General features: G+C 45.3%; 7 protein-coding genes, 2 long non-coding RNA genes and 1 pseudogene across 16 annotated transcripts; 7 read left to right on the forward strand and 3 right to left on the reverse strand.

The window, feature by feature from the left end:
• Positions 1-8,304: 8,304 nt before the first annotated feature.
• LOC147357875 (interferon-induced very large GTPase 1-like) lies at positions 8,305-54,971 on the forward strand (annotated as a pseudogene). The gene is made up of 4 exons (XR_015142120.1): positions 8,305-8,403; positions 9,533-9,666; positions 14,290-14,359; positions 45,813-54,971. The product of XR_015142120.1 is annotated as an interferon-induced very large GTPase 1-like (transcript).
• On the reverse strand, positions 48,963-77,196 carry LOC147357876 (uncharacterized). The gene is made up of 3 exons (XR_015142121.1): positions 76,923-77,196; positions 49,235-49,281; positions 48,963-49,146 (listed from the first exon to the last, which is right to left on the reverse strand). It is a non-coding gene; the product is annotated as an uncharacterized LOC147357876 (long non-coding RNA).
• A 49-nt stretch (positions 77,197-77,245) lies between these two features.
• On the forward strand, positions 77,246-78,701 carry MRPL17 (mitochondrial ribosomal protein L17). Its single transcript, XM_086340381.1, has 3 exons — positions 77,246-77,444; positions 77,759-77,827; positions 78,157-78,701. Exons 1-3 carry the CDS (start codon positions 77,271-77,273, stop codon positions 78,430-78,432), a joined length of 519 nt encoding a protein of 172 aa, XP_086196507.1. The 5' UTR covers positions 77,246-77,270; the 3' UTR covers positions 78,433-78,701.
• A 22,366-nt stretch (positions 78,702-101,067) lies between these two features.
• On the forward strand, positions 101,068-137,790 carry DCHS1 (dachsous cadherin-related 1). The gene is made up of 21 exons (XM_086340382.1): positions 101,068-101,338; positions 115,732-117,642; positions 123,509-123,697; positions 123,789-124,020; positions 124,130-124,366; positions 124,690-125,715; positions 125,937-126,130; positions 126,339-126,435; positions 126,540-126,697; positions 126,903-127,767; positions 127,856-128,095; positions 128,189-128,314; positions 129,121-129,330; positions 131,085-131,963; positions 132,088-132,201; positions 132,370-132,581; positions 132,670-132,824; positions 133,024-133,154; positions 133,270-133,553; positions 133,912-134,050; positions 134,716-137,790. Exons 2-21 carry the CDS (start codon positions 115,852-115,854, stop codon positions 137,325-137,327), a joined length of 9,891 nt encoding a protein of 3,296 aa, XP_086196508.1. The 5' UTR covers positions 101,068-101,338; positions 115,732-115,851; the 3' UTR covers positions 137,328-137,790.
• Positions 137,791-138,609: 819 nt separating this feature from the next.
• Positions 138,610-146,460, forward strand: TPP1 (tripeptidyl peptidase 1). The gene is made up of 13 exons (XM_086340383.1): positions 138,610-138,658; positions 138,772-138,843; positions 139,090-139,229; positions 140,502-140,652; positions 140,862-140,989; positions 141,147-141,325; positions 141,506-141,704; positions 141,852-142,040; positions 142,290-142,359; positions 142,817-142,937; positions 143,022-143,180; positions 143,349-143,474; positions 143,673-146,460. The coding sequence occupies exons 1-13, from the start codon at positions 138,615-138,617 to the stop codon at positions 143,811-143,813; spliced, it is 1,719 nt and encodes a 572-aa protein (XP_086196509.1). The 5' UTR covers positions 138,610-138,614; the 3' UTR covers positions 143,814-146,460.
• A 605-nt stretch (positions 146,461-147,065) lies between these two features.
• Positions 147,066-148,730, forward strand: TAF10 (TATA-box binding protein associated factor 10). Of its 2 annotated transcripts, none has more exons than XM_086340392.1 (5): positions 147,066-147,279; positions 147,712-147,866; positions 148,108-148,172; positions 148,262-148,376; positions 148,560-148,730. In XM_086340392.1, the coding sequence occupies exons 2-5, from the start codon at positions 147,753-147,755 to the stop codon at positions 148,647-148,649; spliced, it is 384 nt and encodes a 127-aa protein (XP_086196518.1). In that variant the 5' UTR covers positions 147,066-147,279; positions 147,712-147,752; the 3' UTR covers positions 148,650-148,730. The 2 variants fall into 2 exon arrangements, with proteins under 2 accessions (XP_086196518.1, XP_086196517.1); XM_086340391.1 differs by lacking the exon at positions 147,066-147,279 and adding an exon at positions 147,298-147,573.
• ILK (integrin linked kinase) lies at positions 148,699-156,093 on the reverse strand. 6 transcript variants are annotated; one of them, XM_086340387.1, is made up of 13 exons: positions 156,041-156,093; positions 155,468-155,580; positions 151,304-151,469; positions 151,042-151,137; positions 150,775-150,871; positions 150,596-150,679; positions 150,411-150,496; positions 150,173-150,282; positions 149,938-150,065; positions 149,721-149,842; positions 149,526-149,625; positions 149,288-149,418; positions 148,699-149,109 (listed from the first exon to the last, which is right to left on the reverse strand). In XM_086340387.1, exons 2-13 carry the CDS (start codon positions 155,554-155,556, stop codon positions 148,960-148,962), a joined length of 1,359 nt encoding a protein of 452 aa, XP_086196513.1. In that variant the 5' UTR covers positions 155,557-155,580; positions 156,041-156,093; the 3' UTR covers positions 148,699-148,959. The 6 variants fall into 6 exon arrangements, with proteins under 6 accessions (XP_086196513.1, XP_086196511.1, XP_086196514.1 ...); XM_086340385.1 differs by having other exon boundaries at positions 155,468-155,585; XM_086340388.1 differs by having other exon boundaries at positions 155,906-156,093.
• Positions 149,402-153,458, forward strand: LOC147357882 (uncharacterized). Its single transcript, XR_015142123.1, has 2 exons — positions 149,402-149,657; positions 152,924-153,458. It is a non-coding gene; the product is annotated as an uncharacterized LOC147357882 (long non-coding RNA).
• A 73-nt stretch (positions 156,094-156,166) lies between the features above and the next one.
• RRP8 (ribosomal RNA processing 8) lies at positions 156,167-170,172 on the forward strand. The gene is made up of 7 exons (XM_086340384.1): positions 156,167-156,454; positions 157,614-157,983; positions 158,206-158,665; positions 158,756-158,885; positions 159,015-159,121; positions 159,205-159,301; positions 159,529-170,172. The coding sequence occupies exons 1-7, from the start codon at positions 156,356-156,358 to the stop codon at positions 159,646-159,648; spliced, it is 1,383 nt and encodes a 460-aa protein (XP_086196510.1). The 5' UTR covers positions 156,167-156,355; the 3' UTR covers positions 159,649-170,172.
• A 12,753-nt stretch (positions 170,173-182,925) lies between these two features.
• Positions 182,926-245,383, reverse strand: DNHD1 (dynein heavy chain domain 1). Its single transcript, XM_086340393.1, has 44 exons — positions 244,995-245,383; positions 244,718-244,791; positions 243,660-244,473; positions 239,651-239,824; positions 235,257-235,460; positions 235,066-235,176; positions 231,991-232,147; positions 224,129-224,383; positions 223,883-224,020; positions 223,686-223,737; positions 221,749-222,014; positions 221,415-221,658; positions 216,677-216,834; positions 216,058-216,183; positions 215,696-215,972; positions 213,754-213,881; positions 213,456-213,654; positions 212,981-213,075; positions 212,232-212,439; positions 210,328-210,453; positions 209,936-210,033; positions 206,940-209,835; positions 206,553-206,739; positions 206,188-206,380; positions 205,658-205,946; positions 200,197-201,793; positions 199,721-199,929; positions 199,317-199,521; positions 199,138-199,240; positions 194,990-195,139; positions 194,564-194,746; positions 194,001-194,432; positions 193,314-193,785; positions 188,363-188,635; positions 188,012-188,164; positions 187,656-187,834; positions 186,572-187,534; positions 186,191-186,377; positions 185,903-186,025; positions 185,613-185,814; positions 184,823-184,914; positions 184,512-184,661; positions 183,503-184,290; positions 182,926-183,309 (listed from the first exon to the last, which is right to left on the reverse strand). Exons 2-44 carry the CDS (start codon positions 244,779-244,781, stop codon positions 182,959-182,961), a joined length of 14,271 nt encoding a protein of 4,756 aa, XP_086196519.1. The 5' UTR covers positions 244,782-244,791; positions 244,995-245,383; the 3' UTR covers positions 182,926-182,958.
• Positions 245,384-253,075: the final 7,692 nt, after the last annotated feature.

Consider the following 253,075-nt stretch of genomic DNA (forward strand, 5'->3'; position numbering starts at 1 on the left):
GTATCTCTAATTGTCTTGAAGAGATCTCTGCTGCTGCTGCTAATTCACATAAGTCGTGTCCGACTCTGTGCAACCCCATAGACGGCAGCCCACCAGGCTCCCCCATTCCCGGGATTCTCCAGGCAAGAATACTGGAGTGGGTTGCCATTTCCTTCTCCAGTGCATGAAAGTAAAAAGTGAAAATAAAGTCGCTCAGTCGTGTCCGACTCTTAGTGACCCCATGGACTGCAGCCTACTAGGCTCCTCTGTCCATGGATTTTCCAGGCAAGAGTACTGGAGTGAGGTGCCATTGCCTTCTCCGAAGAGATCTCTAGTCTCTCCCATTCTATTGTTTTCCTCTATTTCTTTGCATTGATCACTTAGGAAGGCTTTCTCATCTCTCCTTGCTATTCTTTGGAACTCTGCATTCAGATGGGTATATCTTTCCTTTTCTCCTTTACCTTTGGCTTCTCTTCTTTTCTCAGCTATGTGTAAGGCCTTCTCAGACAACCATTTTGCCTTTTTACATTTCTCTTTCTTGGGGATGGTCTTGATCACTGCCTTCTGTACAATGTCACAAACCTCTGTCCATAGTTCTCAGGCACACTATCAGATCTAATCCTTTGAATCTATTTGTCACTTCCACTGTATACTTGTAAGGGATCTGATTTAGGTCATAAATTATATGTTAGATAATGACAAATGCTAAGAAAAAAATATAGCAAAATAAAGAAAGTAATGAGTGCTGGGCATACAAGACTGCTATTTAATATAGGGTCATCAGGAAATATTTTTCCAGGTACAGTGAAATATGAGCATAATTCTGAAGAAAGTGATGGAAACAAAAATTTTTTTCAGACAGAGTAAGAGCAAAGACTCCAAAGATGGAAGCAGGTGAGGTCTAACAAGGAAGCCAGTATAGTTGTAACACACACACACAAAAAAAAAAAAAAAAAAAAAACAAGGGAGAGAGTGGTGACAAAGGAAACTGACATAAGACCTTGTGGGACATTGTAGGGCTTGCTACTTTTGTTAAGAGAGAGATGGAAAGCTCTTGGAGATTTCTAAGGAGAGGAGTGACATCTTACTTTTTATTTAAAAGGGTCATTCTCTTATTAAAATGTTCATACTGTGTGAATAGACAGAGAAAATGAGGTAAAGTACAATGACAATGACAACTCGGGAGTAAGTTAGAAGACTATTGCAACAACTCAGGAAAGAGATGATAACAGCCTGTATTAGGATAGTGCTTAGTGCTACCCATGGCCTGTGGCCTAATCCAGCATATATTTTGATAGTAGAACCAATAAAATTTGTTGAATTGAATTCATATCCCAGACCTCCCAACATGTCTGCGATAATCTGATTGAGGGTTCAAAAATATTCCCCTAAAATGGTGTCCCAAATTACGTCAACTCTAAGTCTCTATTTGACCAAATTAGCAAAAATCCTAGATCTGCTTCCCCCTCATATCTGACCCCAAACCCGAGGGATACCTTTAGTAATTAGTAATCTCTTCTAAAGTTTTCAATATTCATGAGTGGTACCAGAATGCAACCAAATCCCTTTCAGAGCCAGCAAAATCCACGACTGCTCCCATATTACTGGGAGCTCTTCCCTAAGTTCATTCTTACCACTTCCATGGTGGACACTCTAAATTAAGCTTCTGACTTAATTTCCCTTTGCATTCTTCCTGGCTATTCTGAAAATCCCTCAGGTTCTTCTGAAATGGGGGCCACCCTATATCCCCAACAACTGTAAATTTTCTACATTTGCTCTTCTAGATTCATATTGATGGACATTTACCCTGGATTCTAAAGTGTTCAATATCATCAATTATAAAACCTATCATAATGTCAAGAAAGGCACAGTAAGTTCTCCACTTGGCTTGGTGATGGAAGCATCTTTGAATTCCACCTTCTGTTTCACAGTGTGTGAAAGTCAAAGTCACTCAGTCATGTCCAACTCTTTGCAACCCCATGGCCTGTAGCCTGCCAGGCTCCTTTGTCCATGGAATTCTCCAGGCAAGAATACTGGAGTAGGTAGCCATTCCCTTCTCCAGGGATCTTCCTGACCCAGGGATCGAACCCAGGACTCCTGCACTGCAAGTGGATTCTTTACTGTCTGAGACACTTTCAGTTTTGCATAATTGGTTTCAGTATCCCCGCCTGAGACTGAGATAGAGTTTACACCGGAGATTCCTTTAAGCAGAACTTAAATGGGAAGAAGAGATGGAAAGAACTAATATTTTGAGCCCCTATCTCAGGTTAAGCCCTGGAATTCTCATTTCATCAACACAATGAAAAGTCACAAGAAGAAATGTTACTGAACTTTTATAAACCTGAGTCCATTAGCACATGTAATGCCAATCTACTGACACCAAGGTTCGGTGAAGGAAAGTGAAAGTGGAAGTCACTCAGTCCTATCCAACTCTTTGCAGACTGTACCCATGGACTATATGGTCCATGGAATTCTCTAGGCCAAAATACTGGAGTGCATGGCTGTTCATTTCTCCAAGGGATCTTCCCAACCCAGGGATCGAACCCAGGTCTCCCACATGCAGGCTGATTCTTTACTAGATGAGCCCCCAGGGAAGCCAAAGAATACTGGAGTGGGTAGCCTATCCCTTCTCCTGGGGAATCTTCCCTACTCAGGTATCAAACCGGGGTATCCCACACTGCAGGTGGATTCTTCACCAGCTGAGCTACGAAACATGCTGCATTTATTAGAGAGCCATACAAGGAGTCATATGGGCTCAAAAGGTCCAGATTCCCCAGTAGATTTCAGAAAAGTCTTCCTTTTTTTTCTTTTTTTTTAAAGACAAAGTGAGTGAGAAAATCACAGGTATGTGATAAGCTTGTGTATAATTCTCTGATTGGCTGATGGTGATATAACAAGTTGGTGTCATAGGGGTTAATACCATCAATCCTCAGACTCCAATAAGTCTGGGGGCCATGTTCTCATAGTCATAATGCAGTTAACTCTTACATCTGGTGGAGGTTTTCTAGTATTTTCAAAACAACTCAGGAAGTTGTATCAGACACCATTATCTAAGTATTTCAAGAAGAAACTAAAGGTCCTGTGACTGCTATATGGCTGATCTGTTGTTTAAATTGTTACCAGTTCTCCTGGCCCAGCTGCTATTTTTTGTTACTACAAATTCACAGTCTTTAAATCAAGTCTTGAGCCAGCCTTTTGTGACTCAGGAGTGACCTGGGAGACTAAAGCTTTTCTACAAAGAGGCAGATGGAGCACATGGGAGGGTGGGCAGTTTGGTTTGGGGAAAGCCCTATAGGGTCCAACTTAGTTACTGGAAAACTGAGAAAGATTAAATGTGTCACCAAACTTCTTGGAAGGAAAGTTATGACCAACCTGGGTAGCATATTAAAAACCAGAGACATTACTTTGCCAACAAAAGTCCGTCTAGTCAAGGCTATGGCTTTTCCAGTAGTCATGTATGGATTTGACAGTTGGACTGTGAAGAAAGCTGAGCACCATAGACTTGATGCTTTTGAACTGTGGTGATGGAGAAGACTCTTGAGAGTCCCTTGGACTGCAAGGAGATCCAACCAGTCCATTCTAAAGGAGATCAGTCCTGGGTGTTCTTTGGAAGGAATGATGCTAAAGTTGAAACTCCAATACTTTGGCCACCTCATGCGAAGCGCTGACTCATTGGAAAAGACCCTGATGCTGGGAGGGATTGGGGACAGGAGAAAAAGGGGACAACAGAGAATGAGATGGCTGGATGGCATCACCAACTCGATGGACGTGAGTTTGAGTGAACTCTGGGAGTTGGTGATGGAGCACACCAGGCCTCCCTGAGGTTCATGGGGTCGCAAAGAGTCAGACACGACTGAGCAACTCAACTGAACTGAAAGTTTGCATAGTTAGAAAGTAACAACAATGGAGTTTGGGTCCACTTTCCATGAAAATACATACCTTTAAGAAGACTAGTACTGATAGCCATTCCTAAACTTGACAAATCTGTCCAAATTTTTACATCCCTGTCATCTGCCAGGATAATGCCACCTAAATATTTGCTTAGAAATTCATGTTTTCTAAAGGGAGTAGACTGGAAGTAGGGTCAGACAGCAGAAGCAGGAAAATCTCAGGGTTCAAAGAAGAATACACTCTGCCTTTCTACCTCTACCTAGGGCTAGCAAAGCCCTACTGGTTGCAGCTGGCCACTGCCCTGAGAGGTAGGGGGAGAAGTCCACTGAAGGCAGGATCTGATGCCTCTGTGTCTTTCCCTCTGTAATATTTTTATTTATTTATAACGAGAAGTATATAAGTAATCTTTGTCCCAGTTCACAAAACAGGTTCTTGAAATGCTTATAAATTTCTAAGTAATAAGAATGGTAGAACTTTTGTTCTAATGAGGCAACTGTAGTTGTGCCCCTGGATGGGAGATGGTCACCAGAAAGACAAAGCCATGATTAGAAGTTTCATATTTTCAGGCCTCCACTTCCCATTTTCCAGAGAGGGGCTGGAAATTAACTTAAAAATAGATTAATCCTATGTGAGAAAGCCTACATAAAATCCCAATAAAAGGGGGTTTGAAGGGCTTTCAGTTTGGTGAACACATCCACATATACCAAGAGAGGGATGGACCCCCTACTCCACTGGGACAGAACCCACCAGACCTCAACCTATGTATCTCTTTATCTGTCTGTTCATCTGTATCCTTTATCACATTCTTTACTCAACTAGTAAACATAAGTCTTCCGTGAGTTTTAGATGTTGCTCTAGCAAGTACATCAAACCTGAAGAGGCAGCTTTCGGGAACTTCTGATTTATAGCCAAGTTATACAGAAGTTGAGGGTAATCTGAAGATCTACTGCCTGAATTTGACATGTGAAGCCAGTGGCAGTCTTCTGGGACTGAGCCCTTAGACTGTGGGACCTGACAGTACATTCAGAAAGATACATAGTGTCAGAATCAAGTTAAATGTAGGACACCAGCTAGTGCTGCAGAATTGCTTGTTGTGGGGAAAGCCCCACACACATGTGGTGTTGAAACAAAGGAAAACTGTTGTTGTTTTTTTTCTAAAACACCTAGGTTGTCTGCTTTTTATCCTCCTCTTCTTCCTCTCTTTTGATGGGATACAGTGCAGGTGACCCAACATGTGCCACTTGGGTGTGTAGATTATTTCAACCTGAAGGTAAGGAAGTTCCAAAAGACTCAGAAAGAAACTTTGAACTTCTACCTAACTGCCTAAGAGAACAGAATATAGAGCCTGTTCCAGGAGGGAGATACCACTAAAGAGAACTATACAACACTATACATAACTATAGTATACTATGAACTAGGTGTGCTAAACACGGAGGAACTTAGCAAGGCCAGTTTGATCAAAGTCCTCTCTGTGTCCTATTCTCTCTAGATTGACCAGCGAACATTTGTTTAACAAACATTAAATCTCTATGTTTTCCTGTGAATTACTTTACTTCCCTTTGAAGTCCCAGACTCCTACCTCTTTCTCCTTAGTCCAATATGATTTATAAATGTACCTCACCTTGCCTTACTATCTTTCAAATTTCTCATGCCTATGTTAATTCTCCAAACATATATATTAAACTTATTTTCTACTGTGAATGTCTTATGTCATTTTAATTATTTGACTAGCCAAAAGAAATAAAAGGGGAAAAAGAAAAATACCACCACCCCTTTTTTTGTTGTCAAGTATCACCCACCTGATTTCAGAAGAGGCCAACAGAGTCCCTTAACAGACATATTCTCTTAGTCAAAGAGCCAGTTAGAAGGAAAGAATCAGGGGGAAATGTCAGACAAGAGAGACCCAGTGATCTCAGCTGCCCTTTTCTCTGTAATCAAGGGGTTAGACATGGATTGGTTCATGCCAGGATTTTTAGTTGAAGCTAAAAGAAGGCTGAAATTAGGGTGAAGCAAGTGAGGCACCCAGACTACAAAATTTACAAAAATTTCCCTTACACCCTAAACCCTTCTCTTGCCTCACCCTAGTTCCAGCCCTGGGTGCTCGGCTCTCTCTAGTATCACTGTGGAGGACTGGGTGATTTCCTTTTTCCTCAGTTTATTCAAAATAAGGCTATAATTTTTCAAAGAGAACTTAAGTTAAAATCTGGCAATAAAAAAAGAAACAAAAAAGCCCAGAGAAAACATCTTTCAAAAAACACTAGTCATTGAACCAAAGTTCATGTTAAAAACAAACATTTCCTGGAATTGAGAGAAAAGTGAAAAAGAAAGCGAAAGTCTGTTTCCTGTATTGGGCGTTGACATGGAGTAATGGGAGGTAAATGTGTGGTGAAATAAACTTGGTTTCAAATCCGATTTTATTCTAAGGGATTGCTTTTAGTCCATTAATTTATACATTTACTGAAATCTTACCATGTACAGAAAGTTTACTCACTCTGTGAGAGAATCTGAGGTGCGTCAGACTCTATGATCTCTAGACCAAAGCATAGCAATAGAGAAGACACCGGCACTGACACAAAGCCCAGCACAAGGACGCAAGGACACGCACGTACACAGAAACACTCAGAGGTGCAGATTGAGCAGTGGAGGGAACTCCGCCGCTAAACACACGTCCCTTGATAGTTCTTGTTCTGACAGATTTGATCATCAACAAATTGTGTGCTGGGGAAAAGAATTCATACGTGAACGTCTACTTCAGGCCAAGCACTGGGTGAGATTAACCTACCTCATTTTATCCTCATTAATATTCTGCGAGTGGATGGTATTACTGAAACAAATTCATTCCACTCCTCAACTGCTCCTCATTACTTAGGTCACCCTCTCCACACACATAAGCAAATATAGCTAGGAACTGCTGGATCCTGGACTCAAACTAATGCCTGACATTTAAACTCTGGCCTACTAGAAAACACTTCCATTCCTATTCTAAAAGTAGGAAAAGGGAAGTCTTATTGGAAGGGTACCATTCAAGCCCTTCGTATAACTTCCTCATGTCTCACGTCACTCACTGAAATAGCTGTTAATATTCTCACATAAAACTGAAGAAACAGGCTCAGACAGACCAATCATTTTCTTATTCAATCATGACATTCTGCTCATCTCTATGGTTCATGCACTATGCATGGGATACAAAGATGAATAAGACAGATCCTTCACAACTGGGAGGAACAAAGGGAGGTGGGATGTTTGAGGTTGGGGGATGGGAGAAATGAGGGCGACAAGCAGCAGTTATAGAGCAGCACACTGTGATGGGAGCATCGGCAGGTGGAATCAGTGCTCTGAGAGCAGCACAGACAGCTCAGTACAGGCCCGTGTAGGGGAGACGGACAGGTGCACTGGGAGTGGAAAGGGGAAATATGAGATGACGTGGGTAGCATTCCTAGAGGTCCTGGGAAAACTGAGCATGAGGTTCTCCTCCAAGAAGACATGTGCAGACATACACAGCTTGAAACAGAGGAACAACAGAGCAGGCAGTACTGTTTACAAGCAAAATTATAATGAATTAAATCATGGGGTAAGATAATAATTAATGAAACAAAATGCTTTACATGAGATGTGTAAGGGAAAACAGATTTTTAACAGTACTCAAAAGCTCTGCTTCCCTTGTAGCTCAGTCAAAGAATCCATCTGCAATGCAGGAGACCTGGGATCAGTTCCTTGGTTGGGAAGATGCCCTGGAGAAGGAAATGGCAACCCACTCCAGTATTCTGTCCTAGAGAATCCCATGGACAGAGGAGACTGGCAGGCTACAGTCCATGGGGTTGCAAAAGTCGGACATGACTTAGCAACTAAACTACTACAAAAGCTCTAATACAAAATTAGAGAACAGTAAAATTCTCTTTCTCACTATAAAAACACAGTATGCTTTTAAGAATTTAGCTCATGTTAGTGTTGAATCATCCACATCAGCTAATACACTTTTGAAACTTTGTTAATTTTCAAATCAATCACACAGCGAGAACAGTAAAGCAGTTAAAGCACGTTCCCTGAGGAAGACATTCTAACGTGCCCTTGTCTCTTTTCTGAAATTCTTTCCCTATCCTGCTTCTCCCATGTTCTTTATCTGGTGCTCACCCCAGGCCACCATAAAGAAACATGCACACACACATTACTCTTCCATTTGCAATAACGTTAACACCCAGGAATCACAGTGTAAACACAATTACAAATCACAATTATCTAATCACAATTATATAAATAAATATAAATCACAATTATAAACAAATGAATGAAAGAATAAATAAATAAATGAGTAGGATTCCTTAAAATCAGCTGATCTTTTAAAAGATGGGAAAAAAACACAAAAGTGAAACCAGTTTTTCACTTCCTGCTTGCCCTTTTACCACAGAAGGAGCTGAGGTCTAGGCTGGAGATTTCAATAAGCAAACTGCCAGACTCAGGAAAGGAACCTGCTCTGCTTTCTCACTCATCTCTCTGGAGCAAACTGAAGACAGGAGCTTGGCCTCCAGGAGACAGGTAAGTGAAGGAAAAGGAGAGAAATGGGTAGACAGAGAGATACAACAACATACTCAGAGACTAAAATAAAAACAGAAATTGATGGAAACGGGAATAGGGGCAGTCAGAGATCAAGGCAGATTAAGGCATGACGAGAACACAAATATGAATCTAACATTCTCATTGTTCCAATAAACAGCTCCAAATCTGAGGGAAAGGGAGTACATTATCAAAAGAGACAAACAATTTGGTGACTTCTATCGTCAAATAAAAATAAATCTACACTGACATAAAAAGAGACTTCATTTGAAAGGATTATTGCAATAAAGGGAAAGAGACTATTGTAATAGAGAAAACAATTCAAACAGAACTGCAAGCATCTCAAAGGACAGGCAGAAAGGAATTTTCTTTTGTAGGGAAGGGTCAACAGGCTAGAAAGAACACAGAGTAGAGGGTGTGTATAAAAGGAAATATTTTTATTCTTAGGAGGGATCATTAAGGAGGGTTTGTAGGCTGGATCAGAACGAGGATGGGTCAACATGAAGGGGGCTAAAAAGAAGAGAAGTTTAATTAATGTTTAGTTTCAAACACTCCAACTGATCAAGGGGACAAACAGCTCAGTGAAAGCTTCATGAGGCAAAGAATGGAATTTAAAGGGTCTTTGTCTGATGGTATATTTAAAATAAGTACCAAGGAAGATCTACTGTATAGCAATAAAGAAAGAGAGAGAGAAAAGCAGTTTATTTTTAAAAAGGGGGTCTGTGTCTGGCCTCCTTATAAGTAATAGGGGAACACACCAACGAGTCTTACCTAAGTCATATGCAAAAAGGTGGCTCTTTGCAGTAATTTAATTCTCAGAGCAAAAAGGTTGCATGGAGTTCTTTTAACCATCACTGCTTTCCAAGAGCAAAGGACTCATGAAAAGTTTATTATGACTCATGTAAGTAAGAGGTGCTATGGTAAATACAGAGAAGAGGGGAACTAACTGGACCTGGAAGAATAAAGGAAGGCTTCACAAATAAGGAGAATTGGGTTAGGAGTATAGTGTCCTGGGAAATGCTCATCTAATATAGTATTTTGCTGATCTAATATTTGAATTGATATAAAACAGATTAACAGGACAAAGTTAAGTTTAATTACATACTTACAGAATCCCCACCAAGACTCAAAGATGGTCTGGCAACTGAGGCATATATACCATCTCAAGCTAAGGAGAAGGCAGTAGGGATCTGGGGCTTCAAAGAGGAGGGAGACAATTAAGAAGATGGGAAGAGCAAATGATTGGTAAGCAAATGTTTGTGATGCCATGGAGATATGTCTTTCTGATAAAAAAGCTGTGTCTGGTAATAGGTCTTTCTGGTACAGTGTTAGTCACTCAGTCACTCCAACTCTTTGCTACCCCACAGACTGTAGCCCACCAGGCTCCTCTGTCCATGGAGTTCTCCAGGCAAGAATACTGAAATGGGTTGCCATTTCCTTCTCCAAGACTTTCGGGTACAGGCCCTCTATATCATTCTTTTAGGCAGTTCAAGGAGAGGTAAAAAAGCTTTTCCTGAGTCTCCTGGGTCTTAATTGCCTTCTGCTCAGAACAATCCACATGTCAAAGTGGCAGATTTGGAGATGGCATATTCTGCTCCACCTCAACATACAGGGTTAAAAAAACTATGAGATTGAGGAAAGATGACAGAGTACAGCTTTTAAGGGAAGAAACTGAACTAGAAGTTCAGAAAAGGAAAGAGAGTGGTTGTAAAAAGAATTGGGTTGGGACTTCCCTGGCAGTCCAGTGGTTAAGACTTTGCTTTTTGAGGTGTGATCCCCAGCGGGGGAGCTAAGATGCCACCTGCCTTGCCACCAGGAAACCAAACCATAAGAGAGAAGTAATATCATAACATAAGGCTCAGATGGTAAAGTGTCTGCCTACAATGCTGGAGCCTGTTTTCAGTCCCTGGGTCGGGAAGATCTGGAGAAGGAAATGGCAACCCACTCCAGTACTCTTGCCTGGATAATCCCATGGACAGAGGAGCCTGGTAGGCTACAGTCCATGGGGTCACAAAGAGTCAGACACAACTGAGCGACTTCACTTCACTTCACTTCAAAGAAAAAAAGGGGGGACTGGGTTGATTGTTGCCAGATTATGAGGGGGATTGAATGCTAGGGCCAAGTAATTTGATTATATCATAAACCAATAAGGATTTTTAGAGTTTTGTAAACAAGTTAATGACTTACCTATGAGTTTCAGGATGCACTGTGAAAGGTGGGCCATACAAGGACAGAGATACAGATTCGAGAGCTTATTATACAGAGCAGTCAAATAGCGCAAACTAATGCCCAGCACTTAGTAGGTTACTAAGAGGGACATAGTTTAGGTGAAAAAATAGGAAAAAATGGCTTCCAAGAAATAAAAGGTGCCCACATCACCATCTGCCCATCAAAATGGAATAATACCCGCAAAAGGCCAGAGTTAGGAATTCAAAATAAGTTTCTAACTGGATAAGCCATCCAACACCATAAATCCAAGTCCAAAGAGGACCTACAGAAATAGTAAAATCTACAGTAGGAGGTAGAGTTTAAGAGGCAAGCTGACATTTTGTTACTTTTTTCTTTTTTATTGAATATAATTCACATATAATATTAGTTAAACTGTGTGACATGATTCCATATGTGTATATATTGCCAAATGATAACCCACAGCAAGCCTAGTAAACAACCATCACCACACGGTTATACTTTATTTTCCTTATGATGAAAAATGCTAAGGTCTTCTTAGCAACTTTCAAATCACAATTGTGTATTATCAACTATAGTCATCATGCTGCACATAACATTCCCAGGACTCATTCCTTTTATAACTGGAAATTTCAGCCTTTGTACCTCCTTCACCCATTTTCCATCCTTCTCCCCCACCCTCTGGCAACCACCCATCTGTTCTCTGTATCATTTAGCTCGTTTTTGGTTATGTTATATTTTGTTTTAGATTCCATATGTAAGTGAGATCATATGGTATTTATCTTTGTCTGACATTTTACTTAACATAATGCCCTCAAGGTCAAACCTTGTTGTCACAAATGGCAGGATTTCTTCTTCTTCTTCTTTTTTTTTTTTGCTGAATAATATTCCATTAGAAATGTACCACACTTTCTTTATCCATCCATCCATCAATGGACATTTATGTTGCTTTCAACTTTGGTTATTATAAATAATGCTGGAATGAACATGGTCAGGGAAGGGGAGGATCTTTTCAAATTAGTATTTTCTTTTCCTTTAGATAAATACCCAGTGGTGTCACTGGTGGATCATGATATTTGATAGAAACTGGAAAAGGCTAGGCACTGCATAAAGAGCCTAAAGCAGCTCACGATTAGCAGCAGAGTCCTTGAACACATATTCTCTAACTACATGATCAAAAGCAGTCTCAGGTTACTCTCCATCCAATCGTCTGATTGCTTTTTTGCTAACACTTAACCTGAAATTATTTTCCTTCAAATATTTTGAAGCTTATGGTCTGCCTCCCTCAGTAGAGGTAAACACTAGAGGCGGGGAGCTAACCTGCTTTATTCATTGGTCAACACACAGTACCTAAAGCATTTCCCAGCATGCTGCAAGCCCTCAATAAATATGTGTGAAGTAAATGCTGATGTTTAAAAAATCTTTACCAAACTTCCAATCAGCAGTACTTGTATGATCTCATTCACTCAAAGGCACAGTATCATGATGGGTACAAGGGAGGAGAGCTGGTCAAGAAAGAGAAGCTCCCAGATTTAACAGGACAGAAAGCTGGAAAGCCTCCCTGGACTGGATAATTAGAATGTGAATATCAGGCTTCTAGAGAACTTTTTCTAGAAAAATGTGAGGGCAGAAGTGAAACTAAATAATAATAAGTGGATAGGATGCATTCAGCAATTTATTTCATCAACAAACATTTACTGAGCCAGAAGTGCTAAATTTGAAATTCCTTTTTGAGAAATCTGGCAATAAAAGAAATATAAAGAAAAGCTTACGGAGGAGGCAAGATCCACTCTATATAAAATGGGAAGATGTGTGTTTTCTTATCCAAAGTGAAGCAACCACAAAGTAAAATACTCAAGATATTTTAGACCCAAGATAAAGAGAAAAAAAAAAAAAAAAGCCCAAAGGGAGGTGAGTAGCAGCAGGATGGAGTATTAGAACACTGCCCATATTCCAGAACAATCTCTTATACTCTTAGCTACTTATCATTAATCTCTCTACTTTGTAACACTTTGCACTAGTCAGTACTCAGACTTGTGATATTATAAATTCATTTTGGCAGGTATTTATCTTTCTGTATATGGAATCATATTATTTGTATTTTTTTGTATTTGGCTTGTTTCAAAATTTAAAATTGTGAGATTTTACCCATATTGTTGTGTTCACCATGATATTGTTTTTATTATTGTATGAATATGTCACCTTTTATTTACCATGTGACTGTGAAAGGACATCAGGATTCTTTCCAATTTTTTACTTTTATTCATAGTGGTGCTATGAACATTCTGGTGGATATGTCTTGATGTGTGTTCACACACAGTTCTACTGGCATATACATAAGGATGAAAAACTTGACTTATTCCTGTCACTTATTTGTATGTACCCATAATTTCTTCCTTTGAATTTTTTTCTTGTCTACTTTTGTGATACCAATTGAGATTTCTTTATTTAATTTTATTATTTCATTAGTTAGGATGATGGACAGAGAAGCCTGGGGGACTACATTCCATGTAGTCACAAATGTTGGACCTGACTGAGCATGCACACACAGAGAGAGAAAGGAATCACCCTTTTATGTCATTACTAACTTTCATTCTTATCTTCACATTCAAAAATAAATTTTTACCACGTTGGTATATTTTCACTCTCATTACCACCACACACACACACACACACACACACAGTATCCTCACCTATACCACCTTATCCTGTATTGAGCTAATTGGAATTTTTAAAGTTTTTATTGAAGTATAGTTGCTTCACAATATTGTATTAGTTGCTACTGTACAGGAAAGTGAGTCAGCTATACAAATACATATATCCTCTCTTCTTTGGATTTCCTTCCCATTTAGGTTACCACAGAGCACTGAGTACAGTTTCCTGAGCTATACAGTAGGCTCTCATTTGTTACCTATTTTATACGTAGTATGTATATGCCAGTCCCAACTTCCCATTCATCCCATCCTCCTTTCCCCCTTGATACCTATCTATGTATTTGTTCTCTACATCTGTGTCACTATTTCTGCTTTATAAATAAGTCATCTATGGCAATTCTTTCAAATTCCACATATATACATTAATATATGATATTTGATTTTCTTTTTTTGACTTAATTCACTCTGTATAAAAGTCTCTAGGTCCATCCACATCTCTACAAATGACCCAATTTCGTTCCTTTTTATGACTGAGCAATATTCCATTGTATATATGTACCACATCCTCTTTATCCGTTGCTCTGTTGATGGACATTTAGGTTGTTTCCATATCCTGGTTACAAACTCCTGGAGTTAGTGATGGACAGGGAGGCTTGGTGTGCTGCAATTCATGGGGTCACAAAGAGTCAGACACAACTGAGTGACTGAACTGAACTGAACTGAACTGAATCTATATGGAGGTCAAAGATTTCAAATGCTGAAGAGGCCTTCTTCGGGTTACAATCTCCCACATCTCCTAAAGGAAAGCATCTCCCCATTTTGAGACAACAAGAAAATAAGAGAATTGCTAAAACATTAGCAGAAAAGACAAACAGCATCTCTATTAAATTTCAGTCTATACCAAAATGTTGAAAGTTATTTTCCACGTAGCAGCAATTTCCATATTGCTATTTCCTATTATCTCCTAATTGGAAATTGGAAATTTCCAAATTGCTATTTCCTAATATTTCCTATTATCTCATGGCAGAAGCTTCAGGAGATGGGAAGTCACTTCTGAAAGAAAACCTACAGGATCGGCATTCCTGACTGTAGTTATGGTATGTAGTTTCTAGTTAAAGTAAAACTCAAACAAAAAACAAACAAACAAAAAACAAACCTTGGCCTTAATTTAGACCCTTCAGTCTTGATCTTTCCTTTCATTCTCCTATGTATGTAAGCTTCCCAATCTTTATTGGACTTGACATATTACCATTAAATCCTATATTTATTCTCCCTGGAGTGGTGGGTCTGACATTCTACTTTCAGTTTTCATGGTCTCCTAGAAATTGGAACCTGCTTCTACCTTGGGGAGCTTCTCTTTTTCGTACATTTCAATTCTTGGTCCCATAAGATGCTCTAGTCCTTGGAATTTATTCATCCCATTCAAACAGCCTTTGTCTCTTTTCATGATGTTTTCCCTGTTACACTTGCCACTTTTCAGGTTACTTTAGTTTACAGGCCAATCTTAACTGAATACCATCTCTTAAAATTTGCATCTACCGCCTGGAATAGGTATAGGCACCAAATGAATTCCATGTACAGAATAGCTCAGTTATAATCCTAAACCACCTAAACTCCAAGTCCCTTTGGTCAACTAAAAGGATATCTTGAAGGTTATATGTATCTCCATATAATAGCCATCTTACTTGTTTGGATGGCATACACTCCCTGGGCTATGCTTCTCTCTTAATTCCTTTCTATACTATACCCTGATACACTGAAAAATTCCCTGAAACCTAATCTGCATACGTATTCCTTCCAAGTTCTCTGATTTAGGTCTTCAAGTCTCCACTAACAGTTCCTTTCTCCAGATTTTCCTAAACTGTGAAGCATGCACTTATAAGTAAGAGTATCTGATTCTCCTTCGGCTAGGTGGTGGCAAACTCCTTTAGATCCTCCACCCCTTCAGTGGAATTTACCTCATTGAGTCCCACATCCCTCTGGGCACTGAGACTGTGGTTCCATCAGAGACTTCAGAAAAATCTAAAGATAGGAGGTGTTACATTTATTGAGCTCTTAGTATACGTCAAATACTGGACTGAGGAATTTACAGACAAATGGATAGAGAAGCTGTGGTATATATGTACAACAGAATATTACTCAGCCATAAAAAAGAATGCATTTGAGTCAGTTCTAATGAGGTGGATGAACTTAGAGCCTATTATACAGAGTGAAGTAAGTCAGAAAGATAAAAACAAATATGGTATATTAACACATATATATATGGAATCTAGAAAGATAGTATTGATGAACCTATTTACAGGGCAGCAATGGAAACAATCCTAAAAGATGATGCTGTGAAAGTGCTGCATTCAATAGGCCAGCAAATTTGGAAAACTCTGCAGTGGCCACAGGACTGGAAAAGGTCAGTTTTCATTCCAATCCCAAAGAAAGGTAGTGCCAAAGAATGCCCAAACTACCACACAATTGCACTCATCTCACATGCTACCAAAGTAATGCTCAAAATTCTCCAAGCTAGGCTTCAACAGTACATGAACTGTCAACTTCCAGATGTTCAAGCTGGTTTTAGAAAAGGCAGAGGGACCAGAGATCAAATTGCCAACATCCGTTGGATCATCAATAACAGCAAGAGAGTTCCAGAAAAACATCTACTTCTGCTTTATTGACTATGCCAAAGCCTTTGACTGTGTGGATGACAACAAACTGGAAAATTCTGAAAGAGATGGAAATACCAGACCACCTGATCTGCCTCCTGAGAAACCTGTATGCAGGTCAAGAAGCAACAGTTAGAACCGGACATTGACAATAAACTGGTTCAAAATCGGCAAAGGAATACATTAAGGCTGTATACTGTCACCCTGCTTATTTAACTTATATGCAGAGTACATCATGCAAAATGCCAGGCTGGATGAAGTACAAGCTGGAATCAAGACTGCTGGGAGAAATATCATAATCTCAGATATGCATATGACACCACCCTTATGGCAGAAAGTGAAGAACTAAAGAGCATCTTGAGGAAAGTGAAAAAGTTGAGAAGAGTGAAAAAGTTGGTTTAAAACTCAACATTCAGAAAGCTAACATCACGGCATCTGGTCTTATCACTTCATAGAAAATATGAGGAAACAGTGACAGACTTTTATTTGGGGGGCTCCAAAATCACTGCAGATGGTGACTGCAGCCATGAAATAAAAAGACGCTTATTCCTTGGAAGAAAAGTCATGACCAACCTAGACAGCATATTAAAAAGCAGAGACATTACTTTGACAACAAAGGTCCATCTAGTCATAGCTATGGTTTTTCCAGTAGTCATGTGTAGATGTGAGAGTTGGATTATCAAGAAAGCTGAGCACTGAAGACTTGATGTTTTGAGCTGTGGTGTTAGAGAAGACTCTTGAAAGTCCCTTGGACTGCAAGGAGATCCAGCCAGTCCATCCTAAAGGAAATCAGTCCTGAATATTCATTAGAAGGACTGATGCTGAAGCTGAAACTCCAATACTTTGGCCACCTGATGCAAAGAACTGATTCATTGGGAAAGACCTTGATGCTGGGAAAGATTGAAGGTGGAAGGAGAAGGGGACGACAGAGGATGAGATGGTTGGGTGGCATCACCAACTCAATTGACATGAGTTTGAGTAAGCTCCGGGAGTTGGTGATGGACAGGGAGGCCTGGCGTATTGCAGTCCATGGGGTTGCAGAGTCAGACACGTCTGAGAAACTGTACTGAACTGAATGGAAACACAGACACAGAGAACAGATCTGTGGAAGTAGGGGAAGGAAAGGTTGAGATGCATTCAGAGAGTAACATGGAAACACACATTACCATATGTAAAATAGATAGCCAGTGGGAATTTGCTATATGATGCATGGAGCTCAACCCAGTGCTCTGTGACAACCAAGAAGGGTGGGATGGTAAGTTGGAGGGAGGTTCAAGAGGGAGGAGACATATGTATACTTGGCTGATTCATGTTCATGTATGGCAGAAACCAACACAATACTGTAAAGCAATTATCCTCCAATTAAAAATAATAATAAATAAAAATTATTTTAAACACACCCTCCCCAAAAAAGAGAATAAGGGTTTGCCTTACAGATATCAACCAAACTAGAAGTCCTCTAGGAAGCTTAAGGGTATTATTTCCTACTATTTCATCAGGAGGGCAAGGCTTAGAAGGGTTTGTCTGGAAAAGATCTATAAATGTGGTTTTTGCCTAGAGGAGTGAATCCCACTGACATTTACAGAAGATCCACAAAGCTCTTGAGAAAACCTGTTCAGCAGAAACACTACTAAGCTGATGTTGGAGAGAGTGTCTGTTTATGTCTGTCAGATATAGCTGGTTTAGAGTATTGTTCAACTCCTCTATTTGCTACTGATCTTCTAATTGTTTATCCATATGGAAAGTACAGCATTGAAATCTCCAACTATTATTTTAGAACTGTATATTTCTGCTTTCACTTCTCAATTTTTGCTTCCTATGTTTTAGAGTTCTGTTGTTAGGTTCCTAGGTTTATATCTTCCTCATAGGTTCACATTTTAATCAATATTTAGTGTTCCTCCTTGCTGCTTGTAACAATTTTCAGCTGAGTCTATTTTATCTGATCATAGCACTGATATCTCAGTTCTCTTTTAGTAACTATTTGCCTGGAATGTCCTTTTCCTTTCTTTTACTTTTGACCTATTCGTTTTGGATATAAAATGAGTCTTTTCTAGATAGCATGTATAGCATTTTGCTTTTTAATCTATTTTGAGAATATTTACCTTCTAATAGAAGAGTTTAATCCACTTATTATTACTGATAATGAAACATTTACTTCTGCAATTTTGCTTTGTCTTTCATATGTTTCATATCTTGTTTGTTCCTCAATGTCACCATTAACTGCCTTCTTTTGTGTTTGGCATTTTTGTAGTGTATGATTTTGATTCCTTTCTAATTTATTTTTCTGTATATTTAAAAGTTATTATATCATTGCTTGTGCTGGAGCTTACAATCAACCTCACAAACATGTAAATATCTATTTTGAAATATCATATTAACTTCCATAGGTATGTAAAAATTCTGATCATACATTTCTCCATCCCTCCCCCCTTTATGTTACTGTGTCACAAATTACATCTTTCTACTTTGTGTGCCCATTTAACATAGGCTTATCATTCCCATTTTATGATTTGTCTTTTTGATCAAACTGGGAAAGGAAAAGGAGTCACAAATGGAAAATACACTAATACTGGTTTATATATTCCTTTACCCGTGTTATTTCTTCCTGTGGCTTCAAGTTTACTGTCTAGTGTCCTTCCATTTCCACCTGAAGGTCTCTTTTTAGCATTTCCTATAGGACACATCTAGCATCACCAACTCAATGAACATGCATTTGAGCAAACTCCAGGAAATAGTGAAGGACACGGAAGCCTGACAGGGCCACAGTCCACAGGGTCACAAAGACTGGGACACAATTCAGCAACTGAACAAATAGGACACATCTACTAGTGATGAATTCCCTCAGCACTTGTTAATCTGGGAATGTCTTACCATCTCCTTTATTTTTGAATGATAGTTTGGCCAGGTATAGAGTTATGGGCTTTTTCTTTCTTTAGGTGCTTTAAATATGTCATCGCACTGCCTTCTGGCCTCCATGTTTTCTGCTAAGATGTCCAGTCTTTTTCTTAATGAGTCTCCCTTAAATAGGACATTCAGTTCTCTTCTGCTGCTTCAAGGTTCCTCCTTTGTCTCTGACTTTTAAAAGTTTTATTAGAACATGTCTCAGTATGGATCTCTTGTGTTTTTCCTTCCTAAAGTTCATTGAGCTTCTTGAATGTGTAGATTCATGTATTTAATCAAAGTATGACTTGTTGGTCACAGTTTCTTCAAAATTCTTTTACATCCCTTTCTCTCTGTTCTCTCCTTATGAAACTTCCATTATTTGATGTTCTATTGTTCATGGTGTCTCACAGATCTCATAGGCTCTCTTCATTTTTGTTCATTCCCTTGTCTTTATGTTCCTCAGACTGGATAATTTTTAAATGACTTCTTTTCAAGTTCTCTGATTTTCAACTCTGACTGCTCAAATCTGATGTTGAAATTCTTAGTGAATTCATTTCCAGTATTGTAATTTTTAACCTAGAATTAGTTTGGTCCCTTTTTATAACCTGCATCTCTTTAGAGGTGTACACTCTTTCAGGAATATCATTCCCCTGGAGTTATACAATTTTTGTGCATGATTTCCTTTACTATTTTAAGCATATTTAAGCTACTTGAATTAAAGGCCTTGCTGAGTAACTTCTATGACTTGATTCCTCATAGTTTCTATTAATTTTTCTATGAATGGGTTATATGTTCTTGTTTCTTCGCAAGTTTTTTAAATTTTTTGTGGAAAGCTGAACGTTTTGTATTTTATAATAAGATAACTCTTGAAATCATAAACTTTCTCGTGCTCAGGGCTTGCTTTGGTTGGTTCCTGTGGGTTTTGGTTATATGTCTAGCACTTTTCTACCTTTTTCTCTAAAAATATTAGTGGTATGTGCTCTTAGGAATGTGTCCTTTATCTTATGGTAAGTTTATGCATTGTTTTAAGTTTTTTTTCCCTGGAAAAAACAAAAACATACCCAAAGCAACAACAGCAAGAAAAAACATACCCAAAGCAACAACAGCAAGAAAAAAAAAAAACACCTCTTTGCATACTGGCTCAGTGTTTAGCATGCCTTGAATGCTTTGTTGTTCAGTCACTCAGTCATGTCCAACTCTTTGTGACCCCATGGACGGCAGGATGCCAGGCTTTCCTGTCCTTCACCATCTCCCAGAGCTTGCTCAAACTCATGTCCATTGAGTTGGTGATGCCATCCAACCATCTCATCCTCTGTTGTCCCCTTCTCCTTCTGCCTTCAATCCTTCCCAGAATCAGGGTCTTTTCTAATGAGTCAGCTCTTCGCATCAGGTGGCCCAAGTATTGGAGCTTCAGCTTCAGCATCAGTCCTTCTAATGAATGTTCAGGCCTGATTTCCTTTAGGATGGACTGGTTGGATCTCCTTGCAGTCCAAAGCACTTTCAAGAGTCTTCTCCAACACCACAATTCAAAAGCATCAATTCTTTGGAGTTCATCCTTCTTTATGGTCCAACTCTCACATCCATTCTTTGACATTACCTTTCTTTGGGATTGGAATGAAAACTGACCTTTTCCAGTCCTATGGCCGCTGCTGAGTTTTCCAAATTTGCTGGCATATTGAGTGCAGCACTTTCATAGCATCATCTTTTACGATTTCAAATAGCTCAACTGGAATTCCATCACCTCCACTAGCTTTGTTCATAGTGATGGTTCCTAAGGCCCACTTAACTTCGCATTCCAGGTTATCTGGCTCTAGGTAAGTGATCACACCATCGTTGATTATCTGGGCCGTGATGATCTTTTTTGCATAGTTCTTCTGTGTATTCTTGACACCTCTTCTTAATATCTTCTGCTTCTGTTAGGTCCATACCATTTATGTCCTTTATTGTGCCCATCTTGACTCCAGCTTGTGCTTCATCCAGCCTGGCATGTGGCATGATGTACTCTGCATATACATTAAATAAGCAAGGTGACAATATACAGCCTTAACATACTCCTTTCCCAATCTGGAACCAGTCCATTGTCCCATGACCAGTTCTAACTGTTGCTTCTTGACTTGCATACAAGTTTCTCAGGAGACAGGTAAGATGATCTGGTATTCCCTTCTCTTTAAGAGTTTTCCATAGTTTGTTGCAATTCACACAAAGGCTTTAGTGTAGTCAGTGAAGCAGAAGTAGCTATTTTTCTGGAATTCTCTTGCTTTTTCATGATCCAACAGATCTTGGCAATTTGATTTCTGCTTCTTCTGCCTTTTCTAAATCCTTCAAAAATTAACCAGGGCCTTTACAATTCTGCCTTAGCCTTTAGTTTCTGCTTCTCTTGAACCTAAAGATCATTAGAGGTATAAATCCTACACAGGGAACTTTTTACTGTTCCACTTCCCCACAAAATGTCTCTTCTCAGTCTTTCTTGCCAAGTTTTCAGCATGTCTATTGTTTACCTCAACCTTAACATCTTCCCCCAGAGAGGAAGGGTTGTCTATTTACCTTTCTTGTTTGCAAGGAATGCCCTCCATTTGGCTGCATTCTGATGGAGCTGTGTGCTGCCCAAAACAAAAACCAACTGCCTTTCTTCAGTCTTTCAGATAATCCCCAGAGGGCTCCAAGTAGACAAACACAATCTTTGAGATCAGGGTCTGCTCCTTTCCCTTTGAAAGCAGGGACAAAGGTCTCAGAATGGGAACGTGGCCTATAACTTCATGACTCTCTCAAGCAAGGGAGGAAGGTGGCCCAAAGGCAAGTAAAAATGCCACAACACTCCCCTCCCTTTTTTTTTTTAATTTAAATTTATTTATTTTAATTGGAGGCTAATTACTTTACAATACTGTATTGGTTTTGCCATACATCATATGAATCCTCCATGGGTGTACACATGTTCCCCATCCTGATTCCCCCTCCCACCTCCCTCCCTGTACCATCCCTCTGGGTCATCCCAGTACACCAGCCCCAAGCTTCCTATATCCTGCATCAAACCTGGACTGGCGATTCATTTCTTATATGATATTATACATGTTTCAATGTCATTCTCCCAACTCATCCCACCCTCTCCCTCTCCCACAGAGTCCAAAAGACTGTTTTATACTTCTGTGTCTCTTTTGCTGTCTCGCATACCGGGTTATCATTACCATCTTTCTAAATTCCGTATATATGTGTTAGTATACTGTATTGGTGTTTTTCTTTCTGGCTTACTTCACTCTGTATAATAGGCTCCAGTTTCATCCACCTGATTAGAGCTGATTCAAATGTATTCTTTTTAATGGCTGAGTAATACTCCATTGTGTATATGTACCCCAGCTTTCTTATCCATTCATCTGCTGATGGACATCTAGGTTGCTTCCATGTCTTGGCTATTGTAAACAGTGCTATGATGAACACTGAGGTACACGTGTCTCTTTCCCTTCTGGTTTCCTCGGTGTGTATGCCCAGCAGTGGGATTTCTGGGTCATAAGGGAGTTCTATTTCTAGTTTTTTAAGGAATCTCCACACTGTTCTCCATAGTGGCTGTACTAGTTTGCATTCCTACCAACAGTGGAAGAGGATTCCCTTTTCTCCACACCCTCTCCAGCATTTATTGCTTGTAGACCTTTTTCTTGATTAGCACACATAAACCTTTAATTGTTTTCCAGATTTTCAACAAAGTAGATTCTGATGTTTTTTCCTCATTTATTGTTTCAGTAGAAGGATGGAACCCTGGAGTTACTTATCCCTTCATATTTGCAGATGTGCTCCCATGTAATTTACTTTTCATAATGGTTGTGCTTAATAACTGTCTTACAAAATCCTGAACATTTAACAATTTTCTCATGAGACAGTATAGGCTGGTTCCAGGATACCATGAAATATGGTCACTGAAGGCATAACAGATGTTTACAGAGGTTTCTGAGAGGGCACTAAGAGGGAATCTATAAGAAAAGTTTCCCAAATCAGTAAGAATTGAAGGCCTATGACTGAGATTTTATTCCTCCCTGAAAACACTCTTGTATGCTTTTCTAACCATTTTATCACTTATTCTTGTCCCCTACACATACCACACTTCTAATCTCAATGAGAGTTTCTCACAACATAGACCCTTACCCGCTCTAGCTCTCAGTTATCAGAACTGCTGAAGATTTTAGGCTCCTTTCAGCATGCAAAGTAATAAAATATTGCAGTATCATAAGATAAGTGTCAGGTAATATTCTAAATCAAGCCTTTGTAGAGGAAAATGTATGAACCAAAATTTCATAGGCTGTGTTATTATTTTAAACATTATGGTTATAACTAGGGTCATAGGATATAAAAACAGTACTGAAATGTTTATTTCTTTTTTTTTTTTTTATTCTTCCAATTTTATTTTATTTTTAAACTTTACATAATTGTATTAGTTTTGCCAAATATCAAAATGAATCCACCACAGGTATACATGTGTTCCCCATCCCGAACCCTCCTCCCTCCTACCTCCCCATACCATCCCTCTGGGCCGTCCCAGTGCACCAGCCCCAAGCATCCAGCATCATGCATCGAACCTGGACTGGCAACTCATTTCCTACATGATATTTTACATGTTTCATTGCCATTCTCCCAAATCTTCCCACCCTCTCCCTCTCCCACAGAGTCCATAAGACTGTTCTATACATCAGTGTCTCTTTTGCTGTCTCGTACACCGGGTTATTGTTACCATCTTTCTAAATTCCATATATATGCGTTAGTATACTGTATTTATGTTTTTCCTTCTGGCTTACTTCACTCTGTATAATAGGCTCCAGTTTCATCCACCTCATTAGAACTGATTCAAATGTATTCTTTTTAATGGCTGAGTAATACTCCATTGTGTATATGTACCACAGCTTTCTTATCCATTCATCTGCTGATGGACATCTAGGTTGCTTCCATGTCTTGGCTATTATAAACAGTGCTGCGATGAACATTGGGGTACACGTGTCTCTTTCCCTTCTGGTTTCCTCAGTGTGTATGCCCAGCAGTGGGGTTGCTGGATCATAAGGCAGTTCTATTTCCAGTTTTTTAAGGAATCTCCACACTGTTCTCCATAGTGGCTGTACTAGTTTGCATTCCCACCAACAGTGTAAGAGGGTTCCCTTTTCTCCACACCCTCTCCAGCATTTATTATTTGTAGACTTTTGGATCGCAGCCATTCTGACTGGTGTGAAATGGTACCTCATAGTGGTTTTGATTTGCATTTCTCTGATAATGAGTGATGTTGAGCATCTTTTCATGTGTTTGTTAGCCATCTGTATGTCTTTTTTGGAGAAATGTCTATTTAGTTCTTTGGCCCATTTTTTGATTGGGTCGTTTATTTTTCTGGAGTTGAGCTGTAGGAGTTGCTTGTATATTTTTGAGATTAGTTGTTTGTCGGTTGCTTCATTTGCTATTATTTTCTCCCATTCTGAAGGCTGTCTTTTCACCTTGCTAATAGTTTCCTTTGATGTGCAGAAGCTTTTAAGGTTAATTAGGTCCCATTTGTTTATTTTTGCTTTTATTTCCAATATTCTGGGAGGTGGGTCATAGAGGATCCTGCTGTGATGTATGTCGGAGAGTGTTTTGCCTATGTTCTCCTCTAGGAGTTTTATAGTTTCTGGTCTTACGTTTAGATCTTTAATCCATTTTGAGTTTATTTTTGTGTATGGTGTTAGAAAGTGTTCTAGTTTCATTCTTTTACAAGTGGTTGACCAGATTTCCCAGCACCACTTGTTAAAGAGATTGTCTTTAATCCATTGTATATTCTTGCCTCCTTTGTCGAAGATAAGGTGTCCATATGTGCGTGGATTTATCTCTGGGCTTTCTATTTTATTCCATTGATCAATATTTCTGTCTTTGTGCCAGTACCATACTGTCTTGATAACTGTGGCTTTGTAGTAGAGCCTGAAGTCAGGTAGGTTGATTCCTCCAGTTCCATTCTTCTTTCTCAAGATCGCTTTGGCTATTCGAGGTTTTTTGTATTTCCATACAAATTGTGAAATTATTTGTTCTAGCTCTGTGAAGAATACTGTTGGTAGCTTGATAGGGATTGCGTTGAATCTATAAATTGCTTTGGGTAGTATACTCATTTTCACTATATTGATTCTTCCAATCCATGAACATGGTATATTTCTCCATCTATTAGTGTCCTCTTTGATTTCTTTCACCAGTGTTTTATAGTTTTCTATATATAGGTCTTTAGTTTCTTTAGGTAGATATATTCCTAAGTATTTTATTCTTTCCGTTGCAATGGTGAATGGAATTGTTTCCTTAATTTCTCTTTCTGTTTTCTCATTATTAGTGTATAGGAATGCAAGGGATTTCTGTGTGTTGATTTTATATCCTGCAACTTTACTGTAGTCATTGATTATTTCTAGTAATTTTCTGGTGGACTCTTTAGGGTTTTCTATGTAGAGGATCATGTCATCTGCAAATAGTGAGAGTTTTACTTCTTCTTTTCCAATTTGGATTCCTTTTATTTCTTTTTCTGCTCTGATTGCTGTGGCCAAAACTTCCAAAACTATGTTGAATAGTAATGGTGAAAGTGGGCACCCTTGTCTTGTTCCTGACTTTAGAGGAAATGCTTTCAATTTTCCACCATTGAGGATAATGTTTGCAGTGGGTTTGTCATATATAGCTTTTATTATGTTGAGGTATGTTCCTTCTATTCCTGCTTTCTGGAGGGTTTTTATCATAAATGGATGTTGAATTTTGTCAAAGGCTTTCTCTGCATCTATTGAGATAATCATATGGTTTTTATTTTTCAATTTGTTAATGTGGTGTATTACATTGATTGATTTGCGGATATTGAAGAATCCTTGCATCCCTGGGATAAAGCCCACTTGATCATGGTGTATGATCTTTTTAATGTGTTGTTGGATTCTGATTGCTAGAATTTTGTTAAGGATTTTTGCATCTATGTTCATCAGTGATATTGGCCTGTAGTTTTCTTTTTTTGTGGGATCTTTGTCAGGTTTTGGTATTAGGGTGATGGTGGCCTCATAGAATGAGTTTGGAAGTTTACCTTCCTCTGCAATTTTCTGGAAGACTTTGAGCAGGACAGGTGTTAGCTCTTCTCTAAATTTTTGGTAGAATTCAGCTGTGAAGCCGTCTGGACCGGGGCTTTTGTTTGCTGGAAGATTTTTGATTACAGTTTCAATTTCCATGCTTGTGATGGGTCTGTTAAGATTTTCTATTTCTTCCTGGTCCAGTTTTGGAAAGTTGTACTTTTCTAAGAATTTGTCCATTTCTTCCACGTTGTCCATTTTATTGGCATATAATTGTTGATAGTAGTCTCTTATGATCCTTTGTATTTCTGTGTTGTCTGTTGTGATCTCTCCATTTTCGTTTCTAATTTTGTTGATTTGATTTTTCTCCCTTTGTTTCTTGATGAGTCTGGCTAATGGTTTGTCAATTTTATTTATCCTTTCAAAGAACCAGCTTTTGGTTTTGTTGATTTTTGCTATGGTCTCTTTTGTTTCTTTTGCATTTATTTCTGCTCTAATTTTTAAGATTTCTTTCCTTCTACTAACCCTGGGGTTCTTCATTTCTTCCTTTTCTAGTTGCTTTAGGTGTAGAGTTAGGTTATTTATTTGACTTTTTTCTTGTTTCTTGAGGTGTGCCTGTATTGCTATGAACTTTCCCCTTAGGACTGCTTTTACCGTGTCCCACAGGTTTTGGGTTGTTGTGTTTTCATTTTCATTCGTTTCTATGCAAATTTTGATTTCTTTTTTGATTTCTTCTGTGATTTGTTGGTTATTCAGCAGCGTGTTGTTCAGCCTCCATATGTTGGAATTTTTAATAGTTTTTCTCCTGTAATTGAGATCTAATCTTACTGCATTGTGGTCAGAAAAAATGCTTGGAATGATTTCTATTTTTTTGAATTTACCAAGGCTAGCTTTATGGCCCAGGATGTGATCTATCCTGGAGAAGGTTCCATGTGCGCTTGAGAAAAAGGTGAAATTCATTGTTTTGGGATGAAATGACCTATAGATATCAATTAGGTCTAACTGGTCTATTGTATCGTTTAAAGTTTGTGTTTCCTTGTTAATTTTCTGTTTAGTTGATCTAGCCATAGGTGTGAGTGGGGTATTAAAGTCTCCCACTATTATTGTGTTATTGTTAATTTCTCCTTTCATACTTGTTAGCATTTTTCTTACGTACTGTGGTGCTCCCGTGTTGGGTGCATATATATTTATAATTGTTATATCTTCTTCTTGGATTGATCCTTTGATCATTATGTAGTGACCTTCTTTGTCTCTTTTCACAGCCTTTGTTTTAAAGTCTATTTTATCTGATATGAGTATTGCTACTCCTGCTTTCTTTTGGTCCCTATTTGCATGGAAAATCTTTTTCCAGCCCTTCACTTTCAGTCTGTATGTGTCCCCTGTTTTGAGGTGGGTCTCTTGTAGACAACATATGTAGGGGTCTTGTTTTTGTATCCATTCAGCCAGTCTTTGTCTTTTGGTTGGGGCATTCAACCCATTTACATTTAAGGTAATTACTGATAAGTATGTTCCCGTTGCCATTTACTTTATTGTTTTGGGTTCGAGTTTATACACCGTTTTTGTGTTTCCTGTCTAGAGAATATCCTTTAGTATTTGTTGGAGAGCTGGTTTGGTGGTGCAGAATTCTCTCAGCTTTTGCTTGTCTGAAAAGCTTTTGATTTCTCCTTCATACTTGAATGAGATCCTTGCTGGGTACAATAATCTGGGCTGTAGGTTATTTTCTTTCATCATTTTAAGTATGTCTTGCCATTCCCTCCTGGCTTGAAGAGTTTCTATTGAAAGATCAGCTGTTATCCTTATGGGAATTCCCTTGTGTGTTATTTGTTGTTTTTCCCTTGCTGCTTTTAATATTTGTTCTTTGTGTTTGATCTTTGTTAATTTGATTAATATGTGTCTTGGGGTGTTTCTCCTTGGGTTTATCCTGTTTGGGACTCTCTGGGTTTCTTGGACTTGGGTGATTATTTCCTTCCCCATTTTAGGGAAGTTTTCCACTATTATCTCCTCAAGTATTTTCTCATGGTCTTTCTTTTTGTCTTCTTCTTCTGGAACCCCTATGATTCGAATGTTGTAGCGTTTAATATTGTCCTGGAGGTCTCTGAGATTGTCCTCATTTCTTTTAATTCGTTTTTCTTTAATCCTCTCTGATTCATTTATTTCTACCATTCTATCTTCTAATTCACTAATCCTGTCTTCTGCCTCTGTTATTCTACTATTTGTTGCCTCCAGAGTGTTTTTAATTTCACTTGTTGCATTATTCATTATATATTGACTCTTTTTTATTTCTTCTAGGTCCTTGTTAAACCTTTCTTGCATCTTCTCAATCCTTGTCTCCAGGCTATTTATCTGTGATTCCATTTTAGTTTCAAGATTTTGGATCAATTTCACTATCATTATTCGGAATTCTTTATCAGGTAGATTCCCTATCTCTTCCTCTTTTGTTTGGTTTGGTGGGCATTTATCCTGTTCCTTTATCTGCTGAGTATTCCTCTGTCTCTTCATCTTGTTTAAATTGCTGAGTTTGGGGTGTCCTTTCTGTATTCTGGCAGTTTGTGGAGTTCTCTTTATTATGGCGTTTCCTCACTGTGTGTGGGTTTGTACAGGTGGCTTGTCAAGGTTTCCTGGTTAGGGAAGCTTGTGTCGGTGTTCTGGTGGGTGGAGCTGTATTTCTTCTCTCTGGAGTGCAATGAAATGTCCAGTAATGAGTTATGAGATGTCTATAGTTTTGGGGTGACTTTGGGCAGCCTGTATCTTGAAGCTCAGGGCTGTGTTCCTTTGTTGCTGGAGAATTTGCTTGGTATGTCTTGCCCTGAACTTATTGGCCCTTGTGTGGTGCTTGGTTTCAGTGTCGGTATGGAGGCATTTGATGAGCTCCTGTCAATGAATGTTCCTTGGAGTCAGGAGTTCCCTGGAGTCAGGGTATGGACTTAAGTCTCCTGCTTCCGATTATCGGTCTTATTTTTACAGTAGTTTCAAAACTTCTCCTTCTATACAGCACCATTGATAAAACATCTACATTAAAGATGATAAGTTTCTCTACAGTGAGGGTCACTCAGAGAGGTTCACAGGGTTACATGGAGAAGAGAAGAGGGAGGAGGGAGTTAGAGGTGACCCAAATGAGATGAGGTGAATCAATAGTGGAGAGAGTGGGCTAGCCAGTAGTCACTTCCTTATGTGCACTCCACAACTGGACCACTCAGAGATGTTCACGGGGTTATACAGAGAAGAGAAGAAGGAGGAAGGTAACAGAGGTGGCCAGAAGGATAAAAGGGGGGAATGAAAAGGAGGGAGACAGATCCAGCCAGTAATCAGTTCCCTAAGTGTTCTCCACCATCTGGAACACACAGAAATTCACAGAGTTGGGTAGAGTAGAGAGGGGTTAGGGAGGAGACACAGGCGACCTGGTGGAGAAAAAGGAGGGTCCAAAGGGAGAGAGAGCAGTCAAGCCAGTAATCTCACTCCCTAGTGAAAAAATGGGTCCTGTAGATTGGGTCCTTAAAGGTACAAAATTGGTAACAAATACATAAAAGCAAGAATTAAAAATCTAGAGTAGAGTTTGGAATTTCAAAAATACGATGTTAAAGAAAAGAAGAAGGAAAAGAAAGAGAGAAAGAACGAACAAACAAAAAACAAACAAACAAAAACAAAAACAAGGTCGCGAAAATTATAAAGAAAGTACAGGTACAAAATTGATAACTAATACCAGAAAGCGAAAATTAAAAATCTAGAGTAGAGTTTGGAATTTCAAAAATACGATGTTAAAGAAAAGAAGAAGGAAAAGAAAGAGAGAAAAAACGAACAAACAAAAACAAACAAGGTCGCGAAAATTATAAAGAAAGTACAGGTACAAAATTGATAACTAATACCAGAAAGCAAAAATTAAAAATCTAGAGTAGAGTTTGGAATTTCAAAAATACAATGTTAAAAAAAAAAAAAGAAGAAGAAGACAAATAAAGAGAGAAAACAAACAAACAAATACGAACAATGTCACAAAAATTATAAAGAAAATACAGGTACAAAATTGATATCAAATACCAAAAAGCATAAATTAAAAATCTAGAGTAAAGTTTGGAATTTCAGATATACAATGTTATATAAAAGAAGAAGAGAAAGAAACAGAGAAGAAGAAAAAAAGAAAGAAAAAAAAAAAGTCACAGAAATTATATAAAAAAAAACTATAGGTACAAAATTGATAACATATACCAAAAAGCGAAAATTAAAAATCTAGAGTAGAGTTTGGAATTTCAAAAATACAATGTTAAAGAAAAGAAGAAAAAAACAAAAACAAAAACAAACAAAAAAAAAAACAAGGTCAAAAAATTATAAAATATATATATGTGAAGTTTGCTGAAGAAGAAAAAAACAGGGTCTTTTTTTTTTTTTTTTTTTTGCAAAGTAATAGGTTATAAAAGTGAAAATTAAAGGAACAATAGAGGACTTAAAAAAAATTTTTTTTTTTTAGTTAAAAAAAAAAGAAAGAATGATCGTAAAAATAATAAAAATATATCTAGGACTTTTTTGGGTTTTTTTTGTGGGTGTTGTGGGTTCAGTTCATTTTTGGCTAGTTCCTTGGTCAGATTTATATTTCTCAAGATCTATAGGCCCCTTCCTATGTAGTCCGTAGTAACCACAGGGTTTTGATCTATTGCCTGTAGCTTCCAAGGCGTTTCCCTCTGTTATATCTTCTTCTGTTTGCTAGTCTCTTCAGTATCTGGTTTCCGCCCTGACTCAAAGGGCACGGTGGAGGACACTTTTTTTTTTTTTTTTTTTTTAGGCTTACTTGTTCAGTCACGCTGTGGGGATGGAGGGAGGGATGCTGCAAACAAATAACACTGGCGTGGGCTCGCAGTGCCTCAGCCACCCTGGGTCTGCCCCCGCTCACGGCGCGTGTAGCCTCCCTGTCCACACTGCTCGGACTCTAGGTTGTTCTGCCGGGAACAATCCGAGGCTGGCCCTGGGCTGCATGCACCTCCCAGGTCCAAGCCGCTCAGGTTCAGGTACTCAGGTAGTCCTCAGAGGCGCAGACTCAGTTGGGCCTGCGTTTTGTGCTCTTCCCAGGTCCGAGCGCCAATTTGCTCTTCCCAGGCGAGCGCCAATGCTGCGACTTATCACCTCCCCGCCACTCGGTTATCTGGATGTAAAACCGGCGCACCTTCTCAGGCAGATGTTGACCGTCCAGACCCCCAAGAAGTTTTAGTTAGCAAAGAAGCCTGCTTACAATTTTATAGATAATGTCTCTCTGGGGCTGCGATTGCCCCCTTCCGGCTCTGGCTGCCTGTCACCGGAGGGGGAAGGTCTGCAGCCGGCTATCTCTGCTCAGTCCTTTGTTCCGTGTGCGGGCCTGGCGGTCTTAGGTTAGGGCTGGCTTTTCGCGTGGTAGGTATCCCACAGTCTGGTTTGCTAGCCCAAATTATTTCGCTCAGATAGCGCTCAGGGTATTCAGGCCAGATTCTTACTCTCAGCGATGCAGCCCACGCCGCGCCTCCCTGCCCAGCCCCGGTTTGCTAATGGCGGATGCAGGCGTCTGCGCTGCTTCTCTGCTGGGGGAGTTACCGTAGGGCTCGCAATCTGCGAGTTTTAAATTGTTTATTTATTTTTTCTCCCTGTTATGTTGCCCTCTGTGCTTCCAAAGCTCGGCACAGATTCGGCAGTGAGAAGGTTTCCTGATGTTTGGAAACTTCTCTCTTTTTAAGATTCCCTTCCCGGGACGGAACTCTGTCCCTCCCTCTTTTGTCTCTTTTTTTTTGTTTGTTTTTAATATTTTTTCCTACCTCCTTTCGAAGAGTTGGGTTGCTTTTCTGGGTGCCTGATGTCCTCTGCCGGCATTCAGAAGTTGTTTTGTGGAATTTACTCGACGTTTAAATGCTCTTTTGATGAATTTGTGGGGGAGAAAGTGTTCTCCCCGTCCTACTCCTCTGCCATCTTGGCTCCTCCCTGAAATGTTTATTTCTAAACTAAACTTCTGTTGCAAGAATGAAGTTGAGACAGAGTCTATAGTACATGACAATATTTCCTTATGTGGAAAAGTTTTCTATCCTTGCCAAGACATTGCTAAATTAAAAAAAAAGAAGAAAAACTATTGTTTCTGGAAAATGAGAGAAAGAGAAATAAAACTGAAAGCACTTCCACAGCAGTGGGTAGAAGCAAAGGAGGGGCTCACTTTGACAGCTGGGTGATGAATATGGCTTATATGTGTGATGTTCCACCCAGGGGCACTCACACACAGACACACACAAGATAATCCACTTTATAATCAGTAGTCCTCTTCTTATAATAATATTATATTTATTATAACATTATAATAATATTATAATATTATTATTTATTATATCAATTTATGTATTAATTATCTGTCTCCTCACCGTGGGTGAGCAAGGACGTCTCTGTCTTCTTCAGCGAGCAATCTATAGAACCTAGAACGTTACTGGCAAATGACCAGTATTTGTAAACACTGAAATAAATGTAGGGCATCCTTGGTTTGGGCTTCCCTCGTGGTTCAGATGGTAAAGAATCTGCCTGCAATGTGGGAGACCTGGGTTCAATCGCTGGGTTGGGAAGATCCCCTGGAGGAGGGCATGGCAATCCACTCCAGTATTCTTTGCCTGGAGAATCCCCATGGACAGGAGTCTGACAGGCTACAGTCCACGGGGTCACAAAGAGTTGAACACGACTGAGTGACTAAGCACAGCACAGCACAACCTTGGTTTATTTTTGTATTAAACTAGCTTAGATAAACACAAGAAAGAAGAAAACAGTTTCATTGGTCTTAACAATCAGTAAGATGAAGACAGAGTACAAAAATATGTTATTTAACTTAGCAATCAGAGACTGAAGGACAGGATTGTGGTATTAAAAGTCATATGGCACAACCTAAACTTACAAAAAATAGTAAACAGAATGTTCATTAGCTTATTTAGCCATAATATATTCATATTTGAGGGCTTCCCTGGTGGCTCAGATGATAAAGAATCCGCCTACAGTGTGGGAGACTTGGGTTCGATCCCTCGGTTGGGAAGATCCTCTGGAGGAGGGCATGGCAACCCTCCTCCAGTATTCTTGCCTAGAGAATCCCCATGGACAAAGGAGCCTGGTGGGCTACAGTCCATGGGGTCACAAAGAGTCGGGAGCAACTAAGCACATTCATTCATATTTGATGACTCAGAGAGTAAAGAATCCGCCTGCAGTGTAGGAAACCCAGATTTGACCCCTGGGTTGGGAAGATCGCCTGGAGAAGGAAATAACTACCTACTGTAGAACTGCCTAGAGAATTCCATGAACAGAGGACACTGGGGGACTATAGTCCATGGGGTTGTAAAGAGTCAGACACGACTGAGCAACTAAGCACAGCACAGCACATATAGTCATACTTACTAAGATAATGTTTCAAGTTTTTGGAAATATTATAGTGAAAGGAATAAACAGGCTGAGAACTTAAAGAGGAGACAAACTCCAACCTGTATTTATCTAGAATAGGAATGCCTGAGCATGTCTGGGGGCTAATATGAAACAATCAGGGGATAAGGACATGCAACGAATGAAATAAGGATAAATGAGAGAGCAAAGCTCAAAGATGGTGGCTAAACCTTATGCATTCTCTGGAGAAGGGAATGGCAAACCACTTCAGTATTCTTGCTTTGAGAACCCCATGAACAGTATGAAAAGGCAAAAGATATGACACTGAAAGATGAACTCCCCAGGTTGGTAGTTGCCCAATAGGCTACTGGAGAAGAATGAAAAAATAACTACAGAAAGAATGAAGAGACGGAGCCAAAGCAAAAACAAAGCCCAGTTGTGGATGTGACTGGTGACGGAAGTAAAGTCCGATGCTGTAAACAGCAACATTGCATAGGAACCTGAAATGTTAGGTCCATGAATCAAGGCAAAAGGGAAGTGGTCAACCAGGAGATGGCAAGAGTGAACATCAACATTTTAGGAATCAGTGAACTAAAATGGACTGGAATGTGCATATTTAATTCAGATGACCATTGTATCTACTACTGTGGGCAAGATTCCCATAGAAGAAATGGAGTAGCCCTCATAGTCAACAAGACTCAAAAATGCAGTACTTAGGGGGGAAAAAAAAAAAAAACAGAATGATCTGTTTACTTCCAAGGCAAACCATTCGATATAACAGTAATCCAAGTCTATGCCCCCACCAGTAATGCTGAAGAAGCTGAAATTGAACAGTTCTATGAAGACCCACAAGACCTTCTAGAACTAACACCCAAAAAAGATGTCTTTTTCACTTTAGGGGACTGGAATGCAAAAGTAGGAAGTAAAGAAACATCTGGAGTAACAGGCAAATTTGGCCTTGGAGTATAAAATGAAGCAGGCCAAAGACTAACAGAGTTTTTCCAAGAATAAGCACTGGTCATAGCACACACCCTCTTCCAACAATAAAAGAGAAGACTACACATGAACATCACCAGATGGTCAATAACGATATCAGGTTGATTATATTCTTTGCAGCCAAAGATGGAGGGCTCTATACAGTCAGCAAAACAAGACCCAGAGCTGACTGTGGCTCAGATCATGAACTCCTTATTGCCAAATTCAGATTTAAATTGAAGAAAGTAGGGAAAACCACTAGACCATTCAGGTATGACCTAAATCAAATCCCTTATGATTATACAGTGGAAGTGACAAATAGATTCAAGGGATTAGATCTGATAGAGTGTCTGAAGAACTATGGACAGATGTTCGTGACACTGTACAGGAGACAATGATCAAGACCATCCCCAAGAAAAAGAAATGCAAAATGGCTTTCTGAGGAGGCCTTACAAATAGCTGAGGAAAGAAAAGAAGCTAAAAGCAAAGGAGAAAAGGAAAGATATACCCATGGGAATGTAGAGTTCCAAATAGCAAGGAGAGATAAGAAAGCCTTCCTCAGTGATCAATACAAAGAAATAGAGGAAAACAATAGAATGGGAAAGACTAGAGATCTCTTTAAGAAAAGTAAAGATACCAAGGGAACATTTCATGTAAAGATGGGCAAAATAAAGGAAAGAAATGGTATGGACCTAACAGAAGCAGAAGATATTAAGAAGAGGTGGTAAGAATACACAGAAGAATTATACAAAAAAGATCTTCATGACCCAGATAACCATAGAGCCAGACATCTTGGTATACAAGATGTATACCTAGAGCCAGACATCTTGGTATACAAAGTCAAGTGGGCCTTTGTTCATCACTATGAACAAAGCTAAAGGAGGTGATGGAATTCCAGTTAAGCTATTACAAATCCTAAAAGATGATGCTGTGAAAGTACTTCACTCAATATGCCAGGAAATTTGGAAAACTCAGCAGTGGCCACAGGACTGGAAAAGGTCAGTTTTAATTCCAATCCCAAAGAAGGGAAATGGTAAAGAATATTCAAAGGACTGCACAATTGCACTCAATTCACACGCTAGCCAAGTAATGCTCAAAACTCTCCAACCCAGGCTTCTATACTACATGAACCGTGAACTTTCAGATGTTCAAGTTAGATTCAGAAAAGGCAAAGGAACCAGAGATCAAATTGTCTACATCCTTTGGATCATAGAAAATGCAAGAAAATTCCAGAAAAATAGCTACTTCTGCTTCGTTGACTACACTAAAGCCTTTGTGTGAATTGGAAAAACTTTGGAAAATACTTAAAGAGATGGGAATACCAGACCACCTTATCTGCCTCCTGAGAAATCTGTATGCAGGTCAAGAAGCAACAGTTAGAACTGGACATGGAACAACAGACTGGTTCCAAATTGGGAAAGGAGTATGTCAAGGCTGTATACTGTCACCCTGCTTATTTAACTTATACACAAAGTACGTCATGCAAAATGCCAGGCTGGATGAAACACAAACTGGAATCAAGATTGCCGGGAGAAATATCAATAGCCTCAGAAAAGCAGATGACACCACCCTTATGGCAGAAAGTGAAGAAGAACTAAAGAGCCTCTTGATGAAGGTGAAAGAGGAGAGTGAAAAAGTTGGCTTTTAAGCCAGCATTCAGAAAACGAAGATCACAGCATCTGGTCCCATGACTTCATGGCAAATAGATGGGGAAACAGTGGCAGACTTTATTTTGGGGGTCTCCAAAATCACTGCAGATGGTGACTGCAGCCATGAAATTAAAAGATGCTTACTCCTTGGAAGGAAAGTTATGACCAACCTAAACACCATATTAACCGACTCCACTGTTCTTGCCTGAAGAATCCCAGGGATGGGGGAGCCTGGTGGGTTGCTGTCTATGGGGTCACACAGAGTAGGACAGGACTGAAGTGACTTAGCAGCAGTAGCAGCAGCAAACACCACATTAAAAAGCAGAGACATTACTTTGCCAACAAAGGTACATCTATCAAAACTATGGTTTTTCCAGTAGTCATGTATGGATGTGAGAGTTGGACTATAAAGAAAGCTGAGCACCAAAAAATTGATGCTTCTGAACTGTGGTGTTGGAGAAGACTCTTGAGAGTCCCTTGGACTGCAAGGAGATCCAACCAGTCCATCCTAAAGGAGATCAGTCCTGAGTGTTCGTTGGAAGGACTGATGTTGAAGCTGAAACTCCAATACTTTGGCCACCTGAAGCAAAGAACTGACTCATTGGAAAAGACCCTGATGCTGGGAAAGGTTGAAGGCGGGAGAAGGGGACGACAGAGGATGAGATGGTTGCATGGCATCACCAACTCAAGGGACATGAGTGGGTAAACTCTGAGAGTTGGTGATGGACCGGCAGGCCTGGTGTGCTGCAGTCCATGGGGTCACAAAGAGTCGGACACAGAGCGACTGAACTGAACTGAATAGGTATACAGTCATATCTCATTTTATTGTGCTTTGTGGATATTGTGTTTTTTACAAACTGAAGTCTTGTGGCAACCCTGCATTAAGCAAGCCTACAGGCACCAATTTTTTTCTCTCTCTACAACCCCTGGCAACCACTGATCTATTTTATAGTCTCCATAGTTTTGACTTCAACTATTTCATATAGTTGGAATAATAAAGTATGTAGCATTATCAGACTGTTCTCTTTCACACAGCAATGTGATTTAAGAGTCTTCTTTGTCTTTCACAGCTTTATAGATCAATTCTTTTTTTTTTCTAAACAGTAATAATAACCTAGACGGCATATTAAAAAGCAGAGACATCACTTTGTCAACACAGGTCCATATAGTCAAACCTATAGGTTTTCTAGCAGTTATGTACAGATGTGAGACTTGGACCATAAAGAAAGCTCAGTGCTGAAGAACTGATGCTTTCAAATTGTGGTGCTGAAGAAGACACTGTCTCTATAAATTACGTTGGGAAGAACTGATGCCTTAACAATATTAAACATAAATATCTCTCCATTTATATAGATATTCCTTTATTTCTTTCATTAGAGTTTTGTAGTTTTCCTTATATAGATCTTGCATATATTTTATTAGGTTTATATTTAAGTATTTATTATGCAAGGGTGCTAGTTTAAATGGTATTGTGTTTTTAACCTCAAATTCCAATGGCTTATTGCTAGCATATTAAAAAACAATAGTTTTGTATTCTAACCCTTATATTCTACTACCTTGTTGTATTCAGTAATCAGTCCCAGGAGATTTTTTGTTGATTCTTTGGCATTTTTTACATACTGTCATCTACAAACAAAGACATGTTCTATTTATTTCTTCCCAAATCAGTATATTTTTATTTCCTTATCTTATTAACTAACTCTTCCAATAGAATGTGTGATAGGAGAGATGAGACGGGATATCCTTAACCTATTTTTCTTTAAGAGGACAGTTTCTAGGTTCTTAGCATTAAGTGTAATGTTAATAGTAGGGCTTTTGTTAATGTCTTTTATCTAGTTCAGTAAGTTCCCCTCTATTCTTAGCTTGCTGGAAGTTTTAATAATGAATAAGTATTGGATTTTGTCAAATGGGTTCTCTCCATGTGGTTTTTCTTTTCAGTTCATTGTAGTATATTACATGAATTGATTCTGAACGTTGAATCCACTTTGCTTACCTGAGGTAAATCCTACATGGTTGTGGTATATAACTCCTTTTTACATTATTAGATTTAATTTGTTAATTTTTTTTCATAAGATATATAGGTTTTCAGTTTTCTTTCTTATAATGTCCTTAAATGGTTTTGGTATCAGGGTAACACTGACCTCATGAACTAAATTAGGAAGTACTTCTGCTTCTGTCCTCTGAAAGAGATTGTAGATATTTGGTAGTTTCTTCCCTAAATGTTTGGTAGAATTCACCAGTGAATTCCACTGGGACTAGTGATTTCTGTTTTGGATGATTGTTAAATATTGATTCAATTTTTTTAACAGACACAGGCCTATTTAGATTATTTATTTCCTCTCATGTAAGCTTAATAGTTGGTCTACCAAGGAATTGATACCTTTTATCTAGGCTATCAAACAAAAGAGCACACAGTAAAGATGCTTGGAATGATTTCAATTTTTTTGAATTTACCAAGGCTAGATTTATGGCCCAGGATGTGATCTATCCTGGAGAAGGTTCCATGTGCGCTTGAGAAAAAGGTGAAATTCATTGTTTTGGGATGAAATGTCCTATAGATATCAATTAGGTCTAAGTGGTCTATTGTATCGTTTAACGTTTGTGTTTCCTTGTTAATTTTCTATTTAGTTGATCTAGCCATAGGTGTGAGTGGGGTATTAAAGTCTCCCACTATTATTTGTGTTATTGTTAATTTCTCCTTTCATACTTGTTAGCATTTGTCTTACATATTGTGGCACTCTCGTGTTGGGTGCATATATATTTATAATTGTTATATCTTCTTCTTGGATTGATCCTTTGATCATTATGTAGTGACCATCTTTGTCTCTTTTCACAGCCTTTGTTTTAAAGTCTATTTTATCTGATATAAGTATTGCTACTCCTGCTTTCTTTTGGTCCCTATTTGCATGGAAAATCTTTTTCCAGCCCTTCACTTTCAGTCTGTATGTGTTCCCTGTTTTGAGGTGGGTCTCTTGTAGACAACATATGTAGGGGTCTTGTTTTTGTATCCATTCAGCCAGTCTTTGTCTTTTGGTTGGGGCATTCAACCCATTTACATTTAAGGTAATTACTGATAAGTATGTTCCCGTTGCCATTTACTTTATTGTTTTGGGTTCGAGTTTATACACCGTTTTTGTGTTTCCTGTTTAGAGAATATCCTTTAGTATTTGTTGGAGAGCTGGTTTGGTGGTGCTGAATTCTCTCAGCTTTTGCTTGTCTGAGAAGCTTTTGATTTCTCCTTCATATTTGAATGAGATCCTTGCTGGGTACAATAATCTGGGCTGTAGGTTATTTTCTTTCATCACTTTATGTCTTGCCATTCCCTTCTGGCTTGAAGAGTTTCTATTGAAAGATCAACTGTTATCCTTATGGGAATTCCCTTGTGTGTTATTTGTTGTTTTTCCCTTGCTGCTTTTAATATTTGTTCTTTGTGTTTGATCTTTGTTAATTTGATTAATATGTGTCTTGGGGTGTTTCTCCTTGGGTTTATCCTGTTTGGGACTCTCTGGGTTTCTTGGACTTGGGTGATTATTTCCTTCCCCATTTTAGGGAAGTTTTCAACTATTATCTCCTCAAGTATTTTCTCATGGTCTTTCTTTTTGTCTTCTTCTTCTGGGACCCCTATGACCCTAATCTCAAAAATATACAAGCAACTCCTACAGCTCAACTCCAGAAAAATAAATGACCCAATCAAAAAATGGGCCAAAGAACTAAATAGACATTTCTCCAAAGAAGACATACAGATGGCTAACAAACACATGAAAAGATGCTCAACATCACTCATTATCAGAGAAATGCAAATCAAAACCACTATGAGGTACCATTTCACGCCAGTCAGAATGGCTGCAATCCATAAGTCTACAAGCAATAAATGCTGGCGAGGGTGTGGAGAAAAGGGAACCCTCTTACACTGTTGGTGGGAATGCAAACTAGTACAGCCACTATGGAGAACAGTGTGGAGATTCCTTAAAAAACTGGAAGTAGAACTGCCTTATGATCCAGCAATCCCACTGCTGGGCATACACACTGAGGAAACCAGAAGGGAAAGAGACACGTGTACCCCAATGTTCATCGCAGCACTGTTTATAATAGCCAGGACATGGAAGCAACCTAGATGCCCATCAGCAGATGAATGGATAAGAAAGCTGTGGTACATATACACAATGGAGTATTACTCAGCCATTCAAAAGAATACATTTGAATCAGTTCTAATGAGATGGATGAAATTGGAACCTATTATACAGAGTGAAGTAAGCCAGAAAGAAAAACACCAATACAGTATACTAACGCATATATATGGAACTTAGAAAGATGGTAACAATAACCCTGTGTACGAGACAGCAAAAGAGACACTGATGTATAGATCAGTCTTATGGACTCTGTGGGAGAGGGAGAGGGTGGGGAGATTTGGGAGAATAGCATTGAAACATGTATAATATCATGTATGAAACGAGTCACCAGTCCAGGTTCGATGCACGATACTGGATGCCTGGGGCTGGTGCACTGGGACGACTCAGAGGGAGGGTATGGGGAGGGAGGAGGGAGGAGGGTTCAGGATGGGGAACACAGATATACCTGTGGCAAATTCATTTTGATATTTGGCAAAATTAATACAATATTGTAAAGTTTAAAAATAAAATAAAATTTAAAAAAAAGAAAAAAAAGATATAATAATTAAAATGTACAAATAAATAAATAAATAAAAGGCCTCCTGTCTTCTAAAAGAAGAAAAAAAAAAAGAGCAAACAGTTTTTCATAGTACTCTTTTTTTCATCCCTCAAAGTCTACAGAATTCATATCCATAACCCATATTTTACTTCTGATATTAGTAATTTGTCTTCCCTCTTTTCACAGTCTGAATTATTAGTTTTGTTAGTATTTCCAAAGAATCATGTTGTACTTTTACTGATTTTTTTTCTATTGATTTCCTGTTTTCAATTTTATTGGTTTTTTAGTTCTTATTTCTTTTCTCTTGCTTATTTGGATTTAATTTTCTCTTCATTTCCTCAGATGGAAACTTAGATTATTGTTTTCATATAACTATTCTTTTGTTATGTATGCATTCAATGTAAATTTCCCTCTAAGCACGCCCTTTCACTGTAGCCCACAAATTTGGTAAGTTGTACAATAAAATGTTTCTTATTTTATTTTCCTGTGTTAGTTTTACAGTTATATATTCTTGACTCTTATATTTGACATTGTTCTAGAAATTGAAACATATATTCTAAAAAATCAGTAGAATCTTTGACCTTCCTCTCAAATACCCCAAGGAACTGAGGGTCTTTTAAATCCATTTGGTTGCAGACTCCAGCCTAAATGCAATTGCCATCATGTATTTTAAACCCCACTGTTTTATGCATTTATTTAGATTTTCCCATATATTTATTCCTTTGTTCCTCACCATCTTTTCCTGCATCTCTGACTATTCATTGGTGATATTTTCCTTCTCCTGAAAAAACATGCCTTAGTAGTTCCTTCAATGTGCATTTCTAGGTAGCAAATTTTGTTACTGTGCTGTTTTCAATTATGTTTTTCTTTCACCATAATTCTTTAAGGATATTTTAAACTCTGTATAGAATCCTACTTTATCAGCTGTTTTCTTTCAGTAGGTTTAACCTTCCATCCTACTGCCTTCTGGCTTCCATCAGTGCTGTTGAGGTCATTGCTCTCTCTAATTATTATTTGAAGATAAAATCCACTTACCTCAGACAGTCCTCAGAATGGGAGAAAGTAATACCAAATGAAAAAACCTACAAAGAATTAGTCTCCAAAATATACAAGCAGCTCATGTAGCTCAATACCAGAAAAATAAACAATCATATCAAAAAGTGGGCAAAAGACCTAAAATGACATTTCTGCAAAGAAGACATACACATGGCTAATAAACACATGAAAACATGCTCAACATCACTTACTATTCAGTTCAGTTCAGTTCAGTTGCTCAGTCGTGTCTGACTCTGCGACCCCATGAATCACAGCATGCCAGGCCTCCCTGTCCATCACCAGCTCCCAGAGTTCACTCAGACTCACGTCCATCGAGTCAGTGATGCCATCCAGCCATCTCATCCCCTCTCATCCCCTTTTCCTCTTGCCCCCAATCCCTCCCAGCATCAGAGTCTTTTCCAATGAGTCAACTCTTCCCATGAGGTAGCCAAAATACTGGAGTTTCAGCTTTAGCATCAGTCCTTCCAAAGAAATCCCAGGGCTGATCTCCTTCAGAATGGACTGGTTGGATCTCCTTGCAGTCCAAGGGACTCTCAAGAGTCTTCTCCAACACCACAGTTCAAAAGCATCAATTCTTTGGCGCTCAGCCTTCTTCACAGTCCAACTCTCACATCCATACATGACCACTGGAAAAACCATAGCCTTGACTAGACAAACCTTTGTTGGCAAACTAATGTCTCTGCTTTTCAATATGCTATCTAGGTTGGTCATAACTTTCCTTCCAAGGAGTAAGCATCTTTTAATTTCATGGCTGCAGCCACCATCTGCAGTGATTTTGGAGCCCCCCAAAATAAAGTCTGACACTGTTTCCCCATCTATTTCCCATGAAGTGATGGGACCAGATGCCATGATCTTCATTTTCTGAATGTTGAGTTTTAAGCCAATTTTTTCATTCTCCTCTTTCACCTTCATCAAGAGGCTTTTTAGTTCTTCTTCACTTTCTGCCATAAGGGTAGTGTCATCTGCATATCTGAGGTTATTGACATTTCTCCCGGCAATCTTGATTCCAGCTTGTGTTTCTTCCAGTCCAGCATTTTTCATGATGTACTCTGCATATAAGTTAATTCCTTGAGACTTCAAAGAATTTGTCTTAAAAATTTAGATATTTTAGAAAACTCAGTTGGAAAAGTTGTTCTCTCTTCTAATTATGTTTTGGCTGCACTGGGTCCTTATTGCTGTGTGCAGGCTTTCTCTATTTGCAGTAAGTGGGGGCTACTCTAGTTGCAGTGCGCATATGCACACTGCATAATCTCATCCACATCCTGTCTTCACTTCCTTTGCATATATACCCAGGGCTTCTCATTGTTATGGCTTCTTTTATTGTGGAGCACAGCCCGTAGGGCACATGGGTTTTAGTAGTTGCAGCACATGGGCTCAGTAGTTGTGGCTTGTGGGCTCTAAGCACAGGCGCAGGTGTTGTGGTGCACAGGCTTAGTTGCTCTGTGGCATGTGGGATCTTCCTGGACCAGGGATCAAACCAGTGTTCCCTACATTGCAAGGTGGATTCCTAACCACTGTCCACCAGAGAAGCCCAAAAAAGCTGTTTTTTGAATTACTGAGTCTGCCATTAAATTTAGATTCAAATTTTAGTGACATTGGTGAAGATGGAAAGCACAAAATCAAAATGACTGTAAGATGACATGACAATTAGAGTGATTCAGTAAAGACAAAAATGAAGGAAAAATCTAAGGGAGAGGTGGTAGGGGATTAAAAAGAATTGAGATTTAGGAGAGATTGAAAAGGATAATTTGAAAGGACATGAAACTACATTCACATTAGGAGGAAGAGGATGCATAGGATTATAATAGTGACATTCAGTAGGACAGGAAATACAATAAGAGAGGAAACCTGAATTATGTGTGAAGTTGAAATGTGTGAAATCTCATCTCATATAATGTGTCAAAGACAAGGTGGTTAAAAACATAACATTGAGTCAACACTGCATATAAGAGCATTTGGTTCTACATACACACATTAAGATGGAATCAGTAGATAAAGAGAATTTGATTATACATATATAGTTTATAATATAAAATATATATATATATAATGATATTAACTAGTGTCAGAGGAAGAGTGAGAAGAGGGTGACAAGTATAAATCAGCTAAGAAGTGCATTTTATTTATTGAGATAAATTAACATATAACCTTGCATAAGTCTAAGGTATACAATGTTCTGATATGATACATTTTTATATCGCCAAATGACCAAGATAGAGTTAGCTAACACCTCTATCTCATCACAGTAGCATTTCTTTATTGTGGTGAGAACAAATAAGATTAAGTCCCTTGGCAACTTTATCATTTATAATACAGTATATTGTTTATAATTGGGGAAGGCAATGGCACCCCACTCTAGTACTCTTGCCTGAAAAATCCCATGGACTGAGGAGCCTGGTAGGCTGTAGTCCATGGGGTCGCTAAGAGTTGGACACAACTGAGCAACTTCACTTTCACTTTTCACTTTCATGCATTGGAGAAGGAAATGGCAACCCACTCCAGTGTTCTTGCCTGGAGAATCCCAGGGACAGGGGAGCCTGGTGGGCTGCCGTTTATGGGGTCACACAGAGTTGGACACAACTGAAGTGACTTAGCATAGCATAGCATACCATTGTTTATAATCACTATGTGTCCTATGTGCTCTGCTTAGTCGCTCAGTTGTGTCCAACTCTTTGCAACCCCATGGACTGTAGCCTGCCAGGCTCCTGTGTCCATAAGGATTCTCCAGGCAAAAATGCTGGAGTGGGTTGCCATGCCCTCTTCCAGGAGATCTTCCCAACCTAGGGATCAAACCCAGGTCTCCTGCATTGCAGGCGGATTCTTTACCATCTGAGCCACCAGGGAAGCCTAGATATCTAGGACTTATTTATCTACTGATGGCACATTTGTACCTTTAAACAGTATCTCCCTAATTCCTACACCTTCCAATCCTGGTAACCACCATACTACTCTGGTTTTACAAGTTTGGCTTTTTTAGATTCCACATGTAAGTGATATGATACAGAATTTCTCTTTCTTGGTCTGACTTATCTCATTTAGCATAATGCACTCAAGGTCCATCCATGTTGTCATACACAAATGGCAGGACTTCCCTCTTTCTTGTGACTATATAATATTCCACTGTGTGTCTGTGTCTGTGCATGCTGTATCACATACACTTTATCCATTAAGCCATGGGCTGACACTTAGGCTGTTTCCATATCTTGGCTATTGTGAATAATGATGCAATAAATATGGAGGTGCATATATCTCTTCAATATCCTGTCTTCACTTCCTTTGCATATATATCCAGGACTGGAATTGCTGGGTAGTATTGTGATCCTATTTTTCACTTTTGAGGAAACTACTATCTTTTCCATAGTGGCTAAACCAAGTTAAATTCTCAGCAACAGTATACAAGGGTTCCCTTTTTATACACCCTCTCTAGCATTTATTATTTGTAGAATATATGATGACGGCCATTATGATTGGCTTGAGGTGATACCTCATTATCATTTTGATTTGCATTTCCCTAACAATTAACAACGTTGAGTGACTTTTCATGTGCCTGTTGGTCATCTGTATGTCTTCTTTGGAGAAACACCTATTTATTCTTTGCCTACTTTTTCCTAATATTCTTTTAATGTAGCTACCCAATTTTCCCAGCATCATTTATTGGAATTTTTTTTCCATTGTTTTCTCACCTCTTTTGTCATAGATTATTGACCATAAGTGTGTAGGTTTATTTCTTGCCTCTCTATTCTATTCCATTGATCTATATGTTTGCTTTTATGTCAATGTCATGCTCTTTTTATTAATGTAGCTTTGTAGTATAGTCTGCATAGGGAACGTGATACATCCAGCTATTTTTTTTCTCCAGTCAGCTTGCAATTGAGTCTTCTGTGGTTCCAAAACAATTTTTAGAATTAATTTGTCCTACTTTTGTGAAAGTATCCTGGGTATTCTGATAGTTATTGTATTAAATCTATAGATTGCTTTGGATAGTATGGACATTTTTAACAACATTAACCCTTCTAATCAAGGAACACAGGATATCTTTCCATTCCTTTTTATCATTTTCAAATTCTTTTATCAGTGTTTATAGTTTTCAGAATATAGGTCTTTCACCTTCTTGGTTAAGTTTATTCCCTGGTATTTCATTCTTTTCAGTATGATCATAAATGGGACTGTTCCCTGAAATTTTTTTCTGATAATTCATTATTAGTGTATAGAAAAGCAACTGATTTCTGCAAATTAGTCACAGAATTCTGCATATTAACATGCAACAGGCTAACTGAGCATCTTTTCTTTCCACAGCCATGGACACAGCAGAATCTAGGCCCAATGAACCCCTGTTTAGAGGCAAAAATAGGCAAGATCTCCAAGAGATGCTCGGAGAAGTAGGACTGGCAGTTGAATACTAGTTGTCAAAGCTGCAGGAACACTTGGGTGTGACTTCTGCCCATGCCTTACAACGCTAGAAGAAAAAGACCTCCAGAAACTGAAATGCCAGGTGCAACATTCCTGGGAGAAAAGGGCCCTGGAGAAACTGCTTAACCTGTCACACTCAAATACTCTTTCAGAGTTACAGGAGTCTTGGGTGGAATCATTAAAGAAAAGGAAGATGGAGGCAGAACAGGCACTGCAGGAACAAAGAGAAATGCTGTCAGAACAGAGGCAACAACAGGAAGAGGCAGTGAGGAAAAAGGAAGCAGTGCTGAGGCAAACAATGGAGATCCCCAAAGAATTCTGGCCATCACCTGAAAACCCCCCAGGAGAAGTCATGGAAGATATGCAGAGACAACTCAAGGTCATGAAGGGGGCACTTTCTCACAGGAAAAATCTTCTAGATAGAGAACTGGTGAGACATGCTTCTGGAGGACTAGCCCTACAGGGAATTTACAAAACCAGTGACCAAAGGTGTCTTATAGGGAAGAAAGAGGAGCTACTCTGCATCCCCACGGAGTTTGTACTCCTTGGCCCTACTCAGGGTACACGGACAGAAATGAAAGAATTTACATCTTCTCAAGAAGAATCCATGTTCACTCAGACTGTAGAGAAGCTGGGCTTCAGTGTAACTGCCTTAGCAAAGGGTGGAGGTTGGGGAATTAGCCTGGAAGCTGGTATGGATCAGAGCATGCATTCAGAATCCAAGAAAATACAACAGTCACATTCTACACACTCTTATTTCTGCTCAACCAAGTTCAGCTATATCCCACTGGCCTCCTGCATCTTTCCCATTGACCAGCTCCAACTTTCCAATGCTGCTCTCCAGGAATTAAAATGCATTGAAGACCTTTTGGGTAAGTCAGAAGACCCAGACAAACTACGCTTGCTGAGGCATAGGGTTGAAGCCTTCTTCCAGAGGTTTGGTTCTCATGCTAACCAGGGCCCTCTGCACCTGGGAGGAATCTACTGGTGGAAAGCCATTTCAGAGGGTTTCCAAAAAGAGCAGCTGGCAGAAGTGAAACAGCAAGCAGCAGAGGCCCTGGATAGTTACATAAGGGGCAGTTCCAGTGGCTTTGGAGTGAACATTGGTACAGGTCTGGATATGTCAGACTCTCATTTGAAAAAAGCCTCTCAGAGAACAAGCTTCCAAAATCTCCAAACCAAAGTCAAATTATCTGTGGCTCAGACAGGTGGCCCACCAGAAGCAAATGGCCTTTCTGACTGGAAAGAAGGTCTAGTTGCCAATAATCAAACCTGGTGTGTCATTGACCGTGGACTTCAGCTGGTACCTGTTTGGGACATTGTCCTCTCTGGCCACAGAAGTGATTTTAAGGATCCTATTAAAGTAGCTAACTGCCTGAAAGACAGCTATACTGATCTGACTGAACTCACTGCCCAGATCCAGGAGGGAGAAGAATTACTGAGTATTAAGAACGAGGCTAGGATTGTCCTAGAGGATGTGAAATCCTGCAAAGTTTTTAATCCTGAAGAACAGCCTGGAAGGCTGAGAAATTGCATGCAAAGATTGAGTCAAAAAACTGAAAGTAATACCATTTGGACTAATATACGCCTCAAAAACTTGGGTCTGAAGAAATCTCTGGTAAACACTGTCAACTTTTGCAAAAAATCTTCCAATTGCAGAACGAAGTATATTAAATCTCAGGTGAGCAGTCTTTTGGATCCTCACATCCATAAAGTAAAAAACTTTCCTCAGGCTCATTCCATTATGCAATGGATATTTCAGTCAGAACCAAAGGAAGACAATGTCCATATCACCCAATTTTCCGAGTTAATTGAAATATTAAAAAAAAAAAAAAAGAATGACCTTAGGGAAGTAATGGCAAACTCTGGATCTACAAAGTTGGTGGAGGAAGCTCAAAGAAAGCTGACTTACAAGGTCAGCTTGTCTCTTGGCTCCTTCTTGAAAAACCTCCAAGAAATGGGGAAGCCAGACACACGCATCTTGCTACTTTTGATAGCATCTGGTGCAGGATATCATGTGGGTGACAATAAATTTCAGTATCCCCTGGGGCATGATGAGTTAGACTTCCTATTGGATAAAATGCAAACTGCGCAAAATAAATACCAAGAGCTCAAAAATATTTGCAACTACAGGGCTCAGGCATTTCTGGTGCTCACAGGTCTGACAGCAACAGTAGGTATCAAAGCTATTTCTCCAGAGGAGAAAACACAACACTTGGCATTGATCAAACAATACATGGGACGATCTTTGACTAAAGAAGTTGTACATGTCCTCACCAATCACGGAGATCATGATTGGGAAAACCAAGAAAAAGACTTAAGACTGCTCATTGATGGGAAATATGAGGCTGCTGTCTCGTCATTGCAAGTGGAGGAGGTGATAAAAGAATTGCAAAGTGTCTTCCATGAAAAGAAAGAGCCCCATGAACCACACGATAATGAAAAGAAAAAGGAGGAAGTCATAGAAAATGGAGCCTTCCAAGATTTACTCCAGCGTCTAGGCCTAGAACACTACTACCCAAGAAAAATGAGCAGAGCTAACTTCCAGCTGATCCACAAGACTGTGTACAACACCCAGCCCTGCTCTGAAAGAGAACTTCACTTCTATTTCCTACAGAAGCTATTGGTGCTGGATTATGGGCTGAGATACCTGATCATCAAACACGAAGAATACACAGAGAACCAAGTCTATTCAAGCACCTCAAATCAAGAAAAGGAGGCTTTTGATCCATATGAAGATCTACCTGAAGAAAGTGCTCATCCTACTGAGCCTTCAGCAGCCACTAATGTCAGACCTTATGTTCACCCTATGGATATTCAGATGGCAATTCTTCACTGTGCAGATGATTTTGCCAGACAATATATTTTGGACAAACTTTCCATTTGTCAGTTTGCTCTCCCCCTTCTCATACCTAATCCTTGCAATGCTCAAATTGAATTCTCTCTCTGGTCTCTCAGTCAAATTCGAAGGAGCTGGCAGCAAGTAGGGAAATCAATAAAAGAGGAGAAGGACAATTACACGAATCAACAGATGTGTCGTGTTTCTGCCCCCATTGTGTCCTTTATTAGAGTTGGAACTGGCTTCTCTGCTTCCAAATCGCAGATCATGACTGTCTTCTCAGTGAACGCAAACATGATGTCTTTTTTCACCGACACTGCAAAGGCAGCAGCAGAGACTGTCTCTTGATGGGAGGAGTGGTGGAAGTCGCCTGGTTCTGTCCTGGGGGGGAAGAGCAGGACAGATTTGACAACTGCTTGACCTTTACGAATCTTCACGGAGATGCAAAGGAATATGAGAAGCAACTCGCCTTTTTGAAGGAAGTCTCTTCCATAATTGTGGTCCTCATGTCAACTTCTGAGGATAATAAAGGAAACCAAAAATTAGTCCATGACATGTGTCAGTCAACAAAACCTTTAATCTTCTTGCTTGATGATAAAGGAAAAATCACAGTCAATGACTCTGGCTCAAGAGTGAGAATTGGGATCAGGAACAGAAATGAGGCAGAACTAATAGGGGAGCTCACAACTACAATCAGACGTTTGCTGGAGCTCTCTAACACTGCACTCAGCTTGGAGAACTGTGCCCAAGTTGCTCACAAGCAAGGAATGCTTATTGATGCAAACCAGAGACATTGCAAGGAAGCCAAAGAAAAGGCAGAGGCTCTAATGACCCTATTGAGAGAAATGGAAATACCTCAGGTCAAGGAAAACTTACTACCTCTTCAGGGAAAACTGTGGCAACTTTGGTGTAAAAAGGACAAAGAACTCTATCATCTGAGAGAAAAGGGGAATCGCAGCATTGAACAACACAAAAGTGAGACTGAGACAGAAAAACAAATGTTAAGACGCAAACAGTTGAGAAAAGCCTTTCCTCTCAATGCTTTAATGCGTTCTGTCCTTGAAATTCTCCAAAATCATTCAGAAACTCACACCAAACTCTACTTCCTCCAATGGCTGAATGTAGCTTTGGACAACCTGACTGCAAGACACTTGGAAAATCTAAATGAGAAGAAAAAGGAATTGATTCAAAAAGAAAACCAAGAGGCCCCAAAGAGTAGCTCTCTGAAAGACTGGCAAAATGACATAGAAGCTATTTCCAGAGAGATTAATGACTGTACCTTGGGAATTGAGCACATTCTCAGAGAAGCTGGCCAGATCTACGAAGCTCTGGAAGAAGCTTCACCCATGAAAGATACCCTATTTCTCTCCCTTCCCCACATTGCTGCAGATCTGATGATATCTGGTGTTCCCATTGAGCTGCTAGATGGGGATGTTTCATATGTGCCCCTGAGGTGGGTGGCAGCTGTTTTTGACAAGCTCTCTGAGAAACTTGGAAACAAGCAGCTCTTTGTTCTCTCTGTCCTTGGCCTGCAGAGTTCAGGGAAGTCCACCCTGCTGAATGCCCTTTTTGGGCTGCAGTTCACTGTCAGTGCTGGGAGGTGTACCCGGGGGGCCTACATGCAGCTTCTGAAAGTGGAGGAGACATTCACAGCTGAACTTGGCTTTGACTTTGTGCTTGTTGTGGACACAGAGGGACTTCGAGCCCCAGAACTCAGCAACAAGTCCCAGAATCATGACAATGAGTTGGCAACCTTTGTCATTGGAATTGGAAACTTGACTCTGATCAATATTATGGGGGAAAATCCATCAGAAATGCAAGATATTCTACAAATAGTTGTCCAAGCTTTTCTGAGGATGAAACAAGTAAAAATCTCTCCCACTTGCCTCTTTGTCCATCAGAATGTGGGGGAAGTTACAGCTAAAGACCAAAATATGGAAGGAAGAAGGCGGCTAAAGCAGACATTGGACAAAATGGCAGCAATAGCAGCTGAGGAAGAGCAGTGCTCCAATGTAAGCTGCTTTAGTGATGTCATTAAGTTTGACGTCAACACCCACGTCTACTACTTTGCTCACCTCTGGGATGGCAATCCCCCAATGGCCCCTCCCAATCCTCGCTACAGCCACAATGTTCAGGAACTAAAAAGCAGAATTCTTGTGACTGCCCAACAGGAATCGAGGGGAAGCATCATGAAGATATCAGATGTAAAATTCCGAGTTCAAGATCTGTGGAGAGCCCTACTGAATGAGAACTTTATTTTCAGTTTCAGGAACACTCAAGAAGTCATGGCCATGAGCAAACTGGAAACCATGTATAACTCCTGGACATGGGAGCTGAGGAGTCATGTGCAGAGATTACAGGACCAGCTGATCAACCAGATTCAGAATGGAAAAATCCAGACACTCAAAACATATACCCTGGAGGCTCCTGTTAGAGAGATATATGAAGCCATCAAGCAAGAACTTGAAAAATATTTTTATGAAGACCCAGATAGTGAAGTGCTGGTTCAGTGGAAAAGAAATTTTGAAAATAAACTAATAACCCTTAAAGAGGAACTAATTTTAGATGTCCAAAGAAAAGCCAAAGAACTTATTAGTTTAAAAAAAAATCAAGAAAAACTGGATAACAAAAAGTCAGGTTATGAAAAGGAATTATTGGAAAAAAGCCGGAATTTGGCTTTTTTGGCTTTTTTGGCTTTTTTCCATCACTAAATGGCACCGAATTGAGCAAGGAAGAGCTCCATGAGAAATTCAACTCAGTTTGGGAAAAATGGGTCTATGATGTGTCCTCAAGTCTCCCTCCAGCCACAGACCCTGAAATTAAAGTGGATTCTGAAAACATCCTTTTGGAATATTTCAAAAAGGAAAAAGACATAGTAAGCATACTGAAGAACTATTCTGGAGAAAAGTTTGAAATCAACTATGATAACCATGTTAAGATGAACAGGAAATCTGGGGAACTCTCTACAATGACAATAGAGAACCAGGATATACACTCCATAAATATGACTACTGACTGCCTTATTTCAAAAGTTAATGAAACTGTTGACAAAATATGTCAGCAAAAGCATGATTACAATCTAACTTATTTCCATGAAATCCTGAGAATAATAGAAGAGGAGGTGAAGTCTGAACCCACTCAGAAAAGATACACATTTACAAGAAAATATGAAATAGACTTATCATTGTGTTCATTCCAAAGAGCATCAGTGAAGTTTAAGGAGATGCACAAGGCATTCAAGAGGGCAAATGATCCTGTACACTATCTGCAATGCAAGAAAGATGATTTCTTCATGAGCTTTAAGATCTCTTGTCAAGGAGCAACTTCAATTAAAATGTTTGTTGATTTTCTGTGGAAGAAACTCACACCTGCTGTCTCCAGCACCATAAGGAAAAACATGGCCCTCAAAATTGCTGGGGACATTCGAACCACCTGCCGGGTATTCAATGAAAACAGAGCTAACCTGGAGAAACACATTCTCATCTCTCTGGCAGAAGAGGAAAATTTTGATAACTACTGCCAGTACCTTCATAATCCAGAATCATTTTTTAAGAATTACATTGAAAACCATGTTAAAAGATATTTGTCTGACACAGGAAGTGAAAAAATAAAGACTTTTGTACAAATGAGTTTAGATGACATCAAGATTGCCATCCTCTCAGCTATACATGCATCTACAGCAATAGCTAAAGATAAAAGCAGCACAGTGTCTGGGTGGTTAGATTTGTTCTGTGATCACCTGGGGAGTACCTTGATCTTCCCACGAAAAGACCTGATAAGCACTGAACACCAGGAGATAAAAGATATTGAGTTTATCAAAGAGGCCATGAGTAAAGCTTTGGATTCTGCAATGAACAGTGAAGAACAGAACTGTTTGTCTAGACTTGTAGAAGAAATGATTCCTGAAATCCAGAAAATGCTCTTTGAACATCTCTGTGGCTGCTGGAAACAGTGTCCCTTCTGTAAAGCAATTTGTACAAACACAATCCCTACCCATGAAGGAGACCACAGTGTTCCCTTCCACCGTCCAAAGGCTCTCAGTGGATGCGGGTGGTATCAAACAGACCATTTTGTCATTGAACACTGTACTAGTCTGGTAGCAAGTGATTGTGATTTTGTTTTGAATGATGGCAGGACAATCCTATATAAGACCTATCGACAAGCAGGAGGGGAATATGCCACATGGAGCATCACCCCAGACACATCCACCCAGCCATACTGAAAATGGTTTGTCTGTCACTTCAGATCAAAGCTAGAAGAAAAACATCACAAAAGATTTATCAATAAAGGTGAAATTCCTGATGCCTGGAACAAAATCACAAAGCAGGATGTGCTTGATGACTTGAAAAAAAATTAATACTCAATGACCAGATAAGAGTTCCAGTATCTAAACCAAGAAGGCACATTACCAGAACAAGCCTAAAATACCAGCCACTCAAAATGAAAACCTTCCTCATATCAATTTTTTTTCAAATGAAACATCTAAAACTAAATCAATCATAGCAAGAGTTGAAGATTTCTTGAGTAAGAACATTATTTTTCTTTGCCTCAATTCCTTCTTCTTTAAAAACAGATAACTGATACATATGAGTACATGATAAAATTGAATAGTCCATTTAATATAACTGCATATTTTATATTATTCTGAATGTTTTTATTTTTAAATATGTAACATTATATAAAGCTTTAAGAAATTCATTTTTATAGAGGGAAATTAAAATCATTGCAGACTGCTACAAAATCTATAGAATAACTATATGAATATTTTTATCAACATACAGTTATTCACTGGAAGTTACAAATTTTTTTCATTTCTAAGTGTATTTTTTTTTACTCTATGAAATTGTGAGGAAGAGTTATTAATGCTTGAATGCAAAAACAATCATAGGAAATTCAAGATTTCCAATTCTCAAATATAATGCCATTTAGAGCTATTTTATTATAGGAATTAAAAAAAAAAAAAAAAAAAACAGAAACTTGGCCAAGATAGAGCCTGCATCAATTCAGGAAACAATATTAAACAAGTATGAAAAATAGAAGTTAAATAACTTTTTCTAATTTAACCATTTTCTCTTCTTCCTGGGCACTTTGGCACTTGCCTGTGCATGTTTTTTTTTTTTTTAAGGTAAAGAAAAAATTCACTGGAGTTTAGGTATTCAGAGCCTAGAGCTCTGTACAAGTCTGAGAAGGACCCGTTTATGGAACAAGATTTATGACCAGGGAAAAAGGGCCATTTTAATTAAGGCTGTGGACCAGATCGGGGCTTCCCTCATAGCTCAATCGGTAAAGAGTCTGCCTGCAATGCAGGAGACCTGGGTTCGATTCCAGGGTCAGGAAGACTCCCTGGAGAAGAAAATAGCAACCCACTCCAGTATTCTTGCCTGGAGAATCCCATAGGCAGCGGAGCCTGGCTAGTACAGTCCATGGGGTCACAAGAGTCAGACACATCTTAGTGACTAAACCATAGTGATAATTCAATAAGAAATGTTTCTGAATATTAAAATGTAAGAAAATGCTTATCTCCAATCAAGCACCTTTGTGTCTTTTCACACTATTTGAGCCATAGAGTCATGATCAGAAATAAAAACGGAGAACATGCTGAAGCCAACCAAAGACCTGAGAAGGGAGGAAATCTCCATTCTGCAAACCTATACGTTCTGAAACAATGACTTATGCTAGGTTCTCAAAGCTGATGATCTGAAGGACTCCTGATGCAAAGGAAAAAGTTACTCATGTCTGACATAGAGCCATTCATTGGCTTCTATTTAAGGGTACACTCTCTACCCCTCCACAGTCTGTATGAAAACATACAGTGCAAAGAAGAACAATCAAAGGACTTGGATCTTCAGAGTGGGGTGATAGGAGCACTCACTCTGCTATCTCTGTGCGCCAAGCATACTCTTCAGTTTCAGGTCAAGTGACCATGTCTCCAGAAGAAATCATGAAACAGAAAAGCTGTATAGAAAGCAGTTGTTTGAATAGATGGATTTTCCTTTTGTTCTTTAATAGTCTCACTGAGAGTTGGAAGAGCCTCCAAATAGAATAAAGTTGAAATAGTGATAAAAACAGAACCCACGCACAATATAGCACCTGTCTCTGACATCACTGCATCCTTGATAACTGTGCAATGTTAACATTTGTTCAATGCTTTTCATATTTGTTCAGTAAGTCCATTAAAACTTTTAACTAAGAAGTATTATAATTAACTTTGATTTTCAGCAAAATTCTTGTGTATAAACAAATAATTTTTTATCAATTCCTCAGGCATTTAAGTAGAGTGATTACTAAATGCAATTCAGAGACAGTGTCAAGAGTTCCCTACAAAATGGCTAGACATAAGTTGGGAATGAGGGTAGATGGAAACATATGAATATGGTTTTCTGTGATAGTCGTGGAGAGTAAAGTGCCATCAAGGTGGGGTCAGGATCAAAGTGTCAATGGGCTAAGGTCAGTAAGAGAGATATTAGGAACACTGGAGTAGAGTGACAGAGTTCATAGGGATGAGAATCCTATAGTCATGAAAAGTGGGAGATGCTGGGCCCAGTGTAGGTCACAGGGATTAGAGATGGCCAGAGTTGTAAGGTCACTGGAGGTAAGGTTCACATGATCAGTACAGTCTCTCAGAGTCACTGAAAATGTGGATCATGGAAACAAAGGAATTAGGGGTCACCACATCAATAGACGTAGGGAATTTCCAGAGTAATTTAAGCAAGAGAGGACAAGTCCTGCAGGAATGGGGCTAGGAGAGTGATGGATTCTAGGACAAGATAAATAACACAAATACGATGTGAGTTGCTTCTCAGGTGGCACCAATGGTGAAGAACTCACTCGCCGATGCAGGAGATAAAAGAGACAGCGAAGTTCAACCCCTAGGCTGGGAAGATCCCCTGGAGAAGGAAATGGCAACCCACTCCAGTATTCTTGCCTGGAAAATTCCATAGACAGAGGAGACTGTTGGGCCACAGTCCATGAGGCTGCAAAGAGTTGGACATGACTGAGCACCAGCACATGCTTTAAAAAAGATGGAAATTTGCACTAAGAAGATTTTCACTTAGGTCTCTAAGTAAATGAAATGTATTATGGACTGTTACAGACTAAATATTTCTGTCATCCTGAAATCCATAGGGATTTAAGATAGACTTATATGTCTTTTAATTTGGAGGAGATATCAAGATTGAAGGCAAAAGGAGAAGAGAGCAGCAGAGGATGAGATGTTTAGATAGCATCACTGAGTTTGAGCAACCTTCAGAAACGGCAATAATGGTAGTTAACATGGAGGCTGGGGCTGCCTGCTCATGGTCACTAGTGTCCTCTACTCCTGAACAAGATGCTGAATTTCTCCAAGGTCCATGGGATACAGATTGGATCCTCTGCCCAACAGTTTTCTCACCCTGCCCACCCCTCCCACTGCCCACTTTAGCAGAGACAACTGGAAATATACTGCCAGAAGCAGGAATGAGGGGAAAGTCAAACAGGTTACCCTGGGATGTCAGCAAAACAGGTCAGCAAACAGTTGAAGACATTAGGGCAGTGAATGAACACAGAATGAATACAGAAGCAAAATGTGTTTTTCTGAACACAGAAGCTTCTAATGAACACAGAAGCAAAAATTCTCAAAAAAAAAAAAAAAATTAGCAAACCAAATTCAAAAATACATTAAAAGGCTCATATACAGTGATCAAGTAGGATTCATCCCAGGATGCTAGGATGGGTCGTTATCCACAAATCCATCAATGTGTTGTGCTGGTAGCTTACACTATCAGGTCATTAAGTGTATGGGCGCATTCTGAAGACTCCACAAAAGCACAACCACAATAAGCCCCTATTGTATATTCAACAACTAAAAGAAAAACCACAAATAGCACCAGCTACCCTTCAGCTCTCATCCCTCAAACCAAATAATGAGAATAGAGGAGGAAAGGAAGTAAAGAAATGAGAAAAAAACAGGCTATGACATACTTACTCCCTACTGTCCTATGAAATTGTAAATCAGGCCTGAACTTGATGGAGGTGGTGAAAGGTGGTCAAGGAGCCAGCTTAGGATTTAATGAGAGATGGAAGTTTTGATAGTAGATAGGACTAAACTTTTTTTTTTTTTTTTATGGTGGCAAAGGAAATGAGGAACATGAGGGTATCTGCCTGTCCTGGTCCAGAAGATGGCTCAGCATAACCCCTGCTCCACACTTAATCCCTTCTCTTGTTGGTCAGTTTTTTTTTTTTTTTAATTTTTTTTTATTTGATAAATTTAACGCCTTTTATTGCCATACCTCATTTTACTGTGCTTTGCTTTAGTGAACTTTATAGATACATGTTTTTTTTTTTTTTCCTTGTTAATTTTGTGTTTAGTTGATCTATCCATAAGTGTGAGTGGGGTATTAAAGTCTCCCACTATTATTGTGTTATTGTTAATTTCTCCTTTCATACTTGTTAGGATTTGTCTTACATACTGTGGTGCTCCCATGTTGGGTGGATATATATTTATAATTGTTATATCTTCTTCTTGGATTGATCCTTTGATCATTATGTAGTGACCTTCTTTGTCTCTTTTCACAGCCTTTGTTTTAAAGTCTAATTTATCTGATACGAGTATTGAGACTCCTGCTTTCTTTTGGTCCCAATTTGCATGGAAAATCTTTTTCCAGCCCTTCACTTTCAGTCTGTATGTGTCCCCTGTTTTGAGGTGGGTCTCTTGTAGACAACATATGTAGGGGTCTTGTTTTTGTATCCATTCAGCCAGTCTTTGTCTTTTGGTTGGGGCATTCAACCCATTTACGTTTAAGGTAATTACTAATAAGTATGATCCCGTTGCCATTTACTTTATTGTTTTGGGTTCGAGTTTATACACCATTTTTGTGTTTCCTGTCTAGAGAATATCCTTTAGTATTTGTTGGAGAGCTGGTTTGGTGGTGCAGAATTCTCTCAGCTTTTGCTTGTCTGAAAAGCTTTTGATTTCTCCTTCATACTTGAATGAGATCCTTGCTGGATACAATAATCTGGGCTGTAGGTTATTTTCTTTCATCATTTTAAGTATGTCTTGCCATTCCCTCCTGGCTTGAAGAGTTTCTATTGAAAGATCAGCTGTTATCCTTATGGGAATTCCCTTGTGTGTTATTTGCTGTTTTTCCCTTGCTGCTTTTAATATTTGTTCTTTGTGTTCGATCTTTGTTACTTTGATTAATATGTGTCTTGGGGTGTTTCTCCTTGGGTTTATCCTGTTTGGGACTCTCTGGGTTTCTTGGACTTGGGTGATTATTTCCTTCCCCATTTTAGGGAAGTTTTCAACTATTATCTCCTCAAGTATTTTCTCATGGTCTTTCTTTTTGTCTTCTTCTTCTGGAACCCCTATGATTCGAATGTTGTAGCGTTTAATATTGTCCTGGAGGTCTCTGAGATTGTCCTCATTTCTTTTAATTCGTTTTTCTTTTATCCTCTCTGATTCATTTATTTCTACCATTCTATCTTCTAATTCACTAATCCTATCTTCTGCCTCTGTTATTCTACTATTTGTTGCCTCCAGAGTGTTTTTAATTTCATTTATTGCATTATTCATTATATATTGACTCTTTTTTATTTCTTCTAGGTCCTTGTTAAACTTTTCTTGCATCTTCTCAATCCTTGTCTCCAGGCTATTTATCTGTGATTCCATTTTAATTTCAAGATTTTGGATCAATTTCACTATCATTATTTGGAATTCTTTATCAGGTAGATTCCCTATCTCTTCCTCTTTTGTTTGGTTTGGTGGGCATTTATCCTGTTCCTTTATCTGCTGGGTATTCCTCTGTCTCTTCATCTTGTTTAAATTGCTGAGTTTGGGAGTCCTTTCTGTATTCTGGCAGTTTGTGGAGTTCTCTTTATTGTGGCGTTTCCTCGCTGTGTGTGGGTATGTAGAGGTGGCTTGTCAAGGTTTCCTGGTTAGGGAAGCTTGTGTCGGTGTTCTGGTGGGTGGAGCTGTATTTCTTCTCTTTGTTCAGTCGCGCTATGGGGAGGGAGGGAGGGATGCTGCAAACAAATGACACTGGCGTGCGCTCGCAGTGCCTCAGCCACACTGGGTCTGCCCCCGCTCACGGTGCGTGTAGCCTCCCTGCTCACACTGCTCAGGCTCTAGGTTGTTCCGCCGGGAACAATCCGAGGCTGGCCCTGGGTTGCATGCACCTCCCAGGTCCAAGCCGCTCAGGTTCAGGCACTCAGGTAGTCCTCAGAGGCGCAGACTCAGTTGGGGCTGCGTTTTGTGCTCTTCCCAGGTCCGAGCAGCTCAGGTGATGAGGTGTTTGGCGAGCGCCAATGCTGCGACTTATCGCCTCCCCGCAACTTGGTTATCTGGGTGTAAAACCGGCGCACCTTCTCAGGCAGATGTTGACCGTCCAGACCCCCAAGAAGTTTTAGTTAGCAAAGAAGCCAGTTTTATAGATAATGTCTCTCTGGGGCTGCGATTGCCCCCTTCCGGCTCTGGCTGCCTGTCACCGGAGGGGGAAGGTTTGCAGCCGGCTACCTCTGTTTAGTCCTTTGTTCTGTGCACCGGCTGGCGGTGTCTTAGGTTAGGGCTGGCTTTTCGCATGGTAGATATCCCTCAGTCTGGTTTGCTAGCCCAAATTATTTTGCTCAGATAGTGCTCAGGGTATTCAGGCCAGATTCTTACTCTCAGCGATGCAGCCCGCGCCGCGCCTCCCTGCCCAGCCCCCGCTTGCTAATGGCGGATGCAGGCGTCTGCGCTGCTTCTCCGCTGGAGGAGTTACCGTAGGGCTCGCATTCTGCGAGTTTTAATTGTTTATTTATTTTTTCTCCCTGTTATGTTGTCCTCTGTGCTTCCAAAGCTCGGCACGGATTCGGCAGTGAGAAGGTTTCCTGGTGTTTGGAAACTTCTCTCTTTTTAAGACTCCCTTCCCGGGACGGAACTCCGTCCCTCCCTCTTTTGTCTCTTTTATTGTCTTTAATATTTTTTCCTACCTCCTTTCGAGGAGTTGGGTTGCTTTTCTGGGTGCCTGATGTCCTCTGCCGACATTCAGAAGTTGTTTTGTGGAATTTACACGACGTTTAAATGCTCTTTTGATGAAGTTGTGGGGGAGAAAGTGTTTTCCCCGTCCTACTCCTCCGCCATCTTGGCGCCTTCCCCCAGGACTAAACTTTTTAATGCCTAAGACTTTAGATATTCTAATACCAAAAGTGACTAGAAATTTCCCAAGAATATTACCAGGAATGGGGGAGGGGAGAACCAAAATAACATGGTGGCAAGCAGAGAGTAGAGATAAATAAAGGAATATTCCAATTATACACCACTGAGTCCTACTCATTCAATGAACAGGTTACACACAGATGAAGAAAAATGAGGAAGAGGGGCAAGAGGAGAAATAAACTGGCAACACAGATGAGTCTCTTCTGGAAAAGGAAGGGGCTGCTTCCAGGAGATGTTTTCAATTACTTCTCATTATTAACTAGTACAATATTGTGATATAATAATAAAGATACATCCAGTCTTTGTCCAGGTTCCTGGAGCAGAGCTCCTAGAATTCTTGGAACTTCGTGAGTTACAGGGATGAGACGAGCCTCTTTTGTTACTCCTAAAAAATCCCTGTCGAGAATACTTGAGTTTATGTTAATAAGGTGACTCTGTATGAGCCCCCTAGATAGTTTCAGGATGGAGGTTGCTTGCCAAAGAAACCATGTGATTAGAGGGTTGGAACTTTCAGCTTCAAATCCCTTCACACCTCCAGGAGGATAGAGACTGAGTTAATCCAGAGTTGCCAATGATTTAATCATGCTTATGTCATGGGACCTCCATAAAACTGAAAAGGAAAGGGTTTGCAGAGCTTCTAGAGTGGTGAACACCCCCACACGCAGAAAGGTGGTGTACCCCAACTTCCACAGTCACAGAAGCCCTTGTATTCAGGACACTTCCGTACCTCATATTATTTACCTCTTAATCAGGTTCTTCATTTATATATTTTCTAACATCCTTTATCAGAGACGGCAATGGCACCCCACTCCAGTACTTTTGCCTAGAAAATCCCATGGATGGAGGAGCCTGGTAGGCTGCAGTCCATGGGGTCGCACAGAGTTGGACACGACTGAAGCGACTTAGCAGCAGCGGCAGCAACATCCTTTATAAGGATATATAAATATATATCTCCCATATATATTTAGCTATAAATAAGAAAAGTCCCTGATTTCCACGTGCTGTCATAGCAAATTATCAAACTAGAAAAGAGGGTCATGGGAATCCCAAATTTTAAGACAAGTCAGACAACTTGTAGAAAACTAGGTACCCAAAATTTGCAATTGCTATCTGAAGTAGGAGGGCAGTCTGGTGGGGCTGAGCCCTTAACAAGGGAGGTCTGAACCAACTCCAGGTACTTAGTGTCAGAATTGAATTAAATTGTAGGACACCCAGTTGGTATCTGCACAGAATTAGAGAACTGTTTGGTAGGGAAAACCCACATTTTTAGTGTCAGAAGTGTTCTATGGTTGGGAACAGATATTAGTAATTATGCTGCTGCTGCTGCTAAGTCGCTTCAGTCATGTCTGACTCTGTGCAACCCCATAGATGGCAGCCCCCCAGGCTCCCCCGTCCCTGGGATTCTCCAGGCAAGAACACTGGAGTGGGTTGCTATTTCCTTCTCCAATGCATGAAAGTGGAAAGTGAAAAGTGAAAGTGAAGTCGCTCAGTTGTGTCCAACTCTTAGCGACCCCATGGACTACAGCCCACCAGGCTCCTCCGTCCATGGGATTTTCCAGGCAAGAGTACTGGAGTGGGGTGCCATTGCCTTCTCTGTAGTAATTATAACTAGACTTAAATTGAAGAAAGCAGGGAAGACCACTAAGCAATTCAGGTATGACCTAAATCAAATCCCTTACGATTATACAGTGGAAGTGACAAATAGATGCAAGGGATTAGATCTGATAGACAGAGTGCCTGAAGAAGTATGGATGGAGGTTTGTAACACTGTACAGGAGGCAGGGATCAAGACCATCCCCAAGAAAAAGAAATGCAAAAAGGTAAAACTGTTGCCTGAGGAGGCCTTACAAATAGCTGAGAAAAGAAGAGCAGCTACAGACAAAGAACAAATGGAAAGATACATCCATCTGAATGCAGAGTTCCAAAGAATAGTAAGGAGAGATGCGAAAGGCTTCCTAAGTGATCAGTGCAAAGAAATAGAGGAAAACAATAGAATGGGAAAGACTAGAGATCTCTTTAAGAAAATTAGAGATACCAAGGGAACATTTCATGCAAAGATGGGCACAATAAAGGACAGAAATGGTATAGACCTAACAGAAGCAGAAGATATTAAGAAGAGGTGGCAAGAATACACAGAAGTACTAGACATAAAAGATCTTAATGACCCAGATAACCACGATGGTGTGATCACTCACCTAGAATGCATCCTGGAGTGCTAAGTCAAGTAGACCTTAGAACACAGCTAGTGGAGGTGACTGAATTTCAGCTGAACTATTTCAAACCCTAAAAGATGATGCAGTTAAAGTGCTACACTCAATGTGCCAGCAAATGTGGAAAACTCAGCAGTGGCCATGGGACTGGAAAAGGTCAGTTTTCATTCCAATCCCAAAGAAAGGCAATGCCAAAGAATGCTCAAACTACCACACAATAGAACTCATCTCCCTTGCTAGCAAAGAAATGCTCAAAATTCTCCATGCTAGGCTTCAACAGTACATGAACTGACAACTTCCAGATGTTCAAGATGGATTTAGAAAAGCCAGAGGAACCAGAGATAAAATTGCCAACACCCGCTAGATCATAGAAAAAGCAAGGGAATTCCAGAAAAATATCTACTTCTGCTTCATTGACTATGCTAAAGCCTTTAAATCTGTGGATCACAACAAACTGTGGAAAATACTTCAAGAGATGGGAATACCAGACCACCTTACCTGCCTCCTGAGAAACCTGTAGGCAGGTCAAGAAGCAACAGTTAGAATGGGACATGGAACAATGGACTGGTTCAAAATTGGGAAGGAGTAGGTCAAAGCTGTATATGGTCACCCTGCTTATTTAACTTATATGCATGGTACATCATACAAAATGCTGGGCTGTATGAAGCACAAGCTGGTATCAAGATTCAAGGGAGAAATATCAATAACATCAGAAAAGGAGATGACACCACCCTTATGGCATAAAGTGAAGAGGAACTAAAGAGCCTCTTGATGAAGGTAAAAGAGGAATGAAAAAGCTGGCTTAAAATTCAACATTCAAAAAACAAAGATCATGGCATTCAGTCACACCACTTCGTGGCAAATAGATGAGGAAACAATGGAAATGGTGACAGACTTTTTTTTCCTGAGCTCCAAAATCACTGTGGATGGTGACTGCAGCCAAGAAATTAAAAGATGCTTGCTCCTTGGAAGAAAAGTTATGACAAACCTAAACAGCATATTAAAAAGCAGAGACACTACTCTCCCAACAAAGGTCCTATAGTCAAAACTATGGTTTTTCCAATAGTCATGTACGGATATGAGAGTTGGATGATAAAGAAGGCTGAGTGCTGAAGAATTGATGCTTTCGAACTGTGGTGTTGGAGAAGACTCTTGAGAGTCCCTAGGACTGCAAGGAGATCCAACCAGTCAATCCTAAAGGAAATCAATCCTGAATATTCACTGGAAGGACTGATGTTGAAGCTCCAATTCTTTGGCCACCTGATGCGAAGAATGGACTCATTGGAAAAGACTGTGATCCTGGGAAAGACTGTTGGCAGGAGGAGAATGGGACGGCAGAGGACAAGATGGTTGGATGGCATCATCAACTCAATGGACATGAGTTTGACCAAGCTCTGGGAGATGGTGAAGGACAGGGAAGTCTGACGTGCTGCAGTCCATGGGATTGCAAAGAGTCGAAAATGACTGAGTGGTTGAACTACAACAACAAAGTCCATTTGGGATATCAAGAGAATTATTACCTCCATCTTATTTCTTTTGTAAAATATTGTAATCACCCTCTTGATACCAAAGCCTTTTACAGACAAGGGAAAGTCCTAATCATACCATCTTCATCTGCATCCTCATCTCCAATTTTGTTGTGCCTGATAACTACAAACCCTATGCTCTTTTCCTTCACCTCCAGACTCTAAGCCTTTCATGTTTATGGAAGTTTGAAGATTAGAGGGAAAGAGACTGGTACAAACTGCCTGGTCACATCACATCATACTGGTTGAATTCTCAACATCCTTATTTATTTCAAAAATCCCTTTACCATACTGAGGAATGACACTTTTGAAGCGTGATCATACATTCAGCACAATTGCAGAACACCTATTATGGACAGTGTACTCTGACATTGTACCTGTCAGAGTACACCGCCCATGAACTACCACTATTAGTTTCCTATTGCTACTGTAACAAATTACCACAGATTTGGTGACTTAAAACAACAGGTTAATTCTCTTATAGTTCTAGAGGTGATATGTCCAAAATTAGGTCTTATGGGGCTAAACACAAATTATTGGCAAAGCTGCATTCCTTTTGGAGGCTCTAAAGGAAAGTCTGTTTTCTTGCCTTTTTCAGCTTCTAGAGGCTGCCCTCCTTCCTAGGCTCACAATCTCCATCCATCTTCAAAGCTGTCAGTTACCAGTCAAGTTGTCCGCATGCAACATCACTCTATCTCTGACCTCCAACACCTCCCTCTCATAAGGACCCTTCTGATTACATTCATCACAACCCCCATAATAATCTCCCAATCTTGTGACTAAATATCTTTAGTCACATCTGAAAAGTTCTTTTTGCCATGTAAAGCAATATATTCACAGCTTCTGGGGATTAGAAAATAGATATCTTTTTTTTGGAGGGGGGGAGTTCCTTTATTCATTATATCACATCGACTCAGAATGAAAGAGAAATAACTCTTGGAGAGTCAGGAGGCTATAAAACCTGTAATTTTTTTTAAACCTATTTTTAACTGAATACAAGAGTTATACTACCAAAAAAAAAAAAAAAAACCAACAACACAAATTACACATGTATAGCTCATGGAATTATTCCATAACACACACATCAATTTACCCACCATGGAGGAAAAGTTACAGAACATCACCAACCTCCTAGAATCACCTCCCTCACATGTCCTCTTCTAGTAACTATACCCTCTCTCTATTCCAGAGGTTCAACACCATAGATGAGTTCTGTTTTTGAACAGGCAAATTGAATGATTCAGTGTAATTGTTTCGTTTCTGACTTCCATTCACTCAATAGTGTTTGGGAAATTTATCTGTTACTAAATGGAACTACAGTTGGGTTTTTCATCATTGTATAATATTCCACTATATATCACAATTCATTTATCCATTATACTACTGACAAACATTTGAATTTTCTTCAGCTTGTGTTTATTTAAATACTGCTGCTCTAAGAATTCTTGCACATGTCTTTTGTAGCATATACCAGGAGAATAATTTCTGGGTCATAGTTTATCTACATATCTAGATGTCTCTTCAACTTTAGGAGAGAATAACAGTCAATTTTTAAAGTAGCTGTACAAAAGACTGTTCTATATTGATCTATGGCAAAACCAATATAATGCTGTAAAGTAAAAAATAATAATAATAATAATTAAATAAAATAAAATAAAAACAACGCATAATCAAAAAAAAAGGGAAAAAAAGAAAATAAAATAAAGTAGCTGTACAAATTTATAACCTGGAGCCTGGAAGGCTGCAGTCCATGGGGTCGATGAGGGTCAGACACGACTGAGCAACTTCACTTTCACTTTTCACTTTCATGCATTAGAGAAGGAAATGGCAACCCACTCCACTGTTCTCGCCTGGAGAATCCCAGGGACAGGGGAGCCTGGTGGGCTGCCATCTATGGGGTCGCACAGAGTCGGACACGACTGAAGTGATGTAGCAGCAGCAATATATGAGTATTTCCATTGCTTCTCATGTTTATTAACACTATTATCACTCTTTTAAATTTTAGTCACTCTGAACTATGTAGTACTAGTAACTCACTATAGTTTGCATTTCCCTGATTACTACTGAGATGGGACTTCCTTCATTCCTTGTGACTATTTGAATATTCACTTTTATAAAGTGCCTGCTCAAGTCTCTCATCCATATTCATTTTGTGGTGATTTTATAGTTCTTTCCATGTAGGCACTTTATCAGATATATGTGTTGCATAATGACTTCTCTACCAAAAAAAAAAGTACATAAAATTGAAATTTGAATGTCAATTGATTTCTTATGGATTCAGCTATTATTTCCAAACTTGTAACTATCAATTCACCCTATAGAGGTGCGCCCTAAGCACATAAAGCAAATATTAACAGGCATAAAGGGAGAAATTAACAGTAATACAATAAAAGTACAGGAATTTAAGCACGCAGTGTCCGAGCGCACTAAGGCTGTCACCAAGTATACCAGCTCCAAGTAAATATAATATGCCTAGCCGCTGTTAACAGAGAAGGCGATGGCACCCCACTCCAGTACTCTTGCCTGGAAAATCCCATGGACGGAGGGCCTGGTGGGCTGTAGTCCATGGGGTCGCTCACAGTCGGACACGACTGAGTGACTTCACTTTCACTTTTCACTTACAGGAATTTAAAAGCCCACTTACATCCCTGAACAGATGATCCAGGCAGAAAATCAATAAAGAAATATGGGCCTTAAACAATGCATTTGATCAGGTTGACTTATTAGATACACAAAAAATATCATTCAAATAAAACAGAATACATATTCAAGTGCCCAAGGAACATTCTCAACAATAAATCATATGCAACTCCATAAAACAAGTCTTAGTGTATATATAAGAAAACTAAAATTATATCAACTATCTTGTCTGACCACAGCAGGATAAAACAAGAATATAACTAAAAAAAAACTAGAAAAACCATAACTTGTGGTCTAAACAACATGCTACTAAACAACAAATGGTTCCTTGAGGAAATCAAAGATAAAATTTAAAAACCAATCTCAAGACAACTGAAAATGAAAACACAATGCTCCAAAACCTGTGAGGTAGAACAAAAGAAGCTCTAACAGGGAGGTACATAGTAATATAGGCCTACCTAAAGAAAACAAAGAAACAAAAAAGTCTCAAATAAACAAACTAACCTTATACCTAGAGGAATGAGAATAAAAAGTACAAACAAAACCTGAAGCTCATAAAAGAAAAATAATAAGCTTGGAGAAAAAATAATTGAAAAAGAGACTGAAAAACAAGTGAAAAGATCAATGAAACTAAGCTAGTTCTTTGATGAGATAAAATTGATAAACTTCTAGCAAAACACATCAAGGAAGAAAAAGAGAGATAAAATAAATGAAATCAGTAAAGAAAGAGAAGCTATTAATAATTGTGGTTTTGCATTGCTCAACTTTGCTGTTTTTAGATATTGGAATACATTCTTAAATAAATGTGGTTATATTGCACATCATTTTAAAGCTCATTTCTCATTTTATGTTATGTTGCTAATGATATTATTGTGTATTTTATATTTATTTTAGACTATAAGACAAAAAGCAAATTCTAGCAATTTTTTTACTTGAATTCAAAGTGGGTTGTAAAGCAATTTGGAGAGTTTTATAAATATTATGAGGTGTTTCAATATATTAATAATTGGTTCCTTTATAATATTTTTAAATTCATTTTACATTATAAAACTATTTTTCAGAAGAACAGAATTCATCAGTCTTGGTCAAAAGGCACAAAAAAGGTTAAGAACAGGTAGGCTGGATAATCAGCAAGGTTTCTTTCAAATGGATGAAGTTTATAGCTATTATCTACTCTGATGGGTCTACTGTCCAACTTTTAAATGGCTTTAGGGTTTCTAAGACAGTGGGTAGGGAATAAAAGGGTGAGCTTCTCTCACATCTCAGTTGGTAAAGAAGCCCACTGCAATGCCGGAGACCCTGATTTGATTCCTGGGTCAGGAAGATCTCCTGGAGAAGGGACAGGCTACCCACTCCAGTATTCTTGGGCTTCCCTTGTAGCTCAGGTGGTAAAGAATCCACCTACTATGCAGGAGACCTAGGTTCAACCTCTGGGTTGGGAAGATCCCCTGGAGAAGGGAAATATCCACTCTGTATTCTGGCCTAGAGAATTCCATGGGCTAAATGAAAGTTCCAACTCCCAGTGATGAAGAAATATGTCAGCTTGGTAAGAGACAGACCCAAAGCAAAAGCAAGTCAGATACACTGCAAATACTACATATAGTCAGTGTCATGTGTGAGTTCAGATTCATAAGAAGAAATGTGCTACAGAAAACTTTTTAATAATTTAAACTCAATAGCAAAAGATCACAGAGAAAGGGATGTACTGTGAGAGGTACAATTAGTGAGATGTTTGGTGTTGAAGTGTGATGAAAGGAGAGTTGGACTATAAAGAAAGCTCAGTGCCAAAGAATTGATGCTTTCAAACTGTGATGTTGGAGAAGACTCTTGAGAGTCCCTTGGACTGCAGGGAGATCAAACCAGTCAATCCTAAAGGAAATCAGTCCTGAAAATTCATTGGAAGGACTGATGCTGAAGCTGAAACTCCAATACTTTGGCCACCTGGTACGAAGAACCAACTCATTGGAAAAGACCCTGATGCTGGGAAAGATTGAAGGTGGGAGGAGAAGGGGACAACAGAGGATAAGATGGTTGGATGGCATCACCGACTCAATGGACATGAGTCTGAGTAGGCTCCAGAGTTGGTGATGGACAGGAAAGCCTTGCGTGCTGAAGTCTATGGGATTGCAAAGAGTCGGACACGACTGAGCGACTGAACTATAATGAAAGGTAGCTAACAAGCAATGTACCTAGCCATATAGTAAATTCTCAGCAAATATTTATCAGATGAAAGAGAAAGTGGAAGATAAACAATTGATATAAGTAAAAGTGAAATCATCAAGGGACACAAAGAAACAAAAATCCAAATTTTCTTTTTTACAAACTTTTATTGAAAGACTTTGCAGGGGGTTATTGAGAGCAGCACAGAACTAGGTTGGAGGTAGGCAGGGAGAGGAGATAGGATACATGAATCACAGTCCTTCTCTGACCTTAAAGGACCTTATAATTTCATCAGCAGGCAGTTCATCTCACAAATAATACAAGGAAATGAAGTAGAGAGAGGAAAGAACACATGTGAGGAGAATAAGCCAAGCTGGAATTATCAATAGTCATCATTTCCAGAGCGAAGTGTCACCACAGAGGGTTATGCTGATTTCTATCCAAACTCCATGTCCCTCTCTAGCCCTGGACCACTTCAACTTTAGTTGCATATAGATTAGTGATTTATTTTCCTAAATTCAACTGCTTACAAGATTTCTTGTTTTCATTTGGGATGGTTGGATTAATTATATTCTTCAATATTTCAATGATTCAAATTTGGGAAACTCATTTTCACTAAGCCCAATATGATCACAATTCCATCTGACAACAGAGACGAGCTCTGTCTTTGTCCAATCCTTCCTAGAACGCTGGACTGATCCAGAAAGGTGTGAAGACCCTGACCTAAGAGGAAAAAGAAAATCCAGAAGGAGGTAGTCCCTATGATACTTCACAACATTCAGGATTCTAGGGATAGAATCAAAAGTTGGCTTGGAATCCAATCGACAATTCCTTTTCACCATCATCACTAAATTCCCTATTGAACACTTGATCCCTGTACAGGCTGCAGGACATTGCTTCATGAAGGCATCAGCAGAAGAGGATGCAGTCATTCAGAGTAGAGGCTTCTGACACCAGAGCAATTCTATTCTTAAAATCTCTCAGACAGTGAGTAGCAAGGGTTGGGAGGTAGACATAGCCTGGCCCAGTGTAAGCATAAGAAGGTGAATTGTCTGTAAAGAATTTTAAAATAGTAATAAAACTGAAAGAAAGTTAATCTGATTTTCATCACATTGCATGACTATGCTAAACAATGTTAGTGATACAATAACTCTCAAAGAAAAATCTTTTGTTTCTCTAAGTGCTAAACAACGGATCGTTGTTGTTGTTCAATTGCTAAGTCATGTCCTACTCTTTGCAACCCCATGCATTGCAGCACCCAGGCTCCTCTGTCCTCAACTATCTCCCAGAGCACACATTAGGCACATTTTGTGCCTCCAATCCTTGTGGTAGAACATAGCTCTGCTTCTAAAACTATAAATTTAAAATAACCCTAGTCATGTAAGATTTTTCTTTCCTGAGTTATCTTTTGCTTTGAGATGAAGTTTCAAATGAGGTCAATCAGACACAAAAGTATCTGCAAACAGCCAGAATATTCCTTGAACACCAGTAAGACACCAAGATTTAAAATTGTTCCTTGAACATCAATCCACAAAATTGTAAAGAAAGCCATTACTGATGCACCAACAAAATGTAAGGAAACTGACATACACAAAAAGAATCAAAGCATGAATACTGCTGGGAGAACAAACAAGAGAGGACAGACTCTCATAGCCAAAAATGTGAGTTTGGCTCAAAGTTTTGAGTTTGCTCAAACTCAAGTCTATTGAGTTGGTGGTGCTGTCTAACCATCTCATCCTTTGACACCCGCTTTTCCTTTTGCCTTCAATCTTCCCCAGCATCAGGGTCTTTTCCAATGAGTCAGCTCTTTGCATCAGGTGGCCAAAGTACTGGAGCTTCAGCAACAATCATTCCAATGAATATTCAGGACTGATATCCTTTAGGATGGACTGGTTGGATCTCCTTGTAGTCCAAGGACCCTCAAGTGTCTTCTCCAACACCACAGTTCAAAAGCATCAATTCTTCAGCGCTCAGCTTTCTTTACAGTCCAACTCTCACATCCATTCATGACTACTGGAAAAACCACAGCTTTGACTATCCTGACCTTTGTCAGCAAAGTGATGTCTCTGCCTTTTAGCATGCTATCTAGCTGTGTCATAGCTTTCTTTCCAAAGAGCAAGCGTCTTTTAATTTCACAGCTGTAGTAACCATCTGCAGTGATTTTGGAGTCCAAGAAAATAAAATATGTCACTGCTTCCACTTTTTTCCCATCTCTCTGCCATGAGGTGATGGGATCAGATGCCATGATCTTAGCTTTTTTAATGTTGAATTTCAATCCAGCTTTTTCACTCTCCATTTTCACCCTCATCAAGAGGCTCTTTGGTTCCTCTTCACTTTCTGTCATTAGAGTGGTATCATCTGTATACCTGAGGTTGTTGACATTTCTCCCAGAAATCTTGATTCCAGCTTGTGATTCATCCAGCCCAGCATTTTGCATGATACGATTACAATTGATATCATATTATAATAAAACACATGTAAACTTCAAACTATCACTTTTTACAAACTAATCCACCAAAACATTTTATTCCACAAATTAATTTGAAAAATTATCAGTTACATAGTCAGATTAAGCCATATATATTACTTTTCACAGTACTGATAAACTCATAACAATTTGTAAACTTTCAAGTTCACATCAGGCACATTTTGTGCCTCCCATCCTTGTGGTAGAACATAGCCCTGCTTCTAAAACTATAAATTTAAAATAACCCATCACTCATTATCAGAAAAATGCAAATTAAAACCACTATGAGGTACCATTTCACGCCAGTCAGAATGGCTGCAATCCATAAGTCTACAAGCAATAAATGCTGGTGAGGGTGTGGAGAAAAGGGAACTCTCTTACCCTGTTGGTGGGAATGCAAACTAGTACAGCCACTATGGAGAACAGTGTGGAGATTCCTTAAAAAACTGGAAATAGAACTGCCTTATGATCCAGCAATCCCACTGCTGGGCATACACACTGAGGAAACCAGAAGGGAAAGAGACACGTGTACCCCAATGTTCATCGCAGCACTGTTTATAATAGCCAGGACATGGAAGCAACCTAGATGCCCATCAGCAGATGAATGGATAAGAAAGCTGTGGTACATATACACAATGGAGTATTACTCAGCCATTCAAAAGAATACATTTGAATCAGTTCTAATGAGATGGATGAAACTGGAACCTATTATACAGAGTGAAGTAAGCCAGAAAGAAAAACACCAATACAGTATACTAACGCATATATATGGAATTTAGAAAGATGGGAACAATAACCCTGTGTACGAGACAGCAAAAGAGACACTGATGTATAGATCAGTCTTATGGACTCTGTGGGAGAGGGAGAGGGTGGGGAGATTTGGGAGAATAGCAGTGAAACATGTATAATATCATGTATGAAACGAGTCACCAGTGCAGGTTTGATGCACGATACTGGATGCTTGGGGCTGGTGCACTGGGACGACCCAGAGGGAGGGTATGGGGAGGAAGGAGGGAGGAGGGTTCAGGATGGGGAACACAGGTATACCTGTGGTGGATTCATTTCGATACATGGCAAGACTAATACAATATTGTAAAGTTTAAAAATAAAATAAAATTTAAAAAAAATAAAATAAAATAACCCTACTCATATAAGATTTTTCTCTCCTGAGTTATTTTTTGTTTTGAGATGAAGTTTCAAATGAGGTCAATCAGACACAAAAGTATCTGCAAACAGCCAGAATAGACACCAAGGTTTAAAACTGTTCCTTGAACATCAGTCCACAAAATTGTATAGAAAGCCATTAACTATGCACCAACAAAATGTAAGGAAAGTGACATAGACAAAAAGAATCAAAACATGAGTACTGCCAGAACAGATGAGATGACAGTCTCATACAGCCAAAAAATATTAAGTTGGTGCAAAAATAACTGTGGGTTTGCATTGTTGAACTTTACCGTTTGATACTGGAATACATTCTTAAATATATATGGTTACGTTAGGTATCATTTTAATGTGCACTTCTTGCTTTATGGTTTTTTGCTAATGACATTACTTGCTGTCTATTTTATATTTATTTTAGACTACAGAATAGATTTTAGACAAAAAGCAAATACGATTGATTTTCTTATTCGAATTCAAAATGGGTCATAAAGCAGAGGAGACAACTCGCAACATTAACAACACATTTGGCCCAGTAACTGCTAACTAATGTACAGAGCAGTGGTGGTTTAAGAAGTTTTGCAACGGAGATGAAAGCATGGAAGATGAGGAGTGTATGGCCCAGTCATCAGCAGCTGACAACGACCAGTTGAGAGCCATCATCAAAGCTGGTCTTCTTACAACTACACAAGAAGTTGCCAAAGAACTCAAGTTGACCATTCTACAGTCATTTGGCATTTGAAGCAAATTGGAAAGGTGAAAAAAGTCGAAAAGTGGGTGCCTCATGAGCTAACTGGAAAGTAAAAAAATCGATGTTTTGAAGTGTCATCTTCTCTTATTCTATGCAATAACAACAAACCATTTCTCAATCAGATTGTGATATGAGATGAAAAATGGATTTTATATGACAACTGACAATGACCAGCTCAGTACTTGGACCAAGAAGAAGTCCAAAGCACTTCCCAGAGCCAAACTTGTACCAAGGAAAGGCCATGGTCACTGTTTGGTGGTCTACTGTCAGTCTAATCCACTATAGCTTTCTGAATCCCAGTGAAACCATTACATCTGAGAAGTATGCTCAGCAAATTGATTTGTTGTTCAGTTGCTCAGTCATGTTTGACTCTTTGAGACCCCATGGACTGCAACACGCCAGGTTTCCCTGTCCTTCACCATCTCCCAGAGCTTGCATAAATTCATGTCCATAGAGTCAGTGATGCCATCCAACCATCTCGTCCTCTGTCGTCCCCTTCTCCTCTTGCCATCAATCTTTCCCGACACCAGGGTCTTTTCTAATGAATTGGCTCTTTGCATCAGGTGGCCAAAGTATTGGAGCTTCAGCATCAGTCCTTCCAGGAAATAGATGAGTTGCACCAAAAACTGCAATGCATGCAGCTGGCATTGGTCAACAGAAAGAGCCCAATTCTTCTCCACGACAACACCTGACCACATGTTGCACAACCAATGCTTCAGAAGTTGAATGAATTGGACTGTGATGTTTTGCCTCATCCATCATATTCACCTGACCTCTCGTCAACCAACTATCACTTCTTCAACCATCTCGAAAACTGTTTGGAGGAAAAACGCTTCCACAACCAGCAGGAGGCAGAAAATGCTTTCCAGCAGTTTGACCAATCTCGAAGCACAGATTTTTACACTACAGGAATAAATAAACTTATGCCTCATTGGCAAAAACGTGTTGATTGTATTGGTTCATATTTTAATTAATAAAGATGTGTTTGAGCTTAGTTATAATGATTTAAAATTTGTGATCCAAAACCACAATTACATTTACATTTGCACTAACCTAAATGAATAAAGACAATGTTTGATGCTGTACATTTTCACCATGTGGATATTTCTTTTTTAAAGCAATGGATCAAATAACACGTGTCAATATTCAATTTCCCTGAATTTTGCAAAGAAAATCTAACCAACTTTTACCAGTAGAAATTTAGGATGAATTTTCTGATGATGATGTTATACTGAAATGCGGAGATAACTGAAAGCTGCAAAAATTAATCCCAAATAAATGAGACACAGAGAATACTGCAATTTCTGAAATTTATTGTGAACTGTGGTTTGTATAATTTTCTGCCAACATATCCATATGTTTAAGACTTTTCTTATTTGCATAATTGTTGCTTCAGACTAAGGAAATTTTTCAAAACTAAAATTAACAAGAAGTGTTCTCTGGTTATCTAAGAGGAAAACAGAATGACAAATATAAATATGCTTTCTAACAAACATGGGTATGTGTCTAGGGCTTCCGTAACAAAATGTCACAAACTGGGCAGAAATTTACTATCTTATAGTTCAGAAGTCCAAAATCAACTTGTCAGCTAGGTCAAGCATTCTCTGAAGGATCTAGGGAAGAATCTGTTCCACATCTTGTGACAGGGACAGAGTAAAGGAAAGAAGGAGGTGATTAAATAGTTAACCCCACTAAAGGATTGCAAGTAGAAAAATATATGGGAGACCCCTGTAAGTTAATGATTACTCAAGAAAGCAGGTTTGCTTAACCACAAAACCAAGCAGGCTTGCTTAGCAACAAAACCATGTAACAGAAGCAAGAGACATGCCCCAAACAAGAAAACAATGGTAGCATGAGCCCCACATCCTGACCAATGAACTCAGTAAGTTAGGACATGCTCTGTGCACACATAAAAAACAATAATTTGTGGACCTAGCTTGACCACGTAGGGACAAGAAAACTCCCCTGCCCAGCCTGGAGGAGGAACAAGTGACGGAAGCATGACCTCTACTCAAGAATTACGAAGAAGTCTTCTTCTCCTCCTCCTCACTTTTTGATTATAAAACTGTAGCCCAGTAAGTTCTTGGGGTGCAGCAACCTCTCGTTTGCCTGCTTGTAAGTCTCACAAGCGTCCTATTCTAATAAATCAGTTCTTATCTATCACTTTGCCTCTCGCTGAATTCTTTCTGCACTGAGACATAAAGGACCACAGCTCTTCAGAGCCTCCCAAAAGGACACTTGACAGTTTCACTTGCTCTTAAGTTTCTCATGTTTGCCAGAAAGCCTTGTCTTGCATTAGACAACTCTGATCTCTGCCTTCCTGGTGACATGGCATTGCCCTTGTGTGTCTCTGTCTCTTCACAAGTGTTCTTTTTATAAGGACACCAGCCATTTTGGATTAGGCATCCACCCTAGTCCAGCTGCAGTCCATGGGGTCGCAAAGAGTGAGACACGATTGAACTGAGCAACTGAACTGAACTGAACTAGTGCAGTATGACCTCATCTTAACCAATTACATCTGCAAGGACTCTATTTTCAAAGAAAGTCACACCCTGAGGTACTGGCTGAAGGAGATACAGGAGGTATGGGAGTGGGATAGGACTTAGCATATATTTTTTGTGGGGGGACACATCTGAGTACATGCTGCTAAGTTGCTTCAGTCATGTCCAGCTCTGTGCAACCCCAGAGACAGCAGCCTACCAGGCTCTCCCGTCCCTGGGATTCTCCAGGCAAGAATACTGGAGTGGGTTGCCATTTCCTTCTCCTCCGACCATGGGATTTTCCAGGCAAGAGTATGGAGTGGGTTGCCACTGCCTTCTCAACAAGGAACAATTTTCACTAAGTCATGGCAAAGGAGATCAGGCCTGGGATTTCTTTGGAAGGAATGATGCTAAAGCTGAAACTCCAGTACTTTGGCCACTTCATGCGAAGAGCTGACTCATTGGAAAAGACTCTGATGCTGGGAGGGATTGGGGGCAAGAGGAGAAGGGGACGACAGAGGATGAGATGGCTGGATGGCATCACTGACTCGATGGACATGAGTCTGAGTGAACTCCGGGAGTTGGTGATGGACACGGAGACCTGGCGAGCTGCGATTCACAGGGCCGCAAAGAGTCGGACACGACTGAGCGACTGATCTCTCATGGCAAATCAGCTGACACAAAGGCTTAAAACCAGAAACTATAATGTTATTGTTCATTTCTTTAACACATAAATGCATATGTATGTTTTCCCCTTTTAAAATAAAAAACACAGTGATGTAATTTAAAAATATTAAATCATTGCTTTTCCTTTAAGCACAGTGATTTTTCTTGAACTAGGATGGTTCTATGTGCTTTGAGAATTAAAAATGTCCCCTGCCACATCAGTAAACAAACTATGTTGCAGTCATCAGCCGCTACAGGCACCTCCTCTCCACCACAGTCAACCCCAAGTAAAATCAGGACAGAAACATAACCCTCCTCAGTGAATCATCAGACACTGCAGCCACTCACTGAATGAATAGAGCAACCTGAGGAGACCGGATGAAAAAACAGGACACTAGCCCCCAATAGCTGAGGTGCATATCAAAACAATGATCTCAGTGAGCCTAGACTCTTATATCTTCTCATACATAGAAAAGCACTAAATTCCTTGAGATATCTGGCTTTCTTTAAGAGTAATCTTTTGATGCTCCAACTACCCTGTCTTCCCTGCAAAATCTCTTATATTTTCTGCCCCCCACCCACCCTAAACCCCTTCTACAACCCCCTCTGCCACCATAGCCTCTAGAAGTTACCTTAGCTACTGTATCGTGGGATCAAGTCCTCAGTTTTGTCTGCTAGATAAAACAACTCTCAACTTTCACGTTGTGCTTTTTTTTTGCCAGTCAACAACTTCAAGGAAAGAAAATTTTCACCATCTCCGTTTCTTTCCTATTATTGTTATTCATTCATTTCGCCATTACTACTGAAAACAATTTTCTTTTCAAAATGACACGCTAAGCGTGTCACATGCCCCGCGCCTCAGAAAGAGCAGGTCCGCCGGCCTGAAGACTGGAACACCCGCAGGCACTTTCCCCTTAGGTACTCACTCTCCCAACCAGCTCCTGGCAGAGCTTCCCAGCGCGGGGTCCTACGACCACTGTTGCAGCACCAGAGAAACCGTCAGCCTGCTCACTCCACACTAGGGGGCGCCTGGTTCCCGGGCAAAGCAGCAGCGCTCGCTAGACCAAACTCCGCCCGTCTCTCCTCCTCCAGACGAGGTCAACGCCCCGTCCCCGCCCTCCCCAAGGCTGCCAACGAGGCAGGCTCCGATACACATGCGCAAACACGTCCACCACGCAGCTACGTAGGGCGCGTGAGTCCTCTAAGCTCCGCCTCTCGGCCGCGTCTCTGAGTTTCCAGTTCCGGCCTCACAGGGGCGGGGAGAAGCTGGGAACATGCGGTTGTCGTTTGCCGCCGCGATCTCCCACGGCCGCGTATACCGCCGCCTAGGCCTTGGTCCCGAGTCCCGCATTCACCTGTTGCAGAACTTGCTTACGGGACTGGTGCGACACGAACGCATCGAGGCGTCATGGGCACGCGTGGACGAGCTGAGGGGCTACGCCGAGAAGGTAAGGGGCGTGACCGTCTTGTTCCTCTCCTAGGTCTGGCCTGAGGGGGCGGGATCCGGCTGGAGTTGGGGAAGAATTGGGACCGCCCTGGTAAACAGTGCCGGAAGTCTCTTTCCTTATTACCGTGAGCTGAACCTACTCTTGTGGCCCCTCAAATGGAGACCTGATTAGGACTGCGTGGTTAGAGGTACCCTGAATTAGCGACATGCTTTGCTAGTGTCTGGAATGAATAGGTTGTAGTTTGGCATTAGAGGATTAAGATTGACGCCTCCTTTCTTGCTCGGATTTTGGTCAATGATGTTGTGTCCTCACAGCTTATTGACTACGGGAAGCTGGGAGACACCAACGAACGAGCAATGCGTATGGCGGACTTCTGGCTCACGGTGAGTGCATCCTGTCCACTTCCCAGATCTTATCCTTTGGTCCCTAAGTGGAAGGGAGTTGTTAGAGGAAAGGGAACTGGGCAGAATTAAGGTAGGCACTTACGGACAAATGTGAACTAAGTTAGAGATATATGTCCTACGTTGAGTTCAACGTGAATCTCAGTCTACACAATTGTCTGTAATTGATCACTTTATAATACCACGTCAGAGAGTGAGGGAAGGGATGTAGGGGGGTGTGTGTTTGGACCCTACCTTTGGGGATGCTGAAAGTTAATGTCTCAATGATGGTGCCTGACTCTGCTGTCTCCTGGAAAACTCTCCCCCTCTAGGAGAAAGACTTGATCCCAAAGCTGTTTCAAGTACTGGCCCCTCGGTACCAAGGTCAGAATGGGGGCTACACGAGAATGCTGCAGATCCCAAATCGGAATCAGCAGGATCGGGCCAAAATGGCAGTGATTGAGTACAAAGGGAACTGTCTCCCACCCCTGCCCCTGCCACGCAGAGACAGCGACCTTACACTCCTAAACCAGCTGCTTCGGGGGCTGCGGCAGGACCAGGAAGCAAGCACCCGCAGCTCCCACCCAGCTCAAACACCAGAGGTTTAACTGAAGCCAAAGGGCATGTGGCCCCCATCAGTGCCCATGATCACAGGCCTTGGGAGCTCTATTAAGCTCTAAGAACTGGAGCTTGAGTTGTAAAATGGACTGTCTGATTGGAGTCTGGAGCCCAGAACTTTCTGAGACCCAGATACCCTTTTCTTTGCACAATAGGTAAAAATTCATTGTATGTATGTAAACTGATTGTTTTCCCCCCTTTGGATTTCTGGAGAATGAGAACTGAGATAGTAAATTCATGGCATGTTTCTGGCTCTTAATCTGGGTTGTGTTGAATTAACACAGTTTGGTTTTTCTTCATGCCTGATTATATGGGGCATGTATTCTGTAATTCCAAACTAGCCCCCATAGGTGATTGAGTTTTGTTATCTAGCATAGAGACTGAGCCCCTGGGATTTCTTAAAGATTACTTCCTGACAAGGGTAGGAGGGTGAACATCTAGAAGTGAACTTTCTGTAATAATCTGGTACCCTAGGAACCTTCAAGGTTCCATTCCTCTGTTTCTGGACAGGATCACATGTTACCCTCAAGTGCTCCCCTCAAATCCTGAATGGACTTCAGAGGAGAGGACCATCAACCTGGCCAGGAGAGTGGAAGCATTTAGCAGAGGATGTTGACTGCAGGATAAGCTCCTTCCTTTTGGGGTGGGAATGGAGGGGTGAAGGAGAGGGTAGAAGTGGAAGAAAGATTAGGAAGTTAAATCCGTGGGAATTTCCTGGAAGTTTTCATTGTTGTCAAATCTGGGCCTCTCTGGGAACTCGGAAGAGGGAAATCCGGCTTCAGAATGGTCAGGGGATGTGAGAAGTAGGAAGTTCCTTTATGTGCACTAGGAACTGTGAAGCCAGACTGGGCACAGCCAGGCTGCCCATCCCTCACACTCAGAGGCTTCACTTGGTGATAGTCATGGGAAGTCTTAGAGCTGTCATCCCTGCATGAATACGGGATAGGGCCTAGCAGATCCCAGATTGCTAGTACAGTGGGAAAAAGAGATTTTTATCTTAGGGCAGACCTTCAGAGGGTATTTGGCCCACCAAACCCATACACTGTTTGAGATAATAAGGTTGCGGGTGGAGGGCTCACCAGTCTAGCAGACAGATACTAGCCTTGGTGACAGCTACTCTGGTCCTGTTTCAGGACACCTGCCCAAGTCTGAGAAACTGATCTGCTCCCAACACAGGTCTCATCTCTTTTACTGTACTCCAGTTGGTCTTCACTATTACAAAAAAGCTCTTTCTGACATTATATTTTGAGTAACATATAGTAGACACTTAGAACATTTATTGACTAAACATTGAACTCTGAATGCTTCTCCAAAAGAATTTGTCCCCTTTCTGTCTTTTTTGGCACTAACTCATTTCCCTTAGCCAGATATCTTGGAGTCAGCCTTGACTCCTAGAAAAAGCACTTTCCTTAAAATTAAAACCACATCTTTAAGTATTGGTAACAGGTGGGTTATGACTGGACTTTTGTATCTTTTCCTCTTAGGCCCCAGAAATATACCTTCCTTTGGGGCTTTCAGTAGTTCCCCAAGTGTTTTATTCAGCATCTGCTAGTACCCAGCATCATTTTACGCACTAGGGATATACTAGTTAACAAGTGTTGGCCATATGTCGGGCCCTGGGCTACATACTAGGATATAGAATTGAGAAGAAACAGCCTTTGCCATCAAGGAGGTCACAGCCTGATGGGCCATGTCCAGTGCCACAGTGGTCTCAAGAGACACTGCATCCCCTTTAATGTTTTAGTCTGTATAGTAGATAGAGTATGTGAATCCTAAAGCATTTACTAAAGGCTCAGGGATTGTGCAGTGGTAAAGAACTCCCCTGCCAATGCAAGAGACGAGTTCAATCCCTGGGTTGGTAAAGTCCTCTGGAGTAGGACATGGTAACCCTCTCCAGTATTCTTGCCTGGAAAATTCCATGGACAGTCTGTTGGGCTGCAGTCCACCAGGTTGCAGAGTTGGACTGGACTGAACATAAACACTGGGATAACACCAGGGAAATAACAGTGTAGCAGTTTCACTGCTGCTAAGTCACTTCAGTCGTGTCTGACTCTGTGCGACCCCATAGACAGCAGCCCACTAGGCTCCTCTGTCCCTGGGATTCTCCAGGCAAGAATACTGGAGTGGGTTGCCATTTCCTTCTCCAATACATGAAAGTGAAAAGTGAAAGTGATGTCACTCAGTCGTGTCTGACTCTTAGTGACCCCATGCAGTGCAGCCCACCAAGCTCCTCCGTCCATGGGATTTTCTAGGCAAGAGTACTGGAGTGGGGTGCCATTGCCGTCTCCAGCAATTTCACTAATCAGGCCTATAAATGGCAAGTCTTCACCTAAATAGGTGAAATATGCCCCCAAATCCACGCTAGCACCTTTTTAATAAATTCTAAACTCCCAAGAGAGGCCTATATATACTAAAAATTCCCTCCTACTTGTAAAGATTCTCTATTCAGGCTCCAGCTTCACAAGGTATGCCCATTCTCCTCAAAACGTAACAAATTTAGTCTCAATAGATCAATGGCAGTGTAAGCTCAGTATCCAAAGGAAACTACTACAAAAGTCAGAGACTTAATGTTACACTCATTTTCTGCAGTAAAATTAGCACGTCATGTGAAATTTATTTCCATATCTCAAATCTGTAAACACGCCTCCCTAGTCTAAAATCCAAGACCTCTCTATCCTGGATTACTCCCACAGCCCCCTGATTTACTTCCCTCTACACTGCAGCCATAGTGATAGGGATATGCTGTCTTAATTCTCTGCTCTTCTTTTCCAATAGGGAAGGAGTCCATATTCCTTACTGTGATTCTCCTCAGTGAGTAGGCATCTGCTCATTGCTCCAACTTCTCTTGTCTCTAATTTTATGTTCCAGAGTCTTGGAGGTTTCCCTATACATGGGCTTCCCAGGTGGTGCTAGTGGTAAAGAACCTGCCTGCCAGTGCAGGAGACATAAGAGACACAGGTTGGATCCCTGGGTCAGGAAGATTCCCTGAAGAAGGGCATGGCAACCCACTCCAGTATTCTTGCCTGGAGAATCCTCATGGACAGAGGAGCCTGGCGGGCTGCCGTCCGTAGGATCACAAAGAGTCGGACACACTGAGCACTTCCCTGTGCATGGCTTTCCGTAGTACATTTTGTTCATCTACCACCCAGAGAACTCGCTGGCTTTTACCTACCTGACTTGTACACACTTTTGGCATCTCTTGGGTGACTGCTCTGACCATCTTCTTAGTGACCCTAGGTGCCACTACAGTGTTTTCGTAATGCACTGAATTTACCACATTGCATTACAGTTCCTTGCAGTGGGTTGATTCCCAAACAAATGCCCCAGATTAGTCTAAAGGCAGTCAATGGTACATCCACCCCCTCGCTATTGATGGGTTCAGAGATAGAGAGGTCTTAAATAATTTGAGGCAGTGAGAATCCAGGCTCTGTAAGACTAAGATCACATATTCTGATAAACAGGCAACTGGCTCAAGGCTGAAGATGATACTGAGAATGGTAGGTCAGAACAACTAAAAGATACTTTATAATGAGAATCTTTAGTGATTATTCCCATTTGTGCCTGAGTTTTTTCTATGAATTGCTACCAAAAGTAATCTGATATATTGTTTTGTAGTGTTGAATCTTTAGTGTTTCTCCAAATTTTTTTTACTATGACCCATAGATCAAAATACATTTACGTCAGAACACAATATTGATGTGTGTGTATGTATATATATATATATATATATATATATATGTATATATATATATATTGTTGAAACAAAAGCATCACAAAATGTTATTTATAAACATCATGTGCATTGATATTGTCTACTCTCTTCTAGTTTACTTTTTTAAAATGAGGGTCCCAACTCACCAAGTTGATTTTACAACTCAGTAATGTTTTACAACCTAGCTCTGAAAAACCTGATCTAAGCCAGCATTATAGTAATTCAGTATTAGCTTTCCTGGTTAAAATCCAAGCTTGTATCCTGGCACAAAGGCCTTCTATGACCTGGCCTCAGTCACCTCTCAGACTTGTCTCCTACCTTAATCCTATAGTTAACTTGTTATTCTCCAAATGTATCATACCTTTCTGCATGATGGTGCCTCTAGTGTAGTGCTTGCCCTCTTTCAGGTTACCTCCTACAAGTCATTCAAATCTCTACTCAAAGTCAGTTTTTTGAGGCCAACTTCACATCGCCTTCCATATGGGAATAGGTCCATTCTTGAGTGCAGTAAGAGTCCTGAGGTATGGCTGTCAAAGCATTCTCACACTACTATAGTTGCCTGTCTGCTTGATTGACTCCTTCACTCAACTGAGCACCCAAAGCTAGGAACTGGGATTCACCCTTCTGGATAACTCTGTCCCTACAATTGAACCTGAATTCAATATATGTTTTTAAGATGAGGAGGGGTCACTACATGTTATCTTTGTCATAATCAGCTCTGTGGCTCAGCTCTGAACTACACTGCTGAATATACCAAAGCTGAAGAAACGGGCTCCTTCCACTCCAGGGACTTAGGTGTTCATAATGACAATCAAGAATGTAAACTTGTGTCTAACTGATTTCCCACACATTTCATATTTCAATTTCCTGAAATATTTCTAACCTACCTACAGACAGACAATACCTGTACATTTTCCAAGATGTAGCCAGAAGCTGATCTGTTGCCTCCTCTAAGAAGTATTCACTGAATTCCGCAAGCTAAGTTAGTGACTTTTCCAGTGGTCCAGTTTCTCACAGTACACCCTTCATTTTAGCAATGGCACAGTTACATTGTTCAACACCCATCACTAGCTGATGAATTCCTAGAGGATAGGGGAGATGCCTAATCAACTCTTGGGCCACCCAGTAGAGAACATGGGAAAAATAGGCATCTATAAATGTCTCAACTGAGTCAACATATTGTACTAAGTTCTTCAGCCAAGTTCTGCATTTTAAGTTTCCTAACTCCTCCCTTCCCCAGTTTCCTCTTACTTCATCTGAAAATGAACTTCCTGCGATGCTGATTCCCCATTGTTCACTACTGGATAATGTCCGTACCCATGAAGTTTTCCTCTGTGCCCTTAAATGTGGGGGCATATTGTAGCTCTGACTCAGAGACATGAATTCGGTAGTTAAATTTAAGCTGTCCTAATAATAAAAAGGGTTTCCCTGGTGGCTCAGATGGTAAAGAATCTGCCTGCAATGTGGGAGATCTAGGTTTGATTCCTAAATGGTCTGTGTTTTTATTTTGAGGAAAGGAGTTTCAACTTTTGTGACATTTTGCATTCTGTTCCACAATGTATATGTTTAATATAAAAATAATGGTTTTAGTTCTTACAAGTTAAGTATTGTACATTGAACACACACATAACAAATTCTATCAAAATTCATGCTATAGGAAGATGAACTTTGTTTACACTGTGGCTTCACGTATACTTTGGCACACCACTGTGTGGCCCAGCATGAAAAGCCAAAGCAGTTTTACTGCTTTTCACTTCAAGAAGATGAACATGTGAAAGCTGTACCTAGAGATGTAACTGAAAACTCAATCCCATTGTCCAGACTTAATTGCTAACTGCTTTTCTTAAAACTGGTCTCAGAAGGTTTCCTACACAATTAACCTTTTCCTTTTATCTCACATGGAACAAAGGAAAAGAAAAATAGTTCAGTTTTGTATGTGCTGAGTTTGAGATGCCTGGGAGCGTGTGGAGTTTTTAGGAAAGAGTTCTTCCCTGGGAAAAGAGATTTGAGAGTTCTTGGCAGTTAAAGCTAAGGAAATGGATGGGATGACTCAGGGTATATATGTAGAGGGAAAGGAGACTGAGGTCAGACATTAGGGGACAGACAGGATACAGAATATGAAGGAGACTGAGAAATTGCCTTTCAGAGAGGAAAGAGAACCTGCAAAATTCATCACAGTACCCAGTACAGTGTCTTCCTTGTACATAGGAGAGACTCAAAAATTAATTACCAAATGAATTTAGCAAACATAGTCCTTCTTCATTCAAAGCACAGTGCTAGTATAGAGAATACAGGGATGACTCCTCCAGGGCCCAACAGGCCATTTGGAGGGACCGATCGTGAATAAGCACAAGATAGTAAGATGGATAGCTAATAAAGTGGTGTGCACAAGGCATACTGGAGTACTAAGAAAGGAGGAGATCAGTAAGGAACTTTTCAGAGGAAACAATGCTAGGGCTGAATCTTGAATGAGTAGGCATTCATCAAGCGTTGGGTAGCAAGGTCCCCTGGGAGGGCACTCCAGGCAGCAAGATCTGCAGGTAGAAGTGTGCTGAATTATGAAACAGAATGGAGTGGTTGAGAAATTCCAAGTAAGTAATTTGGTACATCTGGGATTTAGTTTTGAGGATGAAGTGGAGGAAATGAAGCGAGAAAGCCAGGCAAGATCAGGTTACAAAGGGCCCTGTAAGACATGATAAAGTGCTTGGATTTTATCCTGAAGACTAGGGGAAGCCACTGAAGGATTTTTAAATGAAGAGAAAAGGGATCAGATTTACAATTCAGAACGATCATTCTTGCATCAGACCGGAAGATGGGTTAGGGGACAAGACTTGAAGCAAGGAAATCGAATAAGAGGCTAGTTAAAGAATCCAAGGGGAGTTGAGGGAAGATTAGACTAGGACAGAAGCAGAGGGAATGGAGAGAAGCCAACAGATCAAACAGGTATAAAGGACATAGAATAGACTAGATATCACTTGTGCTTCATGAGGTAGAGTAAGAAGTTAAGAGTCAAGCACAATACCACATTCCTGCTTGGACAGTTGAGTGAAATAATTCCATTCACAGAGAATGAAGACAGCAGAGGAGAAGCAGATCTGAGATGAGCTTTGCTGTAAACATATTCATGTTACAGAGCTGCCTTGTGAAGAGTTGTTCTGGAGTTGAGAGAATATATAAGATAGCGATACACATGTGAGAATCACACACATATGTGGAAACTGAAGCAACTGGACTGGATGAGATTTCCCAGACAAAAAATATAGAGTAAAAGGAAAAGGACAGAGTCAACATTCAAAGGCCAGACAGAGAAAAAGAAGCCCTCTGAGGAGGGTGAAAAGAACTACAGCTAGAACACTGGTGTCTCAAAATCCAGGGGATGTGGGGTCAGAAGCATCTTCCGATTCTGAGCTTCTGGGGACAGACACTAGATGATTTGTGTATTCTTGGAACCTGATGTTGGCCAGGCTCCAAATAGTAGTTATTATAATGAGTATCTTTGGCCATCTGGCTTGAAAATTAGGATATTCACTGTTACTGCTAATGGAGCAGTCTCCTGAGAGGGGCAAAAGCAGAAACCATAAAAACAACTACAAAAGTGTAGTGACAGTGAAAAGGGAGGACAGGGACTTCCCTGGCAGTCCCATGGTTAAGACTGCCTTCCAATGCCAGGGGCAGGTGGGAGGGGAGTGCAGTTTCAATCCCTAGTCATAGAGCTAAGATCCCACATGCCTTACAGTCAAAAACCAAAACATAAAACACGCAGTATTGTAACATTCAGTAAAGACTTACGAAAAGGGGTAGGGGGAGATAGAACAGAGATACAGCAGCAACTTGAGGGTAAAGGAGATTTAAACAGTAAATTTTGAAGAGTAGTGAATTCATTTTTTGCTACAGCTTGAATATTTGTGTGCCCCACCCCCGAAATTCATATGTTGAAATCCTAATGCTCAGGGACTTCCCTGGTGGTCCAGTGGCTAAGATTCCACATTCCCAGTGTAGGGGGGCTCAGGTTTGATCACTGGTCAGGGAACTAGATCTCACATGCTGCAACTAAGAGCCCTCATGCCGCAACTAAAAAAGATGTCCCAACTAAAGATCCTGCATGCCACGATGAAGATCGAAGACCCTGAATGTCACAACTAAGACCAGTGCAAATAAGTAAAAAAAATTTTAAGAAAGAACTCCTAAGCCCAATTGGATGATATTGGGAGGTGGAGCCTTTGGAAGGTGCTTAGATACTGAGGGCAGAAGCCTCACAAATGGGAATATTGTTCTTATAAAGAGGGCGCAGTGAGAAGATGCCGGCTATGAACCTGGACAAGGGTCCTCACTAGAATTCAGCCATGCCAGTACCTTGATCTTGGATTTCCCATCCTTCAAAACGGTGAGAAATAAATTCCTATTGTTTATAAATAACCCAGTTTGTGGTATTTTTGTAATAATAGCCCAAATAGACTAAGACAATTTTATAATGGGTACTTTTGCCAGGCCTTAGTTATGGAGATAGACACTTAAGGATTTAGACAAATTTAAGGGAAAAGTGTAAAATCTTTTGTTGAGGGCAAAGGGGCTGGAGGAGATCTTTCTCATTCCCTACTCTGGCTTCCACCACCTTTATGTAAAGCCTCTTTTCTTGAGAACTCAAAACATGGGTTGTACCACCTCCTCCTGATGTTCTCGGCCTTAACTGCTAGTGGATGCCTAAAGCACCTGCTGGCCCAGTGCACAGGAGGTCAGTTGGCAAGCCTGCACGTTGAACATGTCTGCCTTTGAGGAGAAAGCATGCAGTGTGTAGCCCAGAGCTAGTCACAAAATGGATCAGATTTATCAGGATGGGCTAGAGAGGATAGACAAAATACCAGGAATTCCAAACATGACTGAGAAAACATGGAGCTAGCAGAGATAGGAGCAAGTACAGGATAGTCCAAACTCTGAAGGGGTTTTATAATACTAAGAACCACTTCTCCACATCCATCTTTTTTTATAACTGACTGGGCCATTCATTGCACAAGCCGATTGGGGATGAAGGTTGGAGAAGACAGCTTCTGATCATTCACACATTCATTCAAGTCTTAGGCATAGAGTCTTACCATCCCAACCTGGGATGGTCCATTCAAGGTGCTGGCTCCATAGTTCTTTATTGTTCTCTCCTCCTGAAGCCCATCTCTCCAGCCTGTTCTGTTTACCAGGCCTTCATGTCTTGTTATAAGCACTTAACCTCACCTCCTACTTCTCAAAAAAAAAAAAAAAAGAGAGAGAGAGAGGCTATAAGCATGGTCTTCTCAATTCTCTACCCTCCTGATCTTTATCTACATCCAGGAATTAGGCAATTAGCTGAAAATCTATTTACTGAAGACAGGTCACCCATTGACCAAGCTCCCAAAGGCTCAATTCATCAAGTTTTCCAAAGTTAACCAAGTTTAAAAATTGGTTTTGAGCACCAAAATCTAATCTGATAAAGTTACCAAGTCACCAAAAATTTGTTTCTATCAATAGTTTATAAAATTTATGGAAATTGTGTTGCATGGAAAGGTTTAATAACTTTGTAGGTTCACTTTTTTTTTCTTCTTTTTAGTTTTCAATTAATTTCAGGTTGACTTAGTTTAGTTTTACCAAAGTTGTCTCTTTAGATCTATTGTGTACCACATTTCAATCAAATTGTATTGAATGTCACTATTGTGTGTGATACTCACATCAGAAACTTAGGATTCAAATACCCAAAACAAATAGGCAATGCTTATTTGATCAAGCTGATAAAAAAAAAAATCTAGGAATTAAAAAAAAGTTAAAAATAGCACTTTCTAACTCATTCTGTGAAGCCATTAGTACCATGAACTAAATCCAGAAAAAGACATTGCAAGAAAATATCAATATCCCTTATGAACATAGATGCGAACTCTTTCAACAGAATACTAGCAAACTGTATCCAACAACATAAAGAATTATAAACCAGAACCAAGTCAGTTTTACTGTAGAAATACAAGGACAGTTAACCATTCTGAAATCAATCAGTAAATAAAAACCATTGTATTTCTACACACTAGCAAGGAGCAATCCAAAAAATAAAACAATTTCATTATAAAACAAATAATAATAGCAAAAAGAATAAAATGCTTAGGGATAAATTTAACAAAAGTTTACACACTGAAAACTACAAAAGATTATTGAGATAAAATGTAAAATGCCTAAATAATGTAAAGAAAACACATGTTCATGGATGCAAAGACTTAATATTGTTAAGATGCATATCCTCCCCAAATTGATTTAGAGATTCAACACCATCCCTATGAAAGTTATGCTGCCTTTTTTATTTGCAGAGATACTAAAATTCATATGGAAATTCAAGGGACTCAGAACAGCCATACAAAATATTCTTGAAAAAGAACAAAATGGGAGGACTCATACTTCTTCATTTTAAAACTTATACAAAGTAAGCAAGACTATGTGGTACTGGCATAAGGATAGACGTGTAGATGAGACTAGAATTGAGAGGCCAGAAATAAACCCTCACATTTATAGTCAATTTTCTCTTAACAAGGATGACAAGAAAATCCAAAACAAGTCTTTTCAACAAATAATGATAGAACTAGCTATCTACATGTAAAAAGTTGCCACTACCTCACCCACATACAAAAATTAATTCAAATGGATTGTAGACCTAAATGTAAAAGCTAAAATTATAAAGCTTTTTAAAAATAGTAAATCTTGACCTTGGATTAGATGATGATGTCTTAGATAGGATGCCAAAAACACAAACAAGAAAAGGAAAATAAGAGGGAGAAGGGGCAACATAGGGGTGGGGAACAAAAGGGTTATATAATGTGATTATATGAAATCATGTGTGAAACTGAAAACTGTAAAGCACTACAGAATTTAAAGACTCATTCAATTAAAGTTTTTTAAAAAGGAAAATTAGATAATTATTTAAGGAACAGAATATCCAAGAACTGTGAACTGTGGAAGACAAGAACTGTGGGACAATAACAATATATGTAATGGGAATACGGAAAAAGAGAAACAGAAGAAATATTTGAAGTAATAATCCTTGAGAATTCTCTGAAATTAATGGATGACACCAAACCACATATCCAGAAGGTTCAGAAAACATCAAAATGGACACTGAAAAAACTAGGTGTACAAGACTGCAGAATATTTAAACTACAGAATATTCAAACCACAGGAAATCAAAGACATAAAAAATCCTGAAATAAACCAGAGAAGAAAATATTCAATGGCCAATAAACATATTAAAAGAGGCTGAACATCATTAGTCATTCAGTTCAGTTCAGCACTCAGTTGTATCCAACTCTTTGTGACCCCGTGGACTGCAGCACACCAGGCTTCTCTGTCCATCACCAACTCCCAGAGCTTGCTCAAACTAATGTCCATTGAGTCAGTGATGCCATCCAACCATCTCACCCTCTGTCATCCCCTCCTCCTCCTGCTTCAATCTTTCCCAGCATCAGGGACTTTTCCAATGAGTCAGTTAGTATTGGAGTTTCAGCTTTAGCATCAGTCCTTCCAATGAATATTCAGGATTGATTTCCTTTAGGAATGACTGGTTTGATCTCCTTGCAGCCCAAGGGACTCTCATGAGTCTTCTCCAACACCACAGTTCAAAAGCATCAATTCTTTGGAACTCAGCTTTCTTTATAGTCCAACTCTCACATCCATACATGACTACTGGAAAAACCATAGCTTTGACTAGACAGACCTTTGTTGGCAAAGTAATGTCTCTGCTTTTTAATATGCTGTCTAGGTTGGTCTACTACTCTGTCCAGCCCCCTTCTGTTCCATCCATCCCATCCTCTCCAGCTAAAAAAGCATTCCAGCCTTTTCTAAGCCTTTTCCCTGCATAAGCCCAGAGGATGGATACATAGGATGGAGCCAGAACGGCCATAGAGTTAACATCAGGACCACCCCACATGTCAGCCCTGCACTCAGGCCCTATCTCAGGGGCTCCTGCTCCCTAGTGAGAGGAAGCACTGGCATCTAGTCAAGGTCATGTGCAGAATCTCACCCAAGGTGTCAGAAGACCAGAAACACTGCTCTGGCTTGCCAGCCAGCAGAGCTTCCCTGAACCCACACGGGCAGCAAGGGAACCCTTCTCCTCTGGCAGGGGAGCCAGGCTGGTGGGAGATTTGGGACATCCGGACAGCATGGTGCAGAGTCACCTGCCCCTGTCCTACCCCCAGCATCTTGGCCAGACAAAAGTACTTACAGATTCCCATGTTCAGCTACTTGGTCTTGATCTGGAGAAGGACATGGCAGCCCACTCCAGTATTCTTGCCTGGAAAATCCCATGGACGGAGGAACCTGGTAGGCTATAGTCCATGGGGTTGCAAAGAGTCAGACACAACTGAGTGACTTCACTTTCACTTTCTAGGTTGGTCATAATTTTTCTTCCAAGGAGCAAGTGTCTTTTAATTTCATGGCCACAGTCACCATCTGCAGTGATTTTGGAGCCCAGAAAAATAAAGTCTTTCACTGTTTCCATTGTTTCCCCATCTATTTGCCAACTTTTCCACTCTCCTCTTTCACTTTCATCAAGGGGGTCTTCAGTTCCTCTTCACTTTCTGCCATAAGGGTGGTGTCATCTGCATATCTGAGGTTGTTGATATTTCTCCCAGCAATCTTGATTCCAGCTTGTGCTTCTTCCAGCCCAGCGTTTCTCATGATGTACTCTGCATAGAAGTTAAATAATCAGGGTGACAGTATACAGCCTTGACACACTCCTTTCCCAAGTTTGTTGTTCCATGTCCAGTTCTAACTGTTGCTTCCTGACCTGCATACAGATTTCTCAGGAGGCAGGTAAGGTGGTCTGGTATTCCCATCTCTTTCAGAGTTTTCCACAGTTTATTGTGATCTACACAGTCAAACACTTTGGCGTAATCAATGAAGCAGAAGTAGATGTTTTTCTGGAACTCTCTTGCTTTTCTATGATGCAGCGCATGTCTGTACATTGGTCATTAGGATGTTCCTGTACATTAGTCACTAGGGAAGTGCAAATCAAAACCTTTGAGATACCACTTCATACCCACTAAGATGATTACAATACAAAAGATGAACAATAAGTGTGTTGGCAAGGATGCAGATATATTGGAGCAGGCATACATTCCTGGAAGAAAGGTAAAATGTTGAAGTTGCTATAGAAAAATTTGGCCCATTTCCTCAAATATTTCCTCAAAATGGTAAACATAGTTTACAATATGCAGTTAACAATATATTATACCAGAAGGGAACTGAAAGAGTGTGTCTGCACAAAAACTTGTATGCAGATGTTCACAACAGCATTACTTATAACAGCCAAAAGGGCAAAAAATCCAAATGTCCATCAACTAATGAATGAATAATCAGAATGTGATATATTAATAGGATGGAATACTATTCTGCCATAAAAGAGAATGAAATACTGATGCATGCTACAACACAAATGAACTTCAAAAATAAGCTAAGTGAAAGAAGCCAGACACAAAAGCTACTTACTATATGATTCCATTTAAATGAAATATCCAAAAAGCAAATCTCCAGCAACAGAAAGTAATTATTCATTGCCAGGGGCTGAAGGGAGAAGGAAATGGGGAGTGATTGCTAGTGGATATGGGGTTTCTTTTGGAACAAAACATTCTGGAATTTGACTGTGGTTGATGGATACACAACTCTGAATATACTAAAAGCGACTACAAACTGTACACTTTAAAAGGACAAACTTTATGAAATTGCGTCCCAATAAAACTGTTACTTAAATAAAAAATAAAATCAGAGTAAAAACTTTATTTAGAAGTTAGTAGCAACTACATAATCAAGGATAAGGATCAGCAGAGATATTCCTAAAGTACAGTCTTCCTATAGTGACAAAAATGGGACCAGCAGAAATTCTACAAATGTTTCTTCAGTGTCACTATGGCAGGAGGCCCATTTATTAATGGTCATCATGAGATCCTAGAATAATTATCTTGAGCTAATAAATTTATATAATTAATTTTATCACTGTAGTAATTATTAATACCATTTACCAATAAGTAAAGTGAAGAGGGGAGAAGGCAACGGCACCCCACTCCAGTACTCTTTGCCTGGAAAATCCCATGGATGGAGGAGCCTGTTAGGCTGCAATCCATGGGGTCGCTAAGAGTCGGACACGACTGAGTGACTTCACTTTCCCTTTTCACTTTCATGCATTGGAGAAGGAAATGGCAACCCACTCCAGTGTTCTTGCCTGGAGAATCCCAGGAACAGGGGAGCCTGGTGGGCTGCCGTCTATGGGGTCACACAGAGTCGGACACGACTGAAGTGACTTAGCATAGCATAGCATAAAGTGAAGAGGAACTAAAAAGCCTCTTGATGAAGGTGAAAGAGGAGAGTGAAAAAGTTGGCTTAAAACTCAACATTCAGAAAATGGAGATCATGGCATCTGGTCCCATCACTTCATGGCAAATAGATGTGGAAACAGTGGAAACAGTGGCATATTTTATTTTTGGGGGCCCCAAAATCACGGTAGATGGTGATTGCAGCCATGAAATTAAAAGACGCTTACTCCTTGGAAGAAAAGTTATGACCAACCTAGATAGCATATTCAAAAGCAGAGACATTACTTTGCCAACAAAGGTCCATCTAGTCAAGGCTATGGTTTTTCCAATGGTCATGTATGGATGTGAGAGTTGGACTGTGAAGAAAGCTGAGCACCGAAGAATTGATGCTTTTGAACTGTGGTGTTGGAGAAGACTCTTGAGAGTCCCTTGGACTGCAAGGAGATCCAACCAGTCCATTCTGAAGGAGATCAGCCCTGGGATTTCTTTGGAAGGAATGATGCTAAAGCTGAAACTCCAGTACTTTGGCCACCTCACGCGAAGAGTTGACTCATTGGAAAAGACTCTGATGCTGGGCGAGATTGGGGGCAGGAGGAGAAGGGGATGACAGAGGATGAGATGGCTGGATGGCATCACTGACTCGATGCACATGAGTCTGAGTGAACTCCGGGAGTTGGTGATGGACAGGGAGGCCTGGCGTGCTGTGATTCATGGGGTCGCAAAGAGTTGGACACAACTGAGTGACTGAACTGAACTGAAGGAAATATTATATGGCCATATTTCAGCCCATATCTATATACCTATTAAAATTATAAATGTACAAAAAAGTATTAAAAAAAAAAACCAAATTATTAGTTTGAAAATGTTGAAAAACAGAAACTCCCCCCCCAAAAAAAAGATTGTTTATATTTGACATTTGAGTCATTTTACAATAGTTACAGAACAAAATACACAAGAAATTCTCATTCTCAAAAGTGGTGGATTCAAACTAAGGAAAACTTTAGACTACACTGAACTTTTGCCAGGCCAGCCCTGGCAAAAATGACTTCAGTGAAACAGCTGCAAATAAATTAAAACTAAAACTGAGCTAAACTACACTTCAGATTAGTCAACTGACAATTTGTAATCTTCAAAACTAGTTAAAATCCATACAGCCATGCAAATGGTTGTAAACTTTACACATAATTAAACAAAATTTTGGTAAATTGGCAAAATTGATGAATTTCAGCAAATTGATCACTCTGTGAACTGAAATTTAGAGAACTGGCTCTCCTTACTTCCTATCCCAGAGGACAGGAGTCCTTCTTCTTCTCCACATTTAATCCCTCCACCTGTGTTCTAGATTCCATCTGGTTCTGCCTTCTCTGGCTCCTGCTCTGTGGGAGAGAATCAAGAGTCTCCCTTTTTCTTCCCTAGAGTCTCTACAGGGAACTGAAATCCTTCAGAGCCTGAAAAACATACTTACTCTTGGAAGAGCCCAACTCAAGCAGTGCTGGACTCCGGCCATTTTTTAATACTCTTGCTCACTTTCTCCAGGGCTGGGCTCTACTGAAGAGCACTAATAATTGTGGCTTTCTCATGAGCATTTGAGCAGGGGCTTAGTCTCAGAGCAGTCTACAACTAAACACTGATGCTACCCAGTGCCTCGCCCCTCACTAAGAAGAAACAAATGATTAATAGAGCCAGCAAGAATTGATAGTCTCCCATCCTGTCATTCAGGATCATCGTTTACAAGGCAGGCCTTTGGGGTCACCTTTCCTTTCCCATGTGGTCTTCCTCACACTCATCTGTCCTTCCTTGCCCCTGGTTAATTTACCCTTTCACTGCTTCCCAGAGTTAGCCCTTTCTATCTTGGGCTCTTCTCCCAACTTTTCCGTTCTGAAACCCCAAAATTCTCAGCCCCATTATATACCTCTGTGCCTCCACTTCCTCTAAGAGAGCTGGCTTTGTTTAAGTACAACATTTCTTCACATTCTTCCACACGTCTATGGAGAGGGAAGTTGTCTCCATTCTCGGAGCTTCCAAAGGCCCAAACACACACAAGCACTTCATACCTCCTCCCAGTCCTTGAGAATCATACCATCTTGTTATTCAAACCTCTACCCTCCTCAGTGTTGTCATGAAATGACCTCTCTTCTTCATCAGAGACTTAAGTGTAGCTGTGCTTGTATCTTTTGTTCTCTTGCTAGCATCTTCAACTCCATGGTCCTTTGAGCCTATAAGGCCAACAGCCATCATCCTCATAACAGTGTCTCCCCTCCTTTAACACTTTCCTCAAAATCCCTAACATTCTGCCTCCCTCATGTTCCATTTTTCACAAATACCAACTCCTCTCCAGAGAGAATGGGATCACCAGGTACAATGGCCTGAAATTCCCATGTCAACCCTCCACCCCTACTGCCATCATAACCTCATACCTGCACTTATCTGCATCCTCACCCATCTTCCCATTTAGTCTTGAAGGAAGAAGTACCTCTCAAGGTTAAAAACCAGTTCCTTCCAGTAACCATGGTTAATTCCTCACACCTGCCTCTCTTCTTTGGGCCCTTTCTCCACTAGCCATTGCCCCTCCATTAGCTTCTTACCTGCGGTGTTAAATGTGATCCTGCTGCTTACTTCCCAGCAACAGTTCCTCAGTCCTTCTTTTCCCCATTCCTCCTCTCAGCCTCATGTTACTATCCTTTGTCGTTCATTCCCTGCTTCACTCACTGAGTAGTAGTAGTTCTTTATCCTGCTGTCTCACTAGCATTCCTTCTTTATTATGGAAGGAATCTTTGTATTCTTTCTTATAGTAAGCATATACTGTGCTTAGTTGTTCAGTCCTGTCTGACTCTTTGCGACCCCATAGGCTGTTGCACACCAGGCAACATGGCGATTCTCCATGGGGATTCTCCAGGCAAGAATACTGGATGGGTTCCCATGCTCTCCTCCAGGAGATCTTTCCAACCCAAGAATCAAACCCAGGTCTCTTGCCTTACAGTCAGATTCTTTACCATCTGAGCCACCAGGGAAACCCAAGAATACTGGAGTGGGTAGCCTATCTCTTCTCCAGGGGATCTTTCCTATCCAAGAATTGAACCAGGGTCTCCTACATTGCAGGCGGATTCTTGACCAGCTGAGCTACCAAAGAAGCCCATATTCAGCATGAATGAATATTATGTATTAATTTGCCCATCAATGAAAACTTAGGTTGTTTCCACATGAAATTAATTAGATGTATGAGTTTACTTCTGGGTTGTCTATCGTGTTCCATTGATCTATATGTCTGCTTTTATGCAGATATACTGTTTTGATTACAGCTGTGTAATACAGTTTGAAATCAGGAGGTGTGATGCCTCTGGCTTCGTTCTTCCTCTGTCTTTGAATCATTAAGATCATCAGCTACATCTTAATTTCAAAGTCTAACGGAGACCTGTGAGACCTCATCTAAGTGTGGTAATTTTTCTCTGATGACAACTCTCATTCTAGAAGCTGTTTCCTTCCTTGGCTTTTATGATAGCACATTGGAAACTACTCTCTTGCTTAGTTCTTATCCTGTTGGCCACTTCTTCCCAATCCCCTTCATGGCTCTTCTTTTGTTATCCACCCTAATGCTGCCCAGGCACTCTTTCACTATATATTCTCTGCAGGTGACCACATCCATTCTCATGGTTCCACTTAACCTCTATAGACTGACAGACTGGTGTCTCCAAAATATCTTTCCTCAGCTTACCTGAGTTCCAAATTTTATACTCAACCACCTCCTACACATCTTCATTGGGATATCTCACATACATATTAAAGTCATCATGTCCAAAACCAAATTCATTATCATATCTCTCTCCTCTCAAACATGCTCATCCTTTTCTTCCCAAACATAGTGAGTAACATCACTAATGTACAGACCAGGAAGATGTAAGTCATCTTACACTCTTCCTACACCAGCACTCCTCACTTCTAGTTAGCCATCAAGAATGTAGTCCCTAGGGACTTCACTAGTGGTCAAGTGGCTGAGACTCTGAGCTCCCAATGCAGGGTGCCTGGGTTTGACGCCTAGACAGAGAACTACATCCCACATGCTGCAACAAAGATCCTGGGTGCCACAACTAAGACTGGGTGCAGCCAAATAAGTAAATAAAGATTTTCTCACAGACTTATAAAGCTAATTTATGGTTGACAGGGGGAAGGAACAGTTAGGGAGTCTGAGATAGTCATGTACACTACTATATTTAAAATGAATAAACAACAAGGACCCATTGTACAGCACATGGAACTCTGCTCAATGTTATGTGGCAGCTTGGATGGGAGGAGGGTTTTTGGGAGTATGTATACACGTATATGTATAGCTGAGGCCCTTCGTTGCTCACCTGAAACTATCACAACATTGTTAATCGACTATACTGATTTTATATATGTGTATATTTTATACATATGTATATCTTTATACAAAATAAAAGGTTAAAAATTTTTTAAAAGAATTGTAGTCTCTAAAACTTCTCTCATTTCTCACTCTTCTTTTCTAATCCTACTAACTTAGTTTAGATCCTCACTACAAGCCAGGCTTTGCCAACAAAGGTCCATCTAGTCAAGGCAATGGTTTTTCCAGTAGTCATGTATGGATGTGAGAGTTGGACTATGAAGAAAGCTAAGCACCAAAGAATTGATGCTTTTGAACTTTGGTGTTGGAGAAGACTCTTGAGAGTTCCTTGGACTGAAAGGAGATCCAACCAGTCCATCCTAAAGGAGATCAGTCCTGGGTCTTCATTGTAAGGACTGATGCTGAAGCTGAAACTCCAATACTTTGGCCACCTGATACGAAGAGCTGACTCATTTGAAAAGACCCTGATGCTGGGAAAGATTGAAGGCGAGAGGAGAAGGGGACGACAGAGGATAAGATGGTTGGATGGCATCACTGCCTCAATGGACATGAGTTTGAGTAATCTCCAGGAGTTGGTGATGGACAGGGAGGCCTGGCACGTTGCAGTCCATGGGGCACAAAGAATCGGACACAGCTAAGCGACTGAACTGAGCTGAACTATGCCTGCAATCCCATGCTTTCCTCTATCATTATACTACGCAGTGCCAATGTACAGATCTGTCTTCACAGCTTTTGAATGCTCCTTAGTCATATCCTAACAATGTATCCTAAGCATAAAGCTGGCACATAGTGGCCATTAATATGTATCTTCAATAAAGAGAGGTAAGCAAATTTAGGTTCTCTTATTTGAAAAACTCTCCGGTCCCCTAAAACACCTGTCCCTTGCCCCTGCAATAGATCTCGCTCCTCCCTGTAGTCTAGCCTTTTGAAAGAACAGGCTGCACAGCATGTCTGCAGTTCCTCATCCCTTACCCAGCTCCTTTCCTGAGTGCTGACTAGTTTCCACCCTTACCGCTCCCCTACCCTGTTGTCCCCAAGGTCACCAGTGCTGTCCCTCTGGCCCAATCCAATGGATGCTTTTCAGTCCTTGCCTCCCTGGCCTCCTCTGTGTCAATCAACCCTGATCAGCACTCCTTGCCTCGTGACTCCTTTCACAGCCTTTCACTTGGCTTCATTGGCACTGCATCTTCCTTTTCTTCTCCTTCTCTGGCCACTTCTTCTCACTCTCCTTTGATGACTGTGATTCTTCTCCTCAACACTTAAAGACAGACCCTTAGAACTTCTTAGGGTCTGTCTCAGGCCACCTTCTCTTCCCAATGTACATTCTGTCCCTGGGAAATCTTACTCACTCCCTTAGCTTCATTTACCACATTTCCCCTATAAGTCAACCCAAACCTAAGATGATTTCTCATTTTCCCAGTGAGAAAACCCAGAAAGCTTTTTGACCAAACTGAAAACATGTACCTTCATGGATGAGGCTGAAACAGCCAAAATTCTACTTCTATCAGTTAATGGACTTTATTATACATATATTTAAATTCATATATCATCACAAAGGGCTTCCCAGGTGATGCTAATGGTACAGAATACTGCCAATGCAGGAGACACAAGAGATGCAGGTTCAATCCCTGGGTAAGGAAGATCTCCTGGAGTAAGAAATGGCACCCCATTCCAGTATTCTTGCCTGGAAAATTGCATGGGCAGAGGAACCTGGCAGGCTACAGTCCATGGGGTCACAAAGAATCAGACACAACTGAGAAACTGAGCACAGCACAGGATCATCATGAAATATAAATATTTATAAATAATACATTGATTCATAAATATGGCTTTCTTTCCATATTCCTAGTTCAATAAATAATTTAATGCATCTTTTAACATGAATTAGCCAAAGCAGTATCTTCCTCATTATTAGGGTCACTTTTTCAGCCATCTTATCTATTTTCCAAAACAGATGACCTTCTCTTCAGTCCGAGGGCAGAATTTGGGCGAGGACACAGCACAATCTGAATCCACATGTAATGCAGTCATTGGAAACTTTATCCCAAGTTACAGGTCCCATTTGCATCACACTAAGGCAGTTAGTGTTTGGCTTGCATCCTGCAAGAGTATATTCATGACCTCTAAAAACCACTTAATTTTTTTGCCTTTTAAAAATAACCTTTTAGATTTTTTTTTTTTACTGAAGTATAATATTCATATAGAAAATCATCTAAGCCATAAGTGTTTGGCTTAATGAATAGTCACAGAGTAAAACATCCATATAGCATCAATCAGGCCAAGAAAGAGAACATTTCCAGCAGTCTAGAATCCCTCACAAATACTACAGTATTGCTTTTTAAAGCACTGTTTATAAAACATCCTTAGAAACACCCAACACATGCAGTTGTAAGGCTGTATTACCAGGAATAGTTATCAAAGCTGGGACTATCGATTCTGTGGCAAGTGACCTATACAGGCATCCATTATTGAGGACATTTCAGGTTACTGTTCTTGGTCGAACAGTAAAAATAGATAGCGTTTATGGACCACTTACTATGTGCCAAGTATATTTACATATATTAAATAATTTAACCCTAAGTCCTGCTTTGTAGATGAGAAAACTGAGTCAAAGACAGGTTAAGTGAATTTCTAAAAGCCACACAGCTTGTAAATGGCAGGGTCTGGACCCCAAGTCAGGCAGTCTGGCTCCAGAGTCCACAAGCTTAGTCACCATACCATACTGCCCTATCCAGTGGTTTGTTGTTCAAAATAAAGTAAATGAGAGCAAACCCTGTAATATGAGAGACTTTGTAAGGACTCAAGTATAAGGTTACTCCCTCTTTCCTTTGGTATGATTTTGGAAAAACAAAACAGCAAAAACCTCACCCTATATTCAAGCTTATATGGTATTTGCAGATGATTCCCAAATATTTATGTCCATCCCAGACCGCTGTTCTAAGCTGCAGACCCACCTAGCCAACAGGCACTTCAAAGTCAGCAGCCCAAATCAAAAGTCATCATCTTCCTAAATCAGCCTTCTGCAAGGTACTCTTCCTCCTTTCGTCCAACGCAGTGAATGTCACCACCAAACCCAGCTGTCCAAGCCAGAAACCTGGGTGCTATCAAGGATTCCAGCGTCTTCTTCATTGCTATTGAAAAAAATCACACTCCCTTCTGCTTTCATCGAAACTGATCTCTCTTCCCAGAAGTTCCTGATTTCTTTATACCACTTGCACAAGTCTCAAGTCCAGAATACCTTTAGACTAACAGCCTACACTCAGTCATAAGGAAAGACAGAGAAGAGGGATCAAAACTCTTCTAGTTCTTATAACACTGTACACCTCCATCTGATGGACTTATTTTCATTTTCTCTCCCAGCTGGCCCCTCAAGACCCTTCCCACCTCCCTGCCCAGTTTCCATCTCGCTTTCCTTTTCTGAGAAGTATATACCCTGAGTGAGAACACCCACCCTAAATCTTTTCGTTCCAGTCCCTTCCATCTGGAGCCTCAACTTTGGGATAAAAGAGGAAGCGAGGAAGGGAGAAGTAGGCGACGAAAAAGGGGAAAGGAATAAAGAACATGGGATAAACAGAAGTGATCGGAGAGAATGGAGAGATTCACTAGGAAGAAGAGGATGGGGAAAGAGAGATGACAGAGGAAATTGGGAGGTAAGGGGATGTGGGGATGAAACACGGAGAAAGGGAGAAGGAGAAGCGGTTGGGGGAAAAGGTGGGGAGACAGGAAAGAAGGGCAGGCAAAGGACATGGGGAGAACTGGTGCGGAGAAGAGGTGAGGCGAGAGGATCCAGGAGAAGGGATGGAGGATAAGGGTCTGGAGAGGAAAGAACGGAGAGATGGAACGAGAAGAAGACGATGGGAAGAAGGAAGAGGGGAACGGGGAGAAAAGGGTTCGCAGGGGAGGAGAATAGAACAGTGAGGGAGAAGAGGGGACGGTGGCGGAATAGGGGGCGGGAAAGAAGATGGAAGAGCAGGACGAGAAGGAGACTGGGACTCAGAGAGGGGATGCGGAGAACGGGACGGGGAAGGGGGACCGGGCGGTTGGACCGGGAGAAGGGAAGGGAGCGGGGACGAGGGGCGGCGCTGGGGCCGGATCCGGCCGGGGATGGGGCCGGGAAGTCGAGGGGCGGAGGGAGGACGGGCTGGGGGGGCAGCGGCGCGGAGAGCGGGTGGGGGCGGAGGCGGGGGCTCGCGGGCGGAGGGGCGGGGGTTCGGGTTACCGCGCGGAGGGCGGGGGAGGGGAGGGGAGGGGAGGGGGCGCGGGGCCGCGGCGGCGAATCTCGCATCCTCCGCGGGGCGGCTGTGGAGGAGGCGGCGCCCCGGCGGCGGCGGCGGACGGACCGATCGACGGGCGGGGGCGCGCGGACCGACGGCCGGTCGCCGGGAGCTGCTCGCGGACTGAGAGACAGCGGCGGCGGAAGATGCGCAGCCCCAGGCCCCGCACGGGCGGGCGCTGCCCGGGGGGCTGACCGCGCCGGACGGCGCCCCAGGACCGGGCGAGGGAGCCCGCGCGGCGCGGAGGTTAGTGCCCGCGGCTGCCCGGCCCGTCCGGCCGCGCCCGCCGGCCCGCCGGCCTCTCCCGGGCGGCGGTGGCGGCGACCGAGCCGGGGGCTTTGTTCTGAGCCGGAGACAATGGGGGAGGGGGGGCCTGGGCCTGCGGGATGAGGGCTAGCGTGAACGTGAACGTGGGGGCAGGGCTGGGGGTCTTTGTGCTGCGTGTGTCATCGCGTCGGGTGTGTGGCGGCGTGAGTGTGCCGGGGGTGTGGGCAGGGTGTGTGTGTGTTCCTCCGAGTGTGAGTGTGAGCGCGAGTGCATCGCCTAGTGTGAGTCAGTGCGTGTCACTGGGAAGTTGTGTGTCTGCGTGTATGTGTCTGGCCGTGTGTACGTGCGTGTCACTATGATGGGGTGTGGGTCAGAGTGAGTGTGTGTCTGGTGAACGAGTCCTTGTGAGGGAGTGTGGGTGTGTGTGTGTGTGTGTGGGTGTGTGTGTGTGTGTGTGTTGCCCGCCTCTGTGGGAGCCATGTGTCAGAATGTGGAGGATGGGTGTGTGACAGACAAACTGAGACAAAGAAACTGAGGAGGGAGAAGTAAAGAGAAACAGGGAAGAGACAGGCCAAGCCCAAGCTGGAAGCCTGTCACCCAGACTGTTGAGTTTGGGTCCAGGATGCCTAGATCAGAATCCCACACAGGGGACAGAGGGAGGTCACCACCAGCCTCAGCCCACGTGGAGGGGGTGGGGAAGGGGAGGTCCAGAAGCACAATGAACTCAGTGTGGCGTGGGCTGGGCCCGCAGCCACGGGGTCATAGGCCAGAAAAATATTGTTGCTAATGTCAACTCCTCAAATACCCACAGGGGACACAGTCACAGGCAGCACACATCCACAAGAGATGCCTTCACAGCCATCACATGCCCCTCGGAAGCACTGACAGAGCCAACATACGTTTACAGAAGGTGCTCTGAGAACAGTGCACACCCACAGCAGAAATGGTGCAGCCAACACGGGACTCTGTCAAAGCCAGCACACAGCAAGGGATACACGGTTGCTGCCAGCACCTTTCCTGAGACACTGCCGGAGCAACATGCATCCACTGGGAACCTGTCACAGCCCACCAACATCTAGGTTGTACTTCAGGGCTGTCTGTACATAGCAGGTGTCTCAGAGACCTGACAGTAATGGGATGCTGTGTTGCAGTCACTCTTACCAACACCTTTTTGTACATCCCATAAGAAAAACTTTTAGGTGTCATGCACACACCACAGACTGAGCAGTCCCAACTGCTGAATAAACTCCCATTAACTTATGATGCTCACACCAAGTCTTCTCACCCATAAACCTCCCAGGGTTACCCTCTGGTTCCTTGAAAACTTGGGGACTTAGATCAATCTTTCCCTCACCCCGTACCCTGCCATGGTTCTAAGTGTCCCTCCAAGTGCAGCCTCACAGTTTTGAGTTCTTCAGCTCCTATTGCCATCTCCTCTCCCAGGACCACTCAGTGCAACTGGTCTGTCTCTGAAATTCTGTACCTGCATTCCACTCTGCCCACAGCCTCCTGAGTCCTTTGAGCTCCCTGATGCCCTCACTCCCATTCCACTTACCCTTCAACCTCACAGTGATCCCTTGCCCTTAACCTTTTTGCTTTTTCCTAATCTTCTCTTTCTGGCTTTATACTCTCCTTCCAGTTTATATGTCCAAGACCATCACTTCACCCACTCTTTGACCGCTCTGTTCCTTTGTTATTGTCTTTAGATCACCCGTCCCACAAAGTCTCAACCCAGCTGGAATCATTTCCCAACCACACCAAGTGATGCTTCTATAAATTCATGCTTCTATAAATTGCACCCTCAACTGGGCCCTCCATAAATAAACAAATAGATGAAATATTTTCTAGTTTTTTACATCCCTTCACCTTACATCCCTCATTGTCTTCAGCAGATTAATTAGTCAACCCACTGGATCATTTATTCTGCAAACACCTATTAAGCACCTACTGTGTGCCAAGCAGTGTGATAGATGCTAGCATTACAAGGGTGAACAAAATAGATGTGGTCCTTGCCCTTATGGAGCTTACAGGCCATGGGGTGAGCACGGTGATGTGGCAGCACGTAGCAGGCCAACCTGAGCCCTTGAAGGGGAACTAGACGAGGGTTTGGGAAGGAAGTGGCATTGAAGCTTATGCTTGATAGATAAGTAAGAGGCTACCAAGCAAAGGAGAGGCGGCGATGAGGTGGAGCATGTGGAGAGTATGCCAAACCAATGGAGCAGCACTGGAAAACCCACATTAAGAAAGTATTGTATGTCTGAGGGGAAAAGCAATCCAATGAGCCTGGCACTGATAGCACGACGTGAGGGTGGGTCAGAGAGTCTGGGAGAGGTGAGAAAGGGTTAGTTAGGTTGTGTGCTTCTTCTAGGTCACATGATTGCTTCCTGAACCCAGGGAGAATTGAAAGTCACCGAATCATTTGAAGCTGTGGTGTGATATGATCAGATTTGTCTTACAGAGACCACTCTGACAGCAGTGTGGAGACTAGAGTGAGGCATCTGAAAGGAAGGGGATAGCTGGCTGTTGTAGGAACCCAGGAGGGGATAATGCTGGGCTGAACTGGAAGAATGGCAGTAGAGGTCGAGATAGTAGGTAGCTTCAAGAATGCTTTAAGCAGTGGGGTCAGAAGGACTCAGTGACAGAATGGATACGGGGGCTGAAGGAGAGGGAGGAAGGAAGGAAGAGCAGACACAACAGACAGACCTGGTCTGTCAGCCACCCGGAAAGTTGAGGCCATCCAGTTTGAATTCCCTCAACTGTTGCAGATCCCATCCACTTCAGCCTCAGGGGAGACCTCACTCAACAAAGTAATCTTGAGTCTTATCCATGTGTCTGGTTTCTCCCTGTGCACTCGTTCCTCCTATGAGCACATGAAGAGCCTCCAGGCTCTCCTACTTTCCTGCACTCTGAAATACCTGACTATCTAAGACGCTCTCTCGCTTTGCTTCACTGCCGTGTTTTGTGAAAAGCTCTTCTGCACCAAACTGTTCCCACCTCCTGACTTCCCATTTATTCCTGCCCCATCTATGTAACTGCTCTCCCTAAGATAACATGACTTCTCGTTTGCCAAATTTAGGGGCTTTTTTCAAAAGTCCTCAACTGCTTGACCTCTTGGAAGGGTCCAACATTGTTGACTGTTATTTCCTCTTTGAATCATTCATGTCTTATGCCTTTTGAACCACTATTTTATTCTGTCAACATTCGATGAGCTCTCATGTCCCAACCACACTGCTAGGTGCTGGGAATATGATGATGGAAGACACTGTTCCTACCCTCGGCAAAGGAGACAGGCAAATAAACAGATGATGATACAGTAGGGTGGGATCTGTGCATCCCTCTCTCAAAACACCTCCTGACTGTTCCTTCTCTGTCTACTTTGGGGGCTCCTTTGGGTGGCACCTAGGGCTTCCCAAGTGGCGCTAGTGGTAAAGAATCCGCCTGCCAATGCAGGAGACACAGAAGATACGGGTTTGATCCCTGAGTCAGGAAGATCCCCTGGAGGAGAAAATGGCAAACCACTTCAGTATTATTGCCTGGAAGAACCCATGGACAGAAGAGCCTGGCAGGCGACAGTCCATGAGGTCGCAAAGACTGGACACGACTGAGCGACTGAGCATGCATGCATGCTATGTGTGATTGAGTGACCCCTAAGTGTTACGATTTATTAGAGGTCTGACTTGGACCTTCTTATCTCACTGTATACACCCCTCTGGGTGATCTATCGCATTCATTTCCAGGGCTTTAGTTATCATCTGAGTAAGCTGATGACTCCCAAATAACTCTTTCTTCCAGATCTCTCTTCAGACGCCCAGACCTGCAGACTTGCTTCCTTTTGGATTTTTACTACTGAGCCCATACTATAGAGTCCCCTAACATGTCCCAGACCTGAGCTCATCTTTCCTTCCTCCCCAAAACCACCGTCTCCACTCAGTCAACAAGCTACAAAGCCAGAAATTAACTGTAGCCACTCTCTTCTCTACATGTCCTATAACCTAGAACCTCTTAGTTCTCCTTCCTTCCCAGCTTTCTCTGATGTGCCATCCCCTTTTATCCATGGGCTCAGCTACTGCCTCCATCTCACCGTATTTTCACTTGAACTACAGCAGGAGCCTCCTAACTTGTCTCCCTAGACAAGTCTACTTCTAGTCTACTCTTCCCTCTTCCAATCCAATCTTTTCCGTAAAATGCAAATCCAGCCATAGCATTCCCTGCTTGCGTTCTTTAGTATCCTTACACTATCTTGGGTGAGACTTCTACATTAATGAGGCTTCAGAGATCTGTCACGATCAGACTTCCCCCAGCCTCCCCAGCCTCATAGCCTGTCCTGTTTCCATAGCTCCCTCACATTGCAAGTCCCAGCCATGCTGAATTCCTTGTCGTTCTCCAAAGACGCTGCATTCTTCCATGCTTCTGGCCCTTTAGACATACTGCTCTCTGCCTGAAAAGCCCTTTACTCCCTTTGTCTCCTGGCTGACCCCGTCCCATCCTCAGCTCTCTTCTCAAGCTCTCCCTCTCCTGACCACCAGACCAGCTTGGAATCCTCTTGTCTCACTGTTGTCATTGCCTCTTTGCTTTTTCTCTCTCTGCCTGGGCTGGGGCGTCCTTAATGGCAAGGTTACATGTTATTCATCTTCACATCCCCCAGGTTCCTCTATAGACGCTTGGCAATGAACAAATGAATGAATGAGGCACCTCACAGCTCCTCCCTCACTCTCATTCACTCTTCAGAAGACTGACTCCTGGTCTCAGCTGCCCACACAATAGAGTCATTTCCACACATGCCCACTTACCCAGTAGAGACGTTTCCAGTCCCCTCCCCCACAAGTTGTCCTTCCTCCCCCTACGCTCTCCTCTTCTTTCTCTTTCACCTGGGCTTCTCTTTTCCTGGATCCTCTTCCTCTCCCCCAGTCTGTACTTTATTTCTCTTTGATTCAGCTGCCAAATATCTAATAAACACCAGAAATTTGCAGATCCAAATCTGTTGGACCATGTGGTTGTTGGGGTTCTTGGAGGGAGTGGAAGCTGAGGAAGCTGTGACATGCTATCAGGCCACGGAACCTCGGTTCTGCTCCATCTGTTCTACTCCACCAGGCCCCCTTCCTAGGAGGTGTCACAGGCTGCCCCTTCTGCTAACAGCCCCCTCACACATACCACGCTGTGCCCTCCTGTTCCTGGCACCCAGACCCTTCCCGTATCAGGTTCCCAGATACTTGTGCCCTCTTCCTCTTTTTTTCTGTCAGTAGTAACAGAAGTAAGATCAGACTTTCTGATGCCCTGGCACCTGCAAGCAAAAGCCCCTCTGATGGGTTCAAGCTATTGGATCCCATCACCTTCCTGGGTTCCTGCTGCCTGCCCCTGCCTTCAGCTCTGGTGTCTGTGTTTCCAGGTAATCCTCTTCCTTCTGGACATTTAAGCCTCTGCCACTTAGGAGGGGTTTCTCAGTTCCTCTGTCCCCTGTTGAGAGGGCATCTCTTCCTGGCAGTCCACCTAGAACCCCCAAGCCTGTTGTTTATGTTTTTGTGTCTAAGTTGCTCAATGGAGGGAGCTATTTCTTCTCAGAGCCTGGAACACACTCTCATATTCTTGGTGAGGAAGGAGGAAAGGAAGGAGGAAAGGAGGGCTATGCTTCACACTTTCCAGTCACACCATTTGTCACCTGGATCACCTTAGCTTCTCTGAGCTTCCCTTTCCTCAGTTGAATATGGAGGTAACAGTAGAGTTGTTTTGAGGATTGAGAAAGAAAACGGCTATTAAATGTTCAACTCTTAATTTAGTTTGTTTTACTTCCACAATCTCAGTCCCTCCACTACTCTTCTTCTTCTCAACGTCTCATTCCCCCAAACTCGTTCTTCCCTCTACATCTCCAACTTCTCTGCCTTCTCACCAGCCTCCTGTGTAGCCTGGACTCTCCTTGTGAGAGTTAGACCTTAAGACCAGGCTCTTGCTGCTCATCCCGCTACCCCTAGCTCCCTCACCCTGCCCTGCCCATCCCTGCCCAAGCTTCCCAACCTGTGAACACCATGAAGGCAGGGATGTGGTCTGTCCAGGTACTGCTATGTCTCTACTGCTTAGTATGGTGTTTGGCACATTGTAGGTCTTCAATAGATACTAATTGAATAAATGTATCAATGAATGCCCTGGACCCATCCCTCCTATTTTTCCCTCTGTCTTCTAGAAACCTCCAAGCCTCCTCTGGTCATTTCCCCTCTCACCACCTGACCTCACGCCCACCTGACCCTCAGCCTAGACTCGTAACTGCCGTGTCACTGATCACCTCTGATCCACCTTGTGTGCGCGATGGAATTACTCTCCTACCCAGAGTTCTCCTCAGGCACCTTCCCTGTTTGGTTGCCTGGCCACTTCCATGACCCTTTATCAGGCTGCTCCAGGTGCTCCAGCAGAGAAGCAATGTTGTAGATGAGAAAGCACTAACTTTGGAGTCTGTCGGAGCTGAGTTCCAGATAATCCTCTGCTACCTGCTCTGAGTTTTTGTCTCCTCACCTGTAGAATAACACTTACCCCAGGGTTATTGTGAATGTCTGGCACGCAGTAGCAGCCAACATTCATTGAGCCTTCACTGTGTGCAGGCCACCATGCTAAGTTTTTCGTGCCATTCTTTCATTTAACTCCCCTATCAACTATATAAAGCAGGCACTTTGATCCCCGTTTTACAAAAGAGAAAACTCAGGCCTAGAAAGATTAAACAATTTTCCCAGGATTACACCATAAGCTGCAGCATCTGAATTTGACTCAGCAGAGCCCATCTTCCTAACCACTGTAGTAATAGTTCATGCTTGTGCACCTATAAAATGCCTACTCTATGCCACACACTATTCTAACTGCAAGTACACTGTAGTGTTATTATTGTTCCTATTTTATAAAGGAGCAAATGGAAGCACTGAACATTTAAATGGTTCACTAAAGGTTACATAACTAGCAAGTGAGAAGCTGGAGAGAAATCCCAGAGTTGGTTTGGCCCAAGTCCAGACTTTGGCACTGTCCCGTCCTTCCTCACCGTGACACATTGCCTCTCTTTTCGAGGTGTGCAGTAAGCACATGTTGAAGGATGAATCTATGCTGACATCTTGTCTATGGCTAGTTTATTCATTCCCTGTCGTTTCCCATTGCAGGAGGCTTGCTCCCTTAGGAGTCTCCTGAAATGATTCTCCCCAAGATCACTATGACCTTATTACTGCTAAAACCAATGGGCATTTCTCAGTCTTCATCTTACTTGGCCTCTCAGCAGCATTGGACTCTACTGACTCCTCCATCCTTGTTGAAATGCTGTCTTCTTAACTTCTGAGATATGGCCTCCTCTTTGTTCTCCAAGAAGAATCAAGCTCTCCTTGGCTGCCCCTTGAATCTACTCTTCCCCAGCGTTCTGTCCTAGTCTCTTTTTTCTCTCCACACATCCTAGCTGATGGGTCTCCGCACCCATGGCTCTCAGTTACTCCTTGGTTGGTCCAAATCCATATCTCCAAACAGACCTCTCTCCTCAGCTCCAGACCTGCAAATCTAACTGTGTGAGGGACATCCCCATGAGAAGACCCCAACAGGCACCCCCAAAATGGCTCTCCTCTGTGGTATCCTAATAGCCCCACATTGGTCATCAGACCAGCACTAACTGGAGTCAGTCTAGAGCTCTTTTATTCCCTCACCCTTCCTGAAGGGTCGGTGGCCAAGTCTTGTCAACCTCACCTCCTCACATTTTTCTTCTGTGTCTACTCTGTCCCACTGCTACTGGCCTGGGCTGCAAACACCTTATCCTTGGTGCCCCTCCTCCCATGGGTTCTCTTCTCCAGGTCTCCACTGTCTTGCTAGGTCTCTCCCTTCAGCTCCCCTGTAATTTCTGCCTCGCTCCATCTTTCCCTTCTCCGTGAATCTCAGGCAGTGTGGAGTGCATACTCCTGGGATAAGATCAAGGCTATGTCAAAAGGAGGACAAAAATAATCACTTTTTAGGTTTTGGTAAGTAAGTCTAGATGATCAAACTTTAAAGATAACCACAAGAAATAGAGAAATAAAATGGATAACTTTTAAGTCAGTGAAGTGATAAAGACATACTAGAAATGTTAAGAACCTAATTCTGAAGAGTAACTTTTCAGGGGGAAGGAGAAGCCATGCAACTGGAGTGGGTACAATCCGCAACTAGATTAGTAATCGTTAAATAAATAAATGTTTTATTAAAAAAAAAAAGAAAAGGGTATGTTAACTCAGGACAGTTGTTTCACTCCCAGCCCGTTTCCTCACTGAAAGGTGGGACGCCTCCCTGACCCGGGCTGTTAGGATGATTAAGATGATTAAATAAGGCACCGTCTATGAATTGCCAACACACTAACAGCTCAGAAAAGAAATTTTCCTTCTGCCTTCTCTGCTCACATCCGTCCCGGCCTCTCCCTGAGGTGCCTAATGGGAACCAATCCTCAGGAGGGACAGAGCCAGGCCCAGGCACTGCCCAGCTGCCCATCCATGAGGTTGTCCAGGGGACATCCAGGGGAGCCAACTTGTCAGCCTTCTCCTCTTCCTCCTGTCTTCACTCCTCCTCTCCTCTTTTCTGCTCCCCACACCCGCTCCCCAGCCCTAACTCCTTCCTTTATTTATGCCCCCCCTCACTCCAGCCCAGCTGTTCCCGTCTCTGACTTGCCTCCCCTTTCTGTGTGAACTCCTCACTCTTTCCTTTGCCGACACACACTCACACTCCCCCAGTCTTGCTCTCAGTCATCCCCTGTGAGAACTCTCACCTCTCTTCCTTTCTCCTTTATGCCTGGCCCTGTACCTCCACCTCCCTTTGCCCAAGGCTACCCTCTTCTTCCTCCCCTTCAGGGCCAATCTGCCTTTTGCAGCCCCCTCCTCACCCTGTTGTCTTTCTGGTCCCTGCCCCTTCCTGGCCCTGGGACAGGAAGTTGAGGGAGGAGGCCTGCGAGGTGCCAGCTCCCCAAGCCTGCTTCCCCTCTGCACCTCAGGCCACTCCTCTGCTTCCTCCTGGAGCACCCTTCCCTTATGGTCCCCCTGCGACTCCCCCACAGCCCACCTCTTTCCTCTCCCATGTTCCCCCTGCTCCCAGGTCCTGTAGACACACAGGCTGTGTGTGTGTGTTGGAAGGGCGGGGGGGGTGTGGATTGACATCACATTGCAGGCCCCAATGAACAGTCTCGCCCCTCCCCCTCCTAATGAGAACCAGCTGTGGTTCCAGAGGCCCAGATGTGGGGCTAGAGGGGGAGAGCAGGATGGAGCCAGAGGACAGAGTAACAGGCCCGGGACGGGGCAAGGGCATGTAGCAAGGAGATCTGGGCGGGGGAAGCACTGTGACCAGTCTAGGGGGAGAAAGAAGACAGATCTGGGTAGGAGGCAGGACAGACTGGGAAAACAGACAAGATGGATGGTTTAGACCAGATCTGGGGGAAGGGGTGGGACAGACCTGGAGAGGGAAAGAGACAGAAACAGGGAGGAGGAGCAAGTCTTGGGGAAGAAGCAGTGAGAAACCCTGGACAGATGGGGAGATGGTGCTGAGAAGAGAGTTGGAGAGAGGATGAGACAGTCTCGGGAGAGAGTCTGGAGTTCGAGTTTGGAGCTGGAAGCCCTGGAGCAGGAAGTGATGAGGCACAGTCCAGACAGGCCTCAGGGACCTCAAGGTCACAGCTGCAGCCGCAGAGCTGACCACGAGTGCCCCGGCAGCGTGTGTGAGAGCGTGCCGGCGTGTGGGTGAGTCTGCCAGTGAGAGTCTGCGCACGGGTGAATGTGGTCTGTCTGTGTCCATGAGAGGAAGGGTGTGTGTGAGTGTGTGTGTGTGTGTGTGTGTACGTGTGTGCGTGCTTGTCTACGTGAGGCCTATGGGAAAGTGTCTTTCTGTGTGTATGTGTCTGTGTGGACAAAGGCATGCCTGTGTGTGTCTGTACGTGTGCCTGCATGTGTGGATAATGGAGGAAGGTTCCAGGTGAATGAACGCGTGTGTGTGAGTGATAACCTGCTTCTCTGTATGTGTGAGGAAGGGTATCTCTGTATATGTAAGAGTAGCCTCTGTCTGTGTGAGTGTGTGTATGGAGTGTGCCAGTCTGCCCGTACTCGAGTCTGTGCATCTGTGTGCCTGGCTCTGTGTGGGCCTGTGACTTCATGAGGAGGCACCTTTGTGCGTCCACTGTGAGGGTGTATGCAGGAGTTTGCATTGGACAGGGACCCAGGATGGCACCAGGAGGGCACCAAGGTCTGCACAACTTGGGAGAAGGGGCGTCTGCCTGGGCCTGGATGCCTCCTCAAGGCTGATCACTCACCTGAGAGCTACTTCACACCATTCATGCATCTTTTCATTCAGAAAACGTGCTGATCATGTGCCATGCCCTGTGCTACACAAAACGGTGATTAAGATACAGTCCTGGCCCTCGAACAGCTGACATTCTGTCTCTGGGTGCAGAGAACCCTAATATAGAATGTAAGAAGTACATTGACCTCACTGTCCATTATCTTCTCTGCCCACCCTGCTTTCTCTGCACTGACTGATTAAATGAACAGGACCCGTTCCTAACCCTTGACCCTTACCCCAGTCTCGAGGCCTAGATCCCCGACCCTGGCCATTGCACCACCTCTGTACACGGAGCCTCTCCCCTCTCTGGTCAGGCCTGTGTTCACTCTGCCCTTCTTGTTCTCAATTCCTCTGATCTGTTATTCCATGTGGCAGCTCCTTAGGCTTTGCAGACTTGACCTCTGGGAAGAGGGGTCTTAGTGAACCCTCCAACTCTGAAGCCAGGATGAGGCTTCATCCCTCATCAGGGATGGTGCTGGGAACCCAGGTGAGAGCACCTACAAAGTGCCCAACTCTGGGCTCCCATTTCCATCACCTGTGATTTTCACAAAACCACAGATAGTAGGCATTACCATGGCCGTTATATGGATTAGGAAAATAGCATTCAGACTGGACTCAAACTTCAGGGTCCCAGCTCTTTTCATTGCCTCACACAGGTGGGAGAGATGGGGTTGGAAGTATAAGTAGAGGGTCAGAAATTCTTATCCCTGGGGAGGACAGGAAGTCGTAGAGCAGAGCAAATCTCGAAAGACCAAAGGACACACTTCAGTAGCCACTTCTGTGGCCACACTTCTGACCATGGTGCCTCGGGGCACAGGCTCACGTGCATCTGTGTGTGACCGAGTTGGCATGTCCAGGGACATTTCCCCTTCTGTCAGTAGGTGAAGGTGGTGGTGTGCAGTTATGAGATTCTGGCCATGCATTCTGCACTGATTGCCTGCTCTCACGATACCTCTACCAAGTGCTGGAGAACCTGAGACTAAGACCCTCAAGCTGCTGCCCTTAGGGATCTCCTGATTGAGTGTGGCAGGAGAGGAGAATCGGGCAGACACATGAGCAAAACAGGGCTGCTATGCAGTCTGTTGTCAGTGTGCATCCAAAGCAGTGAGAGCCCAGTAGGCTACACAGTAGGCACTGCAGGGAGGTCAAGGAGATAGCATAGAAACATCCACAGAAGACAGTATCTTGAAGTTCGAACAGGAGACGGCCAGTTGGACAGGACCTTTAAAGGATATCTCAGGACGAGAGCATAGTTCATACAAGGCAAGAAGTTGTGGGGGGAACAGTTGAGGGGTTTAGTGTAGGAACGCAGGCTGCAGTGGGGGAAAGTGAATGTGAGGCACAGTGGAGAGATGGCGGGGCTCAAGTCAGGAAGGTGTATTAAGGGGGATGGGCTTTGTCATGTGAATAGACATTCTATACTTAGTGTCCATGAACCCTTAAAACTGCAGACACAGTTTGGGTGTATGCATCTGCTTTCTTTTTATCCAGAGTGGGCAGCAGTTTTCTGCCATCAGCAGCGGTGAACCAGTGGAAACCTTTTGTCAGGGGTGGTTTGGTGAGAATTGTGAGGATAGCTCCAGTGAGGAGGACGTGGATTAAGGGATCCAATCCAGGAGGCACAGGGAGGATAAAGGACTGTGGAAGGAATCGAAAGGAGGGATGACAGTGCTTGGACCTGGACAGCAGCAGTGTGAAAACAGGAAAGTGCAGGCTTGAGATAGTGACTCATTGAGATAGTCAGGTTTTGACTGAAGAAGAGCAGGGAAAGCAAGGAGAGTTTCTGAGTGGTGATGCTGTTCGCAGGAAAGGGAAGGGAGGAAGAAAATCAGGTTGAGGTGAAGGTTAGGAATACCTTGTAAGGGAGTCCGTTTTCTGGGGGGTTACATGTCTCCAGCACTCTCCAGAGCTGGAGATTGCAAAGTCATCAGCAAATAGACATAAAATGATCAATACTAAAGCTGAAGTTCCAATACTTTGACCATTTGATGCAAAGAGCCAACTCATTGGAAAAGACCCTGATGCTGGGAAAGATTGAGGGCAGGAGGATAAGATGGTTAGATAGTATCACCAACTGAATGAACATGAGTTTGAGCAAACTCCAGGAGATAGTGAAGGACAAGGAAGCCTGGAGTGCTGCAGTCCATGGGGTCACAATGAGTCAGACACAACTGAGCAACTGAACAACAAAGAAAATAAAATGACTGATAACATTTTTAATTGAAGGCGTGGGAGGGGATAAGATCACCGAGGCAGTGTGAAAAGTGGGAAGACGTGCGGCCCTGGACTGAGTCCTGAGGGGCACCAGTTTTTAAGGGCAGAGGAAGAACTTGCCCAGGAGACTGAAGAGTGGACATAGAAGCACAGTGGAAGCAAGAGGCGGGGTGTCACCATGTGAAGCCAAGAGGGCTAGGCTTCAAGAAGCCAGTGATCAGTGATTCAGTATTCCAGAATGATGCAACAAGATGAAAAAGTGTCCATTGGATGCAGAGTGTAGTGATGGTTGGAAACTTAGTGAAAGCAGTGTCACGGGAGAGGAAGCCTCTCTGCATAGACGGAGGAGGGTGTGAGAAGTGAGAAACTGGCAGAAGTGAGCAAACCTTTCTCCACTGATTCTGCCCTCACTCAGTCTAGTACTAAAGGCCTTCCTGGGACTTTAGGCCTCCTTCTCCTTGAATATCAGCAGTATTGGAAATGCTGTCTCCCTTAGCATTGTTGGCACCACCCTTCCCTGGATTTCTTTCTCTCTCTTTGGCCAGTTAAGGATGCCTCTGTTCAGCTAATGGTTCGGGCCAGAAATTTGCCCATCATCCTTGACTCTTCCCACTCCTCATCCTCTGCCTTCAAGCCATCGTCAAGCCCTGGCCATTCTACCTGCTAAACCTCCCGCAGAGCTATCCACTTCTCCCCATGTTCATTGCTGACACTCATCCAAGACTCTATCAGAGCCACACCCTGGCCTGGTGTGTCGTGAGGGCTGTCCTAAGATAACTTCCCCATCTGTGTGATCCTGTGTTTACAAAGGGGCAGCAGCGGTGATTTTCACAAGATGTAAGTCATATTGCAGTACCCTCTCTTAGAATGCTTTCATGGCTTCCATTTGTCCTCAGCATAAAGTTCAAATCATCAGTATGGCCTCTGACCCCCTGCCCCATTTCATCCCTTCTGCCTCGGCACTCTATACCTCACACACAGGCCCTACACACCCCCAGACACTCTCAGCCCTTTCTTGACAGTAGACTCTAAGCCTCTCTTTCTGTTCCTTCTTCTGAGTCTTCTCTCATTCTCTGTTCCCCTTCTCTGCCCACCATTGTCTAGCTAACACCTACGTTAAGTAGATCCTGACTTGGATGCTGTTTCCTCGGAGAAGCGCTCGCTGACTCCTTACTGTGATCAGCCCCTCCGTGCTCTCATAGCTCCCTGCACCTCTCCCTCGAGGCCCACATCACACTGCTAATTACTTGTCCAGTTCCTGGACTGTTTTCTTTATTCACTGGTATGTCTTCAGTTTCTCCACAAAGCAGGTACTCAATCTCTTGTTGAATAGAGTAGAGAGGGAAGTGGAGCCAAAGGGGTGTGTGTGTGTGTGTGTGTGTGTGTGTGTGTATGGGAGAGAGGGAAAAGGAGACAGAGAGGAAGGGAGAGAGAGATTTAAGCATATTTAAATGTTACTAGAAGACTGGCAGAGAGGAAAATGTTGAGGTTCAGATGACATTGCCAAGCACATGGTTATTGAGGTATTAGTCCTGAATAAGAAGAAAAATGAGAAAGAACTGGCCACATGTTTAAGTCTAGAGATGGAAAGAAGGGAATCTGAAGGCATTCAGACCTGAACAATAGGAATAAAACAATCTGCTGGGAGATGGTGGGGGGCAGGAATCAGGATGGATAGGACCTGTCAGTTAAAGGCTGCGGTGAATCCTGAGGAGCTTCCTGGGCCCAAGATGGTTTGAGGCAGCATGAGGGCCCTGTGGGGAGCTGAACACACTTCAGTCCTGGTGTGGCCTGGACCCCAGCCTCCCTGGAATGTTGATTCCTCCCCCATCATGACTGTTTTCCTTCTAATTTTCTCCCAGGTCAAAGAGAGTGAGCTGGAGCCAGGGTCCAAGTTGGACCTGATCCAAAACCTGAGATCAAGCTGCTCCTGGAGCCTGGCCTGGAGCTGGATCCCAAGGCACAGCTGGACTGGCCCTGCCATGCAGAAGGAGTGGGCCACTGCACCTTCGTGCCCGGGCATGCAGATCCCCAGGCCTCTCCCCCTGCTGTCATTGCTGATGCTGCTGCTCCTGGGGGCGGGGGCTCCAGGTGCCTGGGGTCAGGCTGGGAGCTTGGACCTGCAGATTGATGAGGAGCAGCCAGCGGGCACACTGATCGGGGACATCAGTGCAGGGCTTCCAGCGGGCACAGCAGCACCTCCCATGTACTTCATCTCTGCCCAGGAGGGCAGCGGGGTGGGCACGGACCTGGCCATCGATGAACACAGTGGGGTGGTCCGTACAGCCCGTGTCTTGGACCGAGAGCGGCGGGATCGCTACCGCTTCACTGCAGTCACTCCCGACGGTGCCACTGTGGAAGTTACCGTGCGAGTGGCTGACATCAATGACCATGCTCCGGCTTTCCCACAGGCTCGGGCTGTCCTGCAGATACCTGAGCATACAGCACTTGGTACCCGCTACCCACTGGAGCCTGCTCGTGATGCCGACGCTGGCCGCCTGGGAACGCAGGGCTATGCCCTGTCTGGTGATGGGGCTGGAGAGACCTTCCGGCTGGAGACACGCCCTGGTCCAGATGGGGCCCCAGTGCCTGAGCTGGTAGTTACCGGAGAGCTGGACCGAGAGAACCGCTCACACTACATGCTGCAACTGGAGGCCTATGACGGTGGTTCACCCCCTCGGAGGGCCCAGGCCCTGCTGGACGTGACACTGCTAGACATCAATGACCATGCCCCAGCTTTCAATCAGAGCCGCTACCACGCTGCTGTGTCCGAGAGCCTGTCCCCCGGCAGTCCTGTCTTGCAGGTGTATGCCTCTGATGCCGATGCAGGTGCCAATGGGGCTGTAACTTATGAGATCAACCGGAGGCAGAGCGAGGGTGATGGACCCTTCTCCATTGATGCACACACGGGGCTGCTGCGGCTGGAGCGGCCGCTGGACTTTGAGCAACGTCGGGTCCACGAACTGGTGGTGCAGGCTCGGGATGGAGGGGCTCACCCTGAGCTGGGCTCAGCCTTTGTGACCGTGCATGTGCGAGATGCCAATGACAATCAGCCCTCCATGACTGTCATCTTCCTGAGTGCAGATGGCTCCCCCCGTGTATCTGAGGCTGCCCCCCCGGGCCAGCTTGTTGCTCGAATCTCTGTGTCAGACCCAGATGACGGTGACTTTGCGCATGTCAACGTGTCCCTGGAGGGTGGAGAGGGCCACTTTGCGCTCAGCACCCAGGACAGCGTCATCTACCTGGTGTGTGTGGCTCGGCGGCTGGATCGGGAGGAGCGCGACGCCTACAACTTGCGAGTTACTGCCACAGACTCAGGCTCACCCCCACTGCGGGCTGAGGCTGCCTTTGTGCTACACGTCACTGATGTCAATGACAATGCGCCTGCCTTTGACCGCCAGCTCTACCGACCCGAGCCTCTGCCTGAGGTTGCCCTGCCTGGCAGCTTCGTGGTGCGGGTGACGGCCCGGGATCCTGACCAGGGCACCAATGGTCAGGTCACCTACAGCCTGGCCCCAGGCGCCCACACCCGCTGGTTCTCCATAGACCCCACCTCAGGCATTGTCACTACAGCTGCTTTGCTGGACTATGAGTTGGAACCTCAGCCACAGCTAATCGTGGTGGCCACGGATGGGGGCTTGCCCCCTCTCTCCTCCTCTGCCACAGTGAGCGTGGTCTTGCAAGATGTGAATGATAACGAGCCGCAGTTCCAGAGGACTTTCTACAACGCCTCGCTGCCTGAGGGCACTCAGCCAGGAACCTGCTTCCTGCAGGTGGGTAAGCCCCCCAACACACAGTGGAGTGGTGCTGTGGACGGGAATGGATCAGAGGGTCGCAGGGGACCTCAGAGCAGGAACCAAGACTTGAAGGTGCTAGCTGTTGATGGTGACATTTGCCAGAGGGTTCAGTCTTATTCAGTGAGCTGCACAGTCTGTGCAGAGGGTGAGGGTTACTGAGAAGATGAGAAAGCAGGGTGCAGGAGCTGGGCCAGGTGATCAAGGGGTTGAGAGAATCAAGATTGGATATAGAGAAATGTGTCTTGTGGTGTGAGGAGGTGAGAGGGGACTCTTTAAAGTTTCAAAGCTGTTCTGCAAGGGCAGAGATGGAGATTCTGCACACCCATGTGGCTCCTGTTCCCCAGGGGAGATGCCAGCATTTACAGAGCCCTCCAATCCTAGATCAGTGCTGGACTGTCCTGGCAGATATATCCATCCATGCTCTTGGAGCTGAGCCCTAATGCGTCTTGGGATCAGGCACAGGGATGAGAGATAACAGGAAGTATTCAGTGAGATCCCAATGTCCAGGAAGACCTCTCAGAGGACGAGGCAGGAGCCCTGGACAGGCTGAGGGAGCCACAGACTTCCTGCAAGTCAGGCCTGGAGGAGATGGGTGGGGAGGCTTGCAACTGGAAAGGCAGGCCAAAGCCAGATTGCAGAAGTCCTTGGACACCAAGCTGTGAGGGGTTAGGACTTTACTTGGAAGGCAGAGAGGGTCGCTGAACTTCTTTGGTCCAGAAAAGGCAGGATCAGATGGTTTTTTCTTCGTTTAAGACTTTATGTTTGGGAGGCAGTTTTTGATTCATAGCACTATTAAGTGGAAGGTGTAGATTTTCCATATGCCCCTTCCCTGACTCACACACTGTCAGCATCCCCCGCCAGAGTGGTACATTTGCCGCAACAGATGAATCTACATAACCATCATTATCACTCAAGTCCATAGCTTACATTAGAGTTCGCTCTTGGTGTTGTACCTTCTATGGGTTTGGATAAAAGTATATTGTATGTGTATAATGGACATATATAATGACATACAGTGTAACACATAGAGAGTAGTTTCACTGCCCTAAAAATCCTGTTCCCCTCATCCTTCCCTCCTCACTACAGATTGTTTTTGTTTGGTTTTTTATTTGTTTGTTTTTGTTGTTGTTGGGCTTTATTTGGCTGTGCCACGTGGCATGTGGGCTCTTAGTTCCCCAACCAGGGATTGAACCCATGGCCCGTGCAGTGGAAGCATGGAGTCTTAACCACTGACCCACCAGGAAAATCCCATGTTTTATGTTTGTTTGTTTGTTTGTTTGTTTGGAAGCTAACTTGCTTTAAGGGTGAAAATAGATTAGATCAATGGTAAGAAATACATTGAAAACTTAACTTAGCACTGTAGGCCTGGCACTGTGCTGGGTCCTGAGAACAAGGAAAGGAGACAGTCTTGTTCCCAGGCAGGTCACAGTCTAGGCAAGGAGATACACCAGTAGCTAGTGATACATCATGTGGCATATGAAGCGCTATGGAAGCCTAGAGGCAGACCTTTGCAGAAGCGGTGATACTTTGCCAAGGGGATAATATGGGGTGTATGGACAGGAACTCCAAGCTCACAGAAAAAGCTGCAGGACACCATGATATGTGTTTATGGGCAGCATTGTTCAGGTTGGCCTCAACTGTGCTGATGAGAGAGTTATGGGGAGACAAGAGAGTAGACAGGGACCAGATCATCAGCTTTGACTTTATTTTAAAAATCACAGGGAACCAATGGGAGGTTCTAGGCAAATCTGATATGTCTTCTGGAAAGATTGCTTTGGCTCTCCCACAGAATTATGGATGCAGGAGAGGAGACTGGAGGCAGGGAGGTCTCTTAGGAGGAAATGTTTATGTCTCAGAAGACCCCTGATCATCTTCTAGAAGCTGCTGTTTGCCTAGACTTTCAGGCCAGTGCCTGGACCTGGCTGACCTCCCATTTGGCCAGACTCTGGGTGCTTGCCTGCCTACTGCTGTCCAGCTTCCACCCACTCTCCCATGTGTTTACTCTCCCTCTTGGCCCAAGACCAGTGGGCTGTGGCTTCTAACTTCCCTCCTCACTAGTGCCTGAAGCAAGAGGGCATCTCTCCAGGTGGTTTCCTGGAGTTTTTACTAGTGGTAATCATAGGGAAGCAGGGGTGAAATTGACCACTGGGTGTTCATAACCTTTACAAGAAGTCTTAATATTTGATTCATTCAATATTCATTTGAATATCTGTCAGTAGGGACACAGAATACAGTAATGATTGAGTAACTGCTACCTAATTCATAGAATTTACAGTTTAGAGGGGAGATTCATATGCAAAGAAACAGTTCTACTGCAATAAAAGAAACTTCCATATGGAGATATATATGAGTTACAGATGGGCAGTTTGAATGTTTTCCCAAAGGAAAGGACCTTTGAGCTGAGACAAAGGATAAGCAGGAGCTGACGAGGGAACCAGATAAGGGAAGGGTTCCATACAGAGGTGACATGCAGAGAGAAGAGCAAGAGCCTGACCTGTCTGACTTGTTCAAGGACCTACAAGTGGCTCAGTGTCTCTGGAGTTTAAGGTGTGAGATGGAAGAGTGAGATGAGACTGCAGGAGGCCAGACAGTGAGGAATGAAGCCAAGCCAAGGAGTGTGAGCATTTTTATTTAGAAGACATTGAAGCTTTTTGAGTAGAGGAATAATTTGATCATATTTGTTCTCTCAAAAGATGCTTTTGTTAGTGCAGAGCAGTGGTTCACAACAGCTGGTGATTCTGCCCTCTGGAGGGGACATTTGTCAACATGTAAAGACATTTTTGGTTGTCACAACTGGTAGGATTGATCAGTACCTAATGGATTGCATGCGTGCGAGCTCAGTTGCTCAGTTGTGTCTGACACTTTGCGACCCTTTGGACTGCAGCCTGCCAGGCTCCTCTGTCCATGGGATTTTCTAGGCAAGATTACTGGAGTGGGTGGCATTTCCTCCTCCAGGGGATCTTCCTGACTCAGGGATCGAAGCCACGTTTCCTGCATCTCCTGCATTAACAGGCAGATTCTTTACCACCAACTGGGAAGCCCATTTAGTAGATAGAGATGCTGCCAAGCATTCTAAAATGCACGTGACAGCACCACAACAAAGAAATGTTTGGTCCAAAATGTCAGTCATGCGGAGGTTGAGAAGTCCTGGTGTAGAGGACAGGACTGGAGGGTTAGACACCTATCAAAAGGGAACTATAGTAGCCCAGGGGAGAGACGACTCAGGCCTGAGTCAGAACAGCGATAACGGTAATGGAGAGGAATAGACAAATAAGAAGGACAATGAAGATTTACTTGGTCCCCAGTTGATTGATATGTCGGCAGAGGAAAAGGGAAGAACAGATTTCTGGCTCGAGCAGCTGCGTAGATGGAAGAATCATTAGAGAGAGGTTGGAATGATCATGAGTTTAGTTTAGGACAGGTTGGATTTAAGGTGCCTGTGGGACATCCAAGTGGAGATGTTGAGCAGGCATCTGGATGTACAAGTTGGGAGCACAGAGCAGTGGTCTGGGTCAAAGTACAGATCATCATCAGAGCCACAGCAGTGGAAGAGAAGGCACTCAGAGAATGTGTAGAAGAAGATGCCAAGGAAAGGTTCCAGGGAACAACAGTGTATAACAGACAGAGTAAGGGGAGGTGGAGGAAGGCTGGACAGTGGGGAAGCAGTGGCAGGAGAAGCAGGAGACACTCCTGGGAAGGAAGTCAGCATGGAGCAAATGCAGTAAGTTTGTGGTCTAGTAGGAATTTTAGATAGTTCACACATGAAGGTCTTTATTTCCTCCTTGCATTAATGAATTTGATGAGAGCTGGAGGCTGGGGGAGGGTGGGGAAACAAGAGGAGAGAGGTGAGGTTAGTTACAGCTTTCAGGCAGAGCTGGAGAGGGAGCTGACCAAGGTTGGACTGTGAAGAGGGGCTGAGAGCCTGCTAACAATGGAGGCTGTGCCTTTGCAGTGAAACCTCTGAGCAGAGGCTGCACAGGCCAGAAAACTCACTTCTGCCTTGGTCATTTCCAGTCACTGACCCCTGTGCCTTTTGGGGTCACTTCCTGACAACCTCCTTGACCACTATTTACTGCTTTCTTCCTGCAGCAAGTCAGAGGGCAGAGGTCTTTAACAGCTTCTGGAGATGGTGCCGCAGCTGTGCTGCTGCCCACCAGATGGATGTGGGGGGAAGTTTGTCTCCTGGGATATCCGGGCCCATGGCCACAGTAAAGAGTTGGAGCAGGAGCTGTTTCCAGGGCTCAGCATGGCAAGGTCTTAGTGTCTCTCAGGAGAGTAAACAATGGCACAAATCACTTCTGTCAAGGGCCTGGGCAACAATCAGAAGTCCTTGGCTCGGCTTCTCTCTGAGCAACATTTTCTGGCTGAGAAAGGGGAACTCTCCAGCTTCCTTTCCACAGCATATCATGACCCTGAGGCCCTCATAGCCACAAAGAGTACTTTGTCACAGCTACAGCAGTCTGCACCAGCTAACCCACTGTTGAGGGCCTAATGTGCACCCAATTTATAAAACTTGCTTTGAAAGAAGTTTTTGTTGTAAGGCAGGGCAATCCAAATGTCTGTTTACTCAATGAACAAATTTACATAGAGTACCTACTGTGCGCCTGGCCCTGTCTTAAGCTCTGAAGCTTTTGGAATGGGGTTTCCCGCTGATCTGACTCTGAAATGTTCAGAGGCTCCTGACTTTGGTGTCCAATCATAAACCCTACCTGAGCCAATCTGGGAGATGTCTGAGAAGTCACCAAGAAAGCCTTTCCCTATTTCTTAGTTTGGGAGAACCCCTGGAACTTAATGACCTGAATATTGTCCTATAGACCTGCAGTTCTCTGTCTCTCATTTCCAGTGAGATTGGCTCAAGAGATGAAGGGATGTGAAGGATGTATAAGCCACATCCATAAATGCATAGAGCAGACCCTCATCAGCCCAGCGATCAATCAGATCCCACTTAATGACCAAACTCAATAAAGGGCAGGCCTATAACAGCAGTCTGAATAACTCTGTAGGTCAGCCAGTGCTCTGCTTGGAGTGATTCTGAGACTTGGTGATGTTTATTAACTTGTTGTGACCCACCTGGAACTTGATGTCACAGACCTTAGCACTTTCCTTTTAAATATAGTTGGTCCTCATCCATTTGCAGATTCTGTATTTGTGAATTCACCAACTGTCTAAAATTTCTCTGTAACCCTTGAATCCACACTCATGGAGTTTTCACTGTCATTCCCGGACATGTGCAGAAGGATGGAAAATTCAAGTCTCTCGATGAGCACATTCCAGCTGAGGTCGAACAAGGCAATGCCCTGCCTTCGTGTTTCAGCTCTTATGTTGTAAACAAGGGTCCTTTTCGTGGTCTATTTGGTGCCACATTTTTCACATTTTTGTGCTTTCTGTTTGGTGACTTTGTTGTTTAGAATGGTCCCCAACTGTAGTGCTGAAGTGCTGTCTGTGTTCTTAAAAGCAAGAGGGCTGTGCTGTGCCTTATAGAGAAAATACATGTCAGTTTCACTTAGATATGAGTTGTGCCATTAGCCCTGAGTTCAGTGTTAGTCAGCCAACAATATATATTAAATAAGGTGCCTTTAAACAGAAACACACATAAAACAAAGTTATATATCGATCAGTTGACAAGTCAGTTGTGATCAGAGGCTCATAGGAACCTAACACAAGTGGTGAGATCTGAGCTGGGTTTAGAGTTTAGCCCGTAACCTACCAGTCCCTTCTGTGTATCCACCATCCAAAGACTCTGGGCACCAACTGGCCAAGGGTCTGCTCCTTCTAATTGATACTTAACTATGGCTTTTCTGGCCAAAAAGATGGGGCATCACTCACCCCAGCCTCTCCCCAGGTGACAGCCACAGATGCAGACAGTGGCCCATTTGGCCTCCTCTCCTATTCCTTGGGTGCCGGACTTGGGACCTCAGGGTCTCCCCCGTTCCGCATCGATGCCCACAGTGGTGACGTGTGTACGACCCGGACCCTGGACCGCGATCAGGGGCCCTCAAGCTTTGACTTCACAGTGACAGCTGTGGATGGGGTGAGTGGGCAGACTGTGGGCAGGTTGCGGGGAGGGCACTCAGCAGGGCCAATCAAGACCCACCTGACTTAATGGCTGCATGTCTCACTAGGGAGGCCTCAAGTCTATGGTATATGTGAAGGTGTTTGTGTCAGACGAGAATGACAACCCACCTCAGTTTTATCCACGGGAGTATGCTGCCAGTCTGAGCGCCCAGAGTGCACCAGGCACAGCTGTGCTGAGGGTACGTGCCCATGACCCTGATCAGGGACCCCATGGGCGACTCTCCTACCACATCCTGGCTGGCAACAGCCCCCCGCTCTTTGCCTTGGACGAGCACTCAGGTGAGGATCCTCCCATTCCCAGGGCTTGCCTCCCCACCTGCCCTCCACCCCAACCCTTCCAGTGATATTCTGTTTCCTTATGTATCTCCACTTCTGTCCCTCCTCCCAGGACTATTGACGGTAGCCTGGCCCTTGGCCAGACGGGCCAGTTCCATGGTGCAGCTGGAGATCGGGGCTCGGGATGGAGGTGGCCTGCAGGCGGAGCCCAATGCCCGAGTCAACATCAGCATTGTGCCTGGAACTCCTGTACCACCAGTATTTGAGCAGCTTCAGTATGTCTTTTCTGTGCCAGAGGATGTGGCACCAGGCACCAGTGTGGGCGTAGTCCAGGCACACAATCCACCAGGTATCCCTTATCATTATATCCACGTGGTGCCGTACCCAGACACCCCAATGTAAGCCTCAGGTATAACACCACTGACAGTCCCAATACAAAACTCTCTGGTTCTAGTCCGCCACCTCCTTGGGCGTGGTGTAGGCACTCTGCTTCATCCCCAGGTACACGAATATCACCCTAGTGCCACCCAGCTTCTCTGCCAACACCTGCCTCTCCCCTAATACTTTGAGAGGCCCAGATGTGGACACTACCTAGCCCTTTTGGGGATCAGAGTCTGGGCTCCAACTTAGAAGGTGTCCCCATCTCTTTTCTGACTGCTCTCTTTTCCCTAGGTCGCTTGGGACCTGTGACCCTTGCCCTATCGGGGGGCGATCCCCGAGGACTCTTCTCCCTAGATGGGGCCACTGGGCTGTTACAGACACTTCGCCCTCTGGACCGGGAGCTGCTGGGACCAGTGCTGGAGCTGGAGGTGCGGGCAGGCAGCGGAGTGCCACCGGCTTTCGCTGTAGCTCGGGTGCGCGTGCTGCTGGACGATGTGAATGACAACTCCCCTGCCTTCCCTGCGCCTGAAGACACAGTGCTGCTGCCATCGAGCACTGCCCCAGGGACCCTCATCTATACACTGCGGGCTCTGGACCCCGACTCAGGAGTTAACAGTCGAGTCACCTTTACCCTGCTTGCTGGGGGTGGTGGGACCTTCACTGTGGACCCCACCACAGGCCACATACGGCTTATGGGACCTCTGGGGCCTCCGGGGGGGCCAGCCCATGAACTGGAGCTGGAAGCCCGGGATGGAGGCTCCCCACCTCGCACCAGCCACTTTCATCTGCGGGTGGTGGTACAGGACTTGGGGACCCGTGGGCTGGCTCCCCACTTCGACAGCCCTACCTACCGTGTAGACCTGCCCTCAGGCACCACCCCTGGAACTCAAGTCGTACAAGTGCAGGCTCGAGCACCAGATGGGAGCCCTGTCACCTACCACCTTGCAGCAGATGGGCCAGGTAGCCCCTTTGGCCTGGAACCACAGAGTGGATGGCTGTGGGTGCGGGCAGCACTGGACCATGAGGCCCAGGAGTTGTACACACTGAAAGTAATGGCAGTGTCTGGATCCAAAGCTGAGTTGGGGCAGCAGACAGCCACGGCCACCGTGAGGATCAGCATCCTCAACCAGAACGACCACAGTCCCCGCTTGTCTGAGGAGCCCACCTTCCTGGCTGTGGCTGAGAACCAGCCCCCAGGGACAAGCGTGGGTCGGGTCTTTGCCACTGATCGAGATTCAGGAATCAACGGACGTCTGACCTACAGCCTGCGACAGCTGTCAGAAGACAGCAAGGCCTTCCGCATCCACCCCCAGACTGGTGAGCACTGGGACCCAGAATCTGAGATCCCATAGCCTCATCCTCGGAATGGTGAACACCCAGACACGATCCCCAGAGCCTGGTCATGGGGACCAGGACTAAGCTCGGAGTTTTCCCCAGGCATTCCTTTCCACACTCCCCCAACCCTAGCCTCTCACAGACCCCAGGCTCTTCATCTCTGGCTACCCCATACATGCTCTCTGTCTATCCTGCACTTGCAGGAGAGGTGACCACACTACAAACTCTGGACCGTGAGCGGCAGAACAGCTACCAGCTTCTGGTGCAGGTTCAGGATGCAGGGAGCCCACCCCGCAGCACCACAGGCACTGTGCACATCGCAGTGCTTGACCTCAATGACAACAGCCCTACCTTCCTGCAGGCCTCAGGGGCTGCTGGTGGAGGCCTCCCCATACAGGTATGTGAAGCTGCAGGGCCCTGCCTTGAAGAAGTAAGAGTATGTGGGTGTCCACTTATAACTCTAGACAGAGGTAAAAGAAACTGCATCTTGGAACAGGTGTGAGAGTAGAAAGGGGCCTTTGTCTGCACAAAGGTTAGGGGAATATATCCTGGGTTGTCTCAAGAACAGAGGGAGACAACTGTAGATGAGTTGTGTGTTCCCACAGGTACCAGATGGTGTGCCTCCAGGAACATTGGTGACAACCCTGCAGGCCAAGGATCCAGATGAGGGGGAGAATGGAACCATCCTGTACATGCTAACTGGTATATGGGGAGTGGAGAGAAGGGAGTTGGTGGTGGATGGCCTGTCCTCATGATACGCCCAGCTCTGAAATGGAAGCCCTCACCCTTGCTCTGCCCATCCCCAGGTCCTGGCTCAGAGCTCTTCTCCCTGCACCCTCACTCAGGAGAGCTGCTCACGGCAGCACCCCTGATCCGAGCAGAGCGGCCACACTACGTGCTCACATTGAGCGCTCATGACCAAGGCAGCCCCCCTCGGAGCTCCAGCCTCCAGCTGCTAGTGCAGGTATGGCTGCCCTTCCTCCAATCTATCCAAGTCTCCTTGGCCACCAACGTGGGCACCCCCTCCCAGAGTGCCATCTTCCTAAGCCCTTGTGCCCTCTCCTCTAGACGGCTACTCTGACCACCCCTCCTAATGCTCAGCAGTCCAGCCCAGATTCCCTTTTACTTGGGTCGCCCTGATTCCGTCCTCCTTCCCGGGTCCATAACAGGTGCTTCCCTCCACTCGCTCGGCTGAGCCTGCACCGGAACCCTCAGAGCCAGACCCGGTGGCGCCTGTGCCTGTCGTGCTGACCGTGACAGCAGCCGAGGGGCTCCTGCCCGGCTCCCTGTTGGGCTCTGTGGCACTGCTGGAGCAGGCGGGGGTGGGCGCCCTTACCTACACACTGGTGGGCGGCGCCGACCCAGAGGGCACCTTTGCGCTGGACGCGGCCTCTGGGCGCTTGTACCTGGCGCGGCCCCTGGACTTCGAGGCGGGTCCGGCTTGGCGCGCGCTCACGGTGCGCGCCGAGGGGCCGGGAGGCGCGGGCGCGCGGCTGCTGAGAGTGCAGGTGCGCGTGCAGGACGAGAACGAGCACGCGCCGGCCTTCGCGCGCGACCCGCTGGCGTTGGCGCTCCCAGAGAACCCGGAGCCGGGCGCGACCTTGTACACTTTCCGCGCGTCTGACGCCGACGGCCCCGGCCCCAACAGCGATGTGCGCTACCGCCTGCTGCGCCAAGAGCCGCCTGTGCCCGCGCTTCGCCTGGACGCGCGCACCGGAGCGCTCAGCGCCCCGCGAGGCCTGGATCGGGAGACCACTCCCGCTCTGCTGCTGCTCGTGGAAGCCACTGACCGGCCCGCCAACGCCAGCCGCCGCCGCACAGCACGCGTTTCCGCGCGCGTCTTTGTCACGGATGAGAATGACAATGCTCCAGTCTTTGCCTCGCCCTCACGTGTGCGCCTCCCTGAGGATCACCCGCCCGGGCCCACGGCGCTGCACGTGGTAGCCCGGGACCCCGACCTGGGCGAGGCCGCACGGGTGTCCTATCGCCTGGCAGCTGGCGCGGACGGCTGTTTCCGGCTACACCCCAGCACCGGTGAGTTGGACCGCTGGGAGGGATGGGAACGAGGAGGATGCTAATGCAGAGCGAGTGTTTTCTTCCAACCTGCCCACCGCTTACCTAGGAGCGCTGTCCGTGGTGCGGTCTCTGGACCGCGAACAGCGAGCTGAGTACGTGCTGACTGTGGTGGCCTCTGACCACGGCTCCCCACCGCGCTCGGCCACGCAGCTTCTGACTGTCAGTGTCGCCGACGTCAACGACGAGGCACCCGCTTTCCAACAGCAGGAGTACAGCGTCCTCTTGCGGGAGAACAGCCCGCCTGGAACGTCTCTGCTCACTCTGCAGGCAACCGACCCCGATCTGGGTAAGCGTGAGGGGATAAGTTGGAAGAGGGAGGGACTGGGTCAAGAAAGGGTATATTCACCCTGTGATCTTACCCCACGCTGGCTCTCCTCAGGGGCCAATGGGCAAGTGACTTATGGAGGCATCTCTGGCGAAAACTTCTCCCTGGATCCAGACACCGGGGTCCTTACCACTCTTCGGGCTCTGGATCGGGAGGAGCAGGAGGAGATCAACTTGACAGGTATACACTGACAGGCTCCCCAAAGCCTGAGGTGGCATAAACACCACTGTTACATGGGCAGGACCCCCAAAGTATCTTCAAGAAACTTCTACTCTTACAGCACAGCTTGTATTTTTAATCCTTTGGGGGAGTTTGTCAGAGTACAAGGTGAACTGACTTCTAGGCTGTAACCACTGTGATTATACTCTCAAACACATAATGTCACAGCTGTGCCTTCTAGGATTCCCTCAGATTACACTGTAGGCATTTAACAGAGGTGCATATGGAGAAGGCAATGACAACCCACTCCAGTACTCTTGCCTGGAAAATCCCATGGGCAGAGGAGCCTGGTAGGCTGCAGTCCATGGGGTCACGAAGAGTCAGACATGACTGAGCGACTCCACTTTCAGTTTTCACTTTCATGCATTGGAGAAGTAAACGGCAACCCACTCCAGTGTTCTTGCCTGGGGAATCCCAGGGATGGAGGAGCCTGGTGGGCTGCCGTCTGTGGGGTCGCACAGAGTCGAACATGACTGAAGTGACTTAGCAGCAGCAGCAGCAGCAGCATATGGATACTGAGTACCAAAGAGGTTAGCTCAGGCTAACACAGCTTGGAAGTGGCAGAGCTGGGACTTGAACCCAGATCTCTTGTTATCTCATTTAGTGCCTTTCCTGTTACACCACCACATATATGTATGCATGCCTGAGTGCTTGTGGGGTGTGAAAAGGTAGACATATTCTGATTTTTGTGTGCACCTGGTGAACACATGTGGTGTGGATTCCTCCATGGGAGCAGGATAAATCTCATTGACTTTGCTTCCCAACAGTATATGCCCGGGACGGGGGCTCGCCTCCACTGTTGACCCACGTCACAGTGCGAGTGGCTGTGGAGGATGAGAATGACCATGCCCCAGCCTTTGGGAGTGCCCATCTCTCCCTGGAGGTGCCCGAGGGCCAGGACCCCCAGACCCTTACCACGCTGCGGGCCTCTGACCCGGATGTGGGAGCCAACGGGCAGCTGCAGTACCGCATCCTGGGTGAGAACCTTCCCGTACCTACTTGCCCAGGGCTACTTCTTGTTGGCCTGTGTCCCAGACCCAGTGTGCCTGGATCCCCTTTTCCTTCCCTTTATGTTTCTGGGTCTCCAAGAATCTCTTTCTATGCCCCTCCAGTATTTGATCTCCCTCTTTGTCTCTTTTTATCCTCCTGTATCTTTTTTTTCTTGATTGTCTCTCCCTGTAGAGTAGTTGTTCTCAACCCTTTTCATCTCAGGAACCTTAACATTATTTTTTTTAACTTTTTATTTTATATTGGAGTACAGTTGATTAACTATAACAGTTGTGATAGTTTCAGGTGTACAGCAAAGTGATTCAGTTATCATAAACATGTAATCTATTCTTTTTCAAATTCTTTTCCCATTTAGGTTATTACGTAATGTTGAGTAGAGTTCCTTGTGCTATACAGTTGGTCCTTGTTGGTTATCCATTTTAAATACAGTAGCATGTACATGTCAATTGCAAACTCCCTAACTATCCCTTCTTCCCACCCTTCCCCTTTAAGGTCTCTAAGTCTGTGAGTCTGTTTCTGTTTTATAAATAAATAAATTTGTATCATTTCTTTTTAGATTCCACATATAAGTGATATATATTTCTCTTCCCTGTCTGACTTTCTTCACTCAGTATGACAACCTCTGGATCCATCCATGTTGCTGCAAATGGTGTTATTTCATTTTTAATGACTGAATAATATTCTATTGTATATATGTACCACATCTTCTTTACCCATTCATCTGTGGATGGAAATTTAGGTTGCTTCCATGTTTTGGCTACTGTAAACAGTGCTGCAGTGAACACTGAGGGATGCATGTATCCTTTTGGACTATATTTTTCTCCAGATATTTTCCCAGGAATAGGATTGAAGGATCATATGGTATCTCTAGTTTTTAAAGGAACCTCAATACTGTTCTCCATAGTGGCTGTACCAGTTTACATTCCCACCAACAGTTTAGGATGGAGGAACCCTTATATCTTAATTTTTAAGAACTGTAAAGAACTTTGGCTTATATGATATCAGCATTTATTGATGTAATAAAATATGATATAATAATTGAACATATAAAATATATAATAAACACATACCATTATTTACCACACTTGATATTAAAACTGAGAACACTTTTAAATATCATTGTAAAACAAGCCAATGAAACATACCACTTGCTGTATTTCTGCATAGGCCCAAGGAGATTTACTGTCCATTTTGTTGGACAATAATGAGGTTGCAAAGATTAAACAGGTATGATTGAACACAAGCTAACAAAAGCTGAGTGAATCTATTGAAGACACATATATGCTTTAAACTTTTTCCCTAGAATATTCTTGAAATCACAACATTACATAAGCACACATTCCATTAACCATCCAAGTTATGACATCATCACATGTCATGCAGCATCTGGACTCCGCTCTGCATTTGTGAGTTGATGAGAATGGAAAAGTCATATAATGTCTTAGTATTGCTATGAAAATAGTTCTGATCTTATGTACTCCCAAAAGGGTCTCAGGGGGATTCTTGGGGCCCCCAGACCACACTTTGAGAAAAACTACTTTATAGTCTCTTTCTTTACCTTCTGTGTTTCTCTTTGTTTCTCTGCCTTTATTCCACTTTCCCTCTCCTGCCCTTCTCCCTCTCTCTCTCCCTCTCTCTCCCTTTCTTCTCGGTTGCCTGTAAATCACCCTCTCTCCCATGGGCTGACACATGTATGTTTCTGTGTGCATGCCCTTCTCTGCAGATGGGGACCCCTCAGGAGCCTTTGTCCTGGACCTAGCTTCTGGGGAGTTTGGCACCATGAGGCCACTAGACCGGGAGGTGGAGCCAGCATTCCAGCTGCAGATAGAAGCCCGGGATGGAGGCCAGCCAGCTCTCAGCGCTACGCTTCTTGTGACAGTGACAGTGCTAGATGCCAATGACCATGCCCCAGCCTTCCCTGTGCCCTCCTACTCTGTGGAGGTGCCTGAGGACGCACCTGCAGGGACCCTGCTGCTGCAGCTGCAGGCTCATGATCCTGATGCTGGGGCCAATGGTCGTGTGACCTACTACCTGGGTACAGGTGCAGCAGGAGCCTTCCTGCTAGAGCCCAGCTCTGGGGAATTGCGCACAGCCACCACCCTTGACAGAGAGCAGTGTCCCAGCTATGCCTTTACAGTGAATGCAGTGGACAGTGCAGCTGCTGGGCCCCTAAGCACCACAGTGCCCGTCACCATCACAGTGCGTGATGTCAATGACCACGCGCCCACCTTCCCCACCAGTCCCCTGAGGCTGCGCCTGCCCCGCCCAGGCCCTGTCTTCAGCACTCCAATTCTGCCTCTGGCCACTCTGCGAGCTGAAGACCGTGACGCTGGTGCCAATGCCTCCATCCTGTACCGGCTGGCAGGCACACCACCTCCTGGCACCACCGTGGACTCTTACACTGGTGAAATCCGTGTGTCCCGCTCCCCTGTATCTCTGAGCCCCCGAGATCGTGTCCTCTTCATTGTGGCAACTGACCTTGGCCGTCCAGCTCGCTCTGCCACTGGTGTGGTCATTATTGGGCTGCAAGGGGAGTCTGAGCATGGACCCCGCTTCTCCCGAGCCAGTAGTGAAGCCATGCTCCGTGAGAATGCACCCCCAGGTGAGTCCCTAACCATGTCTCCCAGCTTTGTATCTCTGGATGGGCTGGGGTTGCTCAGTGAAAATGTTCCCCAAACTCCCTCAGTCTAGTGCTCACACTTCAACCAATGCCCTCCTTTCTTTAGGGACTCCCGTTGTCTCCCCCAAGGCTATCCATGCAGGGGGCTCAAGTGGACCCATCACATACAGCATTCTCAGTGGGAATGAGAAAGGGACATTCTCCATCCAGCCTAGTACAGGTAAGGGAAGGAGCAAGGGGCTCTGGGGGACAGGTTCCTGGAGGAGCTCCTTTTTGGGCCCCAGGAGACTCCGGTTGAGGAGGGGCTGCCCTGCAGTGGTAGGCCTCAGAGACGGAGGCACTCGGGCAAGCAAGAGGTCTGTCAGTGATCCATTCTGCCTTCCCCTAGGAGCCATCACAGTCCGCTCAGCAGAGGGGCTGGATTTTGAGGCAAACCCACGGCTGCGACTGGTGCTGCAGGCAGAGAGTGGAGGAGCCTATGCCTTCTCTGTGCTGACCCTAACCCTGCAAGATGCCAATGACAACGCGCCCCGCTTCCTGCAGCCCCACTACGTGGCCTTCCTTCCAGAGTCCAGGCCCTTGGAGGGACCCCTGCTACAGGTGTGGAGTGTGATAGGAAGATGGGGGCAGGGCTGGGCAGACTTTGTCTGCCACCAGCCCAGTGCCAGCAGCCTCCTGTTCCCGCCAGGTGGAAGCAGATGACCTGGACCAAGGCCCCAGTGGACAGATCTCCTACAGTCTGGCCGCATCCCAGCCAGCCCGGGGATTGTTCCATGTAGACCCAGCCACGGGCACTATCACCACCACAGCTATCCTGGACCGCGAGATCTGGGCCGAAACACGGTGAAGCTTGGCTCTGTAGACTCTAAGACTCTTTCCTGGGTCCATGCAATTTCGAGTCCTGCATTAAATCCCCTTCAATCCCTAGGCCACATCCTGAGTTCCCCGCTTCCACCCCTGCCACCTGTCCTGAGCCCTCCTGTCCCTGCCCAGGGTTCTCGCTTATCCCAGGCCCCACCCCCTGATTGTGCTCTGTGTTCAGGCTGGTGCTGATGGCCACAGACAGAGGAAGCCCAGCCCTGGTGGGCTCAGCTACCCTGACGGTGATGGTCATCGACACCAATGACAATCGCCCCACCATCCCCCAGCCCTGGGAGCTCCGAGTGTCAGAAGGTGAGGACTGGGTCAAGTGAGAGGTATAAAGGGTGGTAGGGAAGCATTATTGCCCACCATGGGGCTCCAGGACTGTATGTGACTATAATAAACACACTCGTGCCATGTACTGCAGATGCACTGCTGGGCTCGGAGATCGCACAGGTAACGGGGAATGATGTGGACTCAGGACCAGTGCTGTGGTATGTTCTGAGCCCTTCTGGGCCCCAGGATCCCTTCAGTGTCGGCCGCTATGGAGGCCGCCTCTCCCTCACGGGCCCCTTGGATTTTGAGCAGCGCGACCGCTACCACCTGCAGCTCCTGGCACACGACGGGCCTCACGAGGGCCGGGCCAACCTCACGGTGTTCGTGGAGGATGTCAATGACAACTCCCCTGCCTTCTCACAGACTCTCTACCAGGTGCCAGTGCCCCCCCACCACCACCCCCGGGCCCAGGGCTGCTCATGATGGAGGGAAGTGACAACGCTAGAAGGAGCTGTGGTGGGCTGTATGTTGGAACTGACTTGGGGACAGAGCTTGGGGGGGTATAAAGGTCCCATCTCAAACCAGCCTTCTAAGTCCTAAGAACTGTGTCCAGGTTCTGCATTCAGGGCCCAGAAATGGGGGAAGGGGGACAATTCGAATATTAAGGGGTATAAGGGCTCCAAGCTGGAACCGGTGCCACGCAGAACTCATGGGACCAAGCTGCAGAACGCAGGCTGAGTGAGCAGCAAGGCAGCTGAGAGGCTCAGCCGTAAACCTTTGTCTTATACCTCAGGTGATGCTGCTCGAGCACACACCCCCGGGCAGTGCCATTCTCTCCGTCTCGGCCACTGACCGGGACTCGGGCGCCAACGGTCACGTCTCCTACCACCTGGCTTCCTCTGCTGAGGGCTTCAGCATTGACCCCAACAACGGTGTGTCCTTCCTGGCATCTACCCCTTATCTTTGACTGTGCTGGGGCATATTTTGACCTCATCCCTAGAATTTCTTGCCTGAACTCCTAACTCCTAGATCTCTGACCTAGGGAGGACATTTCCCTGCTTTTGTATCTTTTCTTTAAAATTAATTAATTTATTTGTTTTTGGCCATGCTGCATCTTCATTGTTGCTTGCAGGCTTTTGTGTAGAGACAGTGGGCAGGGGCTACTTTTCATTGCAGTGCATGGGCTTCTCAATGTGGTGGCTTCTTTCATTGTGGAGCATGGGCTCCAGGCACACAGGCTTCAGTACTTGCATCATGCAGGATCAGTAGCTGTGGTGCACAGGCTCTGGTTGCCCGCGGCATGTGGGATCTTCTTGGACAAAAAATCAAACCCTTCCATGTCCCCTGCATTGGCAGGTGGATTCTTTTCCACTGGGCCACCAGGGAAGTCCCCCTTCGTCTCAGTTTTAAGCACTGTCCAGACTGCATGTCTAGAAGCCATTCCCTGAATCCTGGAGCCCCTTCCATAATCTCCCAGCACACAGGCCATTCCCTGGAATCTGACTTCCAAGGCTAACTCCCCATCCCCGGAGGGTCATTTTGCTCACCCACAGTCTCTACTGATGGCATATTTCTCTTCATTCCGTTTTCATCTCAGGGACCCTATTCACAACAGTGGGGACAGTGGCCTTGGGCCATGAAGGGCCAGGCATGGTGGACGTGGTGCTGGAAGCCCGAGACCACGGAGTGCCGGTTCGGGCCGCCCGAGCCACAGTGCACGTGCAGCTGCAGGATCAGAATGACCATGCCCCGAGCTTCACGCTGCCACACTACCGCGTGGCTGTGACTGAGGATCTGCCGCCCGGCTCCACCCTGCTCACCCTGGAGGCCACAGATGCCGACGGGAGCCGCAGCCATGCCGCCGTGGACTACAGCATTGTCAGTGGCAACCGGGGCCGAGTCTTTCAGCTGGAACCCCGGCTGGCGGAGGCTGGGGAGAGTGATGGACTAGGCCCCCGGGCCCTGGGCTGCCTGGTGTTGCTTGAGCCTCTAGACTTTGAAAGCCTAACCCAGTACAACCTAACTGTGGCAGCAACTGACCGGGGGCAGCCACCTCGAAGTTCGGCTGTGCCAGTCACCGTCAGCGTGCTGGATGTCAACGACAACCCACCTGTCTTCACCCGAGCAGCCTACCGTGTGGCGGTGCCTGAGGACACGCCTGTGGGAGCCGAGCTGCTGCACGTGGAGGCCTCCGACGCTGATCCAGGCCCCCATGGCCTTGTACGCTTCACCCTCAGCTCAGGCGACCCTCTGGGGCTCTTTGAGCTGGATGAGAGCTCCGGGGACTTGCGACTGGCCCGCCCGTTGGACTGTGAGACCCAAGCTCGACATCAGCTTGTAGTGCAGGCTGCCGACCCTGCCGGGGCACACTTTGCTCTGGCACCAGTGACCATTGAGGTCCAGGACGTGAATGACCATGGCCCCGCCTTCCCTCTGAGCTTGCTCAGCACCAGCCTGGCTGAGAACCAGCCTCCAGGCACTCTTGTTACCACCCTGCATGCAATTGATGGGGATGCTGGGGCTTTCGGAAGGCTCCACTACAGCCTGCTGGAGGCTGGGCCGGGGCCCGAGGGCCGCGAGGCGTTTGCGCTCAACAGCTCAACTGGGGAGTTGCGGGCACGAGTGGCCTTTGACTACGAGCACACTGGCAGCTTCCAGCTGCTGGTGGGCGCTACAGATGCCGGGAACCTGTCCGCCTCAGTCACTGTGTCAGTGCTGGTGACCGGTGAGGATGAGTATGACCCAGTGTTCCTGGCTCCAGCTTTCCACTTTCAGGTGCCAGAAGGTGCACGGCGTGGCCACAGCCTGGGTCACGTGCAGGCCACAGACGAGGATGGAGGTGCTGACGGCCTGGTGCTGTACTCGCTGGCCGCCTCGTCCCCCTATTTTGGTATCAACCAGACTACAGGTGCCCTGTACCTGCGGGTGGACAGCCGGGCACCAGGCAGTGGAACAGGCACCTCCGGGGGTGGGGGCCGGACCCGACGTGAGGCGCCACGGGAGCTGAGGCTGGAGGTGGTGGCAAGGGGGCCTCTGCCCGGTTCTCGGAGTGCCACCGTGCCTGTGACTGTGGACATCACCCACACTGCGCTGGGCCTGGCACCTGACCTCAACCTGCTCTTGGTGGGAGCCGTGGCAGCCTCTCTGGGAGTCGTGGTGGTGCTTGCCCTGGCAGCCCTTGTCCTGGGACTGGTGCGGGCCCGGAGCCGCAAAGCTGAGGCGGCGCCTGGCCCGATGTCCCAGGCGGCACCCCTGGCCAGTGGCTCACTGCAGAAGCTGGGCCGAGAGCCACCCAGCCCGCCGCCCTCAGAGCACCTGTATCACCAGACCCTCCCCAGCTATGGTGGGCCTGGAGCTGGAGGACCCTACCCCCGCGGTGGCTCCCTGGACCCTTCACACTCAAGCGGCCGAGGCTCAGCAGAGGCTGCGGAAGATGACGAGATCCGCATGATCAACGAGTTCCCCCGCGTGGCCAGTGTGGCCTCCTCCCTGGCTGCCCGCGGCCCTGACTCCGGCATCCAGCAGGATGCAGACGGACTGAGTGACACCTCCTGTGAGCCACCTGCCCCTGACACCTGGTATAAGGGCCGTAAGGCAGGGCTGCTGCTGCCGGGTGCAGGAGCCACTCTGTACAGAGAAGACGGCCCCCCAGCCACTGCCACCACCTTCCTGGGGGGCTGTGGCCTAAGCCCCGCGCCCACCGGGGACTACGGCTTTCCAGCAGATGGCAAGCCCTGTGTGGCGGGAGCGCTGACGGCCATCGTGGCCGGTGAGGAGGAGCTCCGTGGCAGCTACAACTGGGACTACCTGCTGAGCTGGTGCCCTCAGTTCCAGCCGCTGGCCAGTGTCTTCACAGAGATTGCCCGGCTCAAGGATGAAGCTCGGCCGTGTCCCCCGGCGCCCCGTATTGACCCACCGCCCCTCATCACTGCCGTGGCCCACCCAGGAGCCAAGTCTGTGCCCCCCAAACCAGCCAGCACGGCCGCAACCCGGGCCGTCTTCCCACCAGCCTCTCACCGCTCCCCCATCAGCCACGAAGGTTCCCTATCCTCGGCGGCCATGTCTCCCAGCTTCTCACCTTCACTATCTCCTCTGGCCGCTCGCTCACCCGTCGTCTCACCGTTTGGGGTGGCCCAGCGCCCTTCAGCCTCAGCTCTGAGCGCAGAGTCTGGCCTGGAGCCACCGGACGACACCGAGCTCCATATCTAGGTGTGGCCCGGACCGGGCCCCGACCTGGGATGCACACAGTGTCCCCAATGCAGGCCCCATCTGAGCCTGCCCGGGCAGCCTTGGACCATGATTGGCCACGGGGGAGGCCAGCTCCCCACCCCAGAGTCCTCCAGTAGGGGCAGGTCTCACGTCTTGCTCCAGCACTGGCAGAGCCCCAGTACCGCGAGGCCCGGTTGGGCGCTGACCTATGGCCAGGTCCGACGCAGGGAGAGAGATGAGGAAGGAGGCAGCAGCCCCGGGGTTCCCCTCAGTGAGGGCTTCTTGCCCTGTGCCAGCACCCTGAGATGGAGCTGAGACTTTATTTATTGGGGGGTAGGGGAGTGGGGCCAGCCCCTGCAACTTTGTTCAGGCCCAGCTCCTTTGGGTTCCACTGACACCCCTGCCCCTGCCCAGAATCAAGTGCCAATTCTCACTCTGGAGCCTTAATAAACTGCAGTTTGTATCCAGTGTCCGGATCTGTTCTCTGGGCCCATAGGGACGGGGCAGTGATGGAAAGGCTCCTGACACCCTGTAGACACCTCAGGAGGCACAGAGTGGGATGGACATAGGGGTTTCTAGGGTGGGGGTGAGTGGGGATGGCACTGGAAACCAGAGCCTAGCCTGAGGCTGTCACATCTCTCTGAAGTCAACCTTTCCCTCTAACATGGGCAAGAGGCCAGACGAAGGCAGACAGCAGGAGCTTGCTTGTGGCAGCAATCCAGAGAGGAATTGGCTGGCTGGGGAGACCTTGGAGATGACCAGCTCTAGGCTTGAGGGTCTTCAAAGAGGTGGGGTTGGATCCAAGAGTAGCCAAGTGGTTTGTTTGTTTTTTGTGGGGTCATTACATATAATATATTCATATATAATAACAGCTCACATTTGTTGAGCTTCTGCCATGTGAGGCTCTCCGAGGGGTTTGCTTGCTTTATCTCTGTAAATTTTCAGTGCAATCTGCTGAGGCAGAGCAGTTTTAACCTAACAGTCTCCATATTCTACATGAAGAAACCAAGGCTCCGAGAAGCTGTGACTTTCCTGATATCATACTTCTTGTAAGGACCCGGATCTCTGGGTCTATGGGCCTCCAGAGCCCCTTTCTTAAGCACCGCCTACACTGTGGTGAGTCCTGGGCTCACCCAGTGTTTGACAGTCCACAGAGGGAGCATCTGAGTGGCCGCCCCACCCCTTCTCCAGCATTCAGGACCACCCATTTGAGGGCGGGGCCAGCACGTCACTAGTTCCTAGGCAGAGGTGGTGGTGGAGGACTACAGGGTTCATGTGATCTGTCACATGACAGCCGACAAGCCGAAAGGCAGAATGGGACCCCGATCCGGGTGAGAAACTGGGGGGCTCCGGGAGAAGGGAATCACGTTGGAGGGAGTTTATGTTGGAGGGTGGGAACAGCAACAGTCCAGCTCCTGCTGAAACCCATGTGCTGTCCCTGCAGCCTCCTAGGGCTCTTTGCCCTCTTTGTCGCTGGCAAATGCAGTTACAGCCCGGAGCCTGACCAGCAGAGGAGGTGAGTTGACTTAGCACTGACCGCCCCTTCCCCATGGCTTGTCCTGCATCTATTATCCTGGTTCTAGCCTCCCTCACTGGCTTACCAGCTCCTGGTACCCCCCACCATAGTTCCCAGGCTCAGTCTGATCATCCATCTCCTGTGATTCAAATCTGCTTCCGGAATCTTCCCCCAAATCTAGGTCTAGTACTGAACCTTCCCATCCCCACTTTAATAATGAAGTCTGTGTGACCCCTGACCCTGCAGGCTGCCCCCTGGCTGGGTGTCCCTGGGCCGTGCGGACCCTGAGGAAGAGCTGAGTCTTACGTTTGCCCTGAGACAGCAGAATGTGAAGAGACTGTCCGAGCTGGTGCAGGCTGTGTCGGATCCTGGCTCTCCTCGCTACGGTGCTTGACGGGACCAAGGGGCAGGATATGGGATGCAGTGGAGGGACACGGGGCTGGGCTGAGCATGGGACAGTGCAGGTCATGTCAAGGGCATTGTCTTGGGGCCTGCGGAGGGGGTGGTATAGGACAGATGAATGGCAGTGACCCTCACTGAAGAGTTTCTGAATAAAAAAGTGAATGGGAAGTAGACTGTCCAAAACTAATTCACATTCTTCCCTCCAAAACTTTCCACCTGTGTTCATCAGGCTAAAAAACTGAAAGTGGGTATGGTTAAGAGCACAGGCTTGGTGATCAAACCTGAATTTAAATTATGACTCTACTGCTTACCAGCTGCCAGACAAGTGGGGAAGTGGCATCCAGTACATGTAAATTTAGCTCACTACCTCAGATTTCACCTCCAACCCCTGCTAAATTCACTCTCATTTATTCCTCCACTCAAACCCTAAAGCTGTTAGTTCCAGCTCTGAAACAGTCCACTCTCTCATCGTTCCTTGTTGCCACCAACTCAGTTGATTACTCTCTCACATGGACTGCTGCCCAGCCCCCTCGATGGTCTGCCGTCTCCTCCCCTCCAGTCCACTCCCTTTAAACTTCACACTCTCTTCCAAGAGTTGGTGTTTCGCTCTAATGGTCAAGCTGGACCGTGTCCTTCCTCCAAGGGAGCCCCTTGTGGTGGGGAAGGAGTGGGAGTGGTAAGCATGTGAGGGGGCAATCTAAGGCTCACCCAGGAGGTGTGTGCATGATCCATGCAGAACGGTGACTCACCATCATGTTTAGCCTGAAATCAGTAAGTATCAAGATGTGAGCTAAATTAGATATCATCTTATAACTGGTCCTGAAAGTTTTGAAAACTTTTATTGGAAATAAACTTAAAATGAACTTTTTTTAAAATTCCACTGGCAGTCCAGTGGTTAGGACTCAGTGCTTTCACTGCTGTGGCCTGGATTCTATCACTGGTCAGGGAACTAAGATTCCACAAGCTGTGTGGCACACCCCCTGACCCCCAAAAGAACATTTTTAATCTATTAATCTCATTTGTTTTTCATGATCATGCGGTATTTGCAACCTACTCTCCTTTAGGATAAATCCATATTCCCCCAAGTTGAGCCTACACCTGTATGGCCTGCCTTTTTACTAGAAGCTTCCCACCCATCCCTCAAGCCCCTGCTCCAATTTCCCTAGGAAGTCCAAGTGTCTCCTGGTTGAAGTCCAAAAAGAGCAATTTGGAAAAGCAATGAACGAAGGCATTGCTTTTCTACTGAATCCCTGCAGGCAAGTACCTGACCCTAGAGGATGTGGCTGAACTGGTCCGGCCATCACCATTGACCCTCCACACGGTACAGAAATGGCTTTTGGCGGCTGGAGCCCGGAACTGCCACTCAGTGACCACACAGGACTTTCTGACTTGCTGGCTGAGTGTCCGGTGAGAGGGGATAATTGCCTCATAGAGGGTATTGATCACCCCATCAGGGAGATTTGTCTCCCTACCAGGGGGAGGGAGCCAAGAGTTTGCAGGTGCTGTGGGTGAAAATGTATGGGAAGATAACAACTAACTACTCGGTGATGCTCAGGCAGCCTCTTCTGCTCTGCTCCATGCTTTCTGACCTGTGTTTTCTGAACTCTGACCTCCAGACAGGCAGAGCTTTTGCTCTCTGGGGCTGAGTTTCATCACTATGTGGGAGGACCTGCAGAGACCCATGCTGTGAGGTCCCTACATCCCTACCGGCTCCCAAAGGCCTTGGCCCCGCATGTGGACTTTGGTAACACCCAGTGGGGCTGCTGGAGGTTGGAGGGGCAGAGCCAGGGATGGGAGAAGTTCAGGTGCCACAGTGGGTGCGAGTGGGGGTGGGATCACAGCGGTGAAATGAGGGTTGGAGTCTAAAAGATCTCTTCCTCAAGCCTGACTCCTCCCCACAGTGGGGGGGCTGCATCGTTTTCCCCCTACATCAACCCTGAGACAACACCCGGAGCCACAGGTGCCAGGGACTGTTGGCCTGCATCTGGGAGTGACCCCATCCGTGATCCGTAAGCGTTACAACTTGACGGCACAAGATGTGGGCTCTGGCACAACCAACAACAGTCAAGCCTGTGCTCAGGTGAGCCATGCAGGGAGCCTCAGCATCCTCGCAGCCTCCTCAAGGTGCCTAACCAGCCTGGTGATGACTCTCTGACTCTAACCCCTGGGCTCTCATCCTGTGATCTGGGACAGCATCCCCTGACCTGACCCTTGGGGCTGTGTCTTCTGACACATGAATCTCCTCTGACTCCCTCTGTAGTTCCTGGAGCAGTATTTCCACGATTCAGACCTGGCTGAGTTCATGCGCCTCTTCGGTGGGGACTTTGCACACCAGGCATCGGTAGCCCGTGTGGTTGGACAACAGGGCCGGGGCCGGGCCGGGATTGAGGCCAGCCTAGATGTGGAGTACCTCATGAGTGCTGGTGCCAACATCTCTACCTGGGTCTACAGTAGCCCTGGTACTGCCTAGGGGACTGATTGGTGGGGACAGAACTGGGGGGGAGTAGTGATCTTTGCACCCTCAAGGGAATTCCATGAGCTAGAAGGAGATCCTGACAACTTCCCAAATGATTGCCCTTGTGCCCCCTTCTCCAAAAAACATCCAGGCCGGCATGAGTCACAGGAGCCTTTCCTGCAGTGGCTTCTGCTGCTCAGTAATGAGTCAGCTCTGCCATACGTGCACACCGTGAGCTACGGCGATGACGAGGACTCCCTCAGCAGCACCTATATCCAGCGGGTCAACACTGAGCTCATGAAGGCGGCTGCTCGGGGTCTTACGCTGCTCTTTGCCTCAGGTGACCTCCTACTCTAAACTTAGACCCCACCACCACCCACGCCCCCTCGAGATGAGAACTTTGACCCCAGAGTAACTCCTGGACCTGATCTCTTAACTCATAATCTGAACTCAACATGGACCACTGACCTGACCTCAACTCTGACCTCTTGCAGTAATAACTAACACGTGAATTTCCTCTCTGACATCTGAACCCACATTCCAAGCTCTGACCAATGAAACTGAATGCTAAACCTGGTCTCTCTCCCAGGTGACAGTGGGGCCGGGTGTTGGTCTGTCTCTGGCAGACACCAGTTCCGTCCCAGCTTCCCTGCCTCCAGGTAAGCACCCAAGCCCACCATTTACTTGTGATCTCATGGTCTAGAACCTTTGCCTTGACCCCACCAGGTGCTCCTGTGGGTCAGCACTCAGTTGTACCTGCTCTGATCGTGATCATGCAGTATTTTCAGTCTCTGCTCTGATTCCTGCACCCCCTCTTCTTCCCGAAGGTCCCAGGCCCTGAATCTCCTGAGTAGGACAGAGATCCCAGTGTTCTGCTTCCTCGGTCCCCAGGCATTTTAGTGGGAGATTTGGTGGATGTTTTGTAGGGAGAAGTGTGCACAGTCACCTCAGACCATGCCTTGAGGGCCACAAACCTCTCAGTCTTCCCCATGTACATACTTCACCAGAGTGCTTTCCCAGTCCCTCCAGCAAGACCCAGGCCACAGTCACTCAGCCCTATGCATTCTGGAGTTGTCTTAGAAGTGCTACATTCTGAGTGCTGTCTTCTGCCCTCAGTCCCTATGTCACCACGGTGGGAGGCACATCCTTTCAGAACCCTTTCCGAGTCACAGATGAGGTCGTTGACTACATTAGTGGTGGCGGCTTCAGCAATGTGTTCCCACGGCCTTCGTACCAGGTACGTGTGTGTTTGTGTTGGTGGAGGAGAGATGGGTGGAATCCTCAGTTCAGCAGATGGTACTTACTCAACAGTGTCTTTCAGGAGGAAGCTGTAACCCGGTACCTGAGCTCCAGTCCCCACTTGCCACCATCCAGTTACTTCAATGCCAGTGGCCGCGCCTACCCAGACGTGGCTGCACTCTCTGATGGCTACTGGGTGGTCAGCAACCATGTGCCCATTCCATGGGTGTCTGGTACCTCGGTGAGAATCAGTCTGGCTCCAAACCTCCACCCAGGGAATATCCCTACCTTCCAACCCCAAGACCTTGCACCCAGAACCCCTGACTCCTCAGAGACCTCCTACCTATCCCTCCAAAAAAGTCCAACCACTCTGAATCCCTGAACTCTACTTGCACCCTCACCCTTGCAGGCCTCTACTCCAGTGTTTGGGGGACTCCTATCCCTGATAAATGAACACAGAATCCTCAGAGGCCTACCCCCTCTTGGTTTTCTCAACCCAAGGCTCTACCAGAAGCATGGGGCAGGACTCTTTGATGTGAGTATGGAAGGGAGGGTTGTGGCCACTTTCATATGAAATGACAACATTCATACTCGTAAGAGTATGTTGAGTGCTAAGATGAACTTGAGGGCAATTCTGATGGGGTGGGATAGCCTCTGGAATGTGAATACAGGGTAAGGGGCTATAGTCTGTTAATATCAGCAGGTCCAGATCTGATGCCCACCCTCTCCCTAGGTAACCCGTGGCTGCCATGAGTCCTGTCTAAATGAAGAGGTGGAGGGTCAAGGTTTCTGCTCTGGCCCTGGCTGGGATCCTGTGACAGGCTGGGGAACACCCAACTTCCCAGCTCTGCTGAAGACACTAATGAACCCTTGACCCTCTCCTGCTAGAAGGGTGGGCCTGTCCTCTGCCCCACAGCAGGTGGCTGGGTCCCTTATTCTGCAGTGTTGGAGGCCCTGCTGAACCCTCAACCATTGACTGCCACAAACAGCTTATCTCCCTAACCCAGAAATGCTGTGAGCTTGACTTGACTCCCAACCCTACCTGTTCCATCATACGCAGGTCCCCCAGCCCCTGCCCCAGGTTCCTCAACAGGTGCCATAACCAGCACTATTTGGGAGCATCCCCTGCATACAACCACTCCCACCCCCACCCCCCGGGGCCCCCTGCTCTGTTTCTTTTCAACCAGGCTTTTCCAATGTGTTTTCTACACTGTCTGTGTACACTATTTCACTGCATCCTCACTCCTCAATTCATTGCCATGAGACCTCTACTCTTACTGTTTCACTCTTTCCTTTTCCCTGAGAAATACTCCCAACCTTTGCTTTGTGAGCTCCCTGTCATAGAAGCCTACTGCCTCTTCTTTCTTAGCTTCCAGGGCTTAACTTCTTCTCTGACCACTCCCTCTTCCTCCTTCATTCCCTTTTCCCTCCTTCTCTTTCTCTGCTTCCTCATTAAACGTTGTTGTATTTTGTTGCTCTATCCTTTTGTAAAATTTTATAACTCTTGGTTTTTATTTTATCAAAGTATATGGGCACATTGTCAAATACTTCTTTAAGTCTTACTGCAAAAAAATATCCACCCCTTGTATATCTACCACCATTTCCTGCTACTTGAGGCAATCATTTCAACTGTTTCTGATGATTCTTTAGTGTGTGCTAAGTCGCTTCAGTCGTGTCCGACTCTTTGTGACCCCATGGGCTGTAGCCTGCCAGGCTCCTTTGTCTTTGGGGTTCTCCAGGCAAGAATTCTGGAGTGGGTTGCCAGGCCCTACTCCAGGGGATCTCCCTGACCCAGGGATGGAACCTGCATCTCTTAAATCTCCTGCATTGGCAGGCATGTTCTCCACCACTAGTTTATCTCTAAATAACATGCTTATATTGCTGTTTATTGATTTCCCCCTGCCCAGTTATAGCCATTACTGACTTCCTATTAGCTTGTGATCATTCTTCTGCCTTGTCCCAATCACTCAAAATCCCCACCACCCATTCTTTTGTCCTCCCAATACAATTCTATCTTTGTCTGAGCTGCATACAGGATTTGCATTACAACTGTGTAAATGCTAATCATACCTAATCCATGTAGTATCATTGCTCTATCCTTTGTCTTTTGCTCTTCTCACTTGACTCATTGTCCACTGGAACAAATCAATGACTGGCATCCACAGCCATCACCGTCTCACTAAATCAGACTTTCCATCCTACAGTGATTGATACCTCAAAAGCAAGATGTGTAATTCTCAACATTTCATCTCCCTTCTTCCCAATCCCAAACTGTTCTCTTTTGTTTCTTATTTATAAATGACACTATGCTTGACACTTCCAACTGAGCCAGAAGCCTAAAGTATCATCCAAGTTTCCCATTTCCTTCAACTCCTCCCATCATCACCTTGTCAACAAGTGACTACTATCTACTGACTCTATCTCTTAAATACATCTTTATCAACCCAAAAGTTCTTCCAATTATATTTCCAAAGTGTATCTTGAATTCATCTACTTCTCTCCAGCTCCACTGCTACTACATTAGCTGTGAGCCATATTCCCGCTCCTCTGAATTGAGGCCCTTGCAAGAAGTGTCCTTACATCCTGCCTTTCCCTAAACCATCTACCAGTTGTTTATTCACTAAGTTGTGTGTGACACTTTTGTGACCCCATGGACTGGGACTTCCCAGGCAAGAATACAGAGTGGATTGCCACTTCTTCTCCAGGGTTATTCCTGACTCAGGGATGGAACATGGGTATCTTGCATTGGCAGACATGTTCTTTAACACTGAGCCACAAGGGAAGCCGCAAAACCAACTACCAGAGTAAGATGCAAATCTCATGAGGTCATCTACTTAATTAAGAGCCTTCAAAGATTACTGGATATAGGTCAAGCTTTTTATCATCACTTACAAACCTATCTCCTTACTTGCTATTTGTTTCCGAGTAACAAATTGTTTATCCTTCCCTGTCTCCCTGCACCCGCCTCCATGCACTTTCATTCACTGTTGCTCAAGATATTCTTTGCCCTAACATTACCCCTGGCTCCCTGTGCCTGGTTGAGGTCCAGAATTCTTTCAAGACTCAGCTCACCTTCTCTTGTGAATCTTTTGGCTCCCTGAAGCTAGTTGATGTGGGTATGACAGGAAAATCTTAGATTCTTGGTTCTGATATACACTAGAGAGAACCTGGGGCAAGTAAGTTCAATTCTCTCAGACTTTTTCCTCATCTGTTAGGTGAGGATATTGATACCTGCCTCTAATATTCAGCAAATCATTAAGTGGAATAAACTTAATGGAATGCCTAACACACAGATGTAGGCAGCAACTATTAGTTCCCTTCCTCCCTTGCACTGCACACCTTGTGTCTACCTCCAGTATTTTAACTCCCATATATTGGTGAAATGGCCAGTTTAACTGTTTGCCTCCCTTTCCAAGACCACTAGTGCCTGGAGGACTAGAACCTTCTCCTACTTAACTCTGTATTTGCAGACCCTAGCTCAGGACTGACAAAAATAAATTTTTGCTGCGTTGAAAACCCCACTCTTTCACTAGCCGTGATTTTACATAAATTGTAAAAGACAGCCAGCCCTCTGTATCCTCGGGTTCTCCATTCACAGATTCACCTAACCATGAACTGAAGATTTTTTTTTTTTTTTAATTCCAATTATAAAAAACGAAACTTGAATTTACCATGCACCAGTAAACTATTTACATCGCATTTGGATATTATAAGCAATCTAGAGATGATTTAGAGTATACAATGCAAATACTATGCCATTTCATATAACGGACTTGAGCATCCACGGATTCTGGTATACAAGGGTTGGGGACGGGAGTAGGGGGGAGTCCTGGAACCAATCCTACCAACCTCTCACCACCTGTAAGGACGGTGGACTGTATCTCTCTCCCCATCTGCAACAGCACTGTGTCAGCTGTCCGGTTACCTTCACTTTGGGCAGCTGGCGGGTAAAGAGGCTATTCAACTCCACTACAAACCCTTAAAAGGCTGGATAAAGGAACTAGAAAAGATGCAGACTGGCAGGCGACCAACAGTCGAGAGGTGTCGGGGCGATGAGCCTCAAAGCAAGGATTTTAGGCGTCAGGCTGGGTGAGGGGCCCCAAACCCACAAAAAAGAATCCTCGACATTGAAGGGTTCCCATCCCAGAGGATCCACACTGGAGAACAGCGGGTCCGGACGCGAAATGTCCAAACTAGTGGCAGTTCCTCAACACTTGGTCTCCGCCCTCTGGCCTTTGTCCTGTAGCGGCTGGATGGGTGGGGAATAAAGGAAGGAGGCCTAAGGGAGGAGCAAACGTGGTGTGGGACGGACGAGTCGTGGGCGCGTGACGTCACCCCTGGTGTGTGCGTAACGTGAACGGAAGCGGAAGCGGCTCTGTTCGCCGCCTCTCCCACCGGCCCGATGAGCTGCAGTGGCTCCGGCGCGGACCCCGAGGCGGCGCCGGCCTCCGCCGCCTCGGCCCCGGGCCCGGCGCCCGCGGTCTCGGCCCCCGCCGCGCTGCCCGCCGGCACTGCCGCGGAGAACAAGGCCAGCCCCGCGGGGACGGCAGGGGGGCCTGGGGCTGGAGCCGCGTCAGGGGGCACTGGAGCCGTGGCGGCGCGGGCCGGGGAGCCTGCCGAGCGGCGCGGGGCGGGTGAGGGCCGGGACGGGTGAGGGCGAGGGCCGCGTTTTGGGCTGGGCCCAGCGGCGGGTGAGGGCAGAGGGTAAGACAGACCTAGCGGAACCCTCGAGCCTCCCACCTCCGTGTCTCAGTTTGCTGGTTTTCCTCCAGCTCCGGTGACGACTGGCGGCGCGGCGCCCCCGGAGGGGGCCATGTCTAACGGGGTTTACGTGCTGCCAAGCGCGGCCAATGGAGAGGTGAAGCCGGTGGTGTCCAGCACGCCTCTAGTGGACTTCCTGATGCAGCTGGAGGATTACACGCCTACGGTGGGCTTCCCGCCTGAACAAGGCTCCTGACTCGCTGTCATTGCCAACTTGTGCCACACCATCTGGATTTGCTGCGTCCTCTTGTGTTTATTTCCCTTCCTAGCTTTTGTGATTTTCCCTTTCTGCCCACCCAAACTGGGAACTTCCTGATAGCCAGGCCTGCCCTCCATTTCCCTTACCCCAACTCTCAGCCCCGCAGTACCCAGGGCTAACGCTTACAGTCGTCTAATTGATTTCTCAGATCCCTGATGCAGTGACTGGTTACTACCTGAACCGTGCTGGCTTTGAGGCCTCCGACCCACGCATGTGAGTAAACTCAGGGCAGGTTAGAGTGTTGGGTTGCTTGTGTGGAGTTTGTTGTCTATGACCTTCTCATACCATTTTTTTCTCTCTAGAATTCGGCTTATCTCCCTAGCTGCCCAGAAATTCATCTCAGATATTGCCAACGATGCCCTACAGCACTGCAAAATGAAGGGCACAGCCTCTGGCAGCTCCCGAAGCAAGAGCAAGGTGTGAGGGGAGGCTCATTGATTCAGTAATTACCTCCTACAGCAGCAGAGGCTTAAATTATCCTGAAACCCCTTTGAGGGAAATTAAGCCTTAGGGGAGGTGAAAGACCTACACAGGGTCACCCGCCTGGGATTGAAATCTGGAATTCCTGTGTTCAGCTGGTGCTCTTCCCTCTTCCCTCAGGACCGCAAGTACACTCTAACCATGGAGGACTTGACCCCTGCCCTCAGCGAGTATGGCATCAATGTGAAGAAGCCGCACTACTTCACCTGAGCCACCCAGTCTAAATGTACTTGTCTGTTCTCTTGTCCCCACACCAGCCTGTTTTCATAATAAACTTTATTGTGACAGGCAGGGCTGATCCCTCCCATGCTGGGAGACACCGTGTGGCAAGTGACAAAGCTTTGAGCCCATTCCCTTTTGGGGCCACAGTGGTAGGGATGGGGGCAGGGGATGGGCCCCATGGCTGGGGTAGTACCATGACTAGTGGCAAGGGAGGCAACCAGAGGCCTGCTGCTTTGGGGAGGTGCACTCCCTAACCGTGTCCTGACACCTCTGAAGTTCAGACAAGGACTTTCCAGCTCTACTTGTCCTGCATCTTCTCCAGGATAGGCACGATCATGTCAAACTTGGGTCGCTTAGCAGGGTCTTCATTCATGCAGATCTTCATGAGTTTACATACGTGGGGGGAAATGCCTGGTGGGATGGTAGGCCGAAGGCCTTCCAGTGCCACCTGAAAACAAGGAAAAACAAGGTGAGTCTCAGAACTTGAGTCTCATGTGGGGAGAGACGTCTAGCCCTCAGGACAGGATTCTGTATATTTGAATCAATGTGGCAGGAGCCCAGCCCCACTACAGTTGTCACTACCACTACAGTTCCCCCAACACAAGTATATCCAGTTATGCTCTCACCTTCATTCCAATTTCCATGTTGGAGAGGTCAGCAAAGGGTACCTCCCGTGTCACCAGTTCCCATAGAAGCACTGCAAAACTCCACATATCTGCTGAGCGTCTGTTTGTGTCTTCAGGCTTCTTTTGCAGAGCTGGAGGGACAGGACTTATCTGTTCCAGCTGCTTGTCCTGTCTCTGTTCCCTTCCATTACTACTGAGCTGCCCCTTCTCTGCCTCACATCATAATGCCATCACTCACCTTCAGGAGCCACCCAGGCAGGTGCATACATGCGCCCGGGGCACTGGAAGGAGAACTTGACGTCGGCCATACTGATTCGAGCAGTCATGTCCTCATCAATCTGAGGAAAAGAAGATAGTTGTGTGGAAGGAGGTAAGTCCTATTCTAGGGAAAGGACCTCTGGGGCCTGGGCCGGGAGTGAAGTTGTGATCTCACCATTACACTACGGCTGTTGAGTGCATGTCGTGGGATGAGGGGCTCTAGTGTGTGTAGGAAGGCCATGCCCCTTGCCATGTCCAATGCAAACTTCACAGCCTGGCTCTGGTCCACAACAAAATCTAATTGAGAAGGCAAGAGTTAAATCACTTGGAGAGGGTCACAGACTCTCCTTCCCCACACTCTGCTACAGTGAGATTTAGCACCCCGTACTCACTGGTGCCTTCATGTAGCACATTGTACAGGGATCCGTATGGCATCCAGTGTGTGATGAGGGTGGGGTGAGGAGCAGGTGGAGACTGACAGGCACCAAGCACTGGGAGCACATTGGGATGTGAGAAAATCCTGGAAGAGGGAGAGAATGTTCCTGGCTGAGATCCAGCATGAAAGATCTCCTGAGTGCTGGACAGGGTTCCTTGAAATCAAGGCTTCCAGTTTAGGCCTTGCCCCACCTGAGCCGGGGACACTCCTCATTGAAGTCTCTGCTCTTCCTTGTACTCCAGTCTCGAACCTTTAGCATCTTCACGACAATGTCATTGCCCTGCCAGCGGCCCTTCCATAGCTGAGGGGCAGATAAGGGTTAGAAGGCTTTAACTAAGGCCACTGTTTTCTTGCCTACTAGCTGGAGGAGAAACTTAAAACAGGTGCACAACAGGTAATATGGTGGGGTGGGGTGGGGTGGGGAGTTACCTCTCCAGAGTGATTCTCGTTGAGCTTCGCCAGGAAGTTGAGCTGTTTGAAGTCAATGCCGGAGTGTTTGTTCAGAGTCCCATTTCCTGAGAGTGTGGGCAGGTCAGGTACCCAGCTTCCCTCTTTCCCAGCCCCAGGAGTCCAGGACTATTCTCTCACCACCCCTCCCCTCACAGCTGACTCACGGGGCCGAGTGCGGGTAGTCCCCTTCCAGAATGTGTCCTTGTATGGTATACGGTTCAGATTCTGGCCCATCTTCTCTGCCCGCTCTGGGGAAGAAAGACAAAAGTCTTGACCTCAGCTGTTGTGTGGAAAGAGACAGGCTAGGACAAGACGAGGACACAAGCAGTGGGTGGGGACAGACCTCGGAGCAGCTCTCTCAGGGGTGGCTTAGCTTTGTCCACAGGCATCTCTCCATACTTGTTACAGATGCTGACAAGGGCCCCATTTGCCACGAGGTCCTGGAATTAAGAGATGGCTGTGATGAGGGCATTCCCAACTAACCATGAGTGCAGATGCAGTACAAACCTTGTGAATGTTGTTCACAGGAAGGGTTGAGGGTTCCAGAGTCTCCCGCTCAAGCTCAGACTTCCTTCCCACCCATCCCAGAGCTCAGGGCCTGAGTACTCACCTCTGCCACCTGATCTTGGCCCCAGAAACAGGCATAGTGCAGGGGCACATTCCCATGCTCATTCACCGCATTGATGTCAGCTTTGTACTGCAGCAGCTGGTCCCCGTGGCCAAACAGAAAGAGGTAGAAGGTACAGTCAGTCCCAAATGAGAGAAGTGTACTGAGGCATGAAAGGAGGGAGATGAGTACACATACTTTGTACGTTATGTTATAGTGCCTGTGTCTTACTTCCAGGCATGTGCGTCAAAGGGTTCATACATACCTTCTGTACAATATCACGGTGCCCATGACTGGCTGCCAGGTGCAGAGGGGTATCATCCCCACGGTTCATCACATTGATTCGTGCCCCCCGCATGATCAGCATCTCAACCACAGCAGATCGGCCTTCTCGGCAGGCCCAGTGCAAGGGGGAGAAGCCATGATCGTCCCTTTGAGGAAGGCACAAGGGTCAATGATTTGGAAGTGGGATGGGGGCAAAGGCTTTGACACAGGAAAAACTTAATATTCACTCTGCATACTCTCCCTGGGAAGCCTTCCCTCTAGAACTTTGATGCTCTTCATGCCAGCAACTCCCAAAGCTGTCAGACCTTTGAGTGTCAAACCCAACCAACCACTACCTGAAATCCTAACAATTCCTGTTTTCATCTCCCTCTAGCCTTTCTTCCCTGGGTACTTTCTATCTCATTAAATGGTAACATTCTTCATCTGGTTTTCTCTGTACCCCTTTGGCAACATCTGTTAGTTCTTTCTGTTTTCACCACATCTTGTACACTGCCTTACTACATTATGGTACTTGTCACACTGGATTGTAAAAATCTGTTAAATGGGCTGTCTTGTCTATTAGACTAAGCTTCTTGAGAATTGACAACAGCTGTTCAGTGCATGTTAATACGAAGGAAGGGAAGCTTTGAGAAGAAAAGCCACAGTTTATGGAAGAGGAAGCAAGCTTACTGTTTGGTTTTGGTTCTGATACTGAAATTAAAATCTAAAAAGGGAATGGAATTAAACTGATGTTTGGAGGGGTTTATAATGAAAAGGAGAAAGGCTTTGGGTAAGTTATTCATGAGGCAGATACTGCCACATAAGACAGGATTCTTCTCAAGCAATCCTAGGTACAGAAAACAAGAAAATGAGAATGACTTAATTAGAAAGCTGTACCTAACTTTTTTCTTTTCCCAGGAACTTCTCTATTTTATAAAGTTAAATGTACAAAAAACAACAAAAAAACCCACAATTGGGTGGAAACTAGGCCTGCCTGACAGCCTGGGGCCATAAAAGGAAATTCCCTCCAGTCCTGGGCTGCAGATCCAAGGGGCGGAGCAAGGGGGCGGTCCCGTGGTCTGGGCCGTCAGCCTCCGGATGCCTTAGTGCTGCGGTCACTTCCCGTGTGGGGGCTCTAGGCAGGGCCTGGAGCCGATCAGGGGTATGGTCACCCCAGACAATCCAGATGTCCCCAAAGCCAAAATGGGTGGTGGGTGTGACCTTTAACTTACTGATTTCCCTCTACAGCTGCCCCCATCTGTTCACAAAGATAACCAAAAGCTTTCCTGGGAGGTATTTCCCTCCCTCTTCCTAAAGCAATCACCACCCCTTACTTATCAGTCAGTTTTGCATCCCAGCTCTTTAATTTGTGCCCCAGTTTATCAGCCGCTGGCAGTCTATGACCCCAGAGAAGGCCAGAGCCTGAGAGCAAAAGTATGGGCACAAGGGTTCTAACCACTGCCAGGCTCCGGTCACCCCAGAGCCTGAACTTTAATCCCAAAGAGACCAGCAGGAAATTGACCCTTACTTCATACCCACAATATAGCCAACTGGGGCCCCGAAGCCTGTCCACTCATACCTGCACCACTTTCACTAATACCACTCTTTCACCTTTTGGCAGCAGTCTTCCTAGATGCCAGCTTCATTGGAAAAAGTTACCTACCCTTTATGATGCCACCAACAAAATAGTAGCTGTGTTCTCTGTCTTTATCAGAGCACCGTTTGAAGAATTATATGAAAAATGGAACGAGTGTGAATTACAGAGAAATAGCGTAGAGTCTAATGGGGACCCATAAAGCCTGGATGAAAGTGACAGGTGATCCTTAACTCTCAAGCCTAAAATCTATTTTCTCCTCACTTTAAAAAAAATTCCACTATCCTGAATCAGCATCACTACTGCTTTTCTTGCCTTCCTGCCTCAGCCAACCTTAAAGAACTTGTCTACATTCACTTTCTCTACCTCACATTCAACCTGCCCAGGAGACCACTGACTTGAGGGCAAGCATTATGTCTGATTCTGGACTTCTAGCACCCAGTACATGTTCAGCATAGTTCCTTAAATGAAGGAACCAAGTATAGTATGGTTTTTTTCACTTGTTTTCCTCCGAAACAGCTCTCACAGAGATCATTAAATATATAATTAATTGTAAATTCAATGGTTATACTTTAGTGCTCAAGTTCTTTGACCTCTCAGCAGTCTAGAGTACCACTGACCACTCTCCTTTCATTGAAACATTCACTTCTTTAAGCCTTACTAGCATATTTTCCTGTTTCTTCTTCAACCTCTAGTTGCTCCTTTTTGGTCTGTAGGTTTCTCATCCCCTGTTTCATATCCACCTCTTCAGGTGCCATCTACATGCTGTGTGTGTGCCCGTGTGTGCTTGCGCATACATGCTTAGTCATGTCTGACTTTGCAACCCCATGGACCAGCCTGCCAGGCTGTGTGTATGTGTGTGTGTATGTGCATGCGTGCATACACACTCAGTCATGTCTGACTTTGCAACCCCATGGACCAGCCTGCCAGGCTGTGTGTGTAGTGTGTGTGTGCATGCGTGCATACACACTCAGTCATGTCTGACTTTGCAACCCCATGGACGAGCCTGCCAGGCTCCTCTGTCCATGGGATTTCTCAGGCAAGGATACTGGAGTGGGTTGCCATTTCCTGCTCCAGGGGCTCTTCCAGACCCAGGGGTTGAACCCTCATCTCCTGCAGGCTCCTGCACTGGCAAGTAGATCCTTTACTGCTGAGCCACCTGGGAAGCCCATCTTCATGCTGCTGCTGCTGCTAAGTTGCTTCAGTCGTGTCGGACTCTGTGCAGCCCCATAGACAGCAGCCCACCAGGCTCCCCCATCCCTGGGATTCTCCAGGCAAGAACACTGGAGTGGGTTGCCATTTCCTTCTCCCATGCGTGAAAGTGAAGTCGCTCAGTCGTGTCCGACTCTTAGCAACCCCATGGACTGCAGCCCACCAGGCTCTTCCGTCCATGGGATTTTCTAGACAAGAGTGCTGGAGTGGGGTGCCATTGCCTTCTCCGATCTTCATGCTAATATCGCCCAAATCTTTGTCTCCAAGTCACATCTCTCTCCTGGAATCCAGCAGCCTATTCCACATTTCCACTTTATTGTCACTTAAATGTGTCGAGTGGAACTCACCACCCTTCAGCCTTGTCCGTATCAATAAAAGGAACCACTATCTACCCAAGCCAGAACCCTGATCATCTTTGACCTTCCTCACTTTCCACACCAAGTCTCACCGATTCTTTATCCGAAAGATTTCAGGAATTTGATCACTTTTTTGCCTGCCCCAATTCTAGTCTAAGCCATCACCACTTAAGATGGGCTAGGCAGTTAGTTGCCTCTCTTCACATCACCATTTGCTCTTCACAGAGCATCCAAGATGACACTTAACAAATGGACAATCTCATCATTGCTGCTGCTGCTGAGTCGCTTCAGTCGTGTCCGACTCTGTGCAACCCCACAGACGGCAGCCCATCAGGCTCCCCCATCCCTGAGATTCTCCAGGCAAGAACACTGGAGTGGGTCGCCATTTCCCTCTCCAATGCATGAAAGTGAAAGTGAAGTAGCTCAGTTGTGTCCAACTAGCGACCTCATGGACTGCAGCCCACCAGGCTCCTCCGTCCATGGGGTTTTCCAGGCGAGAGTACTGGAGTGGTTGCTATTGCCTTCTCCCATTACATGGTTCTAAACCCTTGCCCTTGCAATAAAAACATTATTATAGCCTAAATACTCTTGCATGATCTGACTGACCCTTGCAGACCTTTCCAGTCTTAACTTCGGTCATTCTACACTTGTGCTTAGAGCTTTAGCCCACAGAAGCCCAGCAGTTTTCCCTCCTCTAGCCATATGGAGCTCCGGACAGTTTCTGGCACTCTGCTCCGTGTCTTGCCCCGTAGCTTTTGCCCATGAGCTTCACTGAGGTTAGAAAACTTCTCTGCAGACTCTGCCTGTAAATTCTTATTCAGTCAAGATTCAGCTCAAACAACAGCTTCCGGTGTGGAGACCCTCTGCCCCGCTGACAGGCTGTGCTTAACCCTCATCACACTGAATAGGAAAGTTAGCCGCCCGCACCAGAAGTGAGCACCCCACATCGCGGAAAGGAGTCTGTCTTTGCCCTTCCTCTCGCCCCCCAGCCACCCTAGCTCACCCCTGGTTGAGGTCGTTCTCCGTGTTGTCCAGCCACAGGCGGACCGCAACCGCGTTGCCCTCCCGGCACTGAGTGAAAATGTCGTCCATAGCAGCGTCCCGGCACAGAGTCCCCTAGACTGGGAAAGTGCGGGAACTGTAGAAGGATCTAGGGGGGTGGGTGAGCCCCAGGCTTTGTCCCCTACAGGAGAGAAGTGTGTTGGGCTGGGGGTCTGGGCTCTGCGTCCCCAGCTACTGGATGTGTGAAAGGAGTTAGGGAGGCAGCGGGATGGTCCTGGACTGTGTCCCTTGAGCGCGAGGGAAAGGCGGATCGGGCGAAGTAGGCGTTGATTAAGAGTCAGTGTCTCCCGAAGGGATGTCACGAGAGCAAGCACAGAGACCCTAACAGCGAACAGAGCTGGGGGTGGGGGTGGGGGTGGGGAGTTTAGGCGCCGTATACCCTGAAGGAGGCGATCGGAGGTCCTTGCCGGGGATCGCCCTCGTTCCTCACTCGGAACCGAGTAGATGGAGTGAGGGGTGACCGCCTGGTAGAGCTCGAGCCTTGGGGAGGGGGCACGGGTGCCCCCACACTCACCGGGACTCGGGCTAGAGGAGCCTTCTCCGGGGAACTCCCGTCCGGCCGCGCCCGCCGCCCGGCCCCGCCCCTGGCCCTCTCAGGCCAGCGCGGGCCTCCTTCTCCCAGCCCCTCCCTCCCGCCTTTCTTGCCCTTCTAGTCCACCAGTGTTTAAACTCGATGGTTTTCGGCACTGCGCCGGCTGCTCTAGCCACTTCAGCTCTCACTCTTTGGTTTCCTGCCCTGTTCCGGCGTCTCTGAGAGGTCTGATTCCTAGAGACGCTGTCTGCACGTGGAGAAGCGCGTGGATCCCGCAACCTTGCGCTCCCCAGCCCCATGTTCGAGGAGCCGGAGTGGGCCGAGGAGGCCCCTGTAGTCGCGGACCTCGGGTCTGTAGCCTTAGGGCTTCGGCCCACGGCAGTCTCTCAAATCAAGGTGAGTGGCCCCGCAGGGGTCCTCAGAACAGACTCTGCTGGATTCCGGATCTGGGGCGCGCCGTGTGTGTAATTAGGGGGAGGAGGGCCGCCTGCAGCCTCCCCAAATCCGGAACTTCCAAAAAAAAGTGACTTTGGAACTGAGAGAATTGGTGAGTAGAAGTTAGTGAAGCAAAGAGGGTTTCTTGGAAGGAAAGGCATGTGGAGAGACCCGGGCGCAAGGGAGCATGACACAGAATGAGAGGCAGTGTGGTAAAAATTGGAGGGCTACGTTAGAATATTTGCGCATGTTAAAGATAAAAGCCAATGGAGTGTTTTAGCAGGGGAATGATTTCTTCAGATTTGCGTTTTGAAAAGGTCACTGGTTGCCGTGTGGAGATTGGAAAGAGCAAAACTGAATGGCAGTGAAGGGCTGTCAGTACTACTGTTCAAAGGGAGCTAGTGCTGAGGGAGTACTGAGAATCTCCAGGATGAGTAACCCGTCCAGTAGGACTTCAATCCAGAACGGTCTCCCAGACAGTAGACCTCCTTTAAGCCTCTGCCAATGTGAGGGCTACTGCACTTGCTCAGGCTCTTTCTGTCCTTCAGTCAGCCTGTGACATGAAATCTGCCTGCTTTATTCCCTCCTCTTCAACCCCTCGACCCATTGCTGTAATCCCCACCACTGGCCTCTGTCTGCAGCTTGTCCCTTTCAGTGTTTTTTTTTTTTTTTTTTCCTTTCAGTTCTTTACACTACAACTGGAGGCATCTTTAATACACACATGTGTGATCATGTCACTCTTATTTTCAAAAATCTTCCTACTTTTTATAAAAAGGTATTAGCCAGAGGTAGAAACCTGAGATTGAGGGTTGGAACTCCTGGTCACTAGCCTTGGTCCTGTAGCTTGTGGCCTTACAGTGTTTTTCTGGGAACCCCATCACCTCATCTATACAATGAAGAAAGTGAGGTGGGTGGTTTCTCTGCTCTCCAGCCTCCCAAAGGTTGAGATGGCAATTTTGAAAGTTCTTCAGGCCCTGGCAGTCTTCGTGATAAGCTAGGTAGTTGATTGGGAATAATCCAGATGCCTCTAACCAGCATCTGAATGAGGTCCCCATCTCTCTTCTTACTCCCTAGGCCCCATCCATTCTCGCCCCTTCATTCATCCCTTGTTTTCCCCCAGGGCTCCAACCGCCGCCAGCTCTTGGCCACATTACGGGCCCTGGAGGTAGCATCTCTTCCCCAGCAGTCCCCTAGCCTTCCTGACAGTGACTCTGAGGAGGAGGAGGAGGTCGTGGAAACAAGGAAGAAACGCCCAAAAAAGGGCTTGTTTGCTGGTGCGTCTAATGAAGTAGAGGAGAAAAGGAAGAAGAAACGTCACAAACGGGGCCCACCTAGCAGTGACTCCAAGGAAGAGGAAGTGGAAAGGGAGAAGTGCCACAAAGGGGCTCTTCTTGGCAGTGACTTGGCTGAAGAAGAGAAAAAAAAGAGGAAATGCCAGAAACAGATCCCTTCAAATCTTGCCCAGCCCCTGGACAGTGTTGACCAAACAGGTAGTATATGGGGATGATGAGGGCTGGGGGTGTGGGGATCAGCTGATCCTACATATAACAGAGTTCCTCTGCCACCAGTAGGTTTGGGGTTAGGGAATAAGTACTTTCACGTAGACCACAGTTTCTGTCTTAGGGACGGGGGTATGGCCAGGGTGATGTGCTAAGCCTCTGAATTCAGGGCATCTTGCTCCCCAGTATGCCTTTCTGTCTCTCTTTCTTCAGGTTCTAAAGCTTGGAATTCTAGTGCTACAAGTGATCCCACCAAGCCAACCTGTGAGACCCCTTCCTCTAATCCTCCCCATACCTTGAGTCGCAAGCAATGGCGGAACCGGCAGAAGAACAAGCGTAGACAGAAGAACAAGTTTCGGCCATCTCAGCCACCAGAGCAGGCCCCAGCCCCAGCCCCAGCCTCTGCAGAGGAGGCAGAGGTGCCTTCTGCCCCCAGTCCAGACAACCATGGAGCCCGGGCAGAGGCTCTTCGAGCTCGCATGGCCCAGCGTCTGGACGGTGCCCGGTTCCGCTACCTCAATGAACAGCTGTACTCAGGGCCCAGCAGTGCTGCGCAGCGCCTCTTCCAGGAAGACCCTGAGACCTTTCTCCTCTACCACCGTGGCTTCCAGAACCAAGTCAAGAAGTGGCCACTGCAGCCGGTAGACCGCATCGCCAGGGATCTTCGCCAGCGGTTAGTGAAAATTGGGTGCTGTGAGAAGCTAGGTGTGTCAGTCCCAGGCTCAGACTGGACCAGTGAGCTCTTCCTCCCTTCCATTCCCAGGCCTGCGTCCCTGGTGGTAGCTGACTTTGGCTGTGGGGACTGCCGCCTGGCTTCAAGTATCCGGAACCCTGTACACTGCTTTGACTTGGCCTCTCTGGACCCCCGGGTCACTGTGTGTGACATGGCCCAGGTAAGCCCCTCTCTCCTTCCATGGAATGCACTCTGCTCACCCTGCATCCTTGTGTCTACTCCTAGCATTCAGTGCTGGCTTTCTCCTTCGCATAATGTGTGCTTAGTACAACATTCTCACTCTCCACAGGTGCCTCTGGAGGATGAATCTATAGATGTGGCTGTGTTCTGCCTTTCACTGATGGGAACCAACATCAGAGACTTCCTGGAGGAGGCAAATCGAGTGCTGAAGCCAGGGTAGGTGCTCCCAGGACACAGATGCATGACTGTGCACATGGCGCGTGTCAGTGTACTTACCCAGAACTTTCCGTCCTTCTCAGGGGTCTCCTGAAAGTGGCTGAGGTCAGCAGCCGCTTTGAAGATGTTCGGACTTTTCTGGGGGCTGTCACCAAACTGGGCTTCAAGGTCATCTCCAAGGTGAGGACCCCAGGAAATCTGTCCTGTTTTTGTCACATGTGTGGCCCTTCAGGCTAATAATGGTGTTCAGGAAGGAGGTCATTGTCAGACACAGATGTTTGCTCCTTGAAGGCTTGAGTAGTGGGAGAGAGCTGGGAAGCTTTCTGAGCAGGGGTGGGGCCTGGACGGAGGTGATTTGAAGAGCTGGGGTGAGGACTTAGAGCTCACTGGGTCTTTTCTGTACCTAGGATCTGACCAACAGCCACTTCTTCTTGTTTGATTTTGAAAAGACCGGGCCCCCTCGGGTAGGGCCCACGACTCAGCTCGCAGGCCTGAAGCTTCAGCCTTGTCTCTACAAGCGCAGGTGACCTTTGGAGCCCCCCTTGAACGAGGAGGCAAATCTTGAACTCCAAACTCAGTACTCTGAAGACTGTATCCAGCCAGACTGTGACCTGGGGCCTGGTACCACCCTTACTCCATCTCAAGAAGAAAATGTAATGAAACTCTCGGCTCAACCCTGATGTAAAGAAGGCTTCTTGGTTCTAGGAAGCATAAAGTCGTTAGGGCTAGCTACAGAGTAAGGAGTTCATTGTGAGAACACAGGAGTATGTGGGAATTACGGATCCCCTCAGTGTCATGGAAACTACATGGTTTGGAATTCAAGGCATCTCTGGGTTTGGTGTCTGTTTCCATCTCTCAGAAGCCATATGAGCTTTCTGTCTGAGCATCTCCACTCTCTGTTCTAATTTTCCTGTTGGTACATCAGATCCCTCTGCTCACCCAAAGCTTCTACAAAGCGTTAGTCTGCTTGGGCCTTTAAGGCCGCAGGCAGGCATTGCTTCTTGGCTCTAGGGCAGCTTGGCTCTAGAGCAAGTGCAGCAGCCCTCACATCAGCAGAGGCAACTTGGCTGTAGTCCACCAACATCATCTGGACGTCTCGGTCAAGATGGTTTGATTGTCCCTGTACTGAGTACTTTTTTCCCCTGATTGTCATCTCCATCTTTGGAGCTGAATGGCCCTAACCTTCCTAGCATCTGTTGTTCTGTTGGGCCCTGGTGTTTGTCTGGCTGAGAGCACAGATATTGGAATCAGGTTGGCCTGTCATTGACTGCCGAGAGCCTTTTACTCTTTGAATGTCTTGCTACTCACTTGGTAAATGATAGAATTACTGACTCAGGATTGTTGTATGGGTTAATGAGGAAATCTGTAGCCAAGGCTGGGCACGTAGGAGATGCTCAGTAACTGTTGCTGTGGCTGTTGTGTGTTGCAAACCTTACTGTTTATAAAGACCTTCCCTAAGCAGGATTAGGGGTTGAAGAGTAAAGGATGAATTTGTTGATTGAGGAAGACTCTGGGAAAGCTCAAGATAAGCCTTTCAACAGCCTTATTTTATAAGATTTTTAGAGATTCTTAATAGATTGTGAGCAGTTCTTTGAGTGGGGGTGATGTGGGAGCTGGGTCTCTATAAATCACAACTGATTGATGCCATTTGGGGTGGGGATTGGCAGAAGAATGTGTCTGTTGTTTCTGCCTTGCAGTGGGCCTAGATCAGCATATACTAGGCCAAACTATGGGCAGAGAAGACTAGTTCTGGGAGAAGATGACTGGGATGACAAGTCCTTGGCCTCTTCCAAAAGACATCTGCCGTGGGCCCAGGTATAAAGATACAGTCTGTTCTACCTATTTCTAAGGGCTCCCCTACTGGCTCAGACGGTAAAGACTTATTTCCAAGAACAAGACCTGAGAGGAACCACTGGCACACAGGTTCCAGGACTCTGCACCAGTTGAGTGCCTCCAGTAAGGGGGTGTTTTGAGGCAGGTTGTGCAGGCCAGAGGGCATGTTTGGAGGCTGGGCTGTGAACCATCCAGCAGACACTGTTCAGTACCTCTGCACGTGCTTCTCGCTGCCGAATACTCATCTGACTAGCAGAGTCTTACTCATCCTTCCAGACAGCCTAGTTGTTTCCTACTCCATTACTCCCAAAGCAGAACTAATTTCTCCATCTGCATTCTCAAAGCACTACAGGAAGAGGTCAACTGCAACATTTAAATACTGTGTGGCGATTGTTTTGTGCATTAGGCTGCAGTCTTCTCAGCTCATATTTATCTTTGTATTTCCAGAGCTGGTCACTTGAGATCCATCTAAGGAGGTGATAAAGATGACAGGGTTTGTGGAGCAGTGAGAAGCAGGGGTGTTGCAGGAACCCAGGTTTGGCCAGATGATGAGGTCACTAGTGACGGTGCAAGGAGTGGGCAGGTGGGAGAACTTCAGCTAGGAGGACTGGTGGGGCATTGAGGCTCGGTGAGAGGAATTCTGAAGCAGATCTTGGGTTTCTGGCTTAAGCGACTGGTTGTGCTGGTGACGCCATTCAAAATGTTGGGATTTTGGTACCTAGACGATGATTTGGAAGCGGGACATAAACTCAGCAGCCAGGGGAGGTAATTCAAGTCATCGTAATAGATAAGATATACAGAGTAAGATAACGAGAAGAGAAAATGGCTTGGAAGAGAACTCTGAGGAGCATTTAATGGATAAGTAAAGGAAAACGAACCAGTAAGGGTGACAAGAGAAGGTGGGGCCAGAGATGGAGTAAAACCAGGAGAGTGGGTTTCTTAATGTGGAAGGAATGGGAAGGTTTTAGGCTGTTGGATGCTCTTAAAAGGTCTGTTAAAATTAGAGAAAGGTCAGATTGTGGCAGGGAGAGGATGTCTGCTTAATGTTGAGGGGTTTGAATTTATAGTGGTATTATTCATGAATGTATAGTTACACCAGTTGGCCCAATGTTGTGGTTATCTCTGCCTGCTCAGGAATCTAGGTGTAACTGTAGGAAAAATGAGTACTAAGGGATCATCCAGAGTTGAAACCTTACCACACAATTGAAATGAAATTGAGCAAAGGAGTTTCAGACCATTCACAAATTAGTAATGTCTATGCTGGGCCATGGAACTTTGTAGAACAACTGAGTGGAGTGAAGACAGGAGTAGGTAGTTTCACTGAGGGTAATTAAAGAAGTAACCTGGGAAGATGGGAGGCTGTGGTCAGAAACTGGAATGTCTAAATAGTTCATACTGGAAGCAGAGCAGACCCAGGCAGTGGCCAAGTTTAAGAGTGTAGTTACAGGAGTGAGTGCCTGAGAGGAGTGCATGGGAGGTTGCCTGGAGATTGATTATTGCATGGGGGGCTCAGATATTGGGAGTGGGTCTGCATGGACTTTGAAGTTCTCCAAGATGATGACAGAAGTTAGCATGGAACAGTGCCAATGTCTTGAACAAGGGGACAGATTCAGGAAATCTGCAGACATAGTAGGAGAGGCCGGATAGCACAAATTCAGAAGGACAGAGGGTCACACAGCCTACTAGAGAGACTTCTGTTTGGGGGATGATGTGAGGCTGGTGAGTGCCAGGCAGCCAAGACAATACCCTGACAGTTGTCTCCAACTTACCGGGATCCTCTGGGGATTATAGGGGCAACTGTTGCGGCAGCTTCGTGGGGTGGGAACCTCTTGGGATCATGGGGAGGCAAGCTGTAAAGTCTAAGGACATCTGCCTCATTATAGAACATACATCACCTTTTTACAGTGTCATAGCCCTGTTTCCTCCCAGGTGTTATGTATATTCCTAGATCTTGATTAGTTTTTCCTGTTTTGTTATCATGCTCAACAGGACAGCTGGGGTCTGCCTTCCTCCCTCTCTTGCTTTCCTTCCCTTACTTAAAATTTGGATTCTTTCTTTGCCTGTTCTGGCTCAAGCCACCTGAATAAACATCTTTCTGGGTCTGACTCAGGCCCCCGACTCCCCCTATCTCAGGCCAGCCTCCACCTGCTTTTCCATCAATTCTGAAAGCAGGACTTCTGAGTCTGGGTCATCGCTGCTCCATTATCAGTTCAGGACCATCTCTCGTTCAAGCCTGGGCTTCAGTGTCTGATACTGAGAGCCTAGACTGAAGAAAGAACAGTGTATACTCCCTTAAGAAGAAGCAGCATACCAGCTGTTTAAGGAACAATGAGATCAGTTTAAGGTACAATTTGAGAATAGGATGAAGGAGTGGCAGTCATAGTAAGAGGTAAATGAGAGTGGGAAAGAGTCTAACTGGAGACTCCACTGGGAGCATTCAGGAAGCTTGAGGTCTTTATTCCTAAGCCAAGAAATGGTACACCTGGAGTCTGATTCCTGGCCTGGAAATGCAGAGGGCAAGCAGAGGCTCACTTTCAGTGGTGGAGCCCGGGGCGTGCTGCTGCTTTTGCATTGGTCTGTGTTCTAGAATTTGCTGAGGTGAACAATGCAGGAGTGTATCCTGTGCACTTTGTAGCAGGGGAAGCATCAGGTGGTCTAGAGTGCTGTCCAGTAGGACCATTGAAGGGGTAAGGAAGCACAGAGAAGTTAGGAGTGTGCCATCTGGACTAAGGAGGGAATTGTAGGATACCACCCAGAATAAAGCTGCACCCACCAGGGTAAAGGGGACTGTAGAAAAAGGACAGCAAGATGGCCCCTTTAAATCTGTGAGGCCCATGGGACCCAGAAATATCCAACTGGGCAAAATCTGTCTTATCCCCTTCCTTCTCTGCAGTTGGGCCCAGAGCAGTCAGCAGCTATTAGGCACAGAGGAGGTGGGAAGAGCAGAGAGCCTAGAGATCACCCCCCTGCCCTTCTCCAGTGCAGGCTTCTTGAATTTAGTGGGACAGAGCTGAGAGGTGAAAACAGCTAAAGCCAGAAGAGGTACAGATTATTTATTGTTACATAGGATTAGATGTTGTAATCACTTGAGATTGGGTTTGTATCTTATACTGATCCTAAGAATCTGGAACTGAGAATGAGCCGTAAGTCATAGGCTTGCCACAGCTTTTCTCTGAATGAAAAAAGGTTGGAGGGGTGGTGGGAGACAAGAATACAGTTGGGTTTGGATAGCAGTCTGTGCTCATGCTTCCTCAGCATCCGTTTCAGAGGTTGACTACCCCTGCAGGCACTGTTGTGCTCCAGCTTTTGTTCTTGTAACACAGTCCTAAGGGAACACAGTCCCCAAAGAAACAACATGATCTTGGCGGAGACACAGCTCAGCTCCAGTCACTGAGCCACTTACATAATTGCACAAAGTCCTTTACAGGTTTTCACAGAGACCTCTCTAGGTTGTCCTCCATCCCCGGTGACTTCCCAGGCTGGCCAGCTGGTTCTGACTACTACAGTCACCACATTACCAATCCATTTGCTTCCACTCCTGTTCCCAGAGCAATTCATTTGCGGCACAGCCAAGTGAGCCTTTTTAGAATGTAAGTCAGATATGTGACTTCTCTGCTTAAACTCTTCAATGGATTCTCACTGTTCTGAGAACGAAGGGCAGACTCCTTTCCAGGGCCTAAGTGATCTTGCCGAGGCCTCCCTCTCCAACTGCATCTTAATCCACTCCTTCCACATGAAAAACTCTAGCTGCACAGGCTTTCTTTTCATTCCTCAAGCGTTCCAAGCCATTTCTACTTCTGGTTCTTTATAATTGCCACTTTGTCTTCCCAGGGCACTTTTCCCTGGTGAGTTCATTTTCATCTTCCAGATCTTCACACTAGCATCACGTTTTCTGTAAAAAACAGGCTAGATCTCACCAGAATGTCCTTTTCCTGGACACATAGTTAAATTACATTTCCCAGCTCCTTGCCTCAAGGTGAGGCTGTGTGCATAGTCCTTCCGGTGGAAGGTAAATAGAAGTGATGTTTCACTACCAGACAGGGCAGTTAAAGAGTGGATGAACCTTCTCTGTATTCTCCACCCCTTCATCTGCCTTTCAAGGTGACCTTGATGCAGGTGTTTTGAAGATGGAGTCAGAGAATAGACCTCTGGATGTTTGAGCCCCGGCTTAGAGGAAAATTGCTTGACCAAGAACATCCACATTGGTTTTTACAAAGAATACCCTCTTTTGCATTAATTTAGTGAGTTTGGGGACTGTTACAGTCGTTAGCATTATATGCCCTGGCTAATATATCTTCTCTGGACATCCTGTCCACCTTAGTCTTAATCACAAAACAAGGAAACCCGTGTTTCCTTCAGGGTGCTTCAGACATTTAATTATTTTACCAGATGCCAGTTTACACTATCCCTTGTCCTATTAATAGGATTGGGGAAAAAATGCTCACGTGAGGAAATTGAGAGAATGATTTTACCAGTTACATTTTGATTGTGAGCTCCCTCCCCCCCCACCCCCCACCAAAAAAAAAATCCTCCTAAAGAATATCTCAAGTTAGATTTTTCATCTCATAAGACTAGAAACCTGATGGTTGTTGGCATTGGCTCAGGAATTCAAGGATCTTAGCAGTTAGGTCTGTGTGGTTCTCTTGGTCTCGATTCTCATGGTCACAAGAGACACCTTGTGATTTGATTAATCAGGAACACCCTACTTAGCCTCCTCAGGAGCCTCACAGATTGCCACAGTCCCTGTCTTTTTGGTCTTACTTCAAGGGTCCTTCTACATTGTTAATACTCTGGTGTAAATATGTTCCATTATTCCCTAGAACATGACTGAGATCAGTCTGAAACACTAACATTTTAAATATATTTGCCTTCCCCACCCCTTCCCACATCTCAGTGACTTGTCAGCAGCTCCTCCAGTTTAAGGCTGTTCTCCCTCTAGCTCAGTGGGGGTGGGGAAACTCACGGTTCTGTTTACTTCACTCATTCTTTACCCCTCTGTCACTTCTAGGATTGGGATGGGGAAGGGTATATTAGAGGCAAAAAGGCTAAACTTTTGGTTTAGTTTGGCTTTATCAGTGTGTTCTACTAAGACAAGCATTTAAATGTTGGTTCAGTGTGTGAGGTGTTGGGGTTCTTTGGAGCCACCCCCTGCCCCCTGGGGGCTTTTGCACTAACTGGCTCTGGTTCCCTCCTTAAGATACTCATCCCACACCCCTCAGCTTCTGACCCTGACAGTGTATCCATAGCCTCCTAGTGCTAAAGAACCTCACCCTGGCCGGCAGCCCTCCTGAGAGAGGTCTCAGCAAACATCTTAAGAGTGGTTACCTTTTTGGGAGCCCCCAGGAAGCTCCCACATGTTTGTCCAGCCAAAGGGCAGAAGTACAGCCCGACTAGCATCTGACTCCTCTCCCCTCGCCCTGCCGCAGCTAGCCTGACTCTGACCTCTCCATTCTCTCTGGCTCCAGACCCTTATAAGTGTCTTGGGTTACTTTCTCCCAACAAGTCTCCACCCCAGTGGCCTTGTTGGAACTGGGGCTGTACGTTTCTGAGTGCAGCAAGCCTCCCGCTAGAGAATGTGATGCTGAATGAATATAAGGTCTCTCCCTGTCATGGGAATACAAAATGACTACAAGTGGTCCTCTTAGAGCCCTCCTCACCTGATTGAGGATAGAGGGAACAGCCCTACTTCTTTACCTTTCAGGGGGACATTCTCTCTATTCCTCCAAATTCCCATCAATCAAGCTGGTATTTCTAACTTCATGTACGGTAGGAGGGTTAGTGAGCTCTGGATCAGCTTTATTATCTAAGAGTAAATCCTATGTTGGGCTTCCCCAATGGCTCTTCATCCACCTGCAATGCAGGAGATGTGGCAGGAGCTGCAGGTTTGATTCCTGGGTCAGGATCCCCTGGAGAAGGAAATGGCAACCCATTCTAGTATTCTTGCTTGGAAAATCTCATGGACAGAGGAGCCAGGCGGGCTACAGTCCATGGGGTCACAAAGAGTCGGACATGACTTAGTGACTGAACAACATATCCTATATAGATATATCTAGGGCCTTTATTTAATATCCCCTTATTGTGCCAGTATTTTTAAAAAATATTTATTTATTTGGTTGTCTCGGGTCTTAGTTGTGGTGTAGGGATCTTTCGTTCCGGCTTCTCTTTAGTTGTGGCTTGCGAGTTTAGTTGCCCTGCAGCATGTGGGATCTTAGTTCCCCCACCAGCATTGAACTCATGTTCCTTGCATTGGACGGCAGATTCTTAACCACTGGACCACCAGGGAAACCCTTGCACAAGCATTTTTATAAAATGTGAATTGTTCTTGTGTGTGTGCTTAACTTACCGAGTACTGTCAACAAATTTTGTCTTATGTCTTACTTTTTTCCTTCACTCAACTATATTTTTAATATCTATCTGTTTATCAGGGCTCAGTCAGGAGAATAGAAACCACACTAAATGTTTCAAATAGAGGATATTTAATGCAGAGAATTGATTCCTAGTGACAAAAGCCAAGTCAAAAGAAAATGCTTGATGTAATTAAAAATTGAGAACTGGAGAAATCAGATACTGTCCAAAGGCCTGGGAAAACCAAGCGGAAGAAGCAATGTGATTATCAGAAACCAGGAGCTCAGAGAAGCGGCCGCTTTTGACTGGTCAATACTCAGACTTTGGTGGGGGAGGCTCCCTCCACATAACCTGGCCTTGAAGGTGGGGGCACACGGTCTGACTCTTCTCTGGCTGTCACGCCAGAAACTGATCTGCTGCTGGTATCTCAGAAGTGTAGCGAAGCTGCTGCGGAGTGCAGAAGAAGCCGGTAGCCAGAGCCAACTGTCTGCAGCTGAAGTACGTAACAGCAGCTGGAAAACAGGAATGAAGACCCTCCCCCCTGTGTTTCACTTTCAGTTTCCCTTTATGACATCTCTTTGGCAGAACCTAATGGAACCACCTGGCAGTGGATTCTGGGAAATACAGTTTGCAGAGTCACAGCTGCAGCAACACAACTCCAGAGTGTGTATGTGGGGGTTGAGAGGGAGGTGTGTTGCAGAGGGGGATACAGAGAGGGCAGGAGCCAAAAGAAAATAGATAAATAACCAGAGCATTCCATGTATTAATAGCTGCTCATACATCTAGATTGTTGTTTCTGTCAGCTCTGAAGTTTTTCCTAATAAGCATCCACCATAGTGAGCTTATCCATTCTCCTGGTTGCCTCAAATTCTTTGCCATCTGGATAAATTAAAACCCTTGCAGTTTAGGATTCTGAGTACAAAATGAGTTCCCCCAGTTATATGCACTCTGAGATTTGGGAGGTAAGTGTCATGTTCCTGCTGCTTGGCTGTTGCCAGAGGCAGGTTTAGATGTTGGGCTTTCTGCAGCAGCATTTGCATCGAAGCCAAGGACAAAAGGATGCATACTGTAGTGGCTAAAGTTCAACGTAGAACTGGAGGTTCAATAGGTAAAATAAATCTACTTTGTACAAGTTTGGCTTTGATGGTTAAGAGGGAAAATTATTGGAAGGATATCATAAGTTACTCAGAGAACTAATGGAAAGTCCAGGGAGTGAGGCTTAGAGAACAGACAGGAGCCAGGGGAGGATGAACAGCTGCAAAAACTAAGGTCAACTTTAGAGTCATCATGGTTAGGATGGCATTGCTGGCACCATTGCTACTTGACTTTTTTCCTCACTCTTGTCGGTACATAGAGTGATGCTGAGAATTGCATTTCCCTCTAAGTTCATGGCACTGTTAGGATTGGTTCATGAAAGGCCCCTCTCCCATTCTTTGTTATTTTGTTTGTTTCCTTTATTCCCGATTCATACTTCAGTTTCTCTTATAGCTTCACAACATATTTGTTGTGTTCGCCTGGACACCTGTGTATCCTTGGCAAAATAGATGGTGGTTTTGGTATATGTGTGTTTTGGCAGAGACTGCCAGCTGATCCTCACACCCATTTTCTTCTTTGTGGGAAATCAGCTGGACTCTTTCCCAGCTTCCCTTATTCTTAAGTGTGATCAAGTGGAAGATAGTAGAACTAAGGTGTGCTATTCCTACGACCTGGGTCCTTAAATTTTCCTATGCATGGTCCCCCATGTTATTTCCAATTTGGCCTTGGAGCATACGACCTTGAAAGCTACACCTTGAAAGAGCCAGAAGATGGAAGGAGCCTGAACACCACTTAAAGGAGAGCCACCCACCAATTGGGAGCATCTGTTCTGGATGTCTCGTGAGTGAGAAATAAATTTCCATCTTTTTCAGCCAGTGACTAGTGATGTTTCTTTAAAATCCCTTTTAATCGAACACATCAGAAAAGTAAATAAAACAGGGCCCTAAAGAAAAGTAAACAAAAATGTTAAGCCTAATGGTTTATCACAGGCCAGTGCCCAGGTAGGCACCACCTAGACTGAGAAACGAAGTGCTGACAACACCCAGAAGCCTCTTTTATGTCACCTCCCAAATGGGAGCAGCTTTCTCTCAACATTACAGAATTGCCACCATCCTGACTTCCAGAACACTGATTTCCTTGCTTTTCTTTATAGTCTTATGGTTGAGCTGTTTAGTTGCTCAGTCGTGTCCAACTCTTTGCATCCCCGTGGACTGCGCACCAGGCTCCTCTGTCCATGGGATTCTTCAGGCAAGAATACTGGAGTGGGTTGCCATTTCCTTCTCCAGGGGATCTTCCTGACCCAAGGATCAAACCCACATCTCTTATATCTCCTGCACTGGCAGGAGTGTTCTTTACCACTAGTGCCACCTGGCTGAAATACAACCAATTTTTGTATGTTGACCATGGAGCAGCACCCTTGCAAAGTAACCTCACTTACTCTAGTGATTTATCTGTATTCTTTTATTTTTCTACACATATTATCCTCATAATATGTGATTATCATATCAGTTTATTTCATGCTTTCTAATTCTGTATCATTTATTCTTAGCCATGATGTACTCCAGGAGGTCCATCACTGTGTTCAAGTGATGTTGGTAGAAATCTTTGAATCATTCTCAGACCTGAAGGAAGAACTTTCAGTGTTTCATCACTGGGTGTGATATTTGAAGTGAGATTCTGATTAATGGATGTCAGATTAATAATATGCTCTACTTGCTATTACTTGTATTATGAATCAAATTTTGAATTTTGTCAAATGCTGCTTCTGAATTGAGATGATCATATATTTTTTAAAATTCTGTCCGTGTAGCAAATAAAAGATTTATTTATTTATTTTATATGTGAAATCAACCTTAATTTTTTGGAATAAAATCAACTTTGTTGATTACACCCATTTTACATATTGGTGAAATCAGTTTGATAATATTTTGTATAGGACTTTTTAATCTGTGCTTATGTGTGAACATAAATGATCAGATCAGATCAATCGTGTTGCAATCTTCCTTTTCCCACACAATGCAGTGTTTTTAAGTTCTTTTCATATTGTTCTATGTATTATAACTCACTTTTAACACCGTCTTCAAATGTTCTAATGACTTCCCATCTTATAGTAAGAGTTCTTACTATAGCTAAAAAGGCCCTGTCTTGTTTGGATTCCAGATAGCTCTTGAACACTCACTGCCTTTACACACACCCTTCCAGCCATACTGTCCATTTTGCTATTTATTGAATATTCTGGGTATGCCCCTGCTGTTGCGTTATTTCATCTATCTGGAATATTATTTCCACAGATATCTTTATGGCCCATTTCCACACTGTATTCAGGTCTCTGTTCAAATGTCAGTCTATCAGATTAACCCTGTAGCCAATACTTCTTATTTTTCCTCCCAGTACTTTCTACTGCCTTAACTCTGCTTAGTGTTTCTTCACCTTTTAGATTACGTATTTATTTGTTTATATAGTTACTGTGTATTTCCCTGCACTTCCAAGAGAGCAGGGACTTCTCTTATTTAATACTGTATCCCTGATAGTACATACTTGCATCCAATATCTGTTTAGTGTTCCAGTGTGTATCTGTTTAGAACATTTAGCTTAGCCATTCCTCTAAAGACCTTTAGATTATCCAAGTCCTTGTGACTACAAACATTTTGGGGAAGGATTTTCTTATAAATGTTCTCTTAAATGTAATATGAGTCTTTGTTCCAGATTTCAAGTTAATTGGTCAGGCCAGTTATCCCATAATTAACAACTCTAAAATCTGAACAAAATACAAACAAAAACCAACTATTTGAAGGCCCTGGAAAGTGAACAAAAAGCAGGCAGAAAGCAGAGGAGAATTTACCCATGAAAGACTTTAGCTGCAATGGGTAAGAATTGGGATCTTTGTGGTCTTTCTGTCTGAAGGCTTTCCTTCCCCACCCCATTTTCCAGCCCCACCCTATCCCCAAGTTCCAAAAGCAGAAAACCACAGCCTTACTTGCTCAGAATAGCAGAGGACAGAGTTCAGGGCTGGTAAAACTGCTGGAAATGTAAGAGCAGAAATCTGGAAGAGAGTGGTATAAGGGGTGAAACCAAAATATGGACATAAACTCAGCCCAAATCCTTGGATGACCACTAAATTACATGTGCATAGTGGAGACTCAAGGGGAGCAAAAATAGCTGGCAGAATCCAGTGAGGACTCTACCTTTGAATGATAGAAATGCACTGAGGAAAGGTTTGCAAATTTGCTGCTTTTTTGCCTGTGTGCATTCCTCAATCCATGTCCAACTTGGGATGGCAGCTTACGTGTCAGAAGACAGGGTTTGGCAATGGAGTAAAGCTGGAAATTTAAAAGGAAAGTCCCAGAAGCAAAAGAACCATAGAGATGTGTCCCTAAATCTGTCCAAATGTTTGACAAATGACTGTGTAAATGCAGGTGAGGTGCTCTGAGGCCAGGCTGAAAAAGCAGCTGCTGGAAGCCAAAAAAAGTAAGCAGGTATATCAACTGTTGCATACATACTACAGGAAATATGAAATTTGCGTTTTGAGCCCACCCCCCCATCTCAAAAGTTCAACAACAACAACAACAAATTGTCAGAACATAACAGAATGCAAATTTCCATTTGGTTCTTGTAGTTTCTATGTTTCTACAGCATATGATCTATAATATCCAGTTTTCTCCCCAAATTACAAGATATGCAAATAAATAGGAAATTATAGCCCAATTATATAATTATAAAAATATGAAATTATAAGCAGTGACTTATACTCCAGGTAAAAGAAAGTCAATAGAAACTGACTCTAGTGGGCTCTCATACTGGATTTAGCTATCACATAGTTCAAAGTAGCTGTTACTAATGTGTCCAAATAATGAAAATATGTCTAAGAAATTTAAGGAAATTAAGGCCTCAGTGAATACACAGATGGGGAACCTTGCCAGAAACATAGAAACTACAAGAAAGAACCAAATGGAAAACATCAGTAAAATTACAAACTTCTAGCAGGACTAACAGAGAAAAGACACAAATTATCAATATCAGGAATAAAGCAACAAATAGCACTACAGACTGTGTAGACAGATACATAAAGATAAAGGAATGCTGCAAACAACTCTCTGGAGGTTTATTTAACAACTTCGTTGAAATGGAACAATTCTCCTCCCCCTAAGGACACCAGAATACAATTCATACAGTATAAAATAAATAGCCCTATAACGATTAATGAAATTAAATTTGTAATTCCAAACCTCCCATGAAAAAAATCTCCAGGCCTTGATTGTCTCACTGGGGAATTCGACCAAATGTTTCAAGAGGAAATAACGCTGATTCTTCATAATCTTTTTCAGAAAATAGAAGGGAACACTTCCCGATTCATTTTAAGAAGCTATTGCTCTGATACCAAAACCAGAAAGAAGAATGTAAACACAGACTAAAATCCTGATTAATATAAATGTAAAAATTCTTAACAAAATGTTAGCAAATAGAATCCAGCAATATATAAAAATATATACCATGGCCCAGCAGAGTTTATTCCAGGAATGCAAGGGCTGGTTCAATAGTAGAAAATCAGTCAATGTAATCCACCATATTTAAAGGCTAAAGAAAAATTACAGGATTATATCAATTGATAATAAACAAGGATTTGACAAAATTCAACAACCATTCATAGTCTCAGAAAACTACAAATAGAGGGAAACTTGTTCAACTTCATAAAGAGCATCTAAAAAATCTGCTAACATATTTAATGGGTTAAAAAAAAAAAAAAAAACTTAATGTTTCTCCCCTAAAACTGAAAAAAATGCAAGGGTCTCCACTTTTACCATTCTTATTCATAGACAATCCCAAGGAATCTACAAAAAATTCCTAGAATAAGTGAGTTGAACATCATAACAAGATAAAAAGTAGACCACAGAAGTTAACTGCATATCTATGCCGTTTCCTGGTGGCTTAGACAATAAAGAATCTACCTGCAATGCAGGAAACTGGGGTTTGATCCCTGGGTGGGGAAGATCCCCTGGAGGAGGAAATGGCAACCTACTCCAGTATTCTTGCCTGGAGAATTCCATGTACAAAAGAGCCTGGCAGGCTGTAGTCCATGGGGTCACAGACTCAGACACGACTGGGTGATTAACATACAAAAATTAATTGCATTTCTGTACAGTAGAAACACGTAGACACTAAAATTTAAAATAGCATTTACATTTGCTTGAAAAGAAATTAAATACTTAACTATAAATAATACATTTGTAGGATTTCTATGCTAAAAACTGTACAGTGGTGATGAAAGAAATCAAAGATCTAAAAAAATGGGCTTCCAGGTGGCACTAGTGGTAAAGAACCTGCCTGCCAGTTCAAGAGATGTAAGAGATGCTGCTTGATCCTTGTGGGGAAAATCCCCTGAAGGAGGGCATGACCACCCACTGCAGTATTCTTGCCTGGGAAATCCCATGGACAGAGGACAATCCATGGGGCTGCAACCTGTTGGACACGACCAAAGCAACTTCATGCATGCAAGCAAATAAACGGAAAGACACACCATGTTCTTGGATTGCAAAAGCAGTAAAGACGTCAGTTGTGTACCCGCATGGGTATGGAGGTCTAAACACAGTTCAGTTCAGTCGCTCAGTCGTGTCCAACTCTTTGCAACCCCATGAATTGCAGCACGCCAGGCCTCCCTGTCCATCACCAACTCCTGGACTTCACCCAAACTCATGTCCATCGAGTCGGTGATGCCATCCAGCCATCTCATCCTCTGTCATCCCCTTCTCCTCCTGCCCCCAATCCCTCCCAGCATCAGAGTCTTTTCCAATGAGTCAACTCTTCGCGTGAGGTCGCCAAAGTACTGGAGTTTCAGCTTTAGCATCAGTCCTTCCAATGAACACCTGGGACTGATCTCCTTCAGAATGGACTGGTTGGATCTCCTTGCAGTCCAAGGGACTCTCAGAGTCTCTCCAACACCACAGTTGAAAAGCATCAATTCTTTGGTGCTCAGCTTTCTTGACAGTCCAACTCTCACATCCATGCATGACTACTGGAAAAACCATATCCTTGAATAGAAAGACCTTTGTTGGCAAAGAAATGTCTCTGCTTTTGAATATGCTATCTAGGTTGGTCATAGTAAGTGTCTTTTCATTTCATGGCTGTAATCACCATCTGCAGTGATTTTGGAGCCCCCCAAAATAAAGTCTGACACTGTTTCCACTGTTTCCCCATCTACTTGCCATGAAGTGATGGGACCGGACGCCATGATCTTAGTTTTCTGAATGTTGAGCTTTAAGCCAAATTTTTCACTCTCCTCTTTCACTTTCATCAAGAGGCTTTTGAGTTCCTCTTCACTTTCTGCCATAAGAGTGGTGTCATCTGCATATCTGAGGTTATTGAGATTTCTCCTGGCAAACTTGATTCCAGCTTGTGCTTCTTCCAGCCCAGCGCTTCTCATAATGTACTCAGCATATAAATTAAATAAGCAGGGTGACAATATACAGCCTTGACACACTTCTTTCCTGATTTGGAACCAGTCTGTTGTTCCATGTCCAGTTCTAACTGTTGCTTCCTGACCTGCATATAGGTTTCTCAAGAGGCAGGTCAGGTGGTCTGGTATTCCCATCTCTTTCAGAATTTTCCACAGTTTATTGTGATCCACACAGTCAAAGGCTTTGGCATAATCAATAAAGCAGAAATAGATGTTTTTCTGGAAATCTCTTGCTTTTTCAATGATCCAGCGGATGTTGGCAATTTGATCTCTGGTTCCTCTGCCTTTTCTAAAACCAGCTTGAACATTAGGAAGTTCACGGTTCACATATTGCTGAAGCCTGGCTTGGAGAATTTTGAGCATTACTTTACTAGCGTGTGAGATGAGTGCAATTGTGCGGTAGTTTGAGCATTCTTTGGCATTGCCTTTCTTTGGGATTGGAATAAAAACTGACCTTTTCCAGTCCTGTGGCCACTGCTGAGTTTTCCAAATTTGCTGGCATATTGAGTGTGGCACTTTCACAGCATCATCTTCTAGGATTTGAAATAGCTCAACTGGAATTCCATCACCTCCACTAGCTATGTTCGTAGTGATGCTTTCTAAGGCCCACTTGACTTCACATTCCAGGATGTCTGGCTCTAGGTCAGTGATCACACCATCATGATTATCTGGGTCGTGAAGATCTTTTTTGTACCGTTCTTCTGTGTATTCTTGCCACCTCTTCTTAATATCTTCTGCTTCTGTTAGGTCCATACCATTTCTGTCCTTTATCGAGCCAATCTTTGCATGAAATGTTCCCTTGGTATCTCTGATTTTCTTGAAGAGATCTCTAGTCTTTCCCATTCTGTTGTTTTCCTCTATTTCTTTGCACTGATGGCTGAGGAAGGCTTTCTTATCTCTCCTTGCTATTCTTCTTGCTATCTGCATTCAGATGCTTATATCTTTCCTTTTCTCCTTTGCTTTTCGCTTCTCTTCCTTTCACAGCTATTTGTAAGGCCTCCCCAGACAGCCATTTTGCTTTTTTGCATTTCTTTTCCATGGGGATGGTCTTGATCCCTGTCTCCTGTACAATGTCATGAACCTCCATCCATAGTTCATCAGGCACTCTATCTATCAGATCTAGTCCCTTAAATCTATTTCTCGCTTTCACTATATAATCATGAGGAATTTGATTTAGGTCATACCTGAATGGTCTAGTGGTTTTCCCTACTTTCTTCAATTTAAGTCTGAATTTGGCAATAAGGAGCTCATGATCTGAGCCCCAGTCAGCTCCCGGTGTTGTTTTTGCTGACTGTATAGAGCTTCTCCATCTTTGGCTGCAAAGAATATAATCAATCTGATTTCTGTGTTGACCATCTGGTGAGGTCCATGTGTAGAATTTTCTTTTGTGTTGTTGGAAGAGGGTGTTTGCTATGACCAGTGCATTCTCTTGGCAAAACTCTATTAGCCTTTGCCCTGCATCATTCCGTATTCCAAGGCCAAATTTGCCTGTCACTCCAGGTGTTTCTTGACTTCCTACTTTTGCATTCCAGTCCCCTATAATGAAAAGGACATCTTTTTTGGGTGTTAGCTCTAAAAGGTCTTGTAAGTCTTCATAGAACTGTTCAACTTCAGCTTCTTCAGCGTTACTGGTTGGGGCATAGACTTGGATTACTGTGATATTGAGTGGTTTGCCTTGGAAACAAACAGAGGTCATTCTCAGGTCGTTTTTGAGATTGCATCCAAGTACTGCATTTTGGACTCTTTTGTTGACGATGATGGCTACTCCTTTTCATCTAAGGGATTCCTGCCCACAGTAGTAGATATAATGGTCATCTGAGTTAAACTCACCGATTCCAGTCCATTTTAGTTAGCTGATTCCTAGAATGTCAACATTCACTCTTGCCATCTCCTGTTTGACCACTTCCAGTTTGCCTTGATTCATGGACCTAACATTCCAGGTTCCTATGCAATATTGCTCCTTACACCATCGGACCTTGTGTCTATCACCAGTCACATCCACAACTGGGTATTGTTTTTGCTTTGGCTCCATCCCTTCATTCTTTCTGGAGTTATTTCTCTACTGATCTCCAGTAGCAATTTGGGCACCTACCAACCTGGGGAGTTCCCCTTTCATTTTCATTTCATCCTATCATTTTGCCTTTTCATACTATTCATGGTTTAAACACAATTCCTATCAAAATCCCAGCATGACTTGTTTGTAGTAGATAAGATGATTCTAAAATTTGTATGGAAATGCAAAGGAACTAAAATAGGTGCAGTTTTGAAAAAGAACAAAGTAGGAGGAATCAGTTTACCCATTTTCAAGACTTACTACATAGGTACAGTAATCAAGACTGTGTGGTATTGCTGGAGGGGAGTATAGATACAAAATCAATAGAACAGAGAACCCAGAAACAAACCGATACAACCATGCCCAGCTGATTTTGACATAAGTGCAAACACAGTTCAATGGGGGAAAGATAGTCTTTTCAACAAATGGAGCTGGAGAACTTGAACATCCACAGGCAAAAATAAATATATTCATACACACGTAAATCATATCTGTCTTGACCTAGTCTCACACCTTGTACAAAAATTATCTCAAAATGGATCACGGACTTAAGTGTAAAATGATATATAGTATAAAACTCTTAGAAAAGAAACACAGAAGAAAGTCTCTGGTATCTAAGGTGAGGCAAAGAGTTTTAAACTTGGCATCAAAAGCATAATTCAGAAAAGAAAAAACTGATAGGCTGAGATTTCACCAAAATTTAAAACCTTCACTCTGTGGAAGACCCTATGAAGATAGGAAGCTACAGACTGAGAGAAAATATTTGCAAACCACATATCTGACAAAGAAGTATCTAGAATATATAAATAACTGAAAACTCAGGGGTCAAAAACCTGGTAGCCTTATATTTACTAAAGAAATTGACTTTGTTATTAAAAACTTCCTCAGCAAAACAAAACAAAATCTCCAGGCCCAGATGGCTTTAATGTGAAATTATATCAATCACTTAAATAATATCCATCTGACACAAACTCTTTTAGTAAGCAGAGTAGGACAGAACACTTCCCAAGTCCTTTTGTGTGAGCCTAAGACAAACCCAGAAGCAAAATTACTAGGACATACTGTATTTAATTAATTTCACTAAGTGCTGCCAAATTGCTCCCCAGAATACACCAGTATACCCATCTACCAACAATACATAAGGACTCTTGTTTTCCACTGTCTACTCAACATTTCTTACATTAGAAGCAAAAAGAGTGCCACAGAGAGAATGGATTCTGGAGACAAATGCCTGGATTCCATAACTGGCTCTGAATATTTTATAATAAGCTATAAAGGGAGTATAACCTTTAAAAACTGTGAGTCACTATATTATATACCTGCAATTTACATAATATTGTACATCAGCAATATTTCAGTTTATAAAAGTGCAAAAAAGGTGTTGGTGGCGGGGGGTTGACTTGCACGATTGTTAAAAAGATTAAAAGAGATAAGCAATTTGAAAGTGACTATTCCAGTACCTGGCATAAGGCATGTAGGATCTGCTCCCCAAAATGGGTTAATCTGTTCATCTAAAAGGACTAAACACTCAAAAGACCCATGTCTCTACATCCAGTGCTGGCAGCAACCAGTCTTCCATCAGACTCATACTGCCCAGGGATGGGCTAACCGTTCATCCATGACCAAAGAGGGGCCTGCTTCACCCTATTCACATACATCTGGAGAAAGCTATATTCAGTGCGGACACTCGAATCCCCTTCTAATCAATGGCTCAGATCCTCAGGGTTGATGGTGACTTCAGTTCAGTCACTCAGTCATGTCTGACTCTTTGTGACCCCATGGACTGCAGCATGCCAGGCTTCCCTGTCCATCACCAACTCCTGGAGCCTGCTCAAACTCATGTCCATCGAGTCATGATGCCATCCAATCATCTTATCCTCTGTCATCCCCTTCTCCTGCCTTCAATCTTTTCCAGTATCAGGATCTTTTCCAGTGAGTGAGTCCTTCACATCAGGTGCCCAAAGTATTGGAGCATCTGTCCTTCCAATGAATATTCAATACTGATACTGATGGCGATTGATGGTGACTGTGCTGGATGCTTACTCTATTCTTCCATGCAGAAAAAATTCCAGTGTAAGGTAATGCTGTCTTAGGTTCCATGCAAGAGGATTTGTCATCTTGTAGTTTTAAAAAGCACTCTATTTAAATGGTATTAAATGGTATTCAAAATACCATTCCTTGCATGGCTCTCAAGCACAGGCTCATAGTCATATGGTCTAAAATGGGTCCAATTTTCTCTCACAAAGTGAGAAAAGTATGTCAAGTAGAGTGAGAACTTCAAAACTGAGTAAGGGCACACTTTACTCAAAATAAGACCCAGATATTATTTGGTTGTAATACTACAGACTAAATCTTCTTAAAGAAAGAAATATATATAAACAACAAAGGTAAAAAAACAAACTGGCTCTAACTTTGTGACATTGAATAACTGACTGAATCTGTATTTCAGTTTCCTGACCGGTGGTATGGAATAATAATATTATAGTACCTAACTTACAGCTACCAGGGCTCCTTAGGCATTAGTGGATAAACTGGCACTTTCTTCTTTTCTGTTTCAAACATTTCCCATATATATGCTATTTCTGAATAAGGATTTTCAAATTGAAAAGCTGAAAAAAATATGTTTCAGGTGAGCTGCAGAGCACTAGTCAATGAAATTTTTGGTCTTTGGATTATTAATGCATATATAGTACAGAGCCAGATCACAAATTTCCTCACAAATTTGGATATGCAGATAAAATTTAGCTCCTTTCTCAATTACTGATCTGATTTCCCTCACAAGTCGCACTCCCATCCTCCCAGAAGAGGCTAGAAATAAATTTTGTTCAGTCTCTTTAGGTTTCATTTGTTCGCTTTGAAATACATTCTAAAATTCTGAGCATTCTACCTTTGTTCCTCTCCAAAGTGGCAGCTGGGTGTTGCGAGAAGGGCTTGTGTGGCATTTTGATGTCGGAAGAAATGGATCCCTGGCCTAATACTGGCTCTTGGGCATGCACACGCTGGAATCCTCTGGGTAGGGTTGGCCTAGTTCCACACCTGGGCGTCTTGCCAGAATTTGCTTCTAAAGCTCATGAATTCGTGGTCTTGTCTTTTTCAGCTGTTGGAGCCTTTTGCCCCTGCCTGCCAACTTGGCCTCCTCTCAACAACTCTTGTTTGCTGCTGCAGACCTCAGTGATTCTCTGCCTCATATTCCCTTGAGCTTAACAGATCTCTATTCAGTTTCTACACTACACAGGGATCAAGGGACACTTCTTCCTGTCCATGCCACTCTGCCTTCTTATTGCTCTTGTGGCCACAGTAGGTCAGTGTTGCAGAGCAGTTCCCTTCTAAAATCACAGGTAGGGAAAAGAGGAAAAGCCTCTTTGCCCTCAGTACCTCAGTTTACTTCTGAAGTCCCAGATCATGTTTATTTTATCATATTCCTCCCTCCCTTGACTCCACTTCTTCATCCCCCACCCCTCCCCCACCACCTGATCTTTCAGGACAGGATGGGACATATCTCTTCCCTTTGTCACATGTCTTACTTCTTCCTTCCTTTCATTGTTTGAGACTTTACTTCCCTAATGAGATTTTTTTTTTTAATTTTTAAATTTGGGTTTTTTGGGGGTTTTTTTTTGGCCATGCCACTGGACGTGTGGGATCTTAGTTCCCTGACCAGGGGTCAAACCTTGGCCCCATCAGTGAAAACACAGTCCTATTCACTGGACCACCAGGGAATTCCCCCTGAGATTTTAATTTATCTGACAGACAATTTCAACTGTGAAATTGTTGAATCTGGAATATTTTTAGACTCATTGTATTTGGGCTACACTGTCACTTGCTGCTTATAACCTCTACTTGTCTAAGTTGGTACTTATAACCTCTGATTGTCTAAGTTTAAAAACAGTTTGCTGTGCATAATTCAAGAATGAATTTCAGTCAATTATGCATCAGTAAAGATTAATTAAAAAAAAAGAAATTCTAGGTTTAAAAAAAGAATACATTTTGGTCTAGAGAATGATGTGGATTTATAGAAAATATTCTGGTCTAACCAATTGCAGATGGTTTTACTTGTGTATCACTATTGTTCCCTGTTCCCAGTGGGGAAAATAGTATTGATGGTACATATGGACAGAGAGTTCATTTATCCAAAAGGACTTCTTTAATACTCTGCTAATCTCCTCACCTAAAGGGATAGCCATGCCCCTGGTTATAGAAAAGAAAAGGGAAGAGTTTCTGAAGAAAGAGGGAGCTTTTGCCTCTTTGCTCAGCCTTTGTTAGGACATCAGTTGCACTGCAGTCACTAGCAAGTGGGGTAACTGAAGAGCCTATGCACTGATGCTCGGTATACATCTCTGCTTGCATTTCCTCCCACCACGTAGCTCGTACCTAATCATACAGCAAGGGAATTAATTTATACCTAGTAAATTCTGGTGCCTGGGGGCAAGGAGAGGAGCTGGTGTTGGCTTTTAACTGGTACTGTCTGCTACATTCTAACCCAACTTTTATCCAAGAGGTTTGCGCTGGGGTAGAAAGCAATCATGAAACTAATAATAACTGAACATATCAAAGCAGAATTCCTGATTCCCTACCTCCAACCTGTCTCTCTCTTTCTCAAATTTCTCATCTTACTTAATGACACCATGATCCACCCAGTTGCTCAAGTCATCCTAGATTTGCCCTTTTCCCTCACATTCAGTCCGTCGGTAAGTTCTGCTGGCTTTGCCTCCAGAATATTTCCTAAATCCATCAATTCTCCATCTCCATGGTTATGATCTTAGTCCAAACTCCCATCATCTCTCACTTGATTTACTTCAATAACCTCCAAACAAATCTTCCCCCTTGTTACTCTGGATTACCTTCCATCCATCTACCCACCATGGGTTTCCCAGGTGGCACAGTGGTAAAGAATCCACCTGCCACTGCAGGAGACACAAGAGACACGGGGTTTGGTCCCTGGGTCAGGAAGATCCCCTGGAGTAGAAAAGGGCAACCCACTCCAGTATTCTTGCCTGGAAAATTCCATGGACAGAGGCGCCTTGTGGGCTATAGTCCATGGGTCGCAAAGAGTCAGACACAACTGAGCAACTGAGCACATATACACATCCACCCGCCATAGAACAGCCAGAATGGTCTTTGAAAAAGATAATTTCCCATCTAGTACTCTCCAGTAGATTCTGTCTTACACTTTTAAAAATACAAGCTCATCATCACGATCTGCTCCAATTTATACCTTTCCATACTTTCGGCTCACTTTGCTCCTCACTCACAGTGTTATAGCTGCATGTTCTGTTCCTTGAACACCCCAGGTTGTTCTTGCCTCAAGCTCTTCACATCTACTGAAGGCTCTATGTGAAAGATAGGTACTCCTAGATTTTCTCCTCCTAGATCTAGCGGATCTACTCCTAGATCTTCAAATAGCTCCATTTCAAATATTCAGCAAGCCTTCCTTGACCACCCAAACTAGATTAACTGCTCCCCTCCATTCACACTCCAACACATCAGCCTGTTTTGTTTTCTTTATAGCGCTTAAAAATCATCAAATTTAACTCATTTATATGTTGGCCTTTTTATTGTCTCCCAGCATTAGAACAGCCTCATCAGTGCCTTGAAGAGCACCTCATTCCGAAGAGGGCTCATAAATGACCATTGAATGAACATAGGACCTTGTGTGTTATTTTGCTTTTGTTTCTTCATGTGTGTGCTGAGAATACGTCTTGCAGTGATGACTAGCTGGGCAGAATTGGGGCATTCCCAGTAGTACTACTAAGTGCCTGAAGAAATGATCTTGAGTTCTAATGTTCTCCCTTTAAAAATATCCCTTGTGGGTTTAGCGCAGAGCTGAGAGCACAGTTGTGAGCTGGGCAGGGATTCAAAGTCCTATGTGTTAGCCATCCTGAGATCTGCCTAGCCCCTTGGAAACAGGACTAACCCCAGGTCCATCTCCCCACGGTGTCCCCACACTTGCCTCTCCCCAAGGGCCAGGCACACACCCTCTTCTACCTTCAGTGTGGACAGACCTCCTCTTTCTCGGATGCACACACTGTTCCCTCAGTGTGTCACTTTGTGCACACATCTACATCCCTTATAAGTCTCAGAAGCATTGCATCACATCAGTCCAACTTTATTTTGGCTGTGGGCTCAGGACAACGGAGGGCTGCACACGTGGACTCTCCTTTGGATGCAGGTGGCAGGGCTCAGCTTGGTGGGCAGGGGCAGGTGCATCAGGACCTTCCTCCTGTGTAGCCTAGTGGTGCCCAGGGGCCCTTCCAAGTACACAGGACAGGAATACACTGCCAGGCCGCCTCGGGGTGGCAGGTCATTGGCCCCTGGGGCCTGGGCACTGACGCTGACAGGAGGCAGAGGGCTGGGTTGACTGGAGGAGCTGTCCTGCAAGGCCCCTGCTACCGGGTCCCACTTGGCATTGTGAAGCTGTAGTCCAATCAGCAGCAGCCCCATCTCTGGAACTGTGGGATGTGGGCCATTCGCCACCTGGGGGTGCCAGAAACTGATCAGGCACGGCTAAGAAACTAAGGGGTCCCGGTGGAGTCAGGTCAGAGAAGCAGGTGAGCTACTGAGAAAGTAGAACCAAGAGGAGCTAAGGTGAGGGGCTTAGCTACACTGCGAGGTGTAACCAGGAATTTGAAGGGGCGGAACTGGAAACGAAGGGGTAGCACGAAGATACCTGGAAGTGCAGAGGACTGATCAGCTCCTGACGTTTGTGGGGGAGTTGACAGGAGCTGGAGGCTTGGCAAGCTAGGAAATTTGTCGGGGCGACCACAGCAAAGGTAGCTTCCCATCGCAGGGACAGCAGCAGGCGGCGCGGGTGGCAAAAGGCTGACAGGTGAAAGATGCGCTCTGGTACCTGGGTTCCCACACCCAGGTAGCGAAGCAACAGCTGCCCACGGCGCGACAGCTGTCGCAGCCAGTGCCAGGGTGGCTGCGGCCCGGCAGGCGCGTGGGGTCGCCAAGGCGGGGGTAGGCGGCCAGTCCAGAGAGCCTGAGCCACCTCGGCACAGCGCCGGGCGGCACACAGGGGCGCGCCCTTCAGCTGCTGCAGCAGGCAATCCAGGTCCCTCTGCAGCGCGCCCACCAGCTGGCTCAGTTCCAGAACCTCCGTCTTGAGGAAGCCCTCCACCGGGAGCGGCGCACTCAACCCCAGCTCCCCGAACCCCACGCCAGACTCCTCTTGGCGCGTGGTCTCGGTCAGCTGAGCCTGCAGTGACTCCAGTCTCCTCTTGGCTTGCGCTAGGCGTTGCCGCAGCCGCCTTTCGGCACGCCGCGAGGTCCCGCGGGCCGCGGGCACCCAAGTAGGTGAACATCGCTGCAGCGCACTCAGGATGGCGTGGCTCTGGCGTCGCAACAGCCATGTCTGGGAGCCAGCACTCAGTCCGCAGATCCGGGGTTCAGGCGGTGTGGGCAGTAGGTGCATCTGAGCCTTGCACTCTTCCAGAGCATCCAGCTCCTTTAGTTCTTAGGGGTTGGAGAGGAGGGGTGAGAGATAAAGACCATCTTTTTCCACCCCAGACCCAAGGAGTAGGCCTTCCTCTGACATTTGAACCCATCATTATCCCATAACTGTGTCAATATCCTCCTTTCTATACCTTTATTGGTACCTTTGTTATATTCCCTTGAGCAAGGTGGCATTACTGTGCTGGTTCCCACCCCAACACAGATACCGGACTGCAGCTCACCTGGGCTGGGCATCAGAGTGGCCAGCAGATACTGAGGTGTGTGTGGCTGGGCTCCATTCCCGTTGCTGGAGCTCAAGCAGGCTCGCATGAGGCTAACCAGGACCTCCCTGTCCTTGTCATCTCCCACAGGACCCCCATAGAAAACTGAAGCTGAGGGTGAGGTCAGAGCCCCTCAGTTTCAGTCCCTTCCATTTCCACCACCTCCCAAACCGAAGTAGTACATTATGTCCCATCTCAGTGCTCCCCCAGCCCACTCCCTTCTGGGTTCTCCTGGGGGCTGGTGACTACATGGGGGACAGGAGGAGTCTCACCGGCCAGCTCCCTCATGGCAACACTAGGATTGCTAAGGCTGGCCCACAGCTGGTCTTGGATCTGCAGGACGTGGGTCAGGGTCGCTTGACTCCTGAGGGTGGAGAGCAGGAAGCTGGGTTTCAAAACTGTCTATATGCTGAGGATTTTCACATCTTTCTCTCCAGCCCAAACTTCTCTCCTGAGCTCCAAACCCATGAGGCTTATTAGTCATTGCCACTTGGCACCTCTAATTTCCTTTCAACTGAAATCATTTCCCCCCACACCAGCTACCCAGTCATCCAATGCTGAAATCTGAGACCCATCCTTGACTCTTCCTTCTTCCTCACCCCATCTCATTTCTCGATACTGCCAGAGCCTCCCCAAACTATTCTGCTTGCCTCCAGCCCACCCCATCTGATACGTTCTCCACACTGCTGCCAGACTGATCTTTCCAACAAACAAATGGGATCATGTTTCTTCTATTTAAAGCTCTTTAGTGGCTTCCCACTGTCCTCAGGATCCGATCAGTCCCACAAGCCTGACCCCTAGCATGTCCACCTCAGCCACACTAAAGCCTTCTCTCTCCTGCTAAGCTTAGTTCCCTCTGCTCAGAAAGGCCTCATCTCCTCCTGATCTGCCTCTGCTATCAGGACTCAATTCAAAGCAAGATTCCAAAGTCCTTGGAGACGCCTTCCTTGACTTCTCCTTGCCCTCATATTTTGGAGCTCCCCAGAGATGAATCCCAGCATGTGAAAAATATTCAGTGTTTGCTGAGTGACTGACAGAGCAGGGTGGGTGGGGGTCCCTCACCAGTGCCCCCTGTGAGCCTGCAGCTTCATTCCATAGAGCTGCCGGTGCAGCAGGAGGCCATGTAGGAGAAGCAGAGGCAGCACCCTGCTTGGGGGTTGCACAGAGAGTCCTTGCTGGACTAGCTCCATACTGTCGACCAGGACATGGCCCAGCTCCAGGGACTGGTCCCAGAAAACAGGCATGGAGTGCTGAGTGAGCACGGCTGGGGAGGAAGGAAAGTGCTGAGTCAGCACAGTGCAGTTGCCCTCTGGGCTCCAATCCAAGAGCCTATGGGGAAGCTCCTTCCTCACCTGGTAAGGAAGCAGTAGCTTCTGCAGACACAGTAAGCCAAAGACGGAAATCCCTGTGGACAGCAGCCACATTCCCATTTGCTTGTTGAGCAAAAAGCAGTTCTAACTCCAGGTCCGAGACCTCTAGGGGTCAGACATGGGGCTGAGATCAATTTCTGGATAAGGATCAGACTTGAGGCTAAGGGGTCATACAAAGGGGATGAGGGGATAGACCATGAGACCCAAGTTCAAGCTCAGGCCCAAGTTCAGGATAAAGTCCTAGAAGCCATCTCTAGACAGCAAACCCACCCTTGGCTCCATCCAACAGTCCCAGCAAGGGCTGCAACAGCTCTTTTGGCCAGTGAGGCATAAGATGACAGTTCTCCAGCAGCAGCCATTCCCCCCTGAGCATAGCCTTGTGGAGAGAGCTGATCACGATGGAGACTGGGTCCCAGGTTTCAGAGCCCAGAGCTATCACCTTCAGATGCTTCTTTCCCTGGAGACAAACAACAAAATGGCAGAGTAACTCAAAGAGATCCTAGGATGACCCAGAGGACCCAGAGTAATGCCACAGATGACCCAAAGTCCTTGAGTAATCCAGAAAGAGAATGCTCTGGGGGAGCGGGGGGGTACCACCCACCCCAGCCCTAAGAGCCCCGTCACTCTGTGGCCCAGAGGCTGGGCTCAAACCTGTTTATGTCTGGCAGCCAGCTTCTGGATAACGGTCAGGTGATGCAGGGTGGCAGTGGGATGACCAGGTGGTGGTAACAAGATCAGTATGGGCTGAGTAGCCTGAGTGTGTTCAATGGGGATGGTGTGGGCACTCAGGTTTTCATCCAGGGGCCGGCCCAGGAGGCTGGTGGTGAAGGTTGCCAGGGTGCTGACCAGGCACTCAGGTCGCAGCACACGCCACAGGATCAGCTTCTGGAGGAGGCTCAGTGGGTGAGCCCCCAGCCCTGGTGCAGGGCCCAGCACACTGGATGATAGCGACAGGTAAGCCTGCCAAACACTGGCATGGCCCGCCAGGGATGCACACAGCCCAGCGAATGGGGGCAGCACCTCTAACATCTCACATTCGTGCCAGGTTCTCAGCCCTAGCCAGGCCGGTCGAGCCACACGTGGGACTGGTTTTTCACAGCCTGTGCTGGGAGAGACTGCCAGTCCAGGCCAGAGGGCCAGCCTCTCCAGCTCCGGCGCCTTCCTTGCCACTCGCAACAGAGCCAAAGCACCCAAGACACCCACCAAGGGTACTCGGGTCAGGCCCAGTGTAGCCACGGTTGTACCTAGTAGCTGGTGGGTCAGCTGTCTCTTCAGCTGCAGCAGACGGCAGGTTACTTCCTCCCGCTGGTGAATCTCACCCTTTATGCTGTTCAGAGCCCGTTTGGTGGCAGCCAGACAATCCTCTGGACTCAAATGGAAAAGTGGTAGTAAGTTATGCAGTGAGCTAAGAGCCTTTATGATGGTCATGCCATGCCAGACCACACGCCGATAGGGTGCCCACAGTGCCACCTCCTTCAGCTTCAGCTCTTCTAGGTCCTCTAAATGGGCATGCAGCTGACACAGCTCCGCCTGGGCCCTCACCACCTCTCGCAGGAACTTGGCTGGTTTCTGACGCCGTGGGCCCTGGAGCAGTAGCATCGTCAGCAGCCGCTCCTACAAACAGTTACTTATTGCATGGACCTGGTCCTTCTCTACGTAGATCCCCACTCAGTGACATTCATCTCCACCCCCATACTGGGCCCCATCCCAACCCACAGACTGAATCTCCAAGCACCTCAACAGCCCCTGCAGCTTCCCAGGAGTCCAGGAATCTGACGGTCAGGTCCCACCAGTGGGTCTCAAGCTCAGGACGCTCCGTGCATAAGATTTCCCGCAGCATCCGTTCTTCTAGGATTTCTGTATTCACACCCAGGTCCAGCACATTCAGCCCCTTCAGCAATTCACAGCCTAGCACTTGGAGTCACACAGGAGAAATGCTTAACCCCTTCCCTTTGGCAGAGCCAGGGGTGAGGGGCCCAGAGAGTGTGGCTACCAGCTATGGTCCTGAGCCTGCTTTAGGTCAGACTGAGTGAAGCTCGGGCCCTGGTATGTCCACAAAGGTGTGCTGGCAACTCACCCACTGGGCCTCACCTTTTTCCAAGGCATTGAGGGGGACAGTAGTACTCAGATAGAGGCAGAAGCCAGGCTGCACCTGGGGTGGGCTTAGCTGTTCCCGCTGAAGTAGCCATTGCAGTTCTGGGCAGTCTAGGCCCAGCTCCATGTTGGTCAGTAGCACGGGCAGGCCTGCGCAGGGGAGACAAGGACACCTTACCCACCATGTCAGCACCTGGGTGCTCCCATGCACTAAATCTGGCTCCAACCCAGGGTTCTTCCAGAGGATTAGTGCCTGGGGTGGAGGTTAGACTGGGGGTTGAGAGGCCTGTGGGGCCACTGGGTAGGGCAGGACACAGGAGACCTTGGGCGGAGGGCTTGCATTCTCACCATGGGCAGCTGCCTCCTGGAGCCGAGGCCCCAACTCTGGGCTGGCGCCTGAGAAGACTTGGAGGTCGGGAGCGGGTGAGGACTGAGTTTCCTCCTCATCCTGCTGTTCTTTCTCCTCTTGCTCCTGTTGCCCTTCCTTTTCCTCCTTTGTCTCCTTGATTCTCCTTTCTTCTGCCTTCTGCTCCTTTGTTTTATCACACTCATCACTATCATCATCTTCATCTTCCATGTTCTCCTCTTTAGACTCTTTTTTATTTCTCTTAAAGCCCTTCCCTGTGGCAGGAAGATGAAGAGGTGTTCTTCTCAGGGAGGGAATCAGGCTCCTGGGGAGCTTTATTCACCCAAGGACTCCAGCTCATGAAGGAAGGTCTGGTCTGCAGGAAGACACCTTAGGAAAGTCACTTAAGCTAAGACTCAATTTCCTCATCTGCAAAATGGGTTGATATGAGTGCATTACTAACACCACATCGGGTTCCTGTGAAGATGACGTGAAACAATGCACAGAAAGCACTCCGCTGGCGCCTGGCAAGCACTCAGTAGAGGGCAGCTCTCAGTAACTATAAAATTCCAGGGAGGGGTTCTAGTCACCCCTGAAACTAGCTCCATTTCTGCCTTTCTGTAGGTTGGCTCGAAGAGTCAGTGCATTTCCCTTTTTGCCTGAGCTAATTCTGTCACTAACAACTATACGAGTCACCACTAGCATAGAGATCAGTGCCTGGAAGTATCAATTTGTAAAAGAAAGTCCATAAACTGTGGCCTTGGCCACCACATGGGCAGTGCTATGGACATGGGTGGTTGTAACCAACAGCTATCTGCAGTCCCCTTCTCTTTTGCCTCCTCTACTGCAGGAGCTGGAAAAGATGAATAGTGTTTTGTTTTGTTTTATGTTGGGAAATTTAAGAATAAGTTTTTTAAAAAATTAAGTGTTTAAGAAATCGGCAAGTAGAGGTTGCCAGACCCACAATGTTTGTTTCCTATTGCTTAACAAATTACCACAAACTAAACAGCTAAAAACGACACACATTTATTATCTCTCAGTTTAGTAGGTTAGAAACCTGACCAGACGCTCTGCTCAGAGTTATACTGGGCTAAAATTGAGACTAAAATCATGGGTTGCACTGCTCAGCTGGGACTTGTGTGTTCTTCCAGGCTTACCATTTTATGGGTTTTGTTTGTTGTTTTATTGAAGTACAGTTGGTTTATAGTGCTGTTAGTTTCAGGTATACAGCAAAATGATTCAGATATCTATAGGTGTATTCTTTTTCAGATTTTATCCTTTATAGGTTATTACAAGATATTGAATATAGTTCCCTGTGCTATAAGTAGGTCCTTGTTTTTTATCTATTGTATCGATAGTAGTATACAATAATATCTGTTAATTCCAAACTCCTAATTTATCCTCCCCCTCCTTTCCCTTTAGTAACCATAACTTTATTTTCTGTAAATATGCCTGTTTTGTAAATAAATTCATTTGTATCATTTTTTTTTAGATTCCACATATAAGTGATATATGCTATTTGTGCATCTGGCTATCCAGATTTCTGGAAGATCTTTTATTTTTCTGATGAAAGGGACAGATATTGGCTAGGAGCACCTCTGACATGATGCTTGGAGGGATAGTAGCATTTGATAGCAAATATGGTGGCTTTAAAACAATAGAAATTTATTCTCTTAGTGGCCTTGAGACCAGAAATCCAAAATCAAGGTGTTGGCAAGACTGCACTCCTTCTGAAGGCTTTAAGGAAGATTTCTTTCTTGCCTCTTCCAGCTTCTGGTGGTTCTAGGAGTTCCTTGGCTCGTGGCTACATAACTCCACTGTCTTTCCCTTCACACGGCCTTCCTCTGTGCACCTATGCCTTATCTTCTATCTCTTATAAGAACACTTATCATTGGATTTAGGCCAACCCTGGAAATCTAGGATGGTCTCATTGCAAACCCTTAACTTAATTATATCTACAAAGACTCCTTTTCCAAAAAAAGATCACATTCATAGGTTCTGGAGGTTAGGATGAGGATATATCTTTTGGGTGGACACCATCCAACCTACTACAATGTGATAAATGACTATACCAAGGGTCATAGGTCAGAAAGCTAGAAGATTCTGGGTGCTTGGAGGCAACACTGAAGCCCTATACCTGCTTATCCCGGTCCTTTTTATAGGTTAAAAAGGACTTATCCAATAAAATAAGTCCATTTGTTTAAGCCATGGTGAGTGGGACTTTTGTTACAGGCAGTAAGCAGCAGTGAGGATTTTTCTTTTCCTTACTGGTAAGGTATCTAAGCTATGTGTAGCTAAAAAGCTGGCTTATCTCATGGGACTTGGCCCCTGTGCTCACTGAACTTTAGTGGACTTAGTAGAAGATGCTGGAGCAAGCTGGCTACACTTCTTCTTAGTGAAACAATCTCCAGAAAGAACTTTAAGGGAATTCCTTTCTTCTCATATCAAGCAGTGTTAGATCACACATGATGAGATACTCATGAGCCTTGCTGACTTCTAAAAAATGATTCTGTACATCATATCACATGGAATAGGAACTCACGGGCTATTGGAAAATCAGGGATGCCTCCAGGTTCATCGCAAGCACTTTTCTCCCTGCATTCCCTGCCTGAGTAGTCTCTCTCCCCATTTTGATCCACATACTTCCAAGTAGGGGCTGCATTCCATGGCCAGTCAGCCTAAGCTCCCCCCTAATACTGTTTTCTTACTACAGCCCTGAGTTAAGGGCCAAGGTTTAGATGGATGACAGTTACACTAAGGCTTAGTGGAACTGGTGGAGTCCCCAGAACCAATGTTAAGAGACAGAAGCCAGAAGTTGGGGCTTAAATTCAACAACGAGAATATATCAAGAGTTCTGGCATCAGTTTAATAGGATCTTTACAAATGAAATCTGGAGGGGAAAAGATGAGAGATTTTAGGGGATTAACCAGAAACTCCCCCCTCTGGTAATAAGTGTTTGCTTAACTTTACAGCACATTCTAAGCCCCCATACCCATTCCAATAGGAAGTGGACATTTACGGTATAACGGCTACCAACAGGGTACTCTTGCCTGACCTTCCTCTCACAGATACTTCTGGGGGACAATGGGCAAGGAAAATTATACTATTTATCAGAACTCAGGGCAGCTGAACTGGCTGTCCAGGAACTGACTCCAATGAATTCAATTAGCCAGTGAAATGATGCTAATCTTTTACCTTCTGTCTGGCATTGCACAGTATCTGCTAGAGACCAATATAATGTGTATTTCTTACCCTTTCCAAGTTTCTAAACAGAAGTTTATTATAGTTATCTTGATTTGATTTTGCTTCTCTTTGCTTATCAGGTGTATTCTTAAGGTGAGATTCACTTAATCTAGGATAGTTTACAGAACCACCATGAAAAGCCATATCCAGATCTGATCAAGAGATTATTCAGAGTTTCAGGACTCAGAATTGGATATAGCAGCTGGATGTTTCGTTAGGGTGTCTCTTATTAGAGAGGGGGTAAATTAATTTATAGCTACACATGTGCTAGCGGTATAGTGGATGTTTTTGCAATGGTGTATGGGCACAACAGAAAGTCATATACTGGACAGCCAAGGGATGGACTGTAGTATCGATAGCAGTAAGACACTGGTAGTAATAATGACTACTGACTCAATGGACATGAATTTGAGCCAACTCTGGGAGATAGTGAAGGACAGGGAAGTCTGGCATGCTGTAGTCCATGGGATCACCAAGAGTCGAACATGACTCAGTGGCTAAATAGCAACAAGAACAAATAATGACTAATGTTTTTGAGAACTTATTATACATTAGGCACTGTGTAAACTCTTTTTTTCATGAATTATCTTAATTCTCACAACACTTTATGAGATGGCTATAAGACCCTGATTTTATTGGCAAACAAACTTAGGCTTTCAGTTCAGTTCAGTTGTTCAAGTCGTGTCCGACTCTTTGAGACCCCATGGACTGCAACACGCCAGGCCTCCCTGTCCATCACCAACTCTCAGAGTTTACCCAAACTCATCTCCATTGAGTCGGTGATGCCATCCAACCATCTCACCCTCTGTCATCCCCTTCTCCTCCTGCATTCAATCTTTCCTAACATCAGGGGTCAGCTCTTCGCATCAGGTGGCCAAAGTATTGGAATTTCAGCTTCAACATCAGTCTTTCCAATGAACACTCAGGACTGATCTCCTTTAGGACGGACTGGTTGGATCTCCTTACAGTCCAAGGGACACTCAAGAGTCTTCTCCAACATCACAGTTCAAAAGCATCAATTCTTCGATGCTCAGCTTTCTTTACAGTCCAACTCTCACATCCATACATGACTACTGGAAAAACCATAGCCTTGACTAGATGGACCTTTGTTGGCAAAGTAATGTCTCTGCTTTTTAATATTTTTTAAACTTAGGCTTTAGAGAGATTAAATACCTTGCCTTAGGTCACACAGCTAGCAAAGTGCAAATATTTGACCCAGGTAGTCTGCTTATAGAGCCCCAGTTACAGACTACTTTATTATATACCTTCTGTTCTAGAAATCTATTATTTTTACCAGTACAACCCTCAGCCCCTTCTTCTGGGAAATAAACACTCTTCCTTCCTTCCCCTAGGAAATGCTCTTTCTGATGCTCTACTCAGATGGGTCCCTGATCTAAGCAGAAACAATGGAAATATTTCCCCAGAATTCCTGATAAATTTGAATAGGAAAACTCTGAGTCATAGTCCAAGGTTCTAATAGTGCTGAGCAGACCAGGAAGTGGAAGATTATGGTCAGCCACATAGATTCACAATCATTGCAGTATGGGCCCAAAAATATACATGTGACCTGATTTATTAATATCATATTGGCTGAAGAAATCTGGGATACCCTGGCCATGAATATTTAGTGTCTTCATTGTGAAAGGGAAGAGTGCATGTGGCTGAGAGTGTTGAGCAGCTCAGATATCAGTTTATTATCCCTGGATTTACCTGTGCTATTGGTGGGACTGGTGGCCAAGCGTCCAGCCTCTTCCAGAGGCAGCGGCTTCAGCCAGATGAGGGCTTCGTTGCCGGGGTCAAGCAGCAGGGGCCAACGGCAGCTGAAGTAGTGAGTGCAACTTCGCAAAAGCAGCGCCGCCAGGCGGGCTGACTTTGCCTGGGGCTTCATGTCTCGGTCCCACTGGAACTGTTCAGATTCGGAGCTCAGCAAGGACACAAGGCTGAAGGGAGAGCGTATGGAGAGCAGAGGGTTCTTTGGCAACCTAGCGACAGATTTCTGCATCTGCTTCAGGGCCTGTGCCACGTCATCTGGGCCCAGCGGCTCCTGACAGCCCCTGCAGAGAGCCAGCCACTTGTCCAACAGCTCCTGGCGTCGCACTGGTGGGAAGGGACCCAGGTAGTTGATGGCAGCTGAACACAAGAGGGTATCTCCGAGCACCGTGGAGGAGTGACCCTTCAACTTCTGGTGTGGAAGGGAAGACCAGACAGTGTGTGGGCTGGCGGGGAGGGTACAGGTAGAAGGTCTGGTGGGGAGGGAGCAAGGCAGGGTGTGGGGGAAAGCGTGGCAAGGAGGGCAGAGTGGGACAGAGGGAGGCGGTGAGGGCATGGGGAGGGGCAGAGGAGTGGTCTGCAGTGCAGAAATGAGCTTTAGGGGGCAATCTAGAAGGAGCTGGTTACCTGGAGCTCCGTAGTCCAGGAATGCATAGGCGTGAGCAGGGCAGCCTCAACCGGCCACTTGTGATGTTTGCCACACTGAGCCTGCCCCAGATTCTCGACCACAAGCTTGTGGGAAGTTTGGGCATTTTCCAGATTCTTAGACAGGGCCAAACTGTGCTCTAGAATCTCCTGGGCCTGGAACTCATACTGGCCCAGGCGGGCCTGCTCCCGAGCCAGTGTCGCCTCCACCTGCCGCAATAGCAGGCCCGTGGGCAGTCCTCGGCGCTGTGCCAGCCCATAGCACAGAACGGCCCAGAGCCAGGCTGCCAGGCTTGCTATAGGTATGCTCACTGCCCGCAAGTCTGCATCGCTCATGCCTGGAGCTTTCAGAGCCAGGTTTAACTTGATTATCTCTGCATCTGTCATCTTCTCCTTGGGGAAGAACACCAGCTCCTGGGAGAGTTTGTGTTAAGAGGGGTGGAGGAAGACACGGATGCTCTGACCTTGTCCCAACAGCCTCGCTCTGCCAAGTTGCCGCTTTATGCCTGCATTTCTCCTCCTCCGTGGAGCCCCACATTTCTTACCTGATAAAAATCCTCAGAGCATAGCAGCTGCTTGGCACTGGCCCAGCCTGTTTCACGGTGGAAGAGGTCGCACAGAGCATCAGTCACCTGGACCACAGACTCTGGTGGTGCTCGATAGCTTCTTATCTCCTCAAAGTCAGCCACCTGCAGCTGGCTCAGGGGCCCCAGAAATGCCTTGCCCATCTAAACAAGGAGAGACGTGCAGTTGCAGTGAGCTCCCAGAATGTCCTTTCTTCCTTCAAGGTATTTCCAGGAGGGACCATCTTCTCCTAGGGTCTCCAAGGGACCACACCCCAAGCCATCCTATTACCTTTGCCCCAGGAGACTCCATGACAAGCCAACCCATCCTCTCCTCTGGGCATCCTAGGAGAGGTTGTTCCCTTCCAAGAGCGGATCAGTGCAGGGCAGGTGGTGGGAAGAGCGCACCTGCTCTAGGAAAGCCTCATACTGAGCCCGCAGGGCATCCCGCTGCTTGGTCAGGTTCTCAATGAGGTTCTCCTGCTGCCGACACTCTGTCAGCTGCCGCTTGTACAGAATCTTGCTTTGGTCTAGCTGATGATTCAGTCTGCCAAGGCTCTGTGAACAGAGTTTAGGCTCTGCAGCTCCAGATCTTGGGCCAGGTGGGACTACCCCAAGGGAAGACCCCACATGGGCTTGGACTCAGCCATACTCCTGACAGTTGTATGACCAAGTTGACCATTAGGGTGACCCAGTTGAACTCCAAGTAGGCTACAGATACGTGCTGAGCTCTGAAACTGTCATTCCCCAGTCTGTGAGTTATACATCTAGTCAGGCAGCCTCACTGTGTGGGTTGGGTGCTTCTGACCTACCATACAGGCCTAGGCGATCTGAATCCAAAGCCTACGTGCTTAACCACTGGGTGACACTCTATCTTACTTGACCCGCTAGTGGCATTTGTCACAGAAGAAGCTCCTCCCTGTTGAAACATTCTCCTCTCTTGACTTTCATCAGACCATGTTCTTCTTTGGCTTCTGTGGCTGCTCTTCCTCATTCTCTTCCTCTGCTATCCCTTAAATATTTCTCAAAAAGTTTTCAGGGCCCCCTTATCTTATCATCTTTCTGTGTACCTCCCTAAACTCATGGCTCTGATTATCACTTATATTTTAACAACTCCAAATCCTTATATCTAGCCAGATTCTTCCCCAAGACCCACACCTCCATATCCATCTGCTTAATGGGAATTTCCTCTTCAGTGTCTCACAGACCCCTCAGACCCCACATATCCAGAAATGAATGTATTGGTGATGGCTCCTCAGATCTCTTACAATCCTATTCATCTCTTCATGTATTCTTTCCTCAGAGATCTGTGGCAAAATACATCCAAGTTTCCCAAGGAAGAAACCTGATGGTTACCCTGACTCCACCTCTTCTAGTCCCCCAAATCAAACCCATCTTCAAGCAAGGCCTTTCTGTTTTATCTGCAATATGTCTCTCATGTCTACTTCCATCCCCAAAACCATGACTCACACCCACGCGCTCTCACTCCTGATCTTTTGCACTGGCTTCCTAACTCCTACTCCCCCTCCTCTAATCTGCTTTTCATGCTGCAAGCCTATTTGGTTTTCTCAAAGGCAAATAGCAAATCATCATGTCTCTTAACACTTGCCGCTGTTATATTTGGTTTACAGTACCTCCGTGACCAGGAGGCTTCTGTTCATCTTTCCAACATCATTTGCTTTTCCTCTCCCAGCAGCGTGCTCTCCAGCCATTCCTGACTTTCAGTTCCTCCAACCTGGCACACACACTCTTGCCTCTGGGCCTTTGCACTTGCTGTTACTTCAGCCTGCAACATTCTTCCCACCCCCTTTCATACCAAATCTCACCTGACCTTCAGGTATCAACTTTGATGTACTTCATCCTTTTGTTTACATATTTAACGAATGCTTTTGGTGCTTACCAATGCCTCTGTGCTACACAGTGTGGTACTATGCTCTCTCTAGGAAGTTTTTTTTTTTTTTTTTTTTACTTCTTTTTTATTTTTTTTAATTATGAAAAGATGATAACACATTTACCAGAAACTTGGAAAATACAGAACAATGGTACATATAGTTCTACTATATATTTCAATTATTTTTCAAGTAGATAAATTAAGATTTTTAGTTGGAGTTCAACATCAAGCTCTCAAAAATTAATAGAATAATTATACAGAGAAATATAAGGATACAGTAGTCCCGAAAAGCACTATGAACCAATTCAACACAAGACTTATACAATTTTAGGAAGTCTTTCTTGACACTTCAGAGCATCCTGGACTCACTCTGTCATAATGCATTGTTTTGTAACTACTTGCACGAGCCTATATCTTCCAGCAAACTAGGTACCATGAAGGACAAGGAGAGCGCCTGTCTTTATCAGGAGGCCATCTACCATCAGTACATGATGACATATTGGGCTTTTGCTACGTGCCAGCACTTTGAAGTACTTTACATGTAAAGGCCTCATTTAATCCTCATCCTAACCCCTCTGGATCTGAGTTTTGTCATCTGTAAAATAGAAGAAAGAATGGCCTCCTTGGGAAAGTGGAGGTGAGAATTCTATCTACCTAGATAGGAGTCGGACACGACTGAGCGACGTCACTTTCACTTTTAACTTTCATGCATTGGAGAAGGAAATGGCAATCCACTCCAGTGTTCTTGCCTGGAGAATCCCAGGGACGGGGGAGCCTGGTGGGCTGCCATCTCTGGGGTCGCACAGAGTCGGACACGACTGAAGCGACTTAGCAGCAGCAGCAGCAGATGTAAACATAAACGTCTCCTGCATTGCAGGCGGATTCTTTACCAACTGAGCCATGAGGGAAGAAGTCAGGATAGATGTAGATATGCACAAAAGTATTAATGAGTGCTCACACAAAAAATACGGAATTCAATTAAGCTTTGCTGAGCACAGTCATAAATAAATGAACCAACTGAATATGAAAGGGAAAAGAGATGGAGGGGTCCAAGATGACTCCTGGGGTTCAGCTTAAGTGACTAAGTGGAGGGCGGTGCCATTTCCTGCGGTGGGCAACTGAAACAAGTACACACGGTTATGGCTGTTAAGTGAATGCCCCTGAGACTATGAACATCTCTTATCCAGCTTTGGGCTTCTTATGTTCTGATCCAAGGATCAGAGAATAATAGCTCCCCTAAACTATATAAAAAATCCCTGGTATTAATCATTTGGAGAAAAAGCAAGACCTGAGATAGACAACTGGAATTTGGAAATCATGGGAAAGAGGACTCCCGTTCATCAATGAACTTCTTAATTTTTTGCATCTCAATCGAGTCTTAATTTTTAATCTAAGCTAGTGATCCTCCATGGTGAATGGTAGGAGGGCAACAGTACTACGAGGACTCCACAGGACACAATGAAAACCACGTATGTAGATACTATGTAAGCCATGCCCCTGGGGCTGTGCCACACCGAAGGATAGCCCTGACCCATCAGAAGAGGAGGGTTCGGCATGGGGAGCTGGAAGACCTGAAACCCCAGGAGAAAGCAAGTCATAGTATCTGCTTGTGGACTGATCACTAGTAACTATCTCACTGTAGTTACTCCTGAACCTTCATCAAAGTTTTGTGTAAGCAGGAAAGGGGAAAAAATGCAATATCAGAATTCCTCTTATTAAAAATGAAACAAAAACCAAAAAAATGTCTATTTTAGGAAAGCATTTTTAACTAAGAGTGTTTGACTACAGAACATGTAATGATGCCACTGCTACCAATTTTAGCTAGATATGAGCGGTTTGCTTATTCAAAGAAGGAAATTGCTCTGTATAAGAAAGCAACAGGATTTTGAGTAAGGACTGGGAAAAAAATCTCTTGTTACATAAGCATTGCCTTTGGGAAGCGCTAAAGGAAAAATAGGGTGACTGAACAGCAATGGGAGCAGTGCTGTGGAGATGGGACAGGGAGAGAAAACTCTGTCACTAGGAAATGCCCTGTAGAGGAAGGTGACAGGAAAACAGGACACTGAGATCTAGTAAAGCATTTAAACCTATTTCTGGTTCTGTTCGAGAATGTAAATTGCCCCCACTGCCATCACCCATCTGCATTTCCCCACTGTACCTGACAGTGTCCATTTTTGTATACAGAGTGTATAAATTTGTATATTTGGTGTACTGTGGAAGGACATGCTGCAGGAACAAAGGGGTATGGGAAGAGAGGACAGCTACAAGAGGTGTGCCAACCAGCAGTGAGCAATAGAGAATCCAGGAGAAGAGGATTAAAGTGAGAGGGGACCATGAGGATGTAATCCTGCCCCATCCCCAATGGGAATCTCTGCAGAGCTTGGGAGCATACTGAACTTCACACAGTCAAGGTACTAGGGACAACCAGAAGCAGACACTTGGGTTTCATGCATTTAGAGGAATCAGCCTGATCTCAGATGTGCCACAGGGAAGTTTGAGCCTGAGCTCTAGAGGAGGAGGCAGCAGGGATTAGAGACAGCCCCTGGGGGAAGAGGGGCTCTCAGGAGACCAGAACTAAGGTTCAGTCTGGTTGGTTTCTGCAAAGTCATTGTTTGGGCTCCTGCTTTGACCTACTGTACATGCCTCAAACTCCTCTCCCCCTTACCTTATGGGAGCCTTTCAGCTGCTCCTCCAAGTTGAAGACCAGGGTGGTATGGGCACTGTGCTTCTCAATCAGCATCTTCAGATTTTCCAGGGCACTCTGTATCCTGAAGACACAGTGTGCCAGTGAGTGGACCTGAGGGAGTGGAAGGAGATACAGGGGAGGGAATGGGGGTCACTCACCGCTGGGCCCTGTTCTTAATGTGCAGGGTCATCCATTGCCGCTGCAGTACGAAGGTGTCCAGGAAGTCCAGGAAGGTCTTGGGAGTGACGAGTGACAATTCAGGGCACAGGTGCCCTTGGTAGCTGGCAGCCGAAAGGTGGATGAGAGCCATGGCTTTGGCCACGCTGGGAACTGAGGCCTGGATGTCTGGGAACCTCAAGGAGTCTGCAACAGGCATGACTTTAGCCTGGACTTGTGAGCTTGTAGGGGAAGAAAGGAAAGGGACCCTCTCTCCTCGCTCAGGAAGGAGGGCAGAAAAGGTGAAGGGAGGCTCAACCAGGTTCTAGAGAGAGACTGACCCAAGTATCAGTCCTCTTTAGAACCTGGTCTAGATGAGGGGTGAGGGCAGGTAAGGAGGGCTCACCGTTATCAAGGGGTGGGCTCTCAGCGCCCTTCAGGTGATGCTGGGCCACAGCGACCAGGGAGTCTTGGTCCCAGGGTTCATAGCGGTCAGTGCAGGCGATGGCCAGTTGAAGGAGCCTCAGGAAAAGGGTGGAGGGTAGCTGTTTGCGGGCCTGGTCGTCTCCGATCAGGATGAACATGTGCAGGTGACTCCGCACCTGATGGCAGAACCTGTGGGGCCGGAGCTCTGATGCCGTCCTCTCCTTCATCCCTGTCTGCCCACAGGTCCCCACCCCAACCCGACCCTCAGCCCTGCTCTTCTGTGATGCCGTCCTCTCCTTCATCCCTGTCTGCCCACAGGTCCCCACCCCAACCCGACCCCTCAACCCTGCTCTTCCGTGCCCCCTCAGTAGCCCTTAAGTTTTGTGGGGGCTTTTGGCCTTTGGCCAGGGTGGAGCCAGAGCAGAGCGACCCCTGGCTTGGGGGTCTTGGCCTCACCTCTGCCACAGAATTTCCTTCTTGATGTTCTGCTTGACACTAGGGCTGTCCCTGGGGAGATGTCCTTCAATGTTTTCCAGATCTGCCTCTGTGTACAGGTCCGGAAAACTGCCTGAGGTTGCCAGGGCCAGCAGGCGATGAAAGGTAGTAAGATCCACACCCTTGGGCACCAGCAGGGCCACTGGCTGGCCTAACATGCCAGCATGCCAGCTGACCTCCCTTAGACACCGGAGAATGGCTTCCTCTGATCCACACGGCAGACGGAAGAGGCGGGTCTGACAAATGCCAGCAGCCAGAGTGATGGCAGTACGGCGCCCAGTCCCCTGAGCCCCTGCGAGCAGGAGGCCATGCTGCTGGGGCCTGGCCAACACCCGGACCAGGCGGGCCACATGCCGGGCCATCGAGTGGCACCGGGCAAGGTGGGGGTTCAGCCGCAGCTGAGCAGCTGAGGTAGCCAGCTGCTCCTCCAGGCTCATCCACTGGCGTTCCAGGTACAAGTTGGAGCTCTCAGAGTTGGACTCTAGTATCAGTTCCTGACTGAAGACCAGGTCTGAGGGCTTCTCCTGGGGCCGGAGTAGCAGCATTGGGAGCAACAAGGGTGAGACCATGTCTTCTTGGGCTGTCTTCTGACCCAAGTTCTTAGATTTATTTGGCTGGAGTTTGTAGCTGGAGGTCCTTGTGCCTTCCTCCTGGCTTATCTTCTGACTCATGTTTCCTATGGTCATCTTCCTTACTGGTGCTACGGGTGGTGCTGAATCATTGCACGGTGAGCCTGTGATGACCGGAAGGTCGTACGGGGCCTCCTCCTCCTCCGTCTCACTCCCGCTGTTGCTCAGGTCCTCCCACTGAGCCAGCTCCCCTTCAGATTCCACTTCAGGCACCTTCTCTTCCTCCTCCTCTTCCTCATAACCCTTGCCCAGGCTCTGGGGTGCTGGCCCACAGCAGAAGACATTCTGAGCTACCTCTAGGAGCAGTCTGGCACAGAAGGAGCGTTCCTTGAGGCTGTCCAGCCGGTCACAAAACGTTCTCTGTGCCTCATGCAACCAGAGGCGCACGATGTTGCGCGTGGCCATCATGATCATCAGGCGGGTGCCACGTAAGCCGGACACGCGGCGCAGGTGCTCTTGATGGTTGAGACAGTCCACAAAACCCCGGGAGCCCACCCTGATGGGCAGCAGCTGCAGGCTGCCCAGAAGCTGGCTCACAGAATGCATGGAGAAGCGGTAGTGTGGGCGGAGGGGTGAGGGCATAAAGCAGTTGCCCACTGCCTCCCAGGCCTCCAATGAGGCCCGAACCAGGGCTCTTGCTAGAACACTCTCCCGCTCCACAGAGGGGAAGCGCTCGAGCCAGGCCTGTATGCTGGGCATGTGCCTGCTCAGCAGTGTGGCCTGGGTCACACTGCCCAGGGCCAGCACTGTGAAGAGCCGAGAGAGGCGCGGGCAGAGCAGCTGCTCGCAGAAGCCTGGCACCGTGGCAGTGGCCAGGAAGTTGACTCCAGGCTGCAGCGTCTGCAGCTCCAAGGTGCTGTGGGTGTACACAGTGCCATCTATGGCCTGACGCAGAGTCTCCAACAGTGGCTGACAGCTCTTCTCTGGGTCTGGGGGCCATGAACAGAGAAAACCTGCGTGAGGCCGAACAACAGTGTCACCCTGCTCCTCCTCTCCCTGCCTCTGTGGGTCTGCACCTGGCACACGTGGGGTTCTGAAGAAGCTTATGCATCTGGGATGTTGGGACTGGGTCATGTCTGAACGCATTGTTCTCTCTCCCTAGAAGTGAGTGATTTTTTTTTTCCTTCTTCCCTGAATCCTACCTCTAAGACCAATTACATATTCATTAACTGAAGGTTAGTGAACAGAAAGGTTTGGAAACCTGATCTGACCACAGTAGAGGGAAAAGTGCAGTCACTACAGTCAAAGATAATGGAGTTATATCTCATGCAGGCTTTTATAAAGTCAACTTTATTGAGAAATTATTTCTATAAAATAAAATGTACACATTGTAGATAGTTCAGTGACTTCTGACAAATGTATATGTCCGTGTAACCAGCACCCCAGTGATATTTAGGACACTTTCATCACCCCAGAAAGTTTCCTCCTGCCCCGCTGCAGTCAATCTCCTATCACACTGTCCCAGGAATTTCTATCTGATCTGACGTCTATCATTATGGATTAGCTTTGCCTATTCTAGAACTTCATACAAAGGCAATCATACAGTATGTGGTTTACCACGTCTGGCCTCGTTCACTCAGCGTGATTCTGAGATTCATCCTATTTTGCGTGTATCAGTGATTTGTTCTGTTTCCTTGCTGAGTGATATTCCGTGATGAAAATATCACAGTTTGTAGATCCACTGACACTGATGGACTTTTATGTTGTTTTGAGGTTTTGACTGTTCAGAATAATGCTGCTATGAACATACATGTGCAAGGCTATTTGAGAACATACACGTGCTTTCATTTCACTTCGGTAAATACCTGTGAGCAGAACTGCTGGGTCATATAGTAAACATACATTAAATAGGGAAGAAACTGTCACACTTTTTCTCCCCCTGTAGTTGTATCATTTGCTCCTACCAGCAAAGTGTGAGGGTTTCAGTTGCTCCACATTTCACAATTACTATCAGTCTTTCTACTTAGAATCTTTCTAGTAGGTGTGAAGTACTGTCTCACAGGTTTTACATTTGGAGTTCACTGATGCATAACCGTATCAAACACATTTTCATGTGCTATTCGTCACTCACATATTTTTCTTTTGTAAAGTGTCTACTCAAAGTTTTTTGTCCATTTTTTAAATGGAGTTTTTCTTACTGAGTTGTAAGAGCTTTTTTATGTTTTCAAGGTACAAGAGCTTTGTTAGATATATGTATCTTGAATTTTTTCTATGGATTTTTTTTTTTTCGTCTTCATAAGTGTCTCTTGAAGGGCATAGGTTTTAAATTTTGGTGAAATATAGTTGTATCCTAAGAAATCATTGCTTCTAGCCAAGTTCACACAGATTTTTCTTCAATATTTTTTTAAGATTTATAGTTTTAATTTTTATACTTGTCTATAATCTATTTATAATTGATTTTTGTGAATGTTGTGAGGTAAGATTCAAGATTCTTTTTTTTTTTTCCTCACACATACATACAGATGTTTCTACCCCAAGAATTATACTTTCCCCCAGTGAATTATCTTGGAGCACTTGTTGAAAATCAAATGACCATAAATGACCATATAGCAGATTCATGATTCTGTTCCATTAGGCTGTATCCATGTCCTTATACTGATATTGGTATTTATTACTTGATTACTGTAACTGTGTACAGTAAGTCTTAAAGTCACTAGTTTAAGCCCTCCAACTTTCTTATTTTTCAAAGTTGTTTTGGCCCTTCTAGGTCTTTCGCATTTCCATGTAAGTCTCAGAAACAGTGTGTCAGTTTCTAAAAAATAAAAAAAACAAAATAAACAAGACTTTCTAGTTTAGACTGGGGCTGCACTGAATCTGTAGATCAGTTTGGGAGAAGGAACACCTTAACACTGGTGACTCATCTGATCTAAGAACATGATACATTTCTACATTTACTTAATTCTCTTTTATCTCTGCAGTATTTAGCAATTTTCAGTGTGTATATTTCACTAAGTTTATTCCTAAATACTTTAAGCTTTTACATGATATTTTAAATGATACTTAAATTTTTAATTTCTGATTGTCATTAGGATGTAGAAATAATAATGATTTCAATAGATTGACTTTGTATGCTGTGAGCCTGCTAAATTCACTTATTTATTCTGATAGTTCTGTAGTTTTGTTTTTGCTTTTGGTAGATCCTTAGGACTCTCCATGTAGTAAATCATGTTATATGCTAGTAGAGATAGTACTTCTTTTCTAATTTTAAAGGCTTTTCCTTCTTTCTCTTATTGTATTGATAGCAGTCTCTGTTCACTATTAAAAAGCAGCAGTGAGCGTGGACACTCTTGCCTTGTGACTGATCTTATGGAAAAAATGTTCAATATTTCACAAGTATGTAATTAGCTATAGATTCCAATAGATGCCCTTCATCAAATTGAGAAAATTCCTTTCTATTCCTAGTTTGCTGAGAGTTACCATAAATAGTGTTGAATTTTATCAAATGCTTTTTCTTTATCTACTAGGATGATCTTATACTTTTCTCCGTTATTCTCATGTCATGCATTATACCAATTGATTTTTGAATGTTAAGTCAACTTGCATTCTTGAGATATATCCCCACTTGATGATAATGTGTTGCTAAATTTTACTTAATATCTCACGAGGATTTGTTTTGCATTTATATTTATGAAAGATCATGGCCTATAATTTATTTTCTTGAAATATCTTTCAGAACTTGGTATTAGGGTTTGGTGGCCTTATCAAATGAGTTGAAAAGTATTTACTCCATTTTCTGAAAAACTGTAGGTTTCCATTTTTTTCTTAAATATTGGATATAATTGAACTGTGTAATAACCATCCAGAACTGGGAATGTTTATTATTATGAATTCAAGTTTTTAATAGATATATAGGGCTATTCTTTTCCTATTCTTTTTCTTCTTGAGTTAGATTTTGATAAGGTGTGTTTTTCAAGGCATCTGAATTACTAAATTTATTACTATAAGTTTTTCTACAATATTCCCTTGTTATTCTTTTTAATATCTTTAAAATAAAACCTCTTTCATTCCTGATATTGATCATTTATATTTCCTATTTTATTTCTTGATTTGTGTTACTTAGGGATTCATTTATCTTTTTAAATTTTTGCTTTGCTGATATTTTCTATAGTTTGTGCTTTTTATTCTATTTCATAGATTGCTGGTCTGATCTTTATTATTTATCTCCTTCTAAGTATTTTAACTTGCTCTTCTTTTCCTAGATTCTTAAGCTGAAAATATAGATCACTAGTTTCAAATTTTTCTTATTTTCTAATTAGGCATTTAAAGGTGTAAACTCTCTGAGCACTGCTTTAACTACATTCCACAAATTTTGATATATTGTGTTTTCATTATTATTCAGTTCAAAATAGTTTCTAATTTCCCTTTGAGTTTCTTCTTTTATGCATGAGTTATCTAGAAGTGTGCTGTTTAATTTCAAAAATTGGGGAATTTCTAGTATCTTACTGGTTTTTGTTGCTAAAGTCAGAGAAAATATTCTGTAAAAGTTAATCCTTTGAAATTTGTTGAGACTGATTTTATGCATAAGGTCTATCTTGGTGGATGTTCCATGTGCACTTGAAAAAAAAGTACATTTTGCAGTCAGTGGATATAATGTTCTCTAAATGTCAATATGGTCAATACTGCAAGGGATGCAAGGGACAAGATTATTCAGTGAGCATATGTAGACTAAGAAGATATTAAGAATGGAACACTCAAGTCTGGACTGTAGATATAGGTCTGAGAGTCGATAAATACAGCTAAGGATTTTAGAGTCAAAAGAAAGGACGATGACTCCTTCCCTCCCGACTCCTCACCGGAAGCAGCCAGGTGCAGATCCTCCAGCAGGAAGAGGAGAAAACCTTTAGAATCCAGGTGCCGCGCAGTCCATGGGCCGGCTTGTGATTGCCCCTGGACCTCCCGGCTCAGCAGGAGGCGAAGGTGGGTAGTACTGACAGCGGGGTGAACGGGGCTGTTTATGTAAGGGTGCTGTGGCTCCACCAGCACTTCCACAAAGGTTGTCTTCCCTGTTGCTGCCTCTCCAGCCAGCAGCACTGGGTGTCCCTCTGACAGAAGCAGGTCCACCACGTACAAGAGCCGCTCAGTCTGCAGGACAGGAGCAGGGCTTACTGTGGCAGCTCCTGGTTAGCACAGTAATCTAGCTGAAAGTAAAGGTCTTAGGAGGCTTACATTAAAGTTGTATTTGCAGAACACTTCATGTATTCTTGTGATTTTAAAAACGTTTCAAGGAATGGGAGCAGGCAGCCCTCGGCTATGCCGAGGACATGTACAACCCAGGATATCTCTTTGAGCCCCAACCCCAGCTTCAGCCCCACTGTCCTCACACCTGGGGAGAAGGGTAGAAGGTGCCCTGAGTTCCCTTGATGCGGCTGCCCAGGTATTGGCCAGTGAAGGGGGCCAGTGTCCCGTCTTCGGGGCATACATGTAGGTCAAACACCGAGTCTGAGGGTGGCAGCTCACAGTAGTTGGAGAGGCAACTAATAGAATCCCTCAGGAAGGTGTCATAGAGGGGCCAGAGCCTGCTCAAATGAACATACGGTGAGAGTGTCATATGGTTACAACAGTTCGACTACACTCAGTTTCCATACACTCACACACCCCACCCTTCTCCAACAATGGCGCCAGGGTTTGGACACCCATGGGTCGTCCCATTTCCGCCTCTCCATTTCCCCCCTCCAGCCCTGTAGACACCTGGAGGGAAGGTGGGCTCCGAAGCCCCAGATCACAGCAAAAAGAAAGCTGCTGATGGCCAGCAAGTGCTCCCTGCGCTTACTAGGCACGGCATCACTGTCAATCTGGCTCTGGTGCAGACAGCTGTTTTTTGAGGCCTTGATGCTTCGAGCCACTATACACTTTGAATCACTATAGCTGAGGTCCTCTATGAGGGTCACCATGGCCAGGAAAGGAGCCCCAGTAGGAAAAAAGAGGAGGGGGTGGGAAAGAGAGTAGAGGTTGGCTATCACTTCTCACTTTCAGTCCCAAGACCCTAGTCCACCTAAGAACCTGGGCCACAAGCTTCAGCTTATATCCCCTCTATCCTCAAGGCCATAAAGCTCTCAAATCAGTCCTTGCCTTCACCTGGGATATGTGCCTTTTCCTCCTCATCTATGCTCAGGTATGGGTTGAGCAGACAACGCAAGATGCGAGCCAGGCTGGTGACTTCAGCCACACCTGGGCAAATGGCCCGCTGTCCATGTACCTGCAGCAGAGAGCTAACACCCTGGCAAGTGAGGAACTGGAATGTTGCGGGCACCAGCCCTTCAGCCAGGTGGCTGAGCTCAGTGACAGTCTGGGGCTGCAGGCGGTACTCACGGGGCAAGGCTGCCATCAGGACGCTCAGTATACCCTGCCAAGTCTGCTCCCCCCCACACCACACCAGGGCACAACGGCCCACCACTGTGGGGGACATGCCTGTGGTATCGCCCATTTCCATCAAAAGAAAAGTACCTGGGGGTCGTGCTATTTGCTGACCATTGGGGAGGCTAAGCTGTGGGGGGTCACCTAGGAGGCAAGTGATAGAGTCCAGCCAGGAAGAACTGGCAGCTCCATCACATATTATCCAGTGATGAATCCCCACTGATTCCTGTACCTGCCCCCTCGGGCCCACGGTCCTACACCGACTGGCTTCACGCAACAGCCTGGGGAAGACACCATTGTGCCAGCAGGGGCCCTCCAGCCATCCCAGGAACTCCTGAGGGCTGAGGACGCCTGGATACAGGTGAGTAATTTCCACAGGCTGGCAGCTCTGGGTTGTGGGGTCCTCCATGGCCGCCAGCCGATTCTGGATCTTAAATAAGCTGTGCCAACACATGGTCTTGCCACTGCCTGCTGGGCCCAGGAGCAAAATGCCTGAGGCCTGGCCCAGGGCCTGGCTCAGTTGATCTAGGGACCCCAAAATATCAGGGCTGGGATGCAGGCCTCCCTGCCGTAACTCCTCCACCAGCAGTGACTTCCTCAGCCTGGGGGTCACAGGCTCTGCCAGCACCTGGGAGGCGGTGGGAAAGAGCCCACAGAGCAGCTTCTGGAGGTCCTGCAGATGGGCCCCCTCCAGGAGGCTGAACAGTGGGGAGCGCAGCAGGGTGCGCAGCAGGGTGGCCTCCTCCATGGTGGCTAGGCTGCGGGACTGCTCAGACTCGGGGTCCTCCTTGGTCACATTCAGAGCCTGTATCGTGTCTTCTAGCACTTTCCTGAGGAGGGGCAGGCGGCAGGGCAGGGGCCCAGACACCAGCTCACGCTCTAGGGAGAAGAACTTGGATAGGCGGGTCGCGATGCGGGAAGCATCCCGGATCCCTGCACCCAGCAGGGTCAGCTCTGCCACTTGCTGCAGGTCGGGCAGGGTCAGCGCCACGGGCCGCAGCAGTTGGCGCAGGTTGGCAGGCATGGCAGGGCTCAGGGCCCGCAGCGTCAGGAGACAGCCGTAGCCAAGGCGCATATCCACATGATGTCTCTCAAAGAAGCTGCTGCCGAGGAGCCAGGGGTGGGTGGGGTCGATGGTGCTGGTACTTCGGGAAGCTTCCTGGTACAGCGGGGCATACAGGTGGCGCAGTTTGGCCAAGCGCTGGCCCAGGGCAGAGAGCAAGCCAAGGGGCAAGTGCTGAGCTGCTTCTAACAGCAGCCAGGCACCTCCCTGCAGGGCACCATTCAGGTAGTTGCTCAGGCTGCGGGCCTCCATCTGCGGCAAGCAGGGCATCACCACCAGCTGGCGCCCCAGGGCCTGGGCCAGGCTCTTTACTATGGCTGCCTTGCCCACACCACTGGGGCCCAGTAGGGTCCCGCAGGCCACCTCTTCCAGGGCTAATAACAGCACGAGGGCTGGCCGCTCAGGCAGCAGGCTGGGTAGGGACCCCAGTCTGGGACCCAGGTACTCATAATTGTACAAGAAAGATCGACCCAGCACATCTATCCAGCATGCAGCTGGGGACAGAAAGGTCTCAGTAGACACAGCAGTCTTGAGACCCTGCAGGGGGCTTTGCGGAGCAGTGTGAGGGGAACCCAGGTGATACTTGAGTTGGCGGACCCAGTGGAAGTCTGTCAATCCACTGACCTGGTGCTCTTGCAGCAGCTGGGATATGTCCCGGTGGGTCACCGCCATGACAAGCAGGGCACTGAGCAGGCTGGTCTGGCGGACAGAGGGCAGGGGCTGCTCACCCTGAGAGGCCCTCTGGGCCCGGAGAAAATGAACCAGTACCTCTAGCTTGCGCACATGCATGGGGACCATGGCCAGGGTCCTCTCTTCAAGCAGAGCCTCCTCCATGCCGGCCCACCACACCACTTCCTCCGCCACCAACACACACTGCCACGGGAAGGCCTGGACTAAGTCCAGCCAGTGCTGGACATACATCTTCACGGGCAACTGGCTTTCCTGGGGCAACTGGTTTTCCTGCTTGAAGGCCTTGTCTAGGGACGGGCCCAGAGCAAGACGGGCAGCCACGCAGTCCTGCAGATTGTGCACCAGTGCCAAACGCAGACTCTCCTCCAGGGAAGCCAGCCACTTAGGGAGATCGGGATGCAGAGGAAGGGGCCCCCGCAGCTGCACCTCCTCCCCACCCACCCCGAACACCGCGAGTGCCTCCACCTGAGTCTCTATGCTTGGGCTTGACTCCGGGTCATCCTTGCCTTTTGCAGTTTCACTGGACTCGAAGCTCACGGCATGCACGTGAGGAAAGCAGCGTCGAGCCCACAGCTGGGCCTCACAGGACTCCAGTGGGGCAGCCAGCAGGGCCACGAGCTCACTGTCACTGAGGAAGAAGAGGCGGGGGAAGTGGGCGCGCACGGCATAGAGCACACTCTCCAGTGCCATGATGATGCCCTCCAGGTCCATGGAACCCTCCTGCAGCAGTTGTTGCAGCTGCTGGCCTTGGAAAAGAGGGTTCCGCTTGGCACTGGGCACTATGAGTGACAGAACCAGGGGGTCAGCTACAGAGATCTGCATCAGGGTCCGATACTGCACATCCATGGCCTCGAAACGGGTGCTCTGTGGTAAGAGAGGGCAAGGTGAGGGCAGCGCCCCCACTCCGACCCAGAGCCCTGCTGCTCAGCAGCACTGGTCCACCCTGCCACACCCACTTCCCTACCAGCTCAGGACTCGGAAACTGGATCTGCATCTCATGCAGAACTTTATTTAGGAAGATCCACTTTTGCTGGAAAGTCACCCACACCTGCAGCAGGGCACCTGTGAGGGCAGTCAGGGGAAAAATGGAGGGAGACTAGGGTTCTAGCTTCTGCAAGAGGGACCAGCCTCCTCCTGCCCTCTTGGGGCGCCCTACCCCCAAAAAAGCTGCTTAGTAGGACCCCGGGACCTTGCACGAAGGAGAGAAAACCTGCAACGTGAATAAAGACCTGGTCACTTTAGCCCAAAAAATGGCTCTGAAGGTGGTGCTCACTCTGTCTTCCCCAACCCGCACCTCTCTCCCCGTCATCTCCCGTCAGGTCCCACCTATGAGCCCAGCTAGAGGCCTGCACTCACTCAGGCCGTGCATGATGGTCACCCACTCCAGAGCAATTCTGTTTAAGTCTCCTGACTTCTGGATGGCCAGGATCTTGAACAACACCTGAAGGCTTTCATGGATAGAGTCCTGCAGTCTGCTGTAATCTAAGGAAGAGTGGACTTGAGCTGAGCTGAGCTGAGCTAGCAGTCAGATGGGGCAAGGGCACAGGCGACTGATACCCAAAACACGCTGAAACACACAGATCTCAAACTATTCTCTGGAAGATATAAACATTTTTTCCTCCACTAGTTGAACCATATGCTCACCAACAGTCAGAGTGTGTTTGCAAAACTGTTTATGTGAGTTCTGTTTATTATGTGAGTTATATTTTAATTATAGAATTTAATCTAGTATTATGTTAATCAGTGAAATACAGGTGGGGAAAGAGTTGCTGGTTCTATAAAAACTATGGAAGCCTTCAGAAGTAAAGGTAAACTATTAAAAAATAAAGGCATGATATTAAATTAGGTATCCATGCTGTTGCTTTAGTCTTGTCTGGCTCTTTGCTACCCTATGGACTGTAGTCTGCCAGGCTCCTCTGTCCAAGGGACTCTCCAGGCAAGAATACTGGAGTGGGTTGCCATGCCCTCCTCTAGAAGATCTTCCCAACTCAAGGACTGAACCCACGTCTCTTTACATCTCCTACACTGCAGGTGGACTTTTTTTTTACCACTAGCACCACCTGGGAAGCCCAAATTAGGTATAGACAAGTCAATTTTTTTAAACTGTGAAATTATAATAAAACTCTAGAAAAATTCTGGACTCAGCTTCATAAGTGTCCTCGTGTCACTTCTCAACTTTCAGAAATGGAAAGTGGAAATAGCAGACAATGTATTAATACTACAAAGGCAGTGCGGAACATCTATCAGTTGACTGCAAATCAAAGAAAAGCTCTTGTCCTCAGGTTAAAAGGTTAGTAAATACATGTACATTATATGATTTAAGCTAACATAAAAATCTTAAGCCATGTATGCATATTTTATGACTGATTGCCCTATTTAACTAACTTTTTGAATCTGCTGGCTGTTTTTAATTAGACCGGCTAAGAGGATTTCTCCTTTACTGGCAGTTCCCTAATTATTCCATTTTAGGTGCCTGGACATACACTGCGCCCTCTGTCTGGCAAGCCCTTCTGCCCTTGCATGTTTAGCAAACTTGTACTCCTTCAGAAGTCAGCGTGAGGCCTTTTCCTAAGGAAACGGAAGACTTCTCTCAGTCTCCTGCTTGTTTCAAGTTGCTCCTCTTTCTGATGGCTCAGTGGTAAAGAATCTGCCTGCTAACCAGAAGACCTGGGTTCAATCCCTGGGTTGGGAAGATCCCCTGGAGAAGAGACCAGCTACCCACTCCAGAATTCTGGCCTGGAGAATTCCATGGACTGTGCACTCATGGGGTCGCAAAGAGTTAAACACGACTGAGCGACTTTCACTTCTACTTTTTCACTGCTCCATCGCACACCCATCTCTGTTCTCTTGTCCCTGTCTGGGAGTTCACAGGAGACAGGACTTTGGTCGATAATCTCAAGAGTCTCCTGAATTTGGCTCAGAAGAGGCAGGTGAGTTTGACGAGGGAAGGACAAAGGAATGAACGAGCTGGTGCAGCCTAGAGGACAGAGCATTGAACACTGTGGAGATGTGACCATAAAGGGGAGACCTTTGCTGAAGAGGCCAGACATTGGGCAGGAGAGAGGGAGTGAGGGGCTCCCAAGAAGATTAAGACTGTGTGGGAGCTGCATGGAAGATACTGTCTCAGAAAAGACAGATGGCTCAGGCTGTCCAGGAGGGCAGGGGCCCTGGCTAGAGAAGACAGATCTGGCAGAACTTGGTGGATGAATATGCCCCTCACCCTGTCTGGCTATCACTGAGCCCTAAGAGGGCCTCCTCACCTGAGAGGATGAAGGTGCCGCTGTCCTTGCCCACTACCTGCCACTGAGGGCTGCGGGTTGCTTGCCTCTTGGAGCGCTCAGAGACTGGGGACTCGTAGGGCACATGCAGGATGAAGTTGAGCAGTCGCAGCTGGCGTGCTTCCCAGGCCCGCCGCAGCCTCAGGAGCGCCTCGTGGGCATGAGTCCGTATGTTTTCAGTCCTCCAGATCTGGAAGAGCGGAGACTTAGGAGCCGGGACTGGGGCATGGCTCAGGGGATAGCCCTGGAGCTTGGACTCGAGGTCCAGGGCTCAGAAGAGAGCGGGTCTCGGAGAGGGAGACCGAGGTCATTGGCTTCAAAGGCAAGCCGCCAGCATCACACTGTGACCTAGGGCTGCTGCCCTGAAACCCACTCTTTTGCAAAGCTCTGGCCGAGCAGACAATACATCAATCAACTCATGCTCTTTGGGGACAGGGTAAGTATTGGGGGACATCTGCCATCCTGTGTGCCCACCACTTAGAGGCTGCCACCCACTTCCTTCCCCTGTAGAGGAGGGACATACTCTCAGTCACAGAGAGTCTGGAACCACCCATCAGATCCCCATACTCCCCCAGGAGGCTAGCAATCTCAACCCCCTCCCCACAGACCAATATCTGCTGTCCCCCTTGTCTCAAGGGGCTGCTGGGTCTTAACTAGCTCTTTTAGAGCTTAGCAAACAGGCCTTGGGCTTGAGCTACCCCTCCTCGGTGGGGTTGTTGGGGAGGGCCCACCTGATTGATTCGATCTGTAAACTCCAGCAGCGGACAAGAGAGCAGCTGGCCCACTGTTAGGAGCTCTATGCTGTAGAGACTGCTTAGCCCTAAGGCTGGAGGTGGAGGGACAGCAAGTCAGAGCAATACTCGGTCTTTGGCAGAGCCCAACCTAGCCCAGCCCAGACAGCACATCTCAAAGCATGACATAGAGGCAGGGGCCCAGAACCCAAGGTCCAGAGCACAATTCAGAGTCCAGAACTAAGACTCCAGCCTAAGTCCAGCCCTGGGCAGCAGAGAGGATCCACGTGGTAGTGTGGGAGGTTAAACATGCTTGTCTCAGTGAGGGGAAGGAGGCTGTGGTCCATGGGGAAAGGTCAGGGCAGCCCAGGGAGGAAAGATGCTTCTCCAAAAAAGCCATAGAGAAGTGAGTTGTCCCATTGTTCTACCCCTATGTCCTTCCCTCCCCCAGCCCTCTGACTCTATCCAAACCCACCTCGCAGGAGTGCTTGGCAGTTGAGGTTCTGCACCTGGAGGCTGCCCAGCTTGTTCAGCAGGGGAAGGAGGCTGCGAAACTCCTCCAGCATGTGCATGCAGCGCTGCAGCACTGGGCTATGCAGCCCCAGGGTCGCACTTACCCGGGCCGCCTCTGTCAGCCAGCAGTCTGTCTTCTCCTGGGCCAGAGCCAGATTGAACTGTGGGGGGAGAGGCACACCGGCAGCTGGAGACCCTCCCACCCCCAGCCCTAGAAATGCTTCACACCCGGGCAGGGGCTCCAAGGAGGGCGTCAGCACCTTGGCAAAAGCCATGCACTTCCATTCACTGATGTTTTCAGAGATGACTCGGTACAGGTGCCAGATGTGCTGCTGCTGCACGATGGGGCGGGTCCCACAGACTGGCAAGGGCACAGGACTCTCGTCCCCTGTGGAATAGGCCCGGGGGTCATGTGGGGGCATGATCAGTCAAGATCCCATAATGACAGAAGGGAGGGTCCTGAAAGTGCAGGGGACGAGGTTGGGGGGTGGGGGCGTAGTATCCAAAACTGTTCAGTACAATAAACGAAGGGAGAGTTAGTCCAGGGAAAGAAACTCTAGGAAAACGTGATAGGGATGAAAGGGAAGGTGTCCTCTTCTACTGATTAGAGTCTGTCTCTCTTATGCCACTTCAGCCACACCACCCTTCACTATTGCTCAGATACTTCAGCCCTGCTCCCTCTTGATGAGGGCCTTTGACTGGCAGCTCATTCTTTCTGGAACACTCTCTTCTAGAGAACTATATGGCTCACTCCCTTACCACATTGGAGTCCTTGATCAAACGTCAGTTTCTGAATGAGACCTAGGCAGTGCCCCCCCCCCCCATTAAGAACTGCTATCCACCCTCCCTGACATTCTTGACTCCTCTTAATCCCAAGGACAGAGGAGCCAATTTTTTGACTTCAGAATCCAATATTTAGCCAAGCTGTGATATAAGGACATTATACAGTCATTCTTAGTCATAAATACCTTAGAAATTCTAACACCTCCAACTCCCTTCTTAGAAAAAAAAACAATTACTCAAAGAGTTACTGCAGCCATCCAAGGAAGAGGTGAAAAAAACTAAAAAGATGTGGTATTTTTAAAACTGGAAGTGGGTAAACAAAACCATGCAACCTTAGATGTCAAAATAGTTGTTAACACGGTTACAGAACAAAGCAAATGTCAAAGATAGCAAGTAAAATTAAAGACACAGAACAGAAAATAAACTGTAGCATTAATGGTCTAGATCTAAGATCCCAGATTGTTGTATTAATAATAAAAACTGGGAGTTTGGTGAAGAGACAGGGGTGGAAAAAGGAAATAAAATCAATGCTGTACAGTTTTCCAGGTAAAACCCCACAAGGCCAGAGTCCCCTACTCTACTTTTCCACAAACATCCAACCACTAGCAGGAAAGGCCAAGGTCTGTGGTCTACATCAGCTGGAGCATGGGATGAGGGTCCCCCAATACTTGACCAAAGGAAGTCCCTTGTTTTAGGATGGTCCCAGAGCATCTCCTCCCTGGGATTGGGGACCTCACAGTCAGAGATGGTAGCGGTTGGCAGCTGGCTAAGAGTCAACTCAGAAGCAATATGCCCTTGCAAAGGATACAAGTGAGCGACAGAAGTGACCGCACCTGTGAAAAGAACCTGCAGCCCACAAAGTCCTTCCAGTGCAGAAGGGAAGCAGCCTAGCCGCACACTGCACAGAAGGGCCAAGACCAAGAGTTCGGTCCGGCTTTCCTCCTCGGGGCCAGGGAAGCCCTCAGCAGCCACCTCTCTCCACCACACTGGCTGGAAGCAGTGGCCATGGAGCATCCACACCCGTTTTTATCTGGGACTTGCTGCCGGCTGTAGGCCTGAGTTGAACAGGGCTACACAACGGCTAAGGACTACGACGAGAACACATTTACATTTCTCTGCACAGGCTTTTAGCCCTGCGATCCCATCACATTCTGATGGAACACTCACCTATTTGCTTTCTCCTCCAGACCATGAGCTCCCATCTAAGCACAACGTTTATCCCCACCCTAAGCACAACACTTGACATACCCAATGGATTTAGATTTTGTCCTGCGATCTTTGCATATGAAAGAGACTAAAATGAAGGTATGTGATTCCTAAGACTTGCTTAGGATCACCCAGGACACAACCCAGGATCACACCACCCAGGATCATACCACCCAAGGGTGGTGGTGGCGGAGGGGGCGGGGCTCTGGGTACCAGTGAAGGTGGTGTAGGCATGGTGCAGGTCACAGAGGCTGCTGACTGTGCTCTGGTACTGACGCTCCAGGGAGATGAGCTGGCGCTCGGTGCTCCTCTGCTCCTGTGCAGGGTCCATGAACGGACCAGACAGGGCCTTCTCAATCACGCCTTCCAGCTCCGCCAGTGCCGTGGCCATCAGCTGCTGCAGCTTGGGCACGATGGCATGCCGCTTGCTGAGCAGGAACTCTGAGGCCTGGCTTTTCTCATACTGGAATGACTCCCATGTGTCCATAAGCTGAGGGGCAGGCAGAAGTGTGGTCAAGCAGAGCTGGTGGTGGTGGGGAGGAGCAGCGGGAGGGGCAGAGGAGATGCCTTCTCACCGAGATGTCCAGTGCCTCATTCTCAGCACTGAAGAGGCCAAAGTGGTTTCGGATGAGCTCATAGAGTGACCGCGTGTATTCCATTTGCTCCTCCAGCTCAGCGTACCGCTCATTGGCCTCATTCAGCTGCAGGGATGACAGCATGAGACCAGCACCCTCACAGCCCTGTGCCTCTCTCTGCACCCATCCTGAGGGGCACTCCCTCCTGCTAGAGGCTCCAGGTCCCAGCAGTTGCCTTTTAACCCACCGAGATCAGGGCAGCCCGGGATCAGATCCCCATCTGACCGAGGTCTCCCTGAAGACAGCACAGCTCCTCCCCCATCGAGTCATTGCCCTGAGGACAGGGCAATGGATCTCTACTTAAGCATACAGAGAGCAGAACTCTGTCTCTGAAAGCAGGACTGTCTCTCTCTCATCACATCAGGGCCTCCCCATATCATGAGGATACTGAGGGCCATGTGAACAGGATGAGAACTGGCCAGGGCAGGTCACACAGGTGAATGCAGTTTAAAGGCATCAAGCCCCACTGGGAGCTCAGCAGAGACCGGAAGGGAGTGTGCTTAGCACGTGAGCGGGATGGCCCTGGATAAGCTGGGGAGGAAGGATTGGGAGCGCCCACCTTCTGGGAGCACCATGCAATGGAGTGGATATCTGAGTTGATGGTTTGGAAGGCCTTCATGAAACCTGTGAGCTCCGTTATCAGCTGCTGGCTGCGGCTCTGGCATTCGTTCTGTACCTGTTCAAGAATGTCCTTCCTGATGTTTACCAGCTTGGATTCTGAAGACAGGAGAGAGTGAGGCGTGAGGGGCTGCAGTGCCCAGGGAGCATCCAGGGGAGGCTGGACTGAGAGCAGCTTGCAGGGGAAGCCAGAGCATGAACTGGTTCCCTCAGTCACTGAACACGTACTGGACCCCTGCCTGGTGTCATTAGCTGCAGTTCACTGGGGCCCGTGCTGGGCACCAGCAGACAAGGATGATGAGTGAGACAGAAAGGTTCTCACCCAGAGAGGCTCACAATATGGCAGTAGAGACAAATATATAAATGGACAATCACGTATCAGTGCAATAAATGCTCTCCAGCCAGCCCTCAACCTGGCTCAGTGAAGAGGAAGGAAGCCTGCAGAGACTGGGAAAGGCGTCCTCAGGGCAGGGGGCACTGGAGCCGACTGCACTAGGTGGTTAAGGCTCCCAGGGGCACACCCAGTGGATGAAAGCATGTGCAAAGGCAGGGGAACGCCATGTCCATGATAAGCAGAATGCCCACCAGATAAACAGTTTCTGTCTGAGGAGTCTTATTGCATCTGCTCTAGCAGAAGAAGGACCAAGAAGAGTGTGCACTTTGCCTTTTGTTTTTTAAGGATTAAAGAAAACAAGCTGTCAGGTGGATTTGCAGCTGGAAGATAATCTTGGAAGCTGGCTTTGGCAATATGAACAACTCCACTGTCGCCAAGGACAGGAATAATACCAATATGATGGGTCATATGGTAGAGCAAGGATTCAAACGCTGGCAGCCTGGCTCCATCTTGTTATATTTTATGCTTTGAAGGGTTAAAAGTAAATTGACTCATCTTTCATGAGCATCTCTGCAACTGGAAAGTAGGATAGTGAGTTCCAGGGGCATATAATTGAGACATACAAGGAATGGATCTGATGGGGTTTTGAAGAAAGTAACCAATAGGAATTGGCACCAAGAGATGAAACTGAGAAGACCAAGACGAGAGAACCTCCAAGGGGTACTCAAGGTTGAGCAGAACACAAAGATGTGAACTTGTCCTTTTCCAAACTGTCCCACTGGCCTCTGACAGTAGCTGGACCATTGCAATGGTGTTGCTTTCTGAGCAGCAGCACCGGGTTGATGAAGACCAAGAGCTCAACAGTGACACCATGTGGTAAGAAGGAGCAGTAGACTGATAAAAGTACCAGGGTTCCTCCGGGTTGCAAGTTGGAGATGGATGGGAAAAGACATTTGAGAGATACTTAGGAGGCAGAAGAATGGAAAGGATTTGGTGACAGGTTGGATGTGGTGGAGTTAGGGAGATGGGTGAGAAAAGTACGAACTCAAGTTTCTGTTGAGGCCAACTCATTATCATTCTCTATTAAAGGGAGCCCAGATAGAAGAGGAGCAAAGTCTCAGGATAAATACATAAGACTAGAAGGATGGAAGAAGGATGAAAGTGAACAGAAGAGAACAAGGTGAAACAAAAAAAAATTAAGCATTTGCTGCATGCCATACTCAATGCTAGGAATATTACAAATAGTATCTCACTTAATCCTCCTTCCCATAACCCAGTGAGTGGCTACATTATTATGTCCATGTTACAAATAAAGAAACAAGCTCAGTGATATGAAGTCATGCAAACCAGTAAAAACAGAGCCACAGTTCTGAACCCAGCGCTTTTCTCTCTCCATCTGTTCCTCTTAAAGAGGTCAGTTGACCTTGGATTAAGGACAAAGAAGTCAACAAATTAGAAAGAACACCGACTTCCTGAGCAAGAGTGGAGCAAAGCCCACTGCAACCAGGGTCAGAAAGAAGGCAGGCCAATCACAGGCCCTCCTGCTTCTGCCTGGCCAGCCTGAACCCTCTGTACATTTAGGAGGGAGGGTGGGGATAGGAGTAGGGAGTTCTGTCACCTAGGAGATACCTAAGGAAGCCTGTGCTTTCATCTGCGGAGGGGCAAAGGCAGGGAGAGCTAGGCAAGCAAGCACTTTGAGGCCCAGCTCCAAGGCCTCCCACCTTCATAAACCAAGCAGGCCTAGAGGGTATGAGTCTGAAAGTACCTAATCTCTGCAGAAAGCAGACATTGCCATCTGGGGATGTTAGGTCACAAAATAGAACCTCTCAATTTCCTGGAGGAACCAGCTTCCCAATCTACTGTGCTCTGTGTCTCTCCACAGCCATCTCCTGGGTGGAGGCATTTAGCCAGCAAACAGTAGTGTGAGACATGCTACCCACAGGAAGGGAAGAAGAGAAAAGAGGAACGAGGCTACGTCTTAAACCAGACTTCTCAGAGATCCAGGGAGACCAACAACTGGGCCTTGGGCTCGTGTGGGTAGGTAGACACCTGAAGTGGGAAACTGAGATGGGCTGAGGGGCGAATAGATAGCAAGTGGGCCTGAGCTCCACTTTCCATGTAGTCACTCTGGGGAGATGACTTGCAGGGTGCCCTTATACTCGTGTGACATGAGACAGTCACAGCAGAGCAGAAACCAGGGCATGAGAAAGAGGATCAAAGTTAATGTTCCCAAGACCCCACAGCTCTCAGACGGCAGTGGATACAGGAAACAGTGGAGAGTTGATAGCCAGCAGGCCCGGATGGTGTTCCTGGGTTGAGGGGCGAGGGGCCCTTCAGCAGAAGCTATGGGGGTGGCCAGCCTAGGACAAAGACTGGATGAAGGGTTCACTAAAACGCCAGGACATGTGGTGTCAACAGGAGCCAATGCAGAGCCAGGTCAGCAAGGGCAGACCCTCTGGGTTCCTACCAGCTGAGAGAACACCGGCCAGCTACTCCAGCTCAGGACGCAGCTGCAGCGGAAGCCCCAAGGTCAGAAGGAGGGCAGAGACCTCAGGGAAGTCAACAGAAGCCAGCCAAGAAGAGCACACGGCCCTGAAGCCCCCTCCAATGCCAGGTGCCACCCTGGGAGGAAAGTGAGCTGAGGACGCTTGAGAAACAGAACAACCCAGAACCGTAGTATGAATTTTGAATTGACCAATTACCCCAAATAGACTGAATTAGACCAAAAGTCCTACTTTAAATGGAAAAAAAAAATGTGTTCACTTTCAATTGGAATACAGTTGTCCTTAGGGGAATTGGTTCTAGGACTTCTGAGGATATCAAACCCCACACATGCTCAGTTCCCTTATAAAATGGCATAGTATTTGTTTATAACCTATACATGACCCCCTGTGTACTTTAAATCATCTCTGTGCTGTGTGCTAAGTCACTTCAGTCATGTCCGACTCTGTGTGACCCCATGGACTGTAGCCCATCAGGCTCCTCTGTCCATGGGACTCTCCAGACAACCATACTGGATTGGGTTGTCATGCCCTCCCCCAGGAGATCTTCCCAACCCAGGGATTGAGCCTGCATCTCTTATGTCTTCTGCGTTGGTAGGCAGATTCTTTACCACTAGCGCCACGTGCGAAGCGCCTTAAATCATCTCTAGTTTACTTATAACACCTAAAACGATGTAAATGCTATGTAAATAGTTGTAAATACAGTGTAAATGCTATATAAACAGTTGTCGGTTCAAGTTTTGCTTTTTTGAGACTTTCTGGAATTATACCCACAGACATAGAACATACAGATATGGAGGGCCAACTGTCTGTTCTTTTACCATCAGCAGAATTTAAGGCTACAGCACAAGCCAAGATCAGTTAAAGAGAGTAACTTTTTATACATACAAATCGTGGTGTCGATTTTGACTGCTACATGTGAAGAGAGGGCACCCTTGATTCCTGAGAGTCTCAATAAAGAAACTGAATTCTACTAGCCTAAGGAGCAAGCAAAGATTTTCCTTAGTCACATTTAGTCTGACTCCTTCCACACCATAAGAAGAGAAAATGTCAGGTGACAGAGACACCTTTCCTGAGAAGTGTGGGGGATGAGCTGGGCCAAAACAGATGGAGAGGCCGTCCCCTGTAGCAGACAGCTGGCAAAGGGAAGGATGGGACCTGGGGCTTTTCGAGGCTCTACTAGTTCCTGCACCAAAGGTCTCTGGGGGACGCTGAAGGCCCAAAGGGCCATGTGGATACGGTATAGAAGGCGAAAGAGAGAAGGGAGGATAGGACTTCGCTGGTGATGCAGTGGTTAGGAAACCGCCAGCCAGTGCAGGGGACACAGCCTCCATCCCTGGATTCCACATGCCATGGGGCAACTGTACCCACGTGCCACAACCAGTGAGGATGCAACTACCAGGCTTCACGGGTGGCTCAGTGGTTAAGCCTCGTGACAACCCAGGAGACAGGAGATGCAGGTTCGATCCCTGGCTCAGGAAGATCCCCTGGAGGAGGAAATGGCAACTCACTCCAGTATGCTTGCCTGGGAAACCCTGTGGACAGAGGAGGATGGCAGAATACAGTTCATAAGGGTCGCAAAGAGTCAGATATGACTTAGCAACTGAGCACACACGCACGCTGCAACTACTGAAGCCCGCATGGCTAGAACCTGTGCTCCACGACAAGAGAAACCACTGCAGCGAGAAGCCCCTACTCAAGGGCCACCGTAACGCGAGAGTAGTCCCCATTCGCTGCAAGCAGAGAAAGGCCGTGGCATGCAGCAACGAAGGCCCAGTGCAGCCACAAATATATAAATAAATAAAATTTTAAAAAGCCAAGAACGGAGGCTAAGCAGCACTCACCCATCTCCGCCCGTATGTTGTGGCAGCTCAGCAGCAACAGCCTGCCTCTTGTGATCAACTCCATGGGTATCCCGGAGACTTGGGCCTGCCAAGCGTTCAGGCGGGTCACCAGCATCACGTAGTTCTTAATAGGATAACCTCTCATAGACTCCAGCTTTTGACACCCCCAGGCTTGCAGGAACTCATAAACGCCTGTCATCCAGTGATAATCCCTGCAGAATTCCTGCACCTCCTGCAGCATGTCCTAGAGGCAGACAAGGGGTTTAGGGCAGAGGCGGGCGGCTGTGACAGGAACTGGTGGCCACCATCCCATTCCTTAAACCCCTGTCCTCACCTCCAGCAGGGCCTGTTGGACAGCCAGTGCCTGCTGGATTTGGGAGCTGTTGTCCAGGTCCTCTTGCAGCTGCTTATAATCAAGGGGTAAGTACTGGCCCCGAAGCCGGTGCCCATGGACCTCCAGGGCTTCAGTAACTGTGCGAGACTTCCAGGGCCACACCAATCCTATATTCGGGCCACAGAAGACGTCCACAGCATCGCTGGGCTGGCCCTGGAACTTGGGCATCATGAAGTCTGAGTCTGAGTAGTCTTCTTCATCTTCGTCTAGTGGGGGACATACCACGATTGTCCATGAGTGCCCTCCAGGGACTATATACAACCTCTCCCTCTACCCTGAGTGTGGACACACACATTACACACCTTACACATTCTCTATTCAAGAGTGAGTTTACACATACATCTATATCATAAGCATAGTGTCAGGGAATCTGTTAGGGTTTAGATGCAGACAGCAAAATTTACTCCAGCTAGCATATGCAGTGAAAGCATTAGTCGCTCAGTCGTGTCCAACTCTTTGCAACCCCATTGACTGTAGCCTGCCAGGCACCTTTGTCCATGGATTCTCCAGGCGAGAATAGTGGATTGGCTAGCCATTCCCTTCTCTAGGGGATCTACCCAATCCAGGGAAGCCCAGTATAAGTAGCTCAGTATAAGCCCAGTATAAGCAATTCTTTTATAAAATTACATGAGTTGTGAATGACTGCAAGAACTGAAAAACAAAACCACTCTAGGCCATGTGTCCAGGGATTTGTGCTGCCTGGCAAATTGGGATGTCATCGCCATACCACCAGCTACATAAACACATGATCATAAATGATTACGAGCCCCACCAGCAGAACAGATGGCATGCGTCCTGCCTCTCTCCCCTACTTACCTCAATTCTGAACTGAAGTCACATATAGCTCTAAATAACCTATGACTCCCAGCCTCGAGGAGGTCTGAGAAACGCAGTCTCAGAAATGCAGAACAGAAGAGGAGGTGCAGAAGGAAGCTGAGCAAGCCAGTCCTCAGCACCTGTCTTAAGGAATATCCTTGAACCCAGCCTTCGCCTTAATTCTTGGGTTTCCCTGGTGGCTCAGAGGTTAAAGCGTCTGCCTGCAATGCGGGAGACCTGGGTTCGATCCCTGGGTCGGGAAGATCCCCTGGAGAAGGAAATGGCAACCCACTCCAGTATTCTTGCCTGGAGAATCTCATGGACGGAGGAACCTGGTGGGCTACAGTCCACAGGGTAACAAAGAGTCAGACACGCCTTAATTCTTAGAAACTGGTTAATTGCCAACTTCGGTATTTAAGATTTGCACAAAAAGGGAGAAGAGGCATCAAAATGTTCATAAATTAGATTCATACAGCAAACACGTAAACACCACGGTGCCCCCTCCCAAGGGCCCGTCCTCAGATCTCTTCCCTTCCCCATCAGGACTCACTTTCTAGAACTAACCCAGTTTCATGGTTTTAAACACCATCTATTTTCTCTGGAATTTGTGTCTAACTCAGATCTCTCCCTGAATCCCAATCCCATTTAAACAACTGCCTAGTCCACACCTCTACCTAGACGCCTACCTTGCACCTCAAACTTTTAACAGCCGCAAATGGGCTCTGATCTCCACCCAGTCCCCTCCAAATTGCTCCTCATGCAGTCTTCCAACTTCAGTAAACAGGAACTCCATTCTTCCAGGTTGTCCAATCAAAAACTTTGAAGTTATCTTTGACTCTCTTCTCTCACATACAAAGCACCCACCCATCACAAAATCCCATTGGCACACTCACGAGGAGCAAAACATGCCTCTACCCTCCTACCCCCCAACACATGTTCAGACCCAGGTTAGAGCTGCTCCATCCATGTCCAGTGCCTGACTCTATGGCCATGAGGACACTGCATGTGCCCTTCTCCCTCCTTCCACCCTTCCTCCCCACTGCCTAGGGCTCCTTAAATACCTTCAATATACAGGGACTCCCAGAAGGCCTTCAGGTCTGTAGACTGCATTACCTTCATGCCAAGGTGCAAAGAAGGGGCAGAAAGAGCAAACAATGAGGGTTCAGACCAGGTTGAGTGCTTCTGATTCTAGATAATAGGAACAGGGTATTCCCTGTAGGGAATTCCTCCAGACAGCCCCCTGCCCAAGCCATAATACCTTCAGGGCAGAGGCCTTCGTAGACCTTAGGCCCACAGTTAAAATCTGGATCATATTTTCAATACAGGGCTCATGAGACAGCTGACCACGACTGTCAAAGACCAGCTGTGCTGAGAGTAAAGGTTTCTGCCTTGGGGCCTGTAAAGAAAGGTCAGGAGAGGTTGTGGGGCCAGAGGGCAGTATTGCTCCCCACCAGTCGGCCCCTGACTGCCTGCCCACCTTCCCCCATGCTATCCACCACCTCACTTGCAGGATGTTGGCCACAAAAGAGGTTATCTCCTCCTCTATGATGGACACGAGGTTCTGGCAGATCATATAGTCTACCAAGCGGGCCAGCTGTCCCATCTGCAGCAACCAGGCCTCCGCCTGCTTCAGCCTCTGCTCCAGCTGCTCGCACTGCACCTTCTGAAGGTACACGGAGGTCTGGTCTGTCCTGATCCTCTTGCAGTTTTTCAGCCGCTTCTGCAGGCCCTGTTGCATGTGGTATGTATCCTCGTGGATCTGTCAGGAGAGTGGAAAGTTCACTGGAGAAAGGGGGATGGAGACCAAACTGGCCACCCACTGGTCTGTTGCAAAGCTCTTGGGTCTCAGAGTCTAAAACCTTGACCCTAGATATGCAGATGGAGGGCTGCTTCTTAGTAGAGATTGGCCCTGGAAATCTTTAAGTGACCAGAGAAGATGTGAAATGGAGAACATATATTGAGAGGCTACAATAAGTTGATTTGATAGGCCAGGCCTGTCTGCCAAATGCTCCCAGTGAAGTGAGAGTTGCTCAGTTTTGCAATTCTCTAAGCCAGAGTGGGTAGCTGTTCCCTTCTCCAGGGGTTCTTCCCAAACCAGGGATTGAACCCAGGTCTTCTGCATTGCAGGTGGATTCTTTACCATCTGAGCCACCAGGGAAGCCCAAGAATACTGGAGTGGGTAACTTATCCCTTCTCAAGCGGATCTTCCCAACTCAGGAATCAAACCAGGGTCTCCTCCAATGCCCCCGGCGGGGAACTCAAATAGAAAGTTTGTGCGTGTGTAAATAGAGAGATTTGCCATGCATAGATTAGACAAAGAAAAAAAAAAAGATATTCAACAAATAAGGCTCAGTAATTATTCCAGGTTATGGTGTCCAGTCACTAGGCCTGGGTGATATGGCATGCTGACCAGCATAACATAGCCTTCTGTGACAGCAGAAGCTCTCTGTGGCTACTGACATAGACTTTCTAGTGGGGGACGGGAAATGTGGGATAAAAGCCTGGGAGCTTCTTTGTAGGTTCATCTCACAGCTGGGAAGTTCCTCAGCCTACAAGAGTGCTGATAGTTGCCACCTCTCTGGCCTGTCCTGATGAGGAACAGAGGGGAGACACCAGGAAGGTATGTTTGGCCAGATGGACCCTTTTGTCCCTGCTGCTCTCCTATCCTTTTTGATGATCAACAGAGCTTGTGGTGAGAACTATGAGGTAGCTATGAATTGAATTCTGCTCACCCTGAGCTCAGATCCTAGTCTTCTAAGACCCAGACACAAGGCAGTTAAAACCTAAGCTAGGCATGTCGTATACAAACTTGCCCTGGATACTTGGCGAGGTGTCCTCTTCCATGCTCTAGCAATGCCCTCAACATCCAGTGGTTCCTATACCATAATCCTTAGTCCAGTGCACCATTATCAATTCATGTGACTCGTCCACCACACTGTAAATTCTCCAAGGAATTTACTCCTTATTTGCTTCTGTCACACTTAACCCTAACTGCTTAACACAGAGTCTGGCATGGTTAGTTCCATTGTAAATGTTTATAAAAATAAGGTAGCATCTCACATTGTAAGAGGACTTACCGGTGACACCAAGGATAAAACCATGAACAACAAGGTCCTACTGTATAGCACAGGCAACTATATTCAATATCCTGGGATAAACTATAATGGAAAATAATATTTTAAAAAGAATGTATATATATATATATGTGTGTGTGTGTGTGTGTGTAAAATAGAGTCACTTTGCTGTACAGCAGAGATTGGCACAACATTGTGAATCAACTATACATCAATAAAAATTAAATAAATAATAAAAATAGAGGGAAAATGGAGATTCTAAAAAAAACACTAACAACAACAATAATTACTACAATAGAGTATAATCTATTTAAAACCTTACCACTAGGGACATTATATCAATGCAAAGAAATAGAAGAAAACGATAGAATGGGAAGGACTAAAGATCTCTTCAAAAAAACTAGAAATACCAAAGGAATATTTCATGCAAAGATGGGCTCAATAAAGGACTGAAACGTATGGACCTAATGCAAGCAGAAGATATTGAGAAGAGGTGGCAAGAATACACAGAAGAACTGTACAAAAAAGATCTTCATGACCCAGATAACCATGATGATGTGATCACTCACCTACAGCCAGACGTCCTGGAATGTGAAGTCAAGTGGGCCTTAGGAAGCATCACTATGCGCAAAGCTAGTGTAGGTGATGGAATTCCAGTTGAGCTATTTCAAATCCTAAAAGATGATTCTGTGAAAGTGCTGCACTCAATATGCCAGCAAATTTGGAAAACTCAGCAGTGGCCACAGGACTGGAAAAGGTCAGTTTTCATTCCAATCCCAAAGAAAAGCAATGCCAAAGAATGCTCAAACTACTACACAATTGCACTCATCTCACACGCTAGTAAAGTAATGCTCAAAATTCTCCAAGCCAGGCTTCAATAGTATGTGAACCATGAACATCCAGATGTTCAAGCTGGTTTTAGGAAAGGCAGAGGAACCAGAAATCAAATTGCCAACATCTGTTGTATCATCGAAAAAGCAAGAGAGTTCCAGAAAAAAAATCTACTTCTGCTTTATTGACTATGCCAAAGCCTTTGACTGTGGATCACAACAAACTGTGGAAAATTCTTCAAGAGATGGGAATACCAGACCACCTTACTTGCCTCCTAAGAAATCTGTATGCAGGTCAAAAAGCAACAGTTAGGACTGGACATGGAACAACAGACTGGTTCCAAATCGGGAAAGAAGTACATCAAGGCTACATATTTTCATCCTGATTATTTAACTTATGCACAGAGTACATCATGTGAAATGCCAGGCTGGATGAAACACAAGTTGTAATCAAGATTTCTGGGAGAAATATCAATAACCTGAGATATGCAGATATGCAGAAATATCAATAACCTCAGATATGACACCACCCTTATGGCAGAAAGCGAAGAAGAACTAAAGAGCCTCTTGATGAAAGTGAAAAAGGAGAGTGGAAAAGTTGGCTTAAAAATCAACATTCAGAAAACTAAGATCATGGCATCTGATTCAATCACTTCATGGCAAATAGATGGGGAAACCATGAAAACAGTGACAGACTTTATTTTTAGGGGCTCCAAAATCACTGCAGATGGTGACTTACAGCCATGAAATTAAAAGACACTTGCTCTTTGGAAAGAAAAGCTATGATCAATCCAGACAGAATATTAAAAAGCAGAGACATTACTTTGCCAATGAAGGCCTGTCTAGTCAAAGCCATGGTTTTTCCAGTAGTCATGTATGGATGTGAGAGTTGGACCATTAAAGAAAGCTGAGCACCGAAGAATTGACGCTTTTGAACTGTGGTGTTGGAGAAGACTCTTGAGAGTCCTTTGGACTCCAAGGAGATCAAACCAGTCAATCCTAAAGGAAATCAGTCCTGAATATTCATTGGAAGGACTGATGCTGAAACTGAAACTCTAATACTTTGACCACCTGATACGAAGAACTGACTCACTAGAAAAGACCCTGATGCAGAGAAAGATTGAAGGCAGAAAGAGAAGGGGATGACAGAGGATGAGATGGTTGGATGGCATCACTGACTTGATGGACATAAGTTTGTGTAAGCTCCGGGAATTGGTGATGGACAGGGAAGCCTGGTGTGCTACAGTCCATGGGGTCTCAAAGAGTCAGACACAACTGAGTGACGGAACTGAACTGAGGGGCATTATCTTTAAAGTTCTAAGGAGATTTCTAATGGGGCTTCTCTGATAGCTCAGTTGGTAAAGAAACATTGTAAATCAACTATACTTCAAAAAAAAAATAATAAAAATAGAGAGAAAATGGAGATTCTTATTAAAAAAAACAAAGTAACAACAATAATAACTACAACAGAACATAATCAGCATACATTTTAAAAACCTTACCATTAGGGGCAATATTTTTAAAGTTCTAAGAAGATTTTAAAAACCTAGAATTCCATATCTAGCCATATTATCATTGAAGTTTGAAGATGAATAAAGACATTTTTAGATATACAAAGACTCTAAAAATTTACCATCCACAGATTCTCTCTGGAAAAAAAAGGAGTATCTTTCTGACAGAAGAAAATGAATACAAGAAGATAAAGTGGTCTACAAGAAGTTGCAATGAGAAAAAAAAAAATTGTGAAATATATTGTTAATTCTAAATGAGAAGCTATAAAACAAAAATATTTGTAACAATGTAGGACTAAAATTCCAGGAGATATCAGAAAAAGCATAATGAGAAGGGTGAAAGGTAGGAAGAGGAGAAAAAGAAAATTAGAAGAATACCAAGATTTTATTCTGCTTGGGAGAAAGATATAGATAGAAACCCGGCATTTATTCAGTCAACAAACATTCACTGAGCACCAACTGTATGTCATACACTACAATAAGTAATAGAAACATACTAGTTAATGAAACAGATAAAAATTCCTCCCATCTTGTTGGAGTACATACAATAAACATAATAAATAATATACAATAAACATATAAATAGTAAATTTATATTGTATGAAAAAATTATGAGAGCTGTGAAAAAAAAACAACAGGAAACAAGGAATCAGGAGTGCTGGTTAGGGGACTTCCCTGGAGGTCCAGTGATTAACAATCTGCCTTACAATTCAGGGACGCAGGCTCGAGCCCTGGTCAAGGAAGTAAGATCTCACATGCCAAGGAACAGTTAAGCCCACACCTCAACTACTGAAGGAGGGAAGGAGGAAGAAAGGAAGGAAATGGGTTTATACCAGTAATGCAAAGGTGGTCTAACACTGACAATTCACCACATTAACAGACTCAAGGAGAAAAATTACATGATCATCTAAATAGAAGAAGAAGAAAAAAAAAATCACTGGACAAAATTCAACACCCATTCATGAAAAAAACCTCTTAACAAACTAGGAGTTGATGGAAACTTCTTTAAAAATTGATGAGTATCTAAAACATTCACATATAACATCATTATTTGTTTCTAATCTATCTGAGTTATTCAATAATGCTACATTTTAATGGACAGCAGCATGCTTTTATTCAGCACAGATTATAAGCTTGGTTCTCTAACAGTTCAGTTGCCAGCTGTGATGATCAATGATTCTGTCTTACTGCCCTTGCACCCCACCTTTGGGGTGACTGCCAACAGGGACTGGTTCCATTCCACTCCACACAGCAGCACAGGAAGTGGCAAGTGTTGCATTTGCTTGTCCTTTCATTTTTTCAATGGTGATTTTTAAAAAGTTAATTTTAATATAGACACGTTTTTTATGGCTTTTAATTTTTCTGTTTTAAGAAACCCTGGGATGATAAAAATATTATCTCATGTTACCTTCTGAAAGCTTTTTAAATTTTCTTTTTGCACTTACTGTGTCTTTTACCCACCATGAATTAATTTTTGTATATGGTATAGCAACTATCACAAAACAGCAATGTTTTAAAATATCATTTATAATAGCAACAAAAAGTGTCTAGTATCTAGCAATAAATCTAATGAACACAAATATATTCAAGACCTCTACAGGAAACCTGCAAAATCTTGTCAAAAGTAATTAAAGAAATAAAAATAAATCAATAGATCTATGTCATTGATTAGGAAACTAAATATTGTTAGGATATCAATTCTCCCCCAAATTGATCTATAGATTTAAAGCAAGTGAATAAAAAAAAATTCCAGTAAGGTATTTTGTGGAAATTAACAAGCTGATCTGAAAATGTATATAGAAATTAAAAGAACTAAGAAACCTAGGGAAATCTTGAATAACAAAAAGCTGTAGGTCTTACAATACCAGATATTAAGACTTATTATTAAGCTACAATAATTAAAATAGACAAATAGATTAATGGAGCAGAAGAGAGTCCAGAAACAGGCCCACACATACACAATCATCTGATTTAAGAAAAAGACACCACTGTAATTTAGTAGGGAAAGGACAGTCTTTTCCATAAATGAGAACAATGAAACTTGACTCTTACCTCACACCATACAGAAAAATTAATTTGAAATAGATCATACAACTAAATGTAAATGATAAGGTAATAAAATTTCTAGAAGAAAATATAGGCGAATACGGGATAGGACACTAACCAAAAAATAATCATAAAATGAGCTTCAAGAAAATAAGAACGTGTGCTCATCAAAAGACACTATTAAAACATTAAAAAGGCAAACCACAGACTGGGATAAATGTCCACAATATTTATATATTTGATACCAGGCTTATATGCAGAATATATAAAAGAACTCCTACAAATTAATAGACAACCCAATCAAAACTGAACAAGAGTTAAATACGTCACAGAAAAGAGTACCAAAATGGCCAATAAACATTTGAAAGGATGCTCAACATCACTGGTGATCATAGAAACACAAACTAAAACCGTACACTCACCAATATGGTTAAAATTAAAAACCTCAACACTCTCAAGTGCTGATGAGCTCACAGGACAACTAGAAGTCTGATGGGAATATAAACTGGAACAACTACTCTAGAAACCTGTTTGGCACTGTTAAACATACCTAAACCCTATTCTAGCAATTCCACTCCTGGAATATATACCCCAAAGAAATGAGGGTTTAAGTCTATCAAAAAACATACAAACTTCATAAGATTATCCACAATAGTAAAAAACTGGAACTAACACAAATATCCATCAACAGGAGAATTAACAAATAAATTGTGGCTGCTGCTAAATTGCTTCAGTCGTGTCCGACTCTGTGCGACCCCGCGGCAGCCCACCAGGCTTCCCCGTCCCTGGGATTCTCCAGGCAAGAACACTGGAGTGGGTTGCTATTTCCTTCTCCAATGCATGAAAGTGAAAAGTGAAAGTGAAGTCGCTCAGTCGTGATGCCATGGACTGCAGCCCACCAGGCTTCTCTGTCCATGCGATTTTCCAGGCAAGAGTACTGGAGTGGGGTGCCATTGCCTTCTCCGGAAATTGTGGCACATTTGTATAGTAAAAGACTACACAGCAATACAAAAGAGTGAACTGCTACCACCTATGGTGCTATGGATAAATCTCACTAACATAATGTGAACTGAAAAAAAAAGCCAGACAAAAAAAGAGTAAATGAAATTTCAAATCAGACAAAACTAATCTATGGTGACAGAGGTCATAACAGTGGTTACCTTTGTGGAGGCACTGATGAGAAAGTACCAGGGAACTTGCTGAGGTTCTATAGACATTATATATCTTGATCTGCCGGTAGTTATTATATGGGTGTATACATAAGGAAGGGTTTCCCCAATGGCTCAGCAGTACAGAATCCACCTGTTATGCACGAGATGTGGGTTCAATCCCTGGGTCAGGAAGATCCCCTGGAGTAGGAAATGTTAACCTCCTTCAGTATTCTTGCCTAGAAAATCCCCTGGACAGAGGAGCCTGGTGGGCTACAGTTCATAAGAGTCGCAAAGGGTCGGACATGACGGAGAGACTGAGCACGCACGCACAGGGGGCATGTACCGCAGACGTAAAGTAGGCACAAGAAGGAAGGACTCCATGACTGGATGCTTCTATCAGCCACGGTGACCTATCAAAAGTTCGAGAGGTTCCGAGATAAGCCCAGAAACACATAAGATCAGGATCCCAACTTTCAAATTATCTACTGCTCCTGGCACAAATGACTGAAAATCAGACATTGTTATGTTCCTTCTCGACTCTGCTCAAGCCTTTAGGAAAAGATTGACTCTAAGCCTCTGCCTATTTGTTACTAATCCATCCACCTAGAGTACAGGCTGCTGTTGGTAAACAGGACAAAGACTCTGAGCCCACTGCAGAGTCCAGAACACACTGGGAAGCTTAAGCCAAGAGATAGCTGAAACCTTGGTGTGTTCAGCTTGGAGAAAAATCTCACCATAAATGGGAGCCTCTTACCAGATGAAGGATGGATGTGCAGAGACGCAGGCAGCGATAGAGCAGCCGCAGAGCCTTGTGGTTCTCCTTGGCTAGAGCCCGCCTCAGGTCCAGCAGCTCGTAGCACTGATCTGCTTCATGGGGGAGCCAGGACACAGAGTGCAGCTCCTGCAGAAGTCTGGAATCAAGGGCTAAACTGGTCAGAGCTGGCGACTCTGCCCTCCTTCCTTGGACTCTTTTGACGTATTCCTAGCCCAGCTCACCCCAGAATGAACAAAGGTTTAGAGACAGCATAATGTTCCCAGTGACCGACAGTGACAGCCTCCTCTTGAGGGTTCTTTGGAAGAGTTTAAGCCCAGGGCGTTCCTGACTGTGGAATTCTTTGGCAAAGGTTTGGGGTATGCACAAATGTTTACACTGGGTAACCCTTTCTGCCAGGAAAGAAGGTCAAAGAGATCCTAGGGTCTGACTTAGAAGGAGAGACTGCAGAGGCTTCTTCCTTGGAATAAGGAAAGCCGCAGGTCTTTACAGTCTAGACGGACAGGCAGGTTTTAGAATCAGAGGTGAAGAAACTCCATCTTCTCTATGGGCTGACCATCCCTGAAGAAACCCACTTCTGTTATTTATTCCCCCCACAACCACCCTGAAAAATCTACATCTCAAAATATCCTTGAAAAAATGGACTCCCTGATAAACAGAGGATGATCATATGGGTACCATTTACTCAGTTCCTACTGAGGCATTGAACATGGTACTTTATATTCATCATCTCATTTAATTCTCACTGCTGGTTCGTTGAGTAAAGAAAGTGAAAGTAAGTTAAAGTGAAAGTTACTCAGTAATGTCCGACTCTTTGCAACCCCATAGACTATAGTCCATGGAATTCTCCAGACCAGAATACTGGAGTGGGTAGCCTTTCCCTTCTCCAGGGAATCTTCCCAACCTAGGGATGGAACCCAGGTCTGCCTCATTGCAGGCAGATTCTTTACCAGCTGAGCCACAAGAGAAGCCCAAGAATACTGGAGTGGGTAGTCTATCCCTTCTCTAGCAGATCTTCTTGACCCAGGAATAGAACCAGGGTCTCCTGCATTGCAGGCAAATTCTTTACCAACTGAGCTATCAGGGAAGCCGTCAAGTACAGAATCCGCCTGCAAAGCAGAAGACTTGGGAGAGGCTGGTTTGATCCCTGGGTCAGGAAGCTCCCCTGGAGAAGGAAATGGAAACTTAATCTAGTATTCTTGCCTGGAAAATCCCATGGACAGAGGAGCCTGGCAGGCTACAGTCCAAAGGGTTGCAAAGAGTTGGTTATGACTGTGATTTTTCTTTTTAAACAGCTGTGGAAACAGTGTCAGACTTTATTTTTTTGGGCTCCAAAATCACTGCAGATGGTGATTGCAGCCATGAAATTAAAAGACACTTACTCCTTGGAAGGAAAGTTATGATGAACCTAGTCAGCATATTCAAAAGCAGAGACATTACTTTGCCAACAAAAGTCGTCTAGTCAAAGCTATGGTTTTTCCAGTGGTCATGTATGGATGTGAAAGTTGGACTGTGAAGAAAACTGAACGCTGAAGAAATGATGCTTTTGAACTGTGGTGTTGGAGAAGACTCTTGAGAGTCCCTTGGACTGCAAGGAGATCCAACCAGTCCATTCTAAAGGAGATCAGTCCTGGGTGTTCATTGGAAGGACTGATGCTAAAGCTGAAACTCCAATACTTTGGCCACCTCATGCAAAGAGTTGACTCATTGGAAAAGACTCTGATGCTTGGAGGGATTGGGGGCAGGAGGAAAATGGGACAACAGAGGATGAGATGGCTGGATGGCATCACCGACTCAATGGGCATGAGTTTGAGTGAACTCCAGGAGTTGGTGATGGACAGGGAGGCCTGGCGTGCTGCAGTTGATGGGGTTGCAAAGAGTCAGACATGACTGATCGACTAAACTGAACTGAACTGAACTGAGTAGCAAAAATCTTTTGTTTTCAGATCAGGAAACTGGGGCTCAAAGAGTAAGGTCTCTTGCTAGTGTTTAGGACTTAAATTTGGATCTGTGCATCCAATTATGCCATGATGATTAAGCTAGACTGGAGAAAATCTAGAGCTGAGGTTGTGAACTGGTAGCACATGGGCCAAATTCAGAATGAAAGAGTTTTTGTATGTACCACTAAGAGTTGGCCAGCACAGTGTTTTAATAAAACTTTTTGGTGTTTTAATAAAAATTAAAAGATAACCAGATAAAATTAAGAGATTTTACAACAAAATGTGGATTCCTAGGTCATCCTGAAAAAATAACGTGGCTGACGTGCTGGATCCATATTCCTAATGGTAAGAATCAGTTGGAACTGAGTAGTGACTGTCCTCTTCAGGTGCAATTCCCAAGCTGACTGCAGTGCCATGGTCCCTAATGTCTTGAAAGCAGCCCACTGTGTTTCTTTCACAGCTCTTCCTTGGGCCCTGCAGGCATCTGAGCTTGCAACTCCTATCACAGAAGATAACTGCAATGGTTGAGGAGTTGTGCAGACAAAGTAAGCAAGAACTGAACACGGGAGAAACTTTTTCTTAAAAAAAAAAAAAAGAATTCAAGTAATACCATGGTAAGAGCAGAGTTTCAAATACCTACATTACATCCTCAGATTTGATATTTAATAACTGGACAATCTGGAGAAAGTTGATATAAAAATTTATTAATACATGGATATGTTCAGAATATATTTTTCAGAGGAAAAAACTGGTTACATAACAATTATGTAAAGTATGATTGCATTTGTATATATGATGGGAAAAAAGACTGTAAGAATATGTGACAAAATGTCATGGTTATCTGTAGATGGTGACACTGAAGAGTTTTTCATTTGTGCTCTTTTTGTATTTTCCAAATCTTCTAAAATGATCATGTATATTACTGCTTATAAAATACTTTTCAGAAGTCCACTGCAGGGACTTCCCTGGTGGTCCAGCGGCTAAGAACTCTGTGTTCCTAATGCAGTGGGGTTAGATTCAATCCCTGGTAGGGAACTAGATCAACTAAGACCCAGCACGGCCAAATAAATAAATACTTTTTTAAAAAGTCTATAGAAGTTGTGCCTTGAAGACTCACCTGCTGACATGGAGCAGCCCAGCTCCAAAGTGGGGGACAGCCAGGAGCAGGTGTTTCTCTAGGAAAGACCGATGCTGGTGCAGCCTCTGCAACTTCACACCCTTCTTCCAGCTACAAACCAGAGGGAAGTGACAGTGTACCGTGGCTCTTTGTGATGCCTCTTCCCAAACCCCATAGCCACCATCACCCACCTGGCTAAGGCCTTGCGTAAGAGGCAATACTTGAAGAATGGAATAAGCTGGAGCTGTTGCCAGAGGACAGAGTGGTGGTGCCAGGTACCCAGTGTCATCGCCTCACTGCCCTCCACGGGATGTATGTGCAGGATCCCAAAGGGAGAGAAGATGTAGTGCTCGGGATTCACCTTGTTGGCTGGCACCACCATCAGGCTGTAAGGCCTTTGAACCAGAGCACGGATCAGTGAGGGCCTTGGGAACTTGTGCAGACTCCAGGGAGGGACAAAAGAAGGGCAGAAAGGGGAAACCAGGAGGCAGAAAGGAAGGTGGAAGACAGTGGGAAGAGGGGAAAGAGAGCAGAATTTTCTTCAAGCCAGAAAGATGTGATATTAAGAAGAAAAAGGAAGCCAAAAACAGGTGGGAAGAAAGAAAAAGGCTACTAGCCAGTTCCAAGAAGTTCATATCTCCAGATGCAGAGAACTTACATCCCATGAAATCTAAGATGTTATCAATTGTAAGCTGCAGCATTCTTTTATGAAACGCTAAAAGAAAAAATGCTATCAATATGATATGCCACCAATTTGTAAGGTGCATGACAATTTCAGAAATGTTGAAATGTGAAAAAAATGTACATCTTAGAAATGATAAAATATGTATATCCTACACGCTGAAATAACATGCAGAGATAATCAGGGAAGGCTGTTTGGAGTAACTGAGGACCGGGGGAAAGCAAGGGTAACTAGAACACTAGACACAGGCCAATAAAGAAGAAAACTGCCATCTAGTGAACCAGATAAATTCCTCCAGAGCCATCTTTTAATCCTAGTAAGTTGTCTTATTTCAGGAAAATGCTCCCATATCCCACATTAAATACACTCTATATGTAAGTATATAACATATAAATTGTATGCTATATCTAGTTGAAGTAAACTAGTTGCCATAATGCCATGCTTGGGCACATTTAATAAAGCATTTATTAATTTTTATCCTGTGGTTTTCTTTTCATAACTTGGAGTCAGTAATATTTGTAAGCACTAAAAGTATGTTTAGCCTTTTAAAAGCTGTGTGTCCCAGGTCCAATGCCTATAATGCCTAAAAGGTAAAACCGACCTCCTCTCTCTCTCTCTCTCTCTCTCTCTCTCCCATCACTCCCCCCATATATTATTAAGCAAATGACTCAAGGGCATATATTTGGATATCAGAATAAACTCAGTAAGTCAAACCATATAAAAACTTTATTTCATTTTTGACAAAGTGACTAGATCTTCTCAAGTATACTATTATCCCCAAATTACAGATGAGAAAACTGAACAAAAAGAAGACATAAGTTTGCACAAGGCAGTTAAGGAAAGAATTTTTGTTGTTTAGCTGCTAAGTTATGTCCAACTCTTTTGTGACACCATGAACTCTAGCCCATCAAGCTCCCCTGTCAATGGGATTTCCCAGGCAAGACTACTGGAGTGGTTTGCTATTTCCTTCTCCAGGGTATCTTCCCCACCCAGGGATTGAACCTGCATCTCCTGCATTGGCAGGCAGACTCTTTACCACTGGGCCACCAGGGAAGCCCAGGATTTAAAAACCAAATCTATCTGACTGAAGCCCCCCTCTCCTAACCGCTGGATTACGCAGCATCCCACAGGATAGCTACCTATCCTAACTGAGGCCTGACTTCCCAAAGGGATGCTCCTTCCCCTGTGGCCTTCTTAATGGAAGCTATTCTTCCTGCACAGGGCAGGAGTCAGGGAGAGCTGAGCAAAGACCCTAAGGAAGTGAAGGAATATAGTCTTCCCTAAGTATAAATCAAAATCTAGGACAGGGGGTTCCCTGGTGGCCTAGAGATTAGGATTTCTGGCTTTCACTGCTGTGGCCCAGGTTCAATCCCTGCCTGGGAACTGAGATCCTTGCAAGTGTGGCAATCTAGGACAAATATAAGAAAATTTTGATAATTGCAAACACACTGAAAGAAAACCTCAAAGTGAAACAAAAAATGCCAGGTTTCCACTTTTACTGAAGGTGCACTAGCAATATGGACCAACACTCCCCTTGAGAACAGCTATAAAAACTGGGCAAAGTATCTAGATAAAACGTGAAAATCATTAAGAGAACTCACAAGTTAAATCCCCTGGGCTTCCAGAGGGGACTCTGGTTATAACACAGGTTGAACCAGAAAACACCTCCCTCCTTGGTGTGGGCCCCCAGCTCTTTTGTTTTAAAACCAAATCTGCTTTAAACCCACTTCTGCTCTTTACTATTCTGAGTCTGATGAAAGGTCAGATTTTCTTCTCTATCTTTCCGGAGCATATAGTAAAACTGACACACCATTGCTCTACTGGAATCTCTGTTTGGAGAAAAGCAGCAACAAGTGCAAAACTCACTGTGCAAAACTCACTTCACTGTGTTTCTTTTTGGGCAGATGCGGGCCCTGTAATTATTCACTGCTTTTTTAGTTCTCTTGCTCATGGTTTCTTGTTTCTCTCTGTGCCTAATTATCTTTGAATATGTTGCTTCTCTGATTATGACTGAGCTGATAGTTGAAAGCCCTAAGCTTGTCATTTTCTTTCTATAGGCTCTCCACCATTGTCAACAGGGCTCCCATCCCACATTGCTACCATTACTGTCACTACAGCTGGACAGTTAAGTGTAGCAGCCACTAGGTGTCAGTAGGTAGTTCATCATCTTCAACTACAGCGACAATTCAGTCAGTTGTGATGTCACCACAGGTCATGGATTACTAGCCTGCTATTTCCCATTAGCAAAAAGCCTAGTACTGTCCAAGGCCAAGGACATTACCAAATCAATATCAGAAACCCATATTTGAGGATTGTTTCCGGAGACCACTCATGATGCCAAGTACTATATCAGAGTCCAGTCAGGAAAACAGAAATTGCATTCAGCATTTCAACAAAGTGAACTCAATAAAGAAACTGTGTTTCAGAAAAGGTGTCAGAGGACACCTGAAAAGCAAAAAGGGAAAACTAAGGTAGAGCAGAGACAATAACTACAGGAAATGGATGCCAGCCCTGAGATTAGAGGAACAAAGGAAAGAGGTTTAGGTTCTCAGAAGCCATGGATTTGGAGGAGGGGCTTGTAGTACAGGGACTTGGATTTCTAAGGAATGCCACCTGGCTGCTACTAGTAAATAAGGAGTTCAGAGGAGGAGTTCGGAGGAGGGGTCTTGGAGAGCTATGATTCGGAACTCTGATGGGAAGGCGCTACCCCTTGGTTTGGCATTGATCCCTCTTGCAGTGCCAGGATCAGGAAGAGGCTGCTTCAGAAAGTGCCTGCTGCTGGCAGAGTGAACGACCATTTCTGGGGCAATGATATGAAGGAAAAGCAGAGGAAGGACAAAGTCCCTTCTCCTTTTATCCTGCTATCCGGTCTCATTCTAGCACCCCCTGTTAATCAAACCTAACAGGAAGCTAGCTGAAAAAAGAGAAATGAAGTTTACAGAGTCCCAGCCCCAGCATTACAAAGCAAAGAGAGAAGAGCAGAACTAGAGTCAAGAGACAATTGCTTAATAACAAGCACAATGCTCTCAGTGAGCTCTTGTTAAATGAATTGATCAGTAAATCAGTGGATGGTACAGATCATTAGTCCCACTGAAGTTCAGGAGAAAGAGGTCAGTGTATGCAGGATATATAGATTCCTGGGAATAGATATCAGATACTGCTCAAGAGTATGGACTTTTGAGTTAAGACAGTGCCAGGTTTCAGTCTTGTTTCTACCACTTACTATGTGGTCTTGGACAAGTCACATAACCTGTCTATGCATCAGTCTACTCATTTCATATATGGAATAATAATGGCACCTAACTGGTAGGTGGGGATTAAATGACACAGGTATTAAAAAAAAAAAAAAAAAGCTTGATTAATGGTAATTACTACTGATATTTCTGGGAAGAGAAGAGACTTGAATAGGGCTTTTAAAAATACTAAGATTTTGATCTAATGGAAGAAAATGAATGAATGACTCTCGAGTCATACGGAAGAAGACTTGTTTTCATAGCACAGAGATAAAACGAGGACCAAAAGGTAAAAGTTAAAGGAAAGTAGTCTAAGGAAAATGATGCCTTGTGAAACACAAAGATTTAAATGAACACCTGATTCTTGCACTGGAGTTAGAAGAATTCACCATCAAATTCCCTTCTGAGGTGATGACCAAATAAAGAAAACAGAGCAAAAAGTAGAAAAGAATGACTAACACGAAAAGCCATGAGAGCAAAGGGGAGCAAGAGGAAGTGAAGAGTGGAGAGAAGGCGGAGAAGGGAAGAAAGAGGGAACCCGGGAGACAGAAGAAATGAGAGGGGAGAGGAAAGACGGGAAAGTAGCAGGTCTGGAGAGGAGGGGAAGATAGTGTAGGGGGAAGTCAGGGAGTGGGAGGAGCAGGTCAGGGCTCTGGGCGTGGGCTCTCACGTAAAGTAACGGCTGGGAGCCACGTTGAGATAAAGGAAGTGGATCTTCTTCAGGTACCTCTCTGTCTTCATAACGGCCATTATCTGGCTACCCGGGAGGGAAATTTGTGGTAAGAAGCCAGTGCTTCTTTTTTGGTGGGTCTTCTCCTCAGGAACTTCCAAGTCCAGCTGAGACCTGTATGATACAAAGTCAGGAGAGAAGAGGCAGAGCAAAGCAGTCAGGTGGCCTCTGTCTGCCAGTGAACAAAGGAGCTAGATTAGGTGCCTGAGAGGGCCTGATGTGGCCTTGTTAGAGCCTGTCAACCATCTATACCCAAAGGTTTACATGCTAAGCAAATACAGCCCAGGCAGCTGCAGTCATTCAGATCTGTGTGTGAAGAACCCTTCCCTTTCTGAAAAATGAGTAGTCGTTCTGATTGATTGTGATTACTATGACATCAGTGTTACATAATACTCAGTAAAAGTCATAGGAATACTTTGCTGTCCCAACTCATCACCTTGCAAGCCCACAGTCCTAGATATCTCCTCTCTGGCAACGTTCCTAGCCTTCTAGATCTCTTATCTTTGTCCCCATTATACCTCCTTTCCAACTCTTCATGATCTCCATGCCTGGGGGTTCTTTCTTGCTCTTTCTCCATCATCACCCAAACTCCACCTTCACATCCATCTCTTCCCAGCTGGGATCCAACTATACATCCTTCAGCACCCTTAAGCCTGCACCAATACCATCAGTCTTCCTACCCTTCTACCATTTCAGCTGATAAAATTAAAATTAATTAAAATTAAATTAAAATTAATTATTAGAGAAGCCAAAAGTCAATTACCTGGACTAACAAATTTGGTTAGAGTAAACTCAGAACACAAAAATAAAACAAACCAAAAACCCTCTGAATAATTCAGTTGAGACTTAATCAGTCCAAGTATATTCATGCCATTAATTAACCCAAATCTAGATCAACAGAACAAGTTACCCCAGGGCTACAATGCCATCCCTAAAGTCCACATCGGGACTTCCCTGGTGGTCTAGTGCTTGAGAATCCACCTGCCAATGCAGGGGACACGGGTTCAATCCTTGGTCCTGGAAGATTCCACATGCCACAGAGCAGCTGTGCCCTCGCACCACAACTGCTGAGCCTGTGCTCTGCAACAAAAGAAGCCACCGCAACGAGAAGCCCTGGCACTATAACCAGGGAGTGGCCCCAGGTTTCCGCAACTAGAGAAATCCCATTGGCAGCAATGAAGACCCAGAACAGCCAAAAATAAATAAATTAATCAAATTAAGTGAAGTTCACATCAACAACAGGGTTTGTGATTTTGACATTAGATCAGGACATCTTAATGGTGTAACTGCACTAAAGTTTCATTTCCTTGATAATTAAAGCCCTACTTGTACTAAGCAGGTTCAGAAGATCTCAGAACAGAAATATTATCTCCTGTATAGACTCCTGGAGTCCATTCTCATCTGTGGGCTTGCTCTGCTTGATGTCTTAGTACAAGTCCTCAGGCAGCTACCCCTTGCAGTCTCCTTGACTGCTTTTGCAGGCTTCCACCTCCCCACTCCCACGCCCAGCCCCGCTGAGCTCCCAGTCCCCTTCTTTGCCTCTGTCCCTGCCCAGTAAAAACTGAGGCTCCCAGCCATGAAATAACTCCCTCAAGTTCAGTTGCCTTCCCACACGTTTATCTGTACATATTTCCATTCTACTTTTGCCTCCAAATGTGAGTGGGAGGAGTGACCTTCTTCCCTCCAAGACTAATTCCTCCGTTTGTGCTCTGGGTCCCTTCTTCCCTCTTCACGACGTATTTTTAATCTCCTCTTCTTCCGTTGTTAGCCTATGCTTATTCATTCACTCTACAAATATTTATTGAGCACCAGCTTCTCAAAGACTGTCTTGAGGGCTATAAACACCTCTCCATTTGTTGAAAGTCCTACTCAGACACCACTGTTCTTTCAATCTGCTGTCCTAATCACTCTCTTTCAAGCCAAGCTTCATGAAAGAATGAAACATGATTTCCACTTCTTCCCCTTCCATTCACTTCTGAATGCACTACAGTCTGCCTTCCTCATCAAGAAACTACACTGAAACTGCTCTCACCAACCTCTTCCTTGTTGCTAAATCCAGTGAATATTTTTTCAGATTTTTCTTAATTGTCTTGATAGAGTTTAACACTGACTACTCCCTCCTCTTTGAAACTTTCCACTTTATTTCACTTCCTGAGCTTCAAGGTATTTTGTCAACCCAAATTTAAACCCAAACTCCTCTGATGTGCTTTCTCCTAATTCTGATGTGCATGCACACACACAAACACATACCCCTAGAGGAAGAGTCAGGGAAAAGGCAGTGTTCTTTGATTTTGTAGCATTTAACACAAATTGTAATGCTATTTTACTTAAATCAACTAATTTAACATCTATCTCCCTTAACTAAGCTGTAAAACCCCAGGGTGGAGAAGGAAATGGCAACCCACTCCAGTACTCTTGCCTGAAGAATCCCAGGGACAGAGGAACCTGGTGGGCTGCCATCTGTGGGGTCGCACAGAGTCAGACACAACTGAAGCCACTTAGCAGCAGCAGCAGCAGCAGCAAAACCCAAGGGAAGACATTGAATCTCTCTTATCCTCAGCATCTAGCAGTTCCTGATATATATTGTTTATTCAATAATACTTCTTGAACGTATAAATGCCTGGGAGGCCAGTCCTGGGGAATATGGTGAAATTAAGCCATATTAACTAGGCCTCAGAGGTTTACTGCCAGCTCCAAAAAGAGGACCAAGAACTTGACTTCTTGCCAGCATCTCAGCCCATTCTCACTCAATCTAGATTGCTCCCCTAGGAAAGGAGACTTATACTCAGGGCACAGGACAGATCATTGAAAAAAAAGCATCTGGTGGGGCAATTGAAGGCATACACAATGAAAGCACTGGCCACCTTCCATCAGGACTCCAAGAGCCTACCTATCTGCCCACTGTTAAGGCTCTAAGGCTTTAGGAAAAACTTGACCCAGCCATATATAGTGATATAGTGAAATCGCTCAATCGTGTCCAACTCTTTGCGACCCCATGGACTGTAGCCTACCAGGCTCCTCTGTCTATGGGATTTTCCAGGCAATAGTCTTGGAGTATATTGCCGTTTCCTTTTCCAGGGGATCTTCCCAACCCAGGGATTGAACCCGGGTCTCCCTCATTGTAGACAGACGCTTTACCATCTGAGCCACCAGGGAAGTCTGACCCAGCCATAAACAGAGCTAAAATTGAGAACTCCAAGGTTGATTGAAGGTAAAACTAGCCTTCTTCCCAGACAGTGAATGTATGAATGCCTGCAAGCCAGTCCTAGAGAATATGAAACAGAAAACAGCTTGAGTTTCCAGAATGTGTCACAGAGAAGCTGGCCAGGGGACAGGGAGAAATTCCAAGACTAGAGTTAGAGAACTCTGAGAAGAGGGTGTCTCTGTAGGCATTCTGAAATCCTAAGAGAGCAGTTTAAGAGCCACACTGGGGAGAAAATCATCACCCCAAGGGCCAAGAGTCCCTCACTCGTAGGGCAAAAGACTCTGGAAGGATCAGAATGAAAAGTCTTAGCTGGCAGTGCAGCCAACTCTAGTCTGCCTTGGAGCTGGTTTAGCTCCAAGACATGGGAGCTCCAAGACGTGGGAGGGGGCCCCTCCCACATAGACGAATGGGAGGGGCCCCCAGACAGGCACTCACCTAGGAGCATCTGGAGAAAGAGATCCAGATTGAGTATCCTGCAGTAGGTAGGCCTAGGGGCAAGATTCAGGGATTACGGAACAAGTGAGAAAAACAACTAAGCGCTACATGAGAAAGAACTCTAGAAACTCTTGGAAACTCAGGCTGTTTTCTGAAGCTTTGGCTTCCTGAGGTTGCCTTGTGATTTTCATTAATTTCTGCATTTTCCTAAGGGGATTAATAGAGACCACTGGGATTATTAGCAGACAGAAAGGAAGAGGTTTTTTTTCTTTCCTTGGCTCAAAGCCCTGGACTAGGTTCCTCACTTACTTAGTCTCTGTTCTTCCAACAGGCTCCTCCTCTGCGTTGTCAGTGTCCCTGCTTTCATACTGTACTGGGATGTCAGTCGCCAGTGCCAAGGGCAGAAGCCTGAGGCCATCTAGCCACTGGGTCTCTTCCATGGCCACTTCCGCACCGACAATACCCAGGCTGTGCTGTAGCTCGGGCAGGGTCAGTGGTCGCAGCCATGTGGCCAAATCGTCCTCGACTTGCTGCCCTTCCCACTGGGCCTGCACAAAAGGGCATGCTGGGCATGGGGTCCCATGATGGAACCTCTTCTTCTGGGGATAGCAGTCAACATGGGAGGTGCCCTCTAACAACGAGGTATCTCGGGGAAAGGCCTGGTCTATGGCATCCAGCAGATCCAAGTGGAGCTGGGCCTGAACCCAGGGTGCCCAGCGGTATAGCCGCTCTAGGAAAGGCAGCAAGTCAAGGCGGCCGACCAGCAGCGCTCGATATGGGGGCAGCAGACCCAGCACGGCGTGCAGGTAGTTCCACGCCGCAGGGCTGCCATCCTGTAGCACTTTCGAGAACAGGGTTTGGAGCTCAGCTACCAGGAGCTCCAGCACTGTGGGCTGCTCAGACCGAGTCACTGCCTTCAGAGACTGCCTCTTTTTTCTCTGACAGGCTTGGTGCTGCTCTGCTTTGTCCAGGACACCTACGGAGCGTGGAGATTCAAGGGCTTTAGATGATGCCTCTTCATCTGAGACCAAGAGGAGCCAGGCATTCAACTGCCGTCGAACTGCTCCTGCCCATTGCTCAGGATCCAACTGCCAGTTCCAGGCTCCTGGTTGATGGATCTCACCTGCTTGGTGCAGAGCAAGAGAGGCAAGAGAAGGGGGCTTAGGCTCTGGGCAGTGTCAAGGGGACTGGGAGAACGGGGAAGGGAGGGACTTAGGACAGTGAGATGGATAGAGCTGCAGTTTCCTGAGACCCTCAACCAACCCTACAGCTTCCCCTTAAGACCGGTGAAAAGCAGGCCCAGGACGGAGGCAGGCCCGTCCCTGCACAGGAGTCCCTTTCCACTGCCCCCAACACCATCCCCTCACCTGGGCTATGGGGCACAGAAGGCAAGGGAAGGGAAGAGAGCGGGATGTGCTGGTGAGGTCTCATGGGGAAGTGCCTGTAGGAGAAATGGATGAACTTAGACTTGGGCTCAGGCTCGCTCTATTCACAGCCACCCCCACACAGAGACTGGCACGCACACGTATGATCACTGTAAGACTTGGATCTCCGGCACAGGCTCGCTCTATTCACAGCCACCCCCAAAACAGAGCCTGACACGCACACGTATGATCACTGGTAGAGGCAAAGTGGCTCACGCACCTAAAAGGGCTCACTCAGAGGACCTCAGAATAGCAGGGAACAGTCACTGGGACTGGAGCCTGGAGATCGCCTGAAGGAGAACAGGTCGTCACGGACAGGCAGCAAAGCCCGGTCCCGTTTGCCCTCCCGTGGACTAAGAGAACGTGTTGAGGATAGAAACCAGAGGAGAGGGCACAAAGGACTACTAAGCGGGATAGAGGCGGGGGCGGGGGAAGAGCGGAGACTGCTGGGCTGGGTGCGGGAGGAAGAGGAGGTGAAAGGGGAGAGGAAGGGAGGGGGTGTGGGAGAACGGGACACTCCGGGCGGGGTGGGGGTCAGTGGTGAGAATGTGTGTGTCTGTGTGTCTGGGAGCAGTGCTGCGAAAGGAAGGGATCCCCAGCAGCGGACTCACCCGCGGCCCCATCCCTCCCAACTGTTAGAACAGTTAGCACGTCGCCTGAGGCCCGAGCCTCCGGTGAGAGCCCATGCGGGGCCAGGAAGGGGCGGGGCCCTGGGGGAGGGGGCGGGCCCAGGCCAAATCTGCCCTCTGCTCGCAGGCCTTGGGAATAGGCAGTCTGGCTGGTTGGGTTTGGAAAAGAACGACTTGTTTGATTTGGGAAACTAGCAATCCTGCTGGCGTCGCGAGCGGGTGTAGTCCATATTGCCTGTTTATCTATTACTGAGCCTGTAAGTTGCTACGGGCACCCACAACAGGGGTCAATGGGACACCCCAACCCACCCCACCTAGACCACCACACCTAGCAAAAAATCCAAGTAAGACAAACTCCTTGATCACAGGGGAGCTCAAAATCTGGGGGTTTGGGGATAGTGGGAGGGCAGGGGAAAACGCCTGAATGATTAAAATAAATAGAAATTCAGCATGTGACAGAGTCCCAGCTCCACTTTGGATATCTGATAAGAATTCCAAACTTAAAAACTTAAAAGGTCCAAAACCTGAGTCCTAACTGCCTCCTCCCCCAAATAAGCCTGTTTCTTTCGTTTTCTTCCACATCTCAGTAAATAGCAAGTCTGTTTTTCCAGTTGCTTGGGTCAAAGTTTCAGTCAGTTCAGTTGTACAGTTGTGTCTGACTCTTTGCAACCCCATGGACTGCAGCACGCTAGCCCTCCCTGTCCATCACCAACTCCCGGAGCTTGCTCAAACTCAAGTCTATCGAGTTAGTGATGCCATCCAACCATCTCATCCTCTGTCATCCCCTTCTCCTGCCTTCAATCTTTCCCAGCATCAGAGTCTTTTCCAATGAGTCAGTTCTTCACATCAGGTAGCCAAAGTATTGGAGTTTCAGCTTCAGCATCAGTCCTTCCAATGAATATTCAGGGCTGATTTCCCTTAGGATTGACTGGTTTGATCTCCTTGCAGTCCAAGGGACTCTGAAGAGTCCCAACAAATGTGTCTCCAACACATTTCGAAAGCATCAATTCTTCAGCGCTCAGCCTCCTTTATGGTCCAACTCTCACATCCCTTACATGACTACTGGAAAAACCAAAGCTTTGACTAGACAGAACTTTGTCATCAAGGTACTGTCTCTGCTTTTTAATATGCTGCCTAGGTTGGCCATAGCTTTTCTTCCAAGGAGCAAGCATCTTAATTTCTTGGCTGTGGTCACCATCTGCAGTAATTTGGGAGCCCAAGAAAATAAACTCTGTCACTGTTTGCATTGTTTCCCCAACTATTTGCCACGAAGGAATGGGACCAGATATCATGATCTTCGTTTTTTGAACATTGAGTTTTAAGCCAGCTTTTTCATTCTTCTCTTTCACTTTCATCAAGATGCTCTTCACTTCCTTTCATAAGGGTGGTGTCATCTGCATATCTGAGGTTATTGATATTTCTCCTGGCAATCTTGATTCCAGCTAGTGCTTCATCCAGCCTGGCATTTTGCATGATTTTCTCTATGCATAAGTTAAATAAACAGGGTGGCAGTATACAGCCTTGACATACTCCTTTCCCAATTTGGAACCAGTCTGTTGTTCCATGTCCAGTTCTAACTATTGCTACTTGACCTGAATACAGATTTCTCAGGAGGCAAGTAAGGTGGTCTGGTATTCCCATCTCTTGAAGAATTTTCCACAGTTTGTTGTGATCCACTCAGTCAAAGGTTTTGGCACAGTCAATAAAGCAGAATTAGATGTTTTTCTGAAACTCTCTTGCTTTTTCTATGATCCAATAGATGCTGGCAATGTGATCTCTGTTCTTCTGTGTTTTCTAGATCCAGCTTGAACATCTGGAAGTTCTCGGTTCAGGTACTGAACCTGGGAGATTTGGGAAAGTAGCAATCCTGAGGGTATCGTGGGCAGGTGTAGTCCATATGCTTGTTTATCTATTACTGAGCCTGTAAATTGCTATGGGCACTTACAACAGGGGTATTTTGGGACACCCCACCCCACCCAACATGCACTTGCATGTATCCATCTAGACTATCACACCCTTAACAAAAATTCCAAGTAAGACAAACTCCTTGATCCAAGTGAGGCTTAACTTGGAGAATTTTGAGCATTACTTTACTAGCGCGTGAGATGAGTGCAATTGTGCGGTAGAACTTATATGCAGAGTACATCATGAGAAACGCTAGACTGGAAGAAACACAAGCTGGAATCAAGATTGCCAGGAGAAATATCAATAACCTCAGATATGCAGATGACACCACCCTTATGGCAGAAAGTTAAGAGGAACTCAAAAGCCTCTTGATGAAAGTGAAAGAGGAGAGTGAAAAATTTGGCTTAAAGCTCAACATTCAGAAAACGAAGATCATGGCATCTAGTCCCATCACTTCATGGGAAATAGATGGGGAAACAGTGGAAACAGTGTCAGACTTTATGTTTTTGGGCTCCAAAATCACTGCAGATGGTGATTGCAGCCATGAAATTAAAAGACGCTTATTCCTTGGAAGGAAAGTTATGACGAACCTAGTCAGCATATTCAAAAGCAGAGACATTACTTTGCCAACAAAAGTCCGTCTAGTCAAAGCTATGGTTTTTCCAGTGGTCATGTACGGATGTGAAAGTTGGACTGTGAAGAAAACTGAACGCTGAAGAAATGATGCTTTTGAACTGTGGTGTTGGAGAAGACTCTTGAGAGTCCCTTGGACTGCAAGGAGATCCAACCAGTCCATTCTGAAGGAGATCAGCCCTGGGATTTCTTTGGAAGGAATGATGCTAAAGCTGAAACTCCAGTACTTTGGCCACCTGATGCAAAGAGTTGACTCATTGGAAAAGACTGTGATGCTGGGAGGGATTGGAGGCAGGAGGAGAAGGGGACGACAGAGGATGAGATGGCTGGATGGCATCACTGACTCGATGGATGTGAGTCTGAGTGAACTCCGGGAGTTGGTGATGGACAGGGAGGCCTGGCGTGCTGTGATTCATGGGATCGGACATGACTGAGTGACTGAACTGAACTGAACTTGAACATTCTTTGGCATTGCCTTTCTTTGGGATTGGAATGAAAACTGACCTTTTCCAGTCCTGTGGCTACTGCTGAGTTTTCCAAATTTGCTGGCATATTGAGTGCAGCACTTTAACAGCATCATCTTTTAAGACTTGAAATAGCTCAGCTGGATTCCATCACCTCCACTAGCTTTGTTTGTAGTGATGCTTCCTAAGGCTCACTTGACTTTGAATTCCAGGATGTCTGGCTCTAGGTGAGTAATCACACCATTGTGGTTATCTGGGTCATGAAGATCTTTTTTGTATAGTTCTTCTGTGTATTCTTGCCACCTCTTCTTAATATCTTCTGCTTCTGTTAGGTCCATACTATTTCTGCCCTTTATTGTGCCCATCTTTGCATGAAATGTCCCCTTGATAGTTCCCCCCCCGACCCCTGCACACATCCCATGTCTAATCGTTCAGCAAAAATTCTGTGAAACTGTGATTTCAAAATATGTCCAAAATCCAAGTATTTCTCACCACTAAGAGCTAAACCCACTAAGTCACTAAGATGGTGAAGGAAAGGGAAGCCCGGTGTGCTGCAGTCCGTGGAGTCCTAAAGAGTCAGACATGGCTGAGTGACTGAACACCACCAAAGAGCTAAACCTTGGTCTAGGCCACTATCACCTCTCAACTGGATTATTCCATCACCTTCTAACTCATCTCTTGGCTTCCACCCTTGCCCATACAATCTGCTTTTTTTAGACCAGCCTGTGGCCTTTTTCAAATACAGGCAGATCGTATCACTACTCTGCTCAAACTCACTAATGTTGTATCATCTCGTTCCCTCAGGAAGTCCTACAAGGCCTACAAGTTGCTACTGCTCAGCTGACTACTACCTCTGAACTCTGTCCTTCTCTCCCCATTCACAGAATCACACCCAGCATGCTCCCACCCCAGAGCCTTAGTACAGTGCATCTCTGCTACCAATCATTTAAGAGACAGACAAGTTTTCTGTGCTGTATAACCAACTGCCACAAACTAAGCAGCTTGAAAATAACACCCATTTAGTATCTCACAGTTCTGTATGTCAGTGCCCTCATCATGGCTTGACTGGGTTCTCTGCTCAGGATATCATAAGCCTGAAATCTAGCTGTTGGTTGTACTGAGTTCTTGTCTGGAGGCTCTGGGGGAAGATCCTCCTCCAAGCACATTCTGTTTTTTTGTGCATGTGTGTGTGTATGGAAGTGCAGAGTCTTAACCATTGGATGGCCAGGGAAGTCCCCAAGCTCATTCTTGTTGTTGGCATTTTTCAGTTTCTTGTGGTTATGGGATGGGGTCCCTGATTCCTCCTGGGCATCAGGGGCCAGTCTCCGCTCCATCCAAGAGGCATTGGTCTTTCTTGCCATATGGTATCTTCATCTTCAAATCAGGCACAGTGCCTTAAACCCCTCTCATGTTTCAAATCTCTCTGACATTCTCTTCTGCCTGCCTTTTATATATTTATTTGGCTGTGCCAGGTCTTTGTTGTAGCATGTGGGGTCTGGTTCCCTGACCAGGGATCAAACCTGGGCCCCTTGCATTGGGAGCATGGTCTTAGTCACTGAACCACCAGAGAAGTCCTGAAAACTCCCTGCTTTTAAAATGCAGTTAGGCCTGGCCTATCCATATAATCTCCTTTTCTTACAGTCAAGTATGTCATATAATACAACCTAATCAGAGAAGCAAAACCTGTCATATTCAGTCCTGGGGCTTATACATGGTGTGTACACAGCTGGGTGGGAAATCTTGGGCACCATGTTAACATTCTGTCTACTACATATATGCTGTAATAACAAAAAGACCCTCTAAATACAAGGGCTTAAACAGGATAGAAGTTTATTTTTTCTCTTATAGAACTGTCCAAGTATAAGTACTCCAGGGCTTGAATGGCAGCTTTTGAGTTATTCTGCCTTGTTCAAGGAAGTGTTCCTTGTCTTCAAAGTCCAAGAGAGTTCACCAGCATGTGTGTTGAGCCCCATCCCAAGTAGTGAGATGGGGGAAAGCGCAGAAGGCATGCCCTTACCCTTAAGGGCACAATCTAGCAACGCACACGTCATTCATCACACAGACACACCTAACTGCAAGGAAAGCTACAGAATTTGATATTTATTTTCAGCAACCATCTATCTGGGTTAAAGTCAGGGGTTCAATTAGTAAAGGAAGAAGGGGACAATGGATGCTGGGGACAACTAGAGGCTATAGCACAGTGAACACTCTTCTTCCAGATGTCCCCAAGGCTTGCTCCCTCATTTCGAGTTTTGGCTTCAAGAGACCTCATTAGTGAGTTCTTCTCTGACAACCTAGCATAAAATAGCAACAGTATCCCCATCATCCTTGTCCTTCTTACTCTGCATTAATTTTCTCCATAGCACTTATTACCATCTCATATCAGTACATACTTAATTGCTTATTGTCTGTTTCCCCTGACTAGAAGTCTAAGCTCCATGGTGACAGATTCTGACTGCTCTCTGCTCTCTCTAGTGCTAGGCACCATGAGTAGGTGACCAGAAAATATCTGTGGAACAAATGCATAAATGTACAGCAATCTTCATTAGTGAGAAAGAGGTCAGACTCTGGAAGTCAGACTGGACTGAAAACTTGACTCCAATTATTAGTTGTGAGATATTTTTCTGCAGTTTCATTTTTCTGTGTGTAAAATGAAGTTAATAATAGTACTTACTTTACAGTGTTGTTGTGAGAATTAAATGAGTTGTTATATAAAATGCTTACATTAGAGCCCAGTAGATAATAAGCATGTGATATAACTGATTTGTGCAAACTATGTATTTTTGTTGTTGTTTATGGCACTCTACCAACTGCTGTGGACATAATGGTGAATGAGACATAAAAAGGTTCAGTAAAGGCCATATGAGGAGAGGATGGGTTGCCATTTTAAATAGGGTAATTAGTAAAAGGTGGCATCTAAACAGGAAAGGAAAGGTGGAAAAGAGGGCAGCACTTGCCCCTGTCTATTGCCTGGTTAGTTCTAATTTATCTTTCAAGTCTCAGCTTCAGAATCACTTTCCCAGGGAAGTTCTTCACCCCACACACAGTTAAGTTAGTCCTACTGTCTGTTCTCACTGCAATGCATATTTCTTCTTCGTGACATACATCACAGTTGTGATTACTTGTTCTATATTGACCTTCACCCACATTAAGTTCCAGGAAAACGACTGCATCTTTCTCACTCACCTCTGTATCTTCAGAGCTTAACACTGTTGGTAAAAGCAGTCACTCAAGGATTTGTGAATTATTATAAATATATGGAAGAATGTGGGGCATACCCAGGAAAACAAAGAGTCCAGAGTTAGCAGGATGTGTCTGAACACTACAAGTAAATTGATTCTTTTATAACAAAGGATAAGAGAGTCAAAAGCTGGCTGAAGATGAGGCCAGAGCCCATCAGAGGAAGCTTCAGTTGTGAGGAGGAGTCTGAAGGTCATGGAAGGCTTTAAGTACATGAGTACCATGGTTACATTTCTATTTTACAAGAATCACTCTTGGTTAGTATGGAAAGTGGATTGGCAGTACCTCCCAGTAGCCATTCTTTTCCTTCTTAGTAACAGAACCTCAAAGTTAAAAAAAAAAAAGCTTTATTTATTTATGTATTTTCATGGCTGCACCGGGTCTTTGTAGCTGCACTCAGGTCTTCCCCAGTCGCGGTGAGCCGGAGCTACTCTCTAGTTGCAGTACACAGGCCTCTCGTGGCAGTGAGTTCTCTTGTCGTGGCACATGGGCTCTAGGTGCCCAGGCTTCAGTAGTTGTGGCATGCAGGCTTAGTTGTCCTGTGGCATGTGGTATATTCCCAGACCAGGGGTCAAACTCGTATCCCCTGCATTGGCAGGCAGATTCTTCACCACTGAGCCACCAGGGAAGCCCCAGAACCTCCCACTTTTGACTGGGTAAATGACTAGTAAGATTAAAGATAACATTTCCCAGCCTCCCACATAATATCTGAATAATTTGCTGCAGACAGAGGTTTTTGGGTGTTGACTTATCTTATTAAGGGAGGAAGATACAAAAAGTGAAATTTTGAATGAAAAAAACTTCAAAATCATTGGCAAAATGTCAAATGCAGATTCATTGCTGTTCCTTTTGATTAAAAGCCTTTCTCTTATTATATAAATAGTTGATTGAGCTAGGAAGAGACTGAAAGATACTCATCCAACAAATATTTATCAAGCACTTTTATGTGCCAGGCATGGTGATAAGGATACAATGGTGAGCAATACAGACAAGGACTCTGACCTCATGGGGTTTATAATTACCAAGTGTACAAGCACTACAAGCCGAAGTAGAGCATTTATGGGAGCTGGAGTCTGGGATCAGTTATTTGAGGAAAGTATTTGAACTAAGTACTCAAGAATGAGTAGAAATGAGGTGGGGAAAGGGGGAAAGCACTGCAAGCCAGGAAACAACAGGTACAGAGGAATCAGGTATGACAGGTTAGAGGAACTGAAAGGCCAGAGTGGTTAGAACACACACAGAGTGAGGTGTGTGGTTGATTTCAATTCAATTCAGCAAACAGTATTAACTGCTCAGTGATTGACAGTTACTGACAAGATTAAGCTGATAGGCCGGGGCTGGATCATGCAGGGCCTTTTGAGTCATGTACAGAATGTGTTTTTAGTCTAAAAATAGGGAGCTATTGCAAGGTCTTAAGCATCAGTTTGTGT

The sequence above is a fragment of the Bos grunniens genome, chromosome 15, assembly GCF_055505025.1.
Source record: "Bos grunniens cultivar Pamir isolate PY7600 chromosome 15, Bosgru_T2T1.0, whole genome shotgun sequence".
NCBI lineage: Eukaryota > Metazoa > Chordata > Mammalia > Artiodactyla > Bovidae > Bos > Bos grunniens.

What these genes read in the sequence shown, in the direction of transcription:
- DCHS1 (XM_086340382.1), top strand. Translation starts at nt 115,852, where the DNA reads ATGCAGAAGGAGTGGGCCACTGCACCTTCGTGCCCGGGCATGCAGATC. An exon ending in CAGGAACCTGCTTCCTGCAG is followed by an intron (nt 117,643 to 123,508) that starts GTGGGTAAGCCC and finishes GCCTCTCCCCAG; the next exon opens with GTGACAGCCACAGATGCAGA. An exon ending in CCAGGCACACAATCCACCAG is followed by an intron (nt 124,367 to 124,689) that starts GTATCCCTTATC and finishes TCTTTTCCCTAG; the next exon opens with GTCGCTTGGGACCTGTGACC.
- ILK (XM_086340387.1), bottom strand. Translation starts at nt 155,556, where the DNA reads ATGGACGACATTTTCACTCAGTGCCGGGAGGGCAACGCGGTTGCGGTC. An exon ending in ACCGTGATATTGTACAGAAG is followed by an intron (nt 151,138 to 151,303) that starts GTATGTATGAAC and finishes CACGGGGACCAG; the next exon opens with CTGCTGCAGTACAAAGCTGA. An exon ending in TGTGCTACATGAAGGCACCA is followed by an intron (nt 149,843 to 149,937) that starts GTGAGTACGGGG and finishes CTTCTCAATTAG; the next exon opens with ATTTTGTTGTGGACCAGAGC.
- TAF10 (XM_086340391.1), top strand. Translation starts at nt 147,342, where the DNA reads ATGAGCTGCAGTGGCTCCGGCGCGGACCCCGAGGCGGCGCCGGCCTCC. An exon ending in TGGAGGATTACACGCCTACG is followed by an intron (nt 147,867 to 148,107) that starts GTGGGCTTCCCG and finishes TTGATTTCTCAG; the next exon opens with ATCCCTGATGCAGTGACTGG. An exon ending in GAGGCCTCCGACCCACGCAT is followed by an intron (nt 148,173 to 148,261) that starts GTGAGTAAACTC and finishes TTTTCTCTCTAG; the next exon opens with AATTCGGCTTATCTCCCTAG.
- DNHD1 (XM_086340393.1), bottom strand. Translation starts at nt 244,781, where the DNA reads ATGAGACCTCACCAGCACATCCCGCTCTCTTCCCTTCCCTTGCCTTCT. An exon ending in GCTCCCAGCCGTTACTTTAC is followed by an intron (nt 235,461 to 239,650) that starts GTGAGAGCCCAC and finishes TCTGGTTCAAAG; the next exon opens with GCCTTACAGCCTGATGGTGG. An exon ending in ATGAGGCACTGGACATCTCG is followed by an intron (nt 215,973 to 216,057) that starts GTGAGAAGGCAT and finishes CCTGCCCCTCAG; the next exon opens with CTTATGGACACATGGGAGTC.
- MRPL17 (XM_086340381.1), top strand. Translation starts at nt 77,271, where the DNA reads ATGCGGTTGTCGTTTGCCGCCGCGATCTCCCACGGCCGCGTATACCGC. An exon ending in TGAGGGGCTACGCCGAGAAG is followed by an intron (nt 77,445 to 77,758) that starts GTAAGGGGCGTG and finishes GTGTCCTCACAG; the next exon opens with CTTATTGACTACGGGAAGCT. An exon ending in TGGCGGACTTCTGGCTCACG is followed by an intron (nt 77,828 to 78,156) that starts GTGAGTGCATCC and finishes CTCCCCCTCTAG; the next exon opens with GAGAAAGACTTGATCCCAAA.
- TPP1 (XM_086340383.1), top strand. Translation starts at nt 138,615, where the DNA reads ATGACAGCCGACAAGCCGAAAGGCAGAATGGGACCCCGATCCGG. An exon ending in GGCCCCGCATGTGGACTTTG is followed by an intron (nt 140,990 to 141,146) that starts GTAACACCCAGT and finishes TCCTCCCCACAG; the next exon opens with TGGGGGGGCTGCATCGTTTT. An exon ending in ACAGTCAAGCCTGTGCTCAG is followed by an intron (nt 141,326 to 141,505) that starts GTGAGCCATGCA and finishes CTCCCTCTGTAG; the next exon opens with TTCCTGGAGCAGTATTTCCA.
- RRP8 (XM_086340384.1), top strand. Translation starts at nt 156,356, where the DNA reads ATGTTCGAGGAGCCGGAGTGGGCCGAGGAGGCCCCTGTAGTCGCGGAC. An exon ending in CGGCAGTCTCTCAAATCAAG is followed by an intron (nt 156,455 to 157,613) that starts GTGAGTGGCCCC and finishes GTTTTCCCCCAG; the next exon opens with GGCTCCAACCGCCGCCAGCT. An exon ending in CTGTGTGTGACATGGCCCAG is followed by an intron (nt 158,886 to 159,014) that starts GTAAGCCCCTCT and finishes CACTCTCCACAG; the next exon opens with GTGCCTCTGGAGGATGAATC.